Source organism: Molossus molossus, unplaced genomic scaffold (assembly GCF_014108415.1).
Source record: "Molossus molossus isolate mMolMol1 unplaced genomic scaffold, mMolMol1.p scaffold_m16_p_5, whole genome shotgun sequence".
Lineage (NCBI taxonomy): Eukaryota > Metazoa > Chordata > Mammalia > Chiroptera > Molossidae > Molossus > Molossus molossus.
This window is the reverse complement of record NW_023425388.1, coordinates 88,407,706-88,696,063: the sequence shown is the minus strand read 5'-3', so window position 1 is coordinate 88,696,063 and position 288,358 is coordinate 88,407,706. Positions and strand designations below refer to the sequence as shown.

The following is a 288,358-nucleotide window of genomic DNA, read 5'->3' as shown; positions in this document are numbered from 1 at the left end:
GAGCAGCGCACTCGGGTTACACTCCCAGGCGGCTCCACAGCGCAGAGCCGGACAGAGGCTAAAACAGCCACAGCCACTCACCTTGGGCTCCGGCAGAGGGAGGGCAGATTGGACTGGAGCTGTGTCCGGACACTCGGGATTTGGAGGGCGCTCAGAGCTTTTGCTGAGTGCAGCCTTGCAGGATGGTGCCCTATTGCTCCTTCCCAGGGCCCTGGGGAGAGGCAGCAGCCCCTCCCTCGGAGATCCAACCACACCCTGTGGGCCATTGAAGTGCTAATTGAGGCTCATTAACAACCAGCATCTGCCCCACCCTCGGGAAATCTCCTCGTGCTGAGCACCTGAGGGAGTTTTTCAATCAACTGACAACCCAAAACTCATCAAGTAACCTAGACTGCTAGCCTCCAGGCAAAAAGCTAGAGGATAACAGTACCTTTCCTGGGCTGGCAACTTTAACCAGGAAAGTAAGACTTGACAGTGGTGTTTAAGGTGGGTCCTCCAACGCTCATCTAAACACAGGAGAGGGAGCCACAAACAGCAGAACACCAACACCCAAGGGAAAACTTGACAGGCTCCAAAGCCCACAGTGATAGCCAAAATAGTGAAACACAGAAACAGAAGCCAAATGAAAGAGCAAGACACCTCCACCGAAGATGAGATCAATGTGGAGCAGTTAGGCAAGTGAACAGAGCTAGAATTCAGAGCCATGATCTTGAGGAAGCTCAACAGGATGAATAAGGACATAGAGACACTGAAAATAAGCCAATTGGAAATTAAAAACCATCAAGAAGAGATAAAAAATGACATATCAGAAATGAAAAACACATTGGAAGGTTTAAAAAGCAGAGTAGGGGAAGCTGAGGACCGTATCAGTGAATTAGAAGACAGGGTAGAAAAAATCAACCAATCAGAAAAACAAAAGGAAAAAACTATTAAAAAACATGTAGAGAGTTTAAGAGAACTGTGGGACAACTGGAAACATAATAATATTTGCATCATAGGAGTCCCCAAAGAAGAAGAAAATGAGCAAGGGATAGAGAATATATTCAAAAAATAGTGACAGAAAACTTCCCTAATTTGGTGAAGGAAGAAGGCATTCAAGTTCAAGAAGCACAGAGAGTCCCAAGTAAGAGGAACCCAAAAAGGCCCACACCAAAACACATAGTAATTAAAATGACACAAATTAAAGTAAAGAGAGAATCCTAAAATCAGCAAGAGATAAGCAACAGGTTACCTACAAAGGAAACCCCATAAGGCTCTCAGCTGACTTCCCACAAGAAACACTACAGGCCAGAAGGGAATGGCATGAAGTAATCAAAGTCATGAAAAACAAGAATCTGAATCCAAGACTACTCTACCCAGCAAGGCAATATTTCAAAACAGAAGGTCAAATAAAGAGCTTCTCAGACAAAAAAAGGATAAAGGAATACATAAGCACCAAACCAGCACTGCAAGAAATGGTAAAAGGACTGCTGTAATTAGCGGTAGAAATGGGAAGAAAAATAGAACCACACTAAACAAAAATGGCAATGAATAAGTACATATCAATAATCACCTTAAATGTAATTGGATTGAATACTCCCATAAAAAGACACAGAGTAGCTGATTGGATAAGAAAGCATGACTCATCTATATGTTGTTTACAAGAGACCCACCTCACAACAAAAGACTCACATAGGTTGAAAGAGAAGGGATGGAAAAAAATTTTCCAAGCAAATGGAAAGCAAAAAAAAAAAGCTGGGGTAGCAATTCTCATATCTGATAAAATAGATTTCAAAACAAAGACCATAACTAGAGACAAAGAAGGCCACTACATAATATTGAAAGGATCTAACCAACAGGAAGATATAACCTTGATAAACATATATGCACCCAATACAGGAGCACCAAAATATATTAAAAATCTTCTGGGTGACTTCCAAGGAGAAATAGACAACAATACAATCATAGCAGGGGACCTCAACACCCCGTTGACAGCACTGGATAGATCCTCTAGGCAAAAAATTAGCAAGGAAACAGAGACTCTAAATGAAGCACTAGACCAAATGGATTTAATAGATATCTATAGAGAATTACACCCCAAAACTACAGAATACACATTCTTCTTAAGTGCACATGGGACATTCTCAAAGATAGACCACATGATAGGACGCAAACTAAATCTCTACAAGTTCAAGAAGATTGAAATTATATCAAGCATTTTCCCAGATCACAATGGCATGAAACTAGAAATCAATTGCAACAAGAACATGCAAAGACATTTCAACACATGGAGGCTAAATAGCATGTTATTAAACAATGAATGGGTCACCGAAGAGATCAAGGAAGAAATTAAAAAATTCCTTGAAACCAATGAAAATGAACACACAACAACACAAAATCTATGGGATGCAGCGAAAGCAGTTCTGAGAGGGAAGTTCATACCACCAAAGGCCTACCTCAAAAAAAAAAAACAAGAAAAATTTCTAATTGCCTGTCTAACCTCACAACTTAAAGAATTAGAAAGCAAACAAAAAGAAAACCCCAGAGCAAGTAGAAGGAAGGAAATAGTAAAGATCAGAGCAGAAATAAGTGACATAGAGACCAAAAAAACAATTCAAAGGATCAATGAAACAAAGAGCTGGTTTTTCGAAAAGATAAACAAGATTGATGAACCCTTAGCTAGACTCACTAAGAAAGAAAGAGAGAGAAACCAATACACAAAATCAGAAATGAAAGAGGAGAAGTAACAACCAACACCACGGAAATACAGAAGATTGTTAACAACTACTATGAACAACTATATGGCAACATATTCGACAATCTAAGTGAAATGAACAAATTTCTAGAAACACACAGTCTCCCAAAACTGGACCGGGAAGAGATAGAAAGCTTGAACAGACCAATAACAACTAAGGAAATTGAAGAGGTAATCAAGACTCTCCCAGCAAACAAAAGCCCAGGCCCAGATGGCTTCACGGGGGAGTTTTACTGAACAGTCAAAAAATTCTCCTGAAACTATTTCAAAAAATTCAAGAAGAAGGAAGACTTCCAAACACGTTCTATGAGGCCAACATAATTCTAATTCCAAAACCAGAAAAAGACACTACGAAAAAAGAAAACTACAGGCCAATATCCCTGATGAACAGAGACGCCAAAATCCTGAACAAAATATTAGCAAATTGGATCCAGAAATACATAAAAAAAATTATTCACCATAACCAAGTGGGATTCATTCCAGGGATGCAAGGCTGGTACAATATTCGCAAATCAATAAATGTGATACACCACATAAATAAGATGAAGAATAAAAACCACATGATCATATCAATAGATGCTGAAAAAGCCTTCGACAAAATCCAGCACCCATTTCTGATAAAAACGCTCAGCAATGTGGGAATAGAGGGATCATATCTCGGCATAATAAAGGCCATATATGAAAGACCTACAGCCAACATCATACTCAATGGACAGAAACTAAAAACATTTCCATTAAGAACAGGAACAAGACAGGGATGTCCACTTTCGCCACTCTTATTTAACATTGTACTGGAAGTCTTAGCCACAGCATTCAGATATAAAGAAAAAATAAAAGGCATCCAAATTGGAAAAGAGGAAGTGAAACTGTCATTATTTGCAGATTACATGATATTATACATAGAAAACCCTAAAGAGTCCATCAAAAATCTACTAGACTTAATACATGAATTTGGTAAAGTAGCAGGATACAAAATTAATGTCAAGAAATCGACGGCATTCTTGTACACCAACGATGAACTCACAGAAAGAGAAACTGAAAAAACAATCCCATTTACCATCGTGCCAAAAAAATTAAGATACCTAGGAATAAACTTAACCAAAGAAGTAAAGGACCAATTTGCAGAAAACTACAGGTCATTGAAAAAAGAAATAGAGGAAGATATAAAAAAGTGGAAGCACATACTTTGTTCATGGATTGGAAGAATTAACATCATTAAAATGTCCACACTACCCAAAGCAATCTATAGATTCAACGCAATCCCCATCAAAATACCAACGACATATTTCATAGAACTAGAGCAAATACTTCAAAAGTTCATATAGAACCAAAAAAGACCGCGAGTAGCCACAGCAATCTTGAAAAAGAAGGGCAAAGTAGGTGGGATCACAATACCAGATATCAGGTTATACTACAAAGTGACGGTAACCAAAACAGCCTGGTATTGGCACAAGAACAGGCATATAGACCAGTGGAACAGAACTGAAAACCCAGAAATGGACCCAAGGCCATACGCTCAATTAATATTTGACAAAGGTGGCAAGAGCATACAGTGGAGTAAAGACAGCCTCTTTAATAAATGGTGTTGGGAAAATTGGACAGCTACAGGCAAAAAAATGAAACTAGACCATCAACTTACACCAGACACAAAAATAAACTCAGAATGGATAAAAGTCTTAAATGTGACCCGTGAATCCATAAAAATTCTAAAAGAAAATGTAGGCAACAAAATTTCGGACATCATATGGAGCAGAATTTTCACTGATATATCACCTAAGGCAACAGAAACAAAGGAAAAAATGAACACATGGGACTACATCAAACTAAAAAGCCTCTGCACAGCAAAAGAAACAATCATCAAAATGGAAAGGCAACCCACTGTATGGGAGAACATCGTTGCCAATGATGCATCAGATAAGGGGTTAATTTCCAATATATATAGAGTGCTCATACAACTCAATAAAAGGAAGACAAAGAACCCAATTAGAAAATGGGCAGAGAAGCTGAATAGACCCCTCTCCAAACAGGACATACAAATGGCCAAGAGACATATGAAGAAATGCTCAACATCACTAATCATCAGAGAGATGCAAATGAAAACAACAATGAGGTATCACCTCACACCTGTCAGAATGGCCGCCATCAACAAATCATCAAACAAATGTTGGCCAGGGTGTGGAGAAAAGGGAACTCTACTACGCTGCTGGTGGGAATGCAGACTGGTGCAGCCACTATGGAAAACAATATGGTGTTTCCTGAAAAAATTAAAAATTGAACTGCCATTTAACCCAGTGATCCCACTTCTAGATATATATCCTAACAAGCCTGAAACACCAATCAGAAAGAATATATGTACCCCTATGTTCATAGCAGCACTATTTACAATTGCTAAGATCTGGAAACAGCCCAAGTGTCCATCAATAAATGAATGGATAAAAAAGCAGTGGCACATATGTACAATACTGTGCAGCTGTAAGAAAGAGAGATCTTGCCCTGGCCGGTTTGGCTCAGCGGTTAGAGCGTCGACCTGCGGTCCTGAGAAAGAGAGATCTCTTATCCTTTGAGACGACATGGAGGGACCTGGAAAGTATTATCCTAAGTGAAATAAGCCAAGCAGAAAAAGACAAATACCACATGATCTCACTTATATACGGAATATAATGAACATAACAGTCTGAGGAATATGGTAAACCCAGAAACATGGAAGTAGGGCACAGACTGACAACCCTCAGAAGAGGGGGTGTGGGGGTGGGAAGAGATAAACCACAGAACTTATATGCATGTACGCATGACCAATGGACATGGACAACTAAGCCGGGGACGGGGCGGGGGTGGGGTGGGGAGGTGGGTGCCAATGGGGTAAAAAAGGTGAAATATCTGTAACAAAAAAATGAATAAAAAATTAAAAAAAAAAATTCTTCACTTGAGTGCATTCAGAAATAATGTTGGACTATACATAAACTTTTTTTAAAAAACAAAATAACACTAAAGTTGTGTTCAATATATTTTTGTCTTTCTTGAAAATCCTAATTGAAAGCGACTATTAGGAAGTTTTTTTATTTTTTAGCTTCATTTGTGATTATTAAATATTGCAAATGAAAAACTAAAAACTCTCTTCATATTCTAAAGTTATTACCTAGCCTTTTTTATTTTTGCCTTAAATTCTAGAGCAAATTTATAAGTCAAAGTTCAGCACATTTTTTTTCCTATGAGGCCAGCAATGAAATATTTTTAGGCTTTGTGAGTCAGAGGTCTCGTTGCACCTACTCATTCTTGTTGTTGTAGCATGAAAGCAATACCTGTGTTCCAATGAAACTTGTTTACAAAATAGAAAGTAAGCTGTACATGGCCTGTTGGTTCTAGTTATCTTACACTGTCTTACAGTATGAATATCTGCAAATTATGGTGAGGTTTAAGGTGTAAAATCTAAATATTCTCCAATAATAATATGCTAAAGTAAGCTTGCAAATAAATCTACTCTTATTAATAATTATGAATATTCACATTAATGTCTATTAATCTGAAAAGGACTCAGTTATAAAGTATTAATATTTTTGATATTTACTGAAAATTTCTATTTATTACAACATTTTTATTTCATTATTTCAGAACAGATAAATGGGAAAAAGAAATTATGAGTTTGATGTAAAGGCACATTTTGGTTCTCCCATTTTTTGGATTTGATAGTTTTTCTACTTAAGTATTATAAATTTGCCCAAACTAAAATAAAATTCTTCAGTTAGTTATATATTTTCTTTACATACATAGTATGTTTCTTTCTAAAAATGAAAGAGGTGACATATAAGTCACCTGACATAGAGGGGAAATAGCTCAAAGTTATATGAATTTACCTCAGACTATAATTTTTTAAAAAACTGGTTGCGTTTTTAAACACTATATACAAAGGGTGGGATTTTAAAAGAAAATAAATGGACATAGGCATGGACATATAAAATTAGACTGTTTACATATGTTCACTCTTCACTTTGCCCTCCTCCTGAGTGACTGCCAGGGCTCCTAGCAATGTTGTGAGCACCTAATATTTTATTAAATTATTCCTTGCCATTAATATCAAGAGCGGTTTTGGTCTCCAGCAGTGAACCCTGATCTTTGTTGACCTTTTAATGCCATCACAACATATTTTCAAACCTATAACCTGTGATAAAATAAAAAGAGATTCCATGTCAACAGACATTGTAACAATACTCAGACCGGTTGGGGAAAGAATGTGTATATTGATTTGGTTGAATGTTGGATGCAGGCTTTCACAAAACCATACAAGGAGAGATAAATGTAAAACAAAGTGGCTGAAAAACAGCCATCGCAGGAGATAACAAGCCTTCCTCAAACATCTGCCATTAAGACAGTTTGACCAGACAAAGCAGGAAAGATCAGATTTAGGGTGTTTCCATTTAAACAACCTAATTGTACCAGAGGACTTGAAGGTGGACACAATTAAGTTAGTGAAGAAGTGCTAAACTGGGTATTAGGGTAATGGAATCAGTAAATACATGATATATGTCTGATTTAAGAACTTATCTAACAAGGGCCTTGGTTTGTGATTGTTTTCATGTGGAAGTAACTGGACACTAATAGACAAAAAAAGCTAAAATGTTTCCAAGGGAACTTGAAGTCTGGCTTATAATGCTTTTAACTTTAATCCTTAAAGCAAACCTTCATTTATTTTCTATCACTATGGTTCAGTTTGTCTCTTTTATAATATCATATAAATGATTTATACAGAAACTACTTATCAATGTTCAAGTTTTTTCATTCAGTATAATGTTTTAGAGATCTACTTCAGTTTTTGTGTGTACTGTTTTCAGTGTATTTAATTATAACACTTTTTTATTACATCTTTTATAAACATGGGTTGTTTCCAGTTACAGGCTACTATGAATAAAATTATTATAAAGATCTGTGTTCAAATCATTTTGGGACCTAGGAACATTGGACAATGCTTCAGCACTACTTCTGGGGGTCATTTAAAAATGAAATCCACCCCTAAAAAGTGACAGTAAACAGAATGAAAAAAGATACTTATGTACAGTATGAAAGTTGAAACAAAGAAAGTATAAATTTGTTCCACCTCAGCTAGGATAGTGCTGGCCAGGCCACCACCAGGTGGGATTAGTACCTTTACAAGAAGACATTTCAGAGAGCTCCTTATTTTTCCCTCCACCCGCAAGAAAGGCCAAGTGAGGACACAGCAAGAAAGAGGGATCTCACCAGCCTCTGACCCTACTGGCACTTTGATCTTGGACTTCCAGGCTCCAGAATTGTGGGAAATATATTCCTGTTGTAGAAACTGCCCAGAATATGATATCTGTTATCACATCTGAAGCTGCCAAATACATGCATGTTAGGTCACTTAAATGTTTGCTGCTCTGTGTATATCCATGAATGAACACAGAAGTGTTGCAAATGTTATTTTGGAATTACAAATAAATTTTAGTGAGAGTGAGTAGGTAGATTAGTAAATATGGAATCCACAAATAGTGAGGACTCTGTGTGTGTGTGTGTGTTGTATTAGAAAGATTTGTAAATGTGGTAGTGAATTACTAGTCATAGTGTAAATATATGTTTATTTTTAATAAACTGTCAAACTGTTTTCATTTTATACTTCAATCATAAAAGTATGAGTGTTATACTTGTTCTAAATGGTCACATACAATTGGTATTGCCAGTCTTTTTGACTTTTGCTGTTAAAGTATGTGTGTTATCTCAAAATACATTTTGAACAAATTCATTGTCGAATAATATATGGAGAACAACTACACATGTTTATAGTATATTATTCCTTCAAGAAACCAACTTTATTGAAACATTTCATTATATGATATGCGTCCATTTTTAGTGTACAGATGAATGAGTCTTATTAAGTGCATAATCCCATGAAACCACTACCATTAAAATATCAGAAATTTCCATCACCCTCAGCAATTTTTTTTCCACTGTTGTTCATTGACCTCTCATAACTATCTATCAGGTCATGATCTCCCATGCTTCTTTTAGAAATTTATGGTATCTTCAGAAGGTTTTTTATTTTTAGCTTTTATATTTAGATCTGCGTGCCATTCCAAGGTAAGTTTTGTCTTCTTGTGAGGTTAGAGTCGTGATTGATTTTCTTCCCTATGGATAACTAGTGTTCGCACACCATCTGCTGAAATGACTACCCTTTTCCCTTGGAACCTTACCAATATTGAATTGTGTGGGTTTATTTTTTTACTCTGATTATTTTCCTTTGGTTAATTTGTCTACCATCACATCAATACCACATGTTCTTGAATATTAAATGTCATAGTAAGATTGAAATCAAGTAATATAAGCAAGACTCACATTTGTATTGGAAGTGATAAATTCTAAGTTGAAATTCTATGGTTAAATAATTAATTCAACTAACAATTATGGAATGCTTTATTTGGATTAGCTATTTTGTTATGCACTAAGAATGAAAGCAAAGAAAGTTTATTTCTCAAGAACTTGTAGTCTAAAAGTAATATAAACTAGAAACTGTTAAAATAAAATTATATATCAAATATTAAAAATACAGAAAAGGTAGGAATTATATTTATTTGTATAGGACAGGAATGCTTATAAGACAAGTTACACTCAGTGGGATTATACCTTCTCTTCCTATCACACATTCAAAGGCATAAAAATGTAATCATGCTTGTTTGATTTGCTGAATAATAAATTCTGGTTCAAGAGCACAGAGCAAGCATATTTGTCTCAATATGCCAAATAAGATGGTTATATGTATAATTTAATTCAATGGTTGGTCAATGAAGTATAACAAATACATTTTAAAGACACTCGGGGAAAAATTAAGAAAAGTCAATCTCTATTGGATATGCATGGAACAATGGTGAAGGAGACTACTTGTCAAAGAAGTATAACTGGGGCAACTTATACAACTGGGCTGTCATAAAAGTAGATTATAATATGAAATGGAAGAGGCACAAGTAGTTGACAGTTTAACCATCACACAGTTAAGGGTCATATAGGTATTTATGGAAAGGCCATCAGGATATTAAGCATTTGAGAAAGATAAGCAGCCTTTACATACCACGATGCATCCCTAATCACATATTCCAGCAATTATCTCATTAAACAAGTGAACTGGATCATAAATGTATTATGTTCGTATTAAAATCACTATCTTTGATAGACATATGTGAACATTGAGATAGAGAGTACTTCACAATTCTATCAGTTATACATTATTATTTAATTTAAATGCATATTTTACAGTTAACTTATTCATGAACATTCTCTGAGATGTAGTCTTCCCAAAATTGATTTAATTACAAAAGTCATATAAGTGGAAAATAGTTTCATGGTTTTTCACAACATCTTTAATCCCAAAGTCAAATTCTTTATTGTTTATGGTTATTATTTCAGGAATATAGTCCAGTAACTACTTAAACACATGCATGAATAAAGAGTAATTTTAAAATATTTTAGTTCTTTGAAAGTAGCCATGTGTCCCATATTTATAAAGAGTTGAAACAGTTTTTTAGTAAAATAAGTATATAATTCAAGATCCTTGATTTATTTATTTTTCTACACACCTATTAGAGAATATAAAATTAACTTGATGAACAACATTTAATATCTTTGGCTTTGATACCTTCTGATAAATCAAGTATTATTTATCTGCCATAAGTCTATTGAATACTTAACAAGGATATAAAATGGTAACAGTAATTAAACAATTATCTCTCTAGTTGTGTTTAACTGTGCTGAATCAATTCCAGTGATCAGTATGCTAGGACTATGTTATTTTACTCTTTTCACCTTCTACAGCCTCAACATTCTAATCTGCCATTAGATTGGTCTTATTAATAATAAAAATAGCAAATCATTATTGAGAATTAATGATGTGCCATGTATTCTGTTCATCCTTTGCATTAAATTAATTCATGACACTCCAAAATGTGTTATTCCATCTCTGAAGGCACAGAAACATTTCTGAAGAAAATGTGTCTGTCATAATTTTAAAGGATTCAACTCCAGGTACATAATTTTCAAATATAACTACTCCTAAAACCAATATTTCTTTAAAAATCTGTGTTTGTGATCCTTTTCTGTCTCTTTTCCTATTTCACAGTAGTCTTTTCTCATATTAAAGTAAAGAGTATATGAATAGCTAACAACTGATTAAAATATTTTCTTAAATCAGATGATGTGCATTTATAGTTTTCAATAAGTTTTGAGGGGGATCTAGTAAATTGTCAGCCACTAGGTTATTAAAATAATAATTTATCTCTGGAAAAGACATGTCTCTTACCACAAACAGGAAAAGTTAAACTCAACAAAATTATGATTTTTTTAAACTCATTAGAAAGTTAAGGTCATTGAAAGCAATCTATCCTGAAACTGAAATGAACACTATTCTCTTATAGATAGATGGGATGCAAGCCTTTACTCATCTGGGACAGAGCATTGGAGAAACAGAAGCCAGACACCATAAAAGCTGCTAAGAATAATGATAATGCAGTTAAAATTTTTAACAAATTGCTAAAGGCTGAATGCAGGCTAGGATTAGAGTATAGAAACCCCGAAAGCCTTAGACTAAAGGGAAATTCACACACACTCACAGGCTCTTCTCTACAAACCTCACCACTTTATTCACAAGAAAATTGGAAGCAAAAGAGACAGCAATCTTCTCTCTCAAGTGCAGACATGGAAAAGCAGAGCATCAGCCACTGGGGGTAGAGAAGAAAAAGCTGTACCCCATATTCTTCACCTCTTACTACCCTGCAGAGCCTTAAACCACTAGGCAACACATTCTGTCACCCTAAATGCAGAAAGGTATGATATATTGTGAGAGGAAAAAAAATGAAAACACTTTTACTCCAGCCCCTAAGCAAAGCACAAGGTAAAGTCAGAGAATTTAAAGCTAATGATGAACTGAGAATAATTTTAGAAACAACCAAATGCATAACAAGAAAAAGTCTATCTAAAACATCATTTAATGATTGAGTCTTGATACCCTAGATGCTCAGGACACCAAATGATCCATCACAAGGAAATGAAACCTATAGAAGCAATGTGGCTCTTAAAGGTAAATGGATCAAAAGGAAAATGGCTATATGCTTTAGCCAGTACATGAATAATTATAGTCAGCTAGTAGACTCAAACAAAGAATGACTAAGGAAACAAACATGACATTAAGACAAGGAGACTTATTAAAAAAAAAAAAAGAATTAAATTTTTCTTAAGCCATTTTTTTTAAAGGAAAGAAAATAAATAACAAAGAATGCTGATTAAAGCAAAAAATCTGCGATCTTATCCCAAACTTTGGATTGTGGCAATCTACTTTTGAAGAATATCTTCTATCAAGGATGGGGGTAATATTATCTCAGCTCAGGTTCTAGAGGTAGGGTCAATTTTACAGTACTCTGAGTATTATTTATGTCTCTTCGAGAGAGATAAATCCAACATAATTCCTTTTATTCAGTATTGTCCTATTGTTATCAATACCTGGTAGAATTTTTTCCATTAGTGTGTCAAAACTTTCATTCTCACATATATCATCCAACAGATCAGATCTGGGTTTTAGATCACGCAAGAATTGCTTAGGAGAAGGTTGAGAAGAGACAACTGGTATATGTTTTTAAAAAGGCAGGGTGTATTGCATTAATCCCCTATAATAATCAGGCACATGTGCTTGTCATGGTGTGGAATACAGATTCAGAGCTGATCTTGCTAGACTCATAGGTCAGTCTCATTAACTCAGAGGGGAAGCGTTAAAGAACCAAAGAAGAATTGGATCTCAGTGTCATTAAACAAATAACCATACATTATTAAATTAAGAATTAATAATAAAAGATATATATATAAAGGCCATATATTTGAAAATTTAACAACATATACTTCTAAGTAACACATTGGTCAAAGAGGAAGTAAAAATATATTTAAATTAGACAAAAATAAAAGTGCAAAATATTAAAATGTTTTGTGTGTATTAAATGATAGTAGTAAATGCTTACTTAGAGGAGAGACCTCACATCATTGATCTATATTTTGTTTAAAAATCTAGAAGAAAAGAAGAGTAAATTAAAACCAAAACAAGCAGAAAAAAAATATTAAAGTAAGATCTGTTAATGAAATCGCAAACCATAAAAGACCAAAATAAAAAAAGAATTATTAAAACCAAAAAAATCTTTTTTTTTGAAAATATCGCTAAAATTGATAAAAATCTCACCACAATGATGAGAAACACACACAAATTACAAATATTAGAAAAAAAGAAAAAGGAGAAAACACATCATACCTTACCAATATTATAATGATAATAAGGGAATATTACCAACAAATTTATGCCTATGAATTTGAAATTATAGATAAGGTGATACAATTCTTGAAATATCCTAAAGTTGCTCATTGTTAAAGAAAAAGTAATAATTGGAAAAGTTCTATATACATTTAAGATACTGAATCTGTAGTTTTTAAATGTTCAGGCTAAGAATATCTCAGTTCCTAACAATATTTTTTCTGGTGAATTTTACCAAACATTCAAATAAAAAAAGTATCAATTCTAAACATACTCTACCAGAAATGGAGATAAGAGAAAATATTTTTCAAATTATTTTGGAAGACTATTATTTTCTTACTTCAAAAATGAAAGACCAAATGAGAAAAAATGTACATACTGGTGTCATTTTTTAACACAAAATGGAAATTCTTCGATAAAATATACCAATATATAGAGAGAGGTGGGTCCAAGTAAGAGTCATAGAAAAGACCTGAACTTACCTCCTCCCACAGACACATCAGATACACACTTACATATAGATAGACCAGTTCTTCCCGAAGGCTGAATGCACAGCTTCTGACAACAAATAATAGGGGACAACATAGAGTAGGGTAGGAAAGACAGAGACATGGTAATTATAGGAAACACTCTCCCAATATGGTGGCTTGCAGTAAAGAGGGATATCACCAAGTGGACCCTCTGTAGCAGACTTGCTCACCCTGGGACACAGCAAAAACAAACAAACAAAAACGAACAAACAGAAAACAGTGTCTTAGGCATCTAGCCTACACCTAAAGGAAATTTATTAACCCCAGAGCCACATAGTAAGAGAGCTGTTAGAACTCTCTCCAATATCAAAGGCATGAGAAAGCACCGTTCCCCTTGCACCTTAATAGAGTGGGTGGGAGTTCAATTAGCCACTCTAGCCAGCCTGCCAAAGGCTGCCACAAAGTGGCCAGATGTATAGCCCACACATGTCCAGCTATCCTCCAAAAGTGGCTCTAGCATGGAGCACCCTAGGCCTTCTTTCCTGCACCCCCCCAGCTACAGTGTCCCACCACAGTGATTCCAACTTCACAGAATTCTAGAATTCCCTGGCCCACTTTGATGCAACCATTCCATAAAGGTGGCTCTTATGCAGCACACCCCAAAACTCTCACAGCAAGCACCCACCAGATCCAGCCATCTGGACAAAGTCACTCTGGCAGGGTACACCCCACAACCCTCTAACCAGCCTTACCCCAACTACAGCCATCTCCCCAAGGCATCCCCAGCACAACATATCCTGGGATACCCCAGCTGTTCCCTAGGTCAGCTTTATCCATCTCTCCTGGGTGGCCTGATGCTGCGTGATCTGAGACCCCTGGTCTATGCACACTTCAGATCCAGCTGGCTTGCTAAATTCATCCAGCACATATAGTGTACATAGGAGCTGCTCCTACATAAAGTCATTCTTTCAAGACCAGTAGCTGTTTAGCCTAATATAAAAACAAACACAGAAAATCAAACAAAATAAAGACACATAGGAATATGTTTCAAACAAAAGAAAAAGATAAAACCCAGTGGGGACAAAAAAGCAACATAATGAAACAGAGATAAGCAATCTTACCTAATAAAGAATTCAGCCCTGGCTGGTTTGGCTCAGCAGTTGGAGTGTTGGCCTGCGGACCAGAGAGTCCCTGGTTCAGTTAGGGGTACATACCTAAAAAAAAAAAAAAAAAAATAGAATTCAAAGTAATGGTCATAGCAATGCTCACGAAACTCAGGAAAAGAATAAAAGAACACAATGAGAACTTCAACATAGATGAGAACATATAAGAAAGAAACGATCAGAGCTGAAGTATACAATAAGTAAAATAAAAAACAAAATACAATAGAGGGGACCAATAGCAGATTAGATGATAAAGAACAGATTAGTGATTTGATAGATGGAATAGAGGAAATTACCCAATCAGAACAGCAAAAAGAAAAAAAAATGTAAATAGTTTAAGAATATTTGAACATTAAGCATAATAACATTTGTAATATATGAGTCACAGAAGGGGAGGGGGTGGGCAAAAAACTTATTTGAAGAAATAATGGCTGATAAATTCCCTTACTTGGGGAAGGAAATAGACATCCAGATCTAAGAAGCAGAATCCCAAACAAGATGAACCCAAGAGGTCAAGACTAAGACACATCATAATTAAAACAGCAAAAATTAAATATAAAGAGAGAATCTTAAACACATCAAAAGATAAAAAATAGTTACTTCACAAAAAATCCTATAAGCATGAACTGATTCTTCAGCAGAAACTTTACATGCCAGGAGGAGCGGCTCAATATATTTAAAGTATTGAAAGAAAAAATACTCTATCTCACAAGTATATCACTCAGAATTAGACAGTTTCTCAGACAAGCAAAAACTAATGAAGTTTATCACCACTAAACCAATCTTACAATAAATGTTAAAGGGTCTTCATTAAGTGGGGGAAAAGGGTCATAACTAGAAATAATAAAATATATGAAGAAACAAAACCTCACTGGTAAAGGTTGTGGATTAGCCACTTAAGAAGCTAATATTAAGGTTAAAAGACAAAAGTAGTAAAATAAACTATAACTACAGTAAGTAGTTAGGGAATATACAAAATAAGATGTAAAATATGATGTCAAAAACATAAAACATGGAGAAGGGAGAGAAAATGTGATGCTTTTAGACTGTATCTAAACTTAAGTGATTATCAGCTTAAAATAGACTGCTATAAATATATACATAAACCTCATAAAAACCGAAAACCCACAATAGATACACAAAATGTAAAGAGAAGGAACCCAACATAACACTAAAGAAAATCATAAAAAGAACAAGGAAAGGCACAAGGAGAGGAAGAAAGGAACAGGGAAGAACTACAACAGAACAAATTAACGAAATGGCAATAAGTACAAACTAATAAATAATTATTTTAATATAAATGGACTAAGTAGAGCACTTGAATGGATAAAACAACAACAAGACAATCTATATACTCTCTACAAGAAACTCATATCAGACCTAAAGATAAACAAAGACCAAAAGAGAAAATAAGGAAAAAGACAGTGCATGCAAACACAAATGAAAAAAAAGCTAGGTTAACAATACTAATAGCAAACAAAATAGACTGTAAAACAAAGACTGTAACAAGAAACAAAAAAGGGTGTTACATATTGATAAAGTTCTCTATCCAACAAGAAGATATAATATATAAATATTTATGCACCCAACATAAAATCACCTAAATATATAAAAAAAATATTAACATACATAGTGAAAGAAAATGACATAATTACAATAATAGTAGGAAATATTAATTCCCTACTTACATCAATAAATATATCATCTAGACAGAATAACAGTAAGAGACCAGTAGACCAGAAGAGATTATCAGGCCCAAACATACCAAGATTTGGCCGCATAAATGGAGGGCTCTGCACCAGTCTGGCATACAAAGAAAAAATTGTTCCACATCCTAGACCCACACAACTCAGTCTGTCCACATTTTGCCAAGAGACCCAGCTCAACAGGGTGGGGCCAAAGGAACTGGGGGCATAGGGTTATCAGGAGCGTGGGAGTGGGGCTAGAAAATCTCTGGTGAGGGGGAAATGCCAGAAATGTTCATAGGAAAATAGGTGGAATGACTCCCATCCTAAAGCCACACCAGTAACTGACTCTCCCTGAGTCTGCCCAAACCTCTTCACCCTGGCCCAGGCAGGTGACTCCTCAGAAGAGTATGAACTCCACAGGATAGGGTGATAGGGAGGAAAGAGGGTGGGTTATTTGTTTCCCCCAGGTTGATGCTATATGAAGGGAATGCTCCATCCAAGAACAATGACATCTGGGGTGTGGAAGAGTGACTCAACACAGAGGTTCCAGAAACTGTCCCCTCAGCTCTTTCCCCATGCCATAAACCCCAGTCTCCCCTCACATGACTCCAGGCTACTTCACTGTTCCTCCACTGGAGCCCAGGGTGAGTGGTTGCAAATGAGATGTTGTGCATTGGTCCTTCCAGGGGAGAGGGGCACCTGTGTCTCTAGTAGACCACTGTCTCCCCAAGGCAGCCAGAATTCCCACTGATTTTCACAGCCAGATGTCATGTAGGTGTCTCTTCCCAGCTCTGTTGCTCTGGGTTGAGGATCCTGGCATGAGTTTGAGACCACACATTCCTCATGGCTAACTTTTGTAGCTGAGACATCCCTCTATAACAGTGGTTCTCAACCTTCCTAATGCCATGACCCTTTAGTACAGTTCTTCATGTTGTGGTGACCCCCAACCATAAAATTACTTTTGTTGCTACTGCATAACTATAATTTTGCTACTGTTATGAATCATAATGTAAATATCAGATATGCAGGATGTATTTTTATTGTTATAAATTGAACAGAATTAAAGCATAATAATTAATCACAAAAACAACATGTAATTATATTTTGTGAAATATTTATTTCTGATTACAAATAAATAAAATTTTGTCTTGAAGCATAGTGAAGCATGGATAACAGTCTTAAGACACCAACAGTAAACTACATTGCTACATTTTGCAACAGCATGCATAAAAAGCCAACATCAGTGCAAAGGTTGAGATTGCTTCTTTCTCACCAGATCAGAAATTCTCGGGGCAGTCTTCGCAAGAGCACAACAAAGATCATCTTCCACAACAACTGTACTTCTGTATTTAGACTTGATAACCAACAAGCTGGAAAACACTGTTTCACAAAGATATGTTGTTGGAAATGGAAGAAGAAGGCACAACACAGCCTCAGACAGAACAGGATATGACTGCAAACACTTGATCCAGAATTTTGTAACTGGCATTGTAGAGAAATCAGTTCTCCCTGCATGGCTGTTAATAAGTTCAATGAACTCCTCTTGTGCTGTCCCAGGAACATCTTCAACTTTGACTGGGAAAGGGCTTGTGGCAAGTTCAAATGGGGTGTCAGGTAGATCTGGAAAAATATGATGAAATTTTGTCTGCAAGTATGTGCAAGTGTTTTTTCACAGAAATTATCATCATAATCCTTTTGTCTGGTTCAATGTCATGTTCCTCAAAGAAAGCAGATAAGGTAGGCAACATGTAAGTTTTATTTTCATCCATTTTTTTTTTTTTTTTTTTTTTTGCCAAAGTTGAAGTTTCATGTGAAATGATCAGATCTTTTCCGACAAATCAAGGCATGATGCATTTGGTCCCTGCAGTGATAAATTTAACTCATTCAAGATGGCAAAGATGTCAACCAAGCAAGCTATTTTCTGCAGTTCACTTTCATTGCTGAAAAGTTCTTCAAACTGTGCTCTTACTTTCTGATTAAAAAACATTTTGAGTTCATCATGAAGCTCAAAAACATGTTTTAAAACTTCCTGTCGACAACTATCTCACTTCAGTGTGAAATAGCAGAGCATTGTTTGGCTTATCCAACTTATTGCACAGTTGTGAAAACAGTCAACTGTTTAAAGTGCTTGCCTTTACAAAATTGACAGAACTTATAATGCTTTTCATTTCTTCTTGTAACTCTTGTGGCAGCGTCTTCATTGCTAATATTTGCCAATGAATCATACAGTGAGTTCTGATGACTTTTGGTGACTCATTCAGTGCTGGAGCACCATCTGTGCAAACACCACAAACTTTCTCTCAAGAGATCTTAAGCTCTCTCAGAAATGAACCACTGTGTCATCATGTGCAGTAGTTGTTGTTTCAAGAGGTTTGCAAAAAAGAAACTCATCTTTTAAGTCGTCATCATTAATATACCTCATGTAAACCAGTAACTGTGAACAGTTTGCAACATCTGTATATTCATCCAGCTGGATGCTAAATATTGGAAGTCGTGCAGATTTAATTTCCTGGATTACCTGATGAAGAATATCAGCAGACATGTCATCTATTCTTCTGCAGACAGTATCATTAGGTAAGGAAATTGTACTCAATTTCGTAGCAAAATAGTCTCTGATCATAACTTGAACAATGTCTTTGGCCGCTGGCAACAGTAAATCCTCAGCAATGCTTTGAGGTGTCATAGCTCTCGCGATTCTGAGTGCCGCCAAATATGAAGCTTCAATGGCTGTCACATTTTGTTTGTAGTACTTGCCACCAGTGTCAAGTCTGGCTTTCTTGAGTCCATCAGCTTTGCTTTTAAAATAGTTGGTATCCTTGCCAGCAAAGCTTGGATGCTTGCTATCAAAATGGTGTCTTAGTTTGTTCAGCTTCATAGACTCGGCTGATAGAACTTCACAACAAATAACACATTGCACTTTCTCAATTGCTGTTGTAATTGTTGAGGTAAAACCATACTGTAAAAAATCCTCACTATATTTTCTTTTCTTAACGTTCTTCTCTACACGTTCCATTGTCATGGGACGTTTTGCTAATGAAATAATATATAACAATAGCTTTAATAATACAAAAATGATACATGGCATAGTTTAGTCAATATAGTTTGTTAGCGTTTCCTATGATTTACCATTCTGTGTTGGTTTTTTTACATAACTGTTAACTATCACAAGGGGGCAGTATTCACATCAAACGCAGCTAAATATAAAAAGACCAATCAGCATCCAGATTAAGTTCCCATGATACAGATTTTTTTTTTTGCAGTAGTTGATAATTTTACAGTACATAATTTACATTTATCCAGTAATTATAATTCATGAAGTGTCGTTTTACTTCAAATATCGCTGCTTGCAATACAGTAGCTGCTTTTAACAGAGTAGCTGCTTTCTACACAGTAGCTGCTCTCTACACATGTGTGACTTGTCCGCATAAGTACATTATGGTGCCAACCCTGTCACATAAACCTGTATTTGCATGGGCTGTATGTGACGGGGTTGGCGCGATGATGTCATCACACAGGGTACTCATATGTGGGCGTATCTGTATGTGAGTGTATCTGCATGTGGGCAAATCTGCCTGGAGATGGATAGAGGAGCGGTGTCTCGCTTCCTAAGACCATCAGAAATACGTGTTTTCCGATGGTCTTGGGCGACCCCTGTGAAAGGGTCATTCGATCCCCAAAGTTGTAGCAACCCACAGGTTGAGAACTGCTGCTCTATAACCTCAGCTGTTACTCTTGGGAGTGGGGCCAGCCCTTTTTGCATCTCTGCCCTTCCTACCAGTGTCATTGCGTCTTCTTCTATAAATTCTTGGTTATAAGATTTCTATTCAGCTAATCTTCGGTTGGTTTTTAGGTTTATTGCTCTATATTTTAGTTGTAATTTCATTATGATCCTGGGAGGAGTTGAATGTAATAATATCCTACTAGTCTGCTGCCATCTTAAATCTCTCCTAAAATATTTTTGAGTAAGTTTAATAATATCAAAGTGTACAAGGTCAGTATGCAAAAATTAATTATATTTTAAACATAAACAATGACTACTTGAAATTTAAAAATTTTAGTATATTATTTTCATAATACAAAATTATGAAATTCTTAGTTATAAATCTATCAAGATATGTGCAAGGATATGTATGCAGAAATCTACAACATGCTGATGAAAGAAATGAAAAGAAACTTAAATACATAGAGATATGCATGATGTCCTTCGATTGGAAGTCTCTACAGTGTGAAGATATCAGTATCACTTACCTTAACTATAGACACATCACAAGCCCAGTGAAAATCCAGGCTGGATTTCTTTTTATAGAAACAATAATTCCTTCAAAAGGAACTAGAATAGATAAAAGTATATTTGAAAAGAACAAAGTTTCAAGGCTTACACTGCATGATTTCAAGATGTAATCTAAAGCTATAGTAGATAAGACAGTTTGCATTAGCAAAAGGATAGACACACAGATTAATAAAACAGAATAAAATATAGAAATAAATTTATATTTATGGTCAATAGATTATTAAGAATTTTGCCAAATTAAGGCAAGAATACAAAGTAACTGAAACTCTCATACATTGAAAATGGAAATGTAAAATAATATAGCCACTTGAGAAAAATACTAAATGCTAACTATAAATACACACCTAATATATGACCAAGATATTTCTCTTCTAAATATTAACCAAGTGAAATAAAACTTTATGATTACACAAAAGCTTGTATGAGAATGTTTACAGCAGATTTAATAATAATTGCCATAAACTGAAAACACACCAAGTATCCTTCAACTGGTTAATGGATAACCCATTAAGGTACATTTATAAATAGTGTTACCTAATAATAGAAACAACAAACTTCTGATATATGCAACATAATTGAATGTCAAATGTATTATGCTAAATGACAGATAACAGACTAAAAATGGCTGTATATGGTTTGATCTACCTGTATGACATTTAGAAAAGAGTAAACTTTATGTAAAGTTTGTGTAAAGAGTAGTATTTGTTCTATATCTGCAGTGGTGGTTACATGACAGTATATGTTTCTCAAAACACAGAACTGTACCATAAACCAGTGAAATTTTACTATCTGTGAATTATACTTCAATTAAAAATACAGAAGAAAACATTCATTGATAAACTAATATGTATTTGGAAAAAGTCATGAAAGGAATTAAAAACATATTTAATGTTATTATAATGAAATCCCTTTCATTTCTATGTACTTATTTATTTGAACATTTTCTAGTGCTTACATCATAAAAATAAAATTTAGCAATAAAACTTTTCCTATATCTATCTCATTCCAGCATAAAATAATTAGTCATGGATGAATGAATGAATTGTGAAGTAGAAAATTATACTTTGTCCATTTTATTAATAGATGTATTTCCATAGAAATTTTATTCAGGTGTAATATTTACCTATTGAAAAGCAGTATTTTAAAATAAATAAATTTATTTATTTTATAAATAAATTTATAAAATATATATAAATAATAGTAAAATAATATACAATGTTATATACTGATATACAAAATATATAAATATATAATATAGAAGATATATATTGAACATATTTATCATATCACACTCAAAATTATGATACATTAATACATAATATCTATTTAAATACTATTAGTTGTCATTATATCATTAGAAAGTTATGCTATCATAAGTGAAAATTTTTCACATGACATTAAAATAAAATTTTATTGAACAAGTAGAATGCAAGAACACATTCAATTTTCTGTGTTTTGTACTTAAATAAAAAAAGAATGAAAACCAAATTAAAACAGAAGTAGAGAATTAATTGATTTGATCACTGTCACTTAGTTGGTAGTGGGCAATGCAGGGCTAATCCAGATTGATGTAACACTAACACCCATGCTTTCATGTTTTTCTTTGATATTTTGGCATAGTTTTCGCAAAGAATCTATGTAGGAAACCTACATAAATTAAGGTGCTTTTTGTTTGTGGAGCTAAAAATTTTTATCAGGTATATACTTTACATTTTCTCTCAATGTCCCTTATGTAAAATGTCTTTCATCGTTAATTGCTATCAGAGTTGACCTGAATAAAAAATTTGCTGTCTTAATCGATATGTTAGCTCCACTTGGTTTCCTTTTTTTAAAGCATACAATTGAAGTTATATAACTTCTCATTGTCATTTTTGAGTTTTCTGGAAAAAAAACATAAGGATACATTGTTGAAGACTGTTTCAACTTGAGTTGCACCTGTTCATGTACAGATGTTTAATATTCATTTTAAAAAAATTTTTTTTGTTACAGATGTTTCTCCTCTTTTACCCTATTTGCATCCCCCTCCCCATCCCCCCTGCCCCAGTCTCCGGCTTTGTTGTTCATGTCCATTGGTTATGCATACATACATATAAGTTCTGTGGTTTATCTCTTCCACTCCCCACCCCCTCTTCTGAGGGATGTCAGTCTGTGCCCTACTTCCATGTTTCTGAGTCTACCGTATTCCTCAGACTGTTATGTTCATTATATTCTGTATATAAGTGAGTCATGTGGTATTTGTCTTTTTCTTCTTGGCTTATTTCACTTAGGATAATACTTTCCAGTTCCCTCCATGTAATCTCAAAGGATAAGAGATCTTTCTTTCTTACAGCTGCATAGTACTCCATTGTGTATATGTACCACTGCTTTTTTATCCATTCGTCTACTGATGGACACTTGGGCTGTTTCCAGATCTTAGCTATCGTAAATAGTGCTGCTATGAACATGGGGGTACATATATTCTCTCTGATTAGTGTTTCAGGCTTCTTAGGGCATATTCCTAGAAGCGGGATCTCTGGATCAAATGGCAGTTCAATTTTTAATTTTTTGAGGTAACACCATATTGTTTTCCATAGTGGCTGCACCAGTCTGCATTCCCACCAGCAGTGTATTAGAGTTCCCTTTTCTCCACACCCTCGCCAACACTTGTTTGATGATTTGTTGATGGCGGCCATTCTGACAGGTGTGAGAATATGTGTCTGTTTGTGTTTGACAGTTTTACAAAAAACATATATAGTGTCATATTTATATTTCTTATATAATGGATTTTAATTAATTATCAGAATACTCTATAAAGCATTCTTTTATATTTCAAACAGTAAGTAAATCTCAAATTACTTTTCAGTGTTTTTCTTTTGAAAACAATTTTTTTCTTTACTGATTTTAGAGAGAGAGGAAGGTAGAGGGAGGGAGAGATAGAAACATCGATTGGTTGCCTCCTGCATGCCCCACACTGGGGATTTGACCAACAACCTGGGCATGTGCCCTGACCAGGAATCGCACCAGCGACCTGTTGGTACATGGGTGGACGCTCAACCATCGAGCCACACTGGCCAGGCTCAGTGTTTTTCTTTATTAAATGACCTTTTTACTTATCCATGTTACTAGGTCAGTCTTATGATGAAGTTTAATTATAAACCACTTCAAGTTATTTTAGGAATAATAGAAAACAAATAAAAAGGATCTTGTAATCCTGAAGTTAGAATTGAAATTCGAGATTTGAAAGTGAGTAAAGAAAATATTTTGTTTTTCAACATTATTTTGTTTTGTTTTAAATATGATATACACGTCATAATATGAAAGGAAATGACCACCCTGTCCCCAGCTTTGTTGTCCATGTCCATGTTCTTGCACACATGCATGTAAGTTCTGTGGTTTATCTCTACCCCACCACCCCCTCTTCTGGGGATTGTCAGTCTGCTTTTTAAAGGCATTCAAAGCAAAAGCTGTGCACATTAGTTAAATGCAGCATGGCCTGTTTCACCATTTGCACAGTTTTACCAAAAATAGCATGTCACAGTTGTTTTAATATGAAAGCTGAAAGATTTTGACATAAACCTTATGTAAAACATCCCTGAGACTGTATATAAATTTACTACTTCAATTTATTTTTATAAAATATAATTGATATTTTAGACAATTTTTCTCCTGAGTTTATTTTTTTTAGGAGAAGCATATCTCAATATAATTTATAGTTTTTAGGAAGACACAATTTTTATGTTTCCCTTAGTCAATATAAAACTTTATTATTTCAAAAGCAGATGATTTTTCTAAGCAAAACTTTCACAGAATGTAGTTAATCTCCAGGATAAAATAATGACAAAAGAATCAGAAGTTAAGAAAGTGACTTAAAGGTCATCCAGAACATCTCAGAGATGCTAAGGACTTTACAGACTTTATCCCTCAAGTGAAATCAATCTCTAATGATTCACACATTTGTGTGCTGTTGATAGGAAATAATCATTCCTATCTCCATTTTGCAAATGACATCCTGCCTTTTCTGCTTTCATCATTCCAAAAAACAAAAACAAAACACTATATATGAATCAACTATATATTTTAGGCTGTAATTTTCATCATATTTTTTATTTAAAATACTTATATTCACAGTGAATAATTGTCAGAACTATGATTATAAATTTTCTTACAGAGAGTTCTAGCTGAATTTGGCTTTATTTATTATTTTCCTATGTTGTATATGCAACCTAAATACCTTTCAAAGGCCACCTCCACTTAATATATCTGGAAAGGGGTGGGGGAGGGCGAACAACCTCATCTACTAGACAGTTTTCCAAACTTTCTGTCCTCTACGAGAGATCACTGGTGACTCCTATGTTTATATGGCTTAGCCACAGGACTAAAGGCCTAGTAAGCTCAATACTACTACTTACACAAGAGCCCCCTAAGGTTGGAGAACAAAATACTTAGAGTAACCCATATCTCCTTTTATGACTACATTTCCTACTTCTATGAGCATAGAGACTTATTTAGGTGTCCAGATTTCACATATCACACTTAGTTCATAAATAAAAAAGAATAAACATTATGTATAAAATGTAACATGTCACTGGGAAAAAAAAAGTTAGGTGTCTACCCCATCCTCATAATTTAAGGTAAATACTCTCAAAGACTGAAACCTCAAAAAGCTGTTGTCCTGGTCCACTCTGTAGATACTAACCTTGTACACTGACCCTAAGGTCTACAACTATCTGAAGATGCACATTTTTCTTTAACCTCAGTGTGACTTTCAGTACTCATAAGAGTTGTTGAAGATCTTGAATACATCATCTGGAAACATGGAATGTAATTATTATCTAAAATACTGATCCATAGTTTCCAGAGGGAGAAAAAAAAAAAGTGGTCTTTAAAACAGATATATCTAAAAAGTATTGGGAGGGTGAGGAAGAAGGAAGGGGACTTTGGTATTGCATATTTAGCAGAAGAGTTCCAACTGTGCCATGTTGTCTACAGTGGGCATATGGCAAGGGAAATATAAGATTTATTTCCTTTTGGCTCTTTCCACCAGGCTTATTTTTAGCTACATTTCTTTAATTTTATTGTTCAGCAGGATAACTTCACACACACACACACACACACACACACACACACTTATGCACGCATGGGTGCCTCAGAAATATTAAAATTTAAACCATATTTGGAGATAACAAATGTTTTAATAAATGGGTTATAACCAACCATGCTCACATAAATGGTGATGGAAAAAATAAAATAAAATTCAAAAAAATATTCACATTGGCATGTATAACAATTAGATAGATGTCTATTGCTTTGTTTTATGTCTTCCAGCACTTATCCAAACACTTGTATCTGTATCCATTCAAGTCTTGCTTCATAAAATAGACTCATTATTAAATATATAGCCACCTGTTTAATATTAAAGTTATAGGTTGTTGTTTTAAATGCCCATTTTCTAGTAAGAATAGTGATTATGGTAACTAAATAGATAAATTACAATTTTTCTTAATTTGTTAAATTATTACTTCATTTATCAAAAAATATTTTTTTGATTCTAACACAGTGTCTAGGGATATAGCTTTATAGTGAGATAGCATAGATTTGAGTTATTTTTCTCCCACTTACTACTCTGGTTCAGAGTTTCCATGACACAGTGGTGGCAGGGTAAGGGGAGGCTCATATCGCTGCTGAAAATACATGGACAACTACATAACTGCATGTTCTATATGTGTAGTTTATCAGGGAGGATTTGATTATAAAAATACAATTATAAGAAATGATATAAAGCAGAGGGTTGACTACAGAGATATAGAAATTTGACCTTACAAATGACTGGTCTTATTTCTCTCTCTCTTTTTAAATTGATGAGAGAGAGAGAGAGAGAGAGAGAGAGAGAGAGAGAGAGAGAGAAACATCAATGTGAGAAAGAAACATCAACATGAAAGAACCATTGATTGGTTGCCTCCTACACACACCCTAATTGGCAAACAAACCAGCAATCTGAGTATGTGCCCTGAACTGGAACTGAACCTGCCACCTTTTGGTGTAAGGAACAACGTTCCAACCACTCCACCCACACCAGTCAGGGCTGGCCTTCAATATCTTTACACAGATTACATACAGTCATTGTTCTTCATCAGCAGAGCAAATGGCTGTGAAGAAAAGGTGAATGTAAAGTGGGGAAGAGAAAGGACAACTGGAACATGTCAGGAGGAACCTGTGTCAGTCTCTCATTGCCTACCAGCCCCCATCCTCAGATTTCAGGTAACGTGCAGGATAAGAGTTTATCACGAAGATAAGCACCTGTACTAGAATCCAAAGAAAGTGAAGGAAGAGATCCAGCATGACAAGGAGAAGTTCAGATCCTGGATACTGTTGTCCCAGAGCTGCATGCTCTGGTCTAGGACTTGGAAATGCTAAAGGAATAAATCCAATGGGACCTAGAAGAACTGTAACACAAGATGCTGAACCCCACAACACCCGAGTGAGAGATCAGTGACAGTGGGCATGAGTTGTAACAGCACACCGTGTCCTGCACCAGACTTCCAAGCATTAAAAGAATATGGTCATCCTTTACATTTCAAATGATGTGCAAAAAAAATATTGACTGTGGCCCATACTAACCTGGAGCTATGCAGCAAAGGTTATTTCTGGAAAATGTAGTTCTAGTGTAACCAGTTGACACATTTTAAATCCACTACAGCCCACTCTATTTTAACATGCCATCTAGATCTTCATTTTAAAAAACATACCTAACATTTTTCCTTTTTTTATAAGTTTATTTGAACTAAACTGATGACATGCCAGGAAGCAAGATCTCAAATGTTTCAGAGAATGACAGTTTGCAGTGTCTTTTATACATTTGAAATTAACGAGGGAAGGTAAGGAAAATTACATGAAGGTGGGAGAAAGGTACAGGACAGTTAGTGAGATTATGGCATTCCCTCCAAGCTGTCTAAAAATGAGGTTTACTCTGGCATTTCAAAGACGTGTTAACCTAGATGCATAAGAACAGTGGATAGGCCTTGCTTAAGGCAGAGATAAACTTTCTTACAGGCTTGAGGTGTGACTATCCACCATGACCTGCCCATTTAGGAAATTATGATCTGATCACCATGGAAAGTTACGTTTAGTCAGATTTACAATGGAGCCCCTTTTTCATCCCCATCCCTGGATCTTTACACCATCTTCTCTCTATACATGTCTGTGTCTAAATTTCTTCTTATAAGAACACTAGTCATATGGGATTAGGGACCACCTTAATGACCTCTTTTTAACTTGATTATCTCTGTAAAGATCGAATCTCCAAATAAGGTAATATTCTGAAGTACTGGGGTGTCAACACTGGAATTGTTAGGGGTTCATAGTTTAACCCATAACAATCCATTTTTCTCTTTCAGCTTCTGTTAGAATGTATTACAGTTATTAAATAAATGTGGTGGTTCCTAAAAAGAACTATCAGATACCTTGAGAACTGAATGAAAGTAGCGGGCCTTCCCCTGGAAAACACTTACACCAATCAAATCTACCATTATTCCAGAAAAGTCTTAGTTATACAAAGGACACTATTGTAGCATTTCACATTACACTATATTATTATTTCAGAAATAACAAATTTACACATAACTTTTAGCAATCTGTTGTGTGAATAAAATACAAGCAATTAATTAAGAAGTAGTTCTTGTGTCACAGTTGCCTGTCAAAGGGTTGCTTTGTGAAACATCCATCAATTTCTTCACTCTGCTGGTTTTGTGGCACTGGCATTAGTTCGCTCGGGATTGATTACATGAAAAGTAGCTATGAAGACACTTACATGAGTTTTTATATGTTCCTTAAACTTAATGATAATGCATTTATTTGCATATAAACAACAGCAATCATGCTTTATTTCTCCCTAATTATATGTAGCACATATTCTTTTCATGAACTATTATTTATTAATTAATTTGTTTTTGAATTTTTCAATTACAGTTTCCTTTCAGTATTATTTTATATTGGTTTCAGGTTTACAGCATAGTGATTAGACAGTCGTATACTTTACACAGTGTTCCCTCCAATATTTCCAGTACCCATCTGGCACCACACATAGTTACTGCAATATTATTGACTATACTCCCTGTGTTATATTTTACACCCCTGTGACTTATTTTGTAACTAACAATTTGTACTTAATCCCTTAACCTCTTTCACCCAGTCCCCCAACCCTCCTCCCTTCTGGCAATCACCGGTCCAGTCTCTGTGTCTATGAGTCTAAAACATACTTATTTCTAAATAAAGACAACAATAAAATCACACTTCCAGATAACATTGACACAACTCTCAAGGGCTTGCCACACAACTGGTGCTATCACTGAGTTTTTAAAGTCATTTCATGGACGAAAATGAAGCTGGGTCAGCAAAAATATAAGATGAAATGGGAGCATCTTGTAGTATGAAAAAGAAAGGAAGTGCTAAAAAGGCAAAAGGATGAGGGCATGTCAAAGGGACCCAGGGGCTAGCATGAAAGAGGTCCTAATGGCCAGAACTGTGATGATTTGAACAACAAAATAAAAAATGCAGTGCTAGATTATTCCCCACACTATAACATAAATATACATGAGTTCATACTGTTATAAGTAAATGGTAAATGAGTAAATAAAGAATTACATGGTGGAGAACAGACAGTTCTTGTTTACAGAAGAATTACAAAAAATATATGTAAATATTCTCTCTTCAAGAAGGTGTATCTTATCTCCTGGAACCTCTTTAGGGTGGGCTAGATACAAGCTAGAATATAGGAAAGGAGAAATAGTAACTTTACAATAGGAAAATCTGGTAAACACTACCTTAATCAAGTGATCAAGTTTAACATCACCAGTGATATCATATAGAAATCATGTGTCCCTATAACAAGGGAACTCTTTACTAAAATCCATAAAACCCCAGTCTGATCATGAAAAGAACATCAGACAAACACAAATTGAGAGAAATTTTACAAACTAAGTGACCAGTACTCTTTTTTAGTCCCAAAGTCATGAAACTTAGGAAAATTGAGAAATTGTCACAGACTAGGGGAGATTAAGGAGACATGGTATCTTGTGTTGTATACTTGAAATGGGGAAAAAACAAGGAAAAACCAATGATAAAGTCTGGAGTTTAGTTATTTGTAATGTACTAAAATTAGTTTTTTAGTTTTGAAAAATGCACCATAGGAATGTAACATCATAACATTACCTGAATGTTATGTTTACTAAACCAAAACTGGGTAAAGGATATACGTAAACTCTCTGTGCCATTTTTGGAACTTTTAAATAAATCTAAAATGTTTCCAATAAAAAGCTTAATTAAAAAAAATAGCCATTCTGTAGTTCTGTTAGGCCACTAGCTAAGCTACAGGAGCCCATTGCCACAGTTCGTTTGGAATAAAATGAATTATCTGGTGAGAAGTAATACTGTGTGGAATACCATGATTGTGAGTAAAACATCTAGAGAGTCATAGGTTGTGGTTTGAACAGAAGCACTGAGTGTAAAGAAGGTAAATCTATATTACATAAGGATCTATTCTGTGAGGATGGAATGTTCACATGTAATTGGTCTGACATCAGGTTGCACCAAAATTGTGCCATATTGGGAATTAATTGTTGGTCTCTGCTGTTGACAGGTTGGACAGTCAGCAGTCATTCTAAGCAGATAAATCTGAATGATTAGAAGTCCATACTGTTGAACCTATGTGCATAGTCTATACTTGTTGCCATAACAATTTCATTCATTAACTGAGCACAGACATGGTTGGCTGAAAAAGAAACCCTACTGATACCTATAGAATGTATTATCCTACACATTTGACTAAGATCCTTGTTTACTGAGATTTGTCTTTGATGAATATTCACATAAGACACAGATATCTGCATACTCTGTGCCCTTTGGAGAGTTCTATCCACATACCCTTTTTTCCAATTTTCTAATTAAGTTCCTTTTGCGTACTTGAACATTCAGCCAAACTATTAGTGTAAATCTATACCTCTGATCATCTCATCTTCCACAGATAATAAACAACTTGTACTACTTGATATTCTACCCACTGAAAGGATTTTGCTTCACCTGGGTCACCTCAGTGTCACCTGTAGTGCTTTAGTTGTCCATTTTCATATGTTACCAATAAATCATTCAGAACCATTCCTCCCAATGAATCTTCAGAGGCAGCTGAGGAAATAGGCAATGTGGCAGAAATATAAATAATTGGCTACTGGGCAACATGCTCAGACATCTCGTGCCTTCAACCTTTACTTGAACCAAACTAATATAAATAACACCCATTTGATGATGCAGTACTAATGGCCTACTGAACATTGTGGTTTGGTGTACTAAACAAAATACAGTTCATGATGGTCATCTCAGATTGCGTGTTAAGGCGGGGGTCCAAAATCAAGCATCCATTCAATATACAGAAAAGTTACCTCACTGCAAGAATTCCTCATGCTGCCCACTGAGTATATATATTTTAGAAAAATGCAATTTTAATATCAGTAAAATTGACTGTGCTAAATATGAAATATACTTAATTGAAAATATAACACTTTATTGAACAATATTAATGAAGACCTGAATAAAGGAAAGAATATATATTGAACATGGAAAGGAAGACTAAGTTTTAAAGATGACAATTACCTCATCAATATAAAAATTCCAATTTGCAATTCTAAAAGTGCAAATCTAACATAAAGTACACAAAACATGACAAAACCTGTTCTATAATTTATATGATAAAACTAAAAGCTAAGAAAAAGTAGTATGATTTTTAAGATATTTCCCTGTTTGCAGGACTTATACTACTAGACATCAAAATTAATGTAAACCTATAGTAATGAACTATAGTGAAGCATTATAATGCACTATAATGCACTATTGTGAAGAACTTGTAAAGATTAAGAGAACAGAGCAGAGATTCCCAAACTATAACTGGACATAGAGAGCTCAATGGTGTATGATGTTGCCTTGCAGATGTGTAATTGATTCTGAATCAATTAATGCTTTATATGGAAAAATGAAATTGGACTCCTACTGTCAATCATGCCCTGAAATTATTACCAAATATATTCAAGTTCATGTGGAAAAAGGAAAACTCCAAAATGTTGAAAAGAAAACATCTGTTAAATGCTTAGCGATGCTTTTTTTTTTAAATTCTCATCTGAGGATACTTTTTCATTAATTTTACATAGAGTGAAAGGGAAGAAGGGAAAGAAAGAGAGAGAGAGAGAGAAAGAGAGAGAGAGAGAGAGAGAGACATCTATGTGAGAGAGACACATTAATTGGTTACCTCTTACATGACCCTGACTGGTGCTGGGCATCTAATCCACAACCAAGATCGTGCCCTTGACTGGGAATGGAACCTGTGATTCTCCAGTCTGTGCACCAATGCTCTAATCACTGAAGCAAACCAGTTAGGGCTAGGAATGCATTTAAAAAAAAATTTTTTTTCATTTTTTTTTTAATTGACTTTAGAGAGAGAGGAAGTGAGAGGGAGAGAGAGATAGAAACATTGATGAAAGAGAACATTTATTGGCCGCCTCCTGCAAGTCCCCCACTGGGGACTGGGCCCACAGCCTGGGTATGTGCCCAAACCGGTAATCAAACCAGTGACCTCTTGGTGCATGGGTCGGTGCTCAACCGCGGAGCCACACTGGCCGGATTAGGAATGCATTTTTAACAACATATAAAAGTACAATGCTTAAGGAAAAGATTCATATGAATAATTTGATGAACTTAAAACCCTTATTCTTCTAGACAATACTGAAGTGAAACAAAGACACCAAATGACAAAGCATATTCACCATGCATAAATCCCAATTAATGACATATGTTATTTGAACTGATATTACTCATTGAGCTAAGTTTTGACTACTTAGATGTTCATTGTTATTTTTGCACATTTTTGTATCACAAATATTTCCAAAATATATTTAATATATTAAAGTAATATATTTGCTATTGGTTTATCATAATGTTGTCCTTCCAATTATTCCAAATGTTTTATCATATATAGTAATACATTACATCAAGGTTATTTTGGGCATCTATTAACAGGTAATCAGATTCTCTTAAATCTGTCTTAAAGATGTGCAATATTATATCAATGTGTTATCTAATTTTATACCTCTTTGAATTTCTGAAATACTTTATACTAGAAAATTAATTTTTAGTGCACGGTTGATTACAATATTCTATTTCAATTAAGGTTTCTATATAATAAGCAGTATTGAATAAAATATTTTTTACATCTGATGTTTTCTAGCATCAGAGAAATTCTATATTTATAAAATATATTTAGGAGCTTTTTTTGTTTTTTTGTGACTTAGAAAATAATTCAGCATGGAATATCTATGAACCTTGTAATCCGAAATAATACACTATTATTCTCTCATTATTATCTTTCCCATTTTTAAATTCAATTTAGACATAAGTCTTTTCTTTGCAGGGATCTATTTTATGCTATATAATTTTAAGTGACATGTATGATCAGGTTTGTAAACTATTTATGATGCTTGATTTTGGCCCAGTGATACGGATTTCATACTTCTGGCCTCCAGCATTGTGAGCCAATAAATTTATTTTGTTTTAAACCACCAATTTTGTGGTAATTGGTTACGGCAGTGATAGGATACTAACACACTATTACAATTATTCTATTTCAGTTTACAGGAAATATTCTATTTAAAATGTACCTCTGATAGAGAAACATTAGGTATAATAATTAATATACAACCTTAATTCAACATGGTAATAGGATGTTTTAAGACCCAAAATATAATTTTTTTCTTTTAATTAAAATCTATTAAATAGCAGTGATAGTATTCATTTTTCTGTGAGTTTTACACATGGAATTTGAGAAGACTGGGTATATTCAGTTTGCAGGCCATACTTAGCAGCAATGACAGAAATGAAACTTCCTAAGTTCATCAAGGTAATCTTTCCTGAATAGCTCAGATACAGTCTCAGAATCCTTCTGATCACGGCATCTGAAAAATATGATCACGTGATAAGAAGCAGTACATGTATAAACCCAATGTACTATATTAAGCAAAAATTGTGAAATGGGAAAATAGAAGAAAGTAGGGTTGCTATATTTTTCTGACTAGATTTTTTTATTTCAATTTTATTCTCACTTGACTACTCTTACATTCTTTGATGTTTCTCTCAGTCATCGAAATTAAAACCATAAAATAATTTTCAGGAAATATGCACCATCAATATGTTGTTTTGCTGAATACTCAGGATCATTCTTCTGGTGTCTCACAACTGACATTCTTGGCTGAACATGAATTTCTGAAGAAATGATATTTTCCTCAGAAATTAAGATATTGTATTATTATTTCTAATGTGAGGAATTTCATGAAGATGGTTATTCAGGCTAAATTTTATTTCTTTATATAAAATATATTTGCTTTTAAAGAATATTCCCTTTATTAGGATGATTATAGTGTATATTGTCTAAATATTATTTGTTTGTTTCGTCAAACACTCATAAACACAGATAACAGTATGGTGGTTATCACAGGAAAATGGGGACGAAGGAAGCAGTACAGGGTAAAGGGAATCAAATATACGGTGACAGAATGAGAATTGACTTTGGGTGGTAAATACACAATGCAATATACAGATAATATATTTTAAAATTGTACACTTGAAACCTATATAATTTTATTAACCCATGTCAGCCTAATACATTTAATTAAAAATAAATAAAATGAAAATAAAAAAAATGACTGAATTTTAAAAACCTAAATATTGAATAACTAAGGAAGAATTTAAGTAAAATCTGATTACATTTTTTTTTTTTTTTTTATCCTCACCCGAGGACATTTTTCCATTTTTTTGTACAGACAGAATGGGAGGGAGAGAGAGGAAGAGAGAGAGTGAGAAACATCGATGTGAAAGGGACACATCGAGTGGCTGCCACCCGCACGACCAACCAGGGCCGGGGACAAACTGCAACCAAGGTACATGCCCTTAGCGGGAACCGAACCCGGGTCTCTCCGGACCGCAGGTGGGCGCTCTAACCGCTGAGCCAAACCGGCCAGGGCAAATCTGATTACATTTTGTTCAATTTGTTTACAACATAATACAGTGACTAAGACTATGGATTCTGGAGCTAGCATCTCTCCATTTGCATTACTTTTCTGCCGTTTACTAGTTATGTCTCCATTTTCTCAATATTGATTGTGATATTTAATACATGGAAAGACATGTTAATATTGCCTGAAAACATAAAAAGAGTTCAGTAACTTTTATTGTCTTTTATTATTATACCAACCTTGAAATTCTAGGGGAAAAATGTTTCAATGCTCAGAACTGTCAGTTGAATCTGTTGCAGCAGTGCTTAGGTGTCACGTGGTTGCTCCCAAGAATTTGAGGGGCAGGAAGGGTTTTCGAACATTCCTGAAGCAGCTAGGCTACTTGGTCATGGTATATTATCCTTTTTCTAAAATGTCTGATTTGTTCATTTTTTTTAAAGACTATTATTATGATGCCCTGGCCGGTTTGGCTCAGCGGTTAGAGCGTCGGCCTGCGGTCCGGAGAGACCCGGGTTCGGTTCCCGCTAAGGGCATGTACCTTGGCTGCAGTTTGTCCCCGGCTCTGGTCAGTCATGCGGGTGGCAGCCACTCGATGTGTCCCTTCACGTCGATGTTTCTCTCTCTCTCTGTTCCTCTCTCTCCCCCTCCTACTCTACCTGAACAAAAAATGGAAAAATGTCCTCGGGTGAGGATAAAAAAAAAAAAAAAAAAAAGACTATTATTATGTTGATAAGAGAATTACTGGTCTGCAATTTTATTTTGTAATGGTTTGTCAGAGTTTTCTGTTAAGACTATGCTAGCTTTATAATAGATTATGAAAATATTCCCTTCTTTTCTACTTGTAGAAAAAAACTGAAGTAAAAGTAATGCCATTTCTTACTTGAATATTTTATAGAAGTAATTAGTGAAAGCCTCATAGCCTGAATTTTTCTTTTGGAAAGGTTTTTTTTAACAATAAGTTAAATTTATTTTAACAGATATAAATCTATGCAGTTTTTATTGCCTCATAACTTTTTGTAAATTATATTTTCAACAAATTTAAACATATTGCCTAAGTTGTTAAATTGTTGGCATAAAGTTGCTTACAATATTCTTTGATCATTATTTTAATGTCTATAGGAGCTTTGCTGACGATCTATTTTATTTCTTTTATTGCTGATTCATGTTCTCTGTTTCTCACAAGGTTAAGGGGAGAGATAGTCAAGTTTGTTGATATTTTTGAAGAACCAAGTTTGTTTTTCAAAATTTTCAGTCTTTATTTATTTTCCTGGTATTATCTTTATTATTTTCTTCCTTCTACCTGTTTTTGCATTTTCTCTTTTATTTTATCTAGAAGTGTAATCTTATGTCATTGATTTTAGAATATTTGTTTTTCTAATTTTCTCTAAGCCCTGTTTTAACTGCATCCTAACATATTTTACTATATAATTCCATATACTTTATACTTTATACTTTATAAAGTATAAAGTAAACTTTGTACTTTGTGAAATTTTATGTCTGCTTCTCTTCCTGCCTTTTATAGAGAACTTATTGTTCTTTTGTCTGACGGCCCCTGTCTTGCTCAATTTGGATTCTATTTTCTATAGTGTCTCCATAGTATGGAGTTTTGTTTGGCCTAGATATTGAGTTGTGGTAGAATGTTTATATGATTCAAACTGCTCCAGCACTGTAAGTCCAGCATTACTCATGAGAATAATCTTGAGTAACTTTGTATAGTTTTCATTGCTCTTTAAGATTGGCCCAACATGTTTTCCAGTAACTGGAAATTTCGGCAGAAGCCAAGTTTAGTTCCTTGTGCTTCTTCCCATACTGAGACAATTGAAGGCTCATAGCTGCAGTGTTTTGTCTCCACCCACTTGTATTTATGGGGCTAGAGGGATGTGCTGGCACCAAGTTTTGCTAAAGATATTGGCAAAGGGTCTTTAGTTTACTATCCTAGTGACTTTGTAATTGGAGAGTTTGGGAAGATAAAAAGGAGCAATAACTATGACTATGCAATCACCATGTTCTCCAAACTCTCTCTTCTTGAAACTACTTTTGTCTACATTTTATGTAAATTAGATATATATTCTAATAAACGTAGGGAAAAATTATAATTATTCTAATGTGTAGTCATTTTATAACAGATCAATTCTAAATCTTTCCTAGGATATGAGGTACATATTTAATAAACTTATTACATTTCAGTTTCTTTTGAAAGTAAAATCTAGATGTTAGACATAGAAAATGTCTACATTGTGAACTTGATAGAATTTTTCAGGGAATTTTCTAGGTAAACCATAACATTGATTTGGTAATGAATAAACAGCACAGAATAATTTCTGAAACTAATATTCCCTCATTTCAATTCAGCAGAAAATTAGTTGGGTCGATAACAATGCAAAATAAATATACTGTGAAAACAAAATGGTTTCCTTTTATTGGGTCTTAACTGCCTTTAGGGTTTTACATGTTTTGCTAAATTGAAATTTTATACACTATGAATAACTCTGATAGCTCTGTAGCTTCATAATCCCATGCTTTTCTGATAACTTCCTTTCTAAAATAGAAAAAAAAGTGAAAAACTAATTGCTTAAACTCTGAAAAATGCTTTTCTTTAAACTCAATGAAGCACAAAGATAAATAGTGTATTACTAAAGGGAATTTAGCTCTGTTTACGACTGCTTGCAGTGTGAAATTGGTTGTTTGTGATCTTTAAAAACTTGCTTTCTTTTCAAAACATTGTATGCTAATTGTGAATACAGAGAAAGATGGGATTGTAAAAAGAATTTAGATAAAGAGACATTCGTTTATTTAATTTTTAAATGGTTCTGTTTCATTTTTTTGGTGTTGTGAATTTTATGAAAACCATAACTGATGGCTTCTCAAATAATGATGTACACTAGTGTGTTTACACAATGTCTTTTTTTGGCTATTCTTTCATTTATTATCCACAATAGTCACTCTGTTTAACAGCTGTTTATTGTAATACAAGTTTTGTTTTGTTTTATTTTTCTGGGTGTATTTTTTTTATTAAATTTTCAACTAAGAATACATAGAATCTCTTTGAAATCAGCTCTCCAGCTGGGCTTATCATAGCCCTCTAGTATTTAAACTTACTTCTTGCCATAGTTTATAACATAAAATATATTTCCATATGGTTTTTAAAATTCAAAAAATTCAGAATATGTTTTACAAATAGTACTAATTATATACAAGAAAAAAATATATTTTAAAGTATTTATTTCACTATAAAACAAGAATGATCTTAATTAGAATAGTTCTATACATTTTCTATGAATTTTAAGGTAGCTATATTTAATATACCATGGAGACAAGAAATCAATAGATTATATCTTTTTAACCATTTGTATATTGGTATTCAATTACAAGATTAACTGTAATTTCCACTAGGTTATGTTGCACTATTAGTCCTTGTTTTTATTTAGCTTGAGCTTATTACTGTAACAAGTCATAATTCCTTTAAAAATTATCATGTTATTTTGTTGTACATTTATTATGAGAAAAAATTCAAATAGATAAAAAGTCAAAGGACTGATACAAAGATCAATGGATATTTTATATATATACACACACATAATAACTATCAGATTTATATTTATATATACATAGGTTGACTCATTTGAAAGTAAGTTTCAGAGCTAAGATATATATAAAATGAGTTGGCTTCTGGCCATGTTTGAATAATTGGTATCTTTTATAAGCAAATTTTTATTAGTCACAACACAATAAAACTATTGAAAATGTATCCAAGTGAACAGACTTATTACATACAGGTAAATATTAATATGAATAATGGATAACCTCTTCCAGTAGTAATATGGACATAAAGATCTATGTAGTCCATAAGGAGCTAATTTTTGTATGAATTAAGGGAAGAATGAAGGTTCTTTTTCTCAAGTTTTTTTGTCTATTTCTTTCACTGATGATTCATTTATTTAGGTCATTTTTCATTATGCTGCTGTTAACTTTTCTCTTTTAACAATGAGTCATATTCCCTTGCTTTGTTTTTTTTCGTTTCTTTGTGGGGTTTTTTTGTTTGTTTGTTTTTGTTTTTTATCATATGCTAGATATTTTACTTTAAAAAGTAGAGATTGTAGTAAATATTATTTTTTCCCAGGAAAGTCATGCCCCTGTTCCAGGGGCATGTTACTAGTGTTAGTAACTGAGTCAATCAAATCTGTACTTGAGTTGAGTTTGGCTTCATTGTTGCCTTAGTTTGATTCAGCTCACCACTAGCTTCAAGTACTTTGAAGGCTACATCAGTACTTTTCTTCAGCAGAACACTGGACCTGCGCACAGTGAAGATTCTGGTGTTCACTATATATGGTCCTCAACTTATGATGGCTTGATTTACAAATTTTTGACTTTGCAATGGTACAAAAGTGATATGCAGTCAGTAGAAACCGTACTTTGAATCTTGAATTTTGGTCTTTTCAGACCAGCAATATGTGGTACATACTGTCTTGGCAGTGAGCCACAGCTTCCAGTCAGCCACACGATCTCCAGGGCAAACAACCAGTACTCTACAGAGCATTCACTGTGTTAGATGAGTTTGCCCAACTGCAGGCTAATGTAAGTGTTCTGAGTACATTTGATATAGATTAGGGTAAGCTATAATGTTCAGTCAGTTAGGAGTATTAAATGCATATTAGATTTACAGTATTTTCAATTTACAATGGCATTATCTGGATATAACCTCATTATAAGTCAAGGAGCATCTGTACACCACGGAGACAATAAATTAATAATCACCAACTATCCTAATTATGGGAGAGCCCTCTGCTTGACAATTTGAATTCCAGTTTGAGGGGTTACTCTTATTTCCTTTGGTCTACCAGCCCACCAACAGCTTTTGATTCCTCAGAAGAATCGAGGGGCACTGCTCCCTCCATAACCTGCCTTACACAGTGAGGGCCCAAAATTTCTTTTTTTTTTTATCCTCACCCGAGGACATTTTTCCATTCTTTGTTCAGATAGAGCGGGAGGGAGAGAGAGGAAGAGAGAGAGAGAGAAACATCGACGTGAAGGGACACATCGAGTGGCTGCCACCCGCACGACCAACCAGGGCCGGGGACAAACTGCAACCGAGGTACATGCCCTTAGCGGAAACCGAACCGGGTCTCTCTGTACCGCAGGCCAACGCTCCAACCGCTGAGCCAAACCGGCCAGGGCCCAAATTTCTTATAGGGTTGCCAATGAATCGCTTTTCCTGACTGCAACATGTAGCAGGCCATTGCCTTTCACTTTCACAGGAGGTGTTCAGACTCTGAGGGGCCCTCTCTCAGCTCTCCTAGCCTGACTCCAGCCTTTGGTCCACTATCTTGGTGCACTTGTTAAAGGTCCATAGCAAGTGTTGGCCAGTGACTAGTGAAGCATCGTGTGACTGAGGTTCCTACAGATTTTAATCTTTCATGCAGGCCAGTTGAGACTAGTGATATATGACTAAATTATGGCTAGGTTCTCTTTAATTCCATCTACAGTATATTCCTCTTTGTTCCACCACTCCATAAAGGATGAGGGCAGAGGTGGATCACTTCTCTCTTCGAAATGACAACATAACACTCTGGAATTTAATTTAAGCACTTTGCATGTTCAGCTAACTGATAGGATTAAACATTTATGCTTTTTCTAATTTACCCAGTTTTGTGTAGTGTGTAAGGTGGGAGAAGTAATCTCTTGTAAGCTTCTGTATCCTAATTAAAAGTTGCAGTTTAGTAGCTTTGTCTTTAACAAAATAATCTGGAATTTGGATACAAAATTTATGATTAGATTTCATGAACTAGAAAATAACCACAAGGGAGGCTTGGAAATGCATTTTGTACTGGGGTAATCATGTGCTCCGTTGAAACATAACAATCCTAATATTTTTTTAAAAAAGGAAATTGGGAATTTGTTCCACAGATGATTAAGAATAATTTGGTTTAGATACTTGCTCTTACAACACTTTTTCTTTTTTTTTTTTTTTTAACTTTCCAAAAAGACAAACACTAACAGTATATTGACAGTTTTCTGAACCACATGAACATTTTTGCCCAAACACACTAGTAACCAGCAGAATCCCTAAGCTGTACATTGTTGTAACCTCATCTCCATTACTCCTACCCCAAAGAAAGGTCACTTTTTTCATTATTTCTCTTTCAAAGAAGAGCCAAATAACTTTTTTATTAAACCTCTATTCCAACGCTATCTTTTAAAGATGTCTTTTTGATTATAAAAATAAAGTGATGAGAGGTCAAGCGTTGCTTCTATGTAGGAAAAGGCTGGATCCTTTCTTTCCAAGACACTTTAAAGAATTACATATATGTTAGTTTACTATGACTGGGTTGCTAAAACAACAAAAATTTATTTTTGAAGGCTAAAAGTCCAAGATCAAGGTGCCTCTCCTGGGCTTACAGATAGCCACCTTCTTGTTGAGTCTTCACATTGTCATCCTCTGGGTACACGTACCTCCGGTATCTCTCCGTGTATCCTACTTTTCTCTTCCTGCAGGACATCAGTTAGACTGAGTTTGGATTTACCCTCGAGACCTCATTGTAGCTTAATTACCTATTTTAAAGGCCCTATCTCCAAACACAATCATATTTTCAGGTATTAGGGGTAAGGGCTTCAACATATGCATTTTGGGAGACACAATTTAGTCATGACAACATATTAATATAATTTAAAATGTCACCTCTAATAGTGTTAAATTTTAATGATTAATAATTAAAGCTAGAGATAAATCTAACTTTTTTCAAAACTTTTTAATATTAATCTTAACAAAAGCTAGATTTAAAGAAATGCATTTAGTATTATGTCAACTTTTATTAAATAGTTGATGATTATAGTGTATACTTTCTCCATGGTGACCTTCTGATACTACAAATAAAGAATTAGGCACTCAGGATAAAATATAGGCTATTATAAATCAAATATCCAATAACCTCTATAGCTTTATATTATATTTCATTCTGGGCATTCTATAATTCTATGTGATGTCAGTACATTATCTATAAAAATTAGAAAAATAAGTTGTGTAAAAACTTATTCAATTGAATTATTTATTCACTGTTACAGACTTTATAATACCTGAACATTTACTTTTAATCTTAAAGATGGAAGTATTCTTATGACCATATTTTCCTATAATAAAGAGAGAACAATGGGGGTAAAAGAAGTTCTTCATAATGTGTCTTAGCTTAGGCTTTAAGCAAAATAGGAAGAGATGTTCTCTAAATACATTAATTAAATCAGCAGTAAACATGAGTAAAAACAAAAGGGCAATGTTAACAAAGAAAGCAGTTATTTTATGAATTGTCAGCTAGATTTTTAAAAAACATACTCTCTTTAGATTTTATTTATCTGGATATTAAAATAGATTGAAATTTTTTTATAAAGGTAAGGTTTTTTATAAGGCATAATGTTTTTGAACAAAATATTGATGCCTTATTTGTTTTTTATAGAAATGTAACAGGTATAATTATATGTAATTATTCTATTTATTATTTAGGTGTGATTGACATGTAACATTATATTAGTTTCAGATGTACAATATGATTCAATATTTATATATATTGCAAAATGGCCACTACAACAAGTTTAATTAATATCTATCACCATACATAGTTACAATTTTTTGTCTTGAAATGAGAACTTTTAAGATTTAATAACATCTCTTTTACTTGTATAACTTGTATTCATTTTATATAAATATATCCTCTGAATTGGTTTTCATAAACACAATAAAGTGAAAAGAATAGGTATTAAAATTCACATTTAAAAATGGCATAAACTGAAATTCAGAACAAGATCTCAAAAACACACTGGGATAGCTTAAATGGGAGATTAAGAATTTGGAATTCAGATGAAGAACAATTTTTTATCAACATATCACTTTGTCTAAATAAATCTAAGAGACCCACACTTATATATAATACAGTTAACTAATCAAGAAGCATTGGAAAGTGCCTACAGTATCTGTAATTGCCTATATATCATAAGCTGAAAACATAGAATATACTTCAATCTTCAGATTTGTATAATATCTTTAATATGGAGATACTAAATCTTTGATGACATTTCATGTGAAATTTAATATTATATATTAAATGGGTAATTAAAATGCATGTATAATTTATATAATTTAAAATTTATCTACCTACATGAGTATGACATATTTATAAATAAATAAGCTTCTATTTATTAATTTTAATCCCAACACATCATTGTATGCCTAATTATCATTGCGTATTTATTAACTACTTAAATTTTAATGTTTGATAAAAAATTATGATTCATCCATAGAACACTCTTTCTTGTTTCCCATATAATATGTTTATATATTATGTATAATATATTAAATATATTTTGTTTATTATATATAGAAAAATATATAGTGAGCAGCTTTATTTTTGTTTTATAAGTTATTTTACACTTTATGTGGAAATGGACTTATCCAAATAAATATGTGATTAGAAAACATACATAATAATATATACTTATAACTCTATAGACAGAGAAATGAGACAAGTATAGTGCATCCACTTATGCAAGTCATCAATCTGAATACATTTCCAATTGTAATAACTCATTACATTGGCATTCAGAAAGAGCCATTCAAATATCAACTTTTCTTAAATTCAGAAACAGAATAGCTCCTGAAAGATATGACAGAAGTAGGTAAAAAAAAAAAAAAATCAAACAGGTATACAAAAAGCAGTCAGCAGTCACTCAGGTAGCCTACAATTATTATTGGAAAAAAATCTAGGTCACTGCATAAGTATCTTTCCTTTAGGGATACTGAGCAGTATTTAGATTTATTGGTGGTTGCCACAAATGACAATGATAAGAAATACATTGCCTAAGGAGAACATTAAATTTCACTAATAGATTTGCACTAATATATTACAGAAATTTTGATTAAGATATAAATTATAAAAAAATGACTTAAATTGACTATCTTGAATAAAGTTGTCAAACCTAATAAACATTCAAAATCACAACTATAATAAAGAAAACCAAACTAATTATAGAATCAAGTGTAAGTCTATTTATTATGCTGAGTCTGTTAGAGAAAAATATGTATTTAAGAATAAACAGATGTGGCCGTGGAAACTCAGCAAACCTAGTGGGACCCCAAGGTGCCGTCATTACTACACTGGCAATTATTCCAGGGCATGGTTTATTTTTACCAAAGCAGTTTTCTCATTAAATAGTAACTTTTTTATTCTTTTTTAACAACAATTTGAAACACCAGGATTAAATCTTTCACTAAATAATAAAGCAGATTAACCAGTCATTTGTTAATAAATGTAAGATATGGAGATTCTTTGACACACAATCCAAATGTGTAGAGTTTCAATATCTGTAAAAATGAATGATACATTTTTATTTTAAAAGATCAAGACGCCCAGAGACTGAGCATGTCTGGTAGAAGTTCAGGGAATACATACTATGGAAGAGCTGGGTTTAACTTTACTAATCATATAAATGCATTTATACATGTTACCATACTATGATCCTGAGGAACACAATTTAACTTGAAGTCAGAATTAAGAAAAGAAAAATAGAACCAAGTTGAATTTTGAATCTGAATTATATACCTTGTTCATTTTTCCCTTTAAAAGTGGAAAATTAAAAAAGTTATTTTACCTTAAAGAAAATATTAAATTGAAAAAAAAAAAATCACTCATTGAGGAAGAGCAATTTTCCCTCAACAGAGGACTGCTCTGCCCATGCCAGGGGTCTGATCTGGTGTGTAAGGGGTGGGGAGGGAGAGAGGACGGGCTTTTCAGGCTGGAGAGAAAAAAAAGCCAATGGTGCTTTTCAAGTCTGAAGGTCATCTACTGGAAGAAGTCCTTTGTGTGTGTGTGTGTGTGTGTGGTGATGGTGGTGGTGGCAGGGGAGGGGGGAGCATAGGTTTTCAACTGTTTGGTTATGATCTATCCACATTATGGAGGGTAATCCCCTTTACTCAAAATCCACAGGTTTAAACGTTAATCTCATCCAAAAAACTTTCTTGCAGAAATATCCAGAACAATGTTTAATCAAATATCTGGGAAAAGTGCCCCAGCCAAGTTGACATGTAAAATAAACTATCTCATGTATCTTTCAGAATCAATAGGTAATTATATGCATATGGGAATTTGATCTACTCTTTAGCAGATTTAGAATATTATTAAGAATTACTTTTCTAAGAAAATGTATTTTAATTAAAGTAGAAAATTAAAAGCGGTACCTTGATAGTTGCAGACCTATATACATAACATGAAGGGAAGGTACATCAGGACAATCCTGGACATTTTTATTTTGGGGGGGTCACACTTTGACTTCCATCTGTCTTCACTCTATCATGTAAGTAATGTGCCTCCATTTATACACAAACAGTTAGGTATTTATTTTGTTTTCTCTACATCTTTTTTTTTTTAAATTAATTTATTTTTGTTACAGATGTTTCTCCTTTTCCCCCCCACTAATTACCCCTTCCCCATCCCTCCCCACCCTGTCCCCAGCATTGTTGTCCATGTCCATTGTTCATGCACACATGCATATAAGTTCTGTGATTTATCTCTCCCCCACCACTCCCTCTTCTGGGGATTGTCAGTCTGTACCCCACTTCCACGTCTCTAGGACTACCCCATTCCTCAGACTGTTATGTTTATTATATTCCACAAATAAGTGAGATCATGTGATACTTGTCTTTCTCTGTTTGGCTTGTTTCACTTAGGATAATACTTTCCAGGTCCCTCCATGTAGTCTCAAAGGATATGTTTTCTCTACATCTTAATACTCTTTTCACATGTATTCTTTTTTCCTTAAGCTCTCTTATGTTGGTTTTTCCTTCTTCCTCTCAAATTTTTTTTTAAATTAAAAAAAATTTTAATCTTTATTGATTTTAGAGAGAGTGGAAGGAAGAGGGAGAGAGAGATAGAAGCATCAATGAGAGAGAATATCGATTGCCTGCCTCCTGCATGCTCCCCATTGGGGATCAGGCCCACACCTGGGCATGTGCCCTGACTGGGAATCAAACCAGCAACCTCTTGGTGCGTGGGTCGACGCTCAACCACTGAGCCACACCGGCCAGGCTGATTAATTCTTAATATTATGTTCTAGTCCTGTCTTTCCTAATTTCTAAAGGTTGAAGTGTCTCAGAGTCCAACCGTGGGTCTCTTCTTCTCACACATCACTTCCTTGATATGGAATCTTATTTATTGCCATGATTTTAAATTTCATCTATAGGGGAATTCTAACATGTATATAGCCAGAATTATCTTTGCATCTGTGGTCCATTACTACAAAGACAATGGCATATTTGATATCACCACTTGGTCATCTCATGAATATCTCAAAAGTGAACATATGTAAATTTTAAAAATGCTTCTCCTCCAGTCTTCCACACCTCACATAGATGCTCCGTATACTAGCCAGAGAGACATTTTCTAGGCACCTTTCCTCCCCTTCATCCTCCACATACAAAGTAACACCAACTTCTTCGGAGTTTCTATATTAGTTTCCTAATGGTGCAATAACAAATTACACTAAATTTAATGACTTAAAACAAAACAAATTTATTCTGTTACAGTTCTGGAGACCAGAGTCTAAAATCCAGGCCTTGGAGGCCACCAAGTCTAAAATCAAGGTGTTGGCAGGGGTGTGTTCCTTCTAAAGACTTCATAGGAGAATTCATTTCCGTGCCTTTTCCAGCTGCAAGAGGCTGCCTACCGTGCTTGACACTCCATCCTGTATCTTCAAGGGAAGCAGTGTAGCATTTCAAATCTCTCTCTCTCTCTCTCTCTCTCTCTCTCTCTCTCTCTCTCTCTCTCTCTCCCCCCTCTGCTTTCATCAATCACATCTCCTTCTCTGACTCTGAATCACCTGCCTCCTTCTTTTCCTTATAAGGACCCTTATGATTATGTTGGGCCACACAGATAATCTAGAAAATTACCCCATCTCAAGATCCTTCATTTAATTGCATCTACAAAGTCTCTTTTGCTGTGTAAACTGCAATGTTCACAGGTTTCAGGAATTAGAATGTGGATATCTTGGGAGTTCGTTATTCAGGCTACCACTGTGCCCCTCCCTCCAAAACATTTCTCTAATCTCACCTATTCTTTCCTTCTTTCTTACACTTTCCAAGATATCATTCCCTTTTCCTGCAATAACTTCCTGACTGTTTCAGATTATCATTACACACTCTTCCAATTCATTTCCCACATGGTGACCACAATTGATCTCATTAAAGAAAAATATGATCATATTCCCTGCTTAAAACATCTTAACAGCTTGCAATTGCATTTAGGATAAATTTCATCATCTTAATGTGGCCTTGCATAATCTGACTCCTACATAAAATCTCATGCTTCATCTAATGCTCCTGGTCACTTAATCACTACTCAACAGCTGCTTGCTTTCCCATTTGGCCAAACTTGTTATACATCCTTGCAGATGCTTTTACTCTGTAATATTTTCTCCTGGCTTCTTATAATGTAATATGGTAGCATAAGGTCTATATTATAAAATAATATAAAATTGCAAGGTCTATATTATTCAAGAGATATATGTAAAACTCTTGAACTATATAGTACTTTAAAAAGAGCTCCACACATTTTCAATATTTCTTCTTTCTTTATGTTCATGAATTTCAATGCAAATGTAAATCTTCTAGAGCAGTACTTAGTTTTCCAATTTAATAGATGAGTAGTTCATCTGCACTACCCCTCACTTTCTGTGTTGTATGGTGCTAGAAAATAATTTTCCTGATTCCTTTGCCATCTACCTTCCTGCTCTATTCAGCCAATGGGAGGTCCTGCGGGATGATTAGAGGACCTAAGGAAGGAAGAGGCCAGAGTATTCTCACTCACCACATTGGGTAGCATATTTAGCAGAGACTCAGCCTTCTCCATGGCTCTAGTTTCTGATGTCCAGCCCCTCCATTACAGTACCAGCTTCTGCCAGCCAGGTTTCCAACTTCAGTGGCATGGCCCCAGCTCCTGATCTCTGTTAACACTGCATGCTTCCATTGGCCTTCTAGCCATAGAGATGAAGAAAGCTTCCTAACTGATTGTCAGAGTTCTCCAGAGTAACTAAACCAACAGGATGCATAAATACATATCTAATGATATGTATGCATAAGGATATATATAATGCATATATATGCATACATATTATATATATGGGTGTGTGTATATTTGATATATACACAGAGATATATATACACACAAGGCCGTGCATATATATCCTTACGGAGGCTGATAAGTCCCAAGATCTTCAGGGTGAGTTGGCAATCTGCAGACCCAGTAGAATTAATGGTATAGTTCCAGTCTGAGTCTGAAGGCATGAGAACAAGGAGAGCTGATGTCCTGCAGGCTCAAAACACAGGAAGAGCTTATGTTTTAGTTCATGTCCAAAGTCAGGAAAAACCTAATATCCCAGTTGAAGGCCATTAGGCAGGAAGGAAGAATTCTGTCTTACTGGGGAGAGTTAGCTATCCTGGTCTATTCAAGCTTTCAACTGATAGGGTAAGGCCCACCCACATTAGGCAGGACAATCTTTTTTAATCAATTTAACAACTTAAATGCTATCTCATCTAAAAACACCCTACAAAAATATCTAAAATAATGTTTGAACAAATCTGAGTAGCTAGTGGCCCTGCCACGTTGGCACATAAAATTAACCATCACAATCTTGTTGCTAATTTCTGGGTGCCTTCACCATATACTCTTGGTATTTTTCAGTTCTTCCTTCACATGAAATAAAACAATTACCTGCTCTAATTCTCTCTCTTTTTTTTAATTTTACATGCATAGAGTACTTCCAGTTTTCCTGAATAGATCTTGACTGATATAACAGGTTTCCTTTTTGAATGAGTAATTTCCCCTTCCTTGTGTTCTAATTACCCCCCAATGTCTATATTTACCACAATTTATTAACTTATTTAACAATTACCCATAATTTATAAATAAGTATATAAACATTTTTACTTCACTTCCCAATTTTTTTTTCTTTCAGTAAATCAGATTATATATTTAAGAATTGATTGGCCATTCTCCTCCTATCCCTTGATTCCAAAGGAGCACTTTGTGTATTTCAAGTTAAGACTTAATAAAACGTTTTAAATAGTTTCTTCCCTTTTTTAAAAAAAATCCTCATCTGAGGATATATATATTTTTCCATTTATCTTCAGATAGAGTAGGAAGGAGAGAAGGGAGAGAGAAACATTGATGTGAGAGAGACATGTCGACTGGTTGTCTCCCGCACGACCCTGACCAGGGCCGGGGACAAACCTTAACGGAGGTACATGCCCTTGGCCGGAATCAAACCTGCAACTCATCGGTCCACTGCCAATGCTCTACCGCTGAGCCAAACCGGCCAGGGTTCTTCCTTTTTAAAAAAGTCTATTACTCAGTTTATAAATTGCCTGATCAAAATACATGTTTTATAAATTAATCTGTGAATGCTGAGAAAAATAGCATACATTTATATCATAAATTGTTAAGTTCATACATTGTACAGAGTTATATCATAAGTGCTGTTCTATGATATTATTGCTTTATTTAAATAAATATCTATAAATAGAATTTAAACATGCTAAAGCTAGCATATCTAAGTTATCATTTTTTAAATGATTCAGATATAGTTAAAATAAAAAATACTCTTTTAATATGTTTTATCAATAAAAATTACAAACTATAATTAACTGCTACATGTTTACATGTAGAATGCCAGTTAGAGAACACAAAAAATGTGAGGGCTTGGCTTGGCTAGAAAGCTTCTTATTGTCAATTATTAAAACCTTAGCTATACTGGAATTAACTTGCATCAGGAAGAAGGCACTCAGGCTTGAAGTTCAAAAAAGCAGTTTTGCAAACAAAACTGTTTGAGTAGCTTGGTATGCAGAAAACAGATTTAACTAGATGTTATCTATAAAAGTGAATATCTAGAATCCTTATGACAATGATTAGAGGTCCCTCCCAGATCTCAGATAGGAAGGCTCCTTGTAAATAAAATTGTACAGTTAAATCTAGTAATTGGTAACGACCGCACAAAATAAATTCGCTTGGAAATATCATCTTTCAGGTTTAATGTTTTCCAGATTAAATTCTTCCTTAGAGATATTTAAGTCAAGATGGGTAGCAAAATAGTTGTGTTTCTATAACTACCTTCTCCTTATATAAAACTTTTAAACATTCCTTAGATATGAAAGTCTTATGATAGAAATCCAGAGTTAAATATAAGACCAAATCTATCAATATTTGAAAAGAAATAAATTATAAAGTTATTAAAAATACTTTTAATATATTTAGGCAATTTAGATAATTTAAGAGACTCCAGGAAAATTTTTATAAACTATTTTATAAAAAAACTAACATGTAATTTAAACACCTATTCTTCTGACAATTCAATGAAATTATTTGATGTTAGGAAATCTGATGATTAAATATATTTATATTAATCAGATCTTTCCATTTCTTGATTAATGAGAAGTTTTTTATTAAGCTTTTACTTTTTTATTGATTTGAGAACCATTTTCCCTAGCACATTGCTGAGATGTATTTGAATACTTGCCATCATGGCTACCTCTCTAGATTCATGTGATTCTTGAACTCAGGTCTTAGCAGAGAGCATTCATGCCTCACAATTGCCACATAACAAGTACTAATTTTCAATTATCTCACCATAGGAAATAATCCTTCCTATTCTGTATACTCTGTTACCTTCTCAACTTTTGCTCAGCCTTTATCTCCTTCCCTGGTTTGGAGTAAGGGGTCTTGGTGAGACACAGTACTCAGGCTTCCTTCCATGTTTTCTCTTTGTGCAGAGTACCCAGCACCCACTGACTACACCACGCTCAAATGTCATATCTTACTCAGTTATGGCGGTAATACAATGTGAAAATTAGTAAAATAGGGTCTTCTTGTACTACCCTGAAGAAATCTATATCTAGAAGATGAGAAAATAATTACATATATGAACTAATATGAAAATACTTAAAATAATAGAGAAGTAACTGATAGATAATGTGTAGCCTGTATGCCCTCAAGAAATTCAAAACAGTTCAAAGGAGACAATAATTATTTCTTTCTTCCTCCAAAAGAAAATAAAAATTCAAATTGACCAAAAGAATAAATTCAGTTCTAAATAAGAAAGAAAGTGTGTATGTTTTGAGGTTAGGGATGTATATTCAAATACATAGAATTAAAATGCACTGGAACCAGTTACAAAAGTAAATACCCTCTCCCAACATCCAAATAGCTAAGTGGCATTTAACCAATAATTCATTTTTGTATTTAATCTGAAAATTGTTATATAACCATTCACTTTTTGCGAAATATCACTGTTATGAGTCAACCTTTGATTGGACTGCTGGAAGCCAATTAAAAAAATTCACTGTTGATACATATTATCAATTTTCCTTTCAAATGTGTTTAAAATGTAGAGATAATCTGGGGTTTGACAATGACTTTTTAGATACAACACCAAAAGCCCAAACCATGAAAGAAAGAAAGAAATTGGACTTCATTAAAATTAAAAGCTACTCAGTGACAGACATTGTCAAGAGAATGAGAAGACAAGCCACAGAATGGGAGAAAATATTTGCAAAGGACATACCTGATAAAAGACCATTACCCAAAATATAAAAAGAACTATTAAAATCAATACTTAGTAAATGAAAAAGTCTATTAAAAATGGGCTGAAGTGGGGGGAAAATGGGGAACATCTATAATACTTTCAACAATAAAGATTTTAAAAAATAGGCTAAAGATCTGAACAGACACCTGACCAAAGAAGATAACACAGATAGCAAGTAAGCAAATGGAAAGGTGCTCAGAGTCATATGTCATTAGGGAATGGCAGTTAAAACAACACTTAGATGCATGACACACCAATAGAAAGGCCCAAAACTGAAAGATCACAACGCCAAATGGTAACAAGGATATGGAGCAACAGGAACTCACATACATTGCTGGTGGGAATGCAAAATGGTACAGCCACTGTGGGAGAAAGTTAGGCAGTTTCTTATAAAATAAAATATATGTTACCATATGATCCAGCAATCAGGTTCCTTGGTATTTATTCAAGTGAGTCAGAAATATGTTAACACAAAAACCTGCACAAGGATGTTCATAGTAACTTTATTCATAATTGCCAAAACTTGAAAGTGGCCAATATGCCCTTCAATAAGTGAATGTATAAACAAACTGTAGTACATGGAATATTAGTCAGTGTTAAAAAATAAAGTACCAACACATAAAAAGATATGGAGTCACCTTAAATGCATTTTATTAAGTGAAATAAACTATATAATTCAAACTATATGACTTTCTGGAAAAGGCAAAACTAAGGAGACGATAAAAAGTTCAGTGGTTTCCAGGGCTGAGAGGGAGGAAGGGATAAATCGGCAGAGCCCAGAGGACTTTTAGGGCAGTGAAATTCTCTGTATGATACTACAGTATAGTATAAAGATGGATACATGTTATAAGCGAGTCAAAACCCAGAGGATGCACAACAACAAGAGCGAACCCCAATGTAAACTACAGACTTAGGGTGACAGTTATGTGTCAGTGTAGGTTCATCAGCTGCGATAAATGTGCCACTCCAGTGTGGGAAGTGACTAGTGGGAGAGGCTCCGAATGAGGGCAGGAGGTATATGACAACTCTGTAATTTTTGCTTAACTTTGTTGTGAACCTAAAAATTAAAATCTTCTAAAAATTAGATCCAAACTAAGTAAATTACTTTTTCCAGATACCTCATTTCTAATGTGATTTTTCTTTAAATACACACATTCTTGATAAAAAAAAAAATGTCACAATCACTAATGTATTCAAAATATGATTTCTGCTCAAGCAAATGGTGACTGGTATGTTTGAAAAAAATGTAAATGCATTTTATCCCAACCCATAGGATAGTTATTGTCATAAATAACTATAAAAAATAAAATAAAATAATATCCATGAGTCACACATTTTAATTTTGACAAAGAGAAATATATGAACCTGTTATTTACTGTTTAACTCTGTTTTCATGGGTTAATAGGAAATTTTTTTTTATATTGAGACATTTATTCCTAGTTTGTATAGACTCAGTCTATTATCATAAATTTCCCCTGGAATATGATTAACATTTGTTATCCATACACTTGTGCTATATCTATATGTATTGTTAACGGCCCATTATGACAATAGAAAGTATAAATTATTTTGCCTTTCTTTTCCTGGTTGCTTTCTATCATTTCCTCCTCTCTCATCATTTTTATCATTTTGTTTTTTTCGTTAATCAAAATAAATAAACAGATTTACATTGTTCTCCAAATCTATATTTTGTTCTCTCTTTCCATCCCTCCCCCCTCCCTCGTTCCCTTTTTTCCTTTATTCTTAACTGTCAGTTACCTATTGTAATGGCCCAAGTACTTCTGTGACATCTGACCAAACAGGAAAATTACAAATCATTGTATTTAGAGGACCCTAGTGAAATAAAGGAATCCCTACCCAATCACTCTGCGTTTAATCCCATCAGTTAGCAATCCCTGTGCAGTCTGTTAGAATTTATAATTAACTTTTTATGGAAACATAAATAAAAGTAGGTAGACAAATAATCGACTATTTGTGGAATATAAAAGAGAACAAAACAACCAAGTAGAAGCAATGGTATTCTAACTACACAGAGCTAAATGAAAGGAAAATAAAATTATATATAAATATATAACTACATAAGATCAGTGATGTTCTAATAAAGCAACATGAAGAGATTCAAAAAGAATTCTTAGAAACATGTAGCAAAAGTAAAAAGTTAATAGATTTAGGGCTTTCATTTCCAAAAAGAAGGAGCTGACATACTTGTACCTGTTCTACCCTCTACAAATAAGAATTCTGGATATTACATATAAGACAAATATATAAAGACACTGACAGATAGAAAGAAGGCAGCAGCCAGCTAGGGATCTTATGTCTCAAAAAAAAAAAAAAAAAAAAAAAAAAAACAGAAAGAAAGAAACTAGAAACACAGAATTGAGCACAAACTTGAAAAAAAAAAAGCCAGAAACAGAAAACTTTCAGGAAAAACCGTTCTAACTAGCTAAACACCACAAAGGGAAAAACTGTACCTCGACTCTTAGCCGTGCACCCTGGACTTGCCTACTTGCCAGGCTGTCACAGGGAGCCCAGTCCTCTCACCTCCAGGTGTGGTGTCAGTGAATGTGGAGTAGAGAGCTAAGACTTCCACCCCTGAGGGGCTTTAACAAGCCCCAAGGTGCCAGTAGAGATTAGGTGGGGAACCTGGGTTTCCACTGGCATTAGGCAGTAAGGAAGAGTACTTTCCTCTCCCTCTGGCATAATGTCGGAAGGGCCTACAGAAGGCTCACTTCCCATTATCTAGGAGTAAGGAGGACACTTCCACCCCCCAACTTCCACCTGTGGTGTCAATGGCAGTTATGTGGGGAGCTGTAAGGAGGCAATCTTCACCTTCCCAGTCAGAGAGCTGTCAGAGGAAGTCTAGTGGTGAACCAGAGTCCCAACAAGAAATAATGAGGAGTCCTCCCCACAAGATGCCAAGTAGATAACCTGAATACTTACCTCCACTTGGCAGTAATGAGGTGGTAGCCCTTGCCAAAGAGGTGTTGGAGGAAGCCAACTAAAACAGAAAGCTTAAATATTATTCAGTATAATAATACCCAAATGTCCAGATTTTAATTTAAGATTTTTTTTCATATCAAGAACCAGAAAGTTCTTAAACTATATTAAAAACACAATCAATTATATGTATACACTAAATGACAACAAGATTAGAATTATCTGACCAAATTTTTAAAGCAACTATCATAAAAATGGTTCAATAAGCAGTTTGAACCTGCTTGGAACAAATGAGAAAATAGAAAGACTCAGCAAGAAAGTAGACGATGTAGATAAGAACCAAATAAAAATAAAAGAACTGAACAATATAATAAAAAACAAAAACAAACAAACAAACAAACAAAAACCTTACAATATTCAAGAGCAGAATGGAGAGGACAGAATAAATAATAAGTAAACTACAACAAAGGAAATTACCCAAGCTGAACAACGGAGATAAAATACAGGAAGAGATGAATAGAGACACAGGGATCTGTGAAACTATTACAAAAAGACTTAACCTTTGTGTTATAGGAATCCTAGAAAAAGAGCAGAAAGAAGACAGGACTGAAACATTCCTGAATAAATCATGGCTGAAAACTTCCTAATTTTGGCAAAAAACATAAACCTACAGATTCAAGAAATGAGCACCCTTCAGACAGGTTAAACTCAAGGAAGTCCACCATAGCTTAGGACACATAATACTCAAACTTCCAAAAACTAAAATAAAAAAGTTAGGAAGCAGCAGGGTGCAAATGACACCTTATTCTCAGAGGACTAGAAATTCAAATGACACCTTATTCTCAGAGGACTAGAAATTCTGGAGTCTTCTTCAGAACCATGAAGAAACTATTATCAGAGATAGAAAAGTTAAACGGCACATCTTTCAAGTGCTGAAAGGGAAAAATTGACTGATGCATGTCTCAGAAAGATAGAACAAAGTCTAGAAGAAGACAGTTTTCAAATAAATAATCAAGAATGTTTATAGCGTAAAAGGAAATACATGAAATTTTAAAAGCTCTGAGTATCTCAGAATAATTCTTCCACAAAAAAGAGAAAATGTTGATATGTCAATAATTAGGTATCAGAAGGGCATGGAATTTCAACACCTATTTTTACAATCTGTGTCTAAAAAAAGTTGTTGTACTTTATTAAATGTTTTATAGTACACAAAAAATAAGTTTAACTACATAGGAATAATAAACTCACTCTGAAATTAGCCTACTTAAAATTGTATTTTCAAAGACTATTAACCTAAAATATTGAGTATACATATTTTATTATAATTTTTTATAAATATGAAAATAAGTATTACAAATAAGCAATGTTATCATGTTCTTTGCAAACAATTAGGTGTTTGCTTATTTTTCAAAAATAATGTAAATTTGAATATTAAACAGAAAATAGGGATGGTAAAAAATTACTATGACATTTACCTTGGCCAAACAAAAGTAAATAATTTAACGCTATTAAAGCTAGATGGATAATCAATTGTCACAGTTATTAGAAAAACAAAAATCTACCAGTTGGAGTTAAATGTTATGTCCTAAGGAAACAAACAAATAAACAAACAACAACAACAAAATATATATCTATGTTGAATTTAGTTTGATTTCACTTTGTAATTTGTCTTGGGAGAAAAAAGTAATGGAGAAAATTTGGGATTACATTGAAGCCCATAACAAATGCTTAGTGCGAGAGGGACTAGAGGTGTTGATAATTAACAAAGCAAAACTCGACCAAAAAGCGTAGACTAGATGTACAGTTGTCAGTAACATGGCAGTACATTAATATTTTTCTATTACATTTGTTTTTGCAACGAGATTATTGGCTACAGTTTATTTATTTTGTAGGAAAAAAAATATACACATTTAATGAGAGAATAGCTCTGAACATAACTTTTATTTAATATTGTTTAAATAACTTAGCAGAATTAATAGAGAATTTTCTTTCTATGATATTATTTATTTGTGTACCTTTTTGCTGATTTTTCATTCTAGAATACCTGGTGTTGCTTTAAACATACACACCACACATACACACTGATAGATTAATTTATCAAACAATGCAATTGCTGCAGCATTTCCTTCCCTCTCCTCTCCCCACCCTTCAGTGGAGCGAACAATATTTAAAGAAACCAGTGTTTAATGAATAAAAAATAAATAGTAGTGTATGTTTAAAGTGGAGTGACCTGGAAATACTAATGCTGGTTATAAAAGGAGAAGGGAGTTGTAATGCATTTTTTGTGCCAATACTGCAACATTCAACAGGATATACCTCATGCTTTCTTGTTTCAAATGTGTTTTTTAGGTATCTTTTGATGTCATGGTCAAGGGAATTATCAGAGCTCAGGGCAGCAGGGATTCAAGTTTGAAACCACATTGTACACAACTAGAAATCAACCTTGCCTGAGCAAGAGGATCTGAGGAATCCACCCAACAGATAAAAATAAGTAGAATCTCACAAATATGATTCATAATCATTATGTAAATGTTGAAGAGAACAGTGACTCTAAATAGTAGAAAATGTTCACTGTCCCCAAGAGTGTCCTTTCAATAAGTTCTCATGGGCTTATACCTAAGTCACAATGTAAAACATTCATATTAGTGGAAATAAAAGGAGAGGGAAGACAAGACTTAGGACAGTAGTGCTGATGCACCAGTACTCTTGGTGTTTATATATCCACCACCTATGAAAGACATCTTCTACACTCAGACATTGGCATCCTCCACATTAAGAGGAAACAGCTGCGTTGCTACAGTAAAAGGATATCTGTGGCCTTGCTGCCATTGTTATCACATTAACATATAAATAAATTATTATGCCCCAATGGCCTTAAACACAAGACAGAGTCACAGCCACAAATTTCTAGGAACAATTTGTATTATTATCTACTAACAGATATGTCCTGAAAACAAGGGTTTCACTGTCATAACTGGGGTGTATGGTGATGAGAAGTCTGAAAGCCCGACCCCACCATCATGACTTACTACTCTTTATACTAGATTGTCAAGATTTGTTCCCGGGCTCTTTTAATAGGAGCAACAAATTAAGAACTTTATTTTGAAAGGAAAAAATGTTTTCTATGACCAGCCAACAAAAAGTATGTCTATGCTACTCAAAACATACTCAAATATCAGAAAAGAACCGCAACACACAGAAATCATAAAGTGGTCAGCTAACCACAGAGGGCCCTTAGCACAAATAAAATCATAGCTTTATGAGTCTATCATAATGATATTTACATTGTTTAGGTTACCAAGTCAAGAAATGACCTTATTTATTTATACCTTTTTGAGGGTAACAACAAATTGAGTGAGACTAGCCAAGTTTTAGAATCCTGGGGACATAATCACAAAATAAAACTCTAATAACAGAGCATATCAAGCACTGTTTAGTAGTGCACAGATATAGCCCTGAAATGTTTCATAGGTTTTCAAAATCTTTAAATTATGATTACCAGCTGTTTTTTAAACACACAAAAAAATGACCATATGTTGTGACCCTGACCTTTTAAGAATAAAGCTGGCTTCTGTCTGGCTTATCCTCAATTTAACACATACAAACAACACAGTTTATTTTTAGTTAAATAACCCACTCAATGTCTATTTAGAAATTATGGATATTTTCTTAAATATCTTTCCAAATGACTAATTCAGGACTAATAAAGATAAGAAAATGTTGCACTGCACATATTCATGTCATTTTACCTGAGCTAAATTATTGAACATTATAAGTTTTAAAATGTCCAAGGCTCTGCTACTTACGCTGTTGTTTGTGTTAATTCATATGTATTTTCTTTACATTATGTTGGTGAAATAACAAAATAGCTTTGATAATCAAAGCATTGATTCATTCTTCTTCCAAAATAATTTCATAGGGTTTTGGGGTTATGTGAACAGAACTGTACTTTATTTAGGTGTACATATAGAATACATGTGATGAAAACACATGTACTAGTTTTACTGGCATAAATATGCACTTTGGGAAAAGATAAACTAGCAAGTAGATCTGGAAACACTTTACAAACTGTAGACGATTTCATGTACAAAATCTTGATCTTACTCAGATCACAATTTGAAAGATGAGAAATTTTGCCTTTTAATCTACAAAATCAAATGCAGTAAAATCATAAAGAAACTTGTCCAGCATTGGCTAAACTTTTATCATTTTATATAAATTTATCTGAATAAATTTCATCATAAATTTGAACTATATTGTGATGGTAGTTTTTAGTATTCTCTGACAGAAAACAAATTTCTATTCCTTATCATATTATGCCTAATGTTTTAAATGCCAGACTAAGTGTAAATGAACCACATCAAAATAAAACGGCATTAGTTTGAATTCTATCCCTAAGGAAATGCCCTTAAAATATGATTTTAGGAGTTTCTCCTCATTAGTTTAATGAATGTTACAGCACGCTGTCTCAGTTGACTCTTTTCATAAATAAATCTTGCCCAGCTAAATCCCTTTTCTTAAACTACCCCTCAAAACATTGCAGGTAGTCAGTGGCTTTAACTTCTTTTTTTGTTACTGATGATTAGTATATACTGTTGAGCTTAGCCAATTAAGCAATGCTATATTTTCATGAATCACTAATTTCAACCAGAGCATACTCTAAAGGACAACCCTATTTATTATATACTTCATCTGACCACAATATAATCTGTTATAATATTTAAATTCTGGGATTTTTCCATATACAGTAAGAAAGATGGTTATTAGTGTGTTTATGATTTTATATTTTGAGGAGTATAAACAAAGCAATTTCTAACAATAAAATCGTCATTCTCTTCTATTTCAATTTATCAATAACTCTTTTTTTAATTCTACCAAGTATTCATTTATTTATTTTTGTTACAGATGTTTCTCCTTTTTCCCCAACAAATTTCACCTTCGCCGCCTTCTCTCCCTGTCCGCAGCTTTGTTGTCCATATCCATTGTTCATGCACACATGGGTATAAGTTCTGTGATTTATATCTCCCTTCAACCCCCTCTTCTGGGGATTGTCAGTTTGTACACCACTGCTACATCTCTGGGACTACCCCATTCCTCACACTGTTATGTTCATTATATTCCATAACTAAGTGAAATCATGTGATATTTGTCTTTCTCTGTTTGGCTTGTTTCGCTTAGGATAGTGCTCTCCAGGTCCCTTCATGTCATCTCAAAGGATAAGAGATCTTTCTTTCTTACCGCTGCATAGTACTCCATTGTGTATATGTACCACTGCTTTTTAACCCACTCATCTACTGATGGACATTTGGGTTGTTTCCAGATCTTAGCAATAGTAAATAGTGCTGCTACAAACATAGGGGTACATATATTCTTTCCAATTGGTGTTTCAGGTTTCTTAGGGTATATTCCTACAAGTGGGATCACTGGGTCAAATAGAAATTCAATTTTTAATTTTTTGAGGTAATACCATATTGTTTTCCATAGTGGCTGCACCAGTCTGCATTCCCACCAGCAGTGTATTAGAGTCCCCTTTTCTCCACTCCCCGCCAGCACTTGTTGTTTGATGATTTGTTGATGGCAGACATTCTGACAGGTGTGAGGTGATACCTCATTGTTGTTTTAATATGCATCTCTCTGATGATTAGTGATGTTGAGCATTTATTCATATGTCTCTTCGCCATTTGTATGTCCTTTTTGGAGAGGTGTTTATTTAGTTCCTCTGCCCATTTTTTAATTGGGTTCTTTGTCTTCCTTTTGTTGAGTTGTATGAGCACTCTATATATTTTGGAAATTAACCCCTTATCTGATATATCATTGACAATTATGCTCTCCTATACAGTGAGTTGCCTTTCCATTTTGGTGGTTTTTTCTTTTGCTGTGCAGAAGCTTTTGAGTTTGATGTAGTTCCATGTGTTCATTTTCTCCTTTGTTTCTGTTGCCTTAGGTGATGTATCAGTGAAAATTCTGCTGATGTCTGAAATTGTGTTGCCCACATTTTCTTCTAGGATTTTTATGGATTCATGAGTCACATTTAAGTCTTTTATCCATTTTGAGTTTACTCTTGTGTAGGGTGTAAATTGATGGTCTAGTTTCATTTATTTGCATTTAGCTGTCCAATTTTTCCAGCACCATTTAGTAAAGAGGCTGTCTTTACTCCACTGTATGCTCTTGACACTTTTGTCCAATATTAATTGAGCATATTGCCTTGGGTCCATTGCTGGGTTCTCTATTCTGATCCATTGATCTATCTGCCTGTTCTTGTGCTAGTACCAGGCCTTGTAGTATAACCTGAAATCTGGTATTGTGATCCCTCCTACTGTGTTCTTCTTTTTCAAAATTACTGTGGTATTTGAGGTCTTTTTTGTTCCATATAAACTTTTGAAGTATTTGTTCTAGTTCTGTGAAGTATGTCATTTGTACTTTGATGGGGATTGCATTGAATCTATAGATCGCTTTGGGTAGTATGGACATTTTAATGATGTTAATTCTTCCAATCCATGAACAAGGTATGTGCTTCTACTTTTTATATCTTCCTCTATTTCTTTTATCAATGACCTGTAGTTTTCTGCTAATAGGTCCTTTATTTCTTTGGCTAAGTTTATTCTTAGATATTTTAAATTTTTGAATATGATGGTAAATGGGATTGATTTTTAGTTTCTCTTTCTATGAGTTCAACATTGGTGTATAACAATCCCATCAATTTCTGATGTTAATTTTGTATCCCAATACTTTGCCAAATTCATTTATTAAGTCTAGTAAATTTTTCATGGAATTTTTGGGGTTTTCGATGTATAGTATCATGTCATCTGCAAATAATGACAATTTCACTTCCTCCTTTCCAATTTGGATCACTTTCATTTTTTCTTCCTGTCTGATTGCTGTGGCTAAGACTTCCAGTACTATGTTCAATAAGAGTGTTGAAAGTGGGCATCCTTATCTTTTTCTTGTTCTTAAGAGAAATGCTTTTAATTTTTGTCCATTGAGTATGATGTTGGCTGTAGGTCTTTCATATATGGCCTTTATTATGTTGAGATATGATCCCTCTATTCCCATATTGCTGTGTGTTTTTATCAAAAATGGGTGCTGGATTTTGTTGAATGCTTTCTCAGCATATATTGATATGATTATATGATTTTTATCTTTCATTTTATTTCTGTGGTGTATCACATTTATTAATTTGTAAATATTGTACCAACCTTGCATCCCTGGGATAAATCCCACTTGGTATGGTGAATAATTTTTTTTGATGTATTGCTGGATTCGATTGGCTAGTATTTTGTTCAGGATTTTGGCGTCTATGTTCATCAGGGATATTGGCCTGAAGTTTTCTTTTTTGTAGTGTCTTTTTCTGGTTTTAAAATTAGAATTATGCTGGCTTCATAAAATGAGTTTGGAAGTCTTCCTTCTTCTTGAATTTTGTGAAATAGTTTGAGGAGAGTGGGTATTAATTCTTCTTTGAATGTTCGGTAAAATTCCCCCATAAAGACATCCGGGCCTGGGCTTTTGTTTGCTGGGAGAATCTCAAATACCTCTTTAATTACTTTTGTTGTTATGGTCTGTTCAAGTTTTCTATCTCTTCCTGACTCAGTTTTGGGAGACTATGTGTTTCTAGAAACGTGTCTATTTTACCTAACTGTCCAATTTGTTGGCATATAATTATTCATAATACTTGTTAACAATCCTTTGTATTTCTGTGGCGCCAGTTATTATTTCTCCTTTTTCATTTCTGATTTTGTGTATTTGGTTTCTCTCTCTTTGTTTCTTGGTGAGTCTAGATAAGGGTCCATCAATCTTGTTTATCTTTTCAAAGAACCAGCTCTTTGTTTCATTGATGCTTTGAATTGTTTTCTTGGTCTCCATGTCATTTATTTCTGCTCTGATCTTTATTAGTTCCTTCCTTCTACTTGCTGTGGAGTTTTCTTTTTGTCTGCTTTCTAGTTCTTGAAGTTGTGAGTTTAGATAGTCTATTCGTAATTTTTCTTGTTTCTTGACGTAGGCCTGTAGTGCTATGAATTTCCCTTTCAGAACTGCTTTTGCTGCATCCCAAAGATTTTGTGTTGTTGTGTGTTCATTTTCATTGTTTTCCAGGAAGTTTTTAATTTCTTCCTTCATCTCCTCGGTAACCCATTCATTATTTAATAACATGGTATTTAGCCTCCATGTGTTCAAATGTCTTTGCATGTTTTTTTGCAATTGATTTCTAGTTTCATGCCATTGTGATCTGAGAAGATGCTTGATATGATTTCGATCTTCTTGAACTTGCAGAGATTTAGTTTGTGTCCTGTCATGTGGTCTATCTTTGAGAATGTCCCATGTGCACTTAAGAAGAATGTGAATTCCGCAGTTTTGGGTTGTAATTCTCTGTAGATATCTATTAAGTCCATTTGGACTAATGCTTCATTTAGAGTCTCTGTTTCCTTGCTAATTTTTTGTCTAGAGGATCTATCAAGTGGTGTCAATGGGGTGTTGAAGTCCCCTGCTATGATTGTATTGGTGTTGATTTCTCCTTTGTAGTCCTCCAGAAGATTTTTAATATATTTTGGTGCTCCAGTATTGGGTGCATATATGTTTGCCAAGGTTATATCTTCCTGTTGGAAAAATCCTTTCAATATTATGTAGTGGCCTTCTTTGTCTCTACTTATGGTCTTCATTTTGAAATATATTTCATCTGATATGAGTACTGCTACCCCAGCTTTTTTTTGCTTTTCGTTTGCTAGGAAAATTTTTTTCCATCCCTATACTTTCAACCTTTGTGAATCTTTTGTTGTGAGGTGGGTCTCTTGTAAACAATACATAGATGAGTCATGCTTTCTTATCCAATCAGCTACTCTGTGTCTTTTTATCAGAGTATTCAGTCCATTTACATTTAAGGTGGTTATTGATATGTACTTGTTTATTGCCATTTTTGTTTAGTGTGGTTATATTTTTCTTCCTATTTCTTCTACTAATTACAGTAGTCCTTTTAACATTTTTTGCAGTGCTGGTTTGGTGCTAATGTATTCCCTTAGCCTTTTTTTTTTTTGTCTGGGAAGCTCTTTTTTTGACCTTCTATTTTGAATGATAGCCTTGCTGGGTAGAGTAGTCTTGGATTCAGATCCTTGTTTTTCATGACCTTGATTACTTCACGCCATTCCCTTCTGGCCTGTAGTGTTTCTTGTGAGAAGTCAGCTGAGAGCCTTATTGGTTTTTCTTTGTAGGTAACCTGTTGTTTATCTCTTGCTGCTTCTAGGATTCTCTCTTTGTCTTTAATTTTTGGCATTTTCATTACTCTGTGTCTTGGTGTTGGCCTGCTTGGGTTCTTCTTACTTGGGGCTCTCTTTGCTTCTTGAACTTGAATGTCTTCTTTCTTCTCCAAATTAGGGAAGTTTTCTGTCACTATTTCTTTGAATATATTCTCTAAACCTTGCTCATTTTCTTCTTTTTCGGGGCCTCCTATGATGCGAATAGGATTACATTTCCAGTTGTCCCACAGTACTCTTAAGCTGTCTTCCTGTTTTTTAATCATTTTTTCCTTTTGGTTTTCTGATTGGTTGATTTCTTTTTACCGTCTTCTAATTCACTGGTCCTCAGCTTCCTCTACTCTGCTTTTTAGACCTTCCAATGTGTTCTTTATTTCTGATATGTCATTCTTGATCTCCTCTTGGTGGTGTTTAATTTCCAGTTGGTTACTTTTCAGTCTCTCTATGTCCTTACTCATGCTGTGGAACTTCCTGAAGATCATGGCTCTGAATCTAGCTCTGTTAGCTTGCCTAACTGCTCCCCATTAATCTCATCTTTGGTGGAAGTCTCTTGTTCTTTCATTTGGCTTTTGTTTCTATGTTTCACCATTTTGGCTATCACAGTGGGCTTTGGAGCCTCCCAAGTTTTCTCTGTGGGTGTTGGTGTTCTGCTGTATGTGGTTCCTTCTCCTGGCTCTAGATGAGCAAGGGAGGATCCATGTTAAACACCATTGTCAAGTCTTACTTTCCTGTTTAGAGTTGCTAGCCTAGGAATGGTACTGTTGTCCTCTAGCTTTTTGCCTGGAGGCTATCAGTAGATTACTTGAAGAGTTTTGGGTTGTCAGTAGATTGAAAAACTCCCTTAGGGCTCAGTGTAAGGGGATTTCCCGAAGGTGGGGCAGATGCTGGTTGTTAGTGAGCCTCAATGAGCATTTCAGTGGCCCACAGGGTGGGGTTGAATCTCCAAGGGAGGGGCCATGGCCTCTCCCCAGAGCCCTGGGAAGGGGCAATATGGCTACCATTCTTTGTGTCTGTAACTCAGCAAAAGCTCTGAGTGCCCTCCAAATCCCGAGTGTCCCCACACAGTTCCATTCCAGTCTGCCCTCCCTCTTCCAGAGCCCAAGTTGAGTGGCTGTGGCTTTTTTAGTCTCTGTCCCAGTTCTGCACTGTGGAGCCACTTGGGACTTTAATCTGAGGGCACTGCTCACAGCTAAGAATGCCGTTGTCCCTGGGCTTTCAGCCCACCACCCTCTGTGCCTCTGCAGATTCTACCAGTTTCCCTGGTTATATGGTCCTGTCCTGTTGCTTTTCTGTTGCTTTTTTCTGAGGATTTGTCTTTATTTTAGTTGTAATTCCCATTTGTTCCTGGGAGATCTTTTGCATAGCTTCTATTTACTCCATCTCTATTTCACATTCTTTACGCCTATCTTGTGGGCAGCTGGGTCACACTGGCCTCTCTGGTGCCCCCACACCCTGTAGGTCCCATGGGTAACTGGATTGCACAGTCCCTGCTGGGTCACACTGGCCTCTCTATTGCCACTGTACCCTGCAGGTCTTGTGGGCAGGCAGCTGGATCATACCAGTCCCTCTCAGGCTCTGGCTTCCCACTGCTCTTGTGGGCTGCTGGGTTGTACAGGCCTCTCTGGTGCCCAGCACCCAGCAGGTCCCATGGGCAGCTGAATTGCCCCGATCCCTCTTGAGCTCTGGCTTCCCACCATTCTTGTGGGCTTTTGGGTTTCATAGGCCTCTGTGGAACCCCAGGTCCCACTGCTGGTGGCTGGGGAGTGCTGCTGCCCCATGGGGCTCAGCTCCTGCTCAGCCTTTGCTGTAATTTTGGGGGATGCGTCTCAGCTGCTGGTCTGTGCTTCTGTTTTCTGGGGATGGATGTCTGCTCCCCAGCCTCTGTTACTGGGGCTATATCTTGACTCTGATTGGGTTACTACTGTAGCGGATGGTACTAGGCTCCCAGCTGTCTGTGGCACCTTGGCAGCTCCACTACTATTCACTGGTCTGTGTTGACACAGAATGTCCACTGATCTGATGGTGCCAGGTGCACTGGTGGGCTCAGGTTGCTGGGCCCTACCTGCTCCCACTGCCCCCTCCCAGGGAAGACCTGAGATCTTCCAAAATGGTGGGATATCCCTGCAGCACAGGGAGAAGCGCCCTGAAGGGCTGCTTACTGCAATAGCCGGTTGCTTCTGTCCACAGCACAGGAATCTTCTCTTCCACATCTCTACACTACTAGGGTTTGGTCGTCCACCTTCACATTCACTTACTCTCTCACACACCAGGTCACTCTCTCACACCTCACCCTCCCTCCGGTCCTGTCTGCCGCCATCTTGTCAATAACTCTTATCAAGGAAATATATTGCTTTTTAAAAATCATGTTCAAATTCGATATATGACACGGTGTTAAAAAAAAAGTCAAAATTTATACACAATTCAAATATCATTAAAAAAATATAAAGGTCTTTGGAATGAAGTTTCAAACTTTGAAAGCAAAGACCATTTTAAATTTACTGTTACTGATTTGATCAATAAGATTACAACCAACATTTTAATACCTTTATGTTATGGAAACTGAGTATATAATAAAATATTGACTGGCGAAAGATTTTAGATGGCATGTAAGACAGAAAAAGGGAACATTATGTTCATACACCATAAAGACAAAAAGATTCTGAATGTTGATGAAAAAGAAAATATATTTAGCTAGAGACTTGTAAGCAAGGGACTAGATGGTAGATGTTGGAAAGACAGGTCAGTTGAAACTTGTTGGTTGTGATAAGTATAATTTTTTTCTTTTATTTCAATGAGAATTCATTGAACAGGACAGTGACATGAACTCAATTACATTTTACAAATAATTTAGGCATATTGAAATGTAATTATTTTTCTTGTAATTTAAATTGTTCACTTTTAGAAACATTCTGAGAAATAGAGGCTTCACAAAACTTCAAGAGAAATGTTAAGACTGGGAGTTTGGAGAAACAGCAAACATGGAAAGAGCAAAACAAAATTAAACTAAAACACTACTATTGTACATCAGAAATGAGATAATGATAGTTTGGCCTATAATGGTGGCAACTAGAATTGGATATAAATAAATAGATTTAAAATATATATCAGAAGTAATGCCAAAGGAAACTGCTAGTAGGCTAAATGTGGAAATGAGGAGAAAAACAAGTATGACTCACAGACTTTTGTTGTGAGCAGTTGTGTGGTAACACTTATGAGATGTTCTTTCCATACATTTTGAGTCCTTCTTAAAATTAACTCTCACTGTTAGAAAAAAATAAATAAATTTTACTTGACATTTCTTTAAATAAATATATAACACAGGAAATATAAGTTTTGGTGAACAGATTATTTAATTTCTCCATATGCTAAAATGATCAGAACTAGAACAGCATTGTCTGATGTGATGATACTCAGATTCTGATTATTATCTATGGCTGGTTCATCCTAATGGAATTTTCATATCAGAATTAGCATACTTGAGTTAGCTAGAAAACAAACACATCGAAATAAAATTATGTAAATTGGTCTGTTTCTTCAGTAACACATTCAATTACTTTATATTCAGTGTCCAGCAATCGCATAGTTCTTTCCATTGATTACTGGTATCTGTATGTCTCTTAGAAATTTACATTTACCATTTGATTATTATATTTTTTCTTTTTCAAATAGGGAGCAATTACAGATGCCAATAGGTATTTAATCTTAAGTGGTAAATCACAAGGGAGAAATAAGAGCAGCTAGTTAAAAAAGAGTAGAAGTCAATTATAAAGTTAAATGTTAATGAATTTAAGCAGAGGAGACACAGAGGGGACATAAAAGGCCAAAATCAGAGCCAGGGAAGGAAATGCAAGGAGATTGTTAAAGAGCAGGGAATGAGCAGTTAGCAGCAACCAGATTTCTCTCACACAAAAAGATGTAGACTGATATGATGATGAGCCAAAATGACAGGTGTGACAGGCACAAAACAGTGATGGAGATATTTACAGTGTATATTACAGCTGTAGGCAAAATTTTGAAATAGGCCAAGTTTGTTTTCAGTGCCCTCTCACCTCCCTTCCAGCATCCCTGGATCCAACTTGAAGAACTCAGTGTCCTCACCCTGACCTCTTAATGTCTATGCTTTTCCTGCACTGGTGTTCATGCAAGTCAGCAATTTTTGGATCAACACTACCTAACTACTATAGTCAATTTCCCTAGTCTGTATTACATTCATTCAGGCCCTGACCCCTTCATAATCAACTAATTCAGGAAAGTACACTCATTGTAGATAATGTGTTGAAAATCTCAATGTCGTATTTGTATCTCTGTTCACATATCCAGTGACAAAATAACCAGTTTTACAGGGTGATGATTAGAGCAGAAAATGGGGACAGAATGTCAGTCTAGCAGGAGAAATTATTTGTAGCAGTTTGCCTTTTTGAGAATGTAGAAATTATATCAGATAGGCATTCGCTGAGTCTACATATACATAATAGTGGCCAGTAAAATATCATCTTGCTCCATTGTGTGTCTGCTCAACTAAGAATGATTGAGGAAAAAGTATAATTTATAAGTTCTACCCTTTGGTTAGATATTCTTTCAGTGGTGAAATGAATTACATGAGAAACATAGTAAGAAAAAGGATTGGTAGAAGTTTTCCTAGAAAAATAATCAGAGTGTGTGCAGCAATTTTAAGTAAAACATTTATGTTAATTCAATGTATAAATCAAAATGTATGATTTAAACATATCTTTAAAAATGCACTGTGTATGTAATTCAATGTAGTATTAAAAAATATTTAAATAACTAAAATTTTTCATTAACTATGGCATAATAAAATGTAAATATTTGATAAATTATAATGAAAAAAAATCAACATAACCATTATATGAATGCCCTGTACTTATCAACTGAATTCTCACCTTTAAATTCTAATAATTTAGTTTTGAAATTGAATTGCTAAATTAGTTTGAATTCTTTATTATTTCACTGATTTTACATAATAGCGACAGCACATACTTTATCCCACTGTTTGGAAAATATTTTTTATATAAAATTTAACTTATTCATAAAAGCATTTACATAGGTCTCATTGATTTATTCATAATAAAGGGTAAAACAACAACAACAACAAAACATACAAAAGCAGAAGCATGTGTAGTGGCAGAAAGTGCACTTGTTATCATTTGGAAAGAAGATAAAATACTTAATGTACTGTGTGATCCAAATAAGGATATTTCCAGGCAGAACATTAAAGGTGCCACCTAGTTTCTTCTTGATACTTATAGAAAATAATTTTTAAAAAGTGTTAAATATAAGAGAGCAACTACCTTCTGGAGTTTAAAATTCCCAGCCTCTCCAAGTGGTGATACAGTTTAAAATTAAGCAGTGTCTTCTGGGAAAACCCAAATCCAAGGCATATTCAGGAAAACATAGTTGTATTTGTTTCCTACTGTTGCTGTAACCAATTACCATAAACATAGAGGCTTTAAACAATACAAAGTTAGTTTCTTACAGTTTGGAGGTCTGAAGTCCTACAAGTCTAAAATTAAGGTGTCACTAGAGCACATTTCTTTTGAAGGCTCGGGGGGAGAAACTGTTCCTTGCCTTTTACACCTAGAGCTGTCTACAGTCTGTGGTTCATAACTACATCATTCTGACCTCTGGTTATATCATCACATTCCCTTCTCTGACTCAGACTCTCCTGGACATCTATAAGGACCCTTGTAATTACATTAGGCCCACCTTCTTAATACAGAATAAACTCCCTATCTCAAGACCTTTCTTTCATTTAGTAACATCTGCAAAGTCCTTTTGCCATATAAAATAGCACATTAACAGATTTTAGAGAACAGAACAAGGACACTTTTTTCAGGATATTTTGTAGTCTGTTATTAGACCAAAACTGTCTAATAATAAAACTAAGGATGTGACTATGTGATTCCTTGTTAAAACCTCAGACATATCTAGGACAGTGCCTCAGAGAACTGATATGCCAAATAATAGCTTTTAAGAATACAATGCAATATTGTTAAGCAGCCTAAGGAAAAGCACACACGCCCTGGCCGGTTTGGCTCAGCGGTTAGAGCGTTGGCCTGCGGTCCGGAGAGACCCGGTTTCGGTTCCCGCTAAGGGCACGTACCTTGGTTGCAGTTTGTCCCCGGCCCTGGTTGGGTCGTGTGGGTGGCAACCACTCGATGTGTCGCTTTCACGTCGATGTTTCTCTCCCTCTCACTCTATCTGAACAAAATATCGAAAAATGTCCTCGGGTGAGGAAAAGCACACATGGAAAAATATTTATCTCAAAGTAATTTATAGGTGTGTCTTTTGTCTAGTGAATTTAACCCAATGACATTCATAGGAGATCCAAAGAGTTTTAAGACAATTGCACTAACCTGCCTGCTTGAACTGAAAGTGACAATTAGAAAACAAGATGAAAAATGTCCCATCCACAATGCACAAAGGATTTCTTTTTCCACATCCTTGTCAACATTGGATATATCTTTTTTTCTTGATAATAGCCATTCTAACAGGTCTGAAGTGATATTTCATTGTAGTTTTGGTTTGCATTACTCTAATGCTTAGTAATACTGAGCATCTTTTTATGTACTTGTTGACTGTTTGGGTGTCTTCTTTCAAAAAAATATATATTCAGTTCCTCTATTTTTAAATCAGATTATTTGAGGTTTTTTTGTTATTGAGTTGTATGAGTTATCTATACATTTTTTATATTAACCATTTATCAAATATATAGTTAGCAAATATTTTTCCCATTTTGTCAGTTGTGTTTTCACTTGATTGTTTCTTTTGTGTGCAAAAGCTTTTTAGTTTGATGTAGTCCCACTTGTAGATTTTTGCTTTTGTTGTTTGTTTGTGGGATTTTTTTTTGGTGTCATATCTAAAAATTATTGCCAAGATCAATGTCAAAGAGACTCTGAAATCTTTCCTATATTCTAGGATTTTACAAACAAAAAGCAGGTTCCTCAAAAATATAAAAATAGAACTACCACATGATCCAGTAATTTCATAGATATATAATATATATAATATATACATTATACATTAATTAATATATAATATATTATCTATTATATGATATATAATGAATATATAATATATATCCAATGGAAATGAAAACAGATATCTGCACTCCCATTTTTATTCTGGCGTTATTCAGTGTAACCAAGATATGGAATCAACCTAAGTGCCTGTCAGTAGGTGAATGGGTAAAGAAAATGTGTCACACACACACACACACACACACACACACACACATGCACACACAAAATGGAATATTGTTCAGCAGAGAGAAAGAAGGAAATCCTGTCATTGGCAACAACATGGATGGCCCTTGAAGGCATTATGTTAAGTATGATAATTATATGACATGATGGATATGTTAGCTAATACTGTGATCATATTGCAATATATAAATTTTATCAAATCAACACACTGTACACTTTAAACTTATATAATGCTATATGTCAATTAAAAAAAAAAGAAAATGTGAAATAATCTAATGTCTATTAGACACCAAAAATTCTATAGGCTGTAATCAGGCTGAAGAAATCCACTCAGCAAACATGGGCTATATTTCATGAAAAAGAAGAAATTACTCAGAGGGCAGTTCCAAGAGCCACAGTATATCATTCTAAGACTTTATGCCCTTATCCTTAAACTGGTAATATATGCCACTCTGAATTTTAGAAATTGTGGATTTCAGGTCTATATTTGAAACAGTGACTGCTGTTTTCTACTTTTCCCCTTTATGAATAAAAAGGTCTATGTCAGTAATTCAATGCCTATTTCATTATTTTATATTGGGTTTGGAGGTTTCGGGAAGGAAATGGAACAAATAACCGTGGCTTTACATTACAGCTTCTCAGATCAAGAGGACCTGCACTCTAGGCGCCATACATGAGGTGTCACACCCACACTTATACCTGATTTCAAAGACAAGATCCTGTATTTGATCTGTATTGAAAACTGTTGAGAATTTGGAGAGCCTTTGGAGAGAAGAGATAGATTTTACATAAGGGGATAGACATGAAGACATGAATTATGGGAAAAGGGACAAGGCTAACCATTCTTCAAGATGGCCTCCAGTGATCATCACCCTACATGCTTCTGTAGCTTTCCCCCAACACTGAACAAGGCTGGTTTGTAGACCTGTTAGAGTTTGGGAACATGATGCTATGTGACTTCTGAGACTAGGTTCAAAAGGACATTAAAATTTCTGCTTTTATCACCTGTGTTACTTGCTCTGGGAGAAGCCATCCAACATACCATATGGTCATTGAAACAGCTCTGTACAGAAACCCACTTGGAGATAAACAAGGACCTCTCACCAACAATCAGCAGTGGTTTATCAGCTAGATATATGAGTAAACACTGAAGTAGATCTTCCAGCCCCAGTTAACTCTAGAAGACTGCACCTCTAGTTAATGCTCATAAACAACAGACCCAACCCAACTGAAGAACTGCCCAGCCAAAATGCTTCAGACCCTCAGAAACTATGAGGGATAATAATGTATATCTTATCTTAAGTGACTGGTTTGGGGATAATTTGTTATGCAGCTATAAATAACAGATACATCCAGTTTTGTCTCAAGATAAAAAATATATATAATTTTATTTTTCATTATGGTTTTCACTGAGGAGTTCCCAGACATGAGCACAAGTAAGCAATCCCATCCTATTCCCCACAGAAAAGAAATATAACTCATACAAAAACTATTATATATGAGAGAACAATTTTCTCTGACTTCAGTCCCACCTCAAAAACCCCTTATTTCTAACTTATATATTAGGAGATAGGATGGCAAGTTTCACTTGCTTGGTTTACACAAAGCTTCAATTTCAGAAAAAAAATCATGTCTGAAATGTACCCAACTTCAGTTCTATTTTCTTCTATCCAAATAAAAAGTCTAGTAACCATATTCTCCAACATGTGACTTAATTAGTTTTCCTTCTAGCCAAGGGATAATTCGTGTCTACTAATTCTATAGTGAATTATGCATGGATTCATCAAGTATCTGTGAAAAAGAGGAGGAGGAGGAGGAGGAGGAGGAGGTCATTTAACTGCAAACACAGGCTGTATTTCCCCCAAAAGGAAAAATTACTCAGAGGCCACATATAAGTGCCACAGTGTATCAATCCCCAACTTTAAGTCCTAATCAAGGAACTGGCATTTTCAAAATTCTGTTTTCCGAAAAACTTTCCTACCTTGTCCTTTCATTGTTGTAGTATGCCTAAAATGAACTACACTTTCCTACTTAAGAAATCTGAGCTTATCATATATTTTATACATGATAGATGCTTCACTGATGATACTAGTTAGAAAACTACAACTTCCATTATTTTCAATTTTATTCATTGAGTATGTCTAGGAGAAAGTGAGGAAATAAAAGTGTTGCTGGGATGATTTGGGATTCCTGAGATCTCATTATACATCAAATTTCAAGAATTCTCATATGTCCCACAATATAACATTTTTTTAAAACATTCACAACATGTTTATTTTATTTGCTTTGTAGGCAAATGCCAGGAATTAGAATGAGTACAATGAATTTCAATTTTCCAAAGTAGGATTTTTAAGGCAGTGGCAGAATTTACATGAAAATGAATTTCTACTGCCTGCATATTGCACAAATGTCTATAAAATATGCTAATTAAGGAGACTTTCAAGACAACAAACTATGAATAATGTCAATTTTCCTCTTTATGGAGGTTCAATTATCTCACATAAAATGAAGAAAAAGTAGAATTTTCTCCTGTAGTTACTATGAAAATTAAAGAAACCAATGTTTGTAACCTAAAGTCTAAAGTAGAATTCAAAATATGAAAGACAAAAACCAGTTTTAGTTGGGTACACAGAGGCCTTATATCCATTAGTAAATATTTCACAGTTCAAAGTTTTATCCTAAGTCTTTTAGACACAGACTTTTCTCACAAACTAAGACTATTTCTGTTCTTTAGATATGGATTTCTATTTCAAAATATATTCTAGATTGATTTATGTCATGGGCTCATTTATCCACATTCAAGGACAACAAGGTTGTGACTTTAAAGGAAATCTGGATAGAAGTTCTCCAGCTGGAGAATTTTCTCTTTGTAGTTATCTTACACTGACAGACAATTTGCAAACAAAAATGTTTTTGGGGAGACCATAATCTGAATAAATGGAGACAGTGAAATAATCTGAAATTTTAGTATAATCAGGCTTACAAATTCTGAGGCATTCATATGGAAAATTAAAATGTATTTGCTACAGCAAGTAAAAAGGTCAAGTTCTAGGTCCAGGACACAAAATTCTTGGCACACGTTTTCAGGCTTTCGTGATTACTGACTACAAAGTTGAGATTATTCTGTGTACCCAGTGTTGTATCTTGAATCAGAATTGCTGGGAAACAAACAACTAATATAATTTTTAAATCTCTAAATATTGATCAACATTTTCCTGACAGTCTTTCAGAGATGATGCCTAAATATAATCTGATAATTTTCTTGTTTGTTTTTGTGTATGTGTTTTGCAAGTAATCTGGTAGTTTTTGCATGGGTGTATGTTGGTTACACCTTCTCTTACACAGAAACTCAAAATATAATGCATGATTTTCTTTTCACTAATTTTGTCTAGATTCAGGAAGCTATCTGAATCTAGGGATAGCTAACCAGGTAATTTATCAAATCTGTAAATTGTCTTTTTTTCTCTTATAAGTTTAATTATTATGTTTTTCTTAATGTCAATAAGCTAATATTATAAATTTGTATCATTTTTTTTTTTAATCTTCAGTGTCAGCCATCTCATTCTTAGAAGGTTTGTGTTACTGATCTTAACAGTTATTATTCTAGAGGAACTTCCTAAAATGCCCTGAGATTAATTGTTGCAATTTTCCTCAGTGAATGGATCATAATTTTACTATTACATTTCTGATTTTAATTTATCCACTTTCATTTGAGTGTTTGTATCTCAATGGGATGTTATGACTTTTAGGTCTGCTGTCATTATTCTGGATGTTGTTTTATGATCTCTCTCAATCATTTCATAGAAGTGATATTTTTCCCCCATATTAAAAACATTAATCACACTAAAAAATTTTTCTTTATTTGATTAATTTGGGCAGCTTTTCCTTCAGGTCATTAATACAATGCTGTTTTTCTCTTATTTTTCAAATATCAGATTTTGTATTTTTAATATTTTCTCTGCATACTTATCTTTGAAAAATATATGTCCAAAAAGACCCAATGTTTGCCAAAAAAAGGAAATATGGGACTATTTCTTTGCTATTCCCACTATTCATCTGGGTGCTTGTAGCATCCTGCTTTCAAATCTACAGCCATTAATTAATTAATTAATTAATTAATTAATTTATTTATTTATTATTTTTTAAACCTCACCCAAAGATATTTTTCCATTGATTTTCAGATAGAGTGGAAGGGGTAAGGGAGAAAGAGAGAGAAACACTGACGTGAGAGAGACACATGAATTGGTTGCCTTCCAGATGAACCCAACCAGGACCAGGGATTGAATCGCAACTGAGGTACGTGTCCTTGTCCAGAATGAAACTCATGATTCTTTGGTCCACAGGTCTCTCGAACCCCTGAGCAAACCAGCCAGAGCAGTACATCTCTTAATATAAAGTCCTATGTCTTTAATATCTTTACACAGAACAACTCCCTAGATTTGGGTGCTATTGCTTCACTATGGCCTGCCATTTAGATATTTAATTTGAAAATATATTGTCTGTGGTTCATTCTGATTTTGCTTCTCCTAGAGATATAATGTGTTAGAGCTAGAACTTCCCAATGAAAACCACGGCCAGCAGTCCCTACTCAGCATTCTAACACATGGAATATGACTGAGGAAGCCTCAGAAAGTTTTTGCAAAGGTGAAAACTGATAAGGATGAAAAGTATAACTTATTTCTAGTTGCCCAGGTTTTATAGTTGGTAAAATAAAGATTCTTTAAAACCACAAAGCTGTAATCTGTTGGGAAGGCTTGAGCCTTTTTAACTACTACTGGGCAAACAATGTTTGTCTAATAAAAGCAGTGTAACATTCCTAAGTTACTAATAATAAAATTAAAACTATTCGATTTTAGAAATAGGTTGGTCATAAGTCTTAGTGTCCAGTGAATTTAATTGTATGATTTCAGTTGTGTTCTATTTTCCCTGCCAAATAAAAATTTAATTGGAATATTGAAAAAGAACATAATGGAATCATAAAACTATATTGTAATTCACTGATTAAGCTTCATATTCTGAAAATTTCACTGACTATAATTTTTGTGGTATCTGATTAAGCCAATTTATTTTACATCAATGCAGACATTTTATTGGCATTAACTTTTTAAAAATTAGGCAGAACCATAATGTAGATTATTATATATTTCTATTTTATGTTTTGTTTTTATTCTCACCTGAGGACACACTTTGGGAGAGGAAGGGAGACAGAGAGAAACATCAATCGGTTGCTTTCTGTACATTCCCCTACTGGAAATCAAACCAGCAGCCTTGTTATGTGCCCTGACCTGGGATTGAACTGCAACCTTTTGATTCGCAGGATGATGATGCTCAACTCACTGAGCCACTCCAGCTGGGCTAGTCTATATTTTTAAATAGTTAATTTAGTAAAAAAAATTTAAGAAGGACTCAAAAGTTGACAGCTCTACTTCAGAAAGTTTATACCAGAGATATTTATTTACAATGAAAAAAAGAATGCGTCAGTAATGAGCCAACAAAAACGTTTCTTTAAAAAGCCACACTTAAAATTTGAACTTCCATGGAAAAAAATTGAGAATTCTATCTACAGTATTCTACGATTTTCTGATTAGCTCTATTCAATATTTTCATATACGATAACTATTCATTTTATTTTATTTTATTTATTTTAAATTATTTTATTTTATTTTTCCTTCTCCTTTTTTTTTATTGTTGAGAGTATCACAAATGTACCCATCCTCCCCCCCCCCCCCCGCCCGTTTACTCCCTTCCACCCAACCCTGGCCCCACCCCAGGCCTTCACCACACTTAGGTGTCTGTCTATGGGTTATGTATATATGCTTATAAGTTCTTTGGTTAATCTCCTCCCACCTCTCCCCTTCTACCACTTCCCTCTGAGATTATTCTGTCTGTTCCATATTTTCATGCATCTGATTCTATTTTATTCATGAGTTTACTTTGTTCATTAGATTCCACACATAAGTGAGATTATGTGATACTTGTCTGTCTCTGACTAGCTTATTTCACTTAGCATAATACTCCTAGGTCCCTCCATGCTGTCTCAAAGGGTAAGATATTCTATTTATTTTATTTTATTTATTTTTTATTTATTTATTTTTATCCTCACTCGAGGACATTTTTTTAGCATTTATCTTGACATACAGAAGGAGGGAGAGAAGGAGGAAGAGAGAGAAAGAGTAACATCGATGTTACTCCATACAATGAGATGTTACTCCACACATGGAGTAGTTTCCACCCACACAACCCCAAGCAGGGCCGGGGACAAACCGCAAATGTACGTGCCCTTAGTGGGAACCAAACCCAGGCCTCTCTGGTCTGCGGCCGACGCTCTAACTGCTGAGCCAAACTTGCCGGGGCATTCTTTTTATTTTTTAATAGCTGCATAGTATTCCATTGTGTAAATGTACCAAACGTTTTTATCCACTTATCTACTGATGGGCACTTGGGCTGTTTCCAGATCTCAGCTATTGTAAATAATGCTGCTATGAATATAGGTGTGCAAATATTCTTTTGGACTTGTGTTTCAGGATTCTGAGGGTATATTCCCAGAAGTGGGACCACTGGGTCAAAAGGAAGTTCCACTTTTACATTTTTGAGGCAACTCCATACTGTTTACTATAAGTGGCTACACCAGTTTTCATTCCCATCAGCACTATACTAAGGTCCCCTTTTTTCTACATCCTCACCAGCACTTGTTTGATGATTTGTTAATGGTGGCCATTCTGGCAGGTGTGAGGTGATCCCTCATTGTAGTTTTAATTTGCATCTTTTTGATGATTAGAGATTTTGAGCATTTTTTCATATGTCTATTGGCCATCTGTATGTTCTCTTTGGAGAAGTGTTATTCAGGTCCTTTGCCCACTTTTGATTTGGAATGTTTGTCTTCCTTTTGTTGGGTTGTATGAGTTCTTTATATATTTTGGAAATTAAGCCCTTGTAACATGTATCACTGGTATAGGACTATTATCTCCTTCGCTGAGTTTATACCTAGGTACTGTATTTTTTTTGTTGTTGCAATAGTAAATGAAATTGTTTTTTGTTTCTCTCTCTCTGAGAGGTCATTATTGGTGTATAACAAGGCCATTGATTTCTAGATGTTAATTTTGTATCCTGCTACATTGCCAAACTCATTTATTAAATCTAGTAGTTTTCTAGTTGAGTCTTTAGGGTTTTTATACACAACATAATGTCTGAGAATAATCTGAGAATTATGACAGTTTCACTTCCTCCATTCCAATTTGTATGCCTTTTATTTTTTTCTTTTGGTCTATAGCAGTGGCTAGTTCCTATTCTTAAGAAAAAAGCTTTTAGTTTTTACCCATTGAACATGACGTTGGCTGTAGGTTTGTCATATATGGCCTTTATTATGTTGAGATGTGATCCCTATATTCCCACTTTGCTGAGAATTTTTATCAAAATGGGTGCTGGATTTTATCACTTTTTCTGAATCTATTGATATGATCATGTGATTTTTATCCTTAATTTTGTTAATGTGATGTATCACGTTTGTTAATTTTTAAACATTGTACCAACCTTGAATCCTCAGAATAAATCTCACTTGGTCATGGCATATGATCCTTTTCATGTATTTCTGGATCTGATCTGCTAATATTTAATTAAAAATTTTAGCATCTATGTTCATTAGGGATATTGGCCTCTAATTTTTTTTCTCTGTAGTGTCTTTATCTGGTTTTGGAATTAGGATCATGCTGGTTTCATAAAAGAGCTTGGGAGTCTTCATTCCTCTTGAATTTTTTTGGAATAGTTTAAGGAGGATAGGTATTAGTCCAACTTTGAATGTTTGATAAAACTCACCTGTGAAGCCATCTGGTCCATGACTTCTGTTTGCTGGGAGTTTGTTTTATTACTGTTTCAATTTCTTTAATTGTTATTATTCTACTCAGGTCTTCTGATTATTTCTGATTATAAGAATTTGTTCATTTTGCCCAGGTTGTCCAATTTGTTGGGATACGGTTGTTCGTAGTATTTGCTTACAATCCTGTGTATGTCTGTGATGTTGGTTGTTACTTCACCTCTTTCATTTATGATTTTATTTATTTGGTCTTCTCTCTTTGTTTCTTGGTGAATCTGGCTAAAGTTTCATCAATCTTGTTTTATCTTTTCATAGAACTAGGTCTTGGTTTCACTGATTTTTTTGTACTTTTTTTTTTTTTTTTAGTCTCTAAACCATTTATTTTGTCTCTGATCTTTATTAGTTCCTTCCTTCTACTTACTCTAGGATGTTCTTGTTCTCTTTCTAGTTCTTTTAGTTGCCAGGTTAGATCGCTTATTTAAGATTTTTCTTATTTCTTGAGGTAACCTCTAATGCTATGAACTTCCCTTTAGACTGTTTTTCCTGTGTCTCATAAATTTTGGGTTGTTGTGTGTTCATTTTCATTTGTTTCCAGTAATTTTTAAAATTCTTCCTGATCTTATTGTTAACCAATTCATTCTTTAATAACATGCTATTATCTTCCATGTGTTTGAATGTTTCTGAGTATTTTTACTGTAGTTGATTTCTAGTTTTATGCCATTATGATCTTAGAGGATGCTTGATGAGATTTCAATCTTCTTGAACTTGTACAGACTTATTTAGTATCCTAACATGTGATCTAACTTTGAGACTATTTCATCTGTACTTAAAAAAAATTATATTCTGAAGCTTTGGGATGAAATGTTCTGTAAATATCAATTAAATCTATCTGATCTAGTGTGTTGTATAAGGTCACTGTTTCCTTTGGATTTTTTGTCTGAAAGATCTATCAAGTGATGTCAGTGGAGTGCTAAAGTTCCCTCCTATGACTGTATTGCTGTCAGTCTCTCCCTTAAAATCCTCAAAGTTGTTTTTTTTTAAAAAAATGTATTTAGGTGCTCTTATATTGGATGCATATATGTTTACCAGAGTTATATCTTCTTTTTGGATCAATTCTTTTAGTATTATGTAGTAACTTTCTTGGTCTCTTGCTATGGCCTTTGTTATAAAGTCTATTTTGTCAGATATAAAAGTATTGATAGCCCTACTTTGTTTTTGTTTACATTTGCATGGAAAAAATTTTTCCATCCCTTCAGTTTCATCCCATGTGAGTCTTTTGTTCTGAGATGGGTCTCTTGTAGACAGCTTATATATGGGTCATGTTTTCATATCCATTCAGCTATCCTATGTCTTTTTATTAGAGTATTTAATCCACTTACATGTAAGGTTATTATTGATAGGTAATCATTTATTGCCATTTTTGTTTTTATGCCTATATTTCTCTCTGTGTCTCTATTTCTTCTTCTTCTTATAGCATTCTCTCTATCATTTATTGAAATGTTGGTTTGGTGGTAATAAATTCCTCTAGCCTATTTTTGTCTGGGAAACTATTTCACCTTCTATTTTGAATGATAACCTTGCTGGATAAAGTAGTCTTGGTTTCAGATCCTTGCTTTACATTACCTTGAATACTTCATGCCATTCCCTTCTGGCCTGTGGTATTTCTGTTGAGAAATTAGCTGACAGCCTTATGGGAGCTCCCTTGTAGGTAACTGACTGACTCTCTCTTGCTGCTCTAAAGATTCTTTTTTTGTCTTTAACATTTGCTATTTTAATTATGATGTCTCTTGGTATGGGTCTATTTGACTTCATCATAATTGGGACACTCTGTGCTTCCAGAATTTGTGTAACTTTTTTCCTCACCAGGTTAAGAAAGTTTTCTGTCATCATTTCTTCAAACAGATCCTCTTTCCCTTGCTCACTTTCTTCTCTTCTTTGGTACCCCGATGATGCACATATTGTTCCATTTCATATTATCCCAAAATTTCCTTAAACTGTCTTTATGTTTTGTTCTGTTTTTTTTTTTTTTTAAAAAAAAAACATTTTTTATTGATTTTGTAGAGAGAGAGGAAGGGAGAAAGAGATAGAAACATTGATGTGAGTGAGAAACATCAATGGACTGATTCCTGCATGCCCCCTACTGGGAATCAAGCCTGCAAGCTGGGCAGTGCCCTGACCAGAAATAAAACCAGGATCTCTCAGTCTGTGTTATGATGCTCAGTTCACTGAGCCACACTGGCTTGGCTGTCTTCATGCTTTTTAAATACTTTTTTTCTTTTTGTTCCTCTGATTGAGTAATTTTTTTTCAATCATGTCTTCTAATTCACTGATTCAATCCTCTACTTCTTCTAACGTACTGTTAATGCCTTCCATTGCATTCTTTATTTTAGCTATATCATTCTTAATTTCTGAATCGTTGTTTTTCATGGCTTATATGTCCTTTCCCATGCTGTTAAGCATTCTAAAAACTATTATTTTATACTCTGTTTCTGATAAATTGCTTGTCTCCATTCCATTTAGCTCTTTTTTTCCTGGAGATTCCTCCTGTTCTTTAACTTGGGGTCTATTTCTTTGTTTCCACATTTTTGATTTTTGTGTGTCTTTGTTTCTGTGTATTAGATAAAACTGCAATGCCTCCCAGTCTAAGTGGGATGGCTTTCTTGTGGGACCCAGTAGTGTAGTCTCCTTGATTTTCTGAGCTGGGCATTCTAGGAATGTCCTTTTTGTGGATTATGTGGCCCTCCTGTTGTATTTGGGTCTTTATTTCTGTTGTCCCTTTTGAGGGCTGGTTGAGTCCTCAGGATTGTTGACTGTAAGGCTCAACCCAACCATGTCATACCAACTGTTTTATAGGTGTTGACAAAACAAAACAAGTCATAATAAGACCAAATAAAAAACACAAAGAGAAAACAATAACAGTAAAGACTAAAAGAAAAAAAAATAAGAATACTAAACGATATGAGACTGAAAGAATTACTGGAGAGAAAAAAAAAAGGAACCAAAAAGGACACTATGAAATAAAAGAAAAAGAGAAAAAATAGAATAAGAATAAAAAATAAAATAAAATAATAATACTAATAGTTTTCAAAAGTAGTAATAATGAATAAAATAAAATATAGAATAGGAAAAGAAGAGGAAAAGAAAGAAAAGAAAAAAGATTAAAAGATCAGAATAAAGAGAAATAACAGATATGAAAGAAAAAGAGAAGAAAGAAAAAAAAAAAACCTGGTGCATCTGCTATTTTTGAAGCTTGTGGATCTTACTCTGATGTTGTTAAATCTGACCCCTTGGTGTGTTGATTCTGGGCCTCCTGGGAGGTTCTGTGATGCAAGACAAAATGAGTCACTGTCCCTGTCTGGCCCTGGGAAACCTCTCTCTCTCTGGGTAAGGCGTAGCTACCTGGGCCTGTGGTTGAGGCCTGGTCTAGGAACAGCAGAGGTCAGGTAGGGAGGCAGCTTTGTCACCCACCCCCATAAAAAAAACCACTATACATGCATTTTAAAAGGCAGCAATAAATCTGACTCACTATTTTGTTTACTGATGGATCCCCACAGACTAGAAATATGCTTAATAAATATTTAATAAGGCAATGATGATTCAGACTACATGGACTTTACAAATAAATTATTCTCATTAAGTCAGTGGTACACAAAGAATGGTTTGGTGACTAATAGATGACTCTGAGTTTCTTTTGGGAAGACTCAAAGTGGAAAGTATTTTCATAATAACACTAAGGCATTATTTGCTTTTTTGCACTATGCTAAATTTTGCATTGATGATCCAAAAGCAATGGTAGGTAAAAGTTACCAAACCATATTCATAATCACTATAGTCTTCAAAGCCATGTACTCACAGGAAAATAAAGCGCCAGTTTTTAAATGTTCTTGATAAAATAATAATATCATTAATTTTATTAGTTTAGACTCCAAGTACATCTTTCAAAAGATTCTCTGTGGTAAATTTGGAAGCATGCATAAAATACATAAACTTTTCTTGTAATACCATTGTTTTTGAAATGATTGACAAATTATTTATTTGTATTTGAATATTTTGGAAAATAGTATATTAAAATATGACAAAATTGAAATGTGTCAAAAATTAATAAAAATAGTATTTGATTCTAAAGATAAAATTTTCTATAAATAATTTTGACTATTTGGTTTTCATATATATATATATATATATGAAAGCTATTTGTAAATATAATTTTGGTAGTATAAATTTGAAAACAACTTAATATCTATACCAGGAGTTAGCTTATCAAAATTATAGAATAGTAAGACTATTAAAAAATATATATCCTTTTAAAATAAATATGTATTATACACTCCTTGGTAGAGAAAAAAATAATCTAAATATTTAGCTACAAATGCATGTTAGGGAACAGAGTGTACTGTGATTCCAATAGTATATCTAGATAAAATAATGAGAAAATATCTGAAAGAATTTACACAAAATAATTGGAGTTCAACATTGTATGGTTGGATTTAGAATGATGTTTTTCTTTGTGCTTTTTTTTTAATCTGTATTTCCTGATTTATTTACAATGTAATGAATATATTTTGGATAATAATTATACAAGGTGAACAGAAGAGTAAATATTTAAACAATTTCAGATACTTGTCTCCTCAATCTTATGAATCCTAGTCAGCTAAAGAGAGGATGTGGCAACAAAAACGGTGATTTTTTTTGGTAGATCTTGATGTACTCATTGAAAACCTTAATTTGACTCTGCTTTTTGGGCTTTCTTTTTAAAATTTTTTTCCTTATTGATTTTAGAAAGAGAGGAATAGAGAGGGAGAGAGGCTTAGAAATATCAATGAGAGAAAATATTGACTGGCGCCTCCTGCATGCCCCTCACTGGGGATTTGACCCACAACCTGGGCATGTGCTGACTGGAAATCAAACCTGCCACCTCTTAGTGCAGGGGTCATTGCTCAACCACTGAGCCACACCAGCCTGGCTGGGCTTCATTTTCATCATATGATTAGCTAATGCTTTCATCAGCAAAAACAATTTTCTTTGTTTTCTAGAAAAATTGTCATCAAATATATTAACGAATAAAGGAATGCACTCATCAAACAGGTCAGATAATCAACTAGGAAGTTTTCTGAATGCTTAGTAGGTGTTCATTACTTGCCATGAAAACATTATTTTTTTGACATCTGAGAGAAGGAATTGCTCAGGGTTTGGCAGAATACAATATGAAAAGATGTCAAACTACTACTTCTCCCTGATATGTACTCTGTTTTAAAGGCAATATGACCTACAGTGATTATTTTCCCCAAGCTATACATTAGTGTGTGTTAAATAATCTAATTTCTTTCAATTGTTAAAATAACCTCTATGATTTTAGGTGTTGTTTAGGAAAATGCATTATTCTGCAGAATAACCACAATGTTTAAGGGGCATTTATTCTGATATCTTGTCTCCTTTTTCTTAGATGATACCAGCTTTGTTCTGAAAAGAGATTTAAGGCACTCATTTAGTAAAGCATATGTATAACTATAAAGGAAAAAAACAACAAGATTTGCAAAAGTATATACTTATCTAGTTAAATGCAATTTGCTTTTCCAGGGCCACTATCCACATTCAGATGACATATGATTTAGACACATAACTGAAAGTTTAATTGGTCTATTTCTGCTTATGACTTTGCACAGCCTGACAAGGAATGTGGAACCATGTTGCTGCTGAGAGATACTATGCCTAAAGTGATTATATTTCTCAAATCAAATCATGAGAAATATGTCCAGACAATGGACAGCATGATTGAAATTGAGATGGCCCCATCATTATACTTATGTCCAACCATCCAATTCTAGGTATCCCAACACAATTATCCAACCTCTTTCCTATATTTTTTCCAATAGGGCTGGAATCATTTTAAAAAATATAAGTGGAAAGAGGAGATACCCTAAGAACTCTTCTTTGTCATTTATTCTTTTAAAATAGTCAGTATGGAGTGTTTACAATTACAATACCTGTTTTTGCTTTCAACTTAGAAACTACGCACCTGTGACTATGATCTAGTTTCAGTAATTATGAGCTGGCTTGAATCGGAAAGGTCAAGAGAGATACATATATTTTTGCAGCAAGAAGTATTTTCTAGCAAGAGGCAAGAAAAAGGCTGAATCACAAATAAGAAGTTCATGACTATGTGAACTATAACCCTTCACAGTCTGAAACTATGATGACAAGCTTTCATATCCTGAGGGCTTGTCTCACTCAAGAAGGTAGTGAGCAGACAGATCAGAATTAGAGTTCAGCTAATTAGGTGACAACCATTTGGGTAATTAGGGAGCATATCTCGAGGGCAATGGATACAGAAATGGGAATGAAAGAAATGTGATTTAAAAAAATTTTTAAGGTGAATTTATCATATAAAGATACATTCTCAAGAAAAACAAAACTATAAAATGCAGTGTAGATGCAAAAACAATGTTTTAAGAAATTGAGTATTTCTAAATAGCAATGCTAACCATTGAAACATCTTCAAATAGAAGGAGTACATGGTACAAATACACAGGATATAGCAAAAGATTAAAAAACAAACAAAACATTTCCTAATATAGTGAAGTCATGACAGGCAGCATATTGTAATGAAAAGTATATAATCTGAATGTTAGGAAATAAGTATACCATTATTCTAGGCTGTGCCACTAATTTATTCTGGAAATTTAGCCCAGGATTTCACCTTTCTGAACCTCAAATTCTTCCTCTACAACATAAGATGGAGGGAGTAAATTTCATAACCTCTGAGATTATTTTCTTTATAGATGCCTGTTTCTGTCACTAAAATAAAAACACCTTTTTCTCATATTAAGCTACTACTAAGATCATTTTTAAATTCTCTAGATAAAATTACTTTTAAAGTTGAGTAATTATAAAATACAACTCATTGTTAAGATAATAGGCTCTTTAAGTGTTATAGAATAAAACTACAGCATAAAAAAAATCATAATCTCACTTATTTGTGAAATATAATGAACAAAATAAAGTGATGAACAAAATCGACCCAGAGACATAGAAGTAGGGTTCAGACTGACAAACTTCAGAGGAGGGGGCAGGGCAGAGGGAAGAGATAACTTATACATAATAAGCATAACTAATGGACATAGACAACAATGTTGAGGGTGAAATGAGGGTATCAATGGGGGGGAGGCATCTGTAACAAAAATAAATTAATTAACTTAAAAAAAATTTTAAAGAATGAAGACAGCCCTGAATACAAGCACATTTTGCACAAGACCACTGTAATGTCCCTTTAAACTTTTAAATTTTGTAGAGATCATACCTCTTCCAAGCAATACAGATGGAAAGATGTATATTTTGTGTATAAATTTTAATAATCATAAAAATTGAAGAACATGACTAAAATAGGTCACAATCTACATGTACTTGGTACATCACATATCTATATGTCATCTTAAAAAAGAGTTGGACAACTATATTAGAACACAGAAGGCTTTCTTCTAAATTTGTTTTTCAAAAAGCTTTAAAGATTTTTTTTAGAGTAACCAACTTCTCAAGTTTTTAAGAGTATCTAATATTTAATTAATGTAGTCTACCCTGAAATATTTTCTAAACAAAACTTACTTATCATATGCTTTTTCATAAATTGTAAAAATTATGATAGGTGTAAAGATTATTGTATGTTGCAACTAACAAAGTTTTACTGTTATGTTTAAAGTTCAATTAATTCAAATACAAGTTTTTTCTAAATATTTCCAATGTTATCTGAAGAGTAGTAATTTCTATAAATCATTTTTAAAAAATAGCTGAATATAATTCATTTTACTTGAAGGATATCTTAATGTTACAAATGAGACAGTTTTGCATCATTCTTGAGAGTTCAGTCTCTGGACCCATGTTGTTGGCAGGGCCTCCCTCTGAAGGTACTAGGGAAGGATCTGTTCTAGGCCTCTCTGATAGCTTCTTGTGATTCCTGGTCCAGTGGCAGACCACTTCAGTCTTCACGTGGTATTCACTCTGTGTGCGTGTATGTCTCTTCACATGGCTTTTGTTTCTTTTTATTATGAGGACACCACTCATACCGAACCAGGAACCCATCCTACTCTAGAATAATCTCATCTAAACCTATCTAATTATATTAGCAAACTGTTTCCAAATAAGGTCATAATCTGAAGTACTGAGGGTTAGAACTTCAACCTATAAGTTTGGAGGAGGCACAATTCAACCCAAAACAAACACATGGAGTCACTGTAATCGTAAAGTAGTGCTATGTAAATATATATATGGGAGAACAATGGCACATGGAAAGCTCCCGATCATGAAAATGCAAACAGGTCTATACTTTCCATAGAGAATTGAAAATCAAATTTTATGGAATCCATGCAATGAAACATAAGAGAAAGACATCTGTTTCTTTCTTTCTTTTTTTTTTTTTCAAATAGCTTAAGTATTTTATTTGTTTGCAACTAAGCTTGTTAACACTATATAATGAAAATGTACAAAGAATAATGTTGCAGTTTTTGGTTAGATTTAAGTCAAAGACATTCATTAATAAGGAATCTTCCAATGTGAATATTCCAGAAATTTCTCTAAGCCATCTGGATCAGAACTGTCTCTGAATATTACCTTACTTTGGCAGGTATTGTCATACATTTTAATTACACTCAGAATTTTTCAAAATAAACTGTAATTGAGAAAACTATTCTATATTCAAACTAAAACAATTTTAATAGAACTTTCCTTTCCAGAAACAATAATGAAACAAGGCATTTTGTAAAATGTGGTCCTGAACAAGTCATAGTAAAAAATAAATGTATACTTAACTTCCACCTCCTCAAAACAGAGGCTACTTTCTGTTCTTCAGCCTTGAAAACAAGGTGAACAACAGTCTGAAAGCAATTTCGGGCAGAGGGTTGCCAAAACAAAGCTCAAGCAGTTGAACATGAATACCTCTTAAAAGAATTTGGGAGAACCTGAACAAGGATCCAAATTTATTTGTAATAACTAATACAAAGGTGAAGTGGCTCCTCCCAAGTAGCAGTGTAGCTGGGGCCTGGCCCTTGCCCAGCCCGTGCTCACCTGTTCTATGCTCCCAAGTAAACCCTGATGCTCCTGCTCTAGGGGAGAGTTTTTCTTTTTAGAGGTTCAGTGTCCAGGGAGCTCTCTGTGTGAGTGAGGTGAGCACAGACTCCACGTGGGTATTTTAAGGCTTGGAGTCAAAGTATCTTTCCAGCACGGCTAGGCAGAGTCCATGTGTCAAATGGCCCATCTCCAGTTCATTCTAATTCCTCACGGTGCATGTATAGACCCAGGACCACAGACCCTTGCTATGTCGTCATTATCACATCTAATGTCCATCCTAACGTATAATTCATATTCTGTGCCTGAAAACAGTCCCTGTATTTAACAATACCTACACATGAAACAACCCACTGTTACAACTTATATGGTCACAAAACATTAATGATCTTCTGTAGATCAAGCAAATGTTTTTAACCATAATTGTCACGCATCAAATTCACAGCCAGAATCCCCAAGATAAAAAAAAATTGCACAATACAAATAATAACTTAAAATACACACACACACACATATTCACACACTCTCACACACACTTCTTACAGAACTGTGCTTGGGGAAACTCCATTTGTTGAGTGCCATTGAGGGCATATTTTGAAACTGCTGCTCCACGTATTTTGTTTGGAAAATCTATCACAGTAGGGCACAGCTATTTATTGGATGAGCAGAAAAGAAAGATATGCTTGTGGCAACCAGAAAGTTTTAAGGTCTTTCAAGTTGTATAAAATGAACCTGCAGAAACCTTTTAAGTGTTCTCAGGATGCAAAGTTGGAGCTTAAATGTGATATCAAACCAGTTGCAAAAAGTGCACAGCAGCCATCTCTTGAGGTGAACCTGGTACCCAGATATACAAGAAAGCTTCAGGACACAGAGCTTGTGGGCCTTGTCCCATATCGTCGCATAATCTGATCGTGTGTGAATTTCACAAAAGATTCATATTGTTCTGCTAGTTTGGTATTGAGGATTTGCTCATACTCCTCCCGAATTTTATCTTCATAATCTTTTAAAAGACGCTCACATGTTATTCCAACTTGTCGGAGAGTAAAGGTGGGTTGGTCTGTCTTCATCCAGGAGGAACCTGGAGAACTAGGTGCTGTGAGTGCTGAGGAGTGAGGCTGACTTTCTGAAGTACAAGCTTCATTCTGATTAAGAACAACTTCTAAACGTCTCCACCTCTGATAACGACTGCATTCTTGTTTTATGTTCTGAAAAATTTGCTGCTGCGGAGTTGGAAGGCGCCGCTCGTGCCAGGCGGGACGGGCTGCTGAAGAGTCGCGGTGGGGTCTGCATCTGAAGCGGCGGCGGCTCGCGTCCGGGGCCTGAGGCCCGCAGTGGGGCCGGGCAGAGGGGCGCAGCGCTTCGGGGACCGGGCTCAGCAGCGCCGCCTGGAGCTCCACCGGCCGCTTCAAGGTCGCCCGCTCGCCCTGCCGCTGACAGGCTAGGGACCAGAAGCAGACGCGGTGGTGACTGCGGCCCTACCTCCGCCAGCTTCAGCGGAGCTCCCAAGCCAGTCTTCTTTAATCTCTATCAAATCCACCCCAGTCTGCCTGGTGTGGCTCAGTGGGTTGAGCGTCATTTCACGGACTAAGAGGTCCTGGTTTGATTCCTGGTCGGGGCAAATGCCCAGGTTGAGGGCTCAATGCCCAGTTGGGGGCGTGCAGGAGGCAGCTGATTGATGTTTCTCACATCGATGTTTCTATCTCTCTCTCCCTTCCCCTCTCTAAAAAATCAATAAAAATATATTTAAAAAAATAAAAGTCATCCTAAAATGCATCACCACGTTTTCTTTTACCTATACTACACCTCTTGCTGTCTTACTACCTTTACTCTTATCTACGCAGTTTCTTATACAAAAAGCACTGAGAGTAAGTTTTTTAAAAACCTAAATCAAATCATGACTATTCCACTACTTAAACTTATGTAATGCTGTCTTGTCATACTAGGGGGAAAAAATCAGGCTCCCTACTGTGTTCTACAGGCCCTTCATTAATGATCCCTACATTACATCCCCAAGTTTATCTCTGATTTTCACCAGAAGCATACTGAATTCATCTCGGTGACTAAAAAATGCTGTTGTTAACTTAATAATTTTTCAACTGCAATTTTGTTCAGAATATTTTTATTCTAGTCTTTGCATGGTCGACTTCAAGTCAGATTTCAGCTCAAATGTGCAATCTAATACACAGTTCTTAAAATCTTAGTATTAGCAATAGATGACATTTATTGACTGCTTATGGTTACTCTAGTAGCTTTACATGCACTGTTTTAATTAAATTCAGTATACTATATGTTGTATTTTCTTATTGTTGCTATTTTACTGATGATGAAATTGAGGTTTCATTAGACTATTTATATAACCAAGTTCCATGGTATATACTCTCTAATCAAACCCGGTTGTTTTCTGAAGCAAAATGTGTAATGTATTAATGACTGCTGGATATTCACTTCCAGTTACAAGAAGCAAGTTATTCATTAAAGAAGATTCCAGAAATTCTGAAAAACTGGTACAATATTTGCAAATCATACATGTTTATGTCCTTTTAGTGTAGTGGACAGTTTTATATACCTCAGTAATTTTAAGGTAGTCTATAAAAGAATACAATAACATCCACAATAATAATCCTCAAGCATCAAGATAAGGGTTTCATTAGGAAATTCTTTCTGTGACAGCATAAAAAAATACAATCAATTTTAGAAAAATGCCTATGTTAAAAAAAATGCTAAATTTGGTGCATACAGGAAAATGTTTTGGATACTTGATAGTTACTGCTTTCCTTGATTTTGCCAGTTTACCATCAAACTTTCTTTTTTTTTTTGTTAATGGTTTTCATTGATATTTAGATAGAGAGGAAGGGAGAGGGAGAGATAGAAATATCAATGAGAGAGAACTATCAATCAGCTGCTCCTGCATGCCCCCCATCGGGGATCAAACCCACAACCAAGGCATGTGCCCTGACTGGGAACCAAACTAGTGCCCTCTTGGTGCACGGGCTGATGCTCAATCCACTGAGTCATTCTGGCAGGGGTAAACTTGCTTTTTAAAGTGTATTTTCCTCTAAAATAAATCACTCACTGTGACACAGCTCAGAAGATGTCATTTAGTGAAAATAAAAATATCAGGATGAGAAAATCCAGATCTATATTCAACATTTGTAATTGAAAGTAAAGCAAGTTGTTGTTGTTTTTTTCCAAGTCAACAATGTAATTAACATTCTATTATATTTATTGTTTATAAAAAAATACACATCACCTGGCTGGTGTGGCTCAATGGATTGAGCATCTTCTCATGGATTGAGAAGTTGTGGTTCGATTCCCAGTCAGGCCACATGCCTGGGTTTTGGGGTCAATTCCCAGTTCAGAGCATGCAAGAGGCAGCCAGTTGATGTTTCTCTCTCACATCCATGTTTCTATCTCTCTCTCCCTCAAAAATCAATTAAAACATATTTAAAAAACAACAAAAATACACATCAAGATGGCAATTTGTCTGGCAATATATAATAAAGATAGGTAACTAACTATGGTTAATGTAGATATAAATTTTTTTAAAGTACTGATTAACACCAGTGTGTAGGAACCATATTGAAGGACATATTGTCTGTTAATGAGGAAAGAACTTACCTCAAGACTTTGCTTTCACAACACATCCTATTGAGTTCCTAGAGTCGGAACTTAACCCATAGTATGCAACTTTAACCACATTGAAGAGCTCTCAAATGTATAGCCAGAATAATATTGATTAAACTAGTTAACTTTCTATAAACCTAGCTCAAAATTTCATAGAATTCTAAGACAAGGAAAGATACATTAACATTTGTTTTTCGTCTAATAAAATTATATTAGTTTTATTTCAGAAATCTTCTTATCCTTGAGTGTATTCATTACTAAAGCATGTTTTATTTCATAACATTGTTAAAGTAATGTTAAAATATGGCTCTTTCTAAGGAATATAATTACTAGAAGGATGTTTGTTCCTATGGAAATTCCTTGGTAACTTTCTTGCCTTGGTTTTTAAGAAATATATATTTCTTTTTGTTATTATTGCTATTTGGAAATTCTTGGAAAAAGTTACAAAGTTCGTGTCTTTCCAAATAGGTTCTGACAATGTAAAGATAAATCTAAACCAATTTAGATTTCTGTTGTTATTGGCACAGCTGAAATAGTGATACCCTGGGTTTTTGATTGAAGAAATAGGTTTTATGAATATATTTATGACTAAGAATTCTACTTCAAACGTTGTTTTCCCTTGGTCCTTCTCAGCAATCTTACTGTAATAGTGTAGCAGTGACCTTTATTTAGATTAAACTTGTCAGGGCATTGAAGCTTGAGACAATTTTCCAATCTTTTAAAATGGGATTCCTTCCTTTTTATTGAAAAGCCCCATGGGCAAATCATGGGAGACAAATAAAATGTTGTGAACTATTTCACTGATGGGTTTTTAATGACAAAGTTTGAAGGAAGTTAATCAGCACATCTACTCAGTGTGTGGAAGTCCAAGGGAAAGGGCAGAACAAGAGGCAGCCCCGTGGAAGAGGTGCAGCTTCCAGTTCTGGAGAGGGCCACAAGGGGCTAAAAAGAATGAGGTTATGAGATAGGTGGTGTCAAAATAAGAAATAAAGTGTCTTTCCCTTGATGACATACAATACCATCCTTACAGATATAAGTAGATAAGAGGTGGGTTATAGAGTAAACTGAATTTTGAGGTGTCCTGTGTCCTCCATAATTTCTTCTCCAGTCCTGGAATTTTTATAAGAATTGGTACAGAATTCTTTGGTGAGCAGTCATACCTACACTTTGAAAAAAAAAAAAAAAAAGTATCAACCTCTATATTTCCTTGCTTGATCGGGACTAGGAAAGTATAACTAAATAAAAGGAATGCACAACATCACAGTTTTTATAGATAAATAGCATGAGTACTTTCTGAATTGGATGCTGCCAGTTGGAAAAAAGGAATATTCAGGGCCATTAGAATTGTCTTAGCTGAAACTTTTGCATAAAATAACCATGGATTAATTAGATTTAAACATTTCAGATAGGCAGCAGAATACTATTACCTCATAGATGTTGCAAAGAAGAATATTATATAATAATCCACCAATTCAGAATCAGAGTGCTTCCCTGGACATTCATCCTTACCTATGTGTGGAATTTAAGGAGAGGAATTTATCTTCATAATTATACTTAGTCTGTTCTGTAATGAAAATTAATCAGTTTCTCTCTAACATAGCAATTGATGACAGATGACTGCTATTAGAAAACAGTGGTTTTCAGGGGACTACTTTACTACAGATAATCCACAGTGTGGGTATTATAGTGAATATTGTGTGAAATTGCCTACCTTAGGCAAAAGATCAACTTTAGTCAGTGAAAAGTCACTCATAGTTTCCTGTCAATGCCTTTGTTATCAGTGTTTAGTTCAGTAAAAAAGCAAAGATCTAACTTGTTGTCAAGAGGCTGTTTTGTTTTCTGGGCAAATCATCACCTCTTTACACTCAAAAATCCTTTTTATAAAATGCAAGCATTGTCTAGTTGAACTGTACAATTGTGCCAGTTGCTAAAGACTCAAAGATAAATCAGATGTTGTCCTTACACTGTTCACAGACTGGTGAATGGCAGAGATGTAACTAATAGCTGCAGTTTAGTGTGTAGTCTAAGCTAGAAAGTGTAAGCAAAGAGTTGTAAAAGCAAAGGGGAAGAGGATTGTGTATTTTATAAGTTTGTAGAATAATGTATAGAGTGCAGCCTAAGTGCTTCCAAATTACAAAAAGGATTGATGATATTTTTGACAAATTTTGTTGCAAATTACCTATGTATTTCAAAGTCTATGCAATTAAAATTTGAAATAGCTCTTTTCAGCAATGGTCCTCTTAAACATACACACTAATATTCTAGATATGATCGTTATGCTATACCTTTATGGGAATTATATAGATATACATATAATATAGTACTATCTATTGAAAATTTGTCAATTTCTGTCTTAGTAGATGTTTAACAATTACATTAGGGAGAGTTGAACAATTATGCAATTAGTTCATTAAAATGACTTCATTATTGCCCTGGCCAGTGTGGCTCACTTGGTTGAATGTTATCCCATGCACCAAAGGGCCCCTGGTTCGATTCCTGGTCAGGGGAGGATGCAAATAATGTTTCTCTCTCACATTGATGTTTTTTTTTCTCTCTCGCTCTTTCCCTCTCCCTTCCTGTCTCTCTAAAAGACAATCAATTTAAACACAGCTAGTGTGACTCAGTGGATTGAGTGTCATCCCATGGACTGAGAGGTCCAGGTCTGATTCCCAGTCAGGGCACATGCCCGGGCTATGGGCTCGATCTCCAGTAGAGGGTATGCAGGAAGCAGCCAATCGATGTTTCTCTCTCACATTGATGTTCTCTCTCTCTCTCTCTCTCTATATATATATATATATATATATATAAAATAAAAAAAACATATTTAAAAAGATCAATTTTAAAAATGACTTCATTATTGTGGTAAAGCATGAGGATTCTGGGTTTTGTCAAGCATTCCCCACTCATTAAAATATAGAAATGTGTTTATACTTTACAACAAAAAAGCTATCAAAAACAATGACAGTTAAATGACTTCTTAAATGGTGAGCATGATTTGAACTTATAGAAAGGTAGTAAAACATAATCCGAAAGGGCATTGTGACTTACAGTTGGTAACAGTGTGGGTAAATATAGAAAGCACAAATTTTGTACTAAGCCAGTAGCTGTCAAGGAATTATATGAGTAAATCTTTGAAACCCAGGCATGATGCTTCCATAGAAATAATTTAATAAATTATAATTAAACCAGAGTATATATTATAGCTGCAATTTTAATTTTTAACTGAAAGCAAAAATACACAAACATATATCAAATACTCCAGTCCTGCTTGACCCATAGCTTCTAACTAGTATTATAAGTATTTTCTTTCCAGCATCACCAGCTCTAATAACAAATTTAAATGTAAATAACTGACATGGTGGGAGGGTTTAGTTTGCTGCAGCAAAAATGCTAGAACATGTAAATATTGGTGCTAGTGTAGCAGTACTGATCAAGAATATTTTTAATTTTTACCTGTTTGGAAACACTGATAGAACATTATCCAAACAACTAGTGTAATGCTCTGGCATATGGTCTCAGAGGCACCTATTTTTAATATGGATGAAAAAAAATGTGAATTGGATCTAAAGAACCAAGGATGCTCATCAAAATTACATTCTCAAGACTAGGAAGGCAAGCATTCTGCAATTAATTATGTTATGTCTTTATCTTCATTGAGTGCTTCTCATGTGAAGTGTATTTTTTAAATAACTTTGATGAAAGAATAAAAAGATTTCCATGAGGCTAATTCCTGAGGGATTCAGCCCTGTGGAATAAGGCTACTTGCTTTTACCTGACCAAATTGGACATGCACTATTCTATGCCTGTGTGCCAAAGGATGATATATATCTGGCAAAAGAAGCCTCATAAGACCATAAGAATCTAAAGTCAAGCCCAAAGACAGAAAATATATTGCAGTTGGTTGGGAGAGATAAAACACCAGAAAGAACAGCTATTTTAGAAAATAGTCTTCAAAACAGCAGTCAAGCTAGAATATGATAACCTCCTTGCTGGAGGCCATAAAAGTCGAGAAAGCACCCTCTGGTCCCAACCAAGGCAGGGGACCTGCCAACAATTGTGGTGGTAAAATTGACAAGAGTGTTTGGTGCCCTGCACAGATTTATTCAGCAGAACTCAGAAAATAAAAACAGTGAATAAAAAAGAAGAGAATTATTATGTGCTTATGTCATAATTTTAGGACTGGTCGTTGCAAGTTAGAGACAGAGGGACAAAACACTTCCTGGTACACATGTCAGCAAGTGATTAATTCAGGTGCAGACCTGGAAGTAAATATTTCACCCCAAAACAAAGTAATTAAAAATTAGGACAATTAAAAATTGAGTCAGGACAAGGAAACAACTCTCTACTTTAACTTCTACTTTTGGCCAGGCAATTTCATAGTCTGCCTCTATTTTTATATTTATTACATACTGTGGCCTTTGTGTATGCATATATACACTATTAATATAAATATAATAGATGACTGATAAGTGCAATAATCTTGTGACATATATACACACACATATAGACACACATACACTTGCAAACACACACAACCAAGATTCTCACAATTAAGAAAAAAGTATTGTTTTCTTTTTCTTTGTATCTCCTGGCTTCACTGTTTGTCATTGAGCAAAACTTACTATTGTGATTTGCAATTTTCTATGTGTTTTTTCTATCTCCCTTAAAAAACTGTTAGTTCCTCAGGTATCACTTAGTCTTAATCACCTCTGCATCCCAAGCACCTTGCTTATTTCTTTGGGAAGAGTGATCTCTGGCAAATTCTTCTTGTTGCCAAACTTGGTCAACTTGCAGTAAAACAAAAAGGACTTCCCTATGGTATTAGTTTCCTAGGGCTGACTATAATAAAGTACAACAAACTAATTGACTTAAAACACCAAATTTTATTCTCTTTGGAGGCTAGAAGTCTGATATTGAAATGTGAGCAGGGCCATGCTCCCTCTGAAGGGCCTAAGAAAGAATCCTCCCTTGCTTCTTCTAGCTTCTGGTGGCCCCAGACATTCCTTGGTTTGTGGCAGCAGAACTCCAATCTTTTCCTCCATCTTCACATGGCCTTTTGTGTGTGTCTCTGTTCTCTCCTCTTCTTATAAGACCCAGTCACTGAATTTCAAGTCTCTCTAAGTCCAGATAATTTCATCTCAGATTCTTAACTAATTCTATAAAGTCTCTATTTCCAAATAAGGTCACATTCTGAGGTTCCAGGTAGACACGAATTTTCGGAGGACACTATTCAAACCACTACACCTGTAAACCAGATATTCCTATAAGACAGTCAATAAGTGCATCATTTCTTCATACAACAAATATGTATTAAGCTTGCTATGAATGGGGTGAAAGAAAATACCAATGAACCAAACAGACAAGGTACTATTCACTTTTTGTTGGGGTATGGGGAAAGAATTGCAAATATAGATAGATGTAAAATATAGACAAATGGATAGATGATAGATATGAGAATAGATACATAAATATGAACATATACAAAGAAAAGTGGAGCTAGAGACAGAGAGGTGAGGGGTATTAATAAAGAAAAATAGGTCAGGCCCTGGCTGGTTTGGCTCAGTGGTTACAGCATTGGCCCGCAGCCAGGGAATCCCTGGTTTGGTTCCCGCTAAAAGGGCATGTATCTCAGTTGCAGTTCATCCCGGGCCCCGGGTGGGGTTGTATGGGTGGCAACCAATCGATATGTCTCTCTTGCATCAATGTTTCTCTCTCTCTCTCTCTCTCTCTCTCTCTCTCTCTTCCTACTTCTCTTCCTCCCACTCTAGCTGAAGATAAATGTAAAAATATCCTTAGATGAGGATAAAAAAAAAAGAAAGAAAAATATATCAAGAGGAGAGTGAAAGTTGTTATATCATTAAGGTTCTACTTCTATGATTTGTATTAACAAAGTCTATTTAAGCTGTTAAGTCATATTTTTGAATAAGGGTCTAATTTAAATGGCTCATCAGATTGAATCCTCATTCTCAGAGTTTTTTGTATGAGCTATGATAGATATTTTATAGAGTAATAATTTTTAATTTGTGTTTTTGAAAAGGGAAATAATTTATCATGCTATTTTAACACTCTATGAAAACAGACAGATGTACATTAAAATTTTTTTTTAATTAAAAAAACTTCTGTGGTACATGTTGGAATAATACACAATGGAATAGTACTCATCATGAAAAAAAAAAAGAAAGGAAACCTTTTGGGACAGAGTGGGTGGAGCTGGAGCATATTATGCTAAGTGAAATAAGCCAGTTAGAGAAAGATAAATACCATATGATTTCACTTATATGTGCAATCTAAGCAATAAAATAAACTGATGAACAAAATAGAAACAGAGGCATGGATACATGGAACAGACTGACAGCTGTCAGAGGAGAATAGGATTAGGGGGCTGGGTGCAAAAAGTAAAGTTGTTAACAACAACAACAACAAAAAACAGACAAGACTATGGTGACTTCTAGAACAAAGAGGGAGTTGGGGAAGGTCAGAGAAGTCAAAGGGTGGATAAATGGTGGTGGAAAGCGACTTGACTCTGGGAAGTAACCATACAATGCAGTATGCAGATAATATGTTACAGAATTGTACACTTGAATCGTGTAACCAATGTCCCCTAACAAATTTTAAAAAAGAAAGAAATATTCAAAAAGAAAAGAGTCACTGACTAAGGGTAGTAGGCAAAAATCACAGATTAGTCTCTTAATAACTCTGTGGTGTTGAGATTGTTTCCTCACTTAAAAATGGGGACAGAAATCATCCTTCAATAGACAGTTGTGACAATTAAACAAGATAGTGCATGCAGGGTGGTAACCTAGCAAATTATCTGGAACATACTAAGTTTGAAATAACTGTTAATTGAATCTAGATGCCTCTTTAATCACTGTTTCTTCTAATATCCATCATAAAAATGTGATATAGTCTTTTCTATTACCATATAACTATTGACAGTATTATTGTAATTGAATTGAATTTATGGCCTCACCTTAGTCCACAATAAAAGTTTTTATAAAGAGCCCTGGCCGGTTTGACGTAGCTGTAGGAGGGCGGCCCACAGACCAAAGAGTGATTCTGGTCAAGGGCATGTACCTCAGTTGAGGTTCAGTCCCTGGCCCTGGTTGGGGTTGTGTGGGAGGCAACAGATTGGTGTGTCTCTCTCACATCAATGTTTCTCTCTCTCTCCCTTACATGCTTTCTGAAGATAAATGAAAAAAATACCCTTGGGCGAGGATTAAAAAAAAGCTTTTATAAAAAAAAACCTGACAAAAGTCAGAAATATGAGCTTCATTGTTAAAGAATACTTTTTAGTCCACACCCCTTTCAATTACTTAAACCCACTGAATTCAGATCTTCTTTTTAGCTATCTCATAGTATTCCTCTTTACATTAAACATATTACAAGGTAAATTATTCTAAGGCAGTAGACACAGTTTTGTCAAACTTCCAGGAAATTAATTCACCATACAATGCCATGCATTGTTTCCTCTGATAGTTGCAAAAAGATTTTATGGTAAGTAGTTTGTTTATGAACAATATGGATCAGAAAAAGCAATTGCCTTGATTTAAAGATGGAAATGATGGGATTCTAACTTAAAAACTGTTAGTCTTTTACATCTCAAGTGCCCATCAGTAGATGAGTGGATAAAAAAGCTGTGATATATTTACACAATGGAATATTATGCTGTAAAAAAGAAGGGTCTCTTACCCTTTGAGATGACATGGAGGGACCTGGAGATGTTTATGCTAGGTGAAATACGCCAGTCAGAGAAAGATAAATATTGCATGATCTCACTTATATGTGGAATCTAATCAACAAAACTAACTGATGAATAAAAATAGAACCAGAGGCACGGAAACATGGGACAGACTGACAAACCTCAGAGGGAAAAGGGTGGGGGCTGGAAGAGATTAACCAAAGAATTTACATGCATATATGCGTTGCCCAAGGACACAGGCAATAGGGTAGTGAGGGCCTGGGGTGGGGGAGGGAACAACTAGAGGGGGCAATAGGGGACATGTGTAGTACTCCCAACAATAAAGTTAAACAAGAACTGTGTCACTCTTTTGGATTGAGAAACTGCTTTTGATTAAGAGTGAATATTTCTCTCCAATTTCATCTGCTTTTATTCTAATCAAACTGATGCCAATTGTTTTATTTTTAAGTCAAGTCTAGGTATTTCTCTACTTACTGTCAAGAGATTTAGATAAAGTATCTGTTCCTTTTGACAGAACAAACCTGCAAGAGTACTTTCCTTAGTTTGTCATGCAGTATTTAATAATTTTCTTCTTGAATTTAGAGTTTCTTGAAATGGGCTAAAATCTAAAAATATTTTTGCAGAAGCAGTTTTACCAGACATCTTAATTATTAGGTTTCCTGGGAAAGGAAATGACAGGCTGTGTAAGGGAAGCTGACATGTCTCCCTGCAGCTATGTGCTTTTTATACTGGGACTTTAGGCCATTATAAATTGCCGAGGCCTGAGACTGGCATGAGCACAAAGCCTCAGACAAGCCAGCTGCCACTTAATGAAGCTGGTGTTAACTCCTTCAGATTTCCCCTTTGTGCCTATGGAGCACTGCTCAAATGTGACACTGTTAGGACCATACAGATTTCTAAGTGGACAGTAAAAATACCTCTCATTCTCTTTATTTTCTTGAACCCTTGCTGTTTACTCTTCATGGTGGAATCATTCCTAAAGATCAAATTGAACATGAAGACGGAGCAAGCAGGAGTTGAAGAGGTTGGAGTCTGAGGAGTGCGGGAGGTTGACAGTTATTCTGTAGGGCTGATACTCTTGACAACTATTGTTTGATTTGAGTCCCTGCCTACTCTGCTGAATGCCATGTTTCCACATCAGGAAAGGAACTTGATCTTTGCACCTGCTGCCTCGTTGTTAGAGAGGAGGGGAGAAGCACTTGGCAATCTTTGACTTAAGCAGCTGACATAACAGCACAGCGCAGCAAATTGAGCAGAGCAACCATGTTAAACTGTTTCCTATGGGGAAGGTATTTTCAATTGTATTGCCACACTCTTTTAGCTTGTTTTCTGAATTTAGGCCACTTTACTAGGCATTGTTCCATTGCTAAAATCCTCAGCCAAGTCTTACTCCCGCAGCTAACAATAGTGTTGTTTTCCATTGCACATTTAAATTTGCTCTTCTATCAACTAAGAATTTGCTACTTGTGTTTTTCTTTATTTGTAAAAACTCTACACATTGGAAAATAGTAACAATTTGCTGAACATAGCAAATATTTCCTTAAATGGTGTTTGCCTTTTAATTTTGTTTGTAATTTTGTGTTTTTACTACTCAGAAATATTTACTCTTAATACCGTTGAATCTATTATTAAAAATAAAAGACATGACAGTAATTAGTAAAATTGTCATTCTCCAAATACAAGGAAGTATCAAATGGGCTCTAGCTAACTTTGTTATTAAATATTTGGAATTATGTCATTGATATATTTCATGTATAATATGATTATTTTTTACAAGCACATATTTATAAAATGTTTGTTGTCTATGAAGAGGAAACACTATAACATTATAAATGTTAAAATGCTTTGGAGATCACAGAAAATGGGCTGGGTCTCATTTTGGATCTAACACTTTCTTTTTATGTTACCTTGGATATGTTTGAATGTCTGTGTTACATCAAAAACAATAAAAGAAACCATAAAATAAACCAACCAAAAATCCAGACTTAGTATGCCCTACCAACCTCATAGTATAGTTGCAAAAAATGAAAAAAGAAAAAAGACAGTAAAAATGTGACAATGGTTGAAAGGCTAAAACACATATAGTGCTATAAAAATGTATATATTTATCACCATTTCAGGGGATTTCTTTTATTGTTAGAAATTGCTTGTTCTCTTCTGGGAACACAAATCAGTGAACAGTGTATGAATAAAATAATGAGTGGCATGATTTTGGGAATGTGTGCTAATTTGATAAATCTAGTGGAAAAGAAGGACCCTCATTCACAATAGAGCATCTTGTCAGTCTCTCATTATAAGCAAAATCCAGTGAAATCCATCAGGATACTGATAGAGCTGTTATTAAGAACTCCTGCCTATAGACAGCTGAGCTTGACTGATGAATTTATAAAAGTCCAACCTCTACACTGCTTCTTCATTAGTTTTTTTAGAATATTTTCCAAAGAATTTATATTTAATTTAATTTAATTCATATTTTATACTTTATAGGTGGTTTATCTTAACATAAACCTCATATATAAGGAAATATAATTTTCCAATAAGATTATTAACAAATTATACAAATATAACTTTATAATAAGAATATTCTTCTCTTACATCTTGTTAGTTTTTCATTATGTAGTATATTTGGCTTTGCATCCAAGACAGATTATTTCAAGTGTTATTACCAATGATTTAGCCACTTACTATAATTAAATATTCTCTTATTGCTAATCATAATACAGGTAATAAATAATTTTGTACTACAAAAATAAGAAAAATTTATTATGTAATACTATTTAAAGTATATTAATTGAGAAATAATAGAACATATCCAATATAAATATTTATATCTCTTTCTGATAAAAATAAAATATTAAAATACCAATTACCAGACAAGTTGCAAGTAATGAATTATGTATCAGTTTAAAAGTTTAATGGTTCTTTCTTGCCCACTTGTAGCAGAGTTACCAGTCCCGTTTTCTGAGTCAGTATCACGTTCCTCAGCTCTTGTGAGTATTGACTGCTAATGGTTCATAGATCTCCCCTTTGGAAAAAATTGCCCTTGGAAAATAAAAGCTACTTCACCTGACAAGTTTTGCACACTGAGGAGATTCCCATAGCCGAGGACTGACTAAAGGGGGGAGGCACACAATTCTGGTCCACTTGCCTCAAGATGGGATCACCTTTGTGTTGCAATTCATGAAATTTAAACTCCAGTTGAGACCAGAGTTTCTGTGCAGGTCTCCTAGGTCTCCATTGCTTCATTCTGCTTTTTTTTACGTAAATCTTTTCTCTTAAGAGCAAAATTCTTGATAAATCTTACTCCCAAATCTTTGTATCAGTTTCTGCTTCTAGATAACTCAATATAACACAGTTGGTACCAAGAATGCCTCTTAGAAGAAGATTCTAAGGATTCTGAAGTTTGATCACTCACCAGCTAGCAAACAATAAGAATGCCACATCTCCAAAGTAGGATACTGATGTTTCTTAAGGTCCTGTAGAATATAACTTTTTGCTAATGTTTTTACAGTGAAATAGGGGGATGGAATGTAATGGACTCCCTTACCTATGACATTAGAGAGGTATAGAGTAAATAACAATGATAAGGACTGGTTAACTGGGTGCCTATATTGAGTACAATTGATGCTTTGAAGAGAGAAAATTATCAGTTTAAGCAGTTATAAGTCAATCAAAAGAAAAGTAGGAGAGCCAGAGGACCTCCATGAAAGCATATGGAGTATCCTTGATAGAGGGTAGCCTGAAGGTAGTCAAAGTGTGGGCCAAGATCAGGGCCCAGTCCTAAGAAAAGCAGAAATTCAGAAAATGCTGAAATCAGGGTTCTGGTAAGTGTCCAGTAGTAGGACACTGATAAGGAAGGAATGGAAATCTTGGGATTAGAATTTCTGAGTAGATGCTCTTCAGATTTTTCTGTCTTTTAGGGTATAGATATGACTAAATCCTCTTTATAAAAGGCACTCCAGCCTTCATGAAGATGGTAAGACTTCAAATGTGCAAGTGCCTTACCACATACCCACTCAGGATCTGCTCTCACCTGACCTCCCGGCCACTAAGCCAGTCACTAGCATGGCCTGACTAGCGAAGAACTGGTCCTGGGATAAAACAAGAGATTTTATAAACTCTACGAGCTGCAGGTTCTAATAAATACCAGCAGGAGCCAGGAACACATGCCTGAGTGGCTCCTGAAGCACCTAGAACAAGTGTGGCATAATATTAGACTGGACATGTGAGAGTTTGTCAGCCTTCTTCTGTGACACTGGATGTAAAACCAGGCAAGATCCCCCACATTCAAATTCCTAGAATGCCCATGTTTTGGTTTCTTAGAAAGTCACCCACACTTCATCACCTACAATTTTAATCCATATAGCCCTGTAATATTTTAGAAGTAAGTCTTCGCTTTGATCCTTCTCAAGTTTAATATGCCATCTCTGGGAGCTGTTTTGCCTTATGAACACCTGTTACATTCCTGAATTAGCAGTGTTCTGGTCTGTACACCTCTCTTCTATTAGCAAGAATGCTGGCTTCGAGGTGGTAAAATGAATGCAGTATTTATACTTATGAGCCAGACATCCTAATACTATCCCGTATAGGCTGCCAGTGGTCCAATGTCCAGTTTCTATAAGGTTCCCAAGGTCGCTTTAGAATCTGTTTAACAGATCCCATGAGAACAGGGATCACTGCCGACATCATCACTCTCATGTGATGTTCTACTGAGCCTGTGCCTTCTCTAAACCATCTGGATCTTAATTATAACAATATTGTTATGAGAATTTTCTTTCTTGTTCAGGCAATGACAATAGCTGTCTAAGTAAAGGCTTAGCTAATATCATGAGCTTGAGAAGTTACTCATGGTTTTGGGTCTAGCTAATACTCCATTTCATCCCTCTGTATGCTATGTACAAAGCCAAGTACCTGAAGAGAATACATATCAAATGATACTAAAACTATGACATGAAAACCTTTGTGTCCATTCCATGGACAGGCTGACAATTAGGTTTATTATCAAATTATATTCTCTATTTTTCAATATTATATTGAATATATTCAATATTATATAATAATGGAAAGAACTTAATATCTATAAATAAAATTATATTTATAAGCAAATTCAATTAAACGATGATTGGGTCATAGAAAATATGAAAAAGTGAGCAAACATTTCACAATTTTCTGTAATACCTAATTATTCATTTTTGTATGTGTGTAGATGTGTATGTTTTTAGTGATGCTGAATTATTTTCAGTTTTCTTTTTGCTAGTTAAATAAAAAATTGTTGCCCTGGCTGCTTTGGCTCGTGGTTAGAATGTCAGCTTGAGGACCAAAGAGTCACGGATACGATTCCCAGTAAAGGGCACTTACCTGAGTTGCAGGTTCAATCCCCGACCCCAGTCAGGGTCATTCGGGAGACAACCAATCAATGTATCTCTCTCACACTGAAGTTTCTCTCTCTCTCTCTCTTTCTCTCTCTCTCTCTCTCTCTCTCTCTCTCTCTCTCTCTTTCTGTCTCTCTCTCTCTTTCTTCCCATTCCTCCTCCCTCTCTAAAAATCAATGAAAAAATATCCTCAGGTGAGGATTAACAAAAAATAAAAAATATAAAGAATCACTTCTAAAATCTACAGTTAAATTGCACTGTGTCTTAATCTATTCCCTTGATATTTTAGAAACCTTTACTATTGGTTATTTTAGGCAGTTACTTGTCTGTTCTACCCACTCAGTAGGTTCTAGATTAAATGGCTTAAAAAGATATAAAAAAAAAAAAAGAAAAGAAAAACTGAAAAGACAATCCTTTTTTACTCTACAACTGTTCATGTGTCCAGCTCAATTATTTTTATAAATGTCTCTCACTAATGAATTTTTTATTAGATAAGTATGAATTACTTCAAAAATATAAATTACCCAGAAAATTATTAGTGATCTAGTAAATGCAATGACTTTTATTTCATATGTGAAAAAAATATATTAAGAACCTGACTAAGTAATTGTAAGGTGAATTTCCACTCCTTATTTTAGAGTACAGTACTGTTAAATCTTGTGGCTCAGCAGTTTTTATATTAGAGTCATTCATCATTTCATCAGTACAGTTTTAGTGTTCATCAATAAGTGACTGAATATAGTTTCCACAAAACAATGCTGAGTTCTAATACTTGAGTTTACAAAATTTATGTAGGAATAAGTAGGCAAAAGTTTTTAAAAAGTAAACTTTTATATTGAAATATGACATAAAAATATACAAATAACAAGTGTACATATACATAAATTATGATCAAACTAATACAGCCCGTTAACCCTAAACATGATACAAAATAGACAATTACCTATCTCTCAGAAGCTTCTCATGTACTTCCTCTAATTACCACCCTCCTTCCTGTTCAGAGTTTAATCATATTCTGACTTCTAACATCAGAGATTTGTTTTTTCTGCTTTTGAATTTTATATAAATAAAATTATTTGTGTCTGGGTACTCTCACTCAAAAATTTAAGAGGCTTATCCATGTAGGAAGCAATACATTCACATCTATTGCTGTATCTTCTTTTATATCCCAATTTTAGTGGACATTTGTATGCATTATTCTCATGTATCTTCATAGAAGTAATGATAATTTAGGGGGGAAAGCAGCTTACAAAGTTAAAATGTGTAACTCTATTGCATTTCTTCTTACCAACCACAAGAAACTGAACGATGAGTATTTTTAAAAATTTATTCACAATAGCATCAAAGCCAAAGTAATTAGGAATTAATTTTTTTAAGATGCGTAAGATCTTCACTGAACTATAAAATGTTACTTAAGAAAATTAAAGAAGATGTAGAAAATGGAGATATATACATGTTCATCAATTAGAAAATTCAATATTGTTACGCCATCAGTTCTCGGCAAATTTCTGTATCTATTTAAAGCAATTCCAAAATAATCTCAGAACTTTTTATTGGAAATTCAAATTTTATTTTAAAATGTATAATAAAAAACATAGAATGTAAATAGTATTCTTGAAAATGAATATAGTTTGATGTCTTACTTACCTGACTTTAAGACATAATAGAAAGCCATCATAATGAAGACAGTGTGTTACTAATATAAGAATCAACAGATAAAGAACCTAGAATTGAACTCAAACTTATACAATGGATTTTTGACAAAGCTATAAAATTATCCAATGGGGAAAAAAGTTTTTCTCAAAAACATGCAAAAAAACCCTGAATGTTTATTTGAAAAACTTAATCCTCCCATCTTCTTCATATTCTATATCAAATTTAAGATCAGCTTTATCTATTCATAAAAGCTAAAACCATGAACATAAAAGAAAACATAAAATAATCTTTTTGATTTGAGAGAATGAAAAGTTTTAAGACAGATCACAGAAAGCAATAAACATAAAAGAGAAATCGATAAATTGGGTATCACCGAGTTTAAAAACATCTATTCATCTATATTATCTACTATTGAAACTCAAAAAGACAACTCAGTAAAAATGGGAAATTTTTTTAATAAACGCTTTCCAAGAAACACACAATAGTAAAAAATAGGTGGAAAAGTTGCTTAACATCATTAAGTCATCAGGGAAATTTAAAGTAGAACCATAATGATATATCACAAGAACAATTTTCCCCTTCATAAACAGCTAAAATTTGAAATTTTATTTTTACCACACATAGGTAAGATTTAAAAATATGATCAGTTTTTGGTGGCAATGTAAAAATGGACAACAGAGAGCTGTGAGCTGTGATCCTGGGGTGATGGGAGATGGGACAGACACAAGGGACAGAAACATGTGTTTGCCCATGCTTTCTAGTTGGAGGCATTTTCTAGAATGAAGACATGGGAGGGGGATACTAAGCAGCATACAATGGATCCTCTGAGTTAGAGAGATACAAATACAGTTTGGAATGACTGAGGCAGCTGGGATTTGTGGTACAGAATAACATAGAGAGGGAATAATGCAGAAAAATTTTTCAGAAAATTTCCTATGGTTCCTTTGAGTTCACTCATCACTGAATCTATAAAGTACTAATTCATAGAATAAAAGTCCTCAAGACCAGACAAAGAACTACCCCAAACTGTAAACTAAGTTTTATTTTAGAGCTCATACCTGTGAAATATTTACAACCTCACCAACTAAAGTAAAGAAACTGCATTGACAACTTGGAACATTCAACAGAGATACCTAAAAGGTCAAATATAATAGAAACTCCTGAATTAAATGCTACTCTAAATCTGCTCCACAAAATTTGGGTTACTAGTACCAAAAGAATCAAGTGAATATGCAAGTAACATGCATATTTTCCATAATGAATTTCAACACTCCTTAAAGTGGGATTTTTTTTCCTAAATGTCCAGATACCAGAAACTCTAACATTTACAATATCGGGATACAGTGAATAAACAATTAGTAGATGAACAAGGAGATGAGAATACATGACCCAGGATCAGGAAAAAGAAAAAAATCAACCATTAGAAACATACTCAATAATGACAAAAATGATAGAATTTCTGGACAGTGACTTTAAAGCATCTATTATACCTTAAAATTTTAAAGAAAAAAGAAATTAATGTGGGAGAAATAACAGACATAACTGGAATAATATAGAAGTTTTACATCTGTAAAATATAAACTTTCAAATACAAAAATAAGACTATTGGGTGACTTAAGAACAGATTACAGCACAGCCAGTATGGCTCAGTGGTTGAGCTTCGACCCACGCACCCAGAGATCAGTGGTTCAATTCCCAGTCAGGGCACATGCCCAGGTTGTGGGCCTGATCCCCAATGATGGGCATGCAAGAGGTGGCCAATTGATGTTCTTTCTCATCGATGTTTCTACCTCTTTCCCTCTCTCATTCTCTCTCTCTAAAAATCAATAAAGAAAAAAAATTTTTTAAAAAGAACATATTGTAGAATAAAAGATCAGTAACCATGGAAACCACACTAGAAATGATATGGAAACAGAGACAGAGACTGAGAAAAAAAATCAGTTGTCTTGTGGGACAATATTAAGCCACCTAGCATAAATATAATTGGAGTAATAAAAGGAAAGATATGTGAACAGAAAAAATATTTTGAAAAATTCTCACAAATTTTTCATATTTGAGAAAAATCTTACATCAACATGTCTAAAAATGCCTACAAAACCCAAGCAGGACAAGCAAACAAACTAAAAGAAACTGCACTAGGGCACATCAAAAGTCTATTATTGAGCACGAGTCAAAATGATAAATCTGAAAAGCAACCGCAGTAAGAGATAGTCTATACAGAGAGTAATAAGCCCAGAATATTTATCAGAAATTAAAGCGATATGAAAAAATAAACTACCTTTAAAATTCCAAAAGACAAATATTAAGATGAAACTAAAATGCTATATGCAGCAAAAATACCTTTCAAAATAGAAAATGAAATAAAGATGTTTTGGAAAAACAAAAGCTTAGAGAATTCATCAAAGGTAGATGTTGAATTATAGTAAGTTAAAGCACTATTTTTTAATGTAAGAAAATGAGAGAACTTTGATTTTACTGTTGAGGAAAACAACTTGGAAGTTGCCACAGCCATCCTTGCAAGAAGAAAACAATGAGCAAAGTGGAAATCAACATTGCTTGGACTCATCAATGAACTGGACTTGCAAGAGCAAATTATGCTCTGAAATCTGAAGAAACAGGAAAATTCAGAGAATACAACCAGGATCAGAAACAGAAGCCTCTAGAGTCATAATCTGATAGTAGTAGTTAAATGGTAATTTTGATGAATTACTGGAGGCCTGAGAGTGAGAAAATCATGGAGACCAGTGAAGGAATCTCTCAACTTTCATGGGTTTTACCTCAGGTGTCCTCCCAGGCTTTCGGCAGCTCCTCATGGCTGTGCCAGGGACAGGTGAAGCACAGGGTTTCTTACATTTTAAGACAGTCAACTTTTAATATGTGCAAAGAGGAGAAAATAATTTTATAAGCTCTCTGTACATTTTAGATATAATTTTAGTATAAATTCTTCAAAATTTTATAATGATTTTCTTTGTTAATCTTGGGCAATTTGAACAAAATGGGTTTCTCCCAAATATGTCTCCAGTGAATAATCATTTCAGATGCTCTATTATAATAAAAAATGAAATGACTTAAAAGCATAAAAAAGAAATGTTTAGGATTTCTGGTTTTTATTTTCTCTTTACCTAAAATAGTTTTAGAAATTCAAATATATTCTAAGTGGATTAAAATAACCTTTTAGATAAAATTCATATAGTAAGATTTTCCTCCTCTGAACATATAATGTGTATAAAATAGCAATATCTGTTTTATTTTGTGTTCCAAAACTATAGAGGATTTTAGGTAAGCTCTTAGGTTAGCATTTTATAAAGGCTAATATGGCAGAAAAACAGGACAATTTCCTTTCTATAAATATTTTAGTGTATTTCTTGTATACCGAAATATATACACTTTCTATAAATACACTTTGCACATGCCACAAAATTAGCTGTTTTATGAGTATGGTCTTTGAGAAAGATTCATCTTACAGTGTGAAACAAATTTTTGTCTTCAAGTGAGGTCTTTTATTTTAGAGATAACACATATATTCTGGAAAATACTCAATATTATATATTGTACTTTATGGAATATCTGTATACAGGTACTCTATATTGTAAGTGTATACATATTTAAAAATCAAAGGAGATGCATTGTATAATCACTTGTGTGTACTCTAGATACTATGAAAATACGAGAAAAGTAAAAATTCTGGTAAATGGATAATTTTATAAATTATTTTGAACATGTATTAATGTTTTATTGCTATAATGTGCAGCATCATTTTCCAGGGTTAAATTATGTTTTAAAAAAAGAAAATATGCAGCCCTGGCCAGTTTGGCTCAGCGGTTAGAGCGTCAGCCCCTGGACCATAGAGTCCCGGTTCAGTTCCTGTTAAGGTTATGTACCTCGGTTGCAGTTTGTCCCCCGCCCTGGTTGGGGTTGTGTGGGTGGCAGTCAGTGGGTGTCACTCTCACATTAATGTTTCTCTCTCTCTCTTCCTCTCTCTCTATCTAAAGATAAATGCAAAAATGTCCTCAGGTGAGGATAAAAAAAAAAGAAGAAAATATACGTTATTTTATTGCCAAAATGGCATAATAGGATCTGACACTCCATCTCGTACAGCTCAGCCATGCACAACAAGAACCAATAACAAAGCAAGCATCTCTTCAAAATACTTAACATATAGGTTTTATAGAATTTAGCTCCTTTCTTGACAAAGGCTCTTTAAAAGGTGGCAATCACACAGAATATTTGGAGAGGGGGAGGGAGTAAGACAGAATGCAGGTTTTGTTGAGAATATATAATTAAATTTATGCCTGGCCTAACCTATTTAAACAAAGGTCTACAATTATAATTGCAAAGCATGATTTTCAAAAGGGTACCAATTGAAAACATTCCAAACATTATATGACAAGCATAAAAATTATGCTTGCCACCTTGTTGGTTTAAAATAATATCTTAATATTTGATATAAAGATTTGTTTCTAAAATGACACTAAACAGTAAAAATATCAATAAATAAAAACATTACTCTTTGTTTAGAAACTCTCCAACAACTATCTGTCTACTGTAGGACACATGGTTATGTTTATCACCTCTGTTTTAGAGCTTTGCCTCTATGTTTTCCAAACCAGGATAGCAGAAAAAAGAAACTGCTTTCTGGTTGGCTTTACTTAAAACTTCAGTTTGACTGAAATTATATTTGTGAGAACTTAGAAGGCAACATAATTCTTAAAGGTCATATGGTAAGCTTCCTGCCAGAGGAGAACAATGACCAAACTTCCAGACACAGGAGAACAAAGACCAGGAGAACTGGCCAGGCAAGAAATGCCTGATACCAGCAATCAAACCAAATAAGGAACTAAAGCTGCCCAATTGCACATAAACATTCCTGTAGACCCAACCCCACTGCTCAAACCCCCCAACCCAAACCTCACAATAGCTTCCCATCAATGAATGCATATAAGGACGAAACTCCAGCTCCTTGGGGCCGCCATCATCGACCCAATACCCCACGGCTCAGTGATGTGTAGCCCTTCCCTTTGGATATCCCCTTCCCTCACCCCCCTTTTTCTTTAAAGAAATCCAATTTTTATTTATTCACCATCTGAGATTGCTATTTAGAATGCCTGCGCACAGCATTACTGACTTTGAACTTTCAATATTGTTGCCATTTTTAATATTAGAAAAAATAAATATCAATTTACCTAAATTCATTGATATTTTTATCCTTTCAGTAAAAATTTATATAGGTAGTTTAGTGTATTTTAATACCACATTTGGTGAACCACAGAAGACAACTTTCAAACAAGTAGTGTGAACAGGACACTCCAAAAATTATACAAAACAAATTGAATTAAATTTAAAATGAACAAATAAATTTTTTGTTACATTAATATAAAATTTGTTATTTAAAAATTAACTACTACTAATTCCCTGAAACAGTATACTGGCTCTCCATTTTCATCATCCTACATTTATATTAAAAAAACTTGCACCCAGCTGCTGTGGCTCAGTGGACTGAGCATCTTCCTATGGACTGAGAAGTCCCATTTGGATTCCTGGTCAGGGCATATGCCCCGGTTGTGGGCTTGATCCCCAGTACAGGGTGTACAGGAGGCAGCCATCTCTCACATGGATGATTCTATCGCTCTTTAAAAAAATCAATAAAAACATATTTTAAAAAAAGACTTGCAAAAATCAAAACTGAAAGAACTCTTTTTATTATTTTGTTTTGTCTTGCAATCATATACATAGGTATAGAAACCCATAAGATTTATATTTTAAAAATGAATGTTAAAACTTCCAGTAAACAAAGACAGTACTCTTACAGTAGTCAGTTATAGTCGTCCCTCGCCATTTCGCACTTTGACTTTTGCGGTTTCACTCTATTGCAGATTTTTCAAATATATTCATTAAAAAGTTGATTGAGACAGTGAAAACGATGCAGCATGCACTAGGTTGTCTGAGTCAATTATACACCCCTGTATTAAATTACTGAATATATGGACTGTAGGCCTATGTATTCGAGCACCCCAGGAATCCTTCAATGCCAGGTGCAGCCGCTAGAGTCTGGAACGGATTAACCGTGATAAATGAGGAACGACTGTAGTTAAGTATTAACAAAAGAGAAGGGAGCAAAACTGGCTAAGCCTGATTTAGTCAACAAGCTACAGCTTCATAGACTACCCCCAATCTTCTCCCCCAGGAAATACCCAAATCCTCTGCCAAAGGGACAATATTCCTTGAGTTGGCAGGAAAGACAGTCTTTACAATCTCTTCAGGGGAACAATCAGCCCACTACTGTGGGCAGTTGAGGGGAAATTTCTTTGCTGGGTGCAAGGGCAGAGAAACCAAGGAGGCACAGGGCGACATCCTTCTACTAAGCACATGCACAATAGAAGACAGATAATGAAGCAGAACTTTGAGGCATGTGCAGTTTGAGCCAAACTGGTGACTATAAAGGAAGATGTACAGCCTGGGATTATTTGGGGAAAAGGTCAGATAGGATAAGGCACAAAGCCCCAAAAGATCCTGGAACTGGATTGGATAAGGGGAGGTCCCTGGGAAGATACTAGAAAGTGACTGGATAGTTTGAAAGAAAGTCCACTTTTTATCAAGCCCATGTAAATATCATCAAAGCTTAACAAAGGCCCAAGGCCAGCATGTGCTCCCTCCCTTTAGCAGCCAGGTGGTCCAGCTGGGAACAGAGACCAAGCTAGACTACTGATGTCAGGCTAATTGCACAGCAGCCTAGTTCCTGGTTCTCTTCCTGGGCCTGGTGGGGACAAATGCAGGCCTACAGCCCCAGAGTCTGGACTTCTTCTGCAGGGAGACAGAACTGAACCACCTGGTCTTCGATGAGACCTGGGGCATGGTATAACTGGGGCAGTCCTTTGTTTTTGTTCCAATAAATCTTGCCACTACACCTCAAATTCTCCTATGTGTATATCCTTGAAATGCATTTCCTGTGATACCATGGAAGAATCCTATTTGCTGTGGCAACAATACTACCATAATTATTTGACAGTATAATATTTCCTTTCTGATCAAGCTCCATGCCCAATTATCAGTTGCAGCAACCTAGGCAAACCTGTCGCCCTTCCTATTTGAAAATGAGCTCAATATAGACATCCCCAAAGCCACACTGAATTCAAGTACAGTTATTCTGATCCACTTCCACAGCTCCCTGACCTAGTAAATGGCTCCTCCCTTCATCAAACCATGCAAGTTTCTGTTGACACTTAGAATAATCTTGATTATGTAGACTGGCTCTGTCATAATTAGAATTAGATTTGACTTCTAGTTTCAAAAACTCAGAATAGCCCTGGCCGGTTTGGCTCAGCGGTTAGAGCGTCGGCCTGCGGTCCAGAGAGACCCGGGTTCGGTTCCCGCTGGGGGCACGTACCTCGGTTGCAGTTTGTCCCCGGCCCTGGTCGGTCGTGCGGGTGGCAGCCACTCGATGTGATCCTTTCACGTCGATGTTTCTTTCTCTCTCTCTGTTCCTCTCTCTCCCTCCCACTCTACCTGAACAAAAATGTCCTCGGGTGAGGATAAAAAAAAAACAAAAAAACCCCCTCAGAATAACAATGTCTTTAAAAACTGAGAATTGTATTTAACTCTCGTATTTATGTGGCATTGTAGAGTCTACATGTAAAATTCTGTATTGTCAGGCATGTAGGTTTCTTCTGACTCAAATCTCTTTGTTCACCTAGTTCAAAAAGGTTTTTCCAGTTCTAGCTTTTACATTGGCATTCCAGACAAAAGGAAGAATAAATAAAGGAGATAGGACACAATACATCACTTTAAAGACATATTACAGAATTGGCACAGATCAGCTCTGTTTATATCCAAATGGACGGAACAAAGCCACAACTATGCATAAAAGAAGGTGAGATATAGTCCTTATTCCAGATGGCCAAGTACTAAGGTAAAAATTGAGGATCCTACTATAGCTATTTGTCAGCTACTCTTTTTCAGTTATTTATCAATTGAATAAAGCTTATCTTCTTTAAGATTCTATGGAAAGGATTACAGAGTATAGTAATTCTTGTGTTCTTATATAAAAAAACATTAACTCTTCTTCTGGAGACTGAATAAAATGAAGACATCTTGACATCTTAGATGGTTATTCAATTCTTGGCTTACATTTTTGATTGCTTGAGTATCTTGAAAATGCATCTCTATTTTTGTCTTATAGATATTGCTGTCTAAAATCTGATACCAATCTGATTTTCTCTCTTTTGAAAATTAATAAAACTTTTCACTTTGATATTTATCTTTAAGTCCCAAGAATGTTACTTATATATCTTGAAGTAGATCAGCCCAAGATAAAATTCTCAGGTACAAGGAGGGCCATTTCAAAAATTTAGATTCAGATACTGTATCTAGAAAATTTTCTTCTATTTTACCTTGAAAATAAACTTTTTTCATTTTTTTAATGTTTCCCAGAGTCTAAGATACTTATGTTGAATCTTATGCCATCACAATGTCTATAATTTTATTTCTGATTCATTTTTCAATTCCACTCTGTTGACTATATTTACTCATCTAAATTTTCCTTTGGATTTTCACTTAAATCTATTCTCATTTGGACACACTGAAATTTAGTACTATGTTCAATTTCAAATGATTATTCTTCTATTTTTGTGGTTATTTTATTTGAGGTTTTTTTTTCTTATTATAAGTTCAAATGCTTAAGCATAGTTAGTTCAGATTTCAAAATTGTGATAGTTTACCTCTGTTCTGAATTATTTTTTTGTAATATATTTCTAAAATATTGTGGTTCTTATAGTCTAATTTGTGCCAAAAGAGTTTGGCCTATGAATGTGGGTGGACATAATCAATATCATCTCCTGGTATGGCTTTTAAAATACTTTTGTTTAGTCCTCTTTTCTTTCTTTTCATGACCTTCAGCCAGATTCCGAGAATTTATCTGAGACTCCAAACCCTAGGAGATGTTGAAATCTCCAGATTAAAGGGCTAGAGGGACTCTATGGGAAAGAACATCCCTTCTACTTCCTTCTCACCTTTTGACTGTGAAATAAAAGAGCAATAAAGCTAACCACAAACCTGAGTCCAGTGGTCTCTCTTATTCTTTTCCTCCCTTCCCATGTTTTGTTTTGTTTTTTTAATTTAACCAACACAAACACAAGGCTTACTATGCCCCAGTAGGTACTTTAAAAGCACAAGTATTAGCTAACCCTAAGTTAAATATATTTAAGTTAAATATATATCACATTTAAGTTAAATATATATCACATAGTTAAATATATTTAAGTTAAATATATATCACATTTAAGTTAAATATATATCACATAGTTGAGGAGTGTTGGGACTAGATAGTTTGGCTATATATTTTTTTGTTTTTTAACATTATAATGCACTTCCTCTCATTGGACCCTTATGTGCTTTTTAAAATCTTTATATAATTTTATTACATTTTATATTAATATATTTGCAGTAACAGAAATTTAATTTTACATTGTCAATATTCAATCAAAATTAGACTGTTTTAATATTAATTTTAAAATGTGAAGTGCTTCATTCCATGTTAATAACTCATTTCCATCTTTTATTCAAGTGTAAATTGACTAAGGATTTTCATTTATGTACTCATTATTTAGTATAATTTTAATATGATGCATAATGTGTACTTGAAAAATGCTGTTAACTAATGAGGAATAATTTTGAGAGAGCTGAATCATAACCACTAGACCTCCAGGGAGGAGGTGAAGAATAATTTTGATCCACACAAAGTAAATGTATAACCCTATTTGGAACATTACATAACAAAGAAGGTCATAGATGATGTCACTGAAATAAACTATAAGGTTTTAAAATATTAATACTAAGTATAAAATCTTCACCTCTGCAGTTCTTTTTTTTCTTTAAGTAACTGCATTTTTATAGTTTAATAATTCTAATGTAGCTTTCGTTAAATTTAATTTTATTTTGTACAATTTTAAAATTATAGTATTTTAGAACATTCTTCATAATTTGTACTCCATAGTATGTATACATATATTTTCTTTTACAAATTTGCTGTTATCACATTGATATGAGCCTAAAAGATGCTCAGTTATTTAGAAATTGAAACTATTGCTTTGATCTTTCTTCAACCTAACATAGCATATTCTTATTAAAGAAATACATAATCCTCATTTACATAGTAGAAATAAAGTTATTATTTGTAATCATACAGAGTTCTATCTCTTGTGAAAATATCCTTTTGGTTAATACTTTAAATGTGGCTATCTTTGCCTCAGGACATACAGATAGCTGTCATACATTCCTGTTTAGCTCTTTGATCTTCCTCAGCCATTTTTGTATATGCTTTCATTTTATTGGACTGATTCTGAGCTACATTTAAATATCCATTTAGTATATTAGAAGTGATACTGAGGAACATTTAGCTTTCATATTTCTCTGTCAATTTTCTTGGATTCCTTGCAACAGATAATGTTCTTTAAATTGTGATATTTTGAATTTATTCAGAACTTAGTGAAATTCATTCCCTGAGAGTCTTGTTGAAAACAATAGACCAGAGGAAAGATGGGTTGGGAGGGATGAATATAAAAGGGGAAAGAATTAAGATGCACAAATTAGTAGTTACAAAATAGTCATGGGGATGTAAAGTATAGTATAGGAAATACAGTCAATAATATTCTAATAACCATATATGGTGTCAGATGGGTACTAGATTAATTCTGGTGATCACTTTGTAAGTTACATGAATATCTAATCACTATGTTGTACACCTGAAACTAATAATATTGTATATTAACTGTAATTTAAAAATAAAATATTATTTTAGCCCTGGCCAGTTTGGCTCAGCAGTTGAGCATCAACCTGCAGACCAGAGAATCCCAGGTTTGGTTCCCGCTAGGGGCAAGTACCATAAATAAATAAATAAATAAATGAATAAATAAATAAATAAAATAAACTATTATTTTATAAAATGAAAACAAAAAAATCATGGAGGGGAGAAATTAAGAGGAGGTTAGTGGTTCCAAGGTTAGTAGCAATAAGAGAAGTGATAGACCGGCTAGAAGTGTAACAAGGAAACTAGGGAAAAGATAAGGCTTCCTGGGTATAGACAAAGTCTAAAACTGACAAAACTCTGTATCTGCAGAAGAGTCTTAGCTTAATTACAACAGACTGTAGAGAAATTAGTGCCCAGAGCATTACTGAAAACATAGATCAACCAGAGATCAATTAGTAGTAGCAAAGAGCTAGGTATGGAAACCTATCTATTATGGAAACCATAAAAAAGAACCAGTCAGAAATAAAGGATACACTAACTGAAATTAAGAATAATTTACAGGGAATCAACAGTGGATGAAGCCGAGAATCAAAACAGCAATTTGGAATACAAGGAAGCATAGAACACCCAATTAGAGCAGTAATAGCAAAAAAGAATCCAAAAAATTAGGATGGTATAAGGAGACTCTGGGACAAGTTCAAGCATATCATTTGCATCATGGGGGTACTAGATGGATGGGAAAGAGAACAAGGAATTGAAAACATATTTAAAAATAAATAATGACAGAAAAATTCCCTAACTGGCTGAAGGAAATAGACATACAAGTCCAGGAAGTACAGACAGTCCCAAACAAGATGAACTTTAACAGCCCACACCAAGATACATCATAATTAAAATGCAAAAGATTAAAAACAAAGAGAGAACTTTAAAAGCAGCCAGAGAAAAGCAGCAGTTACCTACAAGGGAGTTCCCATAAGACTCTCAGCTGACTTCTCAACATAAAATTTGCAGGCCAGAGGGATTGGCAAGAAATATTCAAAATGATGAAAGCAAGGACATACAACCAAGATTAGTCTACCCAAAAAAGCTGTAATTTAGAATTAAAGGATACATAAAAAGCTTCACAGACAAGAAAAAGGTAAAGAAGTTTTTCACAACCAAACAAGTATTATATGAAATATTAAATATTTTCTGGAAGAAGAAGATAAAAAATATGAACAATAAAATGGTAATAAAAAAAAGTCAAACCTCAGTTCTTAAATGTCTGCCATCTCAAACAATTTGCTTGTCAACCAAGTTATTCACAGAGAAAATGTCTTAGTTGTCAAACAAAACTTTGATTCTTTTTGTTTTGTTTTGTTTTGTTTTGTTTTTTTTTATTATGAATTTTTATTTATTTTTTTGTTACAGATATTTTACCTTTTTACCCCATTGGCACCCCCCACCCTACCCCTGCTCCACCCTGTCCCCGGCTTAGTTGTCCATGTCCATTGGTCATGCATACATGCATATAAGTTCTGTGGCTTATCTCTTCCCACCCCCCCACCCCCCATCCCCTCTTCTGAGGGATGTCAGTCCGTGCCCCACTTCCATGTGTCTGGGTCTACTGTATTCCTCAGACTGTTATGTTCATTATATTCCGTATATAAGTGAGATCATGTGGTATTTGTCTTTTTCTGCTTGGCTTCTTTCACTTAGGATAATACTTTCTAGGTCCCTCCATGTCGTCTCAACGGATAAGAGATCTTTCTTTCTTACCGCTGCATAGTACTCCATTGTGTATATGTACCACTGCTTTTTTATCCATTCGTCTACTGGTGGACACTTGGGCTGTTTCCAGATCTTAGCTATTGTAAATAGTGTTGCTATGAACATGGGTGTACATATATTCTTCCTGATTGGTGTTTCAGGCTTCTTAGGGTATATTCCCAGCAGTGGGATCACTGGGTCAAATGGAAGTTCAATTTTTAATTTTTTGAGGTAGCACCATATTGTTTTCCATAGTGGCTGCACCAGTCTGCATTCCCACCAGCAGTGTATTAGAGTCCCCTTTTCTCCACACCCTCGCCAACACTTGTTGTTTGATGATTTGTTGATGGCGGCCATTCTGACAGGTGTGAGGTGATACCTCATTGTTGTTTTAATTTGCATTTCTTTGATGATTAGTGATGTTGAGCATTTCTTCATATGTCTCTTGGCCATTTGTATGTCCTGTTTGGAGAGGTGTCTATTCAGCTCCTCTGCCCATTTTTTAATTGGGTTCTTTGTCTTCCTTTTGTGGAGTTGTATGAGCACTCTATATATATTGGAAATTAACCCCTTATCTGATACATCATTGGCAATGATGTTCTCCCATACAGTGGGTTGCCTTTCCATTTTGATGATTGTTTCTTTTGCTGTGCAGAAGCTTTTTAGTTTGATGTAGTCCCATGTGTTCATTTTCTCCTTTATTTCTGTGGCCTTAGGTGATGTATCAGTGAAAATTCTGCTCCATATGATGTCCAAAATTTTGTTGCCTACATTTTCTTCTAGAATTTTTATGGATTCACGGGTCACATTTAAGTCTTTTATCCATTTTGAGTTTATTTTTGTGTATGGTGTAAGTTGATGGTCTAGTTTCATTTTTTTGCATGTAGCTGTCCAATTTTCCCAACACCATTTATTAAAGAGGCTGTCTTTACTCCACTGTATGCTCTTGCCACCTTTGTCAAATATTAATTGAGCGTATTTCCTTGGGTCCATTTCTGGGTTTTCAGTTCTGTTCCACTGGTCTATATGCTTGTTCTTGTGCCAGTACCAGGCTGTTTTGGTTACAGTCGCTTTGTAGTATAACCTGATATCTGGTATTGTGATCCCACCTACTTTGTTCTTCTTTTTCAAGATTGCTGTGGCTATTCGGGGTCTTTTTTGGTTCCATATGAACTTTTGAAGTATTTGTTCTAGTTCTATGAAATATGTCGTTGGTATTTTGATGGGGATTGCATTGAATCTATAGATTACTTTGGGTAGTATGGACATTTTAATTATGTTAATTCTTCCAATCCATGAACAGGGTATGTGCTTCCACTTTTTTATATCTTCCTCTATTTCTTTTTTCAATGACCTGTAGTTTTCTGCAAATAGGTCCTTTACTTCTTTGGTTAAGTTTATTCCTAGGTATCGTAATTTTTTTGGCGCAATGGTAAATGGGATTGTTTTTTCAGTTTCTCTTTCTGTGAGTTCATCATTGATGTACAAGACTGCCGTCGATTTCTTGACGTTAATTTTGTATCCTGCTACTTTGCCAAATTCATCTATTAAGTCTAATAGATTTTTGATGGAGTCTTTAGGGTTTTCTATGTACAATATCATGTCATCTGCAAATAATGACAGTTTCACTTCCTCCTTTCCAATTTGGATCCCTTTTATTTTTTCTTCATTTCTGATTGCTGTGGCTAAGACTTCCAGTACAATGTTAAATAAGAGTGGCGAAAGTGGACATCCCTGTCTTGTTCCTGTTCTTAATGGAAATGTTTTTAGTTTCTGTCCATTGAGTATGATGTTGGCTGTAGGTCTTTCATATATGGCCTTTATTATGTTGAGATATGATCCCTCTATTCCTACATTGCTGAGCGTTTTTATGAGAAATGGATGCTGGATTTTGTCGAATGCTTTTTCAGCATCTATTGATATGATCATGTGGTTTTTATTCTTCATTTTGTTGATGTGGTGTATCACGTTTATTGATTTGCGAATATTGTACCAGCCTTGCATCCCTGGAATGAATCCCACTTGGTCATGGTGAATAATTTTTTTGATGTACTTCTGGATCCAATTTGCTAATATTTTGTTCAGGATTTTGGCGTCTATGTTCATCAGGGATATTGGCCTGTAGTTTTCTTTCTTCGTAGTGTCTTTTTCTGGTTTTGGATTAGAATTATGCTGGCCTCATAGAATGTGTTTGGAAGTCTTCCTTCTTCTTGAATTTTTTGAAATAGTTTGAGGAGAATGGGTGTTAGTTCTTTTTTGAATGTTCGGTAAAACTCCTCCGTGAAACCGTCTGGGCCTGGGCTTTTGTTTGCTGGGAGAGTCTTGATTACCTCTTCAATTTCCTTGGTTGTTATTGGTCTGTTCAAGTTTTCTATCTCTTCCGGGAATAGTTTTGGGAGACTGTGTGTTTCTAGAAATTTGTCCATTTCGCTTAGATTTTCGAATTTGTTGCCATATAGTTGTTCATAGTAGTTGTTAACAATCTTTTGTATTTCCGTGGTGTTGGTTGTTACTTCTCCTCTTTCATTTCTGATTTTGTGTATTTGGGTTCTCTCTCTTTGTTTCTTGGTGAGTCTAGCTAAGGGTCCATCAATCTTGTTTATCTTTTCGAAAAACCAGCTCTTTGTTTCATTGATCCTTTGAATTGTTTTTTTGGTCTCTATGTCATTTCTGCTCTGATCTTTACTATTTCCTTCCTTCTACTTGCTCTGGGGTTTTCTTCTTGTTTGCTTTCTAATTCTTTAAGTTGTGAGGTTAGACAGTCAATTAGAATTTTTTTTTGTTCTTTGAGGTAGGCCTGTAGTGCTACGAACTTCCCTCTCAGAACTGCTTTCGCTGCATCCCATAGATTTTGTGTTGTTGTGTGTTCATTTTCATTGGTTTCCAGGAAGTTTTTAATTTCTTCCTTGATCTCCTCGGTGACCCATTCATTGTTTAATAACATGCTATTTAGCCTCCATGTGTTAAATGTCTTTGCATGTTCTTGTTGCAATTGATTTCTAGTTTCATGCCATTGTGATCTGAGAAGATGCTTGATATGATTTCAATCTTCTTGAACTTGTAGAGATTTAGTTTGTGTCCTATCATGTGGTCTATCTTTGAGAATGTCCCATGTGCACTTGAGAAGAATGTGTATTCTGTAGTTTTGGGGTGTAATTCTCTGTAGATATCTATTAAATCCATTTGGTCTAGTGCTTCATTTAGAGTCTCTGTTTCCTTGCTAATTTTTTGCCTAGAGGATCTATCCAGTGCTGTCAACGGGGTGTTGAAGTCCCCTGCTATGATTGTATTGTTGTCGATTTCTCCTTGGAAGTCCTCCAGAAGATTTTTAATATATTTTGGAGCTCCTATATTGGGTGCATATATGTTTATCAAGGTTATATCTTCCTGTTGGATAGATCCTTTCAATATTATGTAGTAGCCGTCTTTGTCTCTAGTTATGGTCTTCATTTTGAACTCTATTTTATCAGATATGAGAATTGCTACCCCAGCTTTTTTTTGCTTTCCATTTGCTTGGAAAATTTTTTTCCATCCCTTCACTTTCAACCTATGTGAGTCTTTTGTTGAGAGGTGGGTCTCTTGTAAACAACATATAGATGAGTCATGCTTTCTTATCCAGTCAGCTACTCTGTGTCTCTTTATGGGAGCATTCAATCCATTAACGTTTAAGGTGATTATTGATATGTACTTATTTATTGCCATTTTTGTTTAGTGTGGTTCTATTTTTCTTCCCATTTCTACTGCTAATTACAGCAGTCCTTTTAACATTTCTTGCAGTGCTGGTTTGGTGCTAATGTATTCCCTTAGCCTTTTTTTGTCTGGGAAGCTCTTTATTTGACCTTCTATTTTGAATGATAGCCTTGCTGGGTAGAGTAGTCTTGGATTCAGATTCTTGTTTTTCATGACTTTGATTACTTCATGCCATTCTCTTCTGGCCTGTAGTGTTTCTTGTGAGAAGTCAGCTGAGAGCCTTATGGGGTTCCCTTTGTAGGTAACCTGTTGCTTATCTCTTGCTGCTTTTAGGATTCTCTCTTTGTCTTTAATTTGTGGCATTTTAATTACTATGTGTCTTGGTGTGGGCCTGTTTGGGTTCTTCTTACTTGGGACTCTCTGTGCTTCTTGAACTTGAATGCCTTCTTCCTTCTCCAAATTAGGGAAGTTTTCTCTCACTATTTTTTTGAATATATTCTCTATCCCTTGCTCATTTTCTTCTTCTTCGGGGACTCCTATGATGCGAATATTATTACGTTTCCAGTTGTCCCATAGTTCTCTTAAGCTGTCTTCCTGTTTTTTTATAGTTTTTTCCTTTTGTTTTTCTGATTGGTTGATTTTTTCTACCCTGTCTTCTAATTCACTGATCCGGTCCTCAGCTTCCCCTACTCTGCTTTTTAAACCTTCCAATGTGTTTTTCATTTCTGATATGTCATTTTTTATCTCTTCTTGTTGGTTTTTAATTTCCAATTGGCTTATTTTCAGTGTCTCTATGTCCTTACTCATGCTGTTCAGCTTCCTCAAGATCATGGCTCTGAATTCTAGCTCTGTTAACATGCCTAATTGCTCCACATTGATCTCATCTTCGGTGGAGGTGTCTTGCTCTTTCATTTGGCTTCTGTTTCTGTGTTTCACCATTTTGGCTATCACTGTGGGCTTTGGAGCCTGTCAAGTTCTCCCTGTGGGTGTTGGTGTTCTGCTGTTTGTGGCTCCCTCTCCTGTGTTTAGATGAGCGAGGGAGGACCCACGTTGAACACCACTGTCAAGTCTTACTTTCCTGGTTAAAGTTGCCAGCCTAGGAAAAGTACTGTTTTCCTCTAGCTTTTTGCCTGGAGGCTAGCAGTCTAGGTTAATTGATGAGTTTTGGTTGTCAGTTGATTGAAAAACTCCCTCTGGTGCTCAGCCAAGGGGCTTTCACGAGGGTGGGGCAGATGCTGGTTGTTAGTGAGCCTCAATTAGCACTTCAATGGCCCACAGGGTGGGGTTGGATCTCCGAGGGAGGGGCTGCTGCCTCTCCTCAGAGCCCTGGGAAGGAGCAATGTGGCCACCGTCCTGAGTGGCTGCACTCAGCCAAAGCTCTGAGCGCCCTCCAAACCCCAAGTGTCCCAACACAGTTCCAGTCCAGTCTGCCCTCCCTCCGCCGGAGCCCAAGGTGAGTGGCTGTGGTGGTTTCAGCCTCTGTTCCGGCTGCGCTGTGGAGCCGCCTGGGAGTGTAACCCGAGGGCGCTACTCCCAGCTGAGACCGCTGCCGAGCTGCCTACCGTGGGCTCCCAGCCCCCGTCTCGCGCCTTCGCAAGCCTACCAGGGTCGAGTCGGTGTCCCTCGTTGTATGGTCCTCGCAAGCTGCTTTTCTGTTGGTTTTTCCCATCGATTTGTCTGTGTTATAGTTGTAATTCCAGTTTGGTTCTGGGAGACGGTCTGTGTAGCTCCGTTCACTCCGCAGCCATTCTTTTCGATCCCAAAACTTTGATTCTTGACCCAAAAACATTTTTATGCTGATATCTGTATGATCAATCATGCATTCATCAGGTGACAAACAAAGGAGAGATTATCCGAGTACACGTCAATTTACTGCTGAACACTGCATTGTTAACATCTCAGGAAATTGTGCTATAAATATTTTCACAGTTGTTTTTGGTTGTTTTTGTTTTTGTTGCTGCTTATTATTATTAAATATGTACAGTAAGTCTCCATGGGTCCTAAGAAGGTTAGTTATACCAGCAAAGTAAAAAGGAAAGTTGTGAGAACAATGATATAGCTTAAGAAAGAAGTAATTGAAAAGTATGATAGATGTGTCTAATCCAGCTACCAAATATGGCATGGTGATATTGGCAATTAGCATAATTTTAAAACTTAAAGAGGCCATCAAGGGTGCTAATGTTGCTAAGGGTATGAAAGTACTCACAAAACAACCATCACAGGCAATTGAGAAAGGTCAAAAGAGGGAATCATTGGGAGTCTGGAACAGATTAATTCAATATACATTATTTTTAATGAGAAAAATTATTCAGTTTTCAAACAAAAAACTTCTCAAACAGCCTACTGGAACAAATTAAGTTCAAGAACCCAGGTTCCACTAAACATATCTATCAACAAGTGAATCTAAAAAACAAAATAAATGAGCAAGCAGAACAAAAACAGACTCATAGATACAGAGAACATTTTGATGATTACCAGATTGGAGGGGGTTGTGGGTTGGGTGAAAAAGGTGAAGGGATTAAGAACTACAAATCGTTAGTAACAGAATAGTCATGGGGATGTAAAGTACAGCACAGGGAATATAGTCAGTAATATTCTAATAACTATGTATGGTGTCAGAAGGGTATGAGATTTACAGTCAGCCCTTGTTTATCACAGTTAATCAGTTCCAGACTCTACCATAATAAATGAATTTTCGTGAAGTAGGATTCTTTATTTATATTCAGTCATTCCTCACCACTTCGCACTTCAACTTCCACAGCTTAACTCTATCACAGTTTTTCAAATATAGTATAGTACAGTATTTGAAAAAACCGTGATAGAGTGAAGCTGTGAAAGTCGAAGCACAAAGTGGTGAGGGACGACTGTATCTAAATGTGTAAAAGACACAGAAGCCAACAGTAACAATGGCCAAAGGTGGAACAAGTTGAGGAAAAAGTAGTATTAAACCATATGCCAAAGTATAAAACAAACAGCCATAAGTCCATAATGAGCTGATACATATAAATGATTGAATAAAAAAATAAATGAAATAGGAAAGACAAAGCTTCGATACAGAATAATTCCAAATAATTTATGAAAACTAAATATAGCATGGTATACTGAATGAAGTCCTAGAACAGAAAGAGAGGTTTTAGGTAAAAAATAAAAGGCATCTGATAAATATATCAACTATAATTAATGATATTATACCAAAATTTGTTCATTAATAGTATCAAAGATACTACATTAATGCAAAAAGGTTAACAGGAAAAACTAGGTTTGGGATATATGAAAACTTCATACTGTCTTCTGTACATCCACTTCATCTTTTGTCTGCAAATCTAAAACTGACCTCAAACGTGTCTGTTAAAAAGAAATAAAGTCATGGAAGAAGATATCATGCTAAACATTAATTTTTTTAAAAGCAAGAATGGTTATAGTAATATCACATAAAGTATAAATTCAACTTATTTTGGACAGTTACAGTTATGAAAGACTCAAGACATTATAAACATAAGAACATTATAATTTTAGTTTTACACTCTCATTCACTAGAAATGTATATATATATACATTAAAATTAAATACCTTAATTAAAATTAAATGTATATATATACATTAAAATTAAATACCTTAATTAAAATTAAATACCTTAAAATTAACAAATTACTTCTATAAGATGTAACTACATTATGTTGAAATTCTAAAGGTTAGATTACATGATAAAATGTTCTTTTCCCCATGTATTCTTTCTTTTATGTTCTTCTAAATTTTGCTAAGAACAATGTCCGAGGCTCACTTATTCAGAGAAAAAGTGAAATATTGAGAATGTGGAGCAAAATTGGTTATTTTATGTGAAAGAGTAAAAAGTCAGTTTCCATTTGCAACAAGATATTTGTTGTATTCAAAACAAAACAAAACAAAAAGGAATTATCCTAATGCAGAAGCCATGGAAAATGATAAAGACAAAATTTAAAAGGAAAAAAATCTTTTTAACCTATTAACATAAAATTATCATATTACAACACTCCTTACATTAAATATCACTGTGCAAAGTTTATTTCTACTGCAAGCCAAGAGATAATTCAAATCAGTATACTATGCCCTTCTGTCTCCTCATAATATTATAACATTATTATATATTTCCTTTTTTAAATTACTAAAAATCATTTTATATTATTTTGTTTAATGATTAGTGGTTTTTAAAAGGTCTTTATTCTATAAGAAATTATACCATGTTTCTACTTCAATAAGTAGAAATAAAAACAAAACCACCTGGAGATTCCAAAATGGCAGCAGAGTGAATGGAAGCTGTACAATCTCCCAGGACCAAACTGAAATTACAACTAAAATAAAGACAAGTTGCCAGGGAAAAGTAACAGAAAAGCAGCTGGAGAGGACCCATATAACAAGGGTCAGAAAAAGGACAATAAATCGAGCCTGGCAGGGACTAAGGAGGCATGAGAGGGTAGGCTGGGAGCTCACAGACAGCAGCTATTTTAGTTGTGAGCAGGTCCCTTGGGGTTAACATTCCAACCTGGCTCCAAAGCACAGAGGACCAGGACAGAGCACTAAATTAGCTACAGTCACTCACCTTGGGCTCTAGCAGAGGGAGGGTGGACTGGATTGGAACTGTGTGGAGACTTGGGAGCTTAGAGAGCTAGGAGGGCACTGGGAGTATTTTGCTGACTCACTCCCTCACAGGACAGTAGCTATCTTACTCAAAGAGCCCCTTCCCAGAGCTCTGTGGGGGAGCAACAGCCCCTCTCTCAGAAATTTAATGCCATCCTGCCATGCCAGAGAAATGCAAATTGAGGCTCATTAACAGCCAGCAAGGATCTGCGCCACATGCCAGAAATCCTCTTACCCTGAACACCTGAGGGAGTTTTTCATTTACTTGAGGGCAACAACCCAAGGCTGATAAAGTAATTGAGACTGATAGCCTCCAGGCAAAAAGGTAGAGGATAACGGAAAATTTCCTGGATTTACAAATCTACCCCGGAAAGTAAGGCTACCATTCAAAATAGAAAGTGAAATAAAGAGCGTCCGAAACAACAACAAAAAAAAGGCTAAGGGAATATACTAACACCAAACCAGCACTGCAAGAAATTTTAAAAGGACTGCTTTAATTAGTAGAAGAGACAGAGAGGAAAATATAACCAAACTAAACAAAAATGGCAATAAATAAGTACATATCAATAAAAACCTTAAATGTAAATTGATTGAAAGCTTCGATCAAAAGACACAGAGAAGCTGATTGGATAAGAAAGCATGACTCATATATATGTTGTTTAAAAGAGAGTTAACCTCATAACATAAGACTCACATAGGTTGAAAGTGAAAAGATAGAAAAAAATCTTCCAAGCAAATGGAAAGGAAAATAAAAGCTTGGGTAACAATACTCAGATCCGATAAAATAGACTTCAAAATGAAGGCCATAACTAGAAACAAAGAAGGTCACTATATAATATTAAAAGGATCTAGTCAACAGGAAAATATAATCTTGATAAACACATATGTACCCAATATAGGAGCACCAAAATATATTTTAAAACTTCGGAGAACTTCAAAGGAGAAATTGACAGCAATACAATCATAGAAGGGGACTTCAACACCCTACTGACATCACTGGATAGATCCTCTAGAAAAAAAAATTAACAAGGAAACAGAAACTCTAAATGATGCACTGGATCAAATGGATTTAATAGATATCTACAAAGAATTACACCCCAAAACTGCAGAATTCACATTCTTCTCAAGAGCACACGTGACATTCTCAAAGATAGACCACATGTTAGGGCACAAACTAAGTCTCTGTAAGTTCAAGAAGATTGAAATCATATAAAACATCTTCTCAGATCACAATGGCATGAAACTAGAAATCAATTACAACAAAAAGAAGCAAAGACATTTAAACACAAGGAGGCTAAACAGCATGTTATTAAACAATGAATGGGTTACCAACAAGATCAGGGAAGAAATTTAAAACTTCCTGGAAACTAATGAAAATGAACACACAACAATACAAAATCTATGGCACACAGCAAAAGCATTACTGAGAGAGAAGTTCATAGCATTACAGGCCTACCTCAAGAAATAAGAAACATTTCTAATTGACTATCTAACCTCACAACTTAAAGAAATAGAAAGCAAACAAAAAGAAAAACCCAGAGCAAGTAGGAAAAAAAAGAAGAAGAAGAAATAGTAAAGATCAGAGCAGAAATAAAAGACATAGAGACCAAAAAAAAACACACAATTAAAAAAATCAATGAAACAAACAGCTGGTTCTTTGAAAAGATAAACAAGATTGATAGACCCTTAGCTAGACTCACCAAGAAACAAACAGAGAGGACCCAAATAAACAAAATCAGAAATGAAAGAAGAGTAATAACAACTGACACCACAGAAATACAAAGGATCATTCACAAATACTATAAACAATTACACACTAATGAATTGAACAATGTAAGCAAAATGGACAAATTTCTAGAAATACATAGCCTCTCAAAACTGAACCACGAAGAGATAGAAAACTTGACAAACCAATAACAACAAAGGAAATTGAAGATGTAATCAAGAATCTCCCAACACACAAAACCCCGGGCCCGGATAACTTTATAGGGAAGTTTTACCGAACATTCAAAGAACAAATCCGTATTCTCCTCAAACTATTCCAAAAAATTAAGAAGGAAGAATACTTCCAAACTCATTTTATGATGCCAGCAGAATTCTAATTCAAAAACCAGATACAGACACTACAAAGAAAGAAAACTACAGGCCAATATCCCTGATGAACCTAGACGCTAAAATCCTAAACAAAATATTAGCAATTGGATCCAGAAATACATTTAAAAAATTATTCACCATGACCAAGTGGGATTCAGCCCAGGGATGCAAGGCTGGTACAATATTCACAAATCAATAAATGTGATATACCACATAAACAAATAAAAGATAAAAACTATATAATTATATGAACAGATGCTGGCAAAGCATTCAACAAAAGTCAGCACCGATATCTAATAAAAACACTCAGCAATGTGAAAATAGAGGGATCATATCTCAACATAATAAAGGCCATATATGAAAAGCCTATGGCCAACATCATACTTAATGGGCAAAAACTAAAATCATTTCCCAGAAAAACAGGAACAAGACAGGGATGCCCACTTTTGCCACCCTTATTTAACATAGTATTGAAAGTCTTAGTGAGAACAATTAGACATGAAGAAAACCCAAATTGGAAAGGAGGAAATGAAACTGTCATTATTTTCAGATGACATGATATTGTACCTAGAAAACCCTAAAGACGCCATTAAAAATCTGCTAGATTTAATAAATGAGTTTGGCAAAGTAGCAGGATACTAAATTAACATCAGAAAATCAACAACATTCTTATGCATCAATAATGAATTCACAGAAAGAAAAACTAAAACAACAACAAAAACATCCCTTTTACCATTGTGGCAACGAAATTAAGATACCTAGAAATAAACTCAACCAAAGAAGTAAAGGACCTATTTGCAGAAAACTATATAGGACATTGAAAAAAGAAATAGAGGAAGATATAAAAAAATAAAAGCACATATCTTGTTCATGGATTGGAAGAATTAACATCATTAAAATGCAATCTATAGAGCAATCCCCATCAAAATACCAATGACATAGTTCTCAGAACTAGAACAAATACTTCAAAAGTTTATATGGAACCAAAAAAGACCCCGAATAGCTACAGCATTTTTGAAAAAGAAGGACATAGTAGGAGGGATTACAATAGCAGATATCAGATTATATTACAAAGCCAACGTAATCAAAGCAGCCTGGTACTGGCACAAGAACAGGCATTTAGATCAATGGAACAGAACAGAGAACCCAGAAATTGACCCAAGTCATTATGTTCAATTAATATTTGACATAGGTGGCAAGAGCATACAGTGGAGTAAAGACAGCCTCTTTAATAACTAGACAGCTACATGCAAAAAAATGAAACTAGACCATTAACTTACACCATGCACAAGAATAAACTCAAAATGGATAAAAAAACCTTAAATGTGACTCGTGAATCCATAAAAATCCTAGAAGAAAATGTGAGCAACAAAATTTCAGAAATCATACGCAGCAGAATTTTCACTGATATAACACCTAAGGCAAGAAAAACAAAGGAAAAAAAAATGAACACATGAGACTTAAAACCTTCTGCACAGCAAAAGAAACAAGCATCAAAATGGAAAGGGAACCCACTATATAAAAGAGCATAATTGCCAATGATACATCAGATAAGGGGTTAATTTTCAAAATATATAGAGTACTCATGTAACTCAATAAAAGGAAGACAAAAACAATAATAATAATAATAATAATAAATGGGCACAGGACCTAAATGGACACCTCTTCAAACAGGACATACAAATGACCAAAAGACTTATGAAGAAATGCTCAAAGTCACTAATCATCAGAGAGAAGCAAATTATAACAACAATGAGGTATTACTTAACACATGCCAGAATGGCTGCCATCAACAAATCATCAAACAACAAGTGTTGGAGAGGGTGTAGAGAAGAGGGGACTCTGGTACACAGTTGGTGGGAATGCAGACTGGTATAGCCACTATTGAAAACACTATGGTGTTACCTCAAAAAAATTAAAAATTGAACTGCCATTTGATCATGTATTCCACTTCTAGGAATGTATCCTAAGAAGCCTGAAATACCAATCATAAAGAATATATGTACCCCTATGTTCACAGCAGCACTATTTACAATTGCTAAGATCTGGAAACAGCCCAAGTTGCCATCAATAGATGAGTGGATGAAAAAAGCTGTGGTACATGTACACAATGGAACACTATGCAGCTCTCAGAAAGAGAGATCTCTTATCCTTTGAGACATGGACCGAACTGGAGAGCATTATGCTAAGCGAAATAAGTCAATCGGTGAAAGACAAATACCACATGATATCACTTATTTGTGGAATATAATGAACAAAATAAGCTGATGAAAAAAATAGACCCAGAGGCATTGAGAGGAGTAAAGACTGACAGACCTCAGAGGAGGGGGCTGGGGGAGATGGATAAAATAAACCAAAGAACTTATATGCATATATGTGTAACCAATGGACATGGGCAATAATGCTGCGGAGGGTGGCAGGATTGGGGGGAGGATGTCTACGGGGGGTAAAGAAGAAACATCTGTAACAAAATTAAATTAATTAATTAAAAAATAATAAGCAACCTCTGAATTATTTACTAGATTTAATAAAGGGTGGGGTTAAAAGTAGGTTTACAATTTTGAGTAGGCAAAACAGTGTTTATGCTTGTATTATTATTTAGTAATTATTATTTTCCATATAAACAATTGTAAACCTACTTTTGCCTTACCCTGTATTCTCATCAATAAGATGAATGTTTTTAAAAGTCAGTATTAATATAGCCAAACTTAAATAAACACAAACTATGTAATCATTCATTTTATTCAAAATATTAAACATCATGAATCATTTATATCTGATCATTGTAAATTTGAGTTTTCTTAAAGAATAAGCATCCTGCCCTGGCCGGTTTGGCTCAGTGATTAGAGCAGCAGCCTGCGGACCAGAGTGTCTCTGGTTCAGTACCCGCTAAGGGAACATGCCTTGGTTGCAGTTTGTCCCCGGCCTCTGTTGGGGTTGTGTGGGTGGCAACCAGTCTGTGTGTCCTTCTCACCTCAGTGTTTCTCTCTCTCTCGTCCCCCCTCTCTTCCTCCCACTCTATCTGAAGATAAATGCAAAAATATCCTCGAGTGAGGATAAAAAAAAAATTTTAAATACAAAGGAATAAACATCCTTTTTACATTAACTTTTAGCCCTTTACTATTTAGGAAATTAGGATAAAAGCAGCCAACAACATACCTGGGGATAAGAATTTGACAGGTAAAATGTATGTTGATCACATATTCCAGAAATATATCATATTTCACATTTTTGAGATTTTTACAAATTTATATTACCTATAACAACAGAAACACTGACCACTTTAAATGACATACACAAAATATCTTTTAAAACAAATTGAAAAACTCTTGATCTGCAGCCCTGCATCGTCTACCTCCAATATTTATTTCCTTCCACATGACAAGAATAGGAGGCAGGAAAGCAAACATAAAATTATGAGAACTTAATTTATTTGCAGAGATGTAAAATCATAAATGAGAGGAACAAGCATTCTGCTGTACCCCTTAATCTTCAAACTCACCAAATTGGTATAATCCCAATTATATACTATTCATGTCCGTTCCCATTTCCTCTAATCCTTTCCAATGAAAATGCAATGATACACCTAACCCATCCCAATCCTGCCCAAAGTAGGTCATTTACCACTGACTCTTATTTCATTTGAATAATGAGATTTGTTTAATATAATGTCATTAATATGAGGAGGAAACTCGCGGAAGAGTCTGTTTTAGTTGAACCTCTATATTACAAGCTACAACTATATTCTCAAGTCCTGTCACCCATGAACTCTCAACTTTGCAAACACTGCAACCTCCCATCCACTTATTCTCATATTTTCATAAATGCCCCCTACTAATTCCAATTTTCCTAAATTCAACAACCTAAAAAATCATGAGATTTATTTTATTTATAACAGTAATACAAAAAAGATAACAAAATAAAGTAGAAATATGAATACCTATATGAAGAGATGTAATAAAAATCCACTGAGAGACATCGAGGCAAAAAGTACATAAAAATCATTCTGTAAGATATTTCAAAGGTGAAAACACAAATTTCTAACAATTTAACATGGAAATACTTTGTGATCTGACCCATCCCGCAGGTCGAGCAACGAGGACTCTAGAGGGGGAGTGAGGATGAGGAGGGACAAGAGACACAGAAAGGAGACAAGACAGGGTTCTGATCAAGTCTCGTTTATTCTGGGGAGATCCACAGTATATATAAGGCAAGAAGCAGAAAAACAAGGATGTTTGTTGCCAAGCGATGTTTGTGGTAACCACCTGAACCAATTTCAAGTAAGTATCAGGTAAATATAAACTGGTGGAACAAAAGATAAACAGAGCATAACTGGCTGAGTAAATGGTTACTTAAAAGAATGCAGAAACATTGTATGCAGAGATATCCTGCCTTGGGGCAGGAGATGGCAGAGCAGATTTTAACAAAATGGATGCCATGCAAACAGTATCCCACAGGTCCCCCTTTTCTTTAATTTTAAGGCCGAAATAATACCTTGAGGGGACTGTGCCTGTCTTAGGTCAGGAAACTTGCAACCTGTCCGAACCCCGTCATTGGAATAGCAAGGCCGCATAAGGCCTTGTTCCTGTCTTAGGTGATGGTTGGGGATGCGTGTGAGTTCCAGTTGCCCGTCTCTGGCTATCCAGTCCAGCGCACCAAGGTGACAAGATTTTTGAGACTTACTATTTGCCATCTTGGGCATAGTCATAGCTTACTGACTCACAGCTAGAGTGAGTTTCTCTGTCGACCATTTCAAGTCTATGATAGTGGATCTGTATAGATTGCATCTTCATGGCATCTATCTGCTGCTTGATGAAAGCCATCACCTTATTGAAGAGGAAAGGTCCTAGTGACACAATCAGTAAAAGGCCAAGTAAGGGGCCCAACAGAGAGAGAAGATAAGGCAGCACCCCATTTAGCCCGCTCCAAAGGGGGTTATCAAAAAGTTCCTGCAAGGCAGTCAGTCGCATGGGGGGCCAAATAAGGCCCTCAGGAGCTCGTCAGGGTTTGGAGGAGGCCCCAAACCTCCTTCCACAAGCAGGCAAAGATGCAGTAGTATCCCTAGCAGTAAGATTTCAGCCTTCCAGTCCATTCCTGAAATAAAGAAAAAATAGGAAAAGGCTCTCAGGGCGAATTTTTGTCCCCGGAGTTATCTATATGGTTATCTGTTATTCCTTTAACTTGATCAGTCTGTTTAACCAGACGCTCTAGTAGCCATCTGGCAGATTTCATTTTCTTAGAGTAAATGCATACAGAACCTCGGCCCCAGATGAGGACTGGGTCTGGGCCATGCCAGGAGTTAGTCGAGGGATCTTTCCACAATACTGAGGCAAATTGTTTTTGTTTCTGTATGCCAAAAGCGATTAGCAGCAGATCGCCCATGAAAAAAACAATCCTTTAGATCAACAATGACTTTGAAATAACCCAAAGGTATGGCAACAGGTGAGGGAAGTCCTGGTTGTAAGGCTCCCATTAGTACCATAGTCTTATTTACAGCTCTTAAGTCTTGCAATAGCCACCATTTGCCAGATTTCTTTTTAATGACAAAAATAGGGGTATTCCAAGGGGAATTACTAGGGACAATGTGGCCAGCATCAAGCTGCTCCTGTACCAGCTGTTGTGCAGCCATCAGTTTTTCTGCTGTTAGAGGCCATTGATCCACCCACACCGGCTCCTCAGAAAGCCACGTGATCCTTTCTGCATGGGTCACAGGAGTGTCAATGGCCCCTATGGAAAATGGCCTAATCCTGCCCTATCAGTCTTTGGGGAGGGCTCTATGGGTTCTGTTATACCTGTATTATTTTTTCCCAGCCCTTGGCCTGGTAGATATCCGGTTTTCAACATTTGGGTAGTAATAACAGCATTCAGGCTTCCCATTATTAATCCTAATTGGGATAAGAGGTCTCTACCCCAAAGATTTATAGGCAATCCAGCTATAACATATGGTTGTATGGTGCCCTGGTTACCTTCCTGATCTTTCCAAGTTAATAGCTTTGAACTTCTCTCTGGGTTTTGACTTTGCCCTATTCCTTTTAGGTGGGTCAAAGTTGTGTCTAGGGGCCAGGCTGTAGGCCAGTCTTCCTTTTTAATTATTGTGACATCATCCCCTGTATCTATAAGCCCCGAAAATTTCTTACCGTCTAACCAGAGAGACATAATGGGTTTTAGTGCTAATATGACCTCTGCCCAGTAAACATCTGATGATCCAAGGCCTTGATCACCTCTTTGTCCTGATACTACCCTATTTGTGGTGGGCATCAAAGGCAGGAGCAGCAATTGAGCGAATCTTTGTCCTGTGATGACAGTACTAATATTTTTGGGGGATGATATCATAACCTTAATTTCTCCGGAGTAGTCATTGTCTATAACTCCTGGAAGGACTTGTAGTCCATTCATTGTTGAACTGCCATATCCTATTATTAGTCCAAATGTATTTTCAGGCAGAGGGCCAAAAATTCCAGTAGGAAGGGCCTGAACTCCCATATCAGGAGTTAATACTGTGTAGGTGGTGGAACTGAGGTCCAATCCTGCGCTTCCTGTGGTGGCTCTGAGGAGGTTTGAAATGGATTGTTTGCTGGAACAAAACTGACTGCCCCAAAGATTTGTTTGGGTTTGGGGGCCTGGGGCTGGCCCCTGTGCCCGTTTTCCTGCATCGGGGGTAGTTCATTACCCTGAACATCCTTTTTAGACCTACATTCATTAGCCCAATGTTTCCCCCTTTTACATCTAGGGCAAATTCCTGGAGTCTGAGTTTTTGAGTTATTAGTGGAATTTCCTTTACAATTCCTTGCGAAATGGCCAGTTTCCCCACAGTTAAAACATTTACTCTTGTTTTGTTGGGATAAGAACTGTCTAACTGTATATACCCTTGCAAGGCGGCAGCCATGACAAGGCCCTGTTGATAGGCAGCCCCAATATCAGAGCATAGGCAAATATAGCCAGTTAAATCAGTCTTTTTCTTATAAGGACTAATAGCGGCTTGACAGGCGGCATTAGCGTTTTTAAAAGCCAATTGTTTAACAAAATCCATGCCAGCGTCTGCATTACCGAAAATTCTGCCTGCTGCAGTAATTAGGCAGTGAACAAAATCTGCAAAAGGCTCATCAGGTCCTTGTTTAATGTTAGTAAGGGAAGAGCTCACGTCGCCCTTAGTGGGCAGTTTCAAAAAGACCTGCATCAAATTGCATTTGGGCATCACTATTGGCATAATTTCCTTCTCCTATTAGCATATCAAAATTCTATCTATTACCAGCCTGCGCGTTGCATTTAGCAATGTCCCTGCAGTTCTCTACATATTCTGATTTCCATAGGAGATAGTCTCCTCCAGCAAGTGTCGCTTGGGCTAACATCTGCCAATCTCCAGGCGTAAGCCAATTCTCGGCTACTGACTCTAAAATTGCCGTAGTGTACGGGGCTGTGGCTCTGTATTGTGCTACAGCGGTTTTTAAATCCTTTATTAATTTAAAATCAAACCTGCTATGGTGGCCCCAAGCCTGTCTTTGCGCGTCCACTGTTTCTGTTACTGGAAAAGCCTCTATATCATCTAGCTCTGGTGCAAGTTGCATGCGGGGAGGGATCTTTGGGACAGCTCCCCTCATGGGTGGCTTTTGATTACAGAGGACTTCTGATCTTACTTCACTCTCCTTTTTAGATTTTCCTATTTTTAGTCCTTCTAATTGGGCTATGAGATCTTGGTGCTCTTTTTTCAGTTTTACTTGTTCTTTGAGTCGTTCAATTTTATCTCTAAGTTCTTTTCTAGGGTCAAGGACCGGACATGCCAGCGGGGGAGCACTGGGATTATTATTATAAGGCAGGGGCGTTGAGAAACAAGCAGCCAATCAGAGTTATGATATCTGGCAGCTTCATCCGCCAATTCATCCCAATTAACCTCCCCTCTGTCAGGAACAGTCTCCAAATATTCTGATAGGTCGGGATAAATCTTTGTCTTGGATTTGATTATTTCCTCTGGGGCAACACTAGTTTTTATTCTTTTGATTTCTCCACCCTCTCTCTCTGTTAGTTTTTCTCGTCTCCCCGTATGAGAGCTTTTAGGCATAATTTTATTCCGAGTGGGCTCAGTTTCTTCTTCCTCATTATCATTATCTAATGACATGAAGTCCTCACATTCTTTACTTTCATTTTCATTCCCCTTTTTTTTGTTTATTTCCCTTTTTTCTTTCTGTAATATACCCTCGCTATTTTCTACTACATTGGCAACGAAAGGATCAGAATGTCTCTGAGATAGAATTTCATCTATTAAATGCCAATAAGAAAAAGCAGTTACCGGGACCTTCTCGGGTCCATAAGTCTTATAGTAATCTCTAAGAGCATCACAGACTATTTTCCATCGTTTTTATTCTATAGTTCCCTCTGTAGGAAACCAAGGGCAAACTTCCTTAATATAATCAAAATATTGACACAAATGCTTAATTTTTACCTTTACTCCTCGTGCCTTGATAGCCTTTCCTAGTCCTTCAACGAACATCTTATCTTGGCTCATTGCTTGACCCATAATCGCCGTTCACTTACCGAGGGGTGCAGACGCAGCAGGTTTCCATGTCGTTCCCTCTTTTCTTTTCCTTTCTGCCGGCCACTCGAACGGCGTCCTTCACTGGATCCCCGTTCTCGTTGGGCGCCACTTGACCCTTCCTGCAGGTCGAGCAACGAGGACTCTAGAGGGGGAGTGAGGATGAGGAGGGACAAGAGACAAGAGAAACAGAGACAAGACAGGGTTCTGATCAAGTCCCGTTTACTCTGGGGAGATCCACACTATATATAGGGCAAGAAGCAGAAAAACAAGAACATTTGTTGCCAAGCAATATTTGTGGTAACCACCCAAAGCAATTTCAAGTAAATATCACATAAATATCATGGGTGGAACAAAAGATAAACAGAGCATAACTGGCTGAGTAAATGGTTACTTAAAGGAATGCAGAAACATTGTATACAGAGGTATCCTGCCTCGGGGCAGGAGATGGCAGAGCAGATTGTAACAAAATGGATGCCATGCAAATAGTCTCCCACAGTGATCCTTATCAAAATTCAGTTTATTTCCTTATTTTGTTTAGTTTACTTTCACTTTGGTTATTGTTTTTCTAGATTTCGAAAACAATGAATTTGTGTAAAGTTTATCTAGTAAAATAAATATTTATACATACCCAGAATATTGTTTTTTAATGTTTAAAAGAAGTATACTATATTAGATACTAAAAGTATTATAAAATTATAGTAATTAAAATTGAGTGGTAATGGTTAATAAGTAGAAATTTTTAATTGAAATGTCTAGCAACCAATCTCAAATATAAATGAGCATTTATTACATACTAAAAGCTATAGTAATGGATTATTTTTTTAGTTCCAAATAACTGGGACAAAACGAATGAAGCAAACATTTAAGAATGACTTAAGGCAGGGTATGAAGGGTGCTCAAACTGTATCTTATGCCACTAGGAATAGATTCTCTCCCTCTCATCTCCTGTTTCTTTCCCAAAATCTTCCATATTTGGCTGGTTTTCATTCATCCTAGAAGATAAATTTTGTATTATAATATCCTATATTGTTTCTCATTTAAGTTCAATTGGAAAATCACAAGAATTTCTTTCCCAGAATACTTAGCAAAAAAATTTAGCAAAATATTGCCTTTTTGATCAAATGGCAATACCGAAATCAGTCACTGTGCTAATTGACCAAATCCTGGTTCACTTACTCTACAGATAGTTTAAAGGTAAGGTTTCACTTTAAGTCATAAAAATAATTTAAGTATTCCCCATGTGACTGTTGCCTAAAATAGTTTATATCTCTATAAATGATATGTGTCTAGCTTTACTAACTTTCAAGTTTAGTTTTATTATTTAATAACTAAATAATAAAAAGGCTACTTTTTTAATAATAAAAATGTTGTAGAACTATATGATGTAATGCAGGAAGAAATGCGATCCAAAATGAAGGTGAATATATTTGTTTTAATTAAAGGAAAGATAATTTTTCTATTAATCATAAAGCAATGGATAAATATAAATAAAAGTTGCTGGATGGAAGCAGAACAAATATTTGCTTAATGACCTAGTCTGAAAGAAAGATTACATAGTGGAAGAAAAGAGAAAATGCTGAGATAAAAAACTTGAAGAAAGAGTGAAAGAAAAGAAAGTGAAAAACTAGGTCAATAAAAGATGGAATTGACAGTCCTCTTGATATTGATGAACAAAAATTTTAGTTGCATTAGGCACACGTTACATTATCTTATCTAAAGTAATCTAAAATTACTACTGGGAGTGGGCATACCGTATACTTCTGTGACTGGGGTTTAATAAAAAGCTGAAAAAATGAAATTGAGTATAATGGCAAGAGTTTAATTGATGTCATAGATGATAGAATCTAAGCTGGATAGAAAACAAAAAGAAGTTTGAAGTGAAATAACACATAGAAAAGGAATTTGAGATCTTTATCAAACTGAAAATGGCTACTGATATTGAGAAAGTAATAGAACAGCAAATATAGGAGACTATATTTAAAAATAAAATATGGATTTCAGAGCTGAAAAAAAATTTCAGGAAATAAAATCTAGGTTGTGACCATGAGGGTGAGGTTGCTAAAGTGACCAGTTCAAATTTAACTGGAATTCATTAAAGTTTTCCTATGTCTTTTCCAGGCTAGTCCAAGTTTAAGCAATGTTGTAAATAAAAGTTTCTATGACTGTTGGTCAGACAATTTGATCTAGCCTTAGATTCCTCACAATCTGTGTGATTTAGAAAATATAGCAGTTTCATTCATGTAATAAAACTCACCGAATCATTTGGTTTTTTAAGTGTAGTAAGAACCTCTATTTGTCAGGCATCCTTATATACATGAGGGATATGAAGAATAGCATAATGTGGTCTCTGTCTTAAAGGACAAAGTGTATATTACTTGCATTATTATGAGAGAAGACATGAGACACAAAGGGATAAAGATGAAAGACCTGGTGCTAGGAAAGGAATAGCAGAGAGAGCTTCATTCTCTAAAGTAAGTGGAGAAGAAGATATAAAACTTTTACTCCAGAGAAATCTTTTAAAGATGGGTTTTTAAACTACCAGTTAAGGTTAAACCCATAATCCTTTTAATAAAAGAGAAAAAAAAATAGTTTGACTATCTGAAAACTCTTAATCAGGAAAATTACCAAAACTGCTTTGCTTGATATCATATTCAAATGATTATGAACAAGGAGAAATGTGGCACATTAATATTAAATTTAATGTGTTTTCATAGTCTCACAAAGAAATGAGATTATAAGATTAAATCTAAGAACACAAATTTAACTCATACTTAAATGCTCATATATACTATAAAATCATGTATAATAATTCATATAATTCAAGGACATATATATTACTCTTTACTTGCAATATTTTCCATCTAATGTGTTAATCACAGAATAATGGGAAAATATTTTTCAAGTTATCGCAGGAAAGAAATCATGAATACTTTAACATTCAATTTCTAAATTCACATGTATTAAGACCTTCAGAATCTAGCTATTATGCAATTTATTCAAACTTTTCATTTACCAGTATTCATGTCTGTAAATCAGTATCTCTTTGTGATACTAGGATGATGAACTGTCCCCAGTCTCCATTTGCTGCTAAGAGCTAGGCATTTCTGGACATGTTCTTATTAACTTCTAGGGAAGTTCTATTTATACTGAGGTAACCTCTGGGAAAATTCTATTTATACTGAGATCACAGGATAGGAGGAGATAGATACAAAAAACTTGGCCTAATGTCAAGTCTTAGTCTTCTGAGTTAAAGAGAAATTTTGTGTACAATACAATAACTATTATACAGATATAATATTTGGCTTAGCCCTCAATGAATCTTTCAGTCTATGGCAGGCAGAAAATAGAAATGAAAACTGAAAAAGATTACGTTCTGAGCTCTTTAACCTTTGGGTATACACAGAACTTTTTTTGAGATCTTTCTAATAACATAATAAACAAAAAGAAAAAGAATGGTTCCCTATATAGCTTTCAAGATAAGCTAGGTTATGCTAGGCAGCAGGTAAACATAGAAATCGGTTTGATGTGCATTGGGGATGTCTATCTCCAATTTGCAGCTAGAGCATTTGGATCATATGTTCTCCTAGGTCACAATTTAGAGAAGAGAAGCCCGGGGAAGGCACAGTAGCTCTTCACTGCCATGAACCAGAAGTGCCTTATGTCCCCTCCATTCATAATTCAATCACCGTGTCTCACCTCACTGCAGGGGAAACTGGGAAATCAAGTGTAGGGAAAAAAAGAAACAAAATGAAACAGAATTTGGTGAAACCTAGCCTCACACCAACCCATTACTTTGATGCACATTAATGTCTGTTTTCAGCATCAGTTGTTCAGGGTGTGAGCAGTGTTTCCCAAAGGGTAGTAAGTACTAGGTGAGCAGGTATTTCTGGGGGCAGTGGGAGAGCTTAAAGTACAAAGTTGAGCACCAGTGGAGTAACAGCTAAGCTCTACTTGGAGCAGCCATATCAACAGGAGGAAGGGAGACAGCCCAGTTCAAAAGTAGAGCATCCCACCAAAGACAAACTCCTCTGCCTGAACTGTGAACCATGCTAACCAACATATTAGATTTATTAAGGAAAATATGCTAGTGAGGAATGGAAAAACGAAAGTTACACATGTTTTGGGCTTCCTCCTATTTCCACTTTTATTCATTTTTTAAGTGGGCTTACTTTTAATTTTCAGTTTGGTGAAATCAAATAAAATTATTGGTATCCAGACATTTTTATTGGTAAATTTAAGGTGAATCAGATTTAGTCAGTTTGTCTTTGAATTTCTAGCTTGGAATATTTTTGTTTTCTTCTATTCTATTGTGTTCTGCAAATGCTTTTTTTTTCTTCTTTTTATGTGCAGAGAATTAGTAAAGACACTGAAGGAAACAGAAAGTTAAATAAATGTTTCTTCCCCCAAGCAATATTCAGACAAATAGAATGGTGAGTTAAATTAACAAATAATTATAGAGCAAAACAAACAATGACAGGTACAGTAACTGTGGTACAAAATGATATAGGAAGTGCCCCAGTTGGTTTGGTTCCGAGGTTAGAGCAATAGCCCTTGGACCAAAGAGTCATGGGTTCGATTCCGGTCAAGGGAACCTTGGTTGTGATTTGGTCTGCCTTGGTCAGGGTTGTGTGGGAGGCAACCAGTTGATGTGTCTCTCTCACATTGATGTTTCTCTCTCTCTCGCCTTCCCACTCTATCTGAAAATCAGTGGAAAAATATTCTCAGTGAGGATTAAAATAAATAAATAAATAAATAAATGATATAAGAAATGAACAAAAAGAAAGGGTAGTAGTTTGAAATCTAAACACACACACACACACACGCACACTCACACATATATATTCTTTCTCTAAATATCCATGCCAACAATTCTTATGAATTTAAACATATACTTTGTTGGAATTAACAAATCAATTCCTGGTCTCTCTCAAATCTCAGATTATAATTTCCAACTTCCTATTGAACACATCTGTTATCACCTTTCTTCCTCTTCCTAATGGCTCAGCACTACTGTTGTTCCAGTCAAACTTGATTAGAATCAATTTGTTATTGTAAACTTTTCATTATATATAATTTTCTATATTTAATCAGTTGAAATTCACTTTCCCCATTTACACTGCATGTCATCAGAGTCAGGAATTATCCCCCTGTTACGGTTTGTTGTAATATTATTACTTTCTGTGCTCTCTTGTTCCCCTCAATGCCCTTCTCTTGACACATCCTACATACTGCATTCAGCCGCGAGTTCAGCCTTTCAGGGCCCTGTCCCATCTTAACCGAATGGAATGTTGAATTATTCAGAATCTGTTTGATTTACAACTCTATCCAGTATTACACTGTTTAACTTGCTTGTTTTATTATTATCTCCACCACATATTTATCTTCTTGAAGGCAGGAAACATAATACCTTGCACTTGTTAGGTACTTAATACACATTTTGAGCTGAAATGAATTCTCTAAACTATACCACTTAAAAGTTAAAGAAAATGTGACGCCAGCAGCAAGAAATACATTTTAAATAGTCTCTTCAATATTCTATAGTATATAATTTAAATAAAAATAATTAGAGAAATAATGGTATCAGTGGTATATTTCCAATTTTAAAGTATTTGTCATTGGTAATCCTTTGCAATAATATATTTTACTGGAATGATAGTTGGCTTAGTTTCTAGACAAAAAGAGAGATATTTCTACTTATATATAATAGTTTCTTCCAGCCACCCAGATACAGAAATTTTAGAAATAGTGTGTTCTTATTTACCACTTTGTAAAAAAAAAGTAATATTATTAACTCTAGGACAGCTTGCCAAGTCCCACAAAATCTTGCAAAAAAAGGTCAAATTATTTATACATTATTGTATGCTCCAATATTAGTAATAGGTTAAGGAGACCAGTATTTAAAGAAAAAAAATACACCTTTTAAAGATCTCAAGTGGGCCCTGGCCGGTTTGGCTCAGCGGTTAGAGCGTCGGCCTGCGGTCCGGAGAGACCCGGGTTCGGTTCCCACTAAGGGCATGTACCTCGGTTGCGGTTTGTCCCCGGCCCTGGTTGGTCGTGCGGGTGGCAGTCACTCGATGTGTCCCTTTCACATCGATGTTTCTCTCTCTCTCTCTCTCCCTCCTGCTCTATCTGAACAAAGAATGAAAAAGTGTCCTCGGGAGAGGAAAAAAAATAAAGATCTCAAGTGGAAGTACTGCCAAGGAAAAAATTATGGGATCATAGAGCTCCAGTACAAACGTCAACTGGCCTCTCGCAGTGTTTTACACATTGTTTAATACTTGTGCCAGGATACCTTTTCACAGTGGAAAAGAATAAATTATGTGAAATATATGGACCCCCACAGAGAATGCCTTTCTTTTAAGATCCTGATGCACTGTGGCCTCAGTTCAGTTCATGAACCTGGACCTGTCACAACTACTTAGGATTAATAAAGAATATATTTTGAGTATTTCAGGGAGGAGTTGATATATCAAGGGAAAATCTCTAATACTAGAAATGATGAAATTATGATTGTATGGTATTTTATATTGCCTTTTTGGCAGAAAATAGGTTGATTCGTTAAAGAAAGAGACTTCATTCTTTCTTAATATATTTAAACTGTTATGAGATTATTATATAAGACATTAAAGCCTAAATAACCAAAGGTTTTAATCTACAAAAAAAATAAAATCTGGAAAAATACCTTTTTTTCTGGGTCCATGATTTTAGCCACTTTTAGACACTACAATTAAAGAATGTTATAATTGATAGTTTAAATATACATAAAATGTACTATTTAGTCATTCTTAATAGCCATTATAGGTAAAATGAAGAGACAGATCTAATAGGAAATAACTAGCACCTGCAGGTGAAATGAGATTATGGAAGATAATTTTATCTTCCCTTATGGGAAAAGATGTTATATAAAGCTGAAAGCCAGCAACAAGTAGGCATCTACACTGTCAGGGACTCTATCACAAGCAATAGTCAGGGCCCCAGAATGAATGGTTGGCATCAATGAGATCTATGTGGGACCTATTCATTCCATAATATGTATATAAATATTTATTGAGTAACTACTAGCTGCATTTCACTTCTTAAGGTAGTAGAAAAAGAAGAGTAAAAAACAAATAAACAACAACAAAAAAAACCAAAATATTTTCTTGTAGGGCTTACATGACACTGAGGAGAATGTAAACAAATATAAATATGTAATATAATATCTAGCAATAATAATCTTATAAAGAAACAGAGTTGACTAAGGGAATAGCTAACTTCTCTTGGTCTCTATGAATTAGGAATGCTGGAGAAGATGGACAACTAGAAGAGAGAGCAAGGTCAGGCTGTTTGCTCCCTGTTCCTAATAGTGTGAGCTTGGCAATGGCTCTTCATCCTGGTAGTGACAGCAGCGATTGATCCCAGCTTGATGTCTTTCCAACAATCTAGATATAGTCTCACTGGGTCCCTCAGAGCCAATAGTCCAACAATCAGCATCTTCTACAAGGTCCCATCCCCACATTCTCGAACTTCAGAACAGTAGGACGAGCCAAACACTGTCTTCTCTTTATAAGTCAGAGTTACAGCTTTATGCTGTTGTCCCCCAAACTTTCCATTTTTGATAGCTTCAACCTTTTAGTTAGTTCCACAAGCCCTAGAAGGGATAGTTACTTTCTGTAGTTACTACTTCCATTGTATCTCTGCATTCCTTTTTATCCTTTTGCTCAATTCTTCAATATCTACTTAACAATTTTTTCATAGCCTGTTCTTTGAGTTAAAAATAATATGTTATTTTGGTCTTCTAACTGGACCCTCAGTAACTCACTTCTAAAATACAAACACCTGCACTCACAAAAATCTACCTCTTCTAGTGCTCTCTATCTCAGTTTGTAACATCATAAAAAGTCCAGCTTTATATGACAGAAATCAAGACATTGTTCTTGAAAGCTTTATCTCTTACTACCATATCCAATATCTACTAAAATTAATTTTTCTTCTTAAATATCTCTCAAACTTATCCTTCTGTCTTCTTCTCCGCTGCCACCATACAGATATATGCCTCCTATATATATGACCCTACCTCACTGTCCTTTACTTGGTTCACAGTGATGAGGACCTAATTAGATAGTTCTATCTGCTCTACATCTATCTTTAATTTATGCTGAAGCCAATTCAATACCTACATTGGTCATCTCACCCTCCTCAGTAATTATACCTCTCCATAGAGTACAAATCAAAATTTTAACATTGCCTATAATATTTTGCAGCATCTGGCCCTTACCTGTCACTGCTGAGTCATATTTCAATGTGTCCCATCTACATTTTGTACTTCATCACACTTAACCTACTTTTAGTTCCTTAATTGCTTTAGATGTCATTCAGGGCTTCTGTATACAGTAGTGCCCCCTTTAGCTTTCCATAGTTCCAGATACCTATAGTTAAACAAGGTCAAAAACATTAAATGAAAAATTCCAGAAATAAATAACACATAAGTTTTATATTGTGAGATGTTCCACGTAATGTGATGAAATTGCGTGCCATCCCGCCCAGGATGCACATCATCTCTTTTTCCAGAGTTTTCACACTGTACACTCAACCAATCTGGGAGTCACTTAGTAGGTACATCAGTTAGCAGATCAACTGTTGTGAGATCTCAGTGCTTGTGTTTAAGTAATACAGTGTCACATGCCTATGTCATTCACCTCACTTTATCTCATCATATAGGCATTTTATTACATCTAATTAGCACAAAAAGAGGGATGAATATGGTATAGTAAGATATTTTGAGAGAAAGGCAGAGACCTTATTCACATAACTTTTATTACCATTTATTGTCATACTTATTCTATTTTATGATTATTGTTATTGATTTCTTACAGAGCCTAATTTAGAAATTAAATAAATACATATCATGTGTATGTATGTATAGGGAAAATATATATATACATATGGTTTGATACTATGCACAGTTTCAGGCATTCACTGGATTGGAAAATGTCCCCCATGGATAACCAGGGACTACCCAGTGCTGCTGCTTCTGTCTAGAATGCACTTCTATTTACAAATACCCATGACTTATTCTGCATATCTTAGTTCAAATGCCTCTCCTGTCGCAACAACTTTTCTGAATCCCCACATTACATCCTACTGTGGCAAGACAGTAAAAAACTAGAAAAATTCCTGGGCAAGTGGAATGGGAAAACTGAGAGAAGAAAACTAAACAAGGCCAAATAGTTTGGGCAACTTATAGCCAGCTTGTGAATTTCAAGACCTTATCTTCCTTACCCAACGACACTTGAGAACAAATAATATATACCCTCCTCCCTAACCAGAAAATACATAGTTTAAATCATCCTGACCTGGGAAAATAGAAATAAAGACCCAATTAATGCCATTTGTGCCAGCTAAACCCAAGGACAGATGAAATTGGGGAAAATAACAAAAACCCCATTAAAGCCAGTCAGACCTAAAATAAAAGTAAAATAGACCAAAGAATAATCCAAAACTCCCCTACTCTTTTTTATGCATCAGCATATTAAAAATGCACTTGGAAAGCTGATGAATATTCTACTGAAACCCTCCCCTAAGATTATCACCTACAGAAAAAAATAAAGAGAATAAAAAGCCCTGAGGAGGGCTTACTCTAGAGCATGCCCATGGCCCTTCCTGGATGTGAACTTTTTATTTTTAAGTGTCTCCATGAGACTTGTAACAGGAGAGCACTGGACAGCAGCAGCTCAACTTGTGCACACCCCCTGATCCTGTCTCCAAGGCCCCCTTTTCTCTGACTTCCCGGTGAGCTGACTTCCCCTTGGCTCGCTTCTATCACTGTGACCTTCACTTCCAGGGGAGCTGACAGCAGCCCCACCTTGACTCACTTCTTTCCTATATTTCTAGAGAGCCAAAGCAGAGCACTGCCTGGGCTCTCCCCTGTTGTTTCTTCTACCCTAAGTCCTTCCTTTGTTGCACCGTTCCAGCTTTAATAAACACACTCTCAAACCCATCTGGACTGGTGTTGTGAAATCTTTCCTACACAAAGTCAAGGACTCATGCACTCCAGGCCAGCCTGAGGCAGACCCATTCCGTGCCTTTCCCAGTCTGGTAACACTATGACAGTCTCTTATATAGCATCATTTACATTTTTTTTTCAGATTCCAACTTATTGCTCTCTGTTCTAATTACTCTAACAATATATGCAAATGAGAATAAATTCTAGTCAGTGTCAATCAAATGTGAACCAATGCAAATTATATTTTATATTCCCCAAATCTACAGAACCAGTGGTCAATAAATGCTGTGATCTGCCCCTATTTTAAGGTTTTCAAAGTTTTAAGTTTTTCAAATGACTTAATCACTGGATTAACATTTCTGTAAATGGTTTACTAAAATATTATGCAAAAAAAGTAATTTGGAATTCTTTTGGATTAAAGTAGTTAATAATGTTCTTTACTCTTGGACTTTTTAAAACATTTCAGTTGTTAATAATGATTATGAATATAATATACTATATATTTTACAAATATAAGAATAGTATTTAGTGTTTTTTTATTATTATTGATTTTAGAGAGAGAGAAAGGGAAAGGGAGAGAGAGAGAGAGAAACATCAATAAGAGAGAACATCGACTGGCCACCTCCTGCATGCCCCCCACTGGGGATTGGGCCCACAACCTAGTCATGTGCCCTAAACGGGAATTGAACCAGTGACCTCTTGGTGCATGGGTCAACACTCTACCACTGACCCACACTGGCTGGGCTAATAATTAGTGTTTTCTAAATATTTTTTGTGTGACATGAGGATCCTTTGCTAAAGTTTAAGATATATTATTTGGAAACACATTTACAATACTGAGGTTTATATCTGAATTATACAACTATTTGAAAGTACTCTAAATTTGAAAAATAATGCTCTATATATTCTAATGTAGTTTGAAAATTATAAGATATACAAAGTAAAGTAAACTGGTTTTCAAATTACATAAAAAATGACTTAATTTCAAGTTTTCGATAAATTAATATTAAAGAAAACATTTACTTACATTTACTTATTGATTTGAATCTGTTGTGCAAATGAGTGAAATTCTGATTAGCTCTTATATTTTTTTTGTTACTGCACCATTTTCTTTCAATTATTTTTGTAATATTTATTTTTTAGTTTATTGCCATCACATCAGATACTATTGGGGACCAATATTGGGTAAGAGATTAAATGTTTATAAAATATTTAATAAAATATGGAAATTTGAAGATCATTTTTGTTAGTAATACGTTCATAAAGTTCATTGATAATTTCATTGAAGATATTATATTTTGTTATATAATAATATTTTAATATTAAATTTTGTAAAATAATGCTCAAGGTTCAACTACAACAGGAGGGTGTACATAGCCTGGAGTGCCCATCTTGGGTGATAGGGGAGTCTGTGCCATTGGACCCTACAGAACACCTACTACATAAGGTCAGTCTACTAACCCGGAGATGTAGCAGCTCTACCTAATACATAGAAACAAACTCAGGGTGGCTTCCAAAATGAGGAGACAAAGAAACATGTCCCAAATAAACAAAACAGAATAAAACTCTAGAAAAAGAGCTAAACAAAATGGAGATAATCAATCTACTAAATGCAGAATTCAAAACATTGGTTATAGGGATGCTCAATGAATTTAGGGGAAGAGTGGATGAAACTAGTGGAATTTCACCAACATGATAGGAAACATACAAATGGAACTAGAAAACATAAAAAGAACCAGTCAGAAATAAAAACATTACACTGACAGATTCAAGACTCTTTCCATCTCCATTTATCCTTCCTTTGCTTACTTCCACCTCCCTCCACCCCCTTTTCCTTTGGCTATCACCATACTGATGTCCACATCTATGTGTTATATATATACACTTAATCCCTTCACCTTTTTTTATTTACTCAGCTCCCCAAACCCCTTCCCCTGACAACTGTCTATTCTATGTATCTATGCTCCTGTTTCTATTTTGTTGGTTCAATTATTTTGTTGATTAGAAAATAGGTTAGAATTTTACCTTACAACATTATTTTGTATCCTTCATTGTTTCAACATATATCAAGAATGTGAATTAAATTCACACAGAGATTATACCAATGCTGTTCACTGCTAATGGAATAAATGTTCTCCAATTATTTACCTTGTCATGTATAGGTGAGGGTCTCTTGGAGATAATGATGATCTCACTTTTACATGCCTACCTTTGTAAGTCTTGCAATTTTTACAATTTTTCTATCAAATTTATTATTTACCCATTCTTATTTTATTTGAAATTCCCAAGTATCTGAAATATTCTATGATGTCTTTATCTTTCATATTCTAATAGCTCCTTCCTAGAGCCCCCTATCCTACTACTTTAATATAAAGTAAATAATTTCTAGGTAGCTAAAATACTGCCATATTTAAATTTCTCAGCTCTTTTGGGTTTAATACATTATTTAATCTATTTCTCCATTTCTGAGTTTATAACACTCTTCTACTGATGGATGGACTCTACCATAGTATAGAAGTTATAACTTTTCAGTCCTAGTAAACTTAAATGTGTATATCATTACTCTTGTCTTACACTTGATATACAATTTTATTGGGTGTAGGTCTTCAGATTTAAGCCATATTACTTTAGGATTCTGAAGTGGTGTTTTCATGTGTCCTAGCATCAAGTATTGATGGTGACCTTTTCTTATGTCATTCTGATTCCCTATCTTTTGTTTGACTTAATTTATTATCATGAAAACTTCCCTTTTTTCTTCATTTCTTCATTCCAGTATCAATATGTCCTATAATTACCTCCCTAAGAAATTACTTGAACTCAAGTGTTTGTCTCTAATTTGCTTCAGGGAGAATCTAAACTAAGACATTCTCTATTGTAGAATTTTGCCTAAATATCAGGTTGTTTTTGGTAGCCAATTTATAAAAATTGTTGTGAATCTCTGTGTGCATAGAGACTTACTTTTAAGAGGTGGTTCTCTTAAAATACTACAGGTGATTTTGCTTTCCAGGGGACACTTGACAACACTTCATTGTCACCACTAGATGGGGAGTTACCAACATTTTTCTAAATATAGGTCAGTGATGCTACTTAACATCCTACAGTGTACGTTTGCTCCACATACACACACAAAAATTCTTATAGCCCTGGCCAGTTTGGCTCAGCGGTTAGAGCGTCGGCCTGCGGTACAGAGAGACCCGGGTTCGGTTCCTGCTAAGGGCATGTACCTCGGTTGCAGTTTGTCCCCAGCCCTGGTTGGTCGTGCGGGTGGCAGCCACTCGATGTGTCCCTTCACATGGATGTTTCTCTCTCTCTCTCTTCTTCTCTCTTCCTCCTGCTCTATCTGAACAAAAAATGGAAAAATGTCCTCAGGTGAGGATAAAAAAAAAAAATTATTATAGCCTAAGTGCCTATTAGTAGATGAGTGGATAAAAAAAACTGTGGTACACAATAGAATACTATGCAGCTATAAAAAAGAAGACTTTCTTACCCTTTGAGACAGCATGGAGGGACTTGGAGAGTATTATGCTAAGTGAAATATGCCAGTCAGAGAAAGACAAGTATCACATGCTCTCATTTATATGTGGATCGTAGTGAACAAAATAAACTGATGAACAAAACAGATCCAGAGAACAAACTGACAAATCACAGAGGGAAGGCTGAGGGGAGAGATTAACCAAAGAACTTATATATGCGTGCATGTATAACCCATGGACCCAGACAACAGTGTGCTGAAGACCTTTGGGGGGATAGTAGCTGGGTAGAGGTGGTCAATGGGGGAACAAAGGGGAGGACTATCTGTAATACTTTCAACAATAAAGACAAATTTTTAAAAATTATCCTTTTCCAAAAGTGAATAGTGCTGCTGTTGACAGTCACTGTTTCAAGTAACATAGCTGTGAGTCAGTTACTTTGCTGAGATTTCCACTAATCAATACCTTTAAAATACTATACTAGAAAAGAAGAAAGGTCTAAAAGCAAACCTGAAGTTTCTCTTTAAGAAGATAAATGATGAAAAGATAAGTAGAAAAAAAGAAAGTAATAAAAAGTAGAAATGGCTGGAACAGAAAGCAGACAAATAATAGATAATGATAACAAAGTCAAAACTTGCTGTTTCAGAAATATCAGCAAAATTAGTAACCACCTAGCTATGATAATTAAGAGAAAAAGAGAGATAACTCAAATTAACAATACCAGAAATGAAATCAGGTATGTCACTACAGGGCATTTAGACAATGAAAAGGTAATAGGTATTATGAAAAGCTTTATTCCCCCCCACCCCCAATTTTGACTATTTAAATGAAATGGCAAAAGTTCTTCTGAAAGTAACTTACAAAAACTGACACATGAGGAAATGGAAAATCTGAGTAGCTCTGTTTATATTAAAGAAAGTGAATTTGCTATCAAATATCATATAAAGAAAACTCCAGGGCCACATGACTACACTAGTGAATTCTAACAATAATGTTTTTTCAAAAAAAAAATTTTTTATTATCAATTTTACAGAAAGAAGAAGGCAGAGGGAGAGAGAGAGAGAGAGAGAGAGAGAGAGAGAGAGAGAGAGAAAGTAACATCTATCAGTTGCCTCCTTCACACCCCTTACTGGGGATCCAGCCTGTAACCAGGGTGAGGAATCAAACCAGTGACCTCTTGCTGCATGGGCTGATGCTCAGCATGTCTTGACTGTATATTGCTCTTAGTACAGTGGCTCCTCAGAAAATAGAGAATAAGAAAACACTTCCAAACTAATTATATGATGCCAACATGAGCTGATACAAAAATATAACAGGTATTAAAGAAAAAAAAAGTTGGAGACCAATATCCCTCATGAATATTGATGCAAAAATATACAACAAAAAGTTAGCCAAAAAGTCCAGTGAAAAATGGAAAGTATAATAAACCATAAAGACAAGGTTACTTTAACATCTGTGCTCATAGGCATACTATTAGGAAAATAAAGAGGGAAAAATCATAAAGTCATTGAAATAAATCTAGAAAAATTGTTTGTCAAAATGCAATGTCTATCTATGATAAAAACTGAGAATAAATATAAGCTTACCTCAATTGATAAAGCACAGGCATGAAAAATGTACAGGCAACATAATAATTAAAAGTTAATGGCCCTGGCCGGTTTGAGTCAGCAGTTAGAGCATTGGCCTGCAGTCCAGAGAGACCTGGGTTCGGTTCCCGCTAAGGGCACGTACCTCAGTTGCAGTTTGTCCCCGTCCCTGGTTGGTCGTGCTGGTGGCAGCCACTTGATGTGTTCCTTTAACTTGATGTTTCTCTCTCTCTCTCTCTTCCTCTCTCCCTCCCACTCTACCTGAACAAAAAATGGGAAAATGTTCTTGGGTGAGGATAAAAAAAAAAAAAGTAAATGTTCAATAATTCCCCTCCTCTCCTACAATCAGGAACAAAGCAAGGGTGTCTGTTCTCACCATGTCTATTCAATATTGTACTGAGTCAGACAGTTCAATTAAGCAAAAATAAGTTAAAGGCAGACATAAAAAAAAAAAGAAGGGCCCTGGCCGGTTTTGCTCAGCGGTTAGAGCGTCGGCCTGCGGTCCGGAGAGACCCGGGTTCGGTTTCCGCTAAGGGCATGTACCTTGGCTGCAGTTTGTCCCCGGCCCTGGTTGGTTCGTGTGGGTGGCGGCCACTCGATGTGTCCCTTTCACGTCGATGTTTCTCTCTCTTCCTCTCTCTCCTTCCCGCTCTATCTGAGTAAAAAATGTAAAAATGTCCTCAGGTGAGGATAAAAAAAAAAAAAGAAGGGAAAGAGAGACAATAGAACTCTCCTTTCTACAGATAACAATAATTTAAGAGGTAAATCTGTAGAAATTAACAAAACTACCATTAAGTAAATTTAACATGGACTTGAGGTATGTAAAAAAAAAAAAAAAAAAAACCTCTATATTTTTCAATATCTAAAAATTGGAAAATAATTTTTAAATTTTCATTTACAATGGTATCTAAAAAATGTAAAATATTTAGGAATGAATTTAATCAAACATATCTGAGATCTCTAAACCAAAAAGTACAAGACATTGGTAAGAGAAATTAATGAAGACAAACAAATGGAAAGGTATACCTTGTTCAAAGACTAGTAAATGCAATGGATTTAATATATAAATTCCAAATTTATCTATAGATACAACACATTCTCAATTTATTTTTTTCCCAACCATTTCATTAGCTGATCCTAAAAAAATGCATGGATATAAAGTAATAATTAAAAAAAATTAGTAATAATTGGAGAACTTGCATTATTTAGCTTCAAGGTTTACTGTAAAGCTTATTGTAATCAACACAGTGTGGTGCCAGCATAGGGACTGACAAATACATTAATAGAACAGAATCAAGAGATCAGAACTATACCCTGATTTTTATAGTAATTTTTCCCTATTTTATTGAGATATAATTGACATATAACACCATATAAGTTTAAAATGCATTTGTTGATTTGATACACATATATCGTGAAATGATTACAACCAGAATGTTAGTTAACACCCCCATCCCATGACATAATTGTTTCTTTTTCTGTGGTAGAGACATTTAAGATTTATTCTCTTACCTACTTTCAAGTATATAATACTGTATTATTGCCCTGGCAGGTTTGCTAAGTGGTTAGAGCATTGGCCTGCGGTCCAGAGAGACCCAGGTTCGGTTCCTGATAAGGGCACGTACCTGTATTATTAATTATAATTACTATTCTGTACACTAGATCTCCAAATCCTAGTTTGTACTCTTGAACCAAGATGTCCCCATCTCCCGTCATTTGTTTTTTAACAAAGTTGTTATAACAAGTTAATAGTAAAAGGAAAGAGTTTACAATGAACAGTGTTAGAACTAAGGAACATTTGTAAATAAAAGTGAATCTTGACTCCTAAGACCATAGCAATAATTAATTTGAAATGGATCATATACCTAGAAGTTAAATCTGTAAAGATCTTAGAAGAGAGCATATGAGAATGTCTTGGTTATTGTATATAGACAAAGCTCTATGAAAAAGAACTTAAATGATAACATCAAAAGATAAAATTAATAAAATGAAAAATAATTCAAAGACTAGAAAAAATATTCACAGGACATATAACTGACAAAGGGTTGGTAACCAGGATATATATACAGAGGTCTATATACATTAATTTTTAAAGAAATATATTTTAATAAATATCTCATAAAGGAGGACATGCAAATTGTCAATAAACATCTGAAAAGTGGTAAACATCATTTGTTTTGAGAGAAATAAAAATAAACCCACAATGAGATCTCATTCCACACCCATAAAAAAGGCAAAAGATAAAAGCAGACTAACATCACTAAATATTGGCAACGATGTGCAGCAATCAGAATTCTCGTTCATCATTGGTAGAATTATAAATTGTCAAACCATTTGGAAAAAGTATGGCAGGTTTTTTGAAAACTTTTTAAAATTATAATTAAAGCAAAATTAAACACTCCAGATGTTCATCAGCAGGAAAATGGCTAAATAATTGTAATATATTCATACAATGGAATGTTATCAGGAATTTAAAAAAACAAACAAACAACTATTGGTACACACAACAAACAAGTTCTTTACTAACTTAAACTATACTAGCACATGAATAGATTAGCAGATCATTGGACTAGAATAAAGGTCCAGAAATGGATGCAGGTACATATAGAAATTTATCAAGTATTATATGATAAAGGTGGCATTTAAATTAATAAAACAAAGAAAGACATTTTAATAAATGATGCAGGGACAATTGGTTAGTCATTTGGAAAAAGATAAAATTAAATCCATACTTCACCACCATGCTCAGGAACTTAATTCCAAATGGATCATCAATTTAAACATAAAAAGAGAGAGTTATACAAATACTACAAAAAAAAAAAACATATATAAATTCTTCCTTAATTTTGGTGTCAGAAAAACAATCTTTTACTGTATTTCAGAAGCCAGAGACAATAAACCACTATTGATAACTTCACCTAGAAATGACAGCAAATATTAGTCAAAAAATTACCATAAAGTCAAAAGACGACTGACAAACTTGAAAGTATATATTACAAACATAATATACTACAAACAAAGGGTTAATATTCCTAATATGTAAACAATTCATACATTAAAGATGCAGATCCAAAAACTCAATATAAAATTTTAGAAAAAAATACAAAAACAATTCAAATTAAAAGTAACTCTTTAATTATGTGTAAATATATTCATCCTCATTCATAATTAGAGAAATATAAATTAGACCTCATCAGGATAACATTTCTCATTTATCAGGTTGGTGACAATGAAAAAGAATGACATCACATTCTGACAGCAAGGCTATGAAACACCTGGCACACCCACACATTGCTGCTGGTAAGGCAAATGCTAGATCCCTTCTGGAGGGAAGTTTCCAGTAAACCAACACCATACATGCATGCTTACCTTTTGATCCAGAATTCTCATATCTCAAGATTTACTATAATTATACACATCTCCAACATGAAAAAATGCTTATGCATAAGGCTATTCATTGCAGCATTATTTATAATTGAAAAATTTTAGAAAAAATAAAAATGTCCATACCTAGAAGAAAGGTTGAATAAGCTGTAAACCTGACTTAGATGAAGCATTATGCATCTGTAAAAAGACTGAGGAAGCCCTGGCCAGTGATGCTCAGTGGTTAGCATGTCAGGCTGCACACTGAAGGGTTTGGGGTTCGATTCCCAGTCAAGGGCACATACGTGAGTTTCAGGTTCGATCCACAGCCCTGGTCGGGTGTGTGCAGGAGAAAACAAATTGATGTCTTTCGTATGGATGTTTTTCTCTCTCTCTCCCTTCCTCCCTCCCTTTCACTCTCTCTAAAAAAATCAATGGAAAAATATCCTCTATGAGAATAAAAAAAAAAAGATTGAGGAAGATTTCTATGTGCAAATATGGAATAATATCCAGGATATAGTGTTAAATAAAATAGCAAATTACAAATTCCTATGTATAATATACTAGCTTTCATATAAAAAAAGAGAGAAATAAGAAAATACATGTGTATCTTCTCACTAATGCAAACAAAATAAAAATTAAAAAAACAAGAAGATATAAATAAAATTGATTAGCTGTAGGGTGTGTATGGAAACTGGGTGGGAAAATTGGGGAATGCAAACAGAATTATGTAATCTTTTCCTCTCTTAAGCAGAAGTAATTAATAATCATACTTTTCTATACAAAAAATAAGAACAAACTATTAACTAAAAGGGCTTTCTTTATTCATCTGCTAATATGATCACATATTCCAAACTTTGTAAAATTTTTCTTCATTGATTATCTTCTTGCCTTATATAAATTGTTATATGTTCATTTGACTTTACTAAGGCATTTTAGATTTTTTTCATTTATTTTACTTTAAATTGAATTTACTGGGGTGATATTGGTTAATAAAATTATGTAAGTTTCAGGTGCACAATTCTATAATACATCCTCTGTATATTACACTATGTGTTCACCACCCCAATTGTAAATGGGACTATTTTCTTAGTTTCCCCTTTTGATAGTTTATTATTGGTGTATATAAATGCAACTGATCTCTGAATTTATTTTATATCTTGCTACTTTACTGAATTCATTGATCAGTTCTGGTGGTATTTTTGGTGGGATCTTTAGAGTTCTCTATACAGTATTATGTCATTTGTATATAATGAGAGTTGTACTTCTTCCTTTCCAATTTGGATGCCTTTTATTTCTTCTTGTCTGATTGCTGTAGCTAAGACTCCCAGTACTATGTTAAACAAGAGGGATTAAAGTGGACATCCTGTCTTGTTCTTGATCTTAAGGGAAATATTTGTAGTTTTTGCCCAGTGAGTATGATGTTGGCTGTGGGTTTGTCATATATGTTCTTTATTATGTAAGAGCATAGTCTCTCTTTGCTGAGAATTTTTATCATAAACGGGGCCTGGATTTTATCAAATGTTTTTTTCCACATCTACTGATATGCTCATGTGGTTTTTAATCCTTCTTGTAGTTTATGTAGTGTATCACATTTATTGGTTTATAGATATTGTACCAACATTGCATATTCAGAAAAAATTCCATTTGATCATGTTGTATGATCCTTTTTAATGTATTGCTGGATCCAGTTTGTCAATATTTTGTTGAGGATTTTAACATCTATGTTCACCAGGGATATTGGCCTATAATTTTATTTTTTGTAATGTCCTTATCTAATTTTGAAATAAGCATAATGTTGACCTCATAAAATAATCATGGGACTTATCTTTCCTCTTAAATTTTCAAAATAGTTTGAGAAAGGCAGGAGATAGTTCTTTGAATGTTTGGTAAAATTTTCCTGCGAAGCCATCCAGTCCAGAACTTTTGTTCTTTGGGAGTTTTTTTTATCACTACTTCAATTTTACTAATTGTAATCTATCTGTCTAGACCCTCTGATTCTTCATGATTCAGTTTTGAAAGATTGCATGTTTCAAGGAATGTATCCATTTCATCTAGAATGTTCAATTTGTTGGTATATAGTTGGTCATAATATTTTCTTACAATCCTTTGTATTTCTTTGGTGTTAATTATTACTTGCACTCTTTCATTTCTGATTTTATTTATTTGGGTCTCCTGTCTTTTTTTTTTTAATTGATTAGTCTTGTTAAAGGTTTTTCAATACTGTTTATATATTCAAAGAACCACCTCTTTGTTTCATTGATCTCTTGTATTGTTTATTTAGACTCTATTTTGTTCATTTATGCTGACATTTATTTTTTTCCTCCACTTCTTTTGGTTTTTAATTGTTGTCCTTTACCCAGCTTCTTTAAGCATAAAGTGAGATTATTTATTTAAGATGTTTTTTATTTCCTGAAGTAAGGCTGTAATGTTATGAATTTCCCTATTAGGACTGCTTTCCCTGTGTCCCATAGATGTTGGGTGGCTTTGTTCTCATTTTTACTTGTTTCAAGGTAACTTTTGGTTTTTTCCTTAATCTCATTGTTAACCCACCCACTGTTTAGTAACATGCTATTTAGCCTCCATGTCTTTGTGTTTCTTTTTGAAGTTTTTTGGTTTTGTTTTTTTGTTATTGATTTCTAGCTTTATACCATTATGGTTGAAGAAGATACTTGATATGATTTTAATCCTCTTATTTTAAATTTATTGAGACTTGTTTCGTGCCCTAACATGTGGTCTATTTTTTAAAATATTCCATATGTAAAATTCTACTGCTTTGGGGTAAAATGCTCCTAAGATATCAATTGAATCCATCTGATCTAGAATGTAATTTAAAGCTGTTGTTTTCTTGTTGATTTTCTATCTGGAAGATCTATCCATTCATATCAATAAGGTGTTAAAATACCCTACAATGACTGTATTACTATAAATATCTCCCTTTATGTCCATCAAGATTTGCCTTACATATTTAGGTGCTCCTTTGTTGGGTGCCTAAATGTTCATAAGGGTTATAACTCTTGTGGGATAGCTCCCTTTATCATTATGTACTGTCCTTCTTTGTCTCTTTCAATGTATTTTTTTCTGATATAAGTATTGCCACCCCAATCTTTTTTCCTTTCCATTTGCATAAAATTTATCTTTCTGCATCATTTTAGTTTTAATCTGTATGTATAGTTCATTTTGAGTTTGGTCTCTTGTACACAGCATACACATGGCTCTTCCTTTCTGATCCATTCATCTATCGTGTGTCTTTTTTATCAGAGCACTAATCAATTTACATTTAAAGTAATTATTGATAGGTACATATATATTGCCCTCTTATCCTTTTAATTCTTGTTCTTGTTCTTCTCCATTTTTTTTTCAAGAAGGCCTTTTAACAACATTTCTTGTAATACTGGTCTGAATGCAAAAAACTCCTTTAGCTTTTTCTTGTCTGAGAAACTCTTTATTTCTCCTTCAATATTAAATGACATCCTTGTTGGGTAAAGTAGCATTGGTTGTAGGTCCTTGGTTTTCATCACTTTGAGTATGTCTTGCCACTCCCACTGGCCAGATATATTTCTGTTGCAAAATCAGCTGACAGTCTTATGGAAGCTCCCATGTAGATAACTGTCTTTCTCTTGCTGCTTTTAAGATTCTCTCATTTTTTTAAATATTTTTAATCTTCACCTGGGGATATGTTTATTGATTAGAGAAAGAGGAGGAAAAGAGAAAAGAGAGAGAAGGAGAGAAACATTGATGTGAGAGAGAAACATTGACCAGTTGCCTCTTATATGCATCCAACAAGGGATCAAACCCACAACATTTTGGTTTATGGGACCTGACCGGGAATCAAACCCATGACCTTTTGGTTTATGGGACAATGCTCCAACAAATTGATTCATGATGGTGAGGGATGGATTCTCTCATTGTCTTTAACCTTTGGCATTTTAATTATGATGTGTCTTACACATTTAATTATGACGTGAGCCTCTTTTGATTTATCTTGTTTGGGACTCTCTGCACTTCCTGGACTTGTATGTCTTTTTCCTTCATTTGGTTAGGATATTGTTCAGTCATTATTTCTTCAAATAGGTTCTAGATTCCTTGCTCTTGCTCGCTCTTCTCCTTCTGGTACCCCTATAATACAGATGTTGTTATGTTTTATATTGTCCCAAATGTCCCTGAAGCTATCCTCATTTTTTCAAATTAATTTTTCTTTTTGCTCTTTAGATTATTTTCTCTACCTTTTCTTCAAATTGCTGATTCAACTCTCTGCTTCATCCAACCTACTGTTTATTCCTTCCAGTTTATTCTTTTTTTGTTTTTAATTTTTATTTTTTATGAATTTATATTTATTTTTTTGTTACAGATATTTTACCTTTTTACCCCATTGGCACCCCCCATCCCACCCCACCTCCACCCCATTCCCAGCTTAGTTGTCCATGTCCATTGGTCATGCATACATGCATATAAGTTCTGTGGTTTATCTCTTCCCACACCCCCACCCCCATCCCCTCTTCTGAGGGATGTCAGTCTGTGCCCTACTTCCATGTTTCTGGGTCTACTGTATTCCTCAGACTGTTATGTTCATTATATTCCGTATATAAGTGAGATCATGTGGTATTTGTCTTTTTCTGCTTGGATTCTTTCACTTAGGATAATACTTTCCAGGTCCCTCCATGTCTTCTCAAAGGATAGGAGATCTTTCTTTCTTACCGCTACATAGTACTCCATTGTGTATATGTACCACAGCTTTTTTATCCATTCGTCTACTGGTGGACACTTGGGCTGTTTCCAGATCTTAGCTATTGTAAATAGTGCTGCTATGAACATGGGGGTACATATATTCTTCCTGATTGGTGTTTCAGGCTTCTTAGGGTATATTCCCAGAAGTGGGATCACTGGGTCAAATGGAAGTTCAATTTTTAATTTTTTGAGGTAGCACCATATTGTTTTCCATAGCGGCTGCACCAGTCTGCATTCCCACCAGCAGTGTATTAGAGTCCCCTTTTCTCCACACCCTCGCCAACACTTGTTGTTTGATGATTTGTTGATGGCAGCCATTCTGACAGGTGTGAGGTGATACCTCATTGTTGTTTTAATTTGCATCTCTCTGATGATTAGTGATGTTGAGCATTTCTTCATATGTCTCTTGGCCATTTGTATGTCCTGTTTGGAGAGGTGTCTATTCAGCTCCTCTGCCCATTTTTTAATTGGGTTCTTTGTCTTCCTTTTGTGGAGTTGTATGAGCACTCTATATATATTGGAAATTAACCCCTTATCTGATACATCATTGGCAATGATGTTCTCCCATACAGTGGGTTGCCTTTCCATTTTAATGATTGTTTCTTTTGCTGTGCAGAAGCTTTTGAGTTTGATGTAGTCCCATGTGTTCATTTTCTCCTTTATTTCTGTTGCCTTAGGTGATGTATCAGTGAATATTCTGCTCCGTATGATGTCCAAAATTTTGTTGCCTACATTTTCTTCTAGAATTTTTATGGATTCACGGGTCACATTTAAGTCTTTTATCCATTTTGAGTTTATTTTTGTATATGGTGTAAGTTGATGGTCTAGTTTCATTTTTTTGCATGTAGCTGTCCAATTTTCCCAACACCATTTATTAAAGAGGCTGTCTTTACTCCACTGTATGCTCTAGCCACCTTTGTCAAACATTAATTGAGCTTATTGCCTTGGGTCCATTTCTGGGTTTTCAGTTCTGTTCCACTGGTCTATATGCCTGTTCTTCTGCCAGTACCAGGCTGTTTTGGTTACAGTCGCTTTGTAGTATAACCTGATATCTGGTATTGTGATCCCACCTACTTTGTTCCTCTTTTTCAAGATTGCTGTGGCTATTCGGGGTCTTTTTTGGTTCCATATGAACTTTTGAAGTATTTGTTCTAGTTCTATGAAATATGTCGTTGGTATTTTGATGGGGATTGCGTTGAATCTATAGATTGCTTTGGGTAGTATGGACATTTTAATGATGTTAATTCTTCCAATCCATGAACAGGGTATGTGCTTCCACTTTTTATATCTTCCTCTATTTCCTTTTTCAATGACCTGTAGTTTTCTGCAAATAGGTCCTTTACTTCTTTGGTTAAGTTTATTCCTAGGTATCTTAATGTTTTTGGCGTGATGGTAAATGGAATTGTTTTTTCAGTTTCTCTTTCTATGAGTTCATCATTGGTGTACAAGAATGCCGTCGATTTCTTGACGTTAATTTTGTATCCTGCTACTTTGCCAAATTCATTTATTAAGTCTAGTAGATTTTTCATGGAGTCTTTAGGCTTTTCTATGTATAATATCATGTCATCTGCAAATAATGACAGTTTCACTTCCTCCTTTCCAATTTGGATCCCTTTCATTTTTTCTTCCTGTCTGATTGAAGTGGCTAAGACTTCCAGTGCAATGTTAAATAAGAGTGGCGAAAGTGGACATCCCTGTCTTGTTCCTGTTCTTAATGAAAATGTTTTTAGTTTCTGTCCATTGAGTATGATGTTGGCTGTAGGTCTTTCATATATGGCCTTTATTATGTCGAGATATGATTCCTCTATTCCCACATTGCTGAGTGTTTTTATCAGAAATGGATGCTGGATTTTGTCGAATGCTTTTTCAGCATCTATCGATATGATCATGTGGTTTTTATTCTTCATTTTGTTTATGTGGTGTATCACGTTTATTGATTTGTGAATATTGTACGAGCCTTGCATCTCTGGAAGGATTCCCACTTGGTCATAGTGAATAATTTTTTTGATGTATTTCTGGATCCGATTTGCTAATATTTTGTTCAGGATTTTGGCGTCTATGTTCATCAGGGATATTGGCCTGTAGTTTTCTTTCTTCATAGTGTCTTTTTCTGGTTTTGGAATTAGAATTATGCTGGCCTCATAGAACGTGTTTGGAAGTCTTCCTTCTTCTTGAATTTTTTGAAATAGTTTGAGGAGAATGGGTGTTAGTTCTTTTTTGAATGTTCGGTAAAACTCCCCCGTGAAGCCATCTGGGCCTGGGCTTTTGTTTGCTGGGAGAGTCTTGATTACCTCTTCAATTTCCTTAGTTGTTATTGGTCTGTTCAAGTTTTGTATCTCTTCTGGGTCCAGTTTTGGGAGTCTGTGTGTTTCCAGAAATTTGTCTATTTCACTTAGATTGTCAAATTTGTTGCCATATAGTTGTTCATAGTAGTTGTTAACGATCTTTTGTATTTCCGTGGTGTTGGTTGTTACTTCTCCTCTTTCATTTCTGATTTTGTGTATTTGGGTTCTCTCTCTTTGTTTCTTGGTGAGTCTAGCTAAGGGTCCATCAATCTTGTTTATCTTTTCGAAAAACCAGCTCTTTGTTTCATTGATCCTTTGAATTGTTTTTTTGGTCTCTATGTCATTTATTTCTGCTCTGATCTTTACTATTTCCTTCCTTCTACTTGCTCTGTGGTTTTCTTTTTGTTTGCTTTCTAATTCTTTAAGTTGTAAGGTTAGACAGTGAATTAGAAATTTTTTCTTGTTTTTTGAGGTAGGCCTGTAGTGCTGTGAACTTCCCTCTCAGAACTGCTTTTGCCGTATCCCATAGATTTTGTGTTGTTGTGTGTTCATTTTCATTGGTTTCCAAGAAGTTTTTAATTTCTTCCTTGATCTCCTCGGTGACCCATTCATTGTTTAATAACATGCTATTTAGCCTCCATGTGTTGAAATGTCTTTGCATGTTTTTGTTGTAATTGATTTCTAGTTTCATGCCATTGCGATCTGAGAAAATGCTTGATATGATTTCAATCTTCTTGAACTTGTAGAGATTTAGTTTGTGTCTTATCATGTGGTCTATCTTTGAGAATGTCCCATATGCACTTGAGAAGAATGTGTATTCTGTAGTTTTGGGGTGTAATTCTGTGTAGATATCTATTAAATCCATTTGGTCTAGTGCTTCATTTAGAGTATCCGTTTCCTTGCTAATTTTTTGCCTAGAGTTTCTATCCAGTGCTGTCAATGGGGTGTTGAAGTCCTCTGCTATGATTGTATTGTTGTCGATTTCTCCTTGGAGGTCCTCCAGAAGATTTTTAATATATTTTGGTGCTCCTATATTGGGTGCATATATGTTTATCAAGGTTATATCTTCCTGTTGGATAGATCCTTTCAATATTATGTAGTGGCCTTCTTTGTCTCTAGTTATGGTCTTCATTTTGAAATCTATTTTATCAGATGTGAGAATTGCTACCCCCTCTTTTTTTTTTTGCTTTCCATTTGCTTGGAAAATTTTTTTCCATCCCTTCACTTTCAACCTATGTGAGTCGTTTGTTGTGAGGTGGGTCTCTTGCAAACAACATATAGATGAGTCATGCTTTCTTATCCAATCAGCTACTCTGTGTCTTTTTATGGGAGCATTCAATCCAATTACATTTAAGGTGATTATTGATATGTACTTATTTATTGCCATTTTTGTTTAGTGTGGTTCTATTTTTCTTCCCATTTCTACTGCTAATTACAGCAGTCCTTTTAGCATTTCTTGCAGTGTTGGTTTGGTGCTAATGTATTCCCTTAGCCTTTTTTTTTGTCTGGGAAGCTCTTTATTTGATCTTCTATTTTGAATGATAGCCTTGCTGGGTAGAGTAGTCTTGGATTCAGATTCTTGTTTTTCATGACTTTGATTATGTCTTGCCATTCCCTTCTGGCCTGTAGTGTTTCTTGTGAGAAGTCCGCTGAAAGCCTTAGGGGGTTTCCTTTGTAGGTAACCTGTTGCTTCTCTCTTGCTGCTTTTAGGATTCTCTCTTTGTCTTTAATTTTTGGCATTTTAATTACTATGTGTCTTGGTGTGGGCCTGTTTGGATTCTTCTTACTTTGGACTCTGTGCTTCTTGAACTTGAATGCCTTCTTCCTTCACCAAATTAGGGAAGTTTTCCCTCACTATGTTTTTGAATATATTCTCTATCCTTTGCTCATTTTCTTCTTCTTCGGGGACTCCTATGATGCGAATATTATTACGTTTCCAGTTGACCCACAGTTCTCTTAAGCTGTCTTCCTGTTTTTTAATAGTTTTTTTCCTTTTGTTTTTCTGATTGGTTAATTTTTTCTACCCTGACTTCTAATTCACTGATCGGGTCCTCAGCTTCCTCTACTCTGCTTTTTAAACCTTCCAATGTGTTTTTCATTTCTTATATGTCATTTTTTATCTCTTCTTGTTGGTTTTTAATTTCCAGTTGGCTTATTTTCAGTGTCTCTATGTCCTTACTCATGCTGTTCAGCTTCTTCAAGATCATGGCTCTGAATTCTAGCTCTGTTAACATGCCTAATTGCTCCACATTGATCTCATCTTTGGTGGAGGTCTCTTGCTCTTTCATTTGGCTTCTGTTTCTGTGTTTCACCATCTTGGCTATCACTGTGGCTTTGGAGCCTGTCAAGTTTTCCCTGTGGGTGTTGGTGTTCTGGTGTTTGTGGCTCCCTCTCCTGTGTTTAGATGAGGGAGGGAGGACCCACGTTAAACACCACTGTCAAGTCTTACTTTCCTGGTTAAAGTTGCTAGCCCAGAAAGGTACTGTTATCCTCTAGCTTTTTGCCTGCAGGCTAGCAGTGTAGGTTACTTGATGAGTTTTGGGTTGTCAGTTGATCGAAAAACTCCCTCAGGTGCTCAGCACAAGGGGCTTTCATGAGGGTAGGGCAGATGCTGGTTGTTAATGAGCCTCAATTAGCACTTCAATGGCCCACAGAGTGGGGTTGGATCTCCGAGCTGGGGGCTGCTGCCTCTCCTCAGAGCCCTGGGAAGGAGCAAGGTGGCCACCGTCCTGCATGGCTGGCACTCAGCAAACGCTCTGATTGCCCTACAAACCCGGGGTGTCCCGACACAGTTCCAGTCCAGTCTGCCCTCCCTCTGCCGGAGCCCAAGGTGAGTGGCTGTGGCTGTTTTAGCCTCTGTCCCAGCTCTGTGCTGTGGATCCGCCTGGGAGTGTAACCCGAGGGCGCCGCTCCCAGCTAAGGCCACTGCCGAGCTGTGGACCTTGGGCTCCCAGCCCCCGTCTCGCGCCTTCGCAAGCCTACCGGGATGGAGTCAGTGTCCCTCGTTATATGGTCCTCCAAGCTGCTTTTCTGTTGCTTTTTCCCATCAATTTGTCTGTGTTATAATTGTAATTTCAGTTTGGTTCTGGGAGACGGTCTGTGTAGCTTCCGTTCACTCCGCCGCCATTTTTTGATCTCCCCTTCCAGTTTGTTCTTCTTTTTAGATATTATATTCTTTATTTCTGAATGGTTATTTTTTATCATTTCTATGTCCTATTTCAGGCTGTTATACATCCTTATAACCATTGATGTGAACTCTGCATCAGATAAATTGCTTGCCTCTATTTCATTTAGCTTTTTTTTTTTTCTGGAGATTTCTCCTGTTCTTTCATTTGGGGCAAGGTTTTTTTGTCTCTCCACTCTGGATGCTTCTTTTGGGTTTGTTTCTATGTATTAGATATATATGCTATGACTATAAGTCTTGAAGGTGTGGCCTTATGTAGGTGTCCTGTGGGGTTCAGTGGTGCAGTCTCCTTGGTCACTTCAAATAGGTGATCCAGAAATTTGTGTGAGTTATTTGGGCCCTCCTGTTGTAATTTAGTCTTGATTTATATTGGCTTATTTGTGCATGGGATCAACAATCAGGCTGGTTGACTGTGAGGCTTAACCCCATCCATGGTGTGCAAGCTGTCATGCAGGTGTTGACCACACAAAGTGGAATTTACCTTAGCAGAATTTGATGCCAAAAGAAATTTCCCTTTGTATATGCCTCTTGTGAAGCTCACTGGGTCATGCTCTGATGTTGTCTGAAGCTAGCTACTGGATTTATTGGTTTTAGGCATCTTGGGAAGGACTCTGGTGCAAGCTACTGCCAGATGTTGTTTGTTACTTGCCCTGGGCAATCCACAGTTTGTGGCTGCTTCTGTGGGCCTGGGTCCACACAGAAAGAACCAAGCTGCACACAAAGGCCAGCTTTTAAGAGCTCCAGGCCCATGGCAGGTCAGAAAAATTCGCAAGGCACCCAAGATCTACCTTCACCTACTGGCTGCCTGTTAGGCTCAATCATTGGAAGAGTCTCTGGCAGTACCTGAGTTGCATGAGGTAAGTTCTCAATGAGTAATCAGGTAGGGGTGATTGGTCTTCACCAGAATAATACAGGTTCAAACCAGTGCCAGTGCTGGGTCAGAATGTCCCAAGGTATACCAAGTCTATCTGCCACCTGATGGATGCTCATATACCTTTGTGTTGGGGCAGTGTCTCAGGAATTCATCAGGGTAAGGCCATCAGAGTTTATCAGGACCAAACAAACCAAAATTTGGCCATGTGATGGGAGTTCTCTGCTCAGGTTGGGTGTTCAAGGGAAAAATGACTCCAGAGCTACTTGTTTCAGTCTGCCCCAGATTCTACTGGGAAATGTTAGAGCTCAGCATGGTAAGTCAGAAGGATGGGGCTAGTTGATCTCCCATGAGGAGGAGGTGCTGGTTAGGTTTCAAGAAAGGTAGGAATGTAACCCTGAGTCTTCCCAGACTTGTACACCATGGCCAAAGCTACCGACTTCTCAACACAACATACTCTGCAGAGTGGGGTGAGAAGGAGTCCAGAGTGTGAGGCTATTGTTTTCCCCCAGGTTGATGCCTTAAGAAGGGGAGTGTGCCACCCAAAAATGGTGGCATCGGCGATATGAGAGAATAACTCAGCACAGGGATCCTGGTGGCTGTCCCTCAGCTCTCTCCACAGGGTCACAAACTCCAGATTCTCCTGAAGTGACTCTACACCACTCTGCACTTTCAGAGGGCTCCTATGTCTCTAACAGACTCTTGTCTCTCCATGACAGGCAGAAACCCCACTGCTTTTCATAGCCATATGTCTTGTGGGTGCCTCTTCCCAGCTCTGGTGCTCTAGGCTAGGAGCCCAGTTTGAGGTGGAGACCCCACACTTCTCAGAGGGAATCTCCCACAGCTAAGATCCTTCTGTGATCCTAGCTGTGATCCGTGAAAGTGAGGCCAGCCATTTTAGCCTCTCTGTCTCTCCTACCAGCCTGGATGTGGCTTTTTCTGTAAATACTTGGTTAATAAGACTTCTCTTCAGCTAGTCTTCTGTTGGTTACTCAGGATGATTGTTCTATGATTTGCTTGTAATTCGAGTTTGATCCTGGGAGAAAGTGAGTGTACCTTCTACTTACTCCACTGTCATCCTTGATCCCAGAAATATTTTTGGAAGCCTCAATTCATTCAGCGTTCTAACTTCCTTAACAAAACATGCTTCTGTAAACTGTCTGTCTTTTAATAAATACGTATTTCAAAAAGTCAAAGGCTTGGCAGTCAGAGACCTGTGTTTGAACCCTGGCTATTACTTATGACCTTTATTTTCTTCACATGGTATTTTCAAGATGATTCCCATAGTATGTAAACTATATAATACCCAGGAAAAATACCCAGTAAGTGTTTTTTCTGTCCAACATTACTTACATACCTTAAGAAGATAATTGTATGACTCTCAACAGACTTGATCACTAAATAATTGCATGAATGTTCCAGTGATATTAATTGAATAATTTATTAAAATTATAGGTGTTTTGGCCTAAAAATAATTTAATTGAAAATGTGGCAATTGAAAAAATAGTTAGATATTAAAGCCAACATTAATTGTATTTAATCAAGTTTTTCTAAAAGCATAGGACTGAAAGTTTATTAAAGATAACTTTCAGATATTTAAATTATATTTCCTCTTTAGTCATATTTTTTAAATCATTTTTTGTGAAAGAAGATTTAATGCTAGAAGATAATTTGCACGCCTATTTATTTCATAAATTATTTCATTCTCAGGTTAATAATGAATGCTACTTTGAAAGAATATATCCATTCTTAATAAATCACTTGACTTTATTTATTTATTTAACCCTTGCCCGAGGATATTTTTCCATTTTTTGTTCAGATAGAGTGGGAGGGAGAGAAAAAGAGAGAGAGAGAGAGAGAAACATCGATGTGAAAGGGAAGCATCGAGTGGCTGTCACCCACATGACCCAACTATGGCCAGGGACAAACTGCAACCGAGGTACGTGCCCTTAGTGGGAACTGAACCCGGGTCTCTCTGGACCACAGGCCGATGCTCTAACCACTGAGCAAAATCAGCCAGGGCTAAATCACTTGATTTTAAATGTATGCTTTAAGACCATGTACTAAAGTGCTCCTTCAAGTACTTTAACTTGATTTTATTTTATTTTATTGATATTTTGTTCAGATAGAGTGGGAGAGAGAGAGAAACATCGACGTGAAAGGGACACATCGAGTGGTTGCCATCCTCACAACCCAACCAGGGCCAGGGACAAACTGCAACCGAAGTACATTCCCTTAGCAGAAATCGAACCCGGGTCTCTCTGGACCACAGGCCGATGCTTTAACAGCTGAGCCAAACCGGCCAGGGCCTTTAACTTGATTTTAAATTCACTGCTCCTTTAGTAGCTGAGCAGTCATTTGACAACTGAGATTACTTTTATAGTCATTTCATTTCCAACTAACTCATACATCTGTTTTACCCATAAATTATAACTTCAAAATAATCATAATTCAGAATTAGACTATCAAAGAAGAAGATTATGATTTAAATGCATCAGTATGATCATTGTTTAATACAGCATGTATTTATAAGACTTTCAGTTTTATGATGTAAATTATGATATATATTCTTTTTATCTGTAAATCAGTTTCATCATAAAATGATTCTATGTTTACTACATATTTGTGAACATTGAGACATCAATGTAAGATTGTTTTTGAAATCCATTTGTTAAAAATGAATTATTCAAAAATACAGTAAAATGAACCATTCCATAATCTTTCTCTTTTTAGTAATACCATAAAAATAGGCTAATCACATCACCAAAGGGAAAAAAGTAACTGAGATAACAATGATATTTTAGCCAATAAGACTTTAGTCTTCAATGTCACTTACAGAAATTGAATTGTTAATTTGTAATGTGATGGTTATTGTGAGAGGAGTACTTCATTTAGGCCATGTTAAATGACTACAAAATTTTCCAGTAACCAACTGAATAAATGAGTGATGAAGAGCTAGTATATATATTTTCATGTGTAAGCTGTTTCTACAAAATTCTACATATATGTGTTCCTAAGTATTTTCTACTTTCTGGAAGGAGTTTAATAAAATATTATAGCATAAACACTTGATTAACATGAAAAAATTTTAATTATTTTGTCTTTATTATTTAGTATTTACCCATCTGTTCAATTAGGACTTCATTCACATACACATTAGATGTTTTCCTCACAAGTTTAAAGTTAGTAACATACCACTTCATATTTTCTATTAATATAAAAAACCATACAGCATATTAAAACTTATTAAAATTTTAAACAAAACTGTGTTTCATATCTAGGAATAATATATAACCTATGGAATGATTAGGAGCTCAACTACATTTTAAGTATCAGGAAAACTTACCTAAATAAGTGTGTGTGTGTGTGTCGGGGGGTGAGTGCTGATCAATAGTTTCAAAATGTTTTGAAAAGTTAAATTCTGTGAATGATTTTGTTGATGGATGGACATTATAAACTTTATCCTGGGAATTTATCTCATCTTTATAAAATGGAAAATAGCCACTTTATATACATGTAAGCTTAAAATTATAGGAATAGTCTCTTAGTCATTTGTATGTACCATTGGGCGAGGTGTCTATTTAGTTCCTCTGCCCATTTTTAAATTGGGTTCTTTGTCTTCCTCTTGTTGAGTTGTATGAGTACTCTATATATATTGGAAATTAACCCCTTATCTGATATACCATTGGCAATTATGCTCTCCCATACAGTGGGTTGCCTTTCCATTTTGATGATTGTTTCTTTTGCTGTGCAGAAGTTTTTTAGTTTGATGTAGTCTCATGTGTTCATTTTCTCCTTTGTTTCTGTTGCCTTAGGTGATGTATCAGTGAAAATTCTGCTGCGTATGATGTCTGAAATTTTGTTGCCTACATTTTCTTCTAATGTAGTCACAGCCCAAATGTTCATGAGTCACAGCCCAAATGTTCATCAGTAGATGAATGGATGAAAAAGCTGTGGTACATATACTCAATGGGGTACTAAGCAGCTATAAGAAAGAAAGATCTCTTATCCTTTGAGACAACATGGAGGGACCTGGAAAGTATTATCCTAAGCAAAACAAGACAAACAGAGAAAGACAAGTATCATATAATTTCACTTATTTGTGGAATATAATGAACATAACAGTCTGAGGAACGGGGTAGTCCTAGAGACATGGAATTGGGGTACAGACTGACAATCCCCAGAAGAGAAGGTGGTGGGGGAGAGATAAACCACAGAACTTATATGCATGTATGCATGAACAATGGACAAGTACAATAAAGCTGGGGACAGGGCAGGGAGGGTGGGGGAGGAGGGAGTCAGTGGAGGGGGGGAGGAGAAACATCTGTAACAAAAATAAATAAATTAATTTTAAAAAATTTAAAAAAATATATAGGAATAGAAGTATAAATAAAATTATTTCTGAAACACAGAAACTCTGAAGTTTCTAATATAACTCCGGATTCAAAGTTGTCACCCACTTCAGAATGTTTCTAACAAATATTGAACAAGCCTGTTTATGAACCTACATTGATAAGGAAACTTATTTTCTAGCTAGTCAAATCATGATTGTATAAAATTGAATTTTTTAAACCATTGATATAAAATTTGAACTTGTAGACTTTAGTCATACAATATGTAAATGCATGTCAAATTGAGTGAACTTTTATTTATTATAAAAGTGTTGAATTTATTTAATACTATGTTCATTATTCAGAATCCAAATAAATGTGACAGGCATATATGCCTATGAAAAAAAGCTACAGTTCACTCACAACTACAAACTATTGAGCAATAAATTCTGACAATGGGTATCAAAGATGTCATCCTTATTTTACATAAAATGTAATCTCTGAGGTAGAAATAGTTTGATATTGTTTTAGATGGCATTGTGCCTCTGTCAAAATTCATATTTTGAAGCCCTACACCACAGTACTTCAGAATGTTACCAGGATAGGGCCTTTAATAAGGTGATTAATTTAAAAGGAAGCTTTTAGCCCTGGCCAGTTCCGCTCAGCGGTTGGAGCATTGGACTGCGGACCAGAGAGTACCGGGTTCGGTTCCCGGTAGGGGCACATACCAAAAAAAATAAAAGGAAGACTTTAGGGTGGGCCCTAATCCAATCAAATTGGTGTCCTTATCGAAGAGACACATAGAGAGACACCAGCGTTTACCTGCATACTGAGAAAAGACCATGTGGGGACATAGGGAGAAAGTGAGCATCTGTATTCAAAGAGAGATGCCTCAGAAGAAAATAAACTCATCAACACCTTGATCTAGGAGATATATAGATAGATAGATGATAGATAGATGATAGATAGATAGATAGATAGATAGATAGATAGATAGATAGATAGAGACAGACACAGAGGTAGTAAGATAACATGAAAAAGTAAAAACTGTTATTTTTTTAGTGTTAGTATATTTCAGAAAATCCAAACAAATCAGAGAGAGAAATCCAAGACAGCAGAGTTCCATACAGCACTTAGATAGGCAAAGAGTCATCCTTAGTGCAATTTGGAGAAGTATCTCTGGCACAAGTAGTACCTTCCATATCCAAGGTGTTCATGTCAACAGCAGGGCCAAACTGAAGTCTCTAATTTTCAGTACTACTGAGATTGGATTTATGAAATGGATCAATATAAAGTCGTCATCACAGATCAAATTTAGAAAGGAAGCAAAAGAAATAAAAACTAAAGAAAATAAATTGATTTTAAATATTTGAGAATATCTTATTTTTCAATTATAGATGACATACAATATTGAATTAGTTTCAGGATGTACAACATAGTGATTAGATATTTATATACCTTATAAAGTAATCATTCTGAAAAGTCTAGTACCATCTGACCCCATACATAGTTGATTTAAAACATTTGTATATTGCCCAGTTGTTGTGGCTCTGTGGTTGAGCATCGACCCATGAACCAAGAGGTTGCCAGTTTGATTCCCGGTCAGGGCACATGCCCAGGTTGTGAGTCAAACCCCCAGTGGGGGGCATGCAGGAGGTGGCCAATTGATATTCTCTCTCATTGATGATTCTATCTCTCTCTCCCTCTCCCTTCCTCTGTCTCTAAGAAATAAATAAATAAATAAATTTGTATACTGTACAAAAGTAAAGTTAGTTGACCATGTGGCAACATACTTTGAGCTAATTTCCAAACAAAGTTGGAAAACTCAGTTGGGGAACAGAGTGTTGTTTCATAACAACATTGTGTCTTGTATAGCTTCATGCCATCTATAATGTATATATTCATCATTTGACACATAATTTCTGAGGACATACTGTGTGCAAAGAGTATTTCTAGGCCTTGGATAATATAGCAGAGACTAAAATAGGAAACGCTGATGTCCTCACAAATCTCACAGTCTGGTTGGAGTGATGATTAATAAAAACGCCAATGCATCTTAATAAGTGATTAAACATAATGAAAAGTAGAGGATGAGGGCATAACAGGTATACTTTATCTTTAAAGGGCAGTGTTATGTGCTCAATTGTATCCCCCACCCCAAAATTCACATGTTGGAGTCCTACTCCCCATTACCTCAGAATATGAGGTAATTAGAGTAGGCCCTAATCTAATATGACTGGTATCCTTATAAGAAAAGTAAATTCAGACAGACACACAGAGAGGGAAGATGATGTGAAGAAGTCAGTGTAGGAGCTAGTTACTGATATGAGGAAAATAGTTATTAATATAAGGAAGAAAACAAAAAGGAACTAAGTAATCTTAATAAACTTAGAAGCAGAAGCAAGTAACAGCAGAACTTCCACCTAGTTTACTGGTAAACAGACACATTCACCCACTCTAGGGCTGCAGCCAGGGAGATTTACTCCTTGGAATGGGACAGGACCATCTCCCCAGGGGTGCTAAAAGCCCGGTACCAGAGTGGGGAGAGGGGAAAATTTCTCCGCTGGGCACATGCCAAACAGGAACTAGATGATGTGATGAAACTCTTGAACATGTGCAGTGAGAGTCATGGTGATGAAACAGAGGCGCAGGGCTGAGCTTAGGAAATAATCAGAAAGGTAATCAGATTGGATAGAAGGCATGAAACCCCAAAATGAATTTACTGGGAGGAGGAGCCAATCCAGGCCCAGGAAAAGTTAAGAATTTGGGTTGGATAATTTAAATGGTTCTTTGCCCTTTACCTGGACCACGAAGATATATGGAGGACTAACAGGAGCCTCAGGGCAGAGCTTTAGAGCCTGCCCTGAGAGTGTATTAATTCCCCTTAATTCATAATATGATCTTACCATCATGCTTAAACTTCTCCACACGTGCGTTTGGAATTCTTTTCTCACGTCACAGCACAAGAACCTATTTCATTCACTGGCAACAAAGCCACAGGGGGAAGATGGCTATCTACGTATCAAGGAGAAAGGCCCAGAAGAAACTGCCCTGCTCTCAGAATTCTATCCTCTAGAACTGTGAGAAAATAAACTTCTGCTGTTTAACCCACGGAGTCTGTGATACTTTGTTTTAATAGCCCTAGCAAACTGATATGGATGGTCTGGGAAGGGCTCTCTGAGGAGTTAATTTTAGCAGAAAACAGCCAAGTTTAATGGTTTTAATACAGGACAACTAGACATCTTTGTGGCTGAACTGAATGAGCAAAACAGAAAGAAAAAAAAAAGGAAAAACTTAGACCAGAGATATAGGCAAAGGACAAATAACATTTTGCCTGAAAGACAGTTGGCCAGAATCAGTGATAAAGAAGAATCTCATTAGCCAAAATTTTTCTGTCTTTCCTTTAAAACATTAACCTGAAATACAAAATGCAAAAACTGAAGACTCATCTTTTAGAATTTCTAATCTTTGAAATCTCATTACAGTCAGTGCTGTTGAGTTTGAAGTAAAATAATCACTCATATTCATTGTTGATAAGAAATTGATCGACAGTATATATTCAAATTTCAAAAACTAAATATTCATTGACAGCAGTAACACCTCTAAAAATCATTACAAGTATAAATACACAACTGAGGCATGATAGTAAGAAGCTAGGAAAATTCCATGGCAAGTAACATGGGGAAACTGAGACAGATAGCTGAACAAACTGGCCAAGCAATTTACAGTCAGATACAGAAGGTCATCTCCCTAGATAACATCTAGGCCTCAGCTGGATTTCAGCGCTAGGCCCAGAAAAGCAGCAAAACCAGGTGGGGTACACCAATACCAGCTGCAATGGTAATGACTCCCTGCCCTGGAGCTGACTTATCAATAGAGACCACAACGCTGAAAGGGCACACCTGGAAAACTGATGAATATTCTGCTGAAACCCTCCCCTGAAACCCCCACTAAGGAGAGAGATGAAAACCATCAGGACAAAGAACCCAGCACGTGTTCTCCTTTTGGGAGCATGCCAGCACCTTTCCCTCCCCCTATTTCTCCCGACAGGCACACATCTTCTAAACTCTGAGGTATCCCTTGAGACTTCAACCTGGAGAGCAAAGGGCAGCAGCTTGTCCCAGGCTAACATCCTGAACCTGTCTCCAAAGGCCCTGCCTCCATCTCTCCTGTTGCTTCTTCTATGCTAAGCCCTTCCTTGTTTCATTGTCCCCAGCTTTTATAAATGTACTCTCAAAATCACCTCAACTCATACTGTAAAATCTTTCCTTCATGAAGTTATGAAGCCACACACTACCAGCCAGCCCTGGGCAGACACCCTCAGGGCCAGGTCCCCTGTCTGATAAAACAACTACTGAAGGATACAAGTACAATGATATTTATTATGCCACTGTTTATAAGAGAAAAAGTTGGAAAATATTTGACTAAAAGCAGAGCACTTAAGAATACAAAGTTTAGAGGAGCACATATTAGTGAAATATCCAACAGAAAGAACCCATAGTGACAAATAATTTGTTTTTTCTTTCTCCTCAGGGTATGATATCTAATAAACTGGAATGTGGCCCCTTATAGTCTTCAAACAAATTTTGCTACATACTTTAATTTCTTCATGATGATAACACTGAGAATTAGATATTATCCCCATTGTAAAAATAATACACAAGCAATATAAGATTGAAAATGGTAAACTCACTGATTCTAAAACTGGTATCACATTAGAAACTCATGAGGCACTTTAAATAAACACCAGTTTCCACATTCCATGCTAGACAATTAAATGAGAATAGGGAGTAGGGAGGAGGGGGGATGCTTCTAATATTAAGCTACTTTTAGAACCATGGTGGTAAGACACTTGATTAAAAGGCTTATACATAGCTGAGGTTAGATCAAGTAGGTTAAAGATTGAAATGCTTATGGCTGAGGAAGACCGAAGATTTGCTACCTCAAAATGTGCCATTTAGGATACTGATTTTACGCTTGTTGTTAAGAAACAAGACTCAAAAAGAACTTTTGACTTTACTCCTTCCAGCCTAAAGAAATTCAGATTTAAAAACCTGCTTCAGGAAGAGAACCTTAGCATAGTCACCTTAGCAAAACCTGTCTCTGTCTGTGTCCTACTGTTTCTGGATGATGGCCCAACAAAAATTTGTTTACTACATGTCTACTCTTTTGGCCACCTGTGAAATTACCTACTTTCCCTCTGAAATCCAGGCCCCTGCCCCCTCTGCCTTCTCCTTGTTTAGAATGCCACGGAAGCCTCAGCTGCACCAACCTACTGTGGCTCTCATAATCTAATACCCACCTCCCCCATGTACATTTACAATAAATCTCGGGCATTTTCTCTAGTTAACCTGTCTTTATTATTTTAATTATTATCCCAGATAGAAGAACTTAGAAAGTGGGAGGAAAGTTATTTTTTAAGCCCCCACATGACATCAAAGCACAAAAGTTATTATTTTACCTTCGAAATCAATGTAGAACTTGAAGAAATATCTTGGATGGAGCTGACTCCACTATCAAACGGAAGAAAATACAAATTTTTTTTATGCCAGAAATGAAGTGGAAATTCAAAGACAAAGCAGTAAACAAAGTGCCACAGAGACCCTGAGGAGTTTCCGTCCTAGGTACAACCAGTGGCTGCGGGGACTTTGGTTCTGACTGAAAGGGGCAGGAGAGTGAAAGGGTTAGTAATGTTCTAAAAAATTCAACTCCATTCCGACCAGTTATTTCTGCACGTAAACACCCGAGCACTTTTCCAAAAAAACCCTGGGACTGCAACCCAGAGGAAATATAAAAACAAGGGGTTAATGGTGGCCTTGGAAAACTTGGAGGGACCATAAAAAGAGAAAGATTAATGATGGCCCAGACCTCTGCTGAAGCAGGTTCCTCTCTTACCTCTGAGACAGCTTGTATCAGCCCTGGCACCAAAAAGCAGTGCCAAGAGAATGTGTTTTTTGTTTGTTTGTTTGTATTTTGTAGTTTCTGTAGTTTGTACCTATATAAGGCAGAAAACAAACAAACAACAACAACAAAAACTGGGGCTGAGAGCTCTTTTCGGCTCAGCCCGCCTGCACCCAGGCACATGCAATAGAGCTATTTTGCTCTACACTGGCCTTGGTTGTGAGCTCAGACCTTTTAGAGAGAATATTCACAGTCATAGAAAATATTAGAAGAATAAGAAAATGAATCATAGTGGGGCACAAGCCATAGCTGGAAAAAATGTTAATCACCCTTTACAATGTTAATCATGATTGCTTTGTTCTGATTCAAGAAAAGCCCACTCTGCCCTTGCTGGGAGGTGTGCACCTTGGGAGTTTACCTCAGGAACACTGCCATTCTCCTAATCTGAGGACAAGGGGGACTCCCTGTCATCATGGAAAGATTAACAACCTGATTATTAGAACACTGGACCCATGATGGCGACTTGCTGGCAACCAGTCCCTGCAGCCCCCAGACCACATTCCTCCCCTCTTGCCTATAACCATGTTAGAAATGGCTGGCAAGTGAGGAGGGCAGAGCAGATTTTGCAGGGTGACCACTGCTCTCCCATACTGCCAGAAATACTGGAATAAATGCTCATGTATTATTCAACCTTGCTTAACTGGCTCAAGTAGTGACAGGTACCCCAAACCCACACTCATTGCCCAGTTTTATGACCACCATGTGTTTACAGAAGACATGAACTTGGTTCTGGGTGAATAATGGAGCTAGAATTAATAGCTACATATGAAGACAGAATTACGGATGGGCTACGCTTTCAAGGAAAAATAGTAAGAACCTCAAGATCCACTAGCCTAATTAAATGTGTTAGCATAGGCAGCTAGTTTTATATAAGAAAGAAAGCAAAAGGAAATGAAATAATAAGCTTAATAAACTGGGAAGCTGAAGCAGGTATCAAGACAGCATTCCACTGAGTTTGCTGGGAAACTATAGCATACACAGACTCATTCACACTCCAGGGTACTGCTGCCAGGAGACCTAATCCTCAGAACAGACAGAAAAATCCCTGCAGGGTTGCTGCCAGCCCAGTACCCAATTCCCAGGAGGAGGAGGGGAAATTCCTCTGCTGGGCACATGCACAGTAGAAACCAGGTGACGTAACAGAACTTTTGGACACGTGCAGTGAGAGCCAGGGTGACAACATTCAAGGGCAGGGCCTTGTCTAGAAAAAACTGGAAAGGTAGTCAGATTCGATGGAGGGCATGGAAACCCAGTAGGTCCAGGAAAAGGATCTGCTGGGAGGAGGGCTCAACTCAGGTCCAGAATTGGGTTGGATGGTTTGAATGGTGCTGTTCTTTACCATGAACCAAGAAAATAAATAGAGAATTAGCAGAAGCCTCCTGGAAGTTGCTTCCAGAGCCTGCCCACCCTCTATGTCTCCCAGACTGTGTTAATACCCCTAACCACAAATACAATCTTGCCATCATGTTTAAACTTCTCCATGTGTATGCCATTTGAAATTCTTTTCTCTCGATACTGCCAAAGAACTTATTTTCACTGGTTAAAAGTGCTGAGGAGAAAAATGGCAGGGGAAAAAAAAAGAAATGAGACATCAGAGAAATAAGAAATCTGTGACCTGCCAACTGTCAGAATCATAATATGAAAAGTAAATATAAAAACAGTGCTGGAGCCAGGAACCCTCAAAGGCCCTTAAAAAAAAACCAAAAAAACAAAATTAAACTTTAGGGTCACTTGCAAAATACAGAAGCACTGAAATCACTTGAAAGAAAACAAAAAAAATGAAGTAACAACCCTTATGATAGGATATATATATAACAAAACAGAAATTATACCCAGAATAAAGACATAACCTCCTAAAACCATAATCTGAAAAAAATTTGTAAAAGTGTTATTAAATAAAATAAGAAGAAACTATATAATTAAATGATAAAAGGTAATGTTAAGGATTTTTAAATGAGAATGCTGTCAGTGAGAAACAGGAGAAAACCAAACAGTAGACACTTTTTCATTTAAGGAACATGATACAAATTTTAAGTTCTGTAATGCCCTTTTATTGGCTGAAGAGAGATCACAAAATTAATTTATTTTAGATTTTGCAAGTTAACATATTAAAATGTAAGTATATACATTAAAATAACATATGTGAAATGTAAATGACACAAAATCCAAATGCAAGAATGAAATAAATAAAAAAGACAACCATTGTAATGGAAAACAAAAAGAAAGTAACCCAAAAATGATAATATTTGAAAACACAAAATAAGCACATAATAAGATAGTAGGCAATAGTCCACATGAAATAATAATCAAAAAGTTTTCTTAAATTCATGAAAGTGACTTTGAAAAAAGCCTAAATCCTTAAATTGTATTGAAAGAAAGACCTGTTTTCTATGTAATACAGCAACATAATGAACCTGAAATTTTGAAAGCAAAGGGAGGAAAATATAAAACACACAAGTACTAACCAAAAGAAATCTAATGTAGTATTATCGATATTTGACAAAAGAGAATTTAAGCAAAGTAAAATAGAGATAAAGAGGCTAATGAATTTCTATTAAAAGTATGTTTTAGAATGACAAAATGAAATATAACACATTTGTTCCTAACACCTAAGTTTAATAAAAAGTATATATTGAGAGAATACCATGGAGAAATTAATAAACTCACATTCATTGGGGAGATTTATTTTTTTAACTAAGCACATAGAAGATTCAGATAACACAATAAACAAACTACATTTCATAGAGGCATAAAGAACCTTGTGTAGCAATATAATAGTATTCTTTTCAAGAAACAAGTGTAGAACATTTACATATTTTGAACTTCATTACACTGCAAAACAATGAACAAGCACCAAATTATTTAAATCATATAGACCATATGCTCTGAAGAAAAGGAGAAAACAAAAAGCCACAGCAGTGGATACTGCTAGCTAGACTTGCATTTAAATCTTTCTCCCTTCATTGGATGCCCAAATGAACTACATTCCTAACCCTTGCAGTAAGCTATAGCCAGGCATCTAGCTAGTCTGCAATGAAATGTGAGCATAAGTAACAAATGCTATATGCAGGCCTGGCCATGAACACTTCTCCATGTTTCCATTGTTTCCGCTGGCTGAAGATAGATTCGGATCTGGCCCTAAAGGACAGCCTAGGCAAAAGATGGGACAAGCATTTCTCAGATGATCAGTTTGTTGAGGAGAGTTCACTGACCCCAACTGAGTAAGAAAAAAGCTGCCATTGGTGGAAACACTAAATTCTGACTTCTGTGTACAGCAGTTTCGCTTTCTCTCATACAAATAACAGAAAAAGAGTTCTATGTTTGTAATTTTAAGCTAGACTTCTAAATAATGCTAAATAATTCAAAAGTCACAGAAATACCATAATGTAAATCATTAAATATTCAAATCTGAATGAAAATGAAAGGCTATAAAAACTTGAGAAATGCGGCAAGAGTACTTAGAGTATAAAAGCCTTAATACTTAGGGAGGGGGAAGAAAGATGTTAAACTAGTAAGTTAAGAGTTATTTTAAAAACAACACAGAAAACCAAAGAAAGGAGAAAAATGGAAATAATAAAAGTAGAAACTGATGAAATCGTCAAGAAAAGAATAGATACTGTTGCTTAAACCTTATTAAAGATGACAATTTAGGTGATACAAAGAAGCTTTACTTAATTAATACTCCACGTGTCAGTCTCCTTTAGGAGACAGCAAAATGGGACAGAAAGATTTTTCAGGGTAAAGAATAAAGAGGAAGAAAAAGACAAATAGAAAATGCATGATTGGCTGGGGCCACATAGTCAACCTTGTTTGGGGTGCGAAGGCCCAGAGCTGGCTTGGCATTGAGGGACTGGCTGGCTGCATTTCTAGGGACACAAAAGTTCGCTGAGTTTTGGCTGCTAACATGGCACCGCTGGTAGGAGCAGCTCCATCTTGGGTCTACAAACTTATCTCAACACTATCAATAAAATCAAATGCTAGTTCTTTAGAAGATTATTTAACTTACTTTTGTAGAGGAAGAAAACCTGAAGAGTCAAAAAACAAATTACAGAAAATGGAACATTAATAAAAAATCTATTCATAATGAAAACACCATGACTACATACTATTTTTAGAGGTGATATTGAAAGTTTAAGAAATGTTTCAACCCTAATTTATGTAAAATAGTGATTTACTATTTTAAAAGGCAAGAGAATTACAGATATTTTTATGTATCTAGTTTAATGCAATAGTAGTAATAGAGGAAGGCATTTGTGCTGGATAATTTTCTACGTTAACTTGATTAGGCCACCAGGTAGTCAGACATTTAGTCAAAAATCACTTTAAGTGTGACTGTGAGGGTGTTTTTGTATGAGATTAAAATTTAAATTAATAGATTGAGTAAAGCAGATTGCCCTCCCCAATGTGGATGGCCTTTATCCAATTATTTGAAGAACTAAATAGAACAAAAGGCTGACCCTACTGCAAGTAAGGCAGGATTCCTCAGGCCTGACTGACTTTAGCTGGGACATTAGCTTTTACCTGCCTTCAACTTAAGTTAAAATATCACCTCTTCCTGGGTTTTAAGCCTGTTAGCCTTGGGACTTGAACTATACCAAAGGTACCCTGAGTCTCCAGTATGCTCACTCATCCTGCAGGTCTTAGGACTTAGCCTCCATAATCATGTAAACCAATTGCATATTGCATAGAGAGAGAGAGAGAGAGAGAGAGAGAGAGAGAGAGAGAGAGAGATTTACATATATACATATATATTGTTAAATAAAATTATATATACAAATTAATAGTAAAAAACATCATTTGGCAGTAGCTACAAGAAAAATTGTTAGATAAAATATAAAGTCTATTTGTGACAAGTGTTTAGTAAAACAGAATTATAAGAAAAAACTTAATAAAAGCTACCTATCAAAAATATGCAGCAAATATCAGTGTGATAAAAGAGTTATGAAAATATTATCTCAAAGTGAAAAACAAAATAAAATTACCCACTATCATGGATACTATGAAGCAGGATATTTACCAGAAGTCTCATCCAAGCCAGCAAACGTAGAAAAGGACTGAAGCATACAGAAATGGGAAAAGAATCATTTTAAATCTTGTCATAGTTTTCTGTAATGAATGTTTATATGGAAAACACAATAGACTCTACTGACAAGATAATAAGGTGAGTAAGCAAAATTAAAATATATAAAATCAATATAAGAATCAATAGTTTTTATGCTTAGCAAAACTAATTTTGAAACTCAATTCACAGAAACAGTAACCCATATGGTATATACGAATGAATCTAACTGAAAATATTTAATATCTTTATAAATAAAATTATTTTCAGAAAATAACTGATATGCATAAAGAGTTCAGTAAATAAGAAAAAAATGGAGTGATAAACTATATTTATATATAAAATGACAATGGCATAAAGATAATGTATCTCCAAAATAAATCTTTAATCTCTCTTAATACTGTTTTGAAAATTTGAAATTTTTATCCTATAATTATTGGGAAAAACATGAGGATTTCTTAAAAATGTGTTGAATTAGTCCACCATACTCCAGAAAGGTCTTTCATGCTGCACTAGTTTTTCAATGCTCCTTTTATTTCTGTGATTCTCTAGTATCCTTCCAATGTATTGCTTATTTCAGTTTAAGGTGGTCTGAGTTTCATTATTTGTGTAACCCAGAGAATTTGAATTAATACACTTGCTTGAGTTCAAATTATTTGGTTAAGTCTCTTTGACTCAATTTTCTCATCTATAAATAGAGGTTTTACTGAATATTTTCCAACTTTCCCTCAAGCACATAAAATCTTTTCTTTCCTCTCTGTTATAAACATGCAAAGGACAGTATATGTTTTTTCTCTTAAATCAAAAACCACTTCTCTTAGAATCAGAAGATTTAAACTACTTGCCAAACTCATTCCATCAGCCTAAGTATATTAGGCAGTCTGCTGAGTACTACTAGTTAGAGCTCAATTAGGGCTTTTCTAAGACTATACAACAAAACACTTGCTTAAAGGGTGAAGGGATTAATAAGTAGAAATTGGTAGTTACAAAATAGTGATGGGGATGTAAAGAACAGCATAGGAATATAGTCAATAATATTGTGATAACTATGTACGGTGCCAGGTGGATGGGGAATAGAAATATCAGAAGAAATACTTTTTAAATTATATGATTGTCTAACTACTGTGATACACACCTGAAACTAATACAAAATAATATTGAATGTAAACTGTAATTTAAAAATAAAAATAAAATGTATTATATATATGCATACAGTGCTTATGTGGATAATAAAATCACCATAGCAACATAACCCTAATCTGTTCCTTCAAATCATGCATTGTTCCCAAGATCAGTAGCCAAAACTATCTATTTTTATTTAGAGAAGAATTATAGAGGAAAAAAATTAATTAAATGGATTTTGTTATGCTCTGTTGGAAAAAAAAATTGGTAAAGTCTTATGCAGTAGAAAAGTAAGCTAAAAATTTTAGTTTAACTTCATAAAGAACATTTATATTCTTTCTTTTTTTTATCCTCATCCGAGGACATTCTTCCATTGTTGTTGTTTTGATGTTGTTGTTGTTGTTTTTTGTTGTTGTTGTTGTTCAGATAGAGTGGGAGGGAGAGAGAGAGAGAGGACACTTCGAGTGGCTACCACGCGCAGGACCAACCAGGGCCGGGACAAACTGCAACCAAGGTAGGTGCCCTTAGCGGGAACCGAACCCAGGTCTCTCTGGACTGCAGGCCAACGCTGAGCCAAACCGGCTAGGGCTATGTTCTTTCTTGAACAACAAGTATTTATTTATTTATACATAAAAATTTCCTTTCGTATTAAAATAACTCATTATAAGGTTTAAAAATCTGATAAATACAAACAAGCACAAAAAGAAAACATAAATGACACACAGACCTCTCTATGACTCAGATGTTTATTTATTGCTTTAATTATTTTTCTTCCTGAGAAAATGGCACAACCTTTTGAAATGTCTAGGTTAAGGTTTGTTGAGACAAGAATTTTTCATTCACATGTGGAGGATACCTAGAATTATTCAAAAGCTTTAAAAGCATATCTGATAATTAATTACTTAAATGTAGCTGTATAGTTTATTTCAATTAGTCTCTGGCAAGAAATTCTCTATTCTGAAGCTATATTCCTTTAAAAATATGGTGAAAGCAATAAAAACAAACACTGGCACATCTTCAATGATAAACAGTAGCCAAATATATACATTTAATAGAGAGTAATCTCTTTATTTGCTTATTAGTCTATTCAATGTAAATTTCTCTTTACTTTTAATAGAAGTGATACAGAAATCTAGGTTGATTCCTAGGACTCTATAAAGTTCTATAAAATTTCTGCTTAAATGCCTCATTAGCCATTGTATTAGATATCTTAAGCTTCTATTTCTCTTGCTACCAGCACCAATTAAGAATGGTGAATATAATTTATACTTCCTTATTAACCTTCACATATATATACTACTTATTGAATGCACTGCCTTGAAATTAACACTTCAAAAGGGTTTTCTTTGTCAAGAAAATTTCTGAATCATTGTGTGTACATTTTGATTGAGAGTGCCTAATAAACATTATCAAAGCGGAACATAGACTGATGCTTCTGATTTTATGTTCTGTTTCCAAAGTTGTTTTCTTTTGTTTGTTTGTTTGTTTGTTTTAAGAAAAACCACAAAACATTGCATTAGAATTTAGTGTGTCTTTTTAAAAGTTATGACTGCTGAGTATTTCAACTCAGGTTATGATGCAAAAATGTTTAAGTCATCTGGCCTATGGTGAGCAAGAAGGAGCCCATTACAGCTCTACACTGACACAGCAAATATGGATCATCAAGCATCCCTCAAGAAATACCACAATTATAACATTGTGCTGTGATGATTCTCATCTTCAAAAATAATATCCGCAAATCCACAGATGCAATAAATACTATCAGACTTTAGAACCCGACTTTCTTTTTCCTATGAAATGCTATTTCCAAGATGCCTTTGAATGAAATACCTTTTTAACATGATAAATTACTTTTAAATAAGCAAAACAAGACAAATAGAGTTATCATTAGCACACTTTAGAATTTTAAATAGTCCTCTTTTCTCAGTGAAATTTTAATAACTACTATTTGATCCAAACTTTTATCAGTGGTCCACTTTTTTATTGGATGTATAGTTTCCTATTTTAACTTTATGTAAAACCCTGAAAGTTCTATTACAATTTGTGAGTTTTGTTTAGGGAGCAAGTATTTTTAATGGAGGCTAGAGGGTAGGAGGGAGCCATCTAACCATTTATCTATTCATTCAAAAATATTAATAGAATTCTCCTGTGTGCTAGCACACTCTGATAAGCACATGGATTCTAGGGAGAAATAAAAAAAAAAAAGAAACAGGAATTTCTCCCTTGAAGTAGATAATATATTGAATATATCTAAATAAGTTTTTCAGCATTATGCACAAAGAGCTGGATGCCATCATTAAAAAGCAAAATCTTGAATAATGTCAAAATTCTGAAAGTTTTTAATAATATAGATCTTTACAATGGTTTTCATTGAAAGAGTAGAGTTTTCAGGGTTCGTTACCTATCAAATGAAACATTTAATCTTTCTTTCCAGTATTTCTTACAGCAACTTAGAGAAAGTACTAAAATTGCTATTTCTCACTTATATCAGTGCAGTTCAATTATTGCCACTTTGCAACAAATACAAGCCTCCCTCTTCTTCCTTCTTGGTATATACATCCCAAACCTGACAAATACTACCTACCATGTACAGCTTTCTGGAAAATATAGATTTCTTTCTATTTGACTGATTTTCTTGTGAGAATAAGATGTCTCTATCACCATTGTAATATTCCCCTTACCCACAAGGACTGGGAAATAACATTATCTGTATAATAAACATTTATCTGGTGACCTCTGAGGGGGTAGTTAGCATGCTGGATTCAGATATGCTTCTTACAGCACACATGAGCTCCTGTATGTTTGTGATTGGCCCTGTTTATTTATTAATAGCCAACTCCACAATTTTATGTATTCCTAGGTGAAGAAGAAACCTATTCTGATGCACTCACCGCACTTACTCTGGCTCCCATATCCCAATAACCAAGCAGGAGCAAAGCCCCAGTAATCTACTTACTTTGAGTAAGACAGCTATTGTCTGGCTCCATTCCTACAGCAGCAGAAATGATGAGGGGTATGAGGTCTGCTTTTACCTGTCAACTTATTTCCTTTCCTCCCATCAACAACCACTATTTCAGTCCCATATTGACCACTCATTTTGTGATCATGAAAACTTTCCTCTTTATGCCCATTAGTCTAGTCAGTGGCCCCAAGGGGACCAGGTCCATGCAGCTTTGACTTCCAATCTCACTTCCAAACTTCTTCTCTTATCACACTTTCTTCTGTAACTCACAATCTTTCATCACCAGAATCACTTCCATTTTCATCTTTGATATATTTATTCTCCTTCTTACTTTTAACCAAGAACTGGCTCTGTCTTGTGAATCCCAGGGACCCTATCAAGTTAAATTATTTTGAAAGAATGGTCATACTTATACTTCATTATTATGTGCAAATAATTTTCCTCCCTCCTCCCCATAATTTAAATTTTAGATTACTTTAAAATTGCTTAACTCAGTCATAATATTTAGTGATATAAAATATATACATAGATGACTCACCCAATTATCTACAACTCTCCCAAGAACCCTTAATACTCATAAAAACCCTATGAGCTAGAGTTTATTAATCCTCTATTACAGTCAGACTTCCTGAAAGCACTATCTATTCTGAGTTTCTAATTACTCTTCTTGAATTTAATGAATATGTACAACTGATTGTCTAGCACACTTATGGACATCTCAAATTCACCATGAAAAAAATTCTTAGGCTATTCTGCTCTTCATATGACTGTCGCATCTCAAATGTGACATTTGGCAAATTTATACTTCAAATGCTTTCTCCAGATATTCCCTGGTTTCCTTTATCACTTTCACAAATTCTCTGCACAAATGTTAACTCTACATACACTATTTTAAACAGCAACTCAAAACTCCCTACCTCTGTTCTGTGACTTAAGTTATTTATAACATTTAACACCATCAGATACACTGAATTATTTATTGTCTGCACACCCTACTATTATGTAAATTCTATGAGAGTGGGCATTACTATCTTTAAAGAAATTATATATTAACAAAACCTAGAAGAGTATCTGGTGAATATTAGGGACTCAATAAATATTTATTAAATAATTTAATAAATAAATTAGTCTCAATACAACTTTAATCCAAGAAAAATGGAAGAGATTAATGCAAATGCTTCCTATTCGATGTGTTTGATATTCATGAGGTCAGATGTATCCCTTATAAATGTCCAGGATCCAGTACACAAATTCTCAAGGACCTAAGGAGATGTGATGACTAAATGCACTGTAAGATCCTGGATGGGATACAGGAATGGAAGAAGGATATTAGGTAAATCTAGGAAAATCTGAGTAAAGGATAAAATTCACTCTATTATTAAATATTATTAAAAATAATGTATACTAGTTCATTAATTGTGACAAATGTACCAGACTAATACAACATATTAATAATATGAAAAACTGAGTGTGGCATACATGGCAGTTCTCTGTACTATCTTTGCAACTTTTCTGTAAAGCTACAACTATAAAATAAAAAGTAGGATAAATTATAAATTATTTACTTATTAATATTGCCATTCTTTTAAAAATTACCTACTACTCCAAACTTGATACTGCATCCAATATTCAGATAACAATGCTTTTATAGTGTTTGCCAATAGAACTTCCTGAAATGATGTAAATGTCCTAACTCTGCTCTACCCAAAATAGTAGCCAAGTAGCCACTTGTGACTAGTAAGCATTTGAAAAACAGAAAATATGACTGACAAATTTAATTTTTAATTATATTTAATTTTTATTAACATGAAATTGTCACATATAGAGAGCTATTACATTTGAATGATGTAGATATAGAGCAATCAATTTACATTGGTCATGGAGGTTTTGAAATTAGGATTTATTTTTTCTAGTGTGATTTTTGTTATTCTTTTGATTGTTTTACTTTATAGAAGGGTTTATTTTCCTTTAAAAATACAAACAAACTATAGATGCACATTTAACATAAATTATTAGCTCTTATGCAAAAATAGTCTAACATAGAAAATGATATCACTTATTTCTGAATGGGTGTCAAAGTGATGACTGAAACTGTGAAAATCATTCTATAATCTAGTGATATATACCTAATCAATACAGTTGACAAAAAAATCAAATAAATATTAAATTGTGCTTTCAGTTGTCAAGAAGAAAACTTGAGGATTGAACTTATTAATATATGTATGGAGGTCATTTAATATTGCCAGTTCTCAATAAGTAGATCACACAGTTCAAAACAATCAATATTAAAAAGAGGGATTGCACACTGAAAGTAATTTCAAATGATAAGAAAGATAAACCTGAAGTTAGGGACCCACACTTTTATTAGGGAGTAGAGAGAGACAGAAAAGGTAAGGCAAAATTACTCTAAAATATGTAAGGAAGGTATTCTAAAATAAATAAATACTACAAGAGTGAAATGCCAGAACTACACAATAAAATTACCTCATAATAGGAACGTATGTAGTGTTTCCAATAGCTATAATTTTCACTGCAATACTAATTTAGGGAGATTTGTTAAAAAGTTAGCAACATTTTCCTAGATACAACAAATTTTGGAAGACTGGTTATTCTTTATATCTCCCTTTCAATGTATACTTAAATTTTGAGTAGGCGATACTGGAAAATAGACAAAATCCAATGGTGCGTTCTATGGTTGAATCTATATCGAGCAAAGGTTGCTATTAAAGTCAAACAAGCCAAATGATCACTTTTTTCCCCTGTGGCATTTGAATAAATGGGCCCTGAGGAATAGTTCTTGAGTGAATTTTATTAGAAATTAGTTTTCTAGTGATCTTTATTGCAAGATCTCTCTCGTGTTTGATCTTCTGACATCTTTTTCTGCCTAAAGTTTTGAAGAAAAACCTAATATATTCTCAATTCAGAATATCATAACTTTCTAACACTCTTCTGTGGTTACAACATATTATTTACTTAAGATCAGTATCATGAACATAATTGAAAATATGAGACCTGTGAACAATGAAGTGAACTAACTATAAAAATACATTAAAAACAAGAATAGGCATTTTCATCTCCTAGGAAAGTCAATTTTTATTAAAGGTTATCTACAGAGATACTAGTATATATTTTCTTCCTTTTAGAAATCAGTATTTTTAAAATTGTTTTTCTTTACATGTACATATTATTTGTGGATATTGTATCATTTAGAATAAAGAATTGTTGGGAATTTTTGCCTTGGAGTAAAAGTTTTATGAATTAATGTTTTTGTCATTAGTTTCAATCAAATGAATATATTTGAATAAGAATTACTCTTGCTATAAAGTTATAATGATTCTCTTACAACTTACTAGGTATTTACAAATAATTATAGTGTAAGTATAATTTAAGAAAGTACTTTGTTTGTTATTATTGATAACTTTTCTTCTTTTTAGTTTTAATTCATTTATTTTCTTCTTTTTCCTCCCAGACCCCCTCTTCCCTATCCCCCACCCCCTCCCAGCCAAGCACTGCTGTCCATGTCCATTGGTTATGCACACATGCATATAAGTTCCTTGGTTTATCTCATCTATCTCCCTTGCCCTCCCTCCCCTGAGGTTTGTCAGTGTGAACCCTACTCCTTTCAATGCCTCTGGGCCTATTTTTTTCATCAGCTTATTTTGTTCATTAGATTCCACAAATAAGTGAAATCATGTGGTATTTGTCTTTCTCTGATTGGCTTATTTCACTTAGCATAATGCTCTTCAGGTCCCTCCATGTCATCTCAAAGGATAAGAGATCTCTCTTTCTTACAGCTGCACAGTATTGTACATATGTGCCACTGCTTTTTTATCCACTCATCTATTGATGGACACTTGGGCTATTTCCAGATCTTAGCTATTGTAAATAGTGCTGCTATGAACATAGGGGTACATATATTCCTTCTGATTGGTGTTTCAGGCTTGTTAGGATATATTTCTAGAAGTGGGATCACTGGGTCAAATGGCAGTTCAATTTTTAATATCTTCAGGAAACACCATATTGTTTTCCATAGTGGCTGCACCAGTCTGCATCCCCACCAGCAGTGTACTACAGTCCCCTTTTCTCCACACCCTCACCAGTACTTGGTGTTTGATAATTTGTTGCTGGAAGCCATTCTGGCAGATGTGAGATGATACCTCATAGTTGTTTTAATTTGTATCTCTCTGATGATTAGTGACGTTGACCATTTCTTCATATGTCTCTTGGCCATTTGTATGTGATGATTTGTTGATGGCAGTCATTCTGGTAGGTGTGAGGTGGTGCCTCACAATCATTTTAATTTGCATCTCTCTGATAATTAGTGACATTGAGCATTTTTTTATGTCTTTTGGCCATTTGTATGTCCTGTTTAGAGAGGTGTCCATTTAGGTCCTGTGCCCATTTTTTAATGGGGTTCTTTGTCTTCCATTTATTGAGTTGTATGAACACTCTATGTATTTTGGAAACTAACCCCTTATCTTATGTATTGTTGGCAATTATGCTCTCCCATAGAGTGGGTTCCCTTTCCATTTCGATGCTTGTGTCTTTTGCTGTGCAGAAGCTTTTTAGTTTGAGGTAGTTCCATGTATTCATTTTTTCTTTTGTTTCTCTTGCCTTACGCTTTGTTTCAGTGAAAATTCTGCTGCATGTGATGTCTGAAATCTTGTTGCCTACATTTTCTTCTAGGATTTTTATGGATTCATGAGTCACATTTAAGTCTTTATCCATTTTGAGTTTATTCTTTTGTATGCTGTAAGTTGGTGGTGTAGTTTTATTCTTATTGATAACTTTTCAGTTCGAATTCAGCACAAATCAATCCAGCAAATATTAATACAAAAAGGTTAAAGTTTATATATTCAATAAATTTTGCTCTAATTCAAATGATAGCATTCCAGATGATGAAATACAGTGAGGCTAAATACAGTAATTATGTTTCCATCTCTACTAATTTGAATTGACATTTAAATTGTCTAGTCATAAAAGTAAAATATGTCAATAATAGCAACATGAAAATTAAAAGAAATAAGCAACACGCAAATGATTTCATTCTAAGATAAAAACTAAATTTATTACATTTTAAAAACCAATCTTGCTGTCACTTATGAAAACTTAAAATAATGCTTTTTTTATTAAGAAATTGACTCAAAATTGGTCAAATTACATCTCCCCCATAGTTCATAGATTCCAATTTTATCTTCCAAATTAGGATTGTTCAGAGGAATTTGCTAGCATTATCTCCACAGATTTCCAGAGACATTGAAATCTGGAGATATTAAAAGTATTTTGAAACCCACATAGGTACTGGCAAACAATAGGGCGACAAGCCATAGAGATAGAGCAGGGTTCTAGAGATGCCTGGTATTAATTACATTCCTGGATAGGGGTACAGTTCTTTGACAGGGGTCACATGGCTTGGAGTTAATACTAAAATATTTCAATATTTTAACAAGAAGTATGGCTGAGCAAGTATATACAACTCAAGAGTTTAGTTATATCCTTTTCTTCTATCAGGAAATACTATTAAAGAGGTAAGAGAATAAAAGTCTCACGAGCCCTCTGTACTATATTATGGTAGTAAGCCAGTGAATTGTAATAATTTCTAGCAGTACTGTAGGTCAAAAGTGAAGTGGAATTGACTGACTTCTGATAGAGAAATGAAGGTAAAAGGCATCACCTATATCAATCACCAGTAAGTAAGATACTCTACAATAATGGTCATTTCAAAGACATAGCAATCTGAGATACCACCTCTTTTAGACTTCTATAGCACACTGCCTACTTTCAAATTTTCTATAATATAAATCAAGAATGTATTAAGGAAAACCTGGTTTTTGCAAGAGTATTTGATGTTTACTATGATCCTAGTTCTTACATCTCCATGATTAACAAGGGAATTTTATCACACCTCTACAAATACAATATTTTCTGGAATTAGGAAAACTCTCTTGGCTTAAAACATGATCTTTCCACTAATGTTTGCCTCACCTTTAAATGTATGGCCCCTATTTACAATATTCTTCATTTATGGTTTCGAGTTTACTCCACATCCCTGCTCAAAATTGCCACAAAATACTCCTGGATCAGTGTGCTTCACTGATCTTACTGCAAGCCACACAAAAAATAATTTTAACATGACCCCAGCTGTCTGAATGTCCCTAAAACATTGCTTCCTCACCCAACCCCAAAAGTTTGAAGCTAGCTGTAAGTTTTAATGTAGACTCTTTGGGCCTCTCCTTTATATATATATATATATATATATATATATATATATATATATATACACATACATACTGAATTTATTGGGATGACATTGGTTAATAAAGTTACATAGGTTTCAGGTGTCCAATTCTAATTCTACAATAGATTATCTGTATATTGTATTGTGTGTTCATCACCCCAAATCAAGTCTCCTTCCATCATCATTCATCCCCACTTTACCCTCTTCTACCTCCTCCCACTCCCTTTTACCATACTGTTGTCTGCATCTATGAGTTTTTATTTTTATTTTTTTGCTTAATCTCTTCACCTCTTTCACTGAGCCTCCAACCCCCTCCCCTCTGATAACTATCAGTCTGTTCTCTGTATGTATGGGTCTGTTTCTATTTTGCTTGTTAGTTTATTGTGTTCATTAGATTCTACATATAAGTGAAATCACATGGCACTTGCCTTTCTCTGACTGGCTTATTTCACTTAGCGTAGTATTCTCCAGGTCCATCCAAGCTGTCATAAAAGGTAAAAGTTCTTTCTTTTCTGCAATCAAGTAGTATTCCATTATGTAATTGTACCCCAGCTTTTTAGAAACTATGTTTTTATTTATTTTTTAGGGAGAAGGAGAGAGAGAAATATTGATGAGAGAGAAACATTGATTGGCTGCCTCCTGCAACCCAAGCATGTACCCAGACTGGGAATTGAACTGGTGACCTCTTGGTGCATGGGAAAACATTCAACCAACTGAGCCATACTGGCCGGGTTGTACCACAGCTTTTTTATCTACTTGTTTACAAATGGCCACTTGGGATGCTTCTCAATCTTGGCTATTGTAAATAATGCTGCAATGAACACAGGAGTGCATATATTCTTTCATATTAGTGTTTCAGGTTTTTAGATATAGTGCCTAGAAATGGAATTGCTGGGTTACAAGGCAGTTCCATTTTTAATTTTTTGTAGCAACTCTATACTGTTTTCCACAGGGGCCTCTCTTTTATTCCTTCAGTTTTTATTAATAGTCCGTAATTGGAGTTTTCATGATTTAGCACTCCATACTTCAACAACCTAACCCACTGGTTCTTTTCACTGGAAATTTCTCTTTTGTTTATTATGCTATAATCCCTCTGAATAATTAAATGTTTTTCCCTCTACCTTTATAACTCCTTTTAATCCTGCACATGTTCCATTAGACTTCCCTTTTGGAAACACTTGTTGTGCCAGTTACCTATTGCTGTGTAACAAACTAGTTCACCAATTAATGGCTTAACATAACAACCATTTATTTATAATTCATGATATTTGTGGCCATGATTTCAACTAGAACTTGGCTGATATTTAAAGGACTATCAATTAATGGCATTGATTAGAACCACCTGGTACCAGCAGGTGAGCTATTATTTTAATGGTATGGCTGAAAGACTGAGATCAACTGAACTTGTCTTCCTCCACATGTAGTCTCTGGCCCTTTCCATGTTATCTTTCCATCTGAGACTTCTTAGGTGGGAACTCAAGACTCCTAGGGAAAATTTTAAGAAACAAAGAGTAAAATCTATTTATGTCTTAAGGTTGAGGACCAGAAACAGGCAGAGCATCACCTCTACCATATTGAAAGCAATGTCAATGCCCAGTTAATGAGGAGGGGCCATTTATCCCAACTCTTTATTACTAATGTTTATCACTTTTTTTTTCTTTCTTTACACTGTCACAGTATGTTATAAGTGTGAGCATAATATATATTAGTAGTACTGTGCAAAGGAACAATATGTTATATAATTTGCTATATCTGCTTGTCATTTTCCTCTGTGCCTAGAATGTAAGCTCACTGAGGGTAGGCATTTTTCTTTATTATTTCCAATAATTTAGATCAATATTGGACAAATAGGTATCAATATGTATTTGTTGAGTGAATGAGTGAAAAAAAAAAAAAAACAAAAAACTGCAATAGAATCAATCTACTACAAAATGGCTTCCATGCCACCAACTCATTCAAAATGTATTTTCAAAGATAAATAACAAACTTCTTTATAAAATAACAGATAATCAACAATAAAAAGAACAGAAAAACTTCTTTGTCCTCAGCCTGCTTCATTTATTCATAAAGCCAACCACCTCCTTCTTTGTTAAATCTCTTATCCCTTTGCTTCTGTTACACAATCTCCTTCTCTTTCTCTCTTGCCCCCCACCTCCCTCTTCCTATCCTATCCTTCTCTCTTTCCTTCTTTCCCCCTTAATCTTTTTACTATCTTCTTCAGAACTTTTAATAGTTTATTTTCCTCTGCTTGATATCAAGTTGCAAATATTCTGCTAAAGTCCTCTTTCATTGACAATTTTGTCAATAACTGAGCTTCATTTACTTGCTTTGACTATTATGTTAATCTAAGGCTCCATATTAAATTCTACCTTGAACAGATGGATGGTTATTCCAATGACTTACTAGACTTATCAACCTAAATGTCTTACATTTAAGCTCAAATTATCCAAGTTAAATTCTTGGCACTTCTAGATAAAATGGCAGATGGGGCAGGCATGAGAAATATTATCACTCACATATACATCATTCACACCACGCATTTATATACTCTATATACATACATTCTAACTATACAAATCATATAAATTAATAGTTTAAAAACTTAAAAATAATACATGGTTAAATTTGAAAGAAAAATCTACCCACCTTCGGAATAGATAGAGAACTCCCTTGACCAATGTAATAAGCAGTTGAAACTTCAAAGTTCGAAGGTATACCAGGATGAGAAATATGGTTCAAAAACTAGAGTCTTAATTTGATGTTTATAGTACTTGAAACTTTATTCTCCTGGGTAATTCTATTACATCTCTGGATACCTTCAGGCATTGGCCTAGCATCTTAGTACCAAAGGCAGCACCTCTATTTGTCAGGGAATTCAGGCCAAAGTACAAATTTAAAAATCCAAGCCAGCAAAGGTTCACAGTAATCAAATTAAAAATAGAATACATAGACAATTAAACATTATTATGGAAAGGAAAATATATAAAATAAAATATATAGGTCACAGAATTAAAAGTAGACACAGTTAAAGGGAAAATTACAAAATAGTAACTACCCATAAAGAAAGAAATACAGAGATATGAAGAGTTGAAAAAAAAGAAAATTCTGGAAGATAGGCATAAAATTAACTGATAGAATTTTCAAAAGGAAAGAACATACAGAGTGAAGGAAAAGTAAATGTTTAAAGAAATAACAACAGTATTTTACATACATGAAAAATGTATGATTTTCAGATTTAAAAAGCACTGATATTCAAAACAGTATTTTAAAAGTTTACTTTGATCTCTTATCCTTTAAGACTACATGGAGGGACCTGGAAAGTATTATCCTAAGCAAAACAAGCCAAACAGAGAAAGACAAGTATCGTATGATCTCACTTATTTGTGGAATATAATGAACATAACAGTCTGAGGAATGGGGTAGTCCCAGAGGCGTGGGAGTGGGGTACAGACTGACAATCCCCAGAAGAGGGGGTGGTGGGGGAGAGATAAACCACAGAACTTATATGCATGTGTGCATGAACAATGGACATGGGGACAGGGCAGGGAGGGAGGGGAAATCAGTGGGGGGAAAAGGAGAAACATCTGTAAGAAAAATAAATTAATTAATATAAATAAATAAATAAATAAATAAATAAATAAATAAATAAATAAATAAAATTGGACAGCAAGAGGAATGGGGGCTGCTGATCTGAGGGGAGACTTACGCCCTCCACAGTCTGCTGGTGAGAATAAAGCGCTCCTTTACAATTTGAAAAAAAAAAGTTTACTTTAGTCTAAAAGTTGGATATGGTTTTAAAAAAGATATTTTTTAACAGAAAAAAATAAACAAGAACATTTCAAATTTAGTGCCATTAATCAAATTCATCATAGTATTTCTAAATACTGTATAAAAGCAATAATTAGATTTAGTTAGTCTCTCAGCAAAGTTACTATACAATGGTTAGGCTCTTTGTGGTGTCAGAACAAATTCACATCCCTGCTCCACCATTTACCAACTGGGTAACCATAAGAACATCATTTAAACTCTTATAGCTTTAGTTGTATCTGCTGTAAAAACAGGATATGCATAGTGTGTGCATAATAAAACTATTATGTGACTAAAATTTTATGATATATGTTGCACAAAACAACAAAGCTCTTAAGAGTAAGAGCAACTCATTTTAAAATGAGATATTGTATCTTATCCATAAAAATAAAGCATCTTTCATTAACTTTTAATAACTAATTAAATATAAAATATAATATTTATAACTTTAAATTTTGCTTCTTTATAATTAGGGTATCTATATAATGTGTCACCCAATAATAAGTCTATAATTTATTCAAAACGAGACCTTCTGAGAGTAAAAGGGGGTATTTTATTTATGATTACACCAGTATTGTCATGGTATTATTTTGCACTTTCCAAAGTAAAACAAGCTGCAAGATCACCCTATGCATAATAAAATTGGTTTTTGATCATGAATGTTATACAGCTAAAATGAATTATGTCAGCAATTATCAATAGATGTTCCACAAGAAATTTTAAAACATGCAATACCTGACTATTTAGTCAGGGGTACTGACCTGTTTTCTCGTAGATTGTCAAATAAAAAAGTGACAACTGCCAACGCAACAACAGCTGTCCAGTGTGAATAAATCAAAATTATATCTACATTCTTTTTGCATTCAATAAAATGTAATACTATGTCTGCATAATTGCAGTAGTGCTAAAATGATAGATTAAACTCAATGCAAACACTTTTCACAAATTCATATTGTATTCCTGATGCTTTAAGAACCGTTCTATTATCTCAGACTCATTCTTTGTTTAGTGCTAATATGGAAGCAATATCAGATACAACAGATGGTGAATCAAAAACTTCTTGGGAAAAATGTTACTATTCAACTGAAATGAAACCATTCAAAACCTTTTTTAATAGAACTCATCATTGAGAATGTACTTTTTATTTTGTTCTCTAATACTTGAAACTTGAAATGCTAAATAAAATTGATGATTCAAGGGGATGTAATAATCTATATTTTTCTCCTTATACAATGCAAATGAAGGTTTGTAAATCTTGGCAAGAACAAATCAATAAAGACAACCTAACTGGATTAGCTGTGTTAAAATACAACTTTAGTCCTAGGTAATGTTTGACTTTTACAATGATCAACTTAATTAGGTTAAAATATTGTTGCTTTTACCTTTCTTTATGATTAGCAAAACATAGTCTTAGTGGATGCATTTTTTAAGAAAACACATGCTAGTATTGATAAGGGCTAAAGTAATCATAGAAAAATTGAAACAGGAAATTTACTTAACAAATATATATATTTACATTCTTATAAAACTAAAAGAAACTGCAATATTATTTATGTCTCCCTCCTACAATGAGGTAAACAAAGAATTTATAAACAGTATTTGATAAATGAAATTACCTATACATAAAAGAGTGGCTCAGAATAAACTCATACCACAGTAAAATTTTTAAAATATATATATTGAAAGGACATTTGTGTTTCTCTGGCTATCAGAAAGTAGTAATATTCAAGTGATATCAATTTCTAAGCATCTCAACCATAAAAATATATGTACATAAAAACTAACAATGAAGACAGTAGAACAGGAGAGAACAAAGTATCTAGAAGTATCTAGATTTGGAAAGAAAGTCTCTTCAGGTCATTTAGCAGCTAGTGAGTAGAACTGGAAAGAATACAGAGACCTTCTTGGATTTCTCAATCATTGTTGGGCTGTATATACTAACTTGAAATGAAAATTCACCCATACTCTGCAAAACTTTTATAACATTCTATGATGGTCAGTTGACAGTACAAGTTTTGGTTTCTCTTTGTAACAGAGTGTTCTGTCTTGTCATTCAATGTGAGAGTCAAAGTATGAGATTGCTCATGTCATCCATAGATAGAAAACTATTTGAAATCTTTATATTCAATGAGATAAATACAGAATTAAAGAAGTGAATAAAACTAAAAAACAACCTAGAAGGAAAGGCTTTATGTGGTAGGGACTGGGCACAAGCTCATTATATTCATTTGCTATTTTCTGGAACAGATAGATTGCATTTTCCACCTTCTTGTGGAATAAAATGTGTCGAAATGTCAAATTCTAGCCAATGTAGTATGAGTGGAAGTGGTGACACTTCCAGGTCAGACCATAAGAACCTCTCATACACAATATCTCATGCTCTACATTTCCATTGGCTTCATACAGGTAAGCAGAGTAACAACGGGTCCATGTGTTGAAAATTGCAGAGCATAAAGGTCGAAATGACCAATTTCCTGTCTTGTGACTTTAGTGAGGAGAGCCACACTAAAGAATTCTCATTTGAGCCCTGGCCAGTTTTGCTCAGTGGTTAGAGCGATGGCCTGCGGTCCAGAGAGACCAGGGATCGTTCCCTGCTAAGGGCGTGATTGCAGTTTGTCCCCAGCCCTGGCTGGTTGTGTGGGTGGCAGCCACTTAATGTGTCCCTTTCACGTCGATGTTTCTCTCTCTCTTTCTTCCTCTCTCTCCTTCGCACTCTATCTGAACAAAAAATGGAAAAATGTCCTCGGGTGAGGATTAAAAAAAAAAATTCTCAATTGAGGCTTTACAGAATGACATATTAACTTGATGATGTTTAAGTCATTATGTAAGTTTGGGTTTGTTTATTATGCAGAAATGGCCATCTGACTAATACAAAGTTTCTTATGGAAGAGAGCGTTTCATCTGATTTTACTTAGTCCTCTTCTTTGAAAATAGGCTATTGGATTTGACCATCAGGCAGTCATAGATGAACTGTAAGAAAACAGTTTTTGTTAAGGAGTAAGAATAAATCATAAAAGAGAGTCCAGGAATTCAAGATTGGTATTGCATGCCAGGAGACTTCCTTTCAAAATGTTCTGTAGTGGAGAAATACAACCAAGGATTTAACCTGCCAGGAAGGCAAGAATAATAAGAATTTTGATTTACCTTCATTTTTAAAATGAGATTGGTTGAAAGCATTTATAGACCATGGAAATGGAGGAAAAAAGTAATGATATGTGAAAAAAAGAAGAAAATTGATGAAGCAATGAGTTGGATAACATACATCTGTGATAATGAGAGAAGTGTTAGATGAGGAAAAGGAAGTAAAAATGAGGAGAAATACATATATACATATAAATATATATGCACATATATATATACATACATATAATGCAGGAAGTGAATATATGGTTGAGAGTTACATTCTTGGAGATATATGAGGCTTTAACAATAGACAGTAAGTAATATTTAAAAAGTAGAATAGAAAAATTTCATGGCCTAAACAAAACAGCAGAACATAATTTTTCAATGGACATTCTTTTATTAAAAAAAAAAAAAGTGAAGCTAATAAGCTTCATGATTTAGTTTATTAAAGAAATTTATACTCTAGCATTTATTAGTCTTCTGTCAAATGCCATATACACTGTATCATCACAGGAGAAAAAATAATAGTAAACAATGGCAGATTCACCAGGCTGGTGTGGCTCAGTGGACAGAGCGACGTCCCATGGGCTGAGAGGTCTTGGATTGATTCCCAGTCAGGGCACATGCCTGGACTGTGAGCTCAATCCCCAGTAGGGGGTGTGCAGGAGGCCGCTGATTGATGTTTCTCTCTCACATTGATGTTTTTCTGTCTCTTTCTAAAAAAAAAAAGCAGATTATATTAGTATAGATTTTATGTCAAAAATATTTCACTATATTCTAATTCTTTGAAAATTCATAATGTATGTATGAATTCTAACTCTGAATAGCCAAACTAATTTGAATTTACTATTCAATGTGAACAAGAGTTTACTGTGCATTAAAATGCATAACTCATCTGATTCAATGGTTTACAAAATATCAATTATTTTCAAAACAAGCTTGACAAATTTAGAATTGCCTCAGGATTTTATAATTGTAAACATTTTGGGATTTTGTTTGTTTGTTTGTTTTATTTTTTAATTTTATTTTTGTTACAGATGTTTCTCCTTTTTTACCCCATTGACACCCTCCTCCCCATCCCTCCGGCCCTGTCCCTGGCTTTGTTGTCCATGTCCATTGGTTATGCATACATGCATATAAGTTCTGTGATTCATCTCTTCCCACCCCCAACCACCCCCTCTTCTGAGGGTTGTCAGTCTGTACCTGACTTCCATGTTTCTGGGTCTACCCTATTCCTCAGAATGTTATATGCATTGTACTCCATATACAAGTAAGATCATGTGGTATTTATCTTTTTCTGCTTGGCTTGTTTCACTTAGGATAATACTTTGCAGGTCCCTTCATGTCATCTCCAAGGATAAGAGCTCTTTCTTTCTTACCGCTGCATAGTACTCCATTGTGTATATGTACCAATGCTTTTTTATCCATTCGTCTACTGATGGATACTTGGGCTATTTCCAGATCTTAGCTATTGTAAATAGTGCTGCTATGAACATGGGGGTACATATATTCTTTCTGATTGGTGTTTCAGGCTTCTTAGGGTATATTCCTAAAAGCAGGATCACTGGGTCAAATGGAAATTCAATTTTTAATTTTTTGAGGTAACACCATATTGTTTTCCATAGTGGCTGCACCAGTCTGCATTCCCACCAGCAGTGCACTAGATTCCCATTTTCTCCACACCCTGGTCAACACTTGTTTGATGATTTGTTGATGGCAGCCATTCTGAAAGGTGTGAGGTGATACCTCATTGTTGTTTTAATTTGCATCTCTCTGATGATTAGTGATGTTGAGCATTTCTTCATAAGTCTCCTGGCAATTTGTATGTCCTATTTGGAGAGGTGTCTATTCAGCTCCTCTGACCATTTTTTAACTGGGTTCTTTGTCTTTTTTTTATTGAGTTGTATGAATACTCTATATATTTTGAAAATTAACCCCCTCATCTGATTTATCATTGGCAATGATGTTCTCCCATACAGTGGGTTGCCTTTCCATTTTGATGGTTGTTTCTTATGCTGTGCAGAAGCATTTTACTTTGATGTAGTCCCATATGTTTCCTTTATTTCTGTTGCCTTAGGTGATGTATCAGTGAAAATTCTGCTCCATATGATGTCCGAAATTTTGTTGCTTACATTTTGTTCTAGAATTTTTATGGATCCACGGGTCACATCTAAGTCTTTTATCCATTTTGAATTTATTTTTGTGTATGGTGTAAGTTGATGGTGTAGTTTCAGTCTTTTGCATGTAGCTGTCCAATTTCCCCAACACCATTTATTAAAGAGGCTGTCTTTACTCCACTGTATGCTCTTGCCTATTTGTCAAATATTAACTGAGCATGTTGCCTTGGGTCCATTTCTGGGTTCTCTATTCTGCTCCACTGGTCTATATGCTTGTTCTTGTGCCAGAACCAGGCTGTTTTGATTACAGTTGCTTTGTAGTATAACCTGAATGTCTGGTATTGTGATCCCACCTAATTGTCCTTCTTTTTCAAAATTGCTGTATTCAGGGTTTTTTGGTTCCATATGAACTTTTGAAGTATTCGTTCTACTTCTGTGAAATATATCGTTGGTGTTTTCATGGGGATTGCATTGAATCTATAGATTGCTTTGGGTAATATGGACTTTTGATGATGTTAATACTTCCAATCCATGAACAAGGCATGTGCTTCCACTGTTTTACATCTTCCTCTATTTCTTTTTTCAATATCCTGTAGTTTTCTGCAAATTGGTCCTTTACTGCTTTGGTTAAGTTTATTCCTAAGTATCTTAATTTTTTTGCTGCAATGGTAAATGGGATTGTTTTTTCAGTTTCTCTTTCTATGAGTTCATCATTGGTATATAAGAATGCCGTCGATTTCTTGACATTAATTTTGTATCCTGCTACTATGCCAAAGTCATTTATTAAGTCTAGTAGATTTTCTTGGAGTCTTTAGGATTTTCTATGTACAATATCATGTCATCTGCAAATAATGACAGTTTCACTTCCTCCTTTCCAATTTGGATCCCTTTTATTTTTTCTTCCTGTCTGATTGCTGTGGCTAAGACTTCCAATACAATGTTAAATAAGAGTGGCGAAAGTGGACATCCCTGTCTTGTTCCTGTTCTTAAGGGAAATGATTTTAGTTTCTGCCCATTGAGTATGATGTTGGCTGTAGGTCTTCAGATAAGGCCTTTATTATGTCAAGATATGATCCCTCTATTCCCACATTGCTGAGCGTTTTTATCAGAAATGGATGCTGGATTTTGTCAAATGCTTTTTCAGCATCTATTGATATGATCATGTTTTTATTCTTCATTTTGTTTATGTGGTGTATCACATTTATTGATTTGTGAACATTGCACCAGCCTTGCATCCCTGGGATGAATCCCACTTGGTCATGGTGAATAACTTTTTGATGTAATGCTGGATCTGATTTGCTAGTATTTTGTTCAGGATGTTGGCATCTATTTTCATCAGAGATATTGGCCTGTATTTTTCTTTCTTTGTAGTGTCTTTTTCTGGTTTTGGAATTAGAATTATGCTGGCCTCATAAAACAAGTTTGGAAGTCTTCCTTCTTCTTGAATTTTTTGAAATAGTTTGGGAGAATGGGTGTTAGTTCTTCTTTGAATGCTAGGTAAAACTCCCCCGTGAAGTCATCTGGGCCAGGGCTTTTGTTTGCTGGTAGAGTCTTGATTACCTCTTCAATTTCCTTAGTTGTTATTGGACTGTTCAAGTTTTCCATCTCTTCCTGGTCCAGTTCTGGGAGACTGTGTGTTTCTAGAAATTTGTCCATTTTGCTTAGATTGTCAAATTTGTTGCCATATAATTGTTCATAGTAGCTGTTAATGATCTTTGGTATTTCTGTGGTGTCCGTTGTTACTTCCCCTCTTTCATTCTGATTTTGTGCATTTGGGTTCTCTCTCTTTGTTTCTTGGTGAGTCTACCTAAGGGTCCATCAATCTTGTTTATCTTTTAGAAAAACCAGCTCTTTGTTTCATTGACCTTAGAATTTTTTGTTTTGTTTTGTTTTCGTGTCATTTATTTCTGCTCTGATCTTTACTATTTCCTTCCTTCTACTTGCTCCGGGGTTTTCTTTCAATTCTTTAAGTTGGGAGGTTAGACAGTCAATTAGAAATTTTTCTTGTTTCTTGAGGTAGGCCTGTAGTGCTATGAACTTTCCTCCCAGAATTGCTTTTGCTGCATCCCATAGATTTTGTGTTGTGTGTTCATTTTCATTGGTTTCCAGTAAGTTTTTAATTTCTTCCTTGATCTCCTTAGTAACCCATTCATTATTTAATAACATGGTATTTAGCCTCCATGTGTTCAAATGTCTTTGCATGTTTTTGTTGCAATTGATTTCTAGTTTCATGCCATTGTTATCTGAGAATATGCCTGATATGATTTCAATCTTCTTGAACTTGTAGAGATTTAGTTTGTGTCCTATCATGTAGTCTGGTCTATCTTTTAGAATGTCCCATGTGCACATGATAAGAATGTGAATTCTGCAGTTATGGGGTATAATTCTCTGTAGATATCTATTAAGTCATTTAGAGTCTGTTTCCTTGCTAATTTTTTGTCAAGAGAATCTATCCAGTGGTGTCAATGGGGTGTTGAAGTCCCCTGCTATGATTGTGTTGCTGTCGATTTCTTCTTTGTAGTCACCCAGAAGATTTTTAATATATTTTGGTGCTCCTATATTGGGTACATATATTTTTATAAAGGTTATACCTTCCTGTTGGATAGATCCTTTCAATATTATGTAGTGGCCTTCTTTGTCTCTAGTTATGGTCTTCATTTTGAAATCTATTTTATCAGATATGAGTATTGCTACCCCAGGTGTTTTTGCTTTCCGTTTGCTTGGAAACATTTTTTCCATCCCTTCACTTTAACCTATGTGAGTCTTTTGTTCTGAGATGGGTCTCTTGAAACAACATATAGATGAGTCATGCTTTCCTATCCAGTCAGCTACTCTGTCTTTTTATCACAGCATTCAGTCCACTTATATTTAAGGTGATTATTGATATATACTTATTTATAGCCATTTTTGTTTAATTTGGTTATATATTTTTTTTTTTCCTATTTCTCCTGCTAATTATAGCAGTCCTTTTAACATTTCTTGCAGTGCTGGTTTGGTGCTAATGTATTCCCTTAGTTGTGTTTTTTTTTTTTTTTGTCTGAGAAACTCTTTATTTGACCTTCTATTAAAAATGATAGCCTTGCTGGGTAGAGTAGTCTTGGATTAAGATCCTTGTTTTTCATGACCTTGATTACTTCATGCCATTTTCTTTTAGCCTGTAGTGTTTCTTGTGAGAAGTCAGCTGAGAGTCTTATGGGGTTTTCTTTGTAGGTAACCTGTTGCTTATCTCTTGCAGCTTTTAGGATTCCCTCTTTGTCTTTAAAATTTGGCACTTTAATTACTATGTGTCTTGGTGTTGGCCTGAGTTCTTCTTACTTGGGGATCTCTGTGCTTCTTGAACTTGAATGCTTTCTTTCTTCACCAAAGTAGGAAAGTTTTCTGTCACTATTTCTTTGAATATATTCTCTAACCCTTGCTCATTTTCTTCTTCTTCGGGGACTCCTATGAATCAAATAGTGTTACATTTCCTGTTGTCCCACAGTTCTCTTAAGCTGTCTTCCTGTTTTTTCCTTTTGGTTTTCTGATTGTTTTTTTCTACCCTGTCTTCTAATTCACTGATCTGGTCCTCAGCTTCCTCTACTCTGCTTTTTAGACCTTCCAATGTGTTCTTTATTTCTAATATGTCACTCTTGATCTCTTCTTTGTAGTTTTTAATCCGATTGGTTTATTTTCAGCGTCTCTATGTCCTTACTCACGCTGTTGAGCTTCCTCAAGTTTATGGCTCTAAATTCTAGCTCTGTTAACTTGCCTAACTGCTCCACATTGATCTCATCTTTGTTAGATGTTTCTTGTTCTTTCATTTGGCTTTTGTTTCTGTGTTTCACCATTTTGGCTATCACAGTGGGCTTTGGAGCCTTCCAAGTTTTCCCTGTGGGTATTGGTGTTCTGTTGTGGCTCCCTCTCCTGGGTTTAGATGAGTGAGGGAGGACCCAAGTTAAACACCACTGTCAAGTCTTGCTTTCCTGGTTAGAGTTGCTAGCCCAGGAATGGTACAGTTATCCTCTAGCTTTTTGCCTGGAGGCTGTCAGTAGATTACTTGAAGAGTTTTGGGTTGTCAGTTGATTGAAAAACTCCCTCAGGTACTCAGTGTAAGGGGATTTCCCGAGGGTGGGGAAGGTGCTGGTGGTTAGTAAGCCTCAATTTGCATTTCAGTGGCCCACAGGGTGGGGTTGAATCTCCGAGGGAGGGGCTGCTGCCTCTCCCCAGTGCCCTGGGAAGGAGTAATATGGCCACCATCCTGCATGGCTGCAACTCAGTAAAAGCTCTGAGTGCCCTCCAAATCCCGAGTGTCCCCACACAGTTCCAGTCCAGTCTTCCCTCCCTCTGCTGGAGCCTAACGTGAGTGGCTGTGGCTATGTTAGCTTCTGTCCTGGCTCTGCGCTGTGGAGCCACTTGGGAATTTAACCCGAGGGCATTGCTCACAGCTAAGGTTAGTGCTGAGCTGCCAACCGTGGGCTCCCAGCCTCAGTGGCACCTTCACAATCCTATCAGGATCAAGTCAGTGTCCTTGGTTATATGGTCCTCGCAAGCTGCTTTTCTGTTCCTTTTTCCCGTCAATTTGTCTGTGTTTTTGTTATAAATCCAATTTGGTCCTGGGAGACGGTGTGTGTAGCTTTCATTCACTCTGCCGCCATTTTGGAATCCAAATAATCAATTGTAGACATTTTGGAAATGTACTTGTAAATTCCAAATTTAAAATTGTTCATGTTTTAAGATTCAGACTAATTCACCTAGAGAGCAAAAGTGAGTGGACAGTTTTTGACAATCAGATTACTGATACCTTAATGATTGTAATACAGCCCAAAGGCAACTAATTTCATCTTAATGCTCATAAGACCCACAAGATCATTTTTCCTGTCTATAATGTGTTTTCTCATATCACTGTTTTATAAATGGCATTTTTACACATAATCTGTATGTCATAGCATTTATCACTGTATATATCCATAATAAAATATTCTAAAATGATCCAATAAATCTGTTCTAGAATATTTTACTGACTTTCCTAACTTTTCAAAGTAATCTAGAAAATCAATTACTTCAGTATAGTGTAAAATATGTATATAGAACAGCATATAGAGTTTGTCAAATAGATTATTGTTAATCAGATTTTCTTAGTCAAGACCTAAGAAACTATGATACCTTTACAGTTAGTTTTATCTAACTTTCAGAAAAACTGAAAATTTCCCCATGGTAATCTCTGAGGTTTATAACCTATTATTCTGAAAATAAAGTTGTGAAGATAAATGTTGAATTAAAATCTCAGTTCCTTTAATATAGAGAAACCTTTTGGGTATCAGGATATTTCTCTTGATATGGCTACTATTGGAAAATGTTTTAAAGGGAAACACATTTTGAGAGGGTGTTTATTTCTGAGCAGCAGTATTTCAGGAACTGAAAGTGTTCCTGCTACAGAAATATGTCAGGAACATGCTTCTTTCAAACTATTCTCTTTGATTATATGGAATAGAGTTTTCTTTACCAAAGTATTAGCGTTTGCTAATCTAAACAATCAGAATGGTCTGCCTTTTCCATCAAGTGAATGGCAGAGAGGCTTGCAAAGAACATGTGAATTCATATCAGAAGTTAACTCAGAAAAACGCTTCAGCGGTTGTCCTAAACAAACAATCCAAGCAAAGCCCCATAATATTCTCTTAATTTCAATAAAAATAGTTGTCCTATCTCTATCTTAAACAATGAGGAGACTATTGGGATATAGACTATTTGAACAGAAATATCTCCTCAGCTAATATGGGACAGGAAAGGAAACTGGGAATTTTTAATGGTGCGGCCCAGAACTCTGCTTCAACATGGCTACAATAGTCTCCTGTTTAGAAAAGACAAGGCAGATGAGAACACTTCCTTACAGAATCTTACATCACTGAGACTGCGTTTTATGCTTTGTGAGCACATTTTATATCCACTTAAAAGTCATGTAAATGTTACCTTAAAAACCTTATATATTATCATGAAATAAGGAAAGTATCATATTCTGAATAGTTATCAGGTTCTAGAATCAGCAGATATAAATCTCGTTTCTGGTTTTTTATAATTATGTAACTTATCTTCAGTTTCTTTATTAGTAAATTGCAATATTCGAATAAAATAAGACATAAATTAATGTTTAATAGAATATGTTAGTCACAGCTGTTACAACAGGGTTTTTATACTATTTGATTTAGATATTCCAATTGTTTCATTTGATAAATATTTTTAAAAATATAGCATTGTACAAATGTCTCTGTTTGAATCACCAGAACCTTTAAGAAAGTAAGGCTTTCCTTCTGTACTGTAACTTAATTTGCTGTAACTTTAATTTGGAGCTAGGCAGATGGCTAGAAATGTATGTCTGTGTATATTAAGACATATGCCTTTATCAAAGTCCCCTATTTATTTTTACTTAATGATTTTTAGGTAGAATTTTTTCAATGCATTGTAAAACTTCTAACACCTTTATATGCATTTTCTAAAACATTAATACTTGGTAGAGCCAGTAATTGAACTAGTGTTCCTTCGTTTCAAATATTCAATTGCAGATCTAGTGCACTTAAATGAAGGTCTGCTCCTAAAGGAGAAGAGAAACCTAAAGGCATTGTTCTGGATAACAGTCTCAGAAGAATTTGACCGCAATATTTGATAATGTGTCCTATCTTTTCTTCATCATCTCTGTCCTCCCTAATTCACTTAGAAGTGTCTACATGTAACACAACCCTGTGGCTATAGTAATAGCCACTCTTAATACAACTCTTTAAACAGGTTGCAAAAGGCAGCCTCATACACACAAACCTTGCAGTTTGTGACTTAAGTCCCTAAAACTAAGCCCCAGTAAATTAGCTGTGACTCCAAAGCTCCTGAGTGGCTACCACAATTCACCTCACTCCACCCTGTGGATTTTGGTCCAGCCACATCCATATGTGCTCATTCAGTGAAGCTTGTCTCTAGGTCTGCATCACAACTGCAACATTCCACGCTCCTTTTATCACATTGCTCATTCTTGTGAATTATAATTATATATTGTTCTGCCATCTTGCTATCAATCGATTATTCTGCCCAGTATTCCAATCACTCTCCAAATAGAGGATTAATGTTCTCCAATTGGTTCCCACTACCTTTTCTCCCTCAGTGTCTCAGTTTTGTCTTGATTTTACCACTTTTGTCTCTAAATTTGTTTTTAACAAAGGGATCCACCAGAACTCACTTTCCCACCACGTTGCTCCCAGTGATGATTTGCTGTGCCCTACCTCATTCCAGGTTGTCTGCCCCAGTTCCAGAGATGACTCTTTCTTCTCTGTACCCTAGTCTGTCTGTTCCATCCCCACATGTCTGTCCTACTGCTGTAGGTTTTTCTCTTCTCTATTAACTAGTGCCTTTGATGACTCACTCTAACAAATTCTATCTGATTTGTAATTTATGTTTGCCTTTACTTTCATTTGTACATATATTGTGATTGAGTCTTTACTTTAATATTTTAAATTATTTTCCTGAAGAGTGTACCCTAACAATAAAATATATATTATAAAAAATGAATGTAACTCAATCTCACACACGTTAGATTCATGGACACGGTATCAGGGAAGTCACACAAAACACCATGATGAGACAGGAGTCTACGCTTGGTTTAATGATCTCCCATCACCATATTGAAATTTTTAGTAATTTGATGTTTGAACTCATGTTTTGATGTGAATCCAGCGGGACAATGGAGCATGCACATGAGTGGAGAAGTTACCTGCAATGTTCATGTTCCCTGTTCTTTGCCACCCTGTGCCCATCCAGTGTTTGAGGTCACCATAGCACAGAGTTCCACGATGCATGGCAAATCAATGAGACGCAGAGCCCGTACAAGATAAGCTTCCTTGTCTACTAATGAGAAAGCAGAGGCATTGCCAGAGAGGCCACCCTTTTCATTAGTACAGAATTTGCTTAAATATTGAAAACCAATGGCATGTTAACAAATACAATATCAAAGGAATCCTTTCATGTACTTTTTGGCTTGATTTATTTCCCTGCATTAGCCAGCCACTTATGATAAAAGTAATCGCATAGGAGGAAAGGGAAAGATATGGCAACTCCATAGTTTCTTTCCTTTCCAGTCCTTCCTTCCTTGCCAGAAACTAAAGGTAGAACTTTTTAGTAAAATCTGTGTACTGTATATCAAAAGTGAGATAAAAACAACTCAGTTAGTTTTGTGCAGCATTTCCACTATTCTGAAAAGAACACAATGCATAGGCATACACAGGTAAAAAGTACGAATTGTGTAATTTCAGTAATTAAACGAGTTCAGTGCTATGTGTTTGCATTTAAAACTGGCATTGCACACTATAAATATTGATGGTAAAACCTATACTAATAATTTATAAATGTTTAGAAATTAAATAAAAGCATGAACGCAGGTTGAGAAACTGTGAAAGGAATTTAAAAGTTCTAGATAGCAGTTTTTTCTTGCTTTTTAAACAAAAGGCCCTGTGTTTTCATTTTACACTGGATCTCTCAATTATGTAGCTGACCCTAATACTTAGTAATGTATTTGAATGTACTACTCAGTCTGTAGCTAATTAATCTTCTTGGATTTTTATTGGCCACAATGTATTGATTAGAAGAGTAAGTTTACTTCATTTCTTCTCTAGGAATGTCCACGATTGACAAAAATATACTTGTTGGTTTCTACCTTGTCTTTTATTTTTATCTCCTCCCTTCCTCCCCTGTGAAGCAGTATATAAAACTTAGCAGTGTTTCTCCTTGATCAATGAGATGTCTCCCTTTTCCAACAGCATTTTCTATAGCAGATTCTGTTCCTCAGGGTCTTAAACACAATGATGCTTCTATTTTGCTATTTTTCTTCATTTAGTATTTCATCCTTAGAGAGAACAAGAGGATAAATAGATTGTTCATCAAGGTGTGGTATCACTGTTGGTACACGTACAACATACTGCCTCTCCGTACCCTTCCTATACTCAGTGGGATAAAGTAAAAAATTATCCTGATATGTTTTTCTGCTGTTTCTCTCCCAAGTGTTTGTTGCTGTCTTTTCCTCTAGCTATATAAATAACCTTACAACTACCTTTCAGTTTAGGTTCTATAATGAACTTCTTATGTGGTGGACTCTACCTTTCTGATCCTGGGAAGGCATACACAATTTAAGTCTTGTCCTTGGAAAACAACTTTCAACATAAAATTAATTTACCCCACTTTTCTCCATTTTAGTTTCAGCAGTTGATATGACAGTTGCTAGATCTTTGGAAAGTTTTTTAAAGATATATTATCTGCTATCTGCAGGTTATCTGTATTTGCATTTATGTTAGAATGACATGTGAAACATCTGCTTAAAACTTAGTTTAACATTTTAAACAGTATGCATAGGTAAAATAAATTCAGAAAAAAATATTAAATAAAAAATAAAATTTTTTCAAAGCATCCTACAACTAATAACTTATTACCAAGAGGTGAAATTAGTGTATTACATATTTCTCAATTATATTACATTAAAATTTAATTTAACATATTGATATTAAATTTATATTTATAAAAGTTTATATTAAATTTTATATTTAATTTATATTAAATTAAAACATTTAGTGACCTCTGGAATGTTCAGTAGATAATGTAATTATCTTTAAAGGCCGTGAAATAAACTTATAATCTTTTTAAATTCAAAAAGTAGAAAAATACTATTGGATAAAACAAAATAATATAATTGATATTTTCTGAAAATGTGTAAAATTTGTGGCACATAATTTTAACATTCACTTTTTCTATAACAGCACAGAAAGTAGCATGGTGTGACAGGGTCTAAGAGCAGATTCTAGACAGCCCACCTGGCTGGACTGTAATCCAAGTTCCACCACTTACTGTGTAGTATGAACTAAGCAAAGTACTTGATTGTCTACCTCAGCTTCCTCATCAGAATATGAGGACACTAGGAATTTCCTCAAAAAGCCCTGGCCGGTTTGGCTCAGCAGTTAGAGTGTTGGCCTGCGGTCCAGAGAGACCTGGGTTCTGTTCCCGCTAAGGTCATATACTTCAGTTGCAGTTTGTCCCTGGCCCTGGTTGGGTCGTACAAGTAGCAGCCACTCAATGTGTCCTTTTCACGTCTATGTTTCTTTCTCTCCCTCTCCCTCTCCCTCTCTCCCCCTCTCCCTCCCACTCTATCTGAATAAAAAATGGAAAAATGTCCTCAGGTGAGGATAAAAAATTACCTCAAAGGTATGTTATAATAATTATCTAAGTTAACATTTGTGAAGTACTTAGAGAAATGACAGGTATATAATAATTATTAAATGTATTTGGTTATATAAAATTTAAGATTAATATACTCTATGGTATTAATACTCTTTATTATGCCTAAATTTACAATCATAAATAAGTGGATAGAAATGACTCAAATAACTGGTGAGCCTACAAGAAAATGGTATTGAGATACTGTTTCTAATGACGACAAAATTTTATATTTATAAACTTATTGCATTTAAAAGTGTTTGGTAGATTTTAATTACTATCTAAATGCACAATTTAGGTCACAACGTAGGTGAATTAACTATGTTTTGCTAGAGAACAAGAATTTTAATTCAGGTTTAAATAAATCACCTAAAATGTGTAACAGAGAATCAGAATGCCAAAAATGCGCATAGGAAGTTAGCTGAGCCAAAAGAGTCCTAAGGCTGACACATGTTGCTTATACTGACATAAAATAGGAGCCAATTCTATCTTGATCATCACTAAATTTTTTACCTAATTATGCTAACTTTTAAAAATTTTGAGATATCATAATTAAGCATTGATCCAATATATATATAATACTCATATATATTCATTTCCACAGCAGAATATACCACTTTAAAATATCCATTTCAGAACGCTGAGTATCTCACCCACTCTAAAATTAATAGTGCTGAAATAAACAATGTATTGTCACTTTTATACTAAAACCTGAAATTAAGTGGGTTAAGTGGGGTTGAGATCACCAGGAAGAGAGCTTTTTGTTTTTGTTTGTGACCATATTACAGATGTCTCCCATTTTCTCCCTTTTTGCCCCCCTCCATGCAACCCTTGTCCCTCCCCACATCTTCCTCATACTATTGTCTGTGTCCATGGGTTATGCATATATGCATTTGTGTTCTTTGGGTAATCTCTTCCTGGAAAATAAGCGTCCTAAATTTTTCCTCAATACTTAAGAATTTTTATAATCTAGGCTTTAATAGTTGTTAAAGTTGAGATCTTCATTTAATTTTTATCTAAATGAGAATGAAATTTACTAGTTTTACTAATTAAGTATTCCATTATTTTCCTCAATATGAAAACCACCTTCATTATATATTACACACTCAACTACTTGTTTTTACTTTTTGATTTTCCATAATGTTGTACCACTTAATTTGTCCTTCAGTTCCAATACTATATTATTCTCATTGTCATACTTTTTTAAAAAGTTTTGAAAGCTGGAACAAGTTTACACTTTATACATCCCTCCACTGATGGATATATAGGTTATTTCCATGTATCAGCTATTGTGAATAATGCTTAAAGGTGTAGATATATTTTTGAAATAGTGATTTCATTTCCTCCAGATATATACTCGGAAGTGGGATTACTGGGCCATATGGTAGGTCTATTTTTAATTTTTTGAAGGACCTCCAAACTGTTACCCATAGTGGCAGCACCAATTTACATTGCCACCAACAGTGCCCTAGATTTCCCTATTCTCCACATCCTCCCTCACTGACATTTATCTCTTGTCTTTTTTATAATAGCCATCCTGTCAGGTGTGAAATTATATCTCACTGTGGTCTTGAATTGCATTTCTATGATAATTAATGATGTTGAACATCATTTCATGTACCTGTTGGCCATTTGGATGTCTTCTTTTGAAAAATGTCTATGAGGTCCTCTGCCCATTTTAATTAGATTAACTTATTTATTTATTTTGCCATTGAGTTGTAAGATGTCCATATATATTTTGGATATTAACTCCTTATCTGAAAAAATGGTTTGCAAATATTTTCTCCCATTTGATAGGTTGTCTTTTCATTTTATTTAGGCAAATGCTGCACTGATTTTTCTTTCTCTGCTATAATGTTAGAACAAAGCTCATGGTCTGTGCTGGGGCTATAACCAGAAAGGTACTCCAGATACAGCTATTTGGGGAAATTTTAATATGTGAGAAATCTGGAATATATGGTATCAGTAATGCTATGCAATGATGCAAGGAGTCAGAAATCAAGAGAAGAAAGAATATTAAAAGAAGGTAAATCTCTCTTATCACACAATACCCAAAAATAGGGTGCTTTTCCCCCATCTAAAAATTTCTTTTACAAAACAAAAATTTTAGTTCTGTCTTTTTAAGGCTAATTATAGAAATCCAAAATATACAAAAATAATTTAAGTGCATTAAAATAATACATATAAGATCTTCACAATACAATCTCCCCAAATCAAGGCTTTACGTAGTTGATTTTTCCAAGTTCTCCTTCACCATGACAAATTGTTTGTAAAATTGTCGCCATAACTCACCCCCTCATCTTCATTTTGGATATTCATCTCCTACACCAACTCTATGTTTGTGCATGTGATTGCTTTGGGCAATGGAACTTTAGCAAACTTAACATCAGTAGAAACTTAAAAGTTTTTATACATTGACACTTGCCCTATCTTAAAGTTGTTTGAACCTAGCCACCATGTGAAGTGCAGACACACCAAAAAAGTTCACTGAGGAGCCTCATCTAAGAAATCTCTTCTGCATTTGGACTTGATTTAAATAATGAAATAATGAATTTCAACTTTTGAAGGCGGGTGAATGTATCTTCCATGTGAAAGAGTATACTTTAGTGCAGCTAGAGAGTTAAATGACACAAATTGTTTTCCAGGTGGCCATAATAATTCTCTTTGTTGCATCTGTGTCCTTGCACTTTTCCTCCCAGACTCAAACTGGCTATATGACTTGCTTGGCCAAGGGAGCATATCAAATATAATATAAGGAGAAACTTGAAAAGTGTTTGCTGTTCCAGTTTTTCTGCTTTGAAATGCAATCACCATGTGAAGTAACTTAAAGCACATGAGTAAGTGTCACGCAGGACTAACAAACCCCTAGCTTACCCAGCAGCTAACTACATCTGAATGAGTAAGCTAGGCAAGGCCAGTAGAGGCATAATGCAGCTAAACTGAGACCAAATTCCCAAAGAATCAGGAGCTAACAAATGATTATTGATTAAGCTACTACATTGTAGGATACTTTGTTATGCAGCAAAAGCTAACTGATGTAACCCAAACCCTATACTTTACTTTGGCTAATCCATATTATGACCTGGACAATAATTGCAATCAGAGAATAGGTTTATAGGTTTCTATCTTTGTGGGGGAAAATGGGGGAGAAGGTGTATACAGCATGGTTTCTATTTTTCCAGATTTATTCTTTAAAAAATATTTTAATAAATATTAAAATAGATAAGCAGGGAAAATATAATTTTCTAATATTACTTTTCACTGGCATTAATTATTAATGTTTTACATTTGTCTTTTAGTTGATGCTAATTGAAAAAACATACTGAGAAAAATGTATGACAGTTTACAATAAAGTCAAAGGAACAGGTCTTTGAAAAATAGAATGCAGTGCTATTTCTCCAATAGCTGATAAGCAACCACTTCAGGTTTCCACACATCTATTAGATTTTCCATGAAAACAAGTTACCATAGCAACTCCAGAATCATATGATATGCTTTCAAACTATTACCAGTCACTAATATTTATTCAAATATGAATACATGTATAAATATATCAACTGATGATTAAACACATCAATTCATGATAAATTAGGTTGTAGCATTTGTAGCACTGCTGCTTTTCAAAATAAATATGATTTCCTGATCCAAATATTTTTAATCATTTCAACTGCAGAAGCAAATATCTATAAAGCCAGCTGTGCAATAAATTTCAGAGCCCTCATAGTATACAGAAACTCCACTGATTCTACTATCTGCATGTCAGATATTGAAAGAAGCTCTGGGAGGCCCAAAAAAAGGAATATCAAACAGGAAGTCTTAACAAACACACAAGAACTCTGGACCCCAATTCCCACTTCTCAACCACTAATTAATCGAAAAGAAAAGGCAACAGTGAGTATGGAGTGGGCAATGAAGCAAACCCAGTATTGTAATTCTAAGTGGCCTGTTACTTAACATAAAGAGTTGAAAGAATGGTGGCTTATAATCCTCTGGGCTAGACTTAGTGACTGACAATTGCCTTCAAAATTGTTTTAAAGGGCTCTTTTTAGTTGGGCAAAGGGTCATACCATGGTTTAAAAGTACATACTTAAACTATTAAGAAGGTCTATGCCCGGCCGGTGTGGCTCAGTGGTTGAGCATCGACTCATGCACCAAGAGGTCGCCAGTTCAATTCTTGGTCAGGGCTCATGCCCAGGTTGTGGGCCTGATCCCCAATGGGGTGCATGCAGAAGTCAGCCAATCGATGTTCTCTCTCATTGATGTTTATGTCTCTCTCTATCTCTCCCTTTCTCTCTCTCTAAAATCACTAAAGAAAAAAGTAATAAAAATAAAGAACTATTGAGAAGGTCTCTTAATCATTCTTCTTGTCCATAATACTCCCCAATTAGTCCATTGTCTTAAGGGTTGTTTTCCTGACACTTATCCAATCAAGCAACTCTCATGCTTCAAAATCACTCCATTTCCACACTGTTCACTTCATAATGAGAACACTGCCCTTACCATGGTGAGGAGTCAGCTCTTGTTATAAAACTGTGATTTTTCAGGCCAAACATAGACAATTACAAATGCTTCAGGAGAAAAGCTGCCTAACACACACACACACACACACACACACACACACACACACACATGCTCATTCATACATTCACTCTCTCACACACATATACACACACAAGACTTGGTACACAGCTAAAGCATTACAGTTTCTAAAGGGCACTGAGTTGTAGTCAAGGACTCCCATCCTCCTGGCTGGTCATGCCTTTGGCTAATTTGCATTCCTAGACCAGGTGCCTTCATTCCTAGATCTCTTATCTGAGGCCTTGGGTCATGGTCTTTTTCAGGAACCTCTGAAGAAGCCTCCTCATGGAGCTCAGAGCAAGTGAGTCCCAGTAAGTTCATGCATGAGGAATGCCTAGGACTCCAGCAGCAATCCATCTCATCAAGCCACAACCTCTGCTGGTGTTCAGAGTCAGAATTTATGGGGACTTCTCTTCTCATCACTGAAATCCTGTGCTGGGGTTCCTGATGTGGGGCTGGGGCCACTTACTCCTCAGATGGAGGGAACAGTCACAGCGCAGATATCCCTTCTGATTTTTAACTGCCACATGTTGGAGTGGGACTGGTCTATTCAGCATGCCCCTCCTACCAGTCTCAACCTGGTTTCTTCTGTATATTCTTAGTTGTAGGACTTTCATTCAGCTAGATTTCAGGGGATCCTCAATGATGGTTGTTCTGTAGTTTAGTTGTAATTTTGATGTGCTTGTGGGAGGATGCCAGGACATGTTTACTGACTCTGCCATCTTGACTGGAAGCCTATACTGCAAATTATATATCTACATAATTTGGTTTTTTAATAATAATTAAGGTCCTGAAAGTCAAGAGTTGAATCACATTTTTATCTATTATCTCTAGTTCCTAATGCAGGGCTTTGCATGTAAAAGGTACTCAAAAAATAAAAATAAAAACCCTAAATTCCTAATGAAGATTATTAGATTTTATCATAAAAGTGAATTAAAGGTTATGTTTAGAAATGTGTTGAACAGAAAGATGATAGGAATAGGAAGAAACACTTGATTGATTGCTTAAAACATTTTTGTGAAGCATATCTAAACTTGCATTTATTTTTGCTCAAAGATCATTATGTAAAATTAGAGTTCTGATATTCCTATGAATTGGTGTAATTGAAAAGCTACAAAATGAAAAACTTCCTCTATACTCTCAGGATTTCTATAATAAATGTAATACCCACTGGAAAAGGTTGTTTTACACATTAATGTTATGAATATTGTTGAAATAAAGCATGGTATTCATAAAGTTTAATCTTTGTCTGAAATAATAGTGTTTTTCTTACCTTGTGGATAAAATAATTAAAACTGTAATTTTTAGCTTCAAAAATAGAAATTAATTTTAACAACTGTTGGTTTTATGCAAAGCCAAGAATTTTGTTAAAAGAAAATGTAATCAACTTTAATTTTTGTTTTTAAATAAAAGAAATTTGGACAGGGATCTTTTAAAAAAATTCCTCTACAAATAAACCACAGTCACACTTTTCTCTTATGTCACACCTATTCATTTGGTTCTTGGTCTCAACCTCCCTATTTTTTTCTTTCATTTTAAGATTTTCATGTATTATAATCTTTTAACTATATTTTAATTTTTTTCTTTCTTTATTCCTCTATTTTGCTTCATTTATTCCACTTTCCTTTTTTGTATTCAACATACGGATAATCACTTTTTGAAAAGTCAGACAGACATGCTTATATAAGGTGATATTTTCATTGTAAAAAAATGCTTATGTTATAATATGGCTATCTTTATCTAGCAACATAATAAAATTCCTGCCACAATCTGAAATAGTTTTAAAGCCCTATCATATCGGAAAGTATATTCTTTTTCACATTTACCATTTGTGGTTTTTGCATGTGATTCTAACATTTATTCTTTTACTTAGCTAATATTTACTGACCACAAAATATAAAGCCAGGAATGTTGTTAAAACACAAAATCAAAAACCTGTTCTCAAAAGTTGCTAGTTTAGGAAGTTAACATCCCTGTATGTAAATATCTGCTATAACCATGGTGAGCACAAATCAAAAATAAGTACTCTTACACCAGAGTCCTGCTAAAGCCTAATGGATGCATTAAAGGTTGTCAGTCCAAATATTTATTATCTTTCATATTCAAGACATCAGACGAGGTGTTAAGATATCCAGTGGTGAACAAAACTAACATGGTCTCTACAGGTTGAGAAAGATTTAGAAGAGGGATGAGCGATAAGAGAGGAAGGCAATCAAGACAGAGCTGGGCGTGTTCAGCGTGTGAAGCCATGAGAAAGTATGGTATACATGGAAAAGAGAAAGGTGTTCTTTTGGTTTCAGTCTGTTTTGTCTATGTTTTGGGTGGTGAGGGCCTGGAGTATGATAGAAACACTAGATACAGAGTTAATAAGATTACTAGAGAATTATTTGGTGAACTGATTTTAAAGGGGTTTCCGTAGAATGATGGGGGTGACTTTTTCCCCTCACATGCTGTCTGATTCGGAGCTCTGTGCAAACTCGATTGGCAGAGTTAGACGGAACATAGGCCAAGACAAAACAGTGAAGGTGTTGGATGCGCACATCTTACAGGTCCTGTGTGCTGCCCTGAACCAACCAACTTCAGCAGCAGTAAAACCTCCAAACAATTACATAAAAAGTTAAGTAAGAATTAAACAATTAGTCTGATTTTTTTTTTTTTGCCTGAATGGGTACAACTGATCTTTTACAAATTGATTTAAAATACATTGCCCTAGAGTGTCAGTTCAATTCTGTTTTGTGCCTATCTGACAGTTCACACTGTATTCACTCAGCAAATATTTTTTTAAGATCTTACTGTAGGGTGTTTATTGTTTTCCATACTGAGACTTCAACTTTTATAAAATGGACAACATACATAAGAAATCAAGATAAACAAAATATATATTGCATCAGATATTGATGTTTTATAAAGAAAATGTAAAGCAGGAAGGGGGATAATAATTGCAGTCATGAAGGTATAATATTTTAGACAAAGATGAAGAGATAAGGTATTGCTGAGTAAATACTTTAAATCTGAAGAAAAGGAAAGAATAAAATATGTGGACATTAGGGAGACGTACATTCCAGGCAGATGAAAGGGCGGGAGCAAGGGCCCTGACCTGTACTGAGGCCATCCAGGAGGAGGACAGCAAGGGAGGAGCAGGGTGGAAGAGAGGGGTCAACTTTTTATCCTAAGTGACGGGCAAACTTCCTGTGGAGTTTTGAGTGGAAATGGTATTATATGTCTTGATAGGATTACTATGGCAAGGGTCTTTCTTGTAGATTTAAAAGAGACTAGGATGGAATAAGGGAGAAGTAGGAAGCTCTTATAATATGAATGCAGGCAAAAGATGATAATGGCTTAGACTAAGACTAAAGCCACATTAGTGTTCAGAAAGGGCTATTTTTTATCATTGTAGATGGATACATTGAATAATAGAGGAGGCCCAAAAATCCAAGTAAGTGGTTATACTGATAAAGTTCAGAAAAATAATCATGATTCCCATGTCACTTTCCATAAGAATATTCTAAAAAAAGTTTACCTCCTCATTTAGAAATTATATATGAGTTAGGCTGCATTTGGTAAATGAGAGAAGTTCTCCCCTCCTTATTTAAGTAACTAGCAAATTAAGTTATTATACAAATTGGAAGCTGAGTCATGGAAAGAAAGATCAGCTGGCTTCCAAAGTGACCAGCAAGGGAGGCCTTCAGAATCAGACGTATCTGTCACAGGTGACAGACGTGCAGTGCAGAAGCAAAAACAAAAACTCTGGAGCCAGACTGCCTGGAATTTGACTCACTAGCTGTATAGCTTTGGGAAAGTTAGATAACATCTCCTTTTACATGGGAGTAATCCTGACCAACAGCATTGGGCTGGTTGTGTTTATTAAACAAATTAATGTGTAAAACTAAAAAAACAATGTCTGGAGCATGGGAACTACCATTTAAATGTTAGCTAATATTTTATCTTTCCTGAAGTGAAGAGAAAAAAAAAATCTCATTTTAATTCATTAGTTTCTTCCAAGAGTATGCCTACATCAGACTCCAGGAAATCACTATTCTTAAAGCACAGGTTGATGTTGCAACGGAGAAAATTAGGCTTAGAGATCAAATCTTGCTTGAACTCAGAGGGTCACCAAACCAAAGTCCTTGCGCTCAATGCTTCAAAAGTCAAACATCAAAACATCACTGATTTGAAATAAGGAACTGTGGTAGGCAGTTAGAACATACATAATCAGAGCAAGGACGATGGGCCAGTTACAGAAAGCCACCAAGGCAGAATGTGTTGGATGCCTAACAATGGACAAAATCTGGTAGAGCAAGTGTTGGAAATAAGTATTGTTAATCGGGCCTCATCCCTAAGATACCCTCTCCACCTAGAACACCTCTGGTCAGGCAGGTCAAGTTCTCCTGATCTTTTCTCCCCTGGCATGTGGTAGACCCCCCACCCTTAAAGGAGAACAAGGGGGCTGGATGAAAGCCCCATCTAACTTCCATCCAAGGAGAGAAGATGACTGGACAGGCCACATAGTTTGAAAAAGAAAGCAGTTAACTCACTTCCGAGGGGTTAAAAAGAGCCCTAGTCCACACACCACCACTCGCAATTTCTCTTCAAGTGTACTTTCCCTTTGCTAGCCTAGTAAATCTTCTTTAACAAGTTTGAGTCTTGGCTCTGAATTCTTTTCATAGCTATAGCTCAAGGACTGAAGTCTACTTTTGCCATTTACAGAAAGATTTGTTGATCAAAATGGAGTCAACCGAGAAAGATGGGAGACATAATCCTCAAATCCATTTTGTTTGCTGGTCTAGGCCAAGAGTGTTTAAGGGGCTAGGAGAAACAGGTCTGCCACAGTGATGTTGGGCAAGGTTTAATTGGAGGACCTTGGAACTTGTCCATTTATAGTAAAGGGGCATCAACACCATCTTCCTGAACAATTGACCTTTAGTTTCTGAAAGAGTGCCAGTGTCTACAAGTTTTGGTTATGTCCTGCTCCTTTGGTTTGTGGGGTAAGGAGGGGGTGCACTAGATTTTGATTCCAGGAGCTCAAAGATCTCTGCACATGTCCAGGATGCATGACTTGTGGTCTTGGTCTATTGTCTCTGAAAAGCAACGAGTATTTCATTAAACAGAACAGGACCATTTAAAGCTGGTTGGGCGGTTATAAGGGATTTAATAGGAGCAACCTACAGCATGGAGACGCTTAAAATTTCCAAAACATTTGGAATGAGAGTAATAATTAATAAAAGAAGGCATTTCGAACCAGTACCTTGCCCAGAGTAGACATTCAAAAAGTACTTGTTTGAATTATGGTTTTTAACTTATGTATTTTTATGCAGTACTTTAATGTGTATATATATATATATATATATATATATATATATATATTCAATTTATTAGAAATGAATTTAATACAATGACTCAATCTTCTCTCTTTTAAATTCTCAAAGAAATAGTTTATTGTAGTTTTTTCTTAAAATATAAAACTGTAGGAGATGAGGCTATCAAATAAACAAAACTGCTAATACAGTCTCAAAAAGTATGGATAATACAGTACTTGTACTAGATTTAAAATAATATTTTTAATGTGTTAATTGATTCTGGTAGAAATGTAGGACTTTAATATTAGAGAAATGTTAAATAAATTCCTTTATTAAATGTTATAAATGTTTGGTCATGTTAACTTACCTTTGTCTTGATGGTGACAATGAATTTAGAAATGAAGTGGGAAAAACAGCTATTTAAATTCAATGCATATCACTCAGTTTCAAAGTGCTATGTTCTCACAAGCAGAAGATATGTTTATGTAAATCATTATTTAATATTCTCATTCTCTGAATATTAGAATGTTTGATAATTAGAAGATTATTGGTACTTGTGTGTATCCCTTTCAGTTACCAGTTCCTTTTGGGGAAAAAAAATATGTTAATCTAAAATGTTTTTCCCAGGAGCCTGGCATACTACCTCTTTCAGAAAAACTCCTTCACACAGCTGGTGGGGCTCAGTTGGTTAAGTGCTGTCCCATGCACCTAGAGGTCACTGGTTTGATTCCTGGTCAGGGCAGACACCCAGATTGTGGGCTCAAACCCCAGTACAGGGAGTGCAGGAGGCAGCTGTTCTATGTTTCTCTCTCACTGATGTTTCTATCTCACTCTACCTCCCTTTAAAAAAAACAATAAAAACATATTTTTTAAAAAAAGAAAGAAAAACTTTCTTAGTTACATACTATTTTCATGAATGATAGAAAGCATATTGTGGAGGCTAAATAAATAAATAATGTCATAATAATAACACTCAGTCAATTGTTGGTAAACTTATGTAAGATTATATAAATAAAAGGGAAAACTCTATGCCCTTACTATTTATTTTTATAGTTAACTTCTTACTAAATATTTCCAGTTGGTTTTCAAATGAAAAGTAGAATAGAAAAACTAGTTTATGGAAAAATTATTTTTACACTTCACTCTTATTACAGAATTGCTTAGAATACAGAACATAATTACAGGATTATGTTAGGAGTCTAAAATATGGTTAAGACACTGATTTATAAAAATTAATTTTTAATTAGAAAATTGTAAGAAAATCAGATCCTATTGTTCTCTTGAATAATTTTAAAGAAATTACTCTGAGTTTTTGTTGCTTTTGCTTAGTGAAAAGAGAAGGTTCTTTTGAAGATGTAAGAGAATAGATTTAATAGCTATACAAAAATATATTTTTCCCCAAATCTTAATCTAACCTTAAAATAATTTATCCTGGTGATTGCTCTTCAGTATTGTAGTTATCATAGTTAAAGATTATAAATTTGCAGAAGTTTAGGGGAAAAAAAATAAAAATATCAAATTTAAATATAAAAAACTTTTTTTACATCTAATATCATTTAGAATAATTCATTTTATCTAAATTTCATAGTCCTAACTTAGTCATCATTCTCTGTCAAAAAAATTTACAGGATATTTAAATTTCCACAAATAGTTTGAAATTTGCATACTTATATTTATAATCAGGGACTCAAACTTTATTTATATTTCCAATTGCACTGAAAGCACAGAAACAAATCTAACTTAACAAATTACATCATTCACACCAGAACTATAAGAAAAACTCTGACTCATTACAGTGCTGTTTTTTAACCTTTAATCAAATTCATAATTCTCATCTCACTTTAGCTCTGTCTACAAGTAAACATCAAATTATTGTAAAAAAAATTAACTTTAGGCTTCACCATATGGGGAGTGCTATTGGTCCACTTCTGAGTGAAACTTATGTAAACTAAAAAAATACAACCACTTGAAGGCCCTGGTCCTAAGGCTGATCAAAAAATTAGGAAATATTTATAGAAAACAGCTATAACAATCTGTTAAGAAAGAAATGACTTTGTGGTATTTGAACCAAGATTCCTCCCTCTCACCCTCCTCCCAACCCAGCGGGGTAGAGACACACTCTAGACTGTGACAGCCAAGAGCACAGAGGTCCTTTTATCCCTGGCAGCCAGATAGAGGACTTTCTTCCATAGGGAAGCAGAACATTAGCATTTCTCACCTATCCTCAGCTATCTGTCACTACAGGTAAATCCTGGGGAAATGCAGGTTTTAACCACATAGAAACTTTCATTTCATTACTATGACCTTTTTTTTTTTTTAGATAGAGTGGGAAGGAGGAAGAGAGAGAGAGAGAGAGAGAGAGAGAGAGAGAGAGAGAAATATCGATGAGAGAGAAACACATGGATTGGTTGCCTCCTGCAAAACCCTGACTAGGGTTGGAGGGTGAACTTACAACTGAGGTATATGCCCTTGACCAGAAATTGAACCCATGACTCTTTGGTCCATGGGCCAACTCTCTAACCTCTGAGCCAAACTGGCCAGGACCTCCTTTTTTTCCTTTTGATTGGAACTGGCCTCATCCAGCACCCTGACTCACCTACCTCCTTCTCCCTTACATGTCCACTCCTTTAATCATTAAGACCTAAGGACAATGAGGTTCTGATCAGCATCAAATTATCTTAGGAGTAAAGTCTCAGGTCTGTTGACTCTGGAGACAGAGTTTCTCTGGAGACAGAGTTTCTGTCAAACTAGAAATAATATCTAGGTCTCAGTTGTGTTTCAGCTCCAGAACCAGAAAAATGGTGAAAACAGATGAAAACAGGAAAAGAGGTACTAATCAACTACTCTTACCCTAGTACCAACAATTCCATAGAGACCACAACTATTACCCTAACTTTCTTAGTCATCATGATTAATCATTTTCCCCTATATAACCCATCCCCAGGGAGCCATTAGGGAGCCATGTCTTTGAGAATTAGCTCCCCTGTCTCTGGGTATGGGCCAGTTCCTAAAAATAGACCCTTAGTTTCTTTGTTGCAAGCTCCTGTTTATGTCTTATTGGCTTTGATTCCCACGGGCAAATGCATCCCGTTAGTCTGGGAACACAGTTGCAAAAAGGGACATTTGTGGAACAGAGGTTCCACACTGTGTGTGGAGCTGCTGAGAATACTAGAGCCTTAATCACCCTTGTTCTGGCTTCTAAAGTTGTTTTAAGCCAAGAAAGTACTCAGGACTCTGCTCCCTCCAAACCCATTGCTCAGCTCCTTGAGCAGGGGTGTCACTCAGAGAGCAGCTTGCCACTGTCCCCATTCCTAGCTGATGAGCTCTGGCTCAAGATTTACCCTTGACAGGTGAAACAGACCAAAAAACAAAAACTCCAAATTTCTTCCCAAGGAAAATGAAGAAGTTCAAGCCTAAAGATACTCTTAAGAACAGTGGCAGTTATTTATAGTGGAAAACAATTGGTAGGAGATTCAAGAAACAGACTACACTGTAAATGGGCCAGGTTTCAGAATGTATTTCAGAAAATAAGACAGATGGGAGGATCCCTTTTGGAGTTAGAACAAAAATCAAGCATTCCTTCAAAGAAGCTAGAATTTGACTGGATTAGTGTGTGAAGCAATTTATGCCCCAGGGCATTACTGAAAACAATATAACAACCAGCTGGCAATTAGTAGAGTTTAAAATCTAAGTATAGCCAAAGAAAGAGAAAGATTCCTCCCAATGCCACTTTCTTTCCAGGGTGACTGTTGGCATACTCATCCCTACATCAGTGGCTTAGCACTGTGTATAGTGGAGGCTGGGGATAGGAAACTGGGACAGATTTCACCAAAGTAATTTAGTGGGTCACTAACAAATAGACACTGCCCATAAGAGAGACCAGATGTGTCAGATTCATTAGAAAAAGACTTGAAAGTAATAATTATAAATATGTTCCTAGAACTAGAGGAAAGCATGATGAATGAAATAAAGGAAAGTATGCTGACAATGTTACATCAATTAGAAAATATCAATGAGAAGAATTGTTTTAAAAAACAGAAATTAAGGAGCTGAAATTTTATAGTAATTGAAATAAAAATTCACTAAACAGGTTAATAGTAAATTTTAACTGGTTGAGGAAAGAACTGGTGAACTTTTAAAAAGATTAATAGAGCCTGGAAGGTGTGGCCCAGTGGTTGAGCGTGGACCCATGGACTAGGAGGTCACTGGTTCAATTCCAATCAGGGCACATGCCTAGGTTGCAGGCTTCATCCCCAATTGATGTTTCTATCTAATTGATGTTTCTTTTTAATTGATTTGTATCTCTCTCTTCCTCTCCCTTTCTCTCTCTCTAAAAATCAATAAAAACATTATTTAAAAAAGGATTAATAGAGATTATGCAAGCCAAGGAAAAAAGGGAGCCTCAGAAAAATGTGGGACACCATTATGAATACTAACATACATGTAATGGGACCACCAGAAGGGAAGAACAGAGCCAAGTGGGGAAAGAAACTCGAAAAAATCATGACTGACAGATTTAGTGAAAAATTATAACTTACACATCTAAGAAGCTCAACAAATTCCAAAAAGGGTAAATATAAGGACCCACTAATAGATATATCATAAGAAAAGTGCTGAAAGTTAAAGACAAGAAGAAAATATTGAAAACTTTATAAATAATTTCTTCACAAAACTCTTCTTGCCTTCAAAAGATCACAGGGCTAAGGCAAAAGTCAAATTCAATTCTGTACCTACCTCTTGATGACTGATAGCTTTATCAATTAGCATTTCTGAAACCTAATTTCTTTACCTACAAAATAAAATTAATGTTTCTAGTGAACAAAATTGTTCATAGACTCATGAGGTAACTTATGTGAATACCTTTTGAAAAGAATATATGTGGAATTTAAAAAACAAAATAAACAAGCAGAATAGAAACAGACTCATAGATATAGAGACTATTTTGATGGTTTGCCAGAGGGGAGGGGGTTAGGGAAACGGATGAAAAAAGTGAAAGGATTCAGAAGTACAAATTAGTGATTATGTTGGTGGCAAAACAGCACAAATTGTTAGACTTTGGTTCAGCAATCTTAGTACTTGAGTTCTGGCTAAGAAAGAATTCAGAGCCAAGACTCAAACTGTAAGAAAAAGTTTGTTTAGAAAGTCACAGAGGTAAAAGAAGTGAGTCATAGAAGAAATGGGCTCAAGAAACAAGTTACAGATGCAAAAGAAAGGCTTTATGGAGCTTAGAAGGGAGAGAGAGAGGGGGGCACAGAGAGAGAAAGAGAGAAAGACTTGAATTGAGAGACAAAAGAGGAGGAAAGTAGAGGATGTGCTCTAGAAAAAGAGAGAAAGCATCCCTAGGGTCCCTTTTATTTTATTTTTTTTTAGAGAGAGAGTAAGGGTAAGGGAGAGACAGAAACATCGATGAGAGAGAACATCAACTGGCTGCCTCCTGCATGCCCCCCACTGGGGATCGGGCCCACAACCTAGACATGTGCCCTGGCTGGGAATCAAACTGGCAACTTCTTGGTGCATGGGTCATGGCTCAACCACTGAGCCACACTGGCTGGGTTTAGGGTTCCTGTCTTAAGGGCTTTCATCTGGAGGTCTCAGGGAAGGATCTCTATAGAATATTCATCAACTTTCCATGTCCTATGTTTGGTCAGAGCCAGGTCAGGGAGGTCATTAGTCAATGCAGCTGGTCCTGATGTCAGCCATGGTGTTGCTCCATTTGATTTTGCTGCTTCTCTGGACCTGGAGCTGAAACACAGCTGAGGCCTAGATGTTATCTCCAGGGTTAATACTTAAGGGAGTGGTCATGTGAGGGCCTATAGTTTTGCCTGTTACCTAGGCACCAGGGTGTCTCCCCCCTTGTGACCCTCTGCCCCTGGTATATCATTCCTACACTGCTCATGCCTATCTAACTACCTAGTAGAGTAACAAGGATGTAAAGTACTGTTACTGGTGAGACAACAAGACCTTGGTTCTTGTCTTCTTGAAGGAAAGATTTCAATCAAGAGACAAAGTGTAAAAAAGCAAGGAAGGAGTTATTGACTGCAGCAAAAATACACTTGGGACAGTGAAACAAGGAAGGGCATAGGAGCAGCAACTTGAGAGCCCAGTCTGGGCTGCTTTGGAAGAGAAAAGGGGGCCTTGGACACAGGTTCAAGGGCTTAGCCCAGCAGGAGCTGACCATTGCTCCCCTGGTTGCAAGTCTTGTGGGGTCTTTGGAGTTTAAGAGAGACTTGCCTGGGGCCAAAGGGGAGGGAGAAGGGAATGGCATGGGTGTGCTCCCTGGAGGGAGAGGTACTGGAACCTTCATTATCAGAGGTTCTAAAGCCTGGGTGTTTAAGGGAGATCTTTGGGGAGGATCAATAAAATATTCATCAGCTTTATGCTGATGTACCAAAATGAGATTTATTCCCTTAATTTGTCTGTCCTTGGGTATGGTTGGCAAATGACACTAATTGGATTTCTGTTATCTGTCTCCCTGAGTTGGGTGATTTAAGCCATTTACCCTCTGGTTAGGGAGGAGAAGTCCAAACTATTTACTCTTAAGTGTCCCTGGTTTAGGATTTACTAAGTAGCTGCAAAGTGCTATCTGTCCTAGTTTCCCTGTTCTGCTTATACTGGAATTTTCCTAGCTTCTTACTATGCTATAACAGTACAGCATAAGGAATATAGTCAATAGCATTGTAATAACTATTTTTGGTGTCAGAGTGATCACTTTACTAAGTTATATACATTTACTAAATTATATAATGTTTAATCACTGGGTTGTACATCTACAATGAATATAATATTGTATATCAACTGTAATTGAAAAATAAAAAATCATTTTAAGTAAAAAAATAAAAAAGAATAAATGTCCTAAAAATATATAAAATGCTTTTTAAAAAATTTAATTGAAGGTATTTTGGGACCTTGAACTAAGCATCTAGATTATGCTAATTTACTCTTGCTTCAGTACCTAAACCCAGCCTAATTCAAACAACTAGCAGACATGAAGGAGACCATTTTTTGTATTGGAGACGCTATTATTCTATTTAAAAAAATACAATTTGTACATCACTGCAGGCAAAGGAAATACATTAGTGATATTTGCATAAGCACTAGATCAATATACTGTAAATCAAGCATTTTAGGATTTCTTGAGTATTTTTATTTTTTTTTCACTGTCAATTACATATACATATACATATATATACTTATATTTGCTCTTTATTTTCATTTTTTTAATTTACTTTTGTTACAGATGTTTCTCCTTTTTCCCCCGTTGACTACCTCCTTCTCCTCCCTCCCCGCCCTGTCCCCAGCTTTGTTGTCCATGTCCATTGGTTATACATATATTCATGTAAGTTCTGTGGTTTATCTCTCCCTCCCCAACCCCAATTCTGGGGATTGTCAGTCTATACTCTACTTCCATGTCTCTGGTACGACCCTGTTCTTCAGACTGTTATGATCATTATATTCCACAAATAAGTGAGATCATGTGATATTTGTCTTTCTCTGCTTGGCTTGTTTCTCTTAGAATAATACTCTCCAGGTCCCTCCATGTCGTCTCAAAGTATGAGAGACCTTTCTTTCTTACAGCTACATCGTATTTCATTGTGTATATGTACAACTACTTTTTTATCCATTCATCTACTGATGGACACTTGGGCTGTTTCCAGATCTTAGCTATTGTAAATAGTGCTGCTACAAACATGGGGGTACATATATTCTTTCTGATTGGTGTTTCAGGCTTCTTAGGGTATATTCCTAGAAGTGGGATCACTGGGTCAAATGGAAATTCAATTTTTAATTGTTTGAGGTAACACCATATTGTTTTCCACAGTGGCTGCACCAGTCTGCATTCCCACCAGCAGTGTACTTGAGTCCCCTTTTCTCCACATCCTCGCCAACACTTGTTTGATGATTTGTTGATGGCGGACATTCTGACAGGTGTGAGGTGGTACCTCATTATTGTTTTAATTTGCATCTCTCTGATGATCAGTGATGTTTAGCATTTCTTTATATGTCTCTTGGCCATTTGTATGTCCTGTTTGTAGAGGTGTCTATTTAGCTCCTCTGCCCATTTTTTAATTGGGTTCTTTGTCTTCCTTTTGTTGAGTTGTATGAGTACTCTGTATATTTTTTAAAATTAACCCCTTATATGATATATCATTGCAATTATGCTCTCCCATACAGTGGGTTGCCTTTCCATTTTGATGGTTGTTTCTTTTGTTGAGCAGAAGCTTTTGAGTTTGATGTAGTCTCATGTGTTGTTCATTTTCTCCTTTGTTTCTGTTGCCTTAAGTGATGTATCAGTGAAAATTCTGCTGCGTATGATGTCTGAAATTTTATTGCCCACATTTTCTTCTAGAATTTTTATGGATTCATGAGTCACATTTAATTCTTTTATCCATTTTGAGTTTATTCTTGTGTATGATTTAAGTTGATAGTCTAGTTTCAGTTTTTTGCATGTAGCTGTCCAATTTTCCCAACACCATTTATTAAAGAGGCTGTCATTACTCCATTGTATGCTCTTGCCACCTTTGTTGAATATTAATTGAGCATAATGTTTTGGGTCCAATTCTGGGTGCTCTGTTCTATTCCATTGATCTATGTGCCTGTTCTTGTGCCAGTACCAGGCTGTTTTGATTATAGTCGCTTTGTAGTATAACCTGATATCTGGTATTGCGATCTTGCCTACTTTGTCCTTCTTTTTCAAGATTGCTGTGGCTATTCGGAGTCTTTTTTGGTTCCATATGTACTTTTGAAGTATTTGTTCTAGTTCTGTGAAGTATGTCATTGGTATTTTGATGAGGATTGATTGAATCTATAGATTGCTTTGGGTAGTATGGACATTTTAATGATGTTAATTCTTCCAATCCATGAACAAGGTATGTGCTTCCACTTTTTTATATCTTCCTCTATTTCTTTTTTCAATATCCTGTAGTTTTCTGCAAATAAATCCTTTACTCCTTTGGTTCAGTTTATTACTAGTATCTTAATTTTTTTTTTTTTTTTTTTTTTTTTTTTTGCTGTGATGGTAAATGGGTTTGTTTTGTTTTTTAGTTTCTCTTTCTGTGAATTAATCATTAGTGTATGCAGTCAATTTCTTCATGTTAATTTTGTATCCTGCTACTTTGCCAAATTCATTTATTAAGTTTATTAGATCATTGATGGAGTCTTTAGAATTTTCTACATATAATATCATGTCATGTGCAAAGAATGACAATTTCATTTCCTCCTTCCCAATTTGGATCCCTTTTATTTTTTTTCCTGTCTGATTGCTGTGGCTAAGACTTCCAGTGCTATGTTAAATAAGAATGGCGAAAGTGGGCATCCTTGTCTTGTTCCTATTCTTAAGGGAAATGCTTTTAGGTTTTGTCTATTGAGTATGATGTTGGCTGTAGCTCTTCATATATGGCCTTTACTATGTTGAGATATGATCCCTCTATTTCCAAATTGCTAAGGGATTTTATCAGAAATAGATGATGGATTTTGTCAAATGCTTTTTCAGCATCTATTGATATGATCATATGATTTTTATCTTTCATTTTGTTTATGTGGTATATCACATTTATTGATTTATGAATATTGTACCAGCCTTGCATCCCTGGGATGACTCCCACTTGGGCATGGTGAATAATCTTTTTGATGTATTGCTGGATTCGATTTGCTAGTATTTTGTTCAGGATTTTGGCATCTATGTTCATCAGGGATATTGGCCTGTAGTTTTATTTCTTTGTAGTTCTTTTTCTGGTTTTGGAACTAGAATTATGCTGGCCTCATAAAACCAATTTGGAAGTCTTCCTTCTTCTTAAATTTTTTGGAATAGTTTGAGGAGGGTGGGTGTTAGTTCTTCTTTGAATGCTCAGTAAAACTTTTCCATGAGGCTGTCCAGGCCTGGGATTTTGTTTGCTGGGAGAGTCTTGATTACATCTTCAATTTCCTTAGTTGTTATTGGTCTGTTCCAGTTTTCTATCTCTTCCCGGCTCACTTTTGGGAGACTGTGTGTTCCTAGAAATTTATGCATTTCACTTAGTTTGTCCAATTTGTTTCCGTATAATTGTGCATAATATTTGTTAAGAATCCTTTGCATTTCTGTGATGTCAGTTATTATTTCTCCTCTGTAATTTTTGATTTTGTGTATTTGGGTTCTCTTTGTATCTTGGTGAGTCTAGCTAAGGGTTCATCAATCTTGTTTATCTTTTTTTTTTTTTTTTAATTTTTTTTTTATCCTCACCCGAGGTTATTTTTTCCATTTTTTTTTTTTGTACAGATAGAGTGGGAGGGAGAGAGAGGAAGAGAGAGAGAGTGAGAAACATCGACGTGAAGGGACACATCGAGTGGCTGCCACCCGCACGACCAACCAGGGCCGGGGACAAACTGCAATCGAAGTACGTGCCCTTACCGGGAACCGAATCCGGGTCTCTCCGGACCGCAGGCCGACGCTCTAACCGCTGAGCCAAACTGGCCAGGGCTTGTTTATCTTTTCAAAGAACCAGCTCTTTGTTTCATTGATCCTTTGAATTGTTTTTTTAAGCTCTATGTCGTTTATTTCTGCTCTGATCTTTACTATTTCCTTCCTTCTATTAGCTCTAGGTTTTCTTTTTCTTTGCTTTCTAGTTCTTTAAGTTGTGAGGTTAGGTAGTCATATAGAAATTTTTCTTGTTTCTTGAGGTAGGCCTGTAGTGCTTATGCACTTCCCTCTCAGAACTGTTTTCACTGCATCTCATAGATTTTGTGTTGTTGTGTGTTCATTTTTATTGGTTTCCAGAAAGTTTTTAATTTCTTCCTTGATCTCCATGATAATCCATTCATTGTTCAATAACATGCTACTTAGTCTCCATGTTTTAAAATTTTTTTGCATGTTCTTGTTGCAATTGATTTCTAGTTTCACACCACTGTGTCTGAGAAGATGCTTGATATGATTTCAATCTTCTTGAACTTATAGAGACATGTGCCCTAATGTGTGGTCTATCTTTGACAATGTCCCATGTGAACTTGAGAAGAGTGTCAGTTCTGAAGTTTTGCGGTCTAATTTTCTGTATATATCTATTAATTCCATTTGATCTAGTGCTTCATTTAGAGTCTATGTTTCCTTGTTAATTTTTAGTTTAGATAATATATCCAGTGGTGGCAGTGGGGTGTTGGAGTCCCTTGCTATAAATTTATTGCTATTGATTTCTTTTTTGAAGTCCTCCAGAAGATTTTTAATAAATTTTGGTGCTCCTATATTGGGTGTGTATATGTTTACCAAGGTATATCTTTCTGTTGGATAGATCCTTTCAATATTATGCAGTGGCCTTCTTTGTCTCTAGTTATGGTCTTCATTCTGAAATCAACTTTGTCAGATATGAGTATTGCTACCCCAGCTTTTTTTTTCTTTATTTTTGCTTGGTAGATCTTTTGCCATCCCTTCACTTTCAACCTATGTGAGTCTTTTGTTGTGAGGTGGGTCTCTTGTAAACAGCATATATGTAAGTCATGCTTTCTTATCCAGTCAGCTACTCTGTGTCTTTTTATTGGAGCATTCAAACCATTTACATTAAAGTGATAATTGATATGTACTTATTTATTGACAGTTTTGTTTAGTGTGCTTATATTTTTCTTCCTATTTCTTCTACTAATTACAGCAGTCCTTTTAACATTTCTTGCAGTGCTGGCTTGGTGCTAACATATTCCCTTAGCCTTTTTTTATTTTTTGTCCAGGAAGCTCTTTATTTGACCTTCTGTTTTGAGTGATAGACTTGCTGGGTAGTCTTAGATTCAAATCCTTGTTTTTTAGGGCCTTGATTACTTCATACCATTCCCTTCTGGCCTGTAGTGGTTCTGTTCAGAAGTCAGCTGAGAGCCTTATGAGGGTTCCTTTGTAGGTAACCTGTTGCTTATTTCTTGCTTCCTTTAGAATTCTCTCTTTGTCTTTAATTATTGGCATTTTAATTATTATGTGTCTTGGTGTGGGCCTGATTTGAGTCCTTCTTCCTTGGGGCTCTCTGTGCTTCTTGAACTTGAATGCCTTCTTCCTTCACCAAGTTAGGGAAGTTTTCTGTCACTATTTCTTTGAATATATTTTCTAACCCTTGCCCATTTTCTTCTTCGGGGAATCCTATGATGCGAATGTTACTACATTTCCAGTTGTCCCACAGTTCTCTGAAGCAGTCTTCCTGTTTTTTAATTGTTTTTTTCCTTTTGGTTTTCTGATTGGTTGATTTTTTCTACCCTGTCTTCTAATTCACTGATCCAGTCCTTAGCTTCCTCTACTCTGCTGGTTAGTCCTTCCAATTTGTTCTTTTTTTTTGCTATGTCATTCTTCATTTCCACTTGGTTGGTTTTCAATGTTTCTGTATCTTTCCTCATGGTGTTGATGTTTTTACTCATGCTGTTGAGCTTCCTCAGGATTATGGCTCTGAACTCTACCTCTGATAACTTGCTTAACTGCATTTCTTTGATCTCATCTATGACAGAGTTCTCTTGTTCTTTCATTTGGGATTTGTTTCACCCTTTTGGCTATCTCAGTGGGTTGTGGGGCCTGCCAAATTTTTGCTGTGTGTGTTGGTGTTCTGCTGTTTGTGGCTCCCTCTACTGGGTTTGGATGAACGTGGGAGGGCCCATATTAAACCCCACTGTCAAGTTTTACTTTCCTGGGTAGATTTGCAAGCCCCAGAAAGGTTCAGTTAATCACTAGTTTTTTGCCTGGAGGCTAGTAGTCTCAGTTACTCAGAGCCTTGGAATGTGGCCCTGTTGTTCCAGAGCGTGGGACAGATGCTGGTTGTTAATGAGCCTCAATTTGCATTTCTTTGCCTCACCTGGGAAAGGCTGAATCTCTGAGGGAGAGGCTGCTGCTTTTCCCCACAGGTCTGAGAAAGAGTAAGCTGGCACCCATCCTTTGTGGCTGCAGCTCACCAAAAACTCTGAGTGCTGTCCAAATCCTGGGAATCTTCACAGAGTTCCAGTCCAGTCCACCCTCTCTCTGCTGGAGCACCAGTTGAGTGGCTGAGGCTAATTTAATGCTCTGTGCTGGCTCTCTTCACTGTGGAGTAGGCTTGGTATTTTATCCCAGAGGGCACTGCTCAAAGCAAAAACCACTGCTGCCCATGGGCTCCCAGCTCACCACCCCCGTGCACCTCCACAGATCCTACCAGTGTCCCTCTTTATATGGTCCTGCCCCACTGCTTTTCTGTTGCTTTTTTTCCAACAATTTGTCTTTATTCTGTTGTAATTTCCATTTGTAATTCCTAGGAGATCGTCTGTGTAGCTTCCATTCACTCCACTGCCACTTTTTCTCTCTCAAGTGTTTTATTATTATCAAAGCAATTATAAACATGCCAGGGGCTTCTAAGAAGTTGTGCTTATATTCATGTTGATCAATTTGTCTAGAAGAGAAGCATATATCAAATTATTTTTATATAAAACTAGTAAAGAAAAGTAACGGTATTTTTGTGCTCACTTCCGTAGTGCATATACTGAAATTGGAACACAGAGAAGATGAGCACGACCCCTGAGCAAGGATGACATGCACATTTGTGGAGCATTCCATGTTTAAAAAACAAAAAGAAACAGTACTTTGAATGAATAAACTTTATATTGATAATGCTTTAATATTATCTATAACAATGACTTGCTATTACCTGTAAAATATATATTAATGTATATATTATATTATTATATATCTTGCATATATATGAAAATTTGTGTGAGAATTGAAATCCTCAAGGAAGACACTGACTCATGGAAAGAAACTAGATTTTATTTTTATAGAAATTCATGGAAATCATAATTCTGCTTCTGCAAAATAGCCAAATGCTTACAGAGAGTTTTAATTTTGTTAGAACCAAAGATAATTTTAATATTTGATATGGCAACATAAGAAACATTCAAACCTATGAAGAATTTTTGTGAGTTTACTTGAGCCAAACTGACAACAATTGCCAGGAAGCATAATGTTAACGGATTGATATAATGCTCCAGAGAATGGCACAGTTAACCCTTATTTTATACATTACAGTGAAAAGGGAAGATGCAAGCGAGTTACATTAAATCCACTGGTGATAGATTAGGAAGGTGGAAGAAAGCAGAGCATAGAAAGCTTTGGGATTGGATGAAAAGTAAAATGATAGACGCATACATCATTTACATAGGTGGGCACAAGATAGTTAACAGTCAACAATTTACTCAGTAATAATTAGGGAATTTGTGGTCTCTGCAGAGTGATACATATTTTTTGAGAGGTCCAGAAAAAGAAAAATTACTTTGACAATCCAAAGATACGTTATCATAATGCAAAAAAACAATAAACAGGCTCAGTTAAGGTAAAGACTGACCTTCGTGAAGGAAGATGTTGGCCTATGTATGGCTACCTGTCATCAAGTGCTTTTAGTTAAAAAGTTTTCATTGCAGACCATCCTTTGTGGTTACTTTAGGTCTTTGAGTTTGCAAAGCTGTCACACAGGCCTTCCTTGAGCTTGTCAAGTTATTATGTGACCCCTTTTCATCCACAGATAGTTCCTGAGAACAGTGTACCAGATAGCAATGCTTGTAGATAAAGGTAACAGGGATTTAAACTAGGTGGTGTAGGATATTTTTCTCACATTAAAAGAAATATGAAGGTGTGTTATTCCAAGCATTCATGCAGCCTTTTAAAATAGCATCAAGATTCTATGTTTGTTTGTTTTTTTCTCTCAGCATTCTTCTCCAATATCTTTTTTTCCTCAAGGTTGCAAGACTTCAGATCCTGGTATACCTGATGGAGACATTAGAAGCAGAAATGAATGGGGTAGGGTCAGAAGCAAATGAGATTTTTCTCTCATTTATCAAAGGGAGTAAGAAAAATATCCATAAAACCCTCAAGTTGACTTTCCCTTACATTTTCATCTAATCTGCCAGAAATAGAACCATAGAAAACTTTAAGGGCAACTCAGATGAAAATATATTTAGTTTTATGTTTTTGCCTTAATATTTCAAGATAGCAGTTGAGAAAGATGTTAGGAATAGCTACTTTTGGATTATCTAACCAACAACATCTATCAAGAGTACTATGAAAGAAGAAACTAGCCCTGGCCGGTTTGACTCAGTGGTTAGAGCATTGGCCCATGGATCAGAGTCCTGGGTTCGGTTCTCACTAGGGGCATGTACCTGGGTTGAAGTTTGTCCCGGCCCCAGTTGGGGTCATGTGGGTGGCGACCACTCAATGTGTCTCTCTCACATCGCTCCCTCCTACACTATCTAAAGATAAATGCAAAAATGTCCTTGGGTGAGGATAAAAAAAAACAAAAAACTGTTGGGCAATGTGTGTGTGTGTGTGTGTGTGTGTGTGTGTGTGTATAAAAAACACGTTTTAAATAGTCCAGCATATGAGAAAGTTTGGGGGCACAATTTTCAATTCATAACAAACTTATGTATAAAATTTCCTTCTGATTTATTATTTATTATTTCCCCAATTCTGTAAATAATTGTGTTGCCACACAAAAAAAAAGTAAAATCTTAATCTGGCCCTAGTCTACAAACAATATGTTACTTACACTCTTTTCTTCTGGATTGTTTCCAAAAAATAATTTCAATCATTACCCTTAATAAAAAGTTTCTGCTACCAACTCAAAGACTATATATTAATTTTTGCTCTGTTCACAAATGTTCAATTGTCTTATTCCAAGAATATTTGTACTTTTCCACCTATTTGAGCTCAAGCATAACCATGTAACATTTTTTGACGTATAACAATATGACTTGTAGGAGAAAGAGAATTCTTCCCAGGACCAGTGAAGTGGGTTTGCCCATGTTAGTCTTTACCAGTGGAAAGTGAGTGGAAGTGATGAATTCCACACCTGATGAGAAGTTCTGAGACTCATTAAATAATCTGGCTTATTTCTATTTTCATTTCTCAGGATAAATACATAAAGCTAAATTGATTTATATATTTAACTTTTATAATAGCAGAAAACTCTCAGGTTAGCTTTCTAAATAAGCAAATGATTAAAAATAAATTAAAAGTGATTCTTATAAACAATCTCTAATTATCACCTGACTACACTGTGCTCTGTGGGGAGGCATTCCCATCCAGTTGAACTCTGTGGAATATATCTAGGCTTTTTGTACAGACAGAAAACACAAGACCACTTGCAAACAGGAAAACACAGCTATTCACTCCAGCTCCTTTTCTGATGCAGAGACTCTGTAAGTTGGGCAGAGACTGTAAGTTCTGTGGGGAAGAGTGATGAAGGTGAATCATTGAGCTCAGTGGCTATACTGTTTACGATGATAATTTTGGGATAGTGTTATAAACTATTTCTCCAGCCTATTCACATGGGCCTAAATTAAATCTTGCTCCAACTGGTAGCTCCTACTTCACCATGGCCATGAAGGAGGCAGAGAATGAGCTGAGTAATTCTAGGATGGCGTAAATGTTATTAAATAAACTAAAGCATCATGATCTTAACTGAGGCACTGACAGAAATACCAAGATTAAAGATGCTTTACAACTAATTAAGTTGTGGTCTTTAAATGCAGACTAATTAGAAGCACGGGCCTTTATCAGATAATTTCATAAATAACTAAATACTTTGAACCATTTTGGTTTAATAAAATCTATACCTTCAAATTAGTTCACATTTTCAATGCTTAGGTCTATGTAATTTCAGAACATTCAGGATGATTGGCTTCTAAATTATTATAAAGTATTACTTTATTCCTTGAGAATATATTTATATATTTTTTGGTGAAATAAATTTAAATTTTCCTTAGGCAGTTTTATTATGTTAATAAATACTGAGATTAAGCTGTACATACTGTGACTTTTTTTTAAAGCTGTAAACATTTCAAAACAATATTTATAAGAACACTGAGAGGAAATATTTATAAAAACACTGAAAGGAAATATTTATAAGAACACCGAAAGGAAAAAGAAAAAGGACAAATAAAAGATCTAAAAAAAAACCAATAACAACAGAACCTTTATTTCTATTTTTTTATTTATCCTCATCCAAAGATATGTTTTTTATGATTTTTTTGGAGAGAGAGGAAGGGAGGGAGAGAAAGAAAGAGAGAAACATCAATGTGGGAGAGAAACATTGATCAGTTGCCTCTCATATGTGCCCCGACCAGATATTGAACCCCAAGCCTAAGGTATGTGTCCTGAGTGGGAATCGAATTGCAACCTTTTGGTATACTGGACAATGGTCAACCAAATGAGCCACAGTGGCCAGGCTTTTTTATTTTTCGATGAGTTGATGATGCATGTGATATGCTCAAGTCAACTACATGTGTTTGACAAAGATACACTTTGTCAAATCTTGGCTCACTAAAACTAAGCTTGTATAGCATGTATTGTTATATAAAAGTAAAATAAAAATGAGTTACCCAATGTAGCAAGTATCATTTACATTTGAATGTGCAACATCTTAGACTCTTTCCTGAATTCTTGTTGAATTAGATAATTTTGCCTATGGAAGCATGATGATCATAAAAGAAACTATTATAGAAAAGGTCTAATCTCAGAAGTATGTTTAATAAGATGCTTCTGGTTTATTTCAATCCTTTATTTGCCATAGAAAATGGAATTTGGGGGGGAGTTATGGTAAGTTGTACAATTTATTCTAAAAAAAAATCTTTGCTCCCATTTATTTTAAAATTTGTGTAGAAAACAATATGTTGAAGATCAAGAATATAACATAAGTTTTGGGAAGAGAGAGAGAGATCATAACAGGACTCATTGGTATAATGTATGAAAGTTTGATTAAATCGAAAACTAATTGACTCTGGCCAGTGTGCTCAGTGGATAAAGTGTTGGCTCATACACTGAAGGGTCATGAGTATGATTCCCAGTCAAGGACATGTACCTGGGTTATAGGCTCAATCCCTGGCCCTGGTCAGCGTGCATGTGGGAGGCAACCAATCAATGTGTCTCTCTCGCATTGAAATTTCTTTCACCACCCCCACTTTCCATTTCACTCTCTCTAAAAATTAATATCCAAGAAAAAATATCCTCGGATGAGGATTAACAAAAAAACTAATTGTAATATATTCATTTTCTGATGAGTAAATATAATACTTTATAATAGCAACCAATCACCTGGGCACCATTATAAATTAGTTAGAACCATAAATTCAGTAACTTCGTGGATCTCATTGACTTTACTCACTGATAGATTTGTAGCCTGACTAAAATCTATTTAGTCATAGACACCAATTCAATGTTCAGGTAAAAAGCTCATATGATGCAAATGTTATTTTGTTTATTATTTAAAACTTGAAAATATAAAAAAATTGTCACCTTATTAGGAAAACTAATAGAACAAAATGATGTAAAAATAATGAATAAACTTAAAATACTGCATATATTTTTTTAACAAATATTTTTGTTCTCATTTTATTGATTTTAAAGAGAGAGGAAGGGAGAGGAAGAGAGAAAGAAAAACATTGATTGGTTGCCTCCTGCACACACCCCTCAGTAGGATCAAACTCGCAACCTGGGCATGTGCCCTGACCAGGAATCAAACTGGCAACCTTTTGGTACATGGAACGATGCTCAACCGATACACACCAGCTGGGGCACCTCACATACTCTTTAATGCTATTATCGCTAATAAGGATGTCTGGAAGCTTGCTATTCTTTTGAAATCACTTTAATTTGAGTGAAGAATTCCTAAGGCATGAGATTGAATTATGTCTAAAAGAAAAGTAAAAACCAACATATGCATCTATATAGTATACTAATTTAGTAGTTTATTTTTTGTTGTGTTTTTCCTCATGAACTAAGGTATTCACCTTAGTTACAGGCCTGATGATGATCTTAGTGAAAGATGTAATTGCACCACACATCCCAGTTTCATCCCTTAATGCTTGTATCATAGATATAATCTAGTCATCTTTCCAAAAAACACAAACCTAGATGTGTTCTCTATATTAACAAACTGGAATAAAATTGCTAAATGTTATGTATTTCAGAGCTTTTCTCTGATTTATTCTATTTATGAGGAGCTTCCATAATTATAAAACCTCCGTCTTTGTATTGGTACAATGTTTTCTCTTCTCAAAGACTGGTTTGTCAATTTGAAAAACAGGCCTATAGACACTACCTGTTCTTAAAAATCAAAGGTGACAATATAACCAGTTTGGGTCTTGCAGAAGGAAAACAAACCAGTTCCTCTTTATTTTTCCTGTTATCTTTTTGTGCACAACAATTTTCCATGCCCCCAGAGATATGACCAGTGATATTGTCCAACCATTTAGATAGAGTTAAGTTCATCTAATCTTTCAACCTTTGGGGGATATATACCATGGGGTCCAGCAAAGAAAATACATATCCATCCCATAATCTAAAGAACCCTCTATGAACTCAGTGAAAGATCCAGGAAAATAGAAAAATATGATCTTTCTGTACTTTAATAATTTAATGAAACCACTATAGAAGAAAAACGTAAAAAGAATTATGTCAGCAAAGAAAAAGAGGAAATTTAGTCTGCTTGTTTGAAAAGATAAAACCTTCACAGATAATTATATTTAACTGCATGTTTAATGATTATTAAAAGTTTATCCCCAGCTGGTTTGGCTCAGCAGTTGGAGTGTGTTGGCCTGCAGACCGACGGGTCTCAGGTTCAACTCCCAGTCAAGGGCACATACCTGGGTTGTAGGTTCAGTCCCTAGTCCCGGTTGGGTAGTGCAGGAGACAATCAATCGATGTGTCTCTCTCACTTTGATGTTTCTTTCTCTCTCTCTCTCTCCCCCCCTCCCTCCCTCCCTTCTATTCTATCTAAAAATCAATGTATAAATGTCCTCAGGTGAGGATTTAAAAAAAAGAAAATCTGAATAATATATGGATTTTAGCTAACAATACTAATATATCAATATTTCTTCATTAATTATATCAAATGTACCTAATTTAACAATCAGTTTAGATAATACAAATATCTTCTTTCCATTATCGATGTATTCATTTTTAAATTACTTTTATATTATTTGTTAAATAAAAATTTGAAAAATTTTAATTAATTAATTTTTGCTTATTGTTTCAATTTCTTTTTAAGAAATTTGTTGTATGAAATATATATAGGAAAAACAAGTCTTCTCAAAATGATATTAAGAAAAATGGAAGTCCATATAGAAAAATATAAAACCACTATAGAAGAAAACTTAAAGTGGATTCTTACACAAAACTTAAAGTGGATTGTTTACCTACATGTGAAATGCATAACTATAAGACTTCAAGAAGAATATGTAGGAGAAAAATCGGTGCAACCTGTTTGGTTATGAGTTTTTAGATATAGTACAAAAAACGCAATCTATGAAAGAGAAATTGGTAAGTTGAAATTTATTAAAATTAAAAAAAAACTTGCTCTGTGGAAGAGAATAAAAGGGCAAGCTACAGAGTAGAAAACCATATATCTGAAAAAAAGTAATTATATCCAGATTATACAAGAAACTCTTTAAAAGCAACAATAAGGATACAATCCATTAAACATTTGGCAAAAAGATATTATGAATAGATATCCATTAAAGAAGCCATACAGGTGGCAAATAAACATATGAAAAGATGTTCAACATCATTTGTCATTAGGGGAATTAAAACAATAATGGCTTTGAATGGCTAAAACCCAAAAACTGCTGGTGAGAATTCAAAGCAACAGAATCATTCATTGCTGGTGACACTGCAAAGCGTCCTCAGCCACTTTGGAAAACAGTTTGACTGAGTTTATAAACCTAAACATAATCTTATAGATGATCCCACAATTGCACTCCTAGGTAATTACATAACTTATTGAAAACTTATGTGCACAATAAAACCTGCATGTAAATGCAGCTTTACTCATAATCATAACATCTGTAAGCCACCAAAATGTCCTTCAACAGGTCAACTGATAAATGTACTTGGTATATTTATACAGTGGACTACTATTCATCAGTAAAAAAGAATTAGCTATCAATCTCTGCAACATTATTAATTATTCTTAAATTCATATTGCTAAGGGAAAGATACCAGTCTTAAAAGGGTACATACTGTTTGATTCTCGTTATATAACATTCTGGGGGGGAAATCATGGAGATGATAAAATGACAACTGTGAGAGGTGTGAGGTGGTAGTTGTGAAGAGGTAAAGCACACAGATTTCTTAGGGTGGTGAAAGTATTCTGTATGATACTGTAATTGTAGATACATGACACTATGCATTTGTCAAAACCCACAGGACTTTACAGCACAAAGAGCAAACCAAATATTTTTTTTTTAATCATTTAGGGGGTTGGTGAATCCCAGAACAACCATAGAAACTCATCTCATGCTTCATTTTAGTCAATATCCCTATATCCCTAAGAATAAAAACTATTTTTCCATCTGTGTCATTTTCCTTCATTTTGAAGGACTTTCCTTAACATTTCTCGAAGGGCAGATCTGACCATGATGAATTATTTCAGTTTTTGTAGTCTAGTTGAGGCCATTCATTTTCCTAGATATGCCCAGGTGAAGAGGGAGTGAGTTAGAAGAATAGTATGAACACTTTCCTTCCGAGGCAAATACGGATTTTAGTTTTGGAATATAAAATACAATCTCACAGAGAGTAATTTAACAATAATGTTGCAAGATTGATCATATGTTATAAATTTAAATTCTTACCTTATAATCCCCAAATTTCACTTTATAAACACAGACACACAAGGAAATATGCAAAAGAGTACTACATCTGCATTGTTTGTAAATAGCAAAACCATATATGTGAATAATTAAAAAACAAAAGACAAGTAGAAAGCTTAATAAAACTTACTGTTTACTGACAGGAATACAGTTAAATACATTTTGACACATATATACAACTTAGTACTATATCATAGAAAAAAACAAATGAGTTGTTATTTATATATATATATTAACATGAATATATTTCACAAACATATCATGCTAACAGCAAGTTGAAGAAAAATGCACTCACTTTATCTTATTTATATAAAAATAAGAAGTTTTGCAGACTGCTTAGGTACCCAAACATATATATGTGTGTATGTGTGTATGTGTGTATGTGTGTATGTGTGTGTGTGTGTGAGTATACAAAGAAATGCATGTGAATAACAAACACCAAATCTGTGATCTTAGCTATCTCTGGGTAAGAGAAAAGGAAATGCATTCAGGAAGAGTAACAAGGAGCTAAAACGTGTTTGAAAATTGTATCATTAAGAAAAATAATGGACATAATTTTCTGCATTATTAACAATCTATACTTAAATTTAAAAGGTAATTACTACACATTTTATATAAACCAAAAGAATAAAAACTGTGAGGAGGTATAATTGTTGAAAAGCAGATACTATGATGGTTGCTATTATAAATTGTATGAAAACAAAACCCTATTATTGTGTAGTTTAAAACAATAGAGTTTAGAATCCAATGAGGACAAGAGAATGGGGAATTCACAAAAATAAAGAGGCAAAGAATACATGATAGCCCTGGCTGGTTAGGCTCAGTGGTAGAGCTCCAGCCCGCAGAGCAATGAGGCTTGGGCTCAATTCCAGTCAAGGGCACTTACCTCGGTTGCGGTTTGTCCCAGGCCCCGGTTGGGTCCTGCAGGAGGCAGCCAGTCAATGTGTCTCTCTCACATTGATGTTTCTCTCCCTCCTTCCCTCCCTCCCACTCTGTCTGATGATAAACAGAAAAAAATATCTTCAGGTGAGGAATAAAATAATAATAATATATGATAGATACAGATCATTACAGTTTTAAATTGAGAACTATTTTTATCTAACCAGACAAATTAAGGAAATCAAAAGTAAGCAAAAGCCTGTGTTAGACACTCACTTATACATTACTGGCCAAATAATGTAGACACTATGAAAAAATTAAAATAAACTGAAGGGAACATAAATAATTGCTTTAGTTAGAACTAGATATGGATTTCATCAATTCCTCAGTGAGTCTTCTTTTTAATTTGATTATACCCTTAGTACCTTGTCTCAATGTTATGTTAACAAAATAGGAAAAAAAAATAAGTATTTTTTTAATTTAAAATAATTTTAAATTACAGTTTACATTTAATATTATACTCATTTCAGGTTTACAACATAGTGGTTAGACATTAATATAATTTATGAAGTGATCCCCCTGATAAGTCTAGTACCCACCTGGCCTATTACTGACTATATTCCCTATGCTGTTCTTTATATCCCATACAAAACAGAAAATTATACATTTTTCTCCATCTATTTTTGCAGAACCAATCATTTTCTATAATTAAGAGAAGAGATCTTAACTAATCAATTAGAACTGACAACTGTAGTCAAGATATTGTTGCCTAGAATGGGCAGACCAAGTAACCAAGTAAGTGTTGATGCTTAAAGTAGCATTTTCTAAATAGTACTGAGTGCCAATCCAGCTGCTAATAATTATTCATCTTTTTAAAAAGGTTTTTAGTCACATATATTTATGAAACTTGGGCTACATAAATTTAGATAGGTTTCATGTCCATATGAATTCTCAAAGTCTTTTACATGCTAATGTGCCTTATGAATTATTGGGTACATGGTACATTAGCAAAAGTATCTGTGTTTTCCAAACTTATTTTTATTAACTTCCTATTAACATTTGAATTTTGTCTTAAGAAAGCTTACTTCTAACTGGGTGTAGACAATGCACAAACTTGCCAAATTTTTAAAAATTTAAGAATGTGAAGTAATTGACTTTTATAGACAGTTTGATATTTTTGTAAAATGTATTGCAGCTTTCACTAAAATCTAAAAACAATAGCTTTCATTCAGTCTAGTAATTTTTTTTTTAGTTTATTCAAGTCATTTATTCTGGTTCCATGTATTTACTTAGAACTATGTGTGTGATTGGAAATGTTTTACTGCTGAACATCTGTCTAATGTCTTCCTGACTAGCATCTTATTTTCTAAAATGCCAGTTAGGTCATCACTTTATTGATTGTTATTAAAGTGGTCCTGTCAGCTAAATACCTTTACATCTCCAATTTTTGTCCAAAAGCATAACAATAAATGAAACCTTCTGCCTCTTTCAACCAACTAAATATTGCCATATTTCTCTTACCTAAGCTTAATTTGAATTTACAAAGAAATAAGATATGGTATGAAGAACTTTCTACCAATTAAACAGTGGAACAGACCACACTAAGAAAGAGTTCTCTGTCCTTGAATCTTTTTAAAACAGTAGGTGAATAGTTCTTTCTGAGGCACATAAGGAATATTCTTGTATTAAGCAACCCCCAAAGTACATTTAATCTTTTGGTGTCCATTGGTGACAAGAGGTCATAAAAAAATTGGATATCCACTTTCCTAATAGGTGTCTAAGTCAAGAAATGTTTGGAAGCCATTAAACCAGATGATTATTAAGTCTTTTATCAGCTTGACTGTTTCTACAAAAATCTACTTCAGTTTTAGCACTATAGTAAAAACATAAAACCTACATAGCCATAGGCTTTATGTTGCTTTAAATGTATTCAAATCCTAGACATAACTGTTTTTACTGTCACATAGAAGGATATCAAACATGACTAAATCATTCATTCTGAAGTTGCATAAGTATAAGAAATGCTTAGTTCTTCATAATAGATTCAGGAGGCTTTTATAAAACCTTTGAGAAATGTGTTTATATTTCTGGAAAGATAATTGACTACCCCCATCATAGCAGCATATCTCATTCAGATGAACTGAGCTATAGAGTGTAGTACTGTTTAAAATTACCCTGGAGTGAAAGAACTCTTGCAATGAAACAATGCTATTAGTTTTGAGAACTAACGTTAAATATTGGTGTAGTCATGTAGGTAAATGAAGCAAAAAGACAAAAAGAAAAAAAAAACACAGTTATGGAAATAGTTGGAAAGGGAATATCTCATGATTTATGATAAGTCAGCATAATATAATGAATTTTAGCATTATGACTAGAATTATGAATGAAGTTGAAAGTAACAACAGAATTCTTTGTTATTCTTTCATTTATAAAATTAAAATATATATATGTTTGTTACCTAGAACTGGGCTCTTGCATTAATATATTGTTACTTGAAAGAGGAAGATTTACTAGTATGTCCATGTATAGTTTTATAGCAGTAAGACATTGAAAAGATGCAGTATAATTGTAGCTGTCACTCACACAATTTTAACCATCATCATGTCTACTCTCTAGAGATGATTAAAGAAATGATTTTCTTTTTCCTTACATCTGTTAAGTCTGAGTGCCGTGTCCCAAGAACTGCTAAAATATCCTGGTTTTTCTTTCTGAAGAATGTAATAATAAATTGTGGATAGAAGAAAAAAAGTAATGTGGGTAAAGGGAAAGTGGAGAAAACAAGATGCAATCCTCACAGTGGTTCAAATAGATATTGAGAAGGAAAGAGATCAAATGCAATAAACTCCTATTCTGGTGGCAAGAGCAATGGGCTGAGAGTCAGGAAACCGGCCCTGGGTATCATTTCATGTTAATCTCTTTACATCCCACTTCTCACAATTTTAAAATCAGAGAGGGATTGCACAGATAAATTTGAAAATGTTTTCCTTTTTTAAAATTCTAGATTCTGTATTAAAATTATATTGGTCTTTGTGTGTGTGTGTGTGTGTGTGTGTGTGTGTGTTTTCTCTTCATAATATATTCTGAGAACTAAATATACTTAGGGTATTAAGGATTCTGCATTCAATTCCATTGTGTAGAAGGTTTTTTTTTTCTCCCACACCAGAGTTCTTAGACACCCGCTGAGTGTCCTAGAATTCAATTCAAATTCAGACACTACCTGGAGATAACAACAGATCCCACAGATTAAGGGTTCAATCCTGCAAGACTGCTACCCCTCATTTTACACCCTCACCACCACCACACACACACTTCAGATGCCAATCATAAGTTCAGGCTACCACCTATGCTTCTGACCTACCAATTAATTTCTACAGTGGCTCCCAGAACTCAGAGAAACATTTTACTTACTAGATTACTAGTTTATCAAAGGATATAACTGAGAGACAGCCAGAAGTAAGAAACACATAGTGCAACAAATGGGAAAAGAGCTCAGAGATCCCATGCTCTCTCACAGTGAGTCACTCTCTTAGCATCTTCATGTGTTCACCAACCTGGAAGCTCTCCAAACCTTCTCCTTTTGGGTTGTTATGGAGCTTCATTACACAGGCATGACTGATTAAATCACTGGCCATTGGTGTCTGATTCAACCTCCAAACCCTCTCCTCTCCCTGGAATTCAGGGGAGTGGAAACACTCTGATCACATGGTTGGTTGCCCTGGCAACGAGCCCAGCTCTTAGGTCAGGTCCAAAAGACACCCTTGTCACTCTCATCACTTAGAAAATACCAGTGGGATATGATATGGTAACATATCATTGCTTAAGGAGAATATTCTTTTCCCCAAGTCACTAGTATTCTTTTCTTGAATATGTGTGGAACATCGTTTGCTAAGTTTAGACATGACCAATATTACCTGTCTTTCCTTTCCAAGCTCACACCCCTTACTGCATAAATGGCAAATTTGTGTAACTGAAAGGAAAAGCATTGTAAGAAAAAAGAAAGTAAATGAGAAAAAAGGAAAGAATCCCTCTCTAAAATTTAGACTATAAGAAGCTAAATTTGCACAACCATGTCTTTCTACATTGGGTGAATCCTGTGAACTGAAACAAGTCATGACTGTTTAAACTCTTCTGATGCACAAAGATGAAAGGACACCAAATTATTGAAAATCAAAAAAAGTAATGGAGAGCATGCATTAATGCAAAAATATTCAGCCTTTTGCTCATGTATATTATGTTTCCATTTTCTTTAACAGGGAGAAAATAGTAAATGAGCAGAAACCCAACTCTTCAATCCATGTTTATATTTCCCTTAAAGCATTGAAATAACTGTGTATTTTTGTTTACTTGAATATTAACTCATCTTCCACTAAAATATAAGCACCATGAGGGTAGACCATGATCTAGAATATAGCTAACACTCAATAATTATTTGTTAAATAAACTCTTTAACTCAACTAATAAGAATAACATAAATTTAATGGTTTGTAAGTTTATAGAGTTCCTTATATATACTTACATAAATGAGTGTGTGTGTGTGTGTGTGTGTGTGTGTGTGTGTATGTAAAAGAAGACTCTCATAATGCAGCCTCTGACATAGCCTATGATGATAGCCTACATGAACATTCTTTCATTTGGGCTTTCTTATACTGAAACTGAAGCTGAAACCCTACTAGAATTTTGTAATACATAAACCACTGTTAAACACTTGATATCACAGCTACATGCTGGCTTACTTAGTGTGATGTACATAGTCATAATATATTGCAAGATGAAGATAAATGTACATCTTCTATCTGTTAGATATAAATCTTGTTTTTCCTCTCCATCTTCTTTTGCTCTAGACTTATTCAAAACAGGGAGGTATGGCAAATCTCCTGTGAAGGTTTTTTCTCTTTACTCACTCTACACTCCTTTCATGTTATAGTAAATTAGACTTCTATGCTTTATTTAAAAAAAAAAAAAAACTCTTATAATAGCCATTCTCTTATTTAGATTTCATTCAATGAATATCAAAAGCAAAATATTCCCTTATGTTATGCTCACTGTTATGATCTATCTTAACTTTGAAAAGAAACTTTTAAGACCTTAGTATAGACAACACTGCAGTGAATATCATTGATTATATTTGTGTAACAATAGTAAAAGTAACTCTATTTCAAGAGGGCTTACATAAAAGCAGCAGGAGAATTTCAATGTATACTAAATCACAAGGATAAAAACAAACACTGTGCTGTACCTGATCTGCTCCATGAGGCTATCTAGGCCAGGAAAACACTATGTGGACACATGCACCTCACAGCAGTAATTAACTCTGGGCAACTAGGTAACTTGTACATATTAGTTATACAATGAAAATACATCAGCTGAATGCTTTCTTGGATAAAACAATAACATATTTTATTATTTGAAAGTGTTATCTAATTATAGATCTTAAACATCAAATCTTTAAAAGATATAATTTAAAATAACTTACTAAGTACTTTAAATTCTATTTATTTTAACTATTTTTCTACCAACTTTATCAAGTCTAATTTTTCAGATGACTTATGTTTAAAACATATGCTATAAAATATACAGGCATAATTATTTTCAAAGATAACAATGAGAAAAATAATAAATTGATGATTTTATAATTTAAAAAATGAACTCTGAATAGATGCTTTATCAAAGAATTTTAACTAATTGAATGAATAAGCATAAAATTTAATTGATTATATACAGGCATTTGTAGAATATTAGTAACAAATAAAATTATTTTATACTATTAACAAATAATTGAATGTTAAACTTAAAATTCAGTTTAAACTATGTCTTATTTTCATTTGAAATATAAAAATGGATGAGTTTGGCATTTTGATATGTTTATTAACAAAAACAATAATGTAACTTGACCAATGAATGACTCAGTTACATGTAGTCATGCTTATAATTTTTAAGAAACTGAACACCATTTAAAATTCAATCTAAAAGTATATGCAAACTTAGGATAACTCATTGTGTAGGCATTTTGTTATAAGTGCTTTTGAAACAGCCAAATGTTTCTGCAGACGGTATTAGATTTACACAGACCCAGCTGCACTTTTGTTCTTTGGTCCCTTTGAAGGAAGAATTCTATTTGGAGTAATGTTAAATTATAATACCAGGCTACATGAATATAGATTTTTTTTGCCCCCCCCCCCCCCAAAAGCACTGACTTCTAGTTTTGCTTCTGACAAGTAAAGACCTTGGAATCTGTCACTCCTCTCTTACAGCAAACAAAAACTGAACAAACTGAAAATTAGTGACTTTAATTGACTTATCTGACAATTGAGGTCACATGATAAAACCTAACCCAAAATCTATAAGGAAAGGCAAATACAGACTCACAGCCTACATTAGCTTACCAGGGTCAGAATCCACTAGAGTTATAAACTGGTATAAACATTTAGTTATATTGACAAATTGCTACAGGCAAAGTATAGAGTAGTGTAAGAATGAGAAATTTCTGTGTTTCATAGTTGTAGAATTCTCCCACATTTTTATAGTTTTAATGCCCAGGAAACCAATTAGGTTCTCATGATGAAGAGACAAAAAACACTCATGTTTTTGGCAAGGATTGGAAAAGAAAACCATTTTGATATATGCCTAACAAAGGACTTTTCAGCAAAATAAAAACTTTACCAGCTACTGATATCACATGGGGGAAGGGAAATTATCCAACTACATATAGCCCCTCTAACTTTTCTGTCTCTCCCAAGGAGAAAAGGAAAAAGCTGAGAAATCACAAACTGGAGACACAGAGCCACTAAAAGAAGAAGACAAACAGAGGAATATAGAATGCTCCTCCTCCTCTCACATCTCACCACAACATGGCTTTAGTATAACACTGGGAAATAGCTTAAAGAGCCACAAAGCTGAGACTATGTCAAAGAAGAAGTGTTTAGGGAAACTCAAAATCTATAGGGACAACTTGAAAAAGCAAAGCAAAAGATAAAACCAGGGCACTAGAGGAATTTGAAGCAAAGATTAAATACAGTCTGACATCTAGCAAGATTAACATTAAACCTCAAATTAAAAGCCTATTACCTCAGTTCCTATTATCTGATATATTGTACTTGTCTTACAGAAAAAAAAAACAAAAAAAACAACTATTACTTAGATTGGTGGGGAGAGGAGATATAGTCTAAACAAACAAAGCAAGAATCAAAATCAGATTTAGATCAAATGAAGATATTGGATCTATAAAACACAGAGTTTAAATAATTATGGTTAACAGGATAAAGGCTATAGTGGAAAAGGAGACAATTTGCAAGAACAGACAGAATGGAAGCCCAAAGAAAGAAGTAAACATATACTAGAGCCCTGGCTTGTTTTGCTCAGCAGTTAGAGCACTGGCCTGTGGACCAATGAGTCATGGGTTCGATCCCAGTCAAGGGCATGTGCCTTGGTTATGGTGAGTTCTAGGCCCTGGTTTGGTCGTGTGGAAGGCAACCAGTCGATGTGTCTCTCTCACATGGATGTTTCTCTCTCTCTTTCTCCCTCTTACTCTATCTGAAGATAGATAAAAAAAATATCACCTGGTGAGCATTAAAAAAAAAAAAAAAAAAGACACACTGGAAATAAAAAATCTTGTGATAGAAATGAAGAATTCTTTTGATGAGCTCACCAGAGAAGTATCAGTGAACTTTAATATGAATGAATAGAAACTTCATAAACTGAAATGTAAAGGGAAAAAATAAAAAGGTCCACAGGTATGAATGCATGGAGCAGAATAATAGATCTCAGTGGAGAGGATGGGGAAGGGGACAGATAGAGATTAACCAAAGAACATATACGCATATGTGCATAACCCATAGACACAGAAAATAGTATGGGAAAGGCCTGGGGTGGAAACAGGAGAAAATAGGAAACATCTGTAATACTGACAACAATAAAAAAAATATATATATGTAAAACATGCAGATAATATATATAAGCATCCTGCATAAAAACCAAAAGGAAGAACATACACACACACACACACACACACACACACTCCAATAATTGTGGAACAATTTCAAATGTATAATTATGTGTTATTTTAATACTTTGGAGAAGAGACAATAGAGCAGAAGAAATATGTGAAAAAATAATGAAGGAAAATTTTTCGAAATTAATTGTAAACATGAAACCACAAAACAAGAAACTAGTTCAGAGAACACCAAACAGGATACATATAAAAAAAAATCTAAACATACATCAGATAAGGAGTTAATTTCCAAAATATATAGAGTACTCATACAACTCAACAAAAGGAAGACAAAAAACCCAATTGAAAAATAGGCAGAGACACCTCTCCAAACAGGACATACAAATAGCCAAAAGACATATGAAAAATGCTCAGCATCACTAATCATCAGAGAGATGCACATTAAAACAACAATGAGGTATCACCTCACACCTGTCAGAATGGCCTCCATCAACAAATTATCAAACAACAAGTGTTGGCGAGGGTGTGGAGAAAAGGGGACTCTAGTACACTGCTGGTGGGAATGCAGACTGGTGCAGCCACTATGGAAAACACTATGATGTTACCTTGAAAAGTTAAAAATTGAACTGCCATTTGATCTAGTGATTCCACTTCTAGGAATATACCCTAAGAAGCCTGAAACACCAATAAGAAAGAATATATGTACCCCTATGTTCATAGCAGCACTATTTACAATCACTAAGATCTGGAAACAGCCCGAGCATCCAACAACAGATGAGTGAATAAAAAAGCTGTGGTACATGTACACAATGGAACACTATGCAGCTATAAGAAATAAAAATCTCTTATCCTTTGAGATAACATGGAGGGACCTGGAGAGTATTATCCTAAGCAAAACAAGCCAATCAGAGAAAGACAAATATCACATGATGTCACTTATTTGTGGAATATAATGAACAAAACAGACTGATGAACAAAATAGACCCAGAGACATAGAAGTAGGGTACAGACTGACACACCTCAGAAGATGGGATTGAAGGTGGGGAGGGAAGAGATAAACCACAGAACTTGTATGCATGTATGGTCATAGACAACAATGCTGGGGGGTGGGGGTCGGAAGGAGGGTATCAATAGGGGGAAAAGGAAAAACATCTGTAACAAAAATAAATTAATAAAAAAAATTTTTTTAAATAAAAAAAATCTAAACATAGGTGTTTTGTATTCTAACTGTAGAAAATCAAAGAGAAATAAAACTTCTTACCTATAGAAGAATAAGAGTTATATCCACTGCTTATTAGAAACCACACAAGCAAGATGATACTGAAGTAAAATATTTAGTGTTGAAAGAAAAAAACATACCAACCTGGAATTCTTTAAGTAGTGATAGTATCATTCAAAAGAAAAGAGGAAAAACAATACTTTCTCAGACAAATAAAAAGATAATTCATCACCAGTAGACCTCCCTGTAAGAAATGTTAAAAAGAAAGAAAAAGAGAGAGAGAGAGAGACGGAGGGAGGGAGAGAGGAAGGAAGAAAGAAAGAAATGACCTAACAACAGTGTCAAAATATCTGAGGCTAAACCATGAAGAGGAATAGACAAATCTATTGTTATAGTTTAAAACATAAACTCCCCTCTTCCAGTAATTAATAGATCAATTAGGCAGAAAATGACTAAGCATATACTTACTTGGTAGAACAGTACCATTTTATCAACTAGACCAAATTAACTTTTGTAGACTGTTTCATCCAAAAGCAGCTGATTAAATGTTACTCTCAAGTTTACATAGAAAATTCTCTCCTATAGAGCACATTTGGGGCCATAAAACTTCTCTCACAAATTAAAAAAGAGAGAGAATAATACAAAGTGTGTTCTCAGACCACAGTGTAATTAAACTAGAAATTAAAAACAGAATGACAGCTAGAATCCCCCCAAATATTTGGAGATAAACAAAACACTACTAAATAATATATGGATTAAAGAAATCTCCAGAGAAATTTAAAATGTATTTTTAAGTAGTTGCAAATGAAAATGTGTCATAATTTATAGAATGTGGCGAGAGCAGTGCTTATAGGGAAACTTATAGCATTAAATGTGTACATTAGAAATGAAGAAAAATATAAAATAAATAACCATAATGTCTGCCTTAGGAAACTAGATGAAGAAAAGCAATTTAAGCCTCAAGAAATCATAAAATATAAAACAATTAAGAGCAGAGATCAATCAAATTTAAACCAAGTAAAAAAAAAAAAAAAATAGAGAAATATCAATTAAACCAAAATCTAGTTCTTTGAACAGACAAATAAAATTGACAAACCTTTAGTTAATCTAACCAATAAAAAATACAGAAGTTACCAATGAAAATATATTGAACTGACATAGTATAAATCTGAAATGACCAAATTGATGTGGAATTGACCAAAATTAGATATTTTCCATAAAAACATTGTCACATTTTTACATACCTGAGATTTGTGGCCTGTGATTTTGAATCTAGGACACTAAATAATAGTAATTATTCTTATTAATTCTTGTCTCAGAAATCCAACGAGGCTTTCTTAAAAGAGGAAAAGCATAGATTTGTAGAATGATCTTATTTAGATATAACAACATGGTTATTAAGGAGATATTTTCTTCACATTGAAAAATTAGTAATCTCATTAGTCTGTCAGCTTCCTACGAACTCTGGCATGATAGAAGACTATTTAAAAGCAGTGAACAGGATTGTGTAGCACAAAAACAATTTAACATCACATTTAGCACTGTGATTAAGTAACAGAGCACTGATTGGTCCCTGGAGTAACATACATTCATAGATTAAGTGTCAGGACTGAGAAATTGCACTTTAGATCATGGCCTTGCAAACCTAAGAAGGTTTATACCACAAAATAACCACAGGTTCTGATATGCTAAAATTAGTTAACTTGAAAAGGTCTATGGTTAGAGTTAATTTATTTAAATTACTTCATGTTTCCCTTCATGTAAGTCATTCAATAACTAGAAAAACCTAATAAAATGACAAAAACTAAGATAATATATACACTATTTAAATAAATTCTATATTTAATTATCTCATTTGTCTACGAATATTATATAAGCTATAAGTACTACATTTTCTTCCTGTGTAAATGATTTGTGAACCAGACAAATGTATTATCAGTAGAGAAGTTTGAGACAGAAATGTTTTCTAGAGAATATACAGTGCATGATATATATTTAAAGAGTTGACTGTTCAGACTTGAGCCCCATCAATTAATAGTGAGGAAAATAATATGCTGTTTCAAGGACTGAATAGTCTCATACCAAACAACATCACAAAGACTGTTTCCTAGATACTCCATACAGTCTAGACAAACTTTTCTAATAACAAATTACAGCCAACAATGTGTATCTGTAGCCAGCTTCCATTTGGCCTTGATTCATGACTTGGTAGGGAGTCTGGCCTATGTGTAATGGAAATGTGAGGTTTCTCCAAACCTTCCGTGACATTTCCTCATGTCTCTCAATTCCTGGTTCCCTGCTGTGCTAACTGAATTTGCTATTCACTTACTCATTTCATATCAATATCTCATTAGAATTGCTAACATCACTCAGAGGCTATATCTCTCAGAACGCAAGGGACCACATCTATGCAGTCACTTTCCATTTGAGATTATAGCCAATTCATGATTTTAAAATAGAGTTGGACTTTCTATATTTTGTGTGATTACTCAACACAGGTTAATTTTTCCTGCTCTTGGTACTGTTCCCACATTGCCTTAAAACTATTCAATTCACAAACAGATATAATTCTATTTTATAATTCATAAAAAATAAATACTTAGTTAATTATAAATTTTTAGATATTTTTAGTTGTTTTGAAAAAAAAATCAATGCTTCAACCAATAAAGGGTGCTTACTGGTTTTTCTAACAACAACAAAACAGGTATAGACTAGGTTTTAGGCACAGTTTGACCTGAGATCCACCCTAAAGTTTCTGTGATAATGCCTAATCTGAATTTAGCATCGTGGCGACTTAGACCAATAAGGACTCAACCCTGAAATTAAAGGTAGGGTTAACTCTGCCCATTCACTTAGCTAATTTATTAGGGTAAGGTAGAATGTTGGGGTCTACACAGCATCTATACATACCTCATAAGTCTATGAAGATATTAATACATCCAGAATTCATAGAAAGATATATATTAGCCTTTATAAATGTCTGAGCTATTACAAAACCAGTCTATGTTTCTACCCAAAAAGGAGACAACACAAAGTTTCAAATTCCTATGTCTGTATGCTCGAGTTCAAATTCCCCAGGAATATTCCATTTTCTTTGTCAGGCCCTCTTCAGGAGCCTCTTTATGGCCTAGTTATGTATGGTTAAATGGAAATTTATCTTTCTACAACATTTGTACTACCCCATGGTAATGATTACATGACTAATAAGTCATCTTTGGATATGAAAAGGATTGAATGAGATATATAATGTTCATTGGCCACAGCACACATTATAACTATAAACTCTGCCCTGGAAGTATGATAAATTCTTTGGTCAGTAAGTGTGGTAGCTTCCAGTTTTGCTTTCTGGGATAATAGCTCTTGTTCACTGTCCTACATGCCATACGTACAACAGGCATAGCTATGATGTTTTTCTAGGAACTGGATCAATTTAACAGCACTCTTTTTTTATTTTATGTATTTATTTATTTATTTAGAGAACAGCCTTAATACATAGATGCTTCTTTGTTAGCACATTTGCTAAAATGGCCATTTCTAAGATTTTTGTTCAGTTGTGTAGGCTGCTGATTCCTTAGATTTACATAAATAATGAAATAAATATCAAATTTTTCTCTTTGATCCAAAGATGTTGATGAATTAATAGTAAAGTCTAGAGTCAACAATAGATCCACTGTAATTCAAGAAATAAAGGCCCATGTTAAATGCAAACTATGGAACCACTGGGTTTTCTTAAATTCAAGAACAAAAATAAATTATTGGCTTAGTACAAGAGCATAGCTATAAGGTAACATATAAATTTAGAATAAAATGATAATAGTTAGAATTTGTTGTTGTTAATCTTCACCTGAGGATATTTTTTCATTAATTTTTATTATTTATTTATTTTTATTTAGTTAATTAATTTTTGTTACAGATGTTTCTCCTTTCCCCCCCACTGATTACCCCCTCGTCTTCCCTCCCCCCCAGCTTTGTTGTCCATGTCCATTGTTCATGCACACATGCATATAAGTTCTGTGGTTTATCTCTCCACCACCACCCTCTCTTCTGGGGATTGTCAGTCTGTACCCCACTTCCACATCTCTGGGACTACCTATTCCTCAGACTGTTATGTTCATTATATTCCACAAATAAGTGAGATCATATGATACTTGTCTTTCTCTAACAGCACTCTTATTAAAAGAGTCTGTAACCCAAAGGATTAAATGAACATCCAGCTTGAAGATACTTTAGCAATGTAGTCTACTATAGTAGACTAAATCATTTTCCCTTTCTTTATTCCTTCCTTTATCCATGCCCTTTGTCATATGAGTTTGGCCCTCCCACATGAAGCAGCCTATATGCTACACCTTACTGATTTGGTACAGTCATATGACTTATTTGGCCAATGGTGTGTTAGTGGACATGATTTAAACAAGGGATGGAAATGTGTGTGTCCATTTGAGCTTGCTTTCTGGAGCTTCCGTCATCATCATGAGATCATCCCCCAGAGGTCCAAATAAGCAATTCCTTTTCCTTTCTTTTTTTTTTTTTTAATTCCTCACCTGAGGATAATGTTCTATTTATCATCAGATAGAGTGGGAGGGAGGGAGGGAGGGAGGGAGAGAAACAAGGAGGGAGAGAGAGAGAGAAAGAAACATCAATGTGAAAGAGTCACATCGACTGGTTGCCTCCTGCAAGACCTGACCAGGGGTGGGGACTACCCGCAACCAAGGTATGTGCTCTTGACCGGAATGGAACCCGTGAACCATTGGTCTGCAGGCCGACACTCTAACCGCTGAGCCAAACTGGCCAGTGCCCTTTTTTTTTTCTTTTTTATTAAATAATTTTAGTTACAGATGTTTCTCCATTTCCCCCTACTGATTCCCCCCTACCCCTCCCTCCCTGCCCTGTCCTGAGCTTTGTTGTCCATGACCATTGTTCATGCACACATGCATATAAGTTCTGTAGTTTATCTCTTCCCCACCACCCCCTCTTCTGGGGATTGTCAGTCTATACCCCACTTCCCCATATCTGGGACTACCCCATTCTTCAGACTGTTATGTTCATTATATTCCACAAATAAGTGAGACCATATGATACTTGTCTTTCTCTGTTTTGCTTGTTTCCCTTAGGATAATACTTTCTAGGTCCCTCCATATACTCTCAAAGAATAAGAGATCTTTCTTTCTTACAGCTGCGTAGTACTCCATTGTGTATATGTACCACAGCTTTTTTATCCATTCATCTACTGATGGACACTTGGGCTGTTTCCAGATCTTAGCTATTGTAAATAGTGCTGCTACAAACATGGGGGTACATATATTCTTTCTGATTGGTGTTTCAGGCTTCTTAGGGTATATTCCTAGAAGTGAAATCACTGGGTCAAATGGAAGTTCAATTTTTAATTTTTTGAGGTAACACCGTATTGTTTTCCATAGTGGCTGCACCAGTCTGCATTCCCACCAGCAGTGTACTACAGTCCCCTTTTCTCCACAACCTCACCAACACTTGTTGTTTAATGATTTGTTGGTGGTGGCCATTCTGACAGGTGTGAGGTGATACCTCAATGTTTTTTAATTTGCATCTCTCTGATGATTTAGTGCTGATGAGAATTTCTTCATATGTCACTTAGCCATTTGTATGTCCTGTTTGGAGAGGTGTCTATTTAGTTCCTCTGCCCATTTTTTAATTGGGTTCTTTGTCTTCCTTTTGTGGAGTTCTATGAGCACTCTCTATATATTGGAAATTAACACCTTATCTGATATATCATTGGCAACTATGCTCTCCCATACAGTGGGTAGCCTTTCCATTTTGATGATTGTATCTTTCGCTGTGCAGAAGCTTTTAAGTTTGATGTAGTCCCATGTGTTCATTTTCTCCTTTGTTTCTACTGCCTTAGGTGATGTATCAGTGAAAATTCTGCTGTGTATGATGTCTGAAATTTTGTTGCCTACAGTTTCTTCTAGGATTTTTATGGATTCATGAGTCACATTTAAGTCTTTCATCAATTTTGACTATTCTTGTGTAGGGTGTAAGTTGATGGTCTAGTTTCATTTTTCTGCAAGTAGCTGTCCAATTTTCCAAGCACCATTTATTAAAGAGACTGTCCTTACTCCACTGTATGCTCTTGCCATCTTTGTCAAATATTAATTGAGCATATTGCCTTGGGTCCATTTCTGGGTTCTCTGTTCTATTGCACTGGTCTACATGCCTCTTCCTGTGCCAGTACCAGGCTGTTTTGATTACAGTGGCTTTGTAGTATAACCTGAAATCTGGTAATGCGATCCCTCCAACTTTGTTCTTCTTTTTCAAGATTGCTGTGGCTATTTGAGGTCTTTTTTGGTTCCATATGAACTTTTGAAGTACTTGTTCTAATTCTGTGAAGTATGCCGTTGGTATTTTGATGGGGATTGAATTGAATCTATAGATTGCTTTGGGTAATATGGACATTTTAATGATGTTAATTCTTCCAATCCATGAACAGGATATGTGCTTCCACTTTTTTATATCTTCCTCTATTTCCTTTTTCAATGTCCTGTAGTTTTCTGCGAATAGGTCCTTTATTTCTTTGGTTAAGTTTATTCCTGGGTATCTTAATTTTTTTTGCCACAATGGTAAATGGGATTGTTTTTTCAGTTTCTCTTTCTGTGAGTTCATCATTGGTGTTTAAGAATTCCATCGATTTCTTGATGTTAATTTTGTATCCTGCTACTTTTCCAAATTCATTTATTAAGTCTAGTAAATTTTTGATGGGGTCTTTGGGGTTTTCTGGGTATAGTATCATATCATCTGCAAATAATGACAGTTTAACTTCCTCTTTTCCAATTTAGATCCCTTTTATTTATTTATTTTCCTGTCTGATTGCTGTGGCTAAGAATTCCTGTACTATGTTAAATAAGAGTGGGCATTCTTGCCTTGTTCCTGTTCTTAAGGAAAATGCTTTTGGTTTTTGCCCATTGAGAATGATGTTGGCTGTAGGTCTTTCATATATGGCCTTTATTATGTTGAGATATGATCCCTGTATTCCCACATTGCTGAGGGTTTTTATCAGAAATGGATGCTGGATTATGATGAAGGCTTTTTCAGCATCTATTGATATGATCATGTGGTTTTTATTCTTCATCTTATTTATGTGGTGTATCACATTTATTGATTTGCGAATATTGTACCAGCTTTGCATCCCTGGGATGAATCCCACTTGGTCATGGTGGATAATTTTTTTGGTGTATTGCTGGATCCGATTTGCTAGTATTTTTTTTTTTCAGGATTTTGGTGTCTATATTCATCAGTGATATTGGTCTGTAGTTTTTTTTTTTTCTTTGTCGTGTCTTTTTCTGGTTTTGGAATTAGAATTATGCTGGCTTCATAAAACGAGTTTGGAAGTCTTCCTTCTTCTTGAATTTTTTGAAATAGTTTGAGGAGAATGGGTGTTATTTCTTCTTTGAATGTTTGGTAATACTCCCCCATGAAGCCATCCGGGCCTGGGCTTTTGTTTGCTGGAAGAGTCTTGATTACATCTTCAATTTCTTCTGTTGTTATTGGTCTGTTCAAGTTTTCTATCTCTTCCTGGTCCAGTTTTGGGAGACTATATGTTTCTAAAAATTTGTCCATTTTGCTTAAATTGTCGAATTTGTTGCCATATAATTGTTCATACTAGTTGTTAAGGATCTTTTGTATTTCTGTGGTGTCAGTTGTTACATCTCCTCTTTCACTTCTGATTTTGTGTATTTGGGTTCTCTCTCTTTGTTTCTTGGTGAGTCTAGCTAAGGGTCCATCAATCTTGTTTATCTTTTCAAAAAACCAGCTCTTTCTTTCATTGATCCTTTGAATTGTGTTTTTGGTCTCTCGTTTATTTCTGTTCTGATCTTTACTATTTCCTTCTTTCTACTTGCTCTGGGGTTTTCTTTTTGTTTTGTTTGCTCTCTATGTCTTTAAGTTGTGAGGTTAGATGATCTATTAGAGATTTTTCTTGTTTTTTTGAGGTAGGCCTGTAGTGCTATAAACTTCCCTCTCAGAACTCCTTTCGCTGTATCCCATAGATTTTGTGTTGTTGTGTCTTCATTTTCATTGGTTTCCAGGAAGTTTTTAAATTTCTTCCTTGATCTCCTTGGTGACCCATTCATTGTTTAATAACATGATACTTAGCTTCCCTGTGTGCAAATGTCTTTGTATGTTCTTGTTGCAACTGATTTCTAGTTTCATGCCATTGTGATCTGAGAAGATGCTCGATATGATTTCAGTCTTCTTGAACTTGTAGGAGAAGAATGTCAATTCTGTAGTTTTGGGGTGTAATGCTCGGTAGATATCTATGAAATCCATTTGGTCTAGTGGTCATTTAGAGTCTCTGTTTCCTTGCTAATTTTTTGTCTAGAGGATCTATCCAGTGATGTCAGTGGGGTGTTGAAGTCCCCTGCTATGATTGTATTGCTATCGATTTCTACTTTGAAGTCCTCCAGAAGATTTTTACTATATTTTGGTGCTCCTATATTGGGTGTGTATATGTTTACCAAGGTATATCTTTCTGTTGGATAGATCCTTTCAATATTATGTAGTGGCCTTCTTTGTCTCTAGTTATGGCCCTCATTTTGAAATCTATTTTATCAGATATGAGTATTGCTACCCCAGCTTCTTATTCCTTTCTGTTTGCTTGGAAGATTTTTTTTCCATCCCTTCACTTTCAATCTATGTGAGTCTTTTGTTGTGAGGTGTGTCTCTTGGAAACAACAAATAGATGAGTCATGCTTTCTTATCTAATCAGCTACTTTTGTCTTTTTTTTTTTTGAGAGACAGGAACAGAGAGAGAGAGAGAGAGAGAGAGAGAGAGAGAGAAACATCGATGTGAAAGGGACACATCGAGTGGCTGCCACCCGCATGACTAACCAGGGCCGGGAACAAACTGCAACCGAGGTATGCGCCCTTAGTGGGAACTGAACCCGGGCCTCTTAGGACCGCAGGTTGACACTCTAACTGCTGAGCCAAACTGGCCAGGGATACTCTTTGTCTTTTTATGGGACCATTCAATCCATTTACATTTAAGGTGATTATTGATATGTATTTATTTATTGCCATTTTTGTTTAGTGTGCTTCTATTTTTCTTCCCATTTCTCCTGCTAATTACAGTAGGCCTTTTAACATTTCTTGCAGCATTGGTTTGGTGCTAATGTATTCCCTTAGCCTTTTTTTTTGGTCTGAGAAGCTCTTTATTTGACCATCTATTTTCAATGACAGCCTTGCTGGGTAGAGTAGTCTTGGATTCAGGTCCTTGTTTTTCATGACCTTGATTACCTGATGCCATTCCCTTCTGGCCTGTAGTGTTTCTTCTGAGAAGTCAGCTGAGAGCCTTATTGGGTTTCTTTGTAGGTAACCTGTCGCTTATCTCTTGCTGCTCTTAGGATTCTCTCTTTGTCTTTAATTTTTGGCACTTTGATTACTATGTGTCTTGGTGTGGGCCTGTTTGGGTTCTTCTTACTTGGGGCTCTCTGTGCTTCTTGAACTTGAATGCCTTCTTCCTTCACCAAATTAGGGAAGTTTTCTGTCACTATTTTTTTAATATATTCTCTAACCCTACCTAGCTCATTTTCTTCTTCTTCAGGGACTCCTACGATGCGAATATTATTACGTTTCCAGTTGTCCCACAGTTCTCTTAAGCTGTCTTCCTGTTTTTTTCCTTTGGTTTTCTGATTGGTTGATTTTTTCTACCCTGTCTTCGTATTCACTGATCCAGTCCTCAGCTTCCTCCACTCTGCTATTTCAACCTTCCAATGTGTTTTTCATTTCTGATATGTCATTCTTCATTTCTTCTCAGTGGTTTTTAATTTTCAACTGGTTGATTTTCAACATTTCTGTCTTACTCATGGTGCTCATGTCCTTACACATGCTGTTGAGCTTCTTGGATCTGAATTTTTGATCTGTTAACTTGCTTAACTGGACCTCCTTCATCTCGTCTTCGGTAGAGGTCTCTTGTTCTTTCATTTGGCTTTTGTTTCTGTTTTTCACCATTTTGGCTATCACAGTGGGCTTTGGAGTCTGCCAAATTTTCCCTGTGGGTTTTGGTGTTCTGCTGTTTGTGGCTTCCTCTCCTGGGTTTGGATGAGGCAGGGAGGACCCACTCAGGCCAAGGTCAGCCACTGCCTGTGTTCTACCCAGGGCCACCAGGCATAAGCTATAAAGTGACCTGCAGATGGCTGCTTCTTGTGCTGGGCTTGGAAAAGCCCAGGAGAGGCAAAGCAGTAAACCAAGGCCAGCTGCTGCTAGTGCAGGGCCTGGGGCCACTTAGCAAGAGGCATGGGGCTCACTGCAGCCAAAGGCTGCTTGTATAAGAGATTTTAAGAAAATCCGAAGTATGAGCCAAGACAGGCCATTCCTATGATAAAGCCACTGAAAACAGCTTGTGTGAGCCTGAAAGTTAGGGGGGGGCAGGGCCTCAGGGAATCACCAGGGTGGGGCAAACAGTGGGAGCCAGGTTGCTGAAGTCCCAGATAGGGCAGCCATCTGCCAGCCATGTGGGGAAGGGCTCACCAAAGGAACAACTGCCTCTGCCAGTACATCTTTCTGAGAGAAAACTTCCCCTCCAGCTCTCACCCGAATGCCAAACAGCTAAGTTCTTCCCCGTATATCTCTGGTGCCTTTCAAGCTGTCTGCCCATGCTGGAGCCTGGAGGGAGCGGGTCCAAGTAAGTCTGTGATCGGGCCTTTTAGGAGGAACTGTCTGGGACTTCAGACACCTCAGCCTCCCTCAGCCTCAATTTCCACTGGATTTTACAGCCAGAAGTAACGGGGGACTTTTCTTCCTGGCACTGAAACCCTGAGCTGGGGAGCCTGATGTGGGGCTGGGACCACTTGTTCCTCAGGGAGGACTTTCACAGCTGGGGTAACTCCTCAGCAAGTGTGGGACCAGCCCTTCTGCACCTCTGCCCCTCCTAGGAGTCTTGATGTGCCCTCTTCTTTAATTTCATAGTTGTAGGACTTCCATTCAGCTCAATTTCAGGTGGTTATGAATGATGGTTCTTCTTTAGTTTAGTTGTAATTTTGATGTGGTTGTAGGAAAAGGCGAGTACCACATTTACCTGTGCCACCATCTTGACCAGAAGTCCAAAATGTATATGCTTTTGACATGGCTATGATGCCAAAGGTTAAAGCAGTTGAATATAAAAGTTATACTGATTTTTTAAAGTATTTATTTTTCTCAATTTTTGGTTTTAAAGCTTATTATTGTAAAATTGAATTTATTTAAAAAATACTATTGATAGTAGCTTAAGTTTCATTAAGAAAAACTTTAGATAAAGCTTGATATTTGATCTTTATGGCCACATATGTCCTCCCCATCTAGTGGCAGCGGCCAGAATAACATGGTGTCCCTTAGCAAAGCGATATTCAAATCATGAAATAAGCACGATTTATAGAATTATATTGTATGTATACTTCTGGAAATATAGGTCATATGTCTCTTTGATTGAATGACAATATAGAATTTTGTTCTGGAGTTACCCATATATTATGTGTGTCTGTATGAATTCAAGTAACAGTTCATGTTAAAGAATATTTGACGACATTTGCCATATATTAGGCACCAAAAATTCCACAGTGTATACTATGTTATTCTAAGACACTTAGCTATTTCACTCAAATGTGGCCACTGGATACAATAATTAACAAAGATTCTCTCCCAAAGGAAAAAAAAAAACTTAATTGGATGACTGAAACTTCTAGTCCATAAATAATGTATATTCACTATATTTTATAAGCATACTCATATATTCATTTTATTTATGGGTTAAAATAAAATGATATCATTATTTATTTTATTGTTCTAACTGTTCCACCTTTGATTATTAGGAGCTCCTTGTGGTTGACTACTGTGTTCTATCAACAGATGCCCATCTTCTATTGAGCACTTCCATAGTATCTGGCCAAGATATTACTATATTATATTCCTATTATATGTATATTTTTTTCCAACCTCTGAAATTACTTGGTTCTTAAAGAATCCGTGGCTCCTTATACTAAAGAATGGTACTTAAAACCAAGATCTGGGTGCTAGGTGACATTATTGTTACTTGGATGTCATTACTGCTATCCTTTCTCAATGGACTCAGCCAGGAAATGTATGCATGTATACTAATTCATGCATAAGCACACATTTATATTTCTTTTTCCAATTACCTACCCTATCTTTTCCTTTACTAATATATAATGCTAGCGTTTTGGGCTCAAACTGTTCCACTTTGATTATTAGGAGATCTTTGTGGTTGGCCACTGTGTATGCCCATCTTTTGTTAAACACTTCCATATTTCTGGCCAAAAAACTCCAAGTTCCTATTATATTTTTCTTGCCCCAGCCTTGAAATTAATTAGTCCTCAAAGAATCTGTGACTACTTTTATTAAAGAATGTTGTTTGAAATCAAGATCTGGGGGCTTTTATTAAATATATCTGTCTTCTTTTTCAGTACCCAAATGTTCTTCAAGATGATGAGACATAAATAAGTGAATCCTGAGTTTTCCTCATTCTCACTTAGACTCTTTTGAGAGCTAAGTCAATTCTTTACTTCAGGTGGGACAAAATGTGAGGAAATGTAGAGGTAGAAATAAAGAGAAAGGACTAAGTCACAATATTGCTTTATATTCTTTTAATATGGTTTTGGTGGTCTGTAATAACTCCTGTTCTATGGATACGGTGTAATAAAAATCTATTTCAAATCTTTTTGAAAGTAGGTGCGGTTAAATAATGCATTTAAACTGAATTTAAATTTAATTACAGTGCACTTAAGAAACAGATTTCAACAATTTAAATTTTTTGAAGTAATATAAGTCCTAGTTATAGAAATAGTCATTGAATATATTGGAATATTTTTTAAAATGTCAATAAGATTAAGAGTATCCTAAAATTTTCATTGCTTTGAAAATTTATGCTTTTAGCTTTGTTTGTATAACATTATATGTAATATACATAGAAAGAGAGAAATGCCATATATTTAGTTTATCTCAAATTACTAGTTTGTATGTTTGTGTTTTCAAATGAGAATGTTGATCAGAATAAGTCGATAACAAAATGAATGAATCTGTTTTATGCCAACAGTCTAGGGCTTGGTGAAAAGAAACCTGAAGCCTTAATATGAATATGCTTCAAATAATCCATAAGACATATTTATACTAAAGATTTGTTGTTTACATGAAATTCAAATTTAAGGAGGTGTTCCCAGTACAAGAGGACTGGATCAGACTTAATAAGTTAATTATTGTCTGCTCAGGAGTTAACTCGTGTTTTCATGCCCAAACGTTGCTTACTGCTCAGGAATTAACTCATGTTTGCACCTGCATTAGCTATTTCAATTTTTGAAACTCAGTAATATAGGATTATTGTCTTTGTGACTCTTCGTCCTGAGGGTCAAAGTCAAGTAGGAAATATTGGATATCTGCTGGTTCAAATGAGTGCAGCTCAGAACCTAAGACTTCTTCTGGTACTTCTAAAAGAGCTCCTTACATGGATTCACCTTTTAAGCTTTCAGGACAACCAAAAGATCATGTTTTAGAAAAATTAGTCACTGGTATAAAAAAAAAAAAAAAAATCCAACTAGAACACGTAAACTGTGTGTTTCAAAAGGTGATTGCTATACAGTATACCACACCAAAAAAATCTACGAAAATATATAATATGTAGAAAATACAATATGTAGCAGATATGTACAAAGTTTTAAATTCATTATGTATAAGTAAAGTATACTGAAGTTTATTTATTGTTTCACTTTCATATGCAATTACTAAAAAATAGCCAGTGACATGAGATAACTTCTGCATAAAATTGCCGGTCAACAATCTGTTAAGAAAATAAGGTGATATTTCATGCACACTTAAGAGCATGGAATAAGGGTCAAAGGTCCTACACAACCATGGGGCTTAATAAAATTCTAATGAATATATGCATGGATATTCACTTATCTTTTAATCATATGAACTCATAAATACGTTAAAATTTCAACATAGCTTCTGTCGAAACCTACTATGACTCAAGAAGCATGGGGAAGCCTTTCTCAAGTCCTCCTGTTATTGCTTATATGCTTTGTAATACTGGGACTGTGGTCAGGAACAATTATAAAAGGCTGCTTTAGTTGCACACGGAATTATTATCCTAATCGCAGTAGCTTTCTTCTATACAGAAAGGGGCTCATGGTTTCATAGTAGGGAAAGTTTCAGAATCAGAAAGCCCTTACTTCATTGGCTATCCAAAGTGAAATTTAGAAAAAGAATGAATGAAATAAGGTGTGTGTTCTTGATTTTTAAAAATTTGTTTTGGTATTCCTACCAGAATCATATACAGAAAGAGACAAAAATAGAATTATCCAACATTTCAGAAAGAGAGAGAACAGCTAGACCAATGGCATAGAGAATAGTGGTAGTAGTAGTAAAAGTGGTAGAATAGAATAACTTTTAGAGGGCAACAAAAAATTGCTATCTTTTGAATTTATCCCCAATTATATTTTGCCAGTAGAACCTATATTATAGTAAAAATGGAAAAATATTGTTAAGTGCATGCATTTGCTGCCCTAGTTTATGAAAGATCATCAGTGTTTTCAAATTGTGCATAAAAGTAAAAGTAAATTATTTAGCAAAATTATGTTAGGAAATAGGAAGAGAGAAAAATAATATAATTATGTTTTTGTTTAATGATTTCTCCAAGGTAAGCATAGAAATTTGTTTCACTACTTGTAACACATAGGGGTATTTCTAACAGCTTTTCTTCCAGATAGTTATCTGTCAATCTCTAACTTATTAACATTGGGTATTAATATTTTATTTGGAAGCAAATGACTTATTTTGCAATATACTGTAAACTTGATATTAGATGATATGTATACATTTTTAAAAGTATAGGCAGTCCTCACTATATACAATTGTGCAGTGCCATAAAAATGACTGTACTAGCTGAAATGTACAAAGTAATCTTACTAAAATGAAAAAACTGTAACACATAATTCTAACACCTTCAAAAATATTTGTGTAAACATTAAAACTCTCTCACTCTCAAATACAAATGTATAAATAAGTTTAAAATTTATAATAGTATTTATTTTATACAATGTAATTTAAAATATTAGAAACATTAAGAATTAGAGTGATTTATATCTTTATAAAAATATGTCAGTAGTAGTTTGACTAGTACTTGCCTTCTTATCGGACTGCATGGAGTATCTTTCCTGTGCCTTGTCATACTGATGTTGGAGGGCTCTCAATGGAGGGTTCACAGACCCAAGGGAGCCTCAACCCAGTGGCTGTGTCCAGGTTCTTGTCACCACACAAGAAAGAATTCACATTCAAGACAGAGAGATTCAGCAAAGCACAGTTGATTTATTAAAGTGGAAGTACACACTCAAGAAAGAAATGAGGGCAAACTCATAGAGCAAGTGGTCTGGGTGGAGGTTCTTATCAGCTATGGGCAAGGGGAGGGGACGGGGGTGGTTACTGGCCTCTGACACTTGGGTTGTGGTGGTCAGTGTGGTTGTGGTCAGTGTAGTGCCTCTCAGTCCCTCCTCTCTGGATGGAACTTTTTCTTTGGTTTTCTGGAATCTGTCATAGTGATCTGGAGGGTACAGTGACTTCAAAGCCAAGAAGGAGGGCAATATGGCTACCAGCTCTGGTTGAGACCAGTTTTTGTTTGTCTCAACTGTTTCTTACCCCAGGAAATTGGGAGGGGAGAAACTGGGGAAAGGTGTCTAGACACAAGTTCCGTCCCTAGTGTTCTAGCCTAGAAGGGGAGGCTAGAGGTACAGCCTGGGGCCTCTGTTCCCTATGCTAGCTTTCCTTCCTCAACGTTCTCTTCCAAGTGTTGATTAGCATCCAACATTTTATCCTTTCCATTTTAAAAGTCATGAAATATCTCCAGAGTTTCTTTAATGTGAAGTTTTGTTTTGTTTTGTTTTTTGCCAGTGTGACTGCCTCTGAGATATTTTCCTCCATTTTAGCACAGCCACTATTCTCATTTATTTGGATAAATCTGCTTTTACTAAGTTCCTCTAGAGTCTCTCAAGCTATTCTAGAATTCTATTTATCCCCTATCCCAATTTTATTTTCAGCATTATCACTTTTTGTTTCCTTGATGCATTTTCATCTTTGTTGGCCAATTCTGTTTTGATTATCTATCTTTATAAAATGTCACCCGAATTTATCAGGGGAAACAAAGAAGCAACATTACTATAGCTTTGCTTTCTGTGTGTAAACTGAGTAACAAACACACAGTGACCAATCACTGGCAGACCTTGAAATAAGTGACATAATTGGTCACTGGTCATGATATGTATCTATTATTCATGCTTTATATGATTACTCAGTGAATATGCTGTAGTAACTGAAATTTTGAAACATGTTTTTAGGGGGCTGGTGTTAGTTAACTAAACCATGGTGAATTAAATTTGTTCATGTTAATAATGCAAAGCTAGGAGTGTTTGTATTTACTGCAACCAGAACTAGGCTGGGTGTTAAATTTAATTGGCAGAAAGCTTCTCTCATTGACCAACCAGGTGACTCAGCAGGGTTAACAACAAAAGGTTAACTTACAAATAAATGAATAAACAAAACTGGAACAGGTTCACAGACACAGACAACAGACTAATGGTTGCCAGAGGAGAGGGGTGTTGGGGGACTGAGTAAAAAAGGGGAAGGGATTAAGAAGTACAAGTTGGTAGTTACAAAATAGTCATGGGGATGTAAAGTACAGCATAGGGAATATAGTCAATAATATTGTGATAACTATGTATGGTGCCAGGTAGGTACCAGAAATATCAAAGGGAATACTCTGTAAACTATAATTGTAGAACACCTGAAAATAATACAAATAATATTGAATGTAAACTGTAATTGAAAAATAAAATTTAAAGTTCTTTAAAAAAAGAAAAAGAAAAGAAGGCTAATTGACTAACTTATAGAGCACTTAGCTTTTGCCTAAGCCTCAAAAGAACCTCCAAAGACATACCAGTACTGAAATAAATGTAGAATGTAAGTAAAAATAGCATGCTTACATGTAAATACAGCTTCAAGATCAGTGCCTTTGTTGCCCAACCATATGGACACACATAATCTAATATTATACACAAATTCTGGAGTTCCCACTATTTCTTAGCCTCTATATCAGACATTGCCATCAGTAAGAGAGCTCAGTACAGAACAAATAATTTTATAGACCAGAATTCAACTGAAACTTTGAGCTCATTAGTCTCCCAATAAATATTATCCAAACAGTGCTTTGCCTTAACTCCATAAAACTTCAGTCTATGTGTCTGGCAGTTCATATCTATTATTTTTGTCATTATCCATAATTATTGAACTTGGCACAGTGTCTAATCCCATCATACCATATTACAATTTTGATGTATAGAGTTCACACCTATTCCTTTAACTCAGAATCCTTCTTTACCTGTCTAATCACTTCATGTTCTGCCACATGGGTTCTCTCATCTAAATACTAAGGAATTCCCCAAATTGTATGTAAATATTAGTTTCACCTTATATACAGCCATAGTCATGTACATTTCTTCTATCCATTTTCCTTCCATGGAGAAAAGAATGAATAATTTAAGAAAATGAAAAAGTGTATGTATATATATATTTCATTTATAAACATATATTCATTTCAAATATATATAATATATAAATATATATTGTGTATATGCTGAGAAGTCAGGGATTTAGAAAGGCAGAAAGAAAATTTTTAGCAAAAAAAATAGTTTTAATAGAAGATAAGAGACATTGTTCACCCAAACTACAAAACCTTTACATATTTTTTATTTTTCTGTAAAACAAGAAAAAAATTGTTTGTTTTGAGACAGTTAATAAAACTTTGTGGGTATGATCTATAAGAAAATACGGCCCTAGAAAACGAATTCTCAGTATCGAGAGCTAATGTTAAATTCTTTTAACTGACATTACCAGAGTTCAAAGATTGTTGTAAAGGTCAGCAATCAAATCTACAAAGGATGTCTCTAAGGATGGGATTAGGCAGCAAACACATCCTGAAATCAGCGGTTAACCTCAAATATCATTCTACACTCCAGCAAAACATCAAGGAGAGTAGAATCAAGGAAAAATAACAATAATTGATACTTGTAACAAAAGTCAGTCACAAGAAGTAATTAGACTTCTATTAATAACCAAAGAACTTATCCTCTGCCTGTGCAGCAATCTTTTAAATACAAACTCTTAAGAGACATTGCCTCACTATGTATGGGTGAAGAGTATCCAAATGAAAATGTTAAAGATTAGCAGACAGGCATTAGGATATGGAATTGGGAAAGAAAGAACTAGGACTGATCATTCAAAACCGCCTGAAATCAAGCTGAATGGAAGTCCTACAACTACGGAATTAAAGCAGCAGCCACATCCAGACTGGTAGGAGGAGCGGAGGCACAAGGGCCGGTGGCTAGATGGGCTGGGCCCACACCCACGTGTGGCAGATAAAAATCAGGAGGATGCCTCAGCTGGGAAGGTCCATCCTGAAGACTGAGGGGTCCCCGTCCCACACCAGACGCCCCACTCAGGGTTCCAGTGCCAGGAAGAAAAGTCCCCATAACTTCTGGCTGGAAAAACCAACAGGAACTGAGGCTCAGGGAAGCTGAAGCGGCTGGAGCCCCAGGCAGCTCCTTAAAGGGCCCGCGCACGAACTTATCGGACTCTCTCCCTCTAAGCTTGGAGGGGAGACAGCTTGAGGGGCACCAGAGACATACAGGGAAGAACTGAGCTGTTTGCCACTGGAGCAAGGGCTGGAGAGGGGGCTTTCTCCGGGACAAACGTGCTGTCAGAGGCCTTTGTTCCTTTGGTGAGCCCTTCCCGGGGGCGGCAGACAGAAGGAATATCTGGGACTCCAGCAACCTGGCTCACACTGGTAGCCCCACCCTGGTGACTCCCTGAGGCCCCTCCCTGCCCCACCCAACTTTCAGGCCCACCCAAGCTGTTGCCACTTGCTTAACCACAGGATTGGCCTGTCTTGGATCCTGCTTCAGGTTTTTCCTAAATTCTTTCAAACGAGCAGCATCTGGTCTCAGATAGCCCCATACCGCTAGTTAAGTAATACACAGAAACAAACACAGGAGGCAGCCAAAATGAGGAGACAAAGAAACAGGTCCCAAATGAAAGAACAAGAAAACTCCAAGAAAAGAACTAAGTGAAATGGAGATAAGAACTTAACAGATGCTGAGTTCAAAATACTGCTTATAAGGATACTCAATGAACTCAGTGAGAACCTCAGTGAATTTAGTGAGGGCCTCAAGAGCATAAGAAAGGACCAGTCAGAATTGAAGTAGGCATTAACTGAAATAAAGAATAATGTACACAGCTTCAATACTAGAGTATGTACATCAAAGAAGCAAACCATCGATTTGGAATACAAGGAAGCAAAAAACACCCAATCAGAACAGCAAAAAGAAAAAAGAATCCAAAAAAATGAGGATAGTGTAGGGAGCCTCGGGGGCAACTTCAAGTGGGCTAACATTCGCATCTTGGGGGTGCCAGAAGGAGAATAGCGAGAACAAGAAATCGAACACCTGTTTGAAACAATAATGGCAGAAAACTTTCCTAACTTGGTGAAGGAAACAGACATACAAGTCCAGGAAGCACAGAGAGTCCCCAACAAGATGAACCCCAAGAGGCCCACACCAAGACACATCATCATCAAAATGCAAAAGGTTCAAGACAAAGAGAGAATCTTAAAAGCAGCAAGATAAAGGCAGCTAGTTACCTAAAAGGGAGTGCCCATAAGGCTGTCAGCTGATTTCTCAAAAGAAACTTTGCAGGCCAGAAGGGAGTGGCAAGAAATATTCAGAGTGATGAAAAGCAAGAACCTACAACCAAGATTCCTCTATCCTGCAAAGCTGTCATTTAGAATCGATGGCCATATAAAGAGTTTCCCAGACAAGAAAAAGTTAGAGGAGTTCATCATCACCAAACTGTTATTATATGAAATGATGAAGGGTCTTTTTGAAGAAAAAGATAAAATATATGAACAAACAAAATGGCAATAAATACATATCTATCAACAATGGAATCTACAAACAAAATAAACAGGTAGATCAGAAACATTCTTATAGATACAGAGAACATTTTGTTGGTTGCCAGATGGGAGGGGGTTGGGGGAATGGGTGAAAAATGTGAAGGGATTAAGAAGTACAAATTCATTGCTAGACTGACAAACCTCAAAGGAAAAGGGGTTGGGAGGGTGGGAAGAAATAAACCAAAGAACTTATATGCATAACCAATGGACACAGACAATAGTGTGGGAAAAGGGAGGAGGGGGACAGGAGTGGGGAGGAGGGGGTCAATGGGGGAAAAATGTGGAACATCTGTAATACATTCTACATTCAACAATAAAGATTTAAAAAGAAAGAAAAAAAAAGAACTAGGACTGACATAAGAGGCAAGGATCAGCAAGTGCATCACTTTCAAGGTAAGACCACACTGAAGATTTATATCAGTGACTCACCTGGAGTGAAGAATTCTCAGTCAATATGCTGAGCCATATAATTGTGAAATAAGTAAGCAAACCTTCTTGACCAAAGCTTGAATATTAAGCAACAAGACTAAGCTAGTGTTATACGTCCCAGAGCATATATTTTCCCATGTCAGGTCTCTTCTAGAGACTTACAATTCATACTCTTTCTCCTCTCTCAAATTAAAAGCATGTTATAAAATATCACCTATAAATAAAAGCATGCTATGGTTACCAAATGCTTTGGAAACACTCTGACCTTGAGTGGTGAAGTATCCGGTTTTGAAAGGCAATGCCTCCATGAATTCAGAGGCTCTAGGGTGGGCACTGAATCTGAAAATCATTGGTTACTAGCATTTCTGGATATTAGGAGTTTAATAAGGCTGAAATAGTTTATTTGGCCATGGTGAAATTTTCATTTCTTTCATATGAAATGGATCTTTATCTTTCTTTCACTCCTCTATTCGAAGACAATTAGGAATGACCTACAATGTGGCAAGAGCTTTATTTTCTATTTATTGGGAATAAAAATATAAGTAAGAGGGAGTTCCCACCTGTAAAGGCTTATATTCCAGGGAATCTTGAGAGAGAAAAAGGAGATGGAAGTAGAATATTCCAAGATCAGCTTTGAGTATATTAAAACGTGAACTTAAGGGCCAAGTGCATAGATGCAGGAGTTCCTCCCAGAAAGCAGGCCAGCCTGGGCCCGTGTGGGGCCTTGTGGGACCATCTATGGAAGTTAAATGGTGGACCTGGCGAATGAGGAGCTCAGCTGGTGGATCCAGCCCAGAAGGTGGAGAAGATTCAGACTGAGGAGATGGAAATAACCGCCCTCCTGTGGAGTGAGAAAGGACACCCTCTTGAGCCCAGTTTCCTCCTTCACAGTATCAAAAGAAAAATAACGTTGTTATGCTATCAACCTTCTGTGAGCCATCTGCAGGCAATTTTGACTCAGAACCAGAGTAAAGGAGCAGTGGGTTCTGGTTGAAGCCACCAACACTGCTCCATGGCCAGGCACCTGTTGTAACATGTCAGCAAAATAATCAGAGACACACAGCCGAATTGCAAATGAAAGGAGTACTTTATTCACCTGCGGGCTGCAGGGAGGCATAGTCTAGCAATGCTTCTGAGGGGGACAACTATGAGAGAAAAAGAGCTAGTTACATAGCAACTGTTTGTGTTTGGGTAGAACTTGAAGGACAGAGTTAATAACTGAGAACACTGAAGCAGCTGACATGGAAAATGGGACACCCCAGTTCAGAAATGCCATCCGCGACTGGCTATTTCCTTCAGTATATCAGCTCCAGTTTCGAGAACTCGACCAATAGTGCTGATGCCACCAGCAACAAATTTGTATTTGGCCAGAACATGCGTAATAGTGTATCGGGCCCACCTAAATTAAATGAGGTCACTTCAGATGCCACCAACAGGGAAAACTCAGTTGTTGAGTCAGGGTCTGAGTCCTAGTCTCAAGAGGCCACCCCCGAGAAGGAGCCCCTGGCCAAATCAGCACCTGCCTACACCAAGGCAACATAACAGAAATGTTTGTTGGAAAAAGTAGAAGTCCTCACTGGGGAGGAGGCAAAGAACAATGTGTTAAGATCCAGTATAAGCTGTTTGTCTTTGAAAAGGCTTCACAGTCATGGGTGGAGAAAGGCCAGGGGCTGCTCAGACCCAATGACATGGCATCAACTGATGACAGGACATTAAAAATTCAAACTAGTGATGCAAACCTAGGGTAGCCTGTGGCTGATCCTCCACACCAAGCTATGGGCAAATTGACAAGGCCATTGAGAAAAGCATCTGCATCAGGGCCATGGATACTGAGGATCACAGCATGAAGATCTTCCTGATCTCAGTCAGCTCCAAGGGCATGGACCAGCTATATATGCGACCCTGCTCCACTGCATCCTGGCCCTGGGCAGCTGCGTGGAGCAGGAACAGAAGGCCAGAACACCTGCACCCAAGCCTGGTGCGGCCCCATCCAATGAGGATGACAGTGATGATGATAATGTCTGGCTCCATCAGGAGCCACAAGAGGTGGTACTGATGATGAAGGGGACAGGAAGACAGCTGGGACCACATAGCATCAGGAGCTGGCCACCCAGGAGCTTGCTGCTGCTTTGTTGTCTGTCCACCCATTCAACTGCTCCTCCCCACTGGATTGGCCACACTCTGGATCCACACTGCCCATTCAGAAGTTGACTCAGGAACTGCCCAACTGTGGTTTGGTACACAAGACCTCATCATACCGGTGAGCAAAACAAAAAACATTTCTTCCCTCCCCAATTTGAATTGAAAAGGCCCATTAAGACTTGTCACAGCTTCTCATTGGGACTGGGGTGCCTGGTTCCTTCACCCCTCTCATTCCGCCTTCGCGCTGCTGGATTCCTGCCTCCTGCCCAGGCTCCCAGGTGTGTACCCTCGAGTATAAACACTGGCACTGTTGTATATTCTGCTAACTACTATCTTTACGTTTCGTTCCCACCTTCTGATTTGGGGTATATGTTTTAGATATTTTTCCCCGCAAGGCTTTGTTTTTGGTTTCTGAGATTAAGCCCCTGTGTGTATTGAGCATGAACAGCTCCAGTGACTTAATTTTCCTCATGGTCACGGCTTGCATGCTGGGGCCTTACTGGGAGTTGGGTTGCTCTGAGGGCCGCTGGAGGGCAGGTCCCCAGTTGTTCTCCATCTGGGGTTCCTCCAGGCTATCATGGGGTATTGAGGGATAGGCCTCACACCTTGAGAGAGCTTATCTAGAAAAGAGTCACTGAATCTAGGAGTGTTTCCACCCCCCTCTCCTCCTGCTTGTCCCCGTCATGTTGGTCACCCATCATGAGGTACCCAGCACACACCTATTTCCTGGTGTTGGTGGCTGCTTGCCCAGCCCTGGACATCACCACCTAAAGATCATCCAGGACCTGGGGCCTCCATGACAGGCAGAGAGGGTACCTGTCGGGGCCTTTGAGGAGGGCAGGGGACTGGTTCAAGACAACAGGTCACTGTCCCAGTACTCGCAGCATGCAGCGGAATAGGTGCTGTGCCTGCCCCACATGGGAGCAGGGCCAAGAGCCCAGCTGGTCACTGCTTGCATGCAAAAAAAGTCCTTGTGCACAAGGCTCTGAGGGATTTCAGAAGAAATTTCCCAGCCCACTCTCATAGCAAGGGAGAAAGCCTGATCTCTACAGCTGTGCCACCCACACCTTGGTCAACCGTATGCAGCTGGAGACTGAGCCATGGACCTCCCCAGCAGATCTGGTCACACTTCTTTGCTTTAAGTTTTAGCCAACTACTGACAAGTAAAACCAGATAATGCCAATATGTTTTGGAAAATTTATGTAAGATTATCTTATGAAATGTATTTGGGAACTACATTAAAACTGTTAACTAAAATAAAAATAAATAATATAAAATATGGACTTAAGCACTTCTTGTCTTTCCAGAGAAGTAATTACAGTAGAAGTTGGTAAATATTCCTAGCCCCACACAGGCAAAAACATTTTGCAAATGATGTCAATCAGCACATAAGATTATTAGATGTGGGGCTAAGAAGAGAGAGTGTTCAAAATATTGTTGATTCTATAAAATTGTCTGGGGTAGATATTGATTTTCAAAATAGCAATATATAATGATGATATGTAGTATCAGGGGTGTCTTCTATCATTGTATTTATATTTGTTTTTATTTAATTATTATGAACATTTATATTCATTATATAATGTATTTGATTTATATATCTTGAGGTCAATTTGTGTAGTGAATGTAATTTTTCCAATGTTATATAGAGGGCAGAAATTTTTTCAATTTTATTTTTCACTATATTTCTAATGCCAGAACAGTGCTTGTAACATAATAGATACACAATCAGTATTTATTGACTATCATGTCATGTAGCAGCAGGAATGGGATTATATTTTCAGATTTTTCTTACCCTCTACCTGACAATGATATATTCAGAGAAATGCATTAATGAAGGGTAAAATCAGAATTATTGTCTTTAATTTGATGCTGCCTATTTTGTTAGCCTACAGATAATTACGTCTCTAGTAGCCATGTAGGCTCCAAACATGAAAAGAAATATACCATTTTATGGAGAGATTAAAATTTTATCATGTCACTATTGTTTTATAATGAAGGTTACCCATTACAAAAGTGTTTTCTGCAAGGAAGGACATGTGCATAATACTGAGGTGCATTTAATAACACTGAAACACAAAGACAAAAGTTATTCAAGCATCTGTCAATCTTTCTGATTAAATCAAAGATAATGTCAATATGCCCTTATTATGCTTTTTACACCTTACTAATACTTTTGTGGAAGACAACACAAGCTTTATTATTATTAGAACTTTTGATTTAAACTTACTTTGCATAATATGTCATACTGTTTTTAAAAATAATACAAAGTTTTAAAATATCTATGTTTAAAATGTCAGTTGATATAATAAAAACTAAGCAGTCTGACATGAATATTTTGACATGGTTAAAATTGTAAAGGTAATATGAAAAATACTGAAGTTTTGAAAATACCAATTAAAGTCTGAGTATAAAATTGATTCGTTTGTCATGAAGAATAATTGGGAGTATCAAGACTAGAGGTTGGCTAACCTTAGGATCAAGATCTTTGTGTATGAAAACCACAAAGAGATTGTCTTAGAATTTCTGGTTCCCCTTTCCCAGTCTCTGCAGCTCACAGTGCTTGCCCAGATAACAAACTTATTATCTTCACCTTTCTTAAAATTTTCTCATCTTGATTACCTGCCCAGTCTGACCTACAAGTCTGGCCATTTGATTGTCAACTGGTTTCCATCCTCCTTCAGCTTTGACCCTGTGACCGATACACTCTAAATGGTTTTCGAACTCCAACTTTACCATAATTTTTCTACAACTTTGCACTATCTTGGATTAATTTTCTCCAGGGCTACTACAAGTCCTGTTTCCAAATACTCCATTCTTCCCAACTGGAGTTTTTGACTCTATGTCTATGAAGTTGCAACCTAGGGGAATGCATCACTGTTTTGTTACATAATTCCATTTAGAAATGGATTTACCCTGACACTAATGGAATATAAATATCACTCCAAGTATAAGTATCACTGGTATAGGCACCTTTCAAAGCTATGTGCCTAATTATTTTCCATAATTTTATGTTCTTTTTCCATAAGAGAGCTGGCAAAATTTCATGAGCTTCAGGCCCCATAAAATGTGGGTTGATGTCAGCTTCAACTATAACAATAAGAATAATTCAGGCTTGTTAGGAAAATAGTGAAACATTAGTAAAGAAATAATGGGTACAATTATAGCTTGGACTCTGAGGATGAAACCAAACCACCTACTCTCTCACACCCCTTATTTTCTTAAATAGCATGATTTTTTTATTCTATTCCTGCATTAGCATATCTTTATTCTTCTAACATGATTGTATTATTCTATCCCCTTCATTCATTAGCATAACTTTACTCTTCCAGAAGACTCTTACCCAGGCATATAAAAGTATTGTTTATTAGAGGAACTTAATGAAACACAGATCAACTTCTCAATATAAAGCTTTAACAGTTCATATCTTCTGACTCTTAGAACCCTTAGCCCCCAAATCCTTGCTCTGCTCTTTCTACCAATCTTAAGAGTGTTAAATCCTGACTCTTACCCAGTTCTAATCAATCCCCCTTAATCCCCACATTAAAATACATTAAAACAAGCTGCAAATAATCATAAAATTTAATCTTGCTCATCCCCTTATGAGACATTTATAAAGAGACGGTCTTCTCTCTTACCATGGTAAGCAATAACTTGAATCTATCATATAAATAGATTGTGTTGGTGATATTTGGGGAGCAGCACACAAAAGGGCAGCACAGTTTACAAGCCCTTTTATGTATTTATATACCTGGAAAGGATAATTTTAATTGTAAACATTTCTAAATTATTACCACACAGAATAGTGAAGAGGATTTAATTTGCTAATATATGAACAGATGAGTTCAACCTGGTGACATACATAATTATTTCATTAATTTTTCAACATCCTTTACATATTGAATATAAATCAGAATTTTAACATTTAAACACTAATTCTGATTTTTCTACAATGTTTCCATTTCTTCTGAAAATATTTAAATATGTATGTAAAAGTATATAAAATATGTAAAAGTCAAAGCTTTTTAAAAGTAACATTTGGTTGTTTTTTATGGGAAACAAATGAAGCCAAGTGAATTTGGGGAATTGATTAAATGTTATTATATGTAGTGAAAAGTGAAAGTTAGTGGTTCAAATTGTGAAGGCACGCTAAATAGCAATCCCCAGACTGTGACTTAAGAAAAACCTGAATTTATTTAAAGAAAAGGGGGTGGGGTGGGAATATCTGAAGAGAAGGGCTACACATCACGGAGCCATTAGGGTACTGGGTTCATGATGGCAGCCCCTAGGAGCTGGAGTTTTGTTCTTACCTACAGCCAGTGGCAGGAAGTTGTCACCATCAGTGGGTTTTGGGGGCTTGATTGGTGGGTTTGGGCAGTGGGGTTGGGTCTATAGGAGTATGGATGTGCTTCTTTGGCAGTTTTAGTTCCTTATATGGTTTGATTCCTGGTGTCAGGCATTTCCTGTATAAGAGTCCTCCTGGTGTTTGTTCTCCTGCGGGAAGGAAGCTCACAAAATGGCCTTGAAGAATTATATTGCCTTATAAGTCCTAACATGTAGGACTTCCTTTTCTTTCCTCTGATTTCAAGTAGAGTCTTAAACAACCAAGTTTTAATTTCAGGGATGGGGAAATATAAGGTTAAATAAAGAATGCTTCAGTCCCCATTTTCAGTTTATTTAATTTAGTTTTAAATATTTGTGATTTCTTCTTATTTTCTCTATCAACTGCAATGCTACAGCAAAAAGCAAGAGGGGCAGGGCCCAAGTCTGCATAAAAGAAAGAGGAGACAGCATGACAACATGACAAAAATAATTATTTACTATTTAAAGATATTCATCATTTTCATTGCTGCAGAGACAAAGTAGAAATCCTTCCCTGTTTTCATTTCTGCAGCCACACTATCCTGCTTCTTTTTCTTTCCACTCCTATTGATCCTGATATTCATTTAAATCAGTTTAATTTTTCTAACAGTATATGTGATAATGACATGAGGAAGTAAGAAAGGTGATGAATAACAATCGAGGACCCACAGTCCATAAATAGGGACACTGCATTCCTCTGTAATGCCTGTGAGATTAGTAAACTTGGTGATAGCTCACAGTTGTGGTATTTGCTAATGAGATTGGATATATATTGTTAGAGAGGTAGGAAGAAGATACAGATAAAGGGTGTGGAATAATTTGTTGGAAGAAAATGGGGGATGTGAAGAACCACAGGTGAGGTCAAGAAGTACATCCTGAGTCTTCTATCAGGAGCTCTTTACAATGTAACCGTTTACTTTTAACATTTTCTGAAAAAAGTAATGTAATCTTTGTTTAAAGAATTTTTGGTATTATAACATCCAAAATATAACCAAAAATAAAAAGGGTTGCATAGCAAAAAAAGAAAATTATAGAGAAAAATTTTATTTTTAGATTTTTTGGGAAAAAATAAATATAGTAAAAGTAGTCAATATAAAACACCAACTGTAATATAAATAGAAAATAAGCCAAATTTGATATGCTAATATTTTCCTAATATGCTAATATTTTTTTCTATAGCTTCAATTTGTCCTACATCAACTTCTACTATTTATCTAAATAGTCTATTTTAGGTTGTAAATTCTAAGAGGTCAAAATCTTTAATCTTGAGTTCTTTAAATTTTTCAAGTCAGTTTATTTTTATATTATTTTTATTAATTAATTTATTTTTGCTCAGGATGTTTCTCCTTTATCCTCCCTAAACACCCTCTTCCTGATCCCACCCCCACCCCCAGCATTGTTGTCTGTGTCCATTGGTTATGCATACATGCACATAAGTTCTTTGGTTTATCTCATCCATTCCCCTCACCCCCCTCCTCTGAAGTTTGTCACTATGAACCCTACTCTTTTCTATGTTTCTAGGTCTATTTGGTTCATCAGCTTATTTTGTTCATTATATTCCACAAATAAGTGACATCTTGTGGTATTTGTCTTTTTCTGATTGGCTTATCTTGCTTAGCATAATACTCTCCAGGTCCCTAGATGTTGTCTCAAAGGATAAGAGATCTTTCTTTCTTACAGCTGCATAGTTAGTACTCAATTGTGTATATGTACCATTGCTTTTTTTATCCATTCCTCTACCGATGGACATTTGGGCTGTTTCCAGATCTTAGCAATTGTAAATAGTGCTGCTATGAACATTGGAATATATATATATATTCTTTCTGATTGGTGTTTCAGGCTTCTTAGGATATATTCCTAGAAGTGGATCACTGGGTCAAATGGTAGTTCAATTTTTAATTTTTTGAGGAAACACCATATTGTTTTCCATAGTGGAAATGCATACCTATCTGCATTCCCACCAACAGTGTACTAGAGTCCCTTTTTCTCCACATCCTCACCAGCACCGTTGTTTGATGATTTCTTGATGGCAGCCATTCTGGCAGGTGTGAGAGGATACCTCATTGTAGTTTTAGTTAGCATCTCTTTGATGATTAGTGACATTGAACATTTTTTACGTGTTTCTTGGCCATTTGTATGTCCTGTTTGGAGAGGTGTCTATTTTGGTCCTCTGCCCATTTTTTAATTGGATTCTTTGTCTTCCTTTTGTTGAGTTGTATGAGTACTCTATACATTTTGGAAATTAACCCCTTATTAGATGTATCGTTAGCAATTATGCTTTCCCATATAGTGGGTTACCTTTCCATTTTGATGCTTGTTTCTTTTGCTGAGCAGAAGCTTTATAGTTTGATGTAGTCCCATGTGTTCATTTTTTCCGTTGTTTCTCTTGCCTTAGGCATTGTATCAGTAAAAATTCTGCTGCATGTGATGTTTGAATTTTGTTCTTACATTTTCTTCTAGGATTTTTATGGATTCACGAGTCACATTTAAGTCTGTTATCCATTTTGAGTTTATTCTTTGTGTATGGTATAAGTTGGTGGTCTAGTTTTATTTTATTTATTTTTTTGCATGTAGCTGTCCAATATTCCCAACACCATTTATTAAAGAGGCTGTCTTTACTCCACTGTATGCTCTTGCCACCTTTGTCAAATATTAACTGAGCATAATGTCTAGGCTCAATTTCTGGGTTCTCTGTTCTTTTCCATTAATCTGTATGCCTGTCCTTGTGCCAGTACCAGGCTATTTTTATTACAGTGGCTTTGTAGTATAACTTGATATCCAGTATTGTGATCCCTCCTACGTTGTTCTTATTTTTCAAGATTGCTGTGGCTATTCGGGGTCTTTTTTAGTTCCATATAAACTTTTAGAGTATTTGGTTTAGTTCCATGAAATGTGTTGTTGGTATTTTAATGGCAATTGCATTGAATCTATAGATTGCTTTGGGTAGTATGGACATTTTAATGATGTTAATTCTTCTAATCTATGAACAAGGTATATGCTTCCAATTTTTTTTATATTTCTCTATTTTTTTCAATGTCCTATAGTTTTCTGCAAATAGGTCCTTTACTTCTTTGGTAAGGTTTATTCCCAGGTATCTTGATGTTTTTTTGTTGCAGTGGTAAATGGGATTGTTTTTTTAGTTTCTCTTTCTGTGAGTTCATTATTCATATATAAGAATGCCATCGCCCTGACCAGTTTGGTTCAGCGGTTGAGCGTCAACCTGTGGGCCAGAGAGTCCCAGGTTTGGTTACTGATAGGGACATGTACCACACACAAAAAAAAAGAATGCCATCAATTTCTTTCCTTTTCTTTCTTTTTTTTTTTTATCCTCACTCGGACATTTTTCCTTTTTTTTTTTCAGATAGAGTGGGAGGGAGAGAGAGGAAGAGAGACATAGAAGAAACATCGACGTGAAAAGGACACATTGAGTGGCTGCCTCCCGCATGACCCAACCAGGGCTAAGGACAAACTGCAGTCGAGGTATGTGTCCCTAGCGTGAACCAAAGCAGGGTCACCTTGGACCTCAGACCAATGCTCAAACCGCTGAGCCAAACTGGCCAGGGCTGCCATCGATTTCTTAATGTTAATTTTGCATCCTGCTACTTTGCCAAATTCATTTATTAAATCTAGAGGATTTTTGATGGAGTCTTTAGGGTTTTCTATGTACAATATCATGTCATCGCAAATAATGACAGTTTCACTTTCTCCTTTCCAGTTTGAAGCCCTTTTATGTTTCCTTCATGTCTAATTGCTGTGACTAAGACTTCTAGTACTATGTTAAATAAGAGTGGCAAAGGTCGGCATCCCTGTCTTGTTCCTATTGTTAAGGGAAATACTTTTAGTTTTTGCCCATTAAGTATGATGTTGGCTGTAGATTTTTCATATATAGCCTTTATTATGTTGAGTTATGATCCCTCTATTCTTACATTGCTGAGTGTTTTTATCAGAAATGGGTGCTGGATTTTCTTAAATGCTTTTTCAGTGTCTAGTAATACGATCATATGGTTTTTACCTTTCATTTTTTTTGTGTGGTGTATAACATTTATTGGTTTGTGAATACTGTACCAGCCTTGCATTCCTGGGATGAATCCCACTTGGTCATGGTGAATAATTTTTTTAATGTATTGCTGGATTTGATTTGCTAATATTTTGTTCAGGATTTTGGCATCTATGTTCATCTGGGATATTGGCCTGCAGTTTTCTTTCTTTTTTTTTTTTTTGTAGTGTCTTTATCTGATTTTAGAATTAGAATTATGCTGCCCTCATAAGACGAGTTTGGAAATCTTTTACCATCTTGAATTTTTTGGAATAGTTTGAGGAGAATGGGTTTAAGATCTTCTTTGAATGTTTGGTATACTCTCCCATGAAGCCATCCGGGCCTGGGCTTTTGTTTGCTGGGAGAGTGTTGGTTACATCTTCAATTTCCTTAGATGTTATTGGTCTGTTTAAGTTTTTTATCTCTTCCCAGTTCAGTTTTGGGAGACTATGTGTTTGCAGAAATTTGTCCATTTTACCTAGATTGTCCAATTTGTTGGAGTATAAGTCTTCATAGTATTTGTTAATTCTACTTTGTATTTCTGTGGTGTCGGTTGTTACTTTTCTTCCTTCGTTTCTGATATTGTTTGTTTGGGTACTCTCTCTTTCTTTCTTGGTGAGTCTAGCTAAGAGTCCATCAATCTTGTTTATCTTTTCAAAGAACCAGCTCCTTGTTTCATTGATATTTTGAATTTTTTTTTTTTCTTAGTCTCTAGGTTGTTTATTTCTGCTCTGATCTTTACTATTTCTTTCCTTCTACTTGTTCTGGGTTTTTCTTTTTGTTTGCTTTCTTGTTCTTTAAGTTGTGAGGTTAGATAGTCAATTAGAAATTTTTCTTGTTTCCTGAGGTAGGTCTGTAGTGCTATGAACTTCCCTCTCAGGACTTCTTTCACTGTGTCTCATAGATTTTGTGTTATTGTGTATTCATTTTCATTGGTTCCCAGGAAATTTTTAATTCCTTTGTTGATCTCCTTGGTACCCTCATTGTTTAATAACATGCTATTTAGCCTCCACATGGTTGAATGTTTTTACATGTTTTTTTGTAATTGATATCTAGTTTGAACCATTGTGGTCTGAGAAGATGCTTGATATGATTTCAATCTTCTTGTACTTGTAGAGACCTAATTTGTGTCCTAACTTGTGGTCTACCTTTGTGAATGTTCCATGTGCACTTGAGAAGAATGTGAATTCTGCAGTTTTGGCATGTAATTCTCTGTAGATATCTATTAAATCCATTTGCTCTAGTACATCATTTGGAGTCTCTGTATCTTTGTTAATTGTTTGTCTACAGGATCTATATAGTGATGTCAGTGGGGTCTTCAAGACCCTGCTATGATTGTATGGGTCTTGATTTCTACTTTGGAGTCCTCCAGAAGTGTTTGATATATTTTGGTGCTCCTATATTGGATGCATATATGTTTACCAAGGTTGTATCTTCCTGTTGGATAGATCCTTTCAGTATTATGTAGTGGCCTTTTTTGTCTCTAGTTATGGCTTTCATATTGAAATCTATTTTATCAGATATGAGTATTGCTACCTGAGCTCTTTTTTCCTTTCCGTTTGCTTGGAAGATTTTTTTTTTCATCCCTTTACTTTCAACCTATGTGAGTCTTTTGTTGTGAGGTGGGACTCTTGTAAACAACATATAGATTAGTCATGCTTTCTTATCCAATCAGTTACTCTTTATCTTTTGATCAGAGCATTCAATCCATATATATTTAAGGTTATTATTGATATGTTCTTACTTATTGCCAATTTTGCTTATTGTGGTTATAATTTTCTTCCTGTTTTCTTCTACTAATTACAGCAGTCTTTCTAACATTTCTTGCAGTGCAGATTTGGTACTTATATATTCCCTTAGCCTTTTTTTTTTTTGGTCTGGAAAGCTCTTTATTTCACCCTCTATTTTGAATGATAGCCTTGCTTGGTAGAGTAGTCTTGGATTCAGATCCTTGTTTTGCATGACCTTGATTAATTCATGCCATTTGCTTCTAGCCTGTTGTGTTTCTGTTGAGAACTCAGCTGATAGCCTTTTGGGGGTTCCTTTGTAGGTAACCTGTTGCTTAGTTGTTGCTGACTTTAGGATTCTCTCTTTGTCTTTAATTTTTGCCATTTTAATTGTTATGTGTCTTGGTGTGAGCTTGTTTGGGTTCTTCTTACTTGGGGCTCTCTGTGCTTTTTGAACTTGAATGCCTTTTTTCTTTACCAAGTTAGGAAAGTTTTCTGTCACTATTTCTTCAAATTATTCTCTAACCCTTGCTCATCTTCTTCTCCTTGAACTCCTATGTTGTGGATGTTGTTACATTTTATATTGTTCCACAGTTCTCTTAAGCTGTCTTTGTGTTTTTTAATTGTTTTTTCTTTTTTGTTTTCTGATTGGGTGATTTTTTTCTGCTCTGTCTTCTAAATCACTGGTCTGATCCCCAGCTTCATCTACTCTGCTGGTTATTCCATCCAATGTGTTCTTTATTTCTGCTATGTCATTCTTCATTTCCAATGGCTTGATTTTCAATGCTTCTATATCTTTACTCATACTGTTGAGCTTCCCCATGATTATTACTCTGAACTCTCCCTCTGATGTCTTTCTCAATTCCCTTTCATTTATTTCATCTCCTGTCAAATTACCTTGTTGTTTCTTTTGGGATTTGTTTCTTTGTTTCACCATTTTAGCTGTCATAGTGGGTTTTGGAGCCTGCCAAATTTTCCTTGTGGATGTTGGTATTCTGCTGATTGTGGCTCCCTCTACTGGGTTTAAATAAGTTGGGAGGACCCATGTTAAACACCACTGTCAAGTCTTACTTTCCTGCGTATATTTGCAAGTCTAGGAAAGTTTCAGTTAAACTCTAGCTTTTTGCCTGGAGGATATTAGTCTCAGTTACTTGATGAGCTTTGAGATTGTAGCCCTCAGAGGAATGAACAACTCCATCAGGTGTTCAGAATAACAGGATTCCAGAGGGTGGGGCAGATGCTTGCTGTCTCTTAATGAGCCTCAATTTGCATTTCTCTGGCCTGGCTGGGTGGTGGTAAATTCCTGAGGGAGGGTCTATTGCTTCTCCCTGGAGCTCTGGGAAGGGGCTTTTTGAGTAAAATGGCCACTGTTCTATGAGGGACTGATTCAACACAAAACTTCCAGTGCCCTCCCAGCTCTCCAAATCCGGAGTCTCTCCACACCATTCCAGTTCAGTCTGCCTTCCCTCTGCTGGAGCTCACGGTGAGTAGCGATAGCTAATTTAATGTGCTTTCCCAGCCCTCTACACTGTGTACCCAGCTTGGGATTTTAACCCTGAGGGAGCTGCTCCCAGGTAAAACAGCTGCTGTCCATGGGCTCCCAGTTTACCCTCTTGCACCTCCACAGTTCCTACCAGGCTCAATTTACTATCTTCTTTCTGTCTGTGGTTATATGGAACCTCTCCAGCTGCTTTTCTGTTGTTTTTTCCTGACAATTTTCCTAGTCTGTTTAATGTGTGCCCTAGAATTTTGAAAATCTGCGATAATTGCATGAGCTAAGATACAATTTTTACTTAGAGATATTCATTCCACAATTTGTTCTTATAGAATGCTGTGTCCCCCAAATACATGTATTTTTTAAAAAATTTATAACACCTCAATGTATGCTTCACTCTGAGTTAGACATTTTGAATTCCAAATTTACTTCTTTATCTCATGTTACCACTACAATTAAGAGACATTTATTAGCATATTTTACCAGTTCAACATAAGAGGAGAAAGTTTTTTTTTTCTTTCTTTTTTTTTAAAATATGTTTCCCCCCCCCCCAAATCTTTATTGTTGGATGTAAAATGTATTACAGATGTTCCACATTTTTCCCCCATTGACCCCCTCCTCCCCACTCCCGCCCCCCTCCCACCTTTTCCCACACTATTGTCTGTGTCCATTGGTTATGCATATAAGTTCTTTGGTTTATTTCTTTCCACCCCCCCAACCCCTTTCCCTTTGAGGTTTGTCAGTCTAGCAATGAATTTGTGCTTCTTAATCCCTTCACCTTTTTCACCCATTCCCCCAATCCCCTTCCCAACTGGCAACCAACAAAATGTTCTCTGTATCTATGAGAATGTTTCTTTTCTTCCTGTTCATTTTGTTTGTAGATTCCATTGTTGATAGATATGTATTCATTGCCATTTTGTTTGTTCATACATTTTATCT

General features: G+C 35.3%; 3 pseudogenes; 2 read left to right on the top strand and 1 right to left on the bottom strand.

Moving 5' to 3' along the window:
- Window positions 1–88,286: 88,286 nt before the first annotated feature.
- Window positions 88,287–99,812, bottom strand: LOC118617000 (annotated as a pseudogene).
- Window positions 99,813–99,843: 31 nt separating this feature from the next.
- On the top strand, window positions 99,844–275,750 carry LOC118616999 (annotated as a pseudogene).
- On the top strand, window positions 234,997–235,096 carry LOC118617940 (annotated as a pseudogene).
- Window positions 275,751–288,358: the final 12,608 nt, after the last annotated feature.